The following is a 288,358-nucleotide window of genomic DNA, read 5'->3' on the forward strand; positions in this document are numbered from 1 at the left end:
GGGTAAATCCTCTGGAGCTCAAGTGGTTAAGGTGAGAGGCTGATCTAGCCGGTGGTCGGATATTTTGTCAACAATCAACCCACTGTCACACAAATATCAGCACAAATTTTTGATTGGAGTGTGATCATCTATGTGTTTGGACTTTATAAGCACAGAAATATATAATTTTCATGTTGTGTGTTGTTGCACTGTTTTTTTCACATGTATGCCCATTGATTTTCACTGAATGGGGGTATTTATGGATACACGTGTGTATTGATGTACACGTTGGTTCATATTTATATATATTAACTAGTAGCCAACCGCAGATAGCCGAATGACGGCTGCACTGCGGCCGGCCAGTTCTGGGTGGACGTCATATGATGTCCTCCCAGAACACGCTCTCCTGCGTGCCCCAGGGGGCGCGCACCCGGCGATCTCCATGATCGCTGTGTCCTATGGACACAGCTGATCACGTGATGTGGTAAAAGGCCAATCACAGCGGCCTTTTACCATGTGATCAGCGGTGTCCAATGACACGCTGATCACAGGGAAATGCAAGTGCCGGTTCTCGGCTGCACTTTCTTCACGCTGTCAGATCGTGAGGAAAGTACTGCCGAGAACCGGCAGTTGTCAGAGCGAGGATCGGCACTGATGATCAGTGCCCTGATGATCGGTGCACAGCAGTGCTACCCGCAAGTTCCGCCCACCTGTGCCCAGCAGTGCGCCCACTAGCTCCGCCCACCTGTGCCCAGCAGAGCACCCACCTGTGCCCAGCAGTGCACCCACCTGTGCCACTCTGCAGTGCCACCTACCTGTGCCCAGAAGTGCCACCTACCTGTGCCCAGAAGTGCCACCTGCCTGTGCCCAGCAGTGCCACCCACCAGTGCTGCCCACCAGTGCCACCCACCAGTGCAGCCCAGCAGTGCTGCCAGTCAGTGCCACCAGTCAGTGCCCAGCGGTTGTGCCAGTCAGTGCCACCAGTCAGTGCCCAGCAGTGATGCCAGTCAGTGCCATCTATCAGTACCCATCATCAGTGCCGCATATTAGTGCCGCCTATCCGTGACACCTCATTAGTGCTGTCTATCAGTGCCGCCTATCCGTGCCACCTCATTAGTACTGCCTATCAGTGCCCTTTAGTGCTGCCCATCAGTGCCGCCTATCAGTGCCCATCAGTGCTGCCTCATCAACGCACATCAGTGAAGGAGAAAAATTACCTGTTTGAAAAATTTTATAATAGAAACAAAGAAACTTTTTTTTTTTTTCAAATTTTTTGCACTTTTTTTATTTGTAGTGCAAAAAGTAAAGCGCCCAGTGGCGATTAAATACCACCAAAAGAAAACTCTATTTGTGAGAAAAAAATGATCAAAATTTCATATGGGTACAATGTTGCATGACCGCGCAATTGTCAATCAAAGTGCGGCAGCGCTGAAAGCTGAAAATTGGCCTGGTAAATAAGGGGGTATAAGTGCCTGGTAGGCAAGTGGTTAATCTATATATTCCTGTAGATGCACTAATATTTTTTTTGAATTGAGTATAGATTATATATTTCATATATATATCACTGTTGAAATTTGTTTTGGGTTCACTGATCACTGGATGATATTTATTTGTGAAAATTTCACTTAAAAGGGAGGTTAAACGTTCACCTCCATTTCTCCACACATGCGATGAAGTATCCAGCTGCGTATCCATGCAAAAATTTAAAGCCTTAACCACAATAAATTTTCCTTTCTTGAAATCCATCAATTTCCTTAACATACCCTCTAAATAGAACATTGAGTTTTTCTTTGGACAGTAAATATTTCCAAGCGTACATTCCATACCATATAGTTTCCCCCTCAAAAACAGAAACAGACCCTCTAACCTGTCTTACAAAATGAATCTTACATTTTTTGCAATCCCAATAGCTACTCCTTTAGCCTGTCTTGCTGGCAAGTCTGCATAGGACCAGGTCGGGTAGTACCTTAATTGTAACTTAACTCTTGCATCATGAGATATATGTGTCTCTTGTAAGATCAGTTGAAGGCTGCCAGATTTCCCTAGTAATCTTATGTCTTTTTACCGGGGTATTCAATCCTTTTAAGTTGTAGGTCATAAAAAATTAACTACGTTCTTATCCAATATCCCTGTATATAAAAACCTCTTCATCCACATTGTTCCACATGAAAGGAGGTATCTATAGAATACATTTGGAGCAAAAGAAGAGTTTCAGTGTACCCTTTCCCTCCCACCTCCCCCATTCCCATACCTACCCCCCCTTCCCCCATTCCCATACCTACCCCCCCCTTCCCTACCTATTAAACTCATATGGCTCATCTCTAGCCCTTGGATCAGTTGCGGTTTTAATTCCACCCTTCTAATTGGGGTTGAACTCTGTCCTTGCATGCCTCCCACCACCTCTTACTACCCCTTTTAGGGTATTTTGAACCCCCCTATGTCCCACCCTTATATGACCTTTCCCTCCATACCTCTCTACTACACAGACTCCTTTACCCTCTCCCTCCCCCCCCCAATCATTCTTCTGGGTTCAACCATTCCCTCACTTCACTTATATATCTTCTCCCATTACCTATTCATAGATCCTTTTCCCTTAATTTATCTTACATCGGAATATAAGCCGAAAAAGGGTGGGGGGAGTAAAGGGGAAAAAAAAGTGGAGGGAGAAGAGGGAAAAAGAGCATTCCTGGTGTAGTTCTTAACTCACCCTACTGATTGTCTAAAAGTTCACTGGGACAACCTATACATGTCTCCAAGACCCTGGCATTGATCTGTTGAATAGGTGGGGATTAGCTCCAGGAGGAGGTACAAGTCAGGAACAGGGACAGACTGACAATGCATGGGGCCACTGGGCAATAGGGGATCATGGGGCCCGTGTCCTTGCCCACACTCAAAAAAGCCTATTAAGAAAAAAAAAGGGTACCAGAGGCATTTCATGGTGCCCCCTACTGACCCCGGGCCCTTGGGCAGTGCCCAAGTGCTCGAATGGTCAGTCCGCCCCTGGTCAGGAAGATGTTAAGGCCCCCTTTTTAATATTTTCCTGAATCTAGGGGTTTTACGGATGCATATAAATCAGAGTTATCAAAGCTACTTGTAAATCAGTTTTATAATTGAAGATTAATCTATACACAATTTACAGTTCATGTATTGTGCTACAATGGCACACATTTACAAATCCCTTTCTAACCGTTCACATGTTTTTGGGCTGCAACAACTCTTTTGGGATCATATAAACTTTTTAAATCTGGACAATACTGTATTTAAAATATAATTTGATGTGAAGGAAGAATCATATTTTCAAGATTTCATATTCCTAGAAATTCACAAACAGTGTTGTTGATTGTATACATTAGTGTAAAAAAAAAAAGTCCATGGTTTTGTGGATGTTCAAGTAGTTAGACCAGAAACACGAACGACTCCATGGGACTGATTTCCTAAAGGCAAATGGGCTGCTCACTTTGCATTCACTAAGCTAAGGGAAAATTCCCTTAATAAGTGAACAGCCTATTTACCATTAGTAACTCAACCCTAAATGTGCATGTTAAGTAACATGCAAAACTTGGACAGCTGGTGGGATTAGAGGATATTAAATATAAAATCGTGCAGCGCTAAGATCAATAAATATATATATATATAATGTCCAAAAGGGCAATAAAATGCCAATAAAAGTGACTAATATCTCAATGAAATAAAAAAGTTCCAATATGGTGACTTTAGTACATCTTGGTCCAGCGAGTAGTGCTATGGTGGTGTAAAAAATGCGCACTTGAGTAGTAGGTAAGACAGTCCTACTAGTGGGATAACTGGTTTCTCTAGGTCTACATATAGGAGTGGCTTTATAAGACGTGTTTCATCCTGTGTCTGCGGGTCTATGTGGGGGAGTACTTTAAATCCATAGACCCATCATCCCTGGACAGGCTGATATTCCTCACGGATACTTGGCGATACTACCCCGGGAAGGAACAAGGATCCATAGTGTTTGGCACATTATCTGATGACCCATCCCATAGAGGGAAGATCTTTCAATGTCAAAGTTCCAATAGATGACATCTGGATTTATTATATCAAAGCGCTATCATTATGCGCGTCCGGTGAGTGCGCATTTTTTACACCACCATAGCACTATTCGCTGGACCAAGATGTACTAAAGTCACCATATTGGAACTTTTTTTATTTCATTGAGATATTCGTCACTTTTATTGGTATTTTATTGCCCTTTTGGACATTATATATTTATTGATCTTAGCGCTGCACGTTTTTGTGGTTAAGATTTCAATTTATTGGGCTATTGGTTACCCTCTGTGTGCATAGCTGCTTTTATTTATTCATTCTCTCCTAGGCGCTCACTCCTTTTCTTTTTACATATTAGGGATTAGAGGATATGTTTGAGATACATTGGTTTAAACCATTTTCTTTAACTAAAAAAAAAAAGGTATAGAAATGTCAAGGACTTATTTAATTTCTAAGGGTTCACAATTGTTTTACAACTGTATGTATCTTGAGAAACCCAAGGAAAACATTGACAATTCACTAACCGTAGAGTAAATATCAGAAACAGGCAGATAAGGAATGACATAAAACAGCTACAGGTAAATGCTAAAAACAACATTTTATTACACATATATTTGTATTTATTGAAACTTTAGTTTAAAAATGCATGAATAGATTATACATATATGAGCAAATTATATAAAAACAGATTTAAAAAAAAAGGTACCTTTTCATAGCAAATGTCAAGCTTTATTTATTTTATAACTTTATTAGGAAGGTACATTTCCTTTTGATAATAATATTCCAGAAAAAATGCAGTGATAGTGTTTGATGTAGAATGGTTATATAAACTTGACATTTTTATTAACAATATAGGTCCATAAACAAAGATGAAGGTTGGCATCAAGTAAAATGAAAGTGTGTTATACTGTATGTCTGTCTGTAAGTGATAAACATCAGGATTTTAGCTGGCACTCCAGAGGACTGTACACCCTGTAAGGATAAGAACCTTTTACTTTCAGCTCCCTCTACCTGATAAGCACTAGACAGAGCTTTGCTATGTGGGCTCTATTTTGGAGGCAAGGTCATCATGGCACCAAGAACAACAGGCACAGAAAGGAGAGAAATCAGATTCACTAGGTAAGTTTGTATATGCTTATATGTAACTTATCAGCTGTACTGAGTCCCACTATATGGGGGAATGTAGCTGAATTAGCAACAATACTTTAAAGTGTCACTAAACCCACATCATGAAAAACTATAATCAATAAATGCTGTATTACATGCTGTTCATACTGACCCAGTCAATATTCGTTTTCTGTATCTGCAGAAACACCTGGTGGATTCTGCTATTCTCTAACCCCCCCCTGTCCAAGTCCCCAGTGCAATTGGGGATTTTGTAGAGCAGTATGGGCAGCTCTACACATGCTCAGTTTTCAGTGGGTTTAAATGCTAAGCATTTCCTCCCCATCACATCTAAGCAGCCCATGTGACTATAGAATCAAACATGTGTGCACATACACCGTGGTAAATGGCAGCTCATTCCCTACCTCCTCCTCCATGCCCGCTAACCAGCTAAACACAATAGGGGTGGGATATTACATGTAGATTGATGGAGGGGCGTGACACAGCCTGGGACTGGCAGAAATCCACCAACATGAAGTTATTGCCAAAAAATAAAGATTTGATTTTAAACATATATTTGTATGATGATTTAAAACCGTTTATTTTTACTCTGTATTGCCAAGGCTGTTTTTATTATTTTGAACACGTGACCAGCAGCAGAGGACTAGAAACTCCTCCTGCTTATGCTTCCCTGCAGACAGACAATTGTTTTATTAAAACAATTACAGTGCCATCATCCATATGCAGAAATAGAATGGATAATGTATATAAAACAGTGTGTGTTTAGTATTACTTTAAGATTATCATTTAGGTGTATGTCCAGCCAAGCTATTACGTTTTTCATTTTTGATAGAATGGGGCAGGAGGCACAACCCCTGTCAAGTTTTTACTGACACCTGGGGCACCGTTATAGAGTTTTTCTCAAACTTACTGTCCAGTGACAATAGTTTCCATAGAAAAAAAAAAATGAGGAAAAAAATGTTGATTGCATCACAGATGGAATACGGGAAGGCAAGAGTCCCTGTCAGTGTTTTATTGCGGTCTGTGCTGCACTTTAAATTTGACTTGTACACTTGGTAACTGTAATGATGATGCCGACATTGGAAATTTGTTAAGAAATACATCACATATACAGTAACTGCGCTGACTGGGAAGATTTCAGGCAGACAACATAGATCAGTTTACTGCAGCTTTAAGAACCTATTAAAATTTTGCAACTAGTTCCAGAAACTAACCAGTGGCAAACCAAATACATTATCTGAAGATTGTCATAAAAAAGTAAATACAAAATTAACAGACAAAAAAACAAAAACAGTCTAGCAAGATTACGTTTGGCACATAAGCGATTTAAAAAAAAAAAAAAAAAAAAAAAAAAGAAATGGACAATATTGAACACCGACAACCCAATATCCTTAAAATTACAAAAATATTTTCTCTTCAATATTCATTATACTTGTGGTTATTGTGCAATAAAATCAATATAAAAATTAAGACAAATCTTGACCATTTTGATAAATAATATTTTTTATTTGACTATACATGCATTACATGTGAAAATTGTTTTCCTCAGAATGCTGGTTCATTTCCCTTCACAATTTGCTTCTAGTGTTCAGGTTTGCGGTTTGCTTTTGTTAAAGAATTTCCGTGCCTCAACATCACTAAGTGACACCGAACAGCGGGATGGATGCTCCCTTCTGTATTCAATGCTTTCTTGAATTGCCTTCTTTATTACCTACAAAAAAGACAAGTAGAATAAGCAAATGACCCATGTACATTTTAACTGCAACATTTGCCATACATTTTACTTAGATTTATTTCCACAAGTAGGTGTCTTAGAAGCCAGGACTGCTATTTTACCCACTGCATGAAATACTAAAGAAAAGGTTTACATTTTACTGCCTATACTGACTACATGTCAAAGTAGGCAAATTACAGTAGCCACAAGCCTTAAACACAGCATAACATGACACTTTGGAAAGTGAAAATTCTGGTGCAGCTCTGCATAGAAGCCAGTTTTAGTAAATACAGTAAACCCCAATCAGGTTCCAGGTTTTATTGCTAAAGCTTGATTCAACAAGCTGACTTTAGAAGCCAATTGGCTACCATGCATAGCTGCACCAGATTCTGCGTGCTCTGATTTTAGTAAATCTACCCCTTTGTGGTTTTCTGGTTGGTATAATTATGTATATGTACAAAGTAGGTGCTTAAAGTCATATTAAATTTTATTTTTGTGTCTTAAAACAAAAAATGTTATACTTATCTGATATTGCACAGAGCAGTCCCTTACCTCCTCTTTTGGTAGTCCCCCGCTGGTGCTCAGCCATCATGAGATTGCTCATTTATCAGCATCACGCCATCAACATTTCCTTTAACCGCTTAAGGACTGCCCTATAGCAGATATACTACTATAGGGCAGCACCTGTGCGCAGAAACACACACACACACACACACACACACACACATACATACATATATACATACATACATATATATATATATATATATACACACACACATAGATATACATACATACACACATCATTCTGCATTTCCGGGTAGGGAACATGCACACTCTACCCTTGCCGCCGTTCGCAGCTATGGAAGTCAATCACTGGGTCCCGGACGGTAATTACCCGTCGGCGCCTGGTGATTACCGAGCATCTCCGATTGTTTTGTTTACAATCTTCCTCCCTGTCAGCTCGAGCACACTGCTGTGCACAGTACAGCCATCCCAATCAGTGTGCTTACAGTGAAGAGCACACCCCAGCCCTAGTAAAACACTCCCAGCACACAGTTAACCCTTTGATCGCCCCTCACATTAACCCCTTCCTTCCCAGTGCCATTAGTACAGTGTAAGTGCTTTTCTTTTTAGCACTGATCACTGTATTGGTGTCACTGGGGTTTCAGTGACACCAAGTTAGTTCTCCCCCCAGTGTCAGAATGTCTGCTGTAGTCCCACTAAAAGTCGCTGATCGCCGCCATTACTAAAAAAAAAAAAAAAAAAAAAATTATCTATCTATACCTCCATTTGTAAACGCTATAACTTTCACATAAACCAATTCAAACTTATAGGGATTTTTTTTTTTTTTAGCAAATACATGTAGCCGAATACATTTTTGCCTAAATTTATGATGAAATTTAATTTTTTTATTGTTTTTACTGGACAGGTTTGATAGCAAAAAGTCCAAAATATTGTTTTTTTCCTCAAAATGTTTGGACTTTTTTGCTTATAGCGCAAAAAATAAACCACACAGGCAATCAAATACCACCAAAGGAAAGCTCAATCTGTGGGAAAAAAGGACATCAAATTTCATTTGGGTGTAGTGTTGCATGACCGTGCAATTGTCAGTTAAATTAACGCAACACCGTAATGCAAAAAATGGCCTGGTCATGAAGGGGGGTAAACCCTCAGGAGGACAAGTGGTTAAGGAGGCATAAAAAAAATGGAAAAAAGAAAATGAGCCCATGAAAATTATGTCGGTAATAAATGTGCTTTTTTTCTTGGACTGTGGGGTTACTGCTACTTTCTCAATCAACAGCCTGCATGTGCAGTCATAATTTGGTTTGTCTACTTACTCAGATGGGAAAATAAAATAAAATGCAGCAATCAATTAGGATTAATTGCTGAAAAAGTCTATTTCCCCAGATGCTCAGATCAGTGCCACAGCTCCTTCACTTATCTACTGTTAAAGGATATGTTCAGCTTTGGATCATGTTACGTATCCCACCCATTTTTAGGGTGGAACATGTAACATGTTCAAGCATCTGCACCTTCTCCCACCCAATCCCTCCCTGTGACAGTGGGCAGGGGAATTCCCTCCCAACACCTGCTGTCACAATTTGAAAACAGCACAGCTGTGTGGACAGAGCCCAGTTTCCTATGAATGAATAAACTACAAGTACCACCAGCCATTGCAGCAGATGGCTTGAAGTTTTCAATTAACGAGAGCGCTGGTGAGTACTCTCATTCTGCTTTCAAGTAACTACCTGCCTATACAGGAGATATGGGCAGGCAGCTATCCTGAGAGTCTGCAGGAGCCTGACATTGCACCCGCAATCTGCCGATTTTTACCTGCAAAATAATGTGCATTTATTTTTTTTCAAACAGTAAACTTGACCTTTTATCTCTGCAAAAAGAGACATTGCAAATACAACATACACATATCCGTGGTAATCGAAATGCAGCTGCAAGTAATATACTCTATATAGTCGTGTCTAACGTGCATGAGTAGAATAAAAGGAAGGGGCAGCAGCAAAATCATTTGTTGGAGTGGTGGTTGCATTGTCAGATGCTTGCCACTGCTGGTTGTAGCATTATAATAATGAAATAATACGGGAATGTTGCTAATTAGTATGGTTTTGTTACAACATCACTGTGCTACTCACATCTTGCCAATGGGATTCCTTCATGAGTTAGTAGAAACTAGGTTGGCTGAGTTTATTAATAAAGGCCCAAATTCTATGTTAAAAAGAAGGTAATTGTGGCTCCTAACACCCCAATATCAGCATGCTTTCAGCTGTTTTCAGCTTGCATTTGGGATCAATTTAACATACGTTCTAAGATCCTGATCTGCACTTGACCTAAGCTGCATTATCCCGCTTCATGCTGCTTTTGAATTCCTATTGACTATACTGGGAAAGAAGCAGTTCTGATGTGGAAAAAACCCAAACTTTAATTACCATATAACCACTGGGTAGATTTCCCCTCACTTTCTGTCCTGAAGAAATCTTATGCATAAGGCTGTGACAGTCTGGCACTAGGGATGAGCTCAGGTTTGGACTCAACAGTGGGCGGGAGTCACAAATGCCTTCCAGGTTCGGACTGAACCAAAGTTTGAACTGACCCTGGAAGGCAGCTGTCACCCCTGCCCAATCAAGTTTGGACCAAGCATAAAATGAAAAGGCTAAGGGACATGAAGTTTAATTCTTGAATTCCAGTGTGAAATTACTAGGCTATCTGAGGAAAACAGGTGGTGTTCTCATAGCACTCATTTGCATCTAGATTTTTTGGGGATATTCTGAATGTATAGTGCACATTTCCAGTGTGCCCTACTAGCGCCAACCTGCTGCCTCACTACATACTGTACACAAGGGGTCACTTGCTTGGAACCACAGTCATTCATCTTGTATTCTTTTCAATTAATATAAGGTATTCTCTGATTGGATGAGGTGGAGTTTGTGACATCACCATCCCATCCTTACCTTTCCTCCACCCCATCCAATCAGAGGACATCTTGTAAAAAATACAAGGCGCTTTGGGAATGATGGCGGTCTTGAGCCATTGACCCCTGGTGGTCAGTATGCACTGGGGCAGCTGCTCAGGGGCTGGAAGATCACAGCTATCAATGTAGTAGCACCGATTACTACAGTGATTGTCAGCTTCCACAGTAGTTCCTCAGATATGAGATATGCATAATTACATTGGTCCAAGCTGAACCAATGTAAATATGCAATTATGGTCATACCTGGAATTCAGCATATAATATTGTAAATAAGTTATATATGGATACAGAATAATGTAATCTCTGAAATATCAGTTTTTCTCTAAAGAAACTGTATTTGAGAATTCAAAGCTACAGTGGATATAAAAAGTCTACACACCCCTGTAAAAATGTAATTTCAGAACTTTTTCTACCTTTAGTGTGACCAATAAACTGGGGGGGCGGAAAACCCCCCAAAAAACAAAAATGTGGTTGCATTAGGGTGCACACTCTTATAACTGGGGATGTAGCTGTGTACAGAATTAAGTGATCACATTCAAAATCATGTTAAATAGGAGTTATTACACACCTGCCATCATTTAAAGTGCCTCTGATTAGCCCCAAATAAAGTTCAGCTGTTCTAGTAGGTCTTTCCTGACATTTTCTCAGGTGCATCCTACAGCAAAAGCCATGGTCTGCAGAGAGCTTCAAAAGCATCAGAGGGATCTCATTGTTAAAAGGTATCAGTCAGGAAAAGGGTACAAAAGAATTTCCAGGGCATTATATATACCATGGAACACGGTGAAGACAGCCATCAAGTGGAGAAAATATGACGCAACAGTGACATTACCAAGAACTGGATGTCCCTTCAAAATTTATGAAAAGACTAGGAGAAAACTGGTCTGGGAGGCTGCCAAGAGGCCAACAGCAACATTAAAGGAGCTGCAGGAATATCTGGCAAGTACTGGCTGTGTGGCACATGTGACAACAATCTCCCATATTCTTCATATGTCTGGGCTATGGAGTAGAGTGGCAAGATGGAAGCTTTTTCTTACTGATTTAGCAGTTTGATTGCCTTAAGCTAGATGTTCATACGGTGTACATTTTTGATTGGAATGTTACTCTATATTTTATATGCAATGTCAACAGAAAGGCAATGGTAGGAATACTGATGATTGTTCCTGGAAATGATATTGCGGTGTTGCCCGTATGCTTACGGACTATGCAATATATCTTAGTTATTGATTGCGGCTTTGTCACTGTATGATCACTATTATTCAATTTGTTTGTAGTTTGTCACCCATAAATTGTGTGTTTGTTTAAAAATATGGATTCAGGGTCAGTTCACACTATGGAAACGCGGTCCAGATGCATTCCCGATGCATTTCTGCATGAGCATTTCTGATGTGTTTTTACGTGCTACCGGGCATTTTTGTACGCATTCTGGTGGTTTTTTTTATTCATTCCAGTTCATTTTTCCCCTCTTTTTCTTCAATTTAAATAGGTACGTGTATTTTTGATGCATTTTACCGTGTTCCAGTACAGTTATGTACAGAAAAAATGCAGCCTGTTCTACTTTTTTTTTTTCCAACTGGAACGCACTGGAACTGCTAGCACTGATATGAACCAGGGGCGGACTGACAACTCATGGGGCCCCTGGGCAATAGGGGATCATGGGGCCCGTGTCCTTGCCCAAACTCAAAAAAGCCTATGAAAAAGGTACGAGGGGCATCTCATGGGGCCCCCTACTGACCCTGAGCCCTCGGGCAGTGCCCGAGTTTCCAAATGGTCAGTCCGCCCTTGATATGAACTATGACATTGACAACCATATAACCTACTTTCTGTGCATTTTGGATGCAGAAAAAAAGCACGCATGTAGTGTGAACTGGCCCTCAGATTCATAGTGACTTAAATGTATCCAGAATGGTTGAGAATGGATAGCTGCTTTTTATTATTGCTTTTGATATTATAGTTTATTTGTATAGCACATTTAAATGCTTAGATTTATGCACCATTGGACCAGATTGACAGTTATATAGGGAGTTTAGCAGGTCCTTCGGCTTGGTCTCTTGAGGACATGTTAGTTACAGTATAAACCATTCATTCCGATATAAGTCATTCCGACTTATGCCCTGTTTTTCCCCACAAATTGAGCTTTCTTTCGGTGGTATTTGATCACCTGTGTGGTTTTTTTTTTTTTTGCACTATAAGCAAAAAAAGACTGATAATTTTGAGGAAAAAAAACAATTTTGGATTTTTTGGTATTAAACATGTCCAGTTTAAGAAAATCTAATTTAGTCATAAATTTAGGCCAAAATGTGTTCTACGACATGTCTTTGCTGAAAAAAAAAAAAAAATCACATTGAGTGTAAATTAATTGGTTTACGTGAACGTTATAGCATTTACAAATGGTGGTATAGATATGAGGGGCGATCAAAGGATTGACTGTGTGCTGGGAGTGTTTTACTAGGGGGCAGTGTCAGTGTGCTTCACTGTAAATCACACTGCTTTGGATGGCTATGCTGTGCGTCCCTTACCCGGAAAGGCAAAATCACATATACATATATATACACACATACACACATAATATATATATTATATACACATATACATCATATATACATACATACAGTTGCAAGAAAAAGTATGTGAACCCCTTGGGATTACGTGGAGTTTTGCATGAATTGGGCATAAAATTTGCTCTGAACGTCATCTAAGTCACAACAATAGAAGAACACAGTCTGCTGAACATAGTATTACACAAACATTAGATGTTGCCATGGTTTAATTGCACATAACATGTAAACATTCACAGTGCAGGGAGGAAAAAGTATGTGAGGCCCTAGCTTAATGACTTCTTCCAGAGCTAATTGGAGCCAGGAGTGAGCCAACCTTGACTCCAATCAGTGTGATGATATTGAATGTGTTGTTGACAGCTGTCCTGCCCTTAAACACACACCTGTTTTGGGTTTACTGGTTTCAAGAAGCACCGTCTGAACCATGCCTAGCAGAAAAGAGCTCTCAGAAGACCTACGATCAAGAATTGTTGACTTGCATGAAGCTGGAAAGGGTTACAAAAGTATCTCCAAAAGCCTTGATGTTCATGTGTCCACGGTAAGACAGACTGTCTACAAATGGAGAAAGTTTAGCACTGTTGCTACTCTCCCTAGGCGTGGTCGTCCTGTAAAAATGACTGCAAGAGCACAGCGCAGAATGCTGCATGAGATAAAGAAGAATCCCAGAGTGTCAGCTAAAGACCTACAGAAATCTCTGGCACATGCTAACATTTTTGTTGACACATCTACAATAAGGAAAACATTAAAAAAGAATGGAGTGCATGGGAGGACACCACGGAGGAAGCCATTGCTGTCCAAAAAGAATATTGCAGCATGTTTGCAAAGTTTGCAAGTTTGCAAAAGAGCACCTGGATGTTCCACAGCACTACTGGCAAAATATAGTGGACAGATGAAACCAAGATTGAGTTGTTTGGGAAGAACACACAATACTATGTGTGGAGAAGAAAAAGGCACAGCACACCAACATCAAAACCTCATCCCCACTGTAAAACATGGCGGAGGGAGCATCATGGTTTGGGGCTGCTTTGCTGCCTCAGGGCCTGGACGGATTGTTGTCATTGATGGGAAAATGAATTCCAGAGTTTATCAAGACATTTTGCAGGAAAACGTACGATCATCTGTCCGCCAACTGAAGCTCCGCAGAGGATGGGTGATGCAACAGGACAAAGACCCCAAGCATACAAGTAATTCAACAAAACAATGGCTGCAACAGCACAGAATACGCCTTCTGGAGTGGCCCAGTCACTGACCTCAACTCGATTGAAATGCTGTGGCATGACCTTAAGAGAGCGATTCACACCAGACATCCCAAGAATATTGCTACACTGAAACAGTTTTGTGAAGAAGGGTGGTCCAAAATTACTCCAGATCGTTGTGCAGGTCTGATCTGCAACTACAGGAAACGTTTGGTTGAGGTTATAGCTGCCAAAGGAGGGTCAACCAGTTATTAAGTCCAAAGGTTCACATACTTTTTCCTCCCTGCACTGTGAATGTTTACATGTTATGTGCAATTAAACCATGACAACATCTAATGTTTGTGTAGTATTATGTTCAGCAGACTGTGTTCTTCTATTGATGACGTTCAGAGCACATTTTATGCCCAATTCATGCAAAACTCCACGTAATCCCAAGGGGTTCACATACTTTTTCTTGCAACTGTACATATACATACACATATACATACACATATACTGTATATACATATACACACACACACATATATATATATATATACACACACATACATACATACATACATACATATACACATACATACACACGTGATTTTGCGCAGTATTTCTGCTATAGGGCGGTCGGGAAGCAGGTAAAGACAGTATATCACAATAACAATATGCTTCAGTACAATTAATGCAATACAGTTTTTACTGAGTCACTGTATTTATAGTAGGATTGTAGTATTAATTCTCACACGATATGTAGCATAACAGTTATTTGTTTTCAGATAGAGTATGTCATTCTAAAATTAACGGTCATATTCTGACAGGTTTATTCACTTTCAACAGTTTATGCCAGCTGTGCAAACTAAGCCGTGAACTCCTTCACGAGAAGATAAATCATATTCATGAAATGTGAAAACATTTTTTTTCTATTAGCATCAAACACATTTCAGTATGGTCAAACATTTCTTAAAGTATCTATTTACATTTTATGGGTCACTGTACAATGTGTTAAATGCAAAACATAAGAAAAGTTAAATAGTACAAACAGGGGCAGACTGACAACTCATGAGGCCCCCGGGCAATAGGGGATCATGGGGCCCCTGTGTCCTTGCCCAAACTCAAAAAAGCCTATGAAAAAAGGTACCAGGGGCATCTCATGGGGCTCCCTACTGACCCCGGGCCCTCAGGCAGTGCCCAAGTTTCCAAATGGTTAGTCCGCCCCTGAGTACAAAGAATGGAAACCACATATAAGCTGCCAGCATTTATCTCTGAAAAGATAAAGATTAAAAAAACATCCAGAATCATTCCTCAATCATCTTTAGTTGTTTTAAGATGAGCTATGAATCAGCATTACCGAACATTTCCAGACATTCTGTCATCACTTTTGATAAGGCTTAAAGTAAGTGTCACTATATGTAGCCTATATTCTCACGAAGTCCCAGAAAAATTCTGAGATAGCCTCTATACAACCCAAGAATAAGATACTTACATGTATGTTGTTGAGTGTGTTGAACTCCATGAGATCATGCAATCTTTTGAATGCTTCGTTTGGATACTGAAAATTAAATGTTGAAAATGGACTTTCAGTATCATCAAAAATATCAAAATCTGCAAAATCCTTTTCTTCTGTAGTCTCTCTGGGAACACCTAAATAACAACATAACACAGATTAGCACATAAGCAGAAAACAGCACAAAGTGCATGCAGTTGTGAAAAGTGAGTGAATACTGACAGAAAAACACTGCTATGAGCTGCCATCCACCAGGACTTTCAAAATAGAGCTTTTTCATGCACTGTTTTAACAACCACTTCTGTTTCCCTATAATGAATTAAATTTCAGGTGTCTCTTCCCAACAGGCAGTTAAATGGTTTATGTGCGTAGTTGGTGGCAGGGGCATGGGATGTGAGGGAAATGTTTTCCTGTGAACTAGGAACGGGATGATCAAATGTATAAGCATACAATATTTCCTTCAACAAAGAATCTCCCTGTGTTACCTCCTAAGTCTTACTAGGCAATGAATGCGCACTGTGATTTAAGTAGCAAAACTAAACCAGAAAAGTAAATTGTTTTTCCCAGCTCTACTGTGTGGAAAAGATGTGCAAATCACAAGAGTATCTGAATAAATTACAAAGCCTTTGGCCATTAAATCAGTAAATATAAATATGTGTAATAATAAATCCAACCCTTTTTAGGAAAATAGACCCAAACAGTTTACAGAACTATGGGATTCATGGTTGTTGGTTCCAAGTTTTTTACTGCCCTAACCACCCAAAAGCTGCTTCAAAAGATAGATAAGTCTTTATAAAACATAAAAAATAAAACACACTCACACAACTGCTTAAAGGAGACCTTTACCCCCTTTTACTAAAATTCACATCAGCATGTGTCTTATCTAACATAGTGGGTTTTTTTTTTTTTTGGTTTTTTTTATTTGTTTACCACTCTTCTGTCCTGGTTCCTGGTTTCCCTGAAGCCACTGATGATGTAAGCCTGGTTGCACGGATTCTCCTCTGGAAAGGAAATATCACCAGTGCCTTTTACCTAATCTGCAAGATCTCCCGAACTCTTGCAGAATTGCTGTATTGTGAATATGCAAGATGGAGTGCAAGACATCATGTGGAGCATATTGCACATGTGCCATATGATGTTACGTTCATCTTAAAAAACAAAAACAAAACATTCACCTTTAGGGGAAGGCTTTTTATTTTTAAAACTGATAAATGTAATGTGGTATGGTGCGTGTATACCCAAGATGAGCTGCATGACAGCATGTGATTCATTATGCACATGTGCGCTAGGATTATATTCCAAACGGACACCGGAAAGAATTTTCAAAATGGTGGCACCTGGGCTATCCAAGGGCTCAGGCAGCAGAGTGGCAGGAAAAAAAAAAAAAAGGACAAAAAAGGAGAAGATGGGGCAGCATAAAAGTCAATAAGCTTACTTATTTAGGTTTTAGGCTGCCTTTGGGTCTTTTATTTTTATAAAAAAGTGGGAGATCCTCTTTAGGTTTTATGAGCAATTGTTAAGTTTTATTATGAAAATCAAGTGCAAGACAGAGGAAACATATGAGCCTTTTATTAAGGCAAGACATTGGTCAACAGAGCTTTGTTTAGCAAATTTACTAAAAAGTGCACTGTACAATTTTACTGTACACTTTTCCAATGTGATATACAATATGTCTATGCTAGTTACCTTTATCATGCCTCCATTTAATCTACACTGTATTCAAAAATGTGGATGGCATCTGCATTACACATTCAGCAATGTAAACCATTGCTGAATGGTTGCAGACCAGGTAGTGGCATGAGGATTGGGAAAGAGGTTTACTGTTTTTTAAGCATATAGTTTTTATTGCAAGTATCAGTTTCCTTACTAAAAAAACAAACATATACAGTAAGCATTTTAACTGTTTATATAGCAGTTCACCTGAAGATCAACTCTGGACAATGATGAATTTGGCATACATATTTTTAAGACTGTCCACTGAAGGGTTAACACACACTCTGGAGATTGGCCAGATTTTTAATACACATACCCTGGAGACTGCCCATTGAGGGAATAATGTGCATGTACTTGGCTAGCACTAAGGGGTTACTGCACATATATTGCAGATTGGCCACTGAGGGGTGAATGTCAATCCATAGAGACTGGTCACAAAGGGTTTAATGAACATTCTGTATGCGGATATGTTAATTCTCATGCATTGTTGCTGTGCAAAATGGCGAGTCAGCTCTGCATACTGGGGTCTGTTTCATTACTGGCATGGATACAGGGAAGTGAGGTGTGTGTGCTGACAGCAGGAAACAGGGGAAAGACCAATGTATGTGCTTTGGGTTGGATCTCAGTGTTAAAATATGCTCTGTTCATTTAAATTCAGCACTGAATGCAGAATTCAGAGTAAGAAACCAAAACTGACAATCTAACACTATATAGGATGTGGATGATGTCTTTCACTAATGTTTACAAGTGACAGTTGATACAGTCAGGTCCATAAATATTGGGACATCGACGCAATTCTAACATTTTTGGCTCTATACACCACTACAATGGATTTGAAATGAAAGAAAGAAACAAGTTGTGCTTTAACTGCAGACTGTCAGCTTTAATTTGAGGGTATTTTCATCTAAATCAGGTGAACGGTGTAGGAATTACAACAGTTTGCGCATGTGCCTCCCACTTGTTAAGGGACCAAAAGTAATGGGACAGAATAATAGTCAAAAAATAAAACTTTCACTTTTTAATACTTGGTTGCAAATCCTTTGCAGTCAATTACAGCCCGAAGTCTGGAACGCATAGACATCACCAGACACTGGGTTTCATCCCTGGTGATGCTCTGCCAGGCCTCTACTGCAACTGTCTTTAGTTCCTGCTTGTTCTTGGGGCATTTTCCCTTCAGTTTTGTCTTCAGCAAGTGAAATGCATGCTCAATCGGATTCAGGTCAGGTGATTGACTTGGCCATTGCATAACATTCCACTTCTTTCCCTTAAAAAACTCTTTGGTTGCTTTTGCAGTATGCTTTGGGTCATTGTCCATCTGCACTGTGAAGCGGAGTCCAATGAGTTCTGAAGCATTTGGCTGAATATGAGCAGATAATATTGCCTGAAACACGTCAGAATTCATCCTGCTGCTTTTGTGAGCAGTCACATCATCAATAAATACAAGAGAACCAGTTCCATTGGCAGCCATACATGCCCACGCCATAACACTACCACCACCATGCTTCACTGATGAGGTGGTATGCTTAGGATCATGAGCAGTTCCTTTCCTTCTCCATACTCTTCTCTTCCCATCACTCTAGTACAAGTTGATCTTGGTCTCATCTGTCCATAAGATGTTGTTCCAGAACTGTGAAGGCTTTTTTAGATGTCGTTAGGCAAACTCTAATCTGGCCTTCTTGTTTTTGAGGCTCACCAATGGTTTACATCTTGTGGGGAACCCTCTGTATTCACTCTGGTGAAGTCTTCTCTTGATTGTTGACTTTCACACACTTACACCTACCTCCTGGAGAGTGTTCTTGATCTGGCCAACTGTTGTGAAGGGTGTTTTCTTCACCAGGGAAAGAATTCTTCGGTCATCCACCACAGTTGTTTTCCGTGGTCTTCCGGGTCTTTTGGTGTTGCTGAGCTCACCGGTGCGTTCCTTCTTTTTAAGAATGTTCCAAACATTTGTTTTGGCCACGCCTAATGTTTTTGCTATCTCTCTGATGGGTTTGTTTTGTTTTTTCAGCCTAATGATGGCTTGCTTCACTGATAGTGACAGCTCTTTGGATCTCATCTTGAGAGTTGACAGCAACAGATTCCAAATGCAAATAGCACACTTGAAATGAACTCTGGACCTTTTATCTGCTCATTGTAATTGGGATAATGAGGGAATAACACACACCTGGCCATGGAACAGCTGATAAGCCAATTGTCCCATTACTTTTGGTCCCTTAACAAGTGGGAGGCACATATGCAAACTGTTGTAATTCCTACACCGTTCACCTGATTTGGATGTAATTACCTTCAAAATAAAGCTGACAGTCTGCTGTTAAAGCACATCTTGTTCATTTCATTTCAAATCCATTGTGGTGGTGTATAGAGCCAAAAATGTTAGAATTGTGTCGATGTCCCAATATTTATGGACCTGACTGTATGTGTAGTAAGACTAATATAACTCATATGAACATGGTTAAAGTTAACAAACAAGAAAAAAACAAACAAAAACAAACTAGTGTGTTATTAGGGAATATGATGAAAGCATAGGAGAATGTAAAAACTGCACCAGAGCAAGTTATGGAATTAACCAGTGCATCCATGGTGTAACTTTCAATCTTAACAAACATTGTTTTTAGCATGAACAAAATTTATGTTAGTGTTTTTTTGTTTTGTTTTCTTAGATACAGTAAATAAAACCCATGTCTGAAGTGATCAAATGATATAAGACCTAAACACAGCATAGACAACATGATTAAATTGTTGGGCTCATGTAAGTGGGCAGTTTTTCAACTGAATGTGTTTTTTTTTTTTAAATCATATGAAAAGAAAATACTTAATATTAATCTGGAATGCCATGACATTGTTCCTTGGTACCACAATAGAAGTGCAGATAAGCACAAAATGGAATAATGTTTGCTTATTCAACATGTCAATGCAGTACAGTATTTACAGACATGTACAAAACACTAGTGCTCGTTCACACTTGTGTGGAGGTCTGACATTTTCTGCACTTGAAAATTGCAGCCCATTGTTTCCTTTGCACCATGTTCACACTACACTGGAGCCCTCAGGTGTGCAGCAATGCAATGTGGAAAAATGCAGCAGGTCTGTAAAATTCAAGGCACAACCCCCACTGCCCATACAGAATAGAGCTCGCACAGGAAAATGGATCATCATATTTTGAGTAGACATGTCTAAATGCATAAAAGCCAAAGTTAAAAGGTACAAACCTTCAAAAAGTATAATATTTTGTAAACCACAATAAAATATTTTCAATTTGACTGGCAAATTATTTTATCAATAGAAAACATTTATCATGTAATTTTACAGCTTCATTAACAAAAGTAATGCTATCATCATTCATTGCACATACCTGGAGCTTTGAACTTTCTAAATTCAATGTTAGCCAAAACAAAATGAATCACTGTCGGACAGTCTTTTTCTATTGATGGGTTCTTTGGTCGAAATATATAACATTCCTTCAGCCCTTCTCTATCAAAGACATGTGGATCTATCTTTGGAAATGGTAGCTTATTCATGCGTGCCCACTTCTCCGCAAGTAGTAGTTCCTTGAGCAGAAGTAAAGTTTTAAGATGTTTAAAATTCTTCATTATAAAAATATTTCTCTCTTAAAAGATCATTATCAGATTCTTTGAGACATGTGAACATCACTATTACGCAGGAACTTGGTGTACAATATTTGCACAACTATGTCAAGTGCAAGTTTTATCTAAATTTGTTACTTACAGTATATGCAATAAAAATAAAAAAATAAAAATAGTTTGCGGAAATCACAGTTAGTACTTATGAGGTATCCATTATTTCTAACAGCCAAAATACTTGTGGAGAAGTTAAAAGTATTACCAGCCATATATAGCCTGTGCTGCTGTTCTTCAGCATGTCACAGCTGTTGAAGATAGGGGCGGATGCAGATAAAGCTTTTTTCCTATTGTCTCCCAACAAACTTAGAATTGACCTGTTCCCATACTGTGAACAATAAACTATTTCCATATTCTTAAACAATTTAAACAAGCCCTCACTTACCTCTCGATTTGCTTTCATTGTGAAGTTATTCATCCTCTAAGATCCTCAAATATCTAAAAAAAGACTCTAGAGTAGGGTTTCAGTTGATTTTAACACCTTGGAAACATCTGCTGTTTGTTTATATTAGAAGGCTGCCAGCCTGCCAGGATTCTGCTCTGGCAGTGTTGTGTGAATTTTGAACATGCATTTCTGCACAATGCAAATGTCCACCTAACCACTTGTCCCCTGAAACCTGTTCCCTCGCAAATGCTATGGTCACCCTCTGGCTCTATCCTACATTCTCAAACTAACATCTTCAATCTCCTTCTCTCTTCTGCCATCTTCCCCAACTCTCTAAAACATGCAGTAGTTACCCTAATACTTAAGAAGCCCTCACTGGACCCCACCAATCATAATAACCTACTCCCCATCTCATTGCTTCCTTTTTTATCCAAACTCCTTGAATGTCTGGTCTAAAACCAACATAGTAACCAACTCGTTGAGCATAACCTTCTGATCTCCTTCAGTCTGGATTTAGCCCTCAACATTCTACAGAAACTTCCCCCCTAAAACTTACAGTCTGTTAATGGCTTGTATCACCCTCCTAAATAGCTAGGGGGAGCTAGATTGTAAATTGTTACTCAGAGGCTGGGTAGAAGCCTATGGTAATAGTCAGAGGGAGGTTAAATGCAGGTATGCAGACCAGCTCTCTGGAACTTCCCCCTGCTCTAGAAGTTTGGGGAAGATTCTAGAAGCAGTGGGAGGGAGTGAGGAGTGGCTGTTTTGCACTCTCAAGGGGTCCTGGCCAATTCCCAAAAGGAAGCTTGGCATGGGGTCCTTAAGAGTGACAGGGCCTGCACAACAGCAGGAGAGTTTGGGTGGAAGATGACGTGAGCAGATGGAGAGAAGGAACCTGGGAGGGGGCCCAGATGGAAAGGGACTCACCAACAGGCACAGGAACTGGAAAGGAGGGAAGCTCAGGACCTCAATGGCCCCCAGAATGAGGAACATTTGTAAACAGGGAAGGAGCAGCCCAGCAGAAGGCCTAAGAGCAGCCACCGACCCATCAGCTCATAGACAGAGGACTGAGTGAGTAGAACTACACCCCCTGGGCCAAAGAGGGGAAGCAGTACTCTACTGGGAAACTGGATTAGCTGCTACCTAGCACTGTCATCTATTTAAAGTGACAGGCACTGGATACCCTGCCCATGGATTCACCCAGTAAAGCTGGATAAAGGAGTATCTGGGGTCTGGGGTAGTACACCAGGAGAGGCTGGCTAGCTCTCCAGAAGAGGATTTTGTGTCGTTAAAGACTTGTACATAGTTCCAGGAACAGTGTCCACAGTTGTCTTTTCCTTGGACATCCCATACACCTCTTACCCCATCCAGGTTATTCTTCCCCTAATAAAATCCAAAAAACCAAGCTCAAAGACTGGTTACTACTTCCTGGATGCAAGTCTGTGTGAAAAATGCATGTTGCCTGGCTGTGCAAGACTATAGGGGGACTCAAAACAACAACTCCTAAGCGGGTAGTGCTACAGGCTAAATCCAATGGACATTCTATATTTCTATTCCTGGACCTCTCTGCTGTCTTTGACACGTTGGACCACTCCCTCCTCCTCATAAAACTCCACGCCTTTGATCTCCATGACTGTACTCTTCGCTGGTTCTCATCCTACTTATCCATCCTCACAATTGGTGTTACTTACAATTCTACTTTCTCCTCTCCTCTTCCTGTCTCTGTTTGTGTCCCCCCAAGGTTCTGTTCTTGGACGTCTCCTATTCTCGATCTACACCTCCTCCCTGGATCAGTTAAGAGCCTCCCATGGCTTCCAATACCATCTCTACACTGACAACACCCAAATTTATTTCTCTATGCCTCAGCTCACTCCTTCAGTCTCTTCAGGCACATCAGCCTCAATGTCACACCACTTCCTCAAACTCAATCTATCCAAAACCAAGCTCATAATATTTCTTCCCCTAATTTTTCTGTCAAGATCAATGGTAAAAATATCAATCCGTCCCCGCATGCCAAGGTTCTAGGTGTATTCCTGGAAAATGCACTATCCTTTTGGCCCCACATCCAATCACTGTCCAAATCTTGTTGCCTCAACCTACCCAAAATCTCCAAAATACGCCCTTGCCTAACCAATTACACCACAACGCTCCTAGTGCACTCCATGGTCATCTCTCACCTCGACTACTGCAACTCCCTCCTCACTGGATTACCTTTGCATAGGCTATCCCCCTTCAGTCCATCATGAATGCTGCTGCCAAACTCATCCACCTTACCAACCGTTTAGTGTCTGCTACTTCTCTCTGTCAGTCCCTCTACTGGCTTCCACTCATACATCTAATTAAATTCAAAATACTAACAACTTGCAAAGCCACCCAAAACTCAGCCTCCCGCTACATTACTAACCTAGTCTCAAAATATCAACCTAACCATTCTCTTCATTCCTCCCAAGACCTCATGTTCTCTAGCTCCCTCATCACCTCCTCCCATGCTCGCCTCCAGGACTTTTCCCGAGCCTCTGTGAAACTCCCTACCCCAATCTGTCCAACTATATTCTAATCTGTTTGCTTTTTTGACGATCCATGAAAACCCTTCTCTTAAGAGAAGCCTATTCTACCCCCCACCTACCTGTACTTTTATTTTCTCCATCAGCTCATCCCCTATAGCTAGTACCTTTTGAATCACTTAACCCACTCTTCTAGATTGTAAGCTCTAACAAGCAAGGCCCTCTGATTCCTCCTGTGTTGTTTTGTATAGTAACTGTACTGGCTACCATCATGTTGTAAAGTGCTGCGCAATCTGTTGGCGCAAAATAAATTCTGTATAATAATAAGAAGAAGAAGCCCGTCTCACCACCTGCCTCTGGATCCTGTCCCCTCAACTACTACAGTCACCCTCTTCTTCTGTCCTATGCTCCCTCACATCTTCAATCTTTCCCTCTCTAATGGTGCCTTCCCCACCCCTCTAAAGCATGCACACATCACATCACTCCCATACTTAAAAAGCCCTTGCTGGAACCCACCAAGCTGAACAACTTAAGACCCATCTCCCTGCTCCAGTTTACCTCTAAACTCTTAGAACGTTTAGTCTACAATCGACTGAGCTCCTACCTCACTGAGAACAACCTTCTTGAGCCTTTACAGTCTGGCTTCCGCTCTCTACACTCCACTGAAACTGCCCTACTAAAACTCAGTAATGATTTACTAACTGCTAAAACCAATGGCCACTACTCTATACTCTTACTACTTTACCTCTCTGTGGCTTTTTATACTGTTGACCATCCCCTCCTCCACAAAAACTCCACTCTCTTGGCCTACGAGACTCTGCTCTCTTCTGGTTCTCCTCCTACCTATTGCAGCGCTCCTTCAGCGTTATTTATAACTCAGTCTTCTCCTCTCCACTTACTTTTTCTGTAGGGGTCCCTCAAGGTTCTGTCCTTGGACCCCTTATATCTCCATCTACACCTCCTCACTTGGTCACTTGATAAACTCTCCTGGCTTTAAGTACCATCTCTAAGCTGATGACACACAAAGCTATCTTTCTACTCCACACCTCACCCCTTCAGTCTCCTCTCGCATTGCTAACCTACTAAGTGACATAGCATGGATGTCACTCCACTTCCTCAAACTCAATCTTTCTAAAACTGAGCTCATACTATTCCCTCCAGCCCATGCCCCTTCCCCTGACTTCTCCATCAAGATCAATAATACAACCATCAGTCCCTCCCCTCATACCAGGGTACTAGGTGTAATCCTAGATTCCCATCTGTCCTTTCAGCCCCAAATCAAATCACTGTCCAAATCTTGTAGACTTCACCTCCACAACATCTCCAAGATATGCCCGTTCTTAACCTCAGAAACTACTAAGCAACTTATTCACTCCCTGATTATCTCTCGCCTTGACTATTGTAACTCCCTCCTCATTGGCCTACCTAATTGCAGACTATCCCCTCTTCTGTCTATCATGAATGCTGCTGCCAGACTCATCCACCTTCCTAACCATTCCATAGCTACCATCCCTCTCTGCCAATCCCTCCACTGGCTTCCCATTGCCCAACGAATAACATTTAAAACATTAATAACAACATATAAAGCCATTCATAACTCTGCCCCAAATGACATCACCAATCTTGTCTCCAAATATCACCCAAACCGTCCTCTGCTCCTCCCACAACCTCCTGCTCTCTAGCTCCCTTGTCTCCTCCTCCCATGCCTATTTCCAGGACTTCTCCAGAGCCTCCCCCATCCTCTGGAACTCTCCACCCCAATCTATCAGACTATTGCCTACTCTGCCCACTTTTAGGCAATCTCTGAAAACCTCTCTCTTAAGGGAAGCCTATCCTGCCTTCAGCGAATAACCAAATCTTCTATTCCTCCTATCAGTTCATCCCCCACAGTTATCTTTTGTACCAACAGCCCCTCCCTCTTAGATTGTAAGCTCCAAGGAGCAGGGCCCTCCTAACCCTCTTATATTGAACTGTATTGTTGCTGTATTGTCTCCCTTTATATTGTAAAGCGCTGAGCAAACTGTTGGCGCTATATAAATCCTGTATAATAATAAAAAAAATAAAACTGATTGTTCTGGTGACCATTTTTAGAAGGACGGACGTTGATGAGAAACTTAGAGAGGGAAAATCTAAACACTGGGGGCATGGCAAACAAACTTAACAAAAAGGTTCTAACCCTTTCACACTCCATCCAAAAAAAAAAAATTTGGGATATGCATACACAGCTTTGTGTGCAAAGCTCCTAAGCAAGACTGCCAGCAATGCTACGTCTAGAAGAAGTGCTAGTTTAAGTAAATGCTAACAGATATAAAAAAGTTATAGCCTTTTAAAGATCTTCTTGAACAATTGCCTAACCTCCCCTAGTCCATTCAAGTATAAATTCAGTATAGTCCTTGGGATGGCTGGCAAAGGGACAGGCTGGCCATTCCTTGCGCAAAGTGCCATTCTGGCACGAAGCGCATGGCACTTTGTACTTGCCTTAAAGTGCTGTGTTCAAACAGTGCTCCACCCCAAGTAGTCTGAAAGTGCGCTTTCCTATAGCATTTCTTTCCCTCAGCCTTCCTTTGGTATTTCTCCTCACTCTCCAACATGCTCTTACTTTCTTTTTTGCTATAATGCCCTTTCTCCTCAAACTCTCTTCTTTACCCCTCCTCCCCACCAGTACATATCACCCTAACTTCTGCCCTCTCAATATCATTGCACTTATCTACTGCTCTTTCCTAGCCCATCTAATGTCACCGCTCCAAAATCACTGTGGCATTTGCCCTCATATAAATCCCGTTCTCCTACCTCACCCTCCTATTACTACTAACTTATGGAGACATCGCCCCAAACCCTGGTCCTCCACCATCAAGCTCCAACCCACAGAAGCAGCAACCTCCATTCTCTGGCTTCAGCCGCAACCCTCACTCTCTTATCTCAATTCCCCTGTACAACTCCAGCCTCCACGCTGTTAAACCTACTACAACACTCATCAAAATCCAATCCTCGTCAACTCTTTTGACCCTTATTTCCTTACTCCACCCCTGCCTTACTTACTGCACAGGAGATTGCCAGTCATTTCAAGAACAAAATCGACAATTCGTGATGAGATCTCCACTGTCAAGCTTTCTCCTCCAACCAACATACCAGGCCCAACACCACACTCAACACTCTGCTCCTTCGACCTGGTTACTACTGAGGAAGTTACTTAACTCCTTTCCAAGGCTCACTTCACCACCTGTCCCCTCACGATTATTGCAGCCTCCTTCCTGATTTATCCTAAACTCTCTAACTCACACCTTCAACCTCTCACTCTCCATGGGCACCTTTCCCTCCCTGCTCAAACATGCACTGGTTACCCCCATACTTAAACCCTCGCTGGACCCCACCTGTATGAATAACTTAAGACCCATCTCCCTGCCCCAGTTTGCCTCCAAGCTTCTCGAGCGCCTTGTTCACAACCGTATGAACTGCTACCTCACCAACAACTTTCCCAATCCCCTACAGTCTGGCTTCCACCTACAACATTCCACTGAAACTGCCCTGCTAAAACTCACGAAGGATCTACTAACTGCTAAAACCAATGGCCATTATTCCATACTCATACTCCTAGACCTTTCTGCTGCCTTTGACACAGTCGATCACCCACTCCTCCTCAGTAAGCTCTACTCATTGGCCTCTCTCCTGGTTCTCCTCTTACCTTTCTCAGCACACTTTCAGCGTCACATACAACAACTCCTACTCTGCTCCTCTCCCTCTTTTTCCATTTAGGTACCCAAAGGTTCTGTCCTTGGGCCCCTCCTTTCCTCTCTCTAGACCTCCTCCCTGGGCCAATTGATAATTTCCCATGGCTTCCAATACCCGCTCTATGCTGATGACACCCAGATTTATCTCTCCACTCCCCAGCTCACCCCCTCAATCTCCTCACGTATCACAAATCTACTAAGCAACATATAAGCATGGATGTCACACTACTACGTTAAACTCAATCTTTCCAAAACCAAGCTTGTAATATTTCCTCCTCCCCGATCCCCCACTCATGACTATCATTAAGATAAACAGCACAATCATTGGTCCTTCCCCCTCATGCCAGGGTGCTAGGTGTAATCCTAGACTTTGACCTCATTTTGGGCCCCACATCAAATCACTGGCTAAATACTGCCACCTCAACCTCAGGAACATTTCCAAAATCCACCCCTTTCTGACCAATGACACCACAAAACAACTAATCCATGCCTTGGTCTTATCCCACCTTGATTACTGCAACTCCCTCCTCACTGGTCTATCATTACACAGGTTATCCCCCCTCCAGTCTATTATGAATGCTGCCACTAGACTCATACACTTTACCAACCGATCAGTGACTGCTTCCCCTCTGCCAATCCCTTCATTGGCTTCCACTAACCCAACTTATAAAATTCAAAACACTAACCACAGCATACAAAGCCATCCACAACACTGCCCCTAGCTACATCCCCAACCTCATCCACAGATATCATCCAAATCACCCGCTCAAGACATCTTGCTCTCTAGCTCCCTTGTCATCTCCTCCCATGCTCACCTCCAGAACTTCTCCAGAGCCCCTCCCATCCTCTGGAAGTCCCTACCGCAGTATGTCCGGTCAGCCCCTACCTTGTGTGCCTTTAGGTGATCTTTGAAAACTCACTTATTCAGGGAAGCCTACCCTACCTCCACCTAAGAACTGTACTTGAGCTACCTCCATCAGAACATCGCCTACAGCCATCATCTTTTGTACCACCTCCCCCTTACTTTAGAATGTAAGCTCAATGAGCAGGGCCCTCCTATTCCTTTTGCACTGAAATGTATTGTAATTGTATTGTCTCTCTTATATTGTAAAGCGCTGCGCAAACTGTTGGCGATCTATAAAAAATGTATAATAATATTTCCGGATACAAAATCCGACATAGTAAAAGTGCACTTTACAGCTGTGTTGGACAGTAACCAATTAAGGCTATCCCTCCCCTCTCCAGTGTTTTCTTAACAGTAATGGTCCGCAAAAGAAAAGACTGTTATTACCAATGTTTACTTTTGTGTAGTAAGTGATTCTCTGCATTCCTTAAACATGAAATGTATATAAACTCTGTATCAGCATCTGTGTATTTTAATTTATGGCTTTACAAACATTCTGTTGTTCTTGACCAGCACATCTGTTATCTAGATGATATGAAACGGCAGGAATTAATTTACAGTCTTCTAACATCTGTTCCACACTAAGGTCTACATCTGGGCTACACAAAAACAGGGATCTCCATTATGCATAAGTACTCCATATAATTGCTCAAAAGATTGAACATTTAGTATTTTGTGGGAGAATGCAGCTTGCTTCAACAGCAGAGTGATGAATTTGCATCAACTGTCAATCTTGATGAAGGAGTGCATATAGGCCTTGGCATCTATTTTCACCTAACTATACTTTTATTCAACATTGCTGTTATCCTGTTGGCTATTGTATTGAATCCAACAGGAAGAGAGGAAAAGGCTAGTTGTGTTTTGGTGTAATAAATATTTAACTGAAAATGCTACTTTATTGATCAATATACTTTACATTTCCCCTTAAAGTATATTTAAAACCTATCAATAAAACCTTTTATAATCTTTAACTTGTTTATGCAAAGTCAAAAGTAATTTTTAATATTGCTACCAATAGGATTTTTGACTTACCATAAAATCCTTTTCTTGAAGTACATTAGAAACATAGAATAAAGTATTTACGTACATTGGGTTATGCTGCTGTCTTCTGGAAACTGGACACTGGCAAATAAAGTTGTAAGGACAGCCCAATATAACCTCAGTCACTCCCAGCATGCCTCAGATTGGTAGCAATCAATATGAGTGCATCATAAGAAAAAAGAGGAGGGAGCGATGTCCCTAATGTACAATTGAGAAAATAGGATTTTTGACATACCGTAAAACGCTTGTTTGCAGATTTGAAGGCAAGTCAAAAATCCTATTTTCTTAATTGTACATTAGGGGGCACAGGGTGAAATATTCAGGTATTTCCAAAAGCATGTATTGAGGTGACTAGGCAGTCCAACTGAGGAGTGGACAATACATCAAACACAAGGCACAAAAGGGAGGTGGAGAAAGGAGTTTCAGAGGAAGAAAAGCATAGGTCAGGCTGAACTGATCCAATGGAGAGTAACCTGAGCATCCTCTGTGAAGGCTAGAGGGTCCCTATACCTGGAAAAAACTTGCTCAGTTTGTTACTGAACCTGACATCCCCCACCTGCAACACAGCCAACAGCAGTGGAGCCAAGGCAAAAGGAGTTGATGCACTTGAAAGATGGAGACATGCAAGTAGGCATCCTTGATGTCCACAGAGGCCAGAAGGTATCCCAGATGTAGGGAAGCAATGACTGATATGGCATATTTCATGAGGAGCTTTTTCTCTCAGAAGAACCTTTAGCTCCAGGATAGGGTGAATGTCACCATTAGCCTTGGGGGTGCTGTTCAGGTTTGAGTAGAAACTCTGATAAGTGTGGGTGCCCCATTATTGTGAGGAGGACTTTGGGTCCAGTACTTATGACAGAATTGAGTTCCCAGAAATAACTAACTTGCGGACCAGGGAAAAATGAAAGGAACTCTTCTTAACCTCCAGAATAGAGAAATTTCCTGATGAAGATTCTGCCTTCTTTTTCTGCGGCAAAAGGTACTCTTATCTCTTATCTTATGACCTCCTACATAAATTTGTCCAAGGATTCACCAACAAGGCTATAACTATCAAAGGACATTCTGTCCAGGAAGCCCACACCCTCTTCCCACATCAGCGATCCCTTTTTAAAAACAGTGCAGATGTGCTGGGCTCTGTCCACACAGCTGCATCATTCATTTACAGAGATCCTTGTAGTTCACCCACTCTTCCTGTACTTCAGTAATGGTCTACCCATATGGAGGTATGGGCAGACAGCTGTACTGAATGTCTGCAGGTGCTGGGCATTGTACCCACGATCCTATAAAGTAAGCTAAACTGAGAATTCCTTCCTTGATTTTATCAAGCCCTCAGTGGGCATCTTCCCTAGGGAATTTTCAAGGATAGGGTTCCACCAGACGGGTGTACAACGGCCCTGGACACTACACTTCACCTGCACTACACTTAAAGTGGACGCAAGATCTTTTTTTACTTGTACCTACAGGTAAGCCTATAATAAGGCTTACCTGTAGGTGGGTGTGGTTTAAAGTGTGCTAAATATTGGGCATGGCTTAAAGAGGGTGTGATTAAATAGAATCTGAGAACATGGTGCAGAATGTGGTAGTGTTAAATGGGGAATGTGCAGTGCAGAACAAGGCAAAGAGTGCCAAGTATGGAATCACGCCCCCCCATACCTGATGATCGACTGTGGCCAATCACAGCACAGAGTTTGTTGTTTATAAACAAACAAAACCCAGAACAGTGATCTGTCTGTTTCTTCTCCATGAAATCAACTTTCAGTGAGGAAAAGCAGCCAGATCTGTGAATAAAAGCAGCACACATTAAACACATTAGACTTGTAGACATGTGAAGTTTGAAATCAAAATTCGGACACATTTTTCGTTATTTGAAAATTCTGATGTATCTGAATTTTGGAATTACAATAGTAAAGAAACCGAAATAATGAAACGAAATTTGCCCAAAATTCAAATAACTAAAATTTGAATCAAATTAGAAAATGAAATGAATAAAATAGAACATAAAAGAATAGAATAGATTAGAATATTTTGGACTCAAATTCAAATCAAATTTGACTAAAACTTGAATTGAATTAGAAAACGAAACGATTAAAATAGAACATTAAAGAATAGAATCTAATAGTAAATAGAATAATAGAATATAAAAACCAATTGAATAGAATACAATAGAAAAAAATAGAATGGATTAGATAGGAAAAAAATAAAATAGAATAGAAAATAAAAATAGCATGGGAATAGAAAAAACTATAGAATAGAATAAAATAGAAAATATAATTGTCTTCCAAAATTCAAATACAAATTTGAATATGAATGGAATATAGAATAGACTAGACTAGAATAGAAAATAGAATAGAATAAAATAGAAAGAATAACTGTCTCCCGAAATTAAAATTTGGAATAGAATAAATTGTAATTCAAAATAGAATAAAAAAAAACCAAAAGAATAGAAATATTAAAATAAATTCAAATTTGAATAGAAAATGAGAGGATATAATAGAATACAAGAAAATAGAAAGAATATACCCATCTTGCGAAATACGAATTTCAAATAGAATAAATTCAAATGCCAATTAAAATTTTCTGAATTCAGTTGAACTGAATTTGAACTGAATCATATTTGATAATGAATATATGAAACAAAATTAGAAAATGTATTAAACGAAGTAAACAATTTAATGAAACAAAATTATTTAAATAACGAATTGCAACAAACACATTTTTTTCATTCTGCACATGTCTATACACTTGTTAGGCACACAGTTAACCCCTTGATAGCTCTCCTCATCACCCTGTCACCCAGCTAGTGTCATTACTACAGTAGTATACACTGCTCAAAAAAATTAAAGGAACACTTTTTAAACAGAGTATAGCATCAAGTCAATTAAACTCCTGGGATATTGATCTGGTCAGTTAAGTAGCAGAGGGGTTTTTAATCAGTTTCACCTGCTTTGGTGTTAATGAATTTAACAACAGGTACACTAGATGGGCAGCAGTGAGATGATCCCCAAAACAGGAATGGTTTTACCAGTGGAGTCCACTGACATTTTTTCCGCTACTCATCTTTTATGACTGTTTCTCACTAGTTTTGCATTTGGCTAGGGTCAGTGTCACTACTGGTAGCATGAGGCAATACCTAGACCCTACACTGGCAGACCAACTCCTCCAGGATGGCACATCAATACGTGCCATTGCCAGAAGGTTTTCGGTGTCTCCCAGCACATCCTCAAAAGCATGGAGGAGATTCCAGGAGACAGGCAGTTACTCTAGGAGAGCTGGACAGAGCCGTGGAAGGTCCTTAACACATCAGCAGGACCGGTATCTGCTCCTTTGTGCAAGGAGAAACAGGATGAGTACTGCCAGAGCCCTACAAAATTACCTCCAGCAGGTCATTGTATGAATGTCTCTAACCAAACAATCAGAAACAGACTTCATGAGGGTGGTCTGAGGGCCCAATGTTTTCTAGTGGGCCCTCTGCTCACTGCCCGGCATTACAGAGCTCAATTGGCATTTGCCCTTGAACAACAGATATGGCAGGTCCGCCTCTGGCACCCTGTGCTTTTCACAGATAAGAGCAGGTTCACCCTGAGCACATGTGATAGATGTGAAAGGGTCTGGAGAAGCCGTGAAGAACGTTATGCTGCCCGAGACATTGTTCAACATGACCATTTTGGTGGTGGGTCAGTGATGGTCTGGGGAGGAATATCCATGGAGGGATGCACAGACCTCTAACAGGCTAGACAATAGCACCCTGACTGCCATTAGGTATCGAGATGCCATTGTCAGACCCTATGCTGGTGCAGTGGGTCCTGGGTTCCTCCTGGTGCACGACAATGCCCGGCATTATATGGCGAGAGTATGCAGGCAGTTCCTGGAGGATGAAGGAATTGATACCACTGAATGGCCCCCATGCTCGCCTGACCTAAATCCAGTAGCACACCTCTGGAATATCATGTTTCAGTCCATCCGACACCACCAGGTTACAACTCAGACTGTCCAGGGGCTCAGTGATACCCTGGTCCAGATCTGGGAGGAAATACCTAAGGACACCATCTGTCGTCTCATTAGGAGCATGCTCCGATGTTGCCAGGCATGCATACAAGCCCGTGGGGCCATACAAACTATTGAGTACCTTTTTGAGTTTCTGCAATGAAATTTCAGCAAAATGGATTAGTCTGCTGCCTCATTTTTTCACTTTGATTTTCGGGGTGTCTTTGAATTCAGTCCTTTGTAGGTTGATAATTTTCATTTCCATTAACCGATGGGGCATCCTTACATTCCCTAACACATTACCCAGTCCATATCAGTATATATATCCAGCAAGATATTTTTCTACTTTAAGATCTGATGTGTTTTAAAAGTGTTCCTTTAATTTTTTTTGAGCATGATGGCTATTAGTGTCACTAGCGACATCAGTGTCAGTTAGTATTCCTCCTAGCCAGCATCAGTTAATGCCACATTGCCCACCACACTATCACAATCACACAATAAGTTGATGATCAGCACCATTACTAGTATAGTGTCTATAAATGTGTAAATTCCAGCATATATACCATAACTTGTAGATGCTATAGCTTTCACAAAAACCAATTAATATACACTTTTTTTTTAGCCATAGACATGTAGCAGAATACATTTTGGCCTAAATTTTTGAAATTTGATTTTACTGTATATGTTTTATAACAAAGTAGTAAATATTGTGTTTTCCCCCAAAATTTTCAGTATTTACATTCACAATAAACAAAAAAGAATAAAAAAAAAACAACAGTGGAGATCAAATACCACCAAAAGAAAGTTCTATTTGTGTGAAAAAGAACTTCAATAAAATAGTCAGGGACTGCATAGCAACCAGCAACTGTTGACATAATGAACACTTTGGTGAGAATTATGTAATGCACAATAGACTGTATATAGTGCACGAGCATGTAAGACAAAGCACAGGGGATGGGCATTTGCAATGCACAGAGTGCTGCAGACAGCGTTGGGTTTAGAATACATAACGCAGGAGCAAGTAGCACAGAGCGCTGTAGTCAGTGCTGGGTTTAGGAGTACCTGACACACACAAAGCAGGGTCCAGGAGCACATAATGCACAGTATGCAGAGATCAGGCGAATGTAATACAAAAAATGCAGGGGACAGACGTGTGTAATGCACAGAATGCAGAGGACAAGAGTGTGTAATGCATGGTAAGATAAATAAATATATAGTGTGGCGCTCAAAATAAATAAATAAATATAAATAAGTGATCAATACATATACAAAATACCAAAATAATGACTGCTAAAATAAATAAATAATCAATAAAAATAATTACAATAATACCTCAAGTGATCACACTCTAAAAGATTAAAGTGTCTCAAATAAATAATCAATAAATACGTGCATCAATAAATGACTCAAGTGATCACACTCTTAAATGAAACAAGTGGCTTATATAAATCACATGCTTATAATTGACATATAAGTGACCAAAAAAAGTAGTACCAACTTGTTAAAAAGTGTAAAAGTGCCAAAAAAAATAGTGCAAAAGAATAAATAAATGTCCGTTCCTTCTACAAATCAATATATATACTGTTCTTCAAGTGATAAATCAATTCATGCAATATACGGTGATGCTCAATAAGTGATTTGTGCCAAAATCTTCTCCAAACAGTGGCTAAATGTCCTCCTCACCTCCTCCCTGCGACCCCTAAGGGCCAACAGGCTTGTAGGATCAACCTGGATCCTAGAATCAAAAAGGGCCAACAACTTTTCCTTCCTTCTTTGTGTTTCCTGGTGGGCCTCCTATTTCTCTTATTCAGCCAAGGTGCCTCTGAAGAACAATGGCTCACCAATCCAGTGAGCCAAAGAAGAAAACACCCTCTAAGTGTAGCATTAAAGACTCCTTTATTTTCAAAGTGTAACCCCGAGGAAGTCACGAGTTGTCAGTGACGTAACGCGTAGGTTTACGAGTCCGCAGTTTCCGGTGCGCGGTGACGCACTTCCGGCGTGCGACGCCATCTTGCTACACCCAGGAAGTCCCAATTCACATGCAGTGTACCCACACATCGGTGAGGAGGGAGGACTGCTGAGATATGTGAGTTTTGTTACTTTGCACTTTGAAAATAAAGGAGTCTTTATTTTGGTATTTTGTATATGTATTGATCACTTATTTATATTTATTTATTTATTTTGAGCGCCACACTATATATTTATTTATGTTTGCACACTACACTAGGTATTAGTAGGAAAGTGTTGGCAGCTGTATTAGTCGTTCACCATTTTTAGCGCAAGAGGATTCTCTAGACTACTTTCAAATGCATGGTAAGAGTCTGGAGTACAAAACAAAAATAGTGTAGGCATTAGGGGTGTAGGAGTAAGGAGAGTGCACCCCCCCCCCACGCAAGCAATACTTGTTACTCTTTCAGCAGAAGTCCTCCTCTACCCTCCCAAAATACCCACTCCCAGCAAAATCCCCATCCCCTCAATTCTCTCTCACATTGAAAATCCTTTTCCTTTCCCAGAACAAAGCCTTCTTCCCCCCCCAACCCCCCCCCCCCAATACACCTCTCAGAATAAATCCTCTTCCACCTCCCCCGCATTCTCCTTCCCAGCACACCCCCCCCCCATTCCAGTACAAATATTCCTCCACCAAACCTCCCTTCTCTAAATCCCCCCAGCACAAATCCTCTTCCCTGGATCTCAGTGTCAGAACAAGTTCTGTCACTTGGCTCTACTAAATTTCCTGGCAGGGGGGGTGCTAGCACAGACACCCAGCACCCTTCTGTGGCAATTGGCTTCTTTGACTTGGGGGCAGCAAAGTGCTTCGAGGGCACTTTTGGAAGGCAGAAGACTTGTGCTGAAGGTGGGGGGGAGGTTAGTTGGATTTCAATCCAACCCCCCTCCAGCACAAATCCAATCCCTTCCCAAAGCACTCCTAGCACATATGCACATAACATCCTACACTCCCCCCCCCCCTTATCACTACAAGTTCACATCTTTGCCAACTTGCCCCCCTTACCAGTCACTGTGTCCCCCCTCCCAAGCAACTCCATCTATACTGTATTTACTACAGTCCTCAGATCAGTGGGGCACATGCACAGTGGTGTCCTTCCACCTCCCTGGCTTTTCCTGCCTGTGTATAGGAAAACATCAGAGCTGAGGAGGGGGAAGCTGATTCAGTGCACTTTGCAGTGGAGGAGACATGCATATGCCTTTCGCCAGGCACCTGAAGCTGACTGTGGGTGGCAACTGCCGGAACTATAATCTAAGCATCGGCAAATGTGGACGGCCGCCGGCGTGTGTAAAACAAAAAAGTTCCAAAGCTCATGCAGGTTAGCAACATTACCATCACTTGGGGCCCAGGAAAATGTTGTACATGGACTTATTTGCACATTTTTTTTTTACTCTATGTGGGCAGAGTGCGACAACCCACATTCTGCCCACATAGATGATACGCCACTGACCTGGTGATCCTACCATGAAGGTCTTTGTTAAGTTCCTGTGATAGGGAGATAACACTCTGTCCCTGTCTCCCAATTGCTTGCTTGCATTTTCCCCCTCTCATGAGTTTCTAGTGGAAGCAGCCACATCATATTTCACAATTGTCACCATCAGGAAGACCATTCTGAGCAGTAACATGCAACTGCCACTGGAGCAAATGCATGGGTCAGAAAATGGCTGCAAAAAAGGCTGCAGGCGATCAACAGCAGTGAGATGAATAATATAATTAAAAAAAAAGCAAAACAAGGCTAAAAAAAAAATTCAGAAAATTTGTATAATACACAGTACAAACTTTAAATACATACTAAACATTGTCCAGTCAGAGTTTGAATCAACTATCAAAGAGCATAGCTAGAAAATAGGAAAAAGCAGTAGTTTAGGGCATAAGGCAGACTATACTTGCAGTATATTTTTATCAAGATAATATTTTTTACCTTGAATGGGGGACTTGAATCACTTGGCCTTGCAGAAAAATCAAAGGAGATGATCAAATCCACTCCCCGTTGAGGTCTTAGGATAAGAGGGTATGGCAGATTGAATGTCAATCCACTATCTACAATATGGATTTTCTTGCTTTTCACATCCAGTGGCTCATATATCTGTTCAAATTCATCAGGGTCTGTAATTATATACAAAATCAATTCAACATCACTGTAAACTACACACCTACACTTTACATCTCTTCTACTTTAACTTCACGATCATCCATGTAGTTTATGTAAGTTTAATTTGTAAACCCTTATTCAGGTTTGACGGACAGAAAATACTAGGAATGTTTAGTTATACAGGTGAAACTCAAAAAATTAGAATATCGTGCAAAAGTTCATTTATTTCAGTAATGCAACTTAAAAGGTGAAACTAATATATGAGATAGATTCATTACATGCAAAGCAAGATAGTTCAAGCCGTGATTTGTCATAATTGTGATGATTATGGCTTACAGCTCATGAAAACCCCAAATCCACAATCTCAGAAAATTTGAATAATGTGAAAAGGCACAATATTCTAGGCTCAAAGTGTCCCACTCTAATCAGCTAATTAAGCCATAACGGTTCAGGTAACGGCCTGCAAAGGTTTCCTGAGCCTTTAAATGTCTCTCAGGCTGGTTCAGTAGGAATCACAATCATGGGAAAGACTGCTGACCTGACAGTTCTACAGAAAACCATCATTGACACCCTCCATAAGGAGGGAAAGCCTCAAAAGGTAATTGCAAAAGAAGTTGGATGTTCCCAAAGTGCTGTATCAAAGCACATTAATAGAAAGTTATGTGGAAGGGAAACGTGTGGAAGAAAAAGGTGCACAAGCAACAGGGATGACCGCAGCCTAGAGAGGATTGTCAGGAAAAGGCCATTCAAAAGTGTTGGGGACTTTCACAAGGAGTGGACTGCGGCTGGAGTCAGTGCATCAAGAGCCACCACACACAGGCGGATCCTGGACATGGGCTTCAAATGTCGTATTCCTCTTGTCAAGCCGCTCCTGAACAACAAACAACAATCAGAAGCGTCTTACCTGGGCTAAAGCAAAACAGACCTGGTCTGTTGCTCAGTAGTCCAAAGTCCTCTTTTCTGATGAGAGCAACTTTTGCATCTCATTTGGAAACCAAGGACCCAGAGTATGGAGGAAGAATGGAGAGGCACACACTGCAAGATGCTTGAAGTCCATTGTGATGTTTCCACAGTCTGTGTTGATTTGGGGAGCCATGTCATCTGCTGGTGTTGGTCCACTGTGCTTAATTAAGTCCAGGGTCAACGCAGCAGTTTACCAGGAGATTTTGGAGCACTTCATGCTTCCTTCCACAGACTAGCTTTATGGGGATGCGGACTTCATTTTCCAGCAGGACTTGGCACCTCCCCACACTGCCAAAATCACCAAAACGTAGGTCAATGACTGTGGGATTACTGTGCTTGATTGGCCAGCAAACTCGCCTGACCTGAACCCCATAGAGAATCTATGAGGCATTGCCAAGAGAAAGATGAGACACAAGACCGAACAATGCAGAAGAGCTGAAGACTGCTATTGAAGCATCCTGATCTTCCATAACACCTCAGCAGTGCCACAGGCTGATAGCTTCCATGCCACACCACATTGAGGCAGTAATTGCTGCAAAAGGGGCCCAAACCACGTACTGAGTACATATGCATGCTTATACTTTTCCGAGGTCCGATGTTGTTCTATGTACAATCCTTGTTTTATTGATTGCATGTAATATTCTAATTTTCTGAGATTGTGGATTTGGGGTTTTCATGAGCTGTAAACCATAATCATCACAATCATGACAAATCACGGCTTGAACTATCTTGCTTTGCATGTAATGAGTCTTATATCAGTTTCACCTTTTAAGTTGCTTTACTGAAATAAATGAACTTTTGCACGATATTCTAATTTTTCGAGTTTCACCTGTATATTCTGTTCCAATATTTGTATTAAAGTTTTAAGGCAAAATAAAAAAGGCAGGTACTAGTGCAGAAATGACCAGATTTGACAACCAAGATTAGATTACATTGGTCATATCTAAAGGCAATTTTAATCATAGGGGAAACCCTAATTTCAATACCATTGAGACACAGCAACACAAGCGATATCCCGTGCGTTCACTCACAGGGGAAGACAAAACACTTTCAGACCACCCTCCCAAGACATAGCGAAAAGGTGAACTAAATTAGCACCTGTTAATGTGCAGTCTGCTGAACAGCATGTGGGAAATCAGTGCCCACAAGGGCCAACCAATGGTCCAACAGAATATTTTAAAAGGACCTGCCAGTAATGCATATGAAGAGTAAAAGAGGAAACAAAAGACAAGGAAGGTGTAGAAAAGAAGAAAGGAGTTGCTCCACCCACAGCTCTTTTTTTAAAACTGGTTTGATTTTCCTTTAAAATACTGGCCAGATTTTCATGGAGCACTATACAAGAAATTTTGTTCTTGGTCACAACAAGGTCAATCGTTGGGGTTTTCCAGGCTTTAGCAATAGATACTTTCGCTTCCAAAAGGATAAAAATATATATATATATATATATATATATATATATATATATATAAGGGGCTGAGAGTGTTTGAAGAAGTCACTCAACAATTCACTGAAAAGTTCCGTCCTAGTATTTTTGGGGATGTTAACATTAGTCATTGAGTGAATCAAGTTTAAAAAGGTGCTTAGTTACATTTTGATGTACAAAACACACTTATGAGATGTAGGTCTTCCACACTAGAGCATCGGTTGTAGTGATCGTACATTATATTGCCAAAAGTATTGGGACGCCTGCCTTTACACATTTTAATGGCATCCCATTCTTGGTCCATAGGGTTCACCCTTTGCAGCTATAACGGCTTCAACTCTTCTGGGAAGGCTGTCCACAAGGTTTAGGAATGTGTCTGTGGGAATGTTTGACCATTCGTCCAGAAGCACATTTGTGAGGTCAGACACTGATTTTGGATGAGAAGGCCTGGCTCATAGTCTCTGTTCTAATTCATCCCAAAGTGTTCTGTCGGGTTGAGCTCAGGACTCTGTGCAGGCCAGTCAAGTTCCTCCGCCCCAAACTCGCTCATCCATGTCTTTATGGAACTTGCTTTGTGCACTGGTGAGCAGTCATGTTGGAACAGGAAGGGGCCATCCCCAAACTCTTCCCACAAAGTTGGGAGCATGAAATTGTCCAAAATATCTTGGTATGCTGAAGCCTTGGGAGTTCCCTTCACTGGAAATAAGGGGCCAAGCCCAACCTTTGAAAAAACAACCTCACACCATAATCCCCCTCCACCAAAGTTTACACTTGGCACAATGCAGTCAGGCAAGTACCGTTTTCCTGGCAACCGTCAAACCCAGATACGTACATCAGATTTCCAGCCAGAGAGGCGTGAATCAGCACTCCAGAGAACGGATCTCCACTACTCTAGAGTTCAGTGGTGGCGTGCTTTACACCACTGCATCCAACACTTTGCATTGTGGTGGCATTGGTGATGTAAGGCTTGGATGAAGCTGCTCAGCCATGGAAACCCATTCCATGAAGCTCTCTTCGCACGTTTGTGCTAATCTAAAGGCCACACGAAGTTTGGAGGGCTTTAGCCATTGACTCTGCAAACAGTTGGTGACCCCGCTCTGTCATTTTACATGGCCTACCACTTTGTGGCTGAGTTGCTGCTGTTCCTAGTTGCTTCCACTTTGTTATAATACCATTAACAGTTGACCGTGAAATATTTAGTAGCAAGGAAATTTCACAGATGGACTTATTGCACAGGTGGCACTCTATCACAGTGCAAACATAAAAATTACTGCGCTGCCTCTCCCAAAAACTACTTTAAATTATAAATGAATGAACACCCAACTACACAAAGAGTCCCCACAAATGTGCATGTGCTATAATGCCCTGTGGACTGGCAATTATATCCCTCCTCCTCAGTGACTAAATCCTAAATAAACCAATAAGTAAATACAATGTGCTTAAACGACAATAGTGCTAAAAATTCCTTCTCAGGAGGACAAGTGTAGCACTATCAAGCCCCGCCCTACATGTTTCGCTGTATGATGTCATCAGGAATGACACTTGTCCTCTGAGAAGGAATTGCTTTTTGCTGGGATTTAAAGTTCCATACACATGGTATTTATGCAAGTGCAATTTTAAATGTTTTTTACCTAATAAATACGGTGTTACGCTATGGAAATTTTCCTTTGATGTTTTATGGTGGTGAAGGAGTACTGTGGAGATTCTGGAGGAGCTTTGTAGCAAACGATTGATTTAGAGGTGTTTCTACTATGGAGTTTGTCATCACCATATAGAGGTGTCAAGACCACACAGAAGGCAAACTTTCCTGCAGGAGAGCGCTGCAACATCTTATGCGATATTTGACCTACCATTCCAGGTGGTCAATTATCTGTGGTGAGTGGGGCTCTGGAGGGGGAGCACTACGCACAGAGAATTGCTATGGATAAGAAGATTTATTACTGTATCACTTAATATTCACACCAGATGAGGATGGGGGTTTCTTTGGGATTTTTTTTGGAACCTACAATTGTTTTGGAAATTTTATATGTTTGCACATTATTGGGACATACACACATATATATATTTATACAATTTCACTGTATACACAGTTTATGGCTTTATGTGCGATTTTTAGCACTATTGCCATTTAAGCACCTTGTCCTTACTTATTGGTTTATTTAGCATTTAGTCACTGGGGAGGTGGGATATAATTGTCAACCCAAGGGGCATTATAGCACATGCACATTTGTGGGGACTCTGTAGTAGGGAGTTCATTCATTTAATTATTTAAAGTAGTTTTTAGAGAAGCAGCGCAGCAATTTTTATGTTTGCACTCACGCATTTGTTCACCGGTACACATTTTTTATTTTGCTAGCAGCAGTCAGTCTAAATTGATTAGTCCTCTGCGCAGGTTATACTCACAATCTATCACAGTACCACGCTTGAATTCACTGGGCTCCTGAGAGTGATCCATTCTTTCACAAATGTTTGTAGAAGCAGTCTGCATGCCTAGGTGCTTGATTTTATACAACTGTGACCATGGAGGTGATTGGAACTCCTGAATCCAGTGATTTGGAGGAGTGTTGCAATACTTTTGGAAATGTAGTGTATATTCTTCTCCATTAATTTTTATCACCTAACTAAAACAATGGGTTCACATTAGGAGAGAGATTAAGTTTATGATACTTGTCCCAGTGATCATCCTTAAAATATAATTATTTTTCTCCATAATTTCATACATGCTTCATTGCTGACTAAAGATGACCATGAATTTGACCCAAACCCAAGCGGTTTGCAGCTCCCTGAATGGGCAAACTAAAGAGCCAGTTTTGACCAGTTCGCCCACTCCCCTAAACATCCAGTTGCTGCAGCCAGATATAATTAATTTGGTAGTGATATTTCTAGGTGCTGGATGTCTGCTGGCTTATTCCAAATTGTAAACAAGCCAGTGGACATCACTGACCTAACATGATCTTGACCATATTAGGTCAATGATGTCAGCAAGCTTTATTGACCAGTTTGCTGACATTCAGCAGCCATCTGTGGAGTTGTCATTTAATGACAGGAGTGCATTGCCACGCACAGGTTGTCATTCACTGTGATTGACAAGAGATCTAAACAACTGGATAACACGATTGCCATTGTATTTACATCAGGGGCAATGTTTTTATAATAAATGTCAGCTTAAAAAGGACTTTGTCAAGGTGTGCTTATTTACGTTGTGGGTGGGGGGGGGGGGCAGATATCTGTGTTCAACTTTATTGTAAAAGGGGCTTCCAGATTCCTAAACAAAGACCCCCACACATCCACTGAGCCCAAGTTGTGGGGATGAGGCCATTATGTGGACAAGGTGCTTTGCATTGTTACGTGACATCCACGGCAGTGCCCAGCTACTTATGAGCTTTTTTATTTTACCAAAAGCTTGCAAAGTGTCCTTAACCACTAGCCTACAAGGCACTTATACCCCCTTTTGAGACAGATAGAGCTTTCTTTTGGTGGTATTTAATCACCTCTGGGATTTTTATTTTTTCTTAAACAAACCCAAAACCACTGAAAAGTTTGAAAAAAACAAAACGTTTTTTCTTAGTTTTTGTTATACAATTTTGTAAATAAGTGATTTTTCTCCTTCACTGATGTGCGCTAATGAGGCTGCAGTGATGGGCACTGATAGGCTGCACTGATGGACACGGATAGGTGGCACTGATGGGCACTGATGAGGAGGCACTGGTAGGTTGCACTGATGGGCATTGACAGGCATCACTGATGGGCACTGAAAGGCAGCACTGATACATGACACTGATACATGGCACTGATAGGTGACACTGATAGGCGGCATTGACTGGCACTGATAGGCGGCACTGACAGGCGAAACTGATTGGCAGCACTGATTGGCATTGATAGGTGGCACTGACTGGCACTGATGGGTGACATTGAAAGGCAGCTCAGATGGGCACTGATATGTGGCATTGATGTGCACTGGTATGCACTATGTGGCATTGATGTGGCACTGATGGGCACTGGCACGTGGCACTTCTGGGTTCTGGGGCCACACTGATCATTGATGATCATTGTATATGTCCCCTCCGCGGAAAGCCGATTACCGGCTCTCCTCTCGAGCTGTCAGCGTGACAGCTCGAGAGGAGAGACATGCCGATAACCGGCATTTCCATGTTTACATGTGATCAGCTGTGATTGGACACAGCTGATCACATGACTGAGCCGACATCTTCAGCTCTTTCCGTGATCCACTGTGTCCGAGGGACACAGCGCACCGGCGATCGCCGCGCTGCGCGCTCCGAGCTGCGCATACGCAGTGAGAATGGTAGGACGTCATATAACGTCCTATCAGAACGAGAGAACCACCTTGCGCCCGTCATTGTACTATAGGGCGGGCGGAAGGTGGTTAAAGAGTAACTCCCCTTGGGGTGAGCTATGTACATTGCAAGGATTTTTACAAACTTTGTTTTGTTATTCTGAAGAAAGAGCTGTTTGTCTGTGTCCATGTGGAAAATTCAATTAATGGGAGTGGCTTCATAATTATCAATCATCTGCTGCACTTGCAAGGCTCTAATGAGGAACATTGCAGGATCTGCACCCCTTTAGACGTGATTTATTATTGGGAGTATGTCACCAAAAATTATATTAATGTTGCAGGGGATTCCTGAAATTTGACTTGTATCTAAGTGCAGACTTCTAGGAAAATCCGTAAGCCAATCACACACGGGAAATTATATTTCTGGGGGGGCATTCTGTGTACAGGTCACCTCCAGGTAGCCATATTGCATGTTACAGAAAATTACAGTGATGCAGATTGAAAAGGAAAGATAGTTTTTAATATTGTTCAATTACAATATGACTTTTTCCCATGATAGTAGAGTTACCCTTTAAAAAAGTAAAAAAAAAAAAAATTTACAAGATTTAGGTCCCATAGATTTCAATAGGGTTCAGGTGCTATGTTTAGGGTATGCAGATGTTTTCCAGTTGTTTGGTTTACTTCCAATCAAACTATGCTCAGTTCACTTACACTCACCAGCCACTTTATTAGGTACACCTTGCTAGTATCTGGTTGGACCCCCATTTTCCTTCAGAACAGTCTTAATTCTTCATGGCATAGATTCAACAAGGTGTTGGAAACATTCTTCAGAGATTTTGGTCAATATTGACATGAGTTACTGTTGCCTATCATCTTGAACCAGTCTGTCCATTCTCCTCGGACATCAACAAGGCATTTTTGTCCACACAACTGCCTCTCACTTGATATTTCTCTCTTTTGGACTATTCTTTTCTCTCTTTTGGACTATTCTTTGTAAACCCTAGAGATGGTTGTGCGTGAAAATCCCAGTAGATCAGCAGTTTTTGAAATACTAAGACTAGCCCGTCTGGCACCAACAACCATGCTACATTCAAAGCCACTTAAATCCCCTTTCTTCCCCATTCTGTGTGGTGTTATTTGAATGGTAAATTGTCTACAGAAAAAGTATTTAGTAAGTTAGCATTTGCGGACTTACTAATGAAAATTTTCATTGCCTGGCAGTCCCTAGCTTCAACACCTTCTCAGTTACAAAACTGTTTCAGCTGCATCTTGAGTATGCTGTCCAATTCTGGTTAACAGTCCTCCAGAAGGATGTGCCCGAACTGGAGAGAGTCCAAAGAAGGGCAACAAAGCTAATAAGTGGGCTGGAGGACATACAGTATGAGGAAAAACCAACAATTACATTTATTCCCCCATGGAGAAGCAAGAACTGAAGTATAACTAACTCATGTAAAGTTTAGTTTTGCCATCTGTGCCCCATTGAGAACATTTTCTTCCACTTCCTGTCTCATAGCCAAAACAGGAAGCAAGTGATAATCTTTCTAAAGTGAGGGAATGCCAGGTTGTCACCAGAACTAGTGGTCCTATTAGAAGGTAATCCCAAGTATTCCTGTTCTGAAGGCAACCCAACGAATTAAATTCAAAATACTAAGAACAACAACTTACAAAGCCATCCCAACTTGGCCCCCAGCTACATCACTAATCCAGTCTCAAAATGCCAAATAGCTCTCTTCGTTCCTCCCAAGACCTCCTTCTCTAGTTCCCTTATCGCCTCCTCCCATGCTCGCCTGCAGGACTTCTCCCGAGGCTCCCTCAACCTATGGAATTCTCTACCCCAATCTGTTCAACCATCTCCTACTCCGTCCACTTTTAGGCGATCCCTGAAAACTTCTCTTCAGAGAAGCCTATCTGGCCTCCACCTAGCAACTACTTTTGTTTTCTCCATCAGCTCATCTCCCACAGTTATTACCTTTTGTATCACTTGACCCTCCCATTTTAGATTGTAAGCTCTAACGAGCAGGGCCCTCTGATTCCTCCTGTATTCAATTGTATTGTAACTGTACTGTTGCCCTTATGTTTTAAAGCACTGCACAAACTGTTGGCACTATATAAATCCTGTATAACAACTCACAATTTTGGATTTTCTTTCACGTTGTACTTTAATCCCTTGGCGCCAGCGCCTCCCAACCCTTTAAGGGCTTCAGAAGCCGGGAGGCAGGGTGGGGTTTTAGTGTCATGTGACCGCCGTGATTTGCTGTCACATGATCAGGAAAGGTCCCGATCGAAAGATAAATTGTTGAGACATCCCTCTGTGTCCACAACTATAACCTTAACATGGGAGGGGTGGACTTCAATGACCAGATGATAAAACCGTACTTAGATTCCTGTAAAGCCAGACCCTAGTACAAAAAAGTGTATGTATATTTTTTTTCATTTGGCTTTGTACAATGGTTTTGTGCTTAAAGCAACTGGACAAAGAGGATCCTTCCTAGAAATTTCAGGAAGAGATCATTACAGCCCTTTTGTATCCAGAAGGTGCTGTGGCCCAAATCCCCAACCCAGATGCAGTAAGCCGACTGCATAAGGCATTTTCATGATGTCATTCCTGGTACCCTAACCCAAAAGTAACCTAAAAAAAGATGTGTCTGTAGCAGACACGGAATTAGATGTGTCCCTCCTGTCCTGGTCAACCTGGTCTCTGCCTCAAGGACTGCTTCCGTCAATACCACACACTAGTGAAGTATTAATATAGGGTATAGCATGGCACAGTCTAGGGTACACATTTACACAGGATATCGAAAGATGTCAGGTAGTCCGGAAACTGCTTATCGCATTTTGAGAGAACTTAAAATCAGTCTGGAAAGTTTACCAGTTTGCAATAAAAAAAAAAGAATAAGTGTTTTATTGGAGTTACTGTTCTGCTTTTGTGTTTTATTGTTAACCATTGTTTTCTCTGCACGAATGCCATTCAGCTGCAGCATCAATCTGTTTATTCTGAAAGCAACAGGGTTTGCTCCCAGAATACACGTGAGTGTGGGCAGTACTGCTGGATGAGATTTATCATCCGTAGTTTAAAAAAAAAAAAAAGAGAAGAGAACATATATACCCAAGCATGGGAGTCTGGGATGGTCTGTGGGTGGATTGCTCCTATGCTTCGGCATATATTTGTTTCCATTTTTTCTAGCAGAAATTTCTTCTTCCACATCGATTGATGTTAATGGAGGAATCTGTTGGGCTGAACAAAAAAACCCCTGAACATTTCATGCATGCCCAACATTAGAAGTAATAATACTCTAATGGTGGGCATACCTCACACTTCTGGCAGAGATTTTTTTATTCAGCCAACAGGCTGCATAAAAAAACAAAAAACGAACATATATGCCCAACAAGGACCAACAATGTACTGGTACATCACTGGACTTTGGGTGGTTATACCAGGTGATCCCTGCAGCTGAAAGGGACAGTGTAAAAAAAATAAATAAATGGGAGCTCCCCCCCCCCCGTCCCCCTGTGCTTGCGCGCAAAGGTGAATGCAAGCATCAGTCCCGTGTCGGTATGTAAACAGTGATTGCCCCATACATGTGAGGTATCACAACGGACATCAGATCGGGGGCAGTAATTCTAGCACTAGACCTTCTGCGTAAATCTAAGGTAGTAACCTGTAAAGGCTTTTAAAGCATCGCCTATGGATATTAAAAATGTATGTAGTTTGTCGCCGTTGCACAGTGTACACAGTTTTAAAGCATGCCATGTTTAGTTCTGTGTTTTTGTGAATTAAAAATTCAAAATAGTGTATTTTTTCCCAAAAATTTGCTAGGGCCTCACATACTTTTTCCTCCCTGCACTATGAATGTTTACATGTTATGTGCAATTAAACCATGGCACCATCTAATGTTTGTGTAGTATTATGTTCAGCAGACTGTGTTCTTCTATTGTTGTGACTTAGATGACGTTCAGAGCACATTTTATGCCCAATTCATGCAAAACTCCACGTAATCCCAAGGGGTTCACATACTTTTTCTTGCAACTGTATGTGGAATTACACTCCAAAATACATTCAGATACTTCTCCCGTGTATGGGGATACCAGATGTAAGAGACTTTGGCATTCTAGCTGAGTACAGGAGGGGTTTTTACAAGACCAGTCAGCCTGCACAAGTAAAGAGAGCAGCGGTGATTGGTTGGTATTGCTGGATTACTGCACAAATATGGAAGAATACACAAAGCACCAAATATCAAGTAAGAGCAGTCATGCCTCTTATAATTAGACAATATTGGCTTATCCCTAAGTTCAGCTTTAAGGAAATATGTTAATAAATTAAATCTCACTTTTATTATGGAAGTTATGTTAGCACACTCACCTGCAACTGCAAGATCCAATGTATCCTCATCGACAGACTCTTGAGAACAAAATTGCGTTAAAGGAGACAATGGATATGACGCATTAAGGTTTAAACCAAGCATGAAGTTATGCACTTTTCCAGCTCTTCCTTCACGTGTATTGAATAGGGCAGTGTCGCTTACTAGAGCCATGAACATGCGTTGAACCCAGCTGGCTTGATTGTTTTTTTGATATTCTTCTTCAGCTTCAACATTTTCACTTCCTAAGTGAAATTGATAAAAATTAGTAGTCAAACACATGCTCTCACCCCTATAACAGCTTTAAAGGCTAAGTTCACCCTTTCCAGAAAATATCCTATGCAGCCAAGGGGCCCCAGTAGATGTTTAAAAAAAAAAACAAAAAAAACTAACTTTGTAAAATGTTGGTTTTATTGTCGTACCTGTAGGCTATTTGTACCCCCCAGAAGCCTGGATAAAAATCTTTCAGTCAGCAACTCCCAGGTACTGCCATGTTGCAAGGACATGAAAACTACTGAACTCTCACTTCCAATATTGCAATGGTTTTCACATCCTAGAAACAAGCCAGGAGGTGGGCGATTCCTAACTGGGAGTTTTTCACACAGATATTTTTGAGGGCCCAAGCACAGGTATGATAATACGATTACTGAACAGGCTATTTTCTGGAAAAGTGAATTTATGCAGGCCCTATATGGGTCAAACTCCAAAAGAATTTTCTTTCAAAAATTGCAACTAAGAATTGTCGTTCGAATTTTGCACCATTGGTGTGCTGCAGCATCAGCAGATATTTCTGTGGCCATCAAATTTGAGTGATTGGGCATGTTGGGCATGTTGGAAAAACGAACACATTTCTAATGAATGTTGGGAGAATCGTGCAAGAAATATAATTGAAAAAGAAAGGAGCATGAGTTGTGACCTGGAAAGAAAAGAAAAGTCTCAACCATGAAAATGATTTTCTTTAGCAGGTGAAATTGAAGGCTTGGTTGGTGGAATTTCAAACTCAATGGTGGCACCATCGTGGCACCATTTTGCATTACAAAATGCACAAAACATCTGAAGATAATTTGTGCAGAAGTTGACCCATATATGGCCTGCATTGTTATGCACAACCCGTTGATTACCCATCATGTTAATCCCTTCGCAGCCAGTGTCATTCGTACAGTGACAGTGTATAGTACTATCACTGTATTAAAGTCTCTGGTGAAGTCAGTGGCAGTTAGTCAGTTTCCACCCAGTTAGTGTCAGATTGCACTCTGCACTATCACAGTCCCACTATAAGTCGCTAATCACTGCTATTCATAGCATGAAAAAAAATTCCAGTATACAGTTGTGTTCAAAATAATAGCAGTGTGTTGAAAAAAGTGAATAAAGCTCAAAATCCTTCTAATAGCTTTTATTTCCATACACACAAATGCATTGGGAACACTACACATTCTATTCCAAATCAAAATATGAAGACAAATATATCAAATTTGTGTTGTTCCCGTTTGCTTTCCTTTGAATCGCTTAATTAATATTTAGTTGTATAACCACTGTTTCTGAGAACTGCTGTACATCTGTGTTGCATGGAGTCAACCAACTTCTGGCACCTGTGAACAGGTATTCCAGCCCAGGATGATTGGACTACATTCCACAGTTCTTCTCTATTTCTTGGTTTTGCCTCAGAAACTGCATTTTTGATGTCACCCCACAAGTTTTCTATTGGATTAATATCCGGGGATTGGGCTGGCCACTCCATAACCAAGATGTTGCACGTTTACTGGTGTTTGGGGTCGTTGTCTTGTTGGAACAGCCATTTCAAGGGCATTTCCTCTTCAACATAAGGTAGCATGACCTCTTCAAGTATTCTGATGTATTCAAACTGATTCATGATCCCTGGTATGCGATAAATAGGCCCAACACCGTAGTATGAGAAACATCCCCATATCATGATGCTTGCGCAACCATGCTTCACTGTCTTCACAGTGTACTGTGGCTTGAATTCAGTGTTTGGGGGGGTTGTCTGACAAACTGTCTCCGGCCACTAGACCCAAAAAGAACAATCTTACTTTCATCAGTCCACAAAATGTTGCGCCATTTCTCTTTAGGCCAGTCAATGTGCTCTTTGGCAAATTGTAACCTCTTCAGCATGTCTTTTTTTCAACAGTGGGACTTTGCGGGGGCTTCTTGTAGATAGCTTGGCTTCACATAGGCGTCTTCTAATTGTAACACTACTCACAGGTAACTTTAGACCTTCTTTCATCTTCCTGGAGCTGATTGTTGGCTGAGTCCTTGCCATTTTCGCTATTCTTCTATCCATTCGAATGGTAGTTTTTCACTTTCTTCCACGTCTATCAGGTTTTGGTTGCCATTTTAAAGCATTTGCGATCATTTTAGCTGAGCAGCCTATCATTTTCTGCACTTCTTTATAAGTTTTCCCCTCTCCAATCAACTTTTTAATCAAGGTACGCTGTTCTTCTGAACAATGTCTGGAACGATCCATTTTCCTCAGAATTTCAGAGAGAAATGCACTGTAACCAGCATGTACAACATTTGCTGCATTCCTTCCTTAAATAAGGGCAATAATTGCCACCTGTTTTTCAAAGAATGAATGACCTCACTAATAGAACTCCACACTGCTATTATTTTGAACATGCCCCTTTCAATTAGTGATTCAATTACACCGAATGAGCAGCATGCATGTCATGACTGTTGGGTCTGTTGGATTTCTATTACTCTACTACACCTGCTAGTAAATTATTTGCCATGTAGAAATATCATTTCTACCAAAAACAGTGATTGATCAGGTTAGTGATGTCTGACTGCTATTATTTTGAACACAACTGTATATACCATAGTTCTTACCAAAAAGACATAGTAGAATGCATTTTAGCCTAAATTTATGAATAAATTAGATTTTTGTATTTGATAAGTTTTACAGCAGAAAGTTTAACATTCTGCTTAAACTTTGTGATTTTTAATAGTACTGCTTAGACCTTGAAGAAGGGGACATACCCCGAAAGCTTGTCCTCAAAATTGTATGTTAGTGCAAATAAAAAAAGTATCACGGACAGTACTCAATTGTTTCTACAGCAGAAAGTAAAAAGATTTTTTTTTTGTTTATATAATAAAAAACCCAGTGGTGATCAAATATTACCAAAAGAAAGCTCTATTTGTGTGAAAAAAGTGATATAAATTTTGTTTTGGTACAGTATTACTTGAAAAGCTTAACGCAAATAAATCACCAGGACCAGATGGCTTACACCCAAGAGTCCTCCAAGAAAAAAAGTCAGATTACTGCCAGACCATTAGTCCTAATTTTTATGAATAGCATACTAACAGGAATAGTACCAGCTGATTGGCGAAGGGCCAACGTCGTACCAATATTTTAAAAAGGGCAGAGATACATTCCTGGAAACTACAGGCCAGTCAGTCTATCATCAATAGTTTGCCAAGGAAAACAGCATCATTAGTAATCAGCATGGCTTTACGAAGTCATTCTTTCCAAACCAACCTGTTAACATTTTAGAAGGAAGTGATCTGCCATCTAGATAAAGGAAGGGTGGTTGATGTGGTGTACCTGGATTCTATACAGTTTCCAATAAACTCTTAATTTGCAAACAGGTCTGTAGGTATGGACCAGAGAGTTTGTAATTGGATAGAAAACTGGTTACAGGGGCGTGTCCAAAGGGTGGTGATTACTAGCAATTATTCAGACTGGTCTGGAGCAGTAAATGGGGTAATTCCAGGGCTCCATCCTGGGACCAGTTCTTTTTAATGTTTTCATGAACATAGACGTTGGTATAAATAGCTCAATCTCAGTGTTGCCAATGATACAAATAACATCATAGAAGGATATATAAACCCCACAAGAAGATCTCAATAAAATTAAGGGGTGGGCAGATACATGGCAAATGAGGTTTAATGTTGAAAATTGTAAAGTAATGCACTTTGGGACTAAAAATATGAATGCAAGTTACATGCTAGGGGGAAAACCTCTAGGGGAATTCAGTATGGAGAAAAATCAGGGGGTCATAGTAGATGACAGTCTTAGCAATGGCATGCAATGCCAAGCTGCAGCAAGCAAAGCTAACATTATATTTGCATGCATAAAAAAAGGGAATCTACGCCAGAGATAAAACTATAATTCTGCCACTGTATAAAACTCTGGTTCGACCGCATCTGGAGTATGCTGCCCAGTTCTGGTCACCATAATGTGCAAGAGCTGGAGAGAGTCCAGAGAATGGCAACAAAGTTAATAAGGGGTCTTGGGGACATCAGTTATGAGGAAAGGCTACACACATTAAACTTGGAGAAGAGATGCTTGAGAGGAGATATGATTGCGATATACCAATACCTCAATGGTGGTTCTGCTATAAGGAATAAACTATTCTGTCTCAGGAAGTATAAGAATACATGGGGCCACTCAATGAAATTGGGGAAGTGGTTTAACAAACAGCGTGGGGGTATTCCACTGTCAATGTGGTAGGAATGTGGAACTCACTTTGGTAATGTCAACGGGAAGTATTGATAGTTTTAAAGCTCTTAGATGGGCACCTTAGCGAACACAATATACAGGGATATAAGATATGAGTTTTTGACATGAACGCACCCACACAGGTTGAACTGGATGGACTATTGTCTTTATTCAACCTTACTATGTAACTATATGTAGTATACAGTATATAGCTGAATTAGGAGATTGTTGCAATCATAATCATACAGATGGGGAAGTATGTATACAAATGTGTGGGTGCTCCTCTTCAGATCCTATTTTCTCTAACTCCATCCACCCATATAGTCCTTGATTGTATAACAATATATCATTATCTAGGCACATCCTCATTGTTCTTACGGTATGGTTCTGCTGACCTTCTATTATATCCTATGAATAAAAAAACTTAGTTGTTCGCATCCTGATCAACACTACATCTATGTACAGACACCACTGGATGACTTAACCTAGTGTCAATGGTTATTAATTTAACCTGGATTGCTCACAAAGGACAGTCAAGCAGCGGCTGCCAGGTGTTCAGTAGATGATCCTACCACTTCCTGAATGTCTGCCTTTTTTCTTTTTTAAATTCTGGGGGGGGGGGGGGGATTTTGTATTGAAATACCACATTTCAACTGGAGCCAGCCAAATGTTTGCAGCTCACATCAACCTTAAAGGGCGGGTTTGCAAGCCAAGTTAAAATTGCAGCAGCCGTCATGTATACAGCCCCATCTGGCTGCAAAGATGGGCAGTCGGAGAGGTAGAACTGTGACTCGACTGTCTGTTTTTACTACCCTCTGGCAATCTGTGTGAAAGAGCCCATAGATTTCTGCAGACTCCACATGCTTTTCAGCAGCATAAAAACCCACTAAGAGAAAGACATTAACTATTTATGGTGTTGGAGGCATTGCTGTGTGTATATTACCCTCTATGCACAGTAAATTGCAATATAATAAGGAAAGCAAAACGGTTTCAGATAATGAAGACACAGGAGCACGGACTTAAAGTTGTTCAATGACAACAAACTGATTATGAACACATCTAGTTTTATTTACCGACTATATTGAAACTTGCATATTAAAGACATTACTTAATGCATCTTTGCATTTAATAAATTAAAAGAAATTGTTGTGGCATAATTTAGACAAAAATCCAGCGCAGGCATCAAAATTCAGAGTGTGGCCTCCCAAACTCCCGCAACTGCAGCTACTGGTCAGTGTATTCTGGTGGTGGGTGTCCCTGTCAGAATACAATGTCCCAGCAAAGGGGGAATGTTAATATTTTCATATTAAAGCAGTATTAAACCGAAAATATATTATATTGCAGCTTCCCAATCATTAGGTGTGGTGGCTGCAGCAGTTCTTTTCTTTGGCCTTTTCCCCTCTGTTTTCCTAGCGATTTGACCAATAGCACACTTCCTGTATTTGTGAGACACCACTCGGATGAATAAGCACTGGACACAGCAGACAGGTGGGAGTGTTAAATATATTAGCCAATTTGAATGCAATAACACATTGAATCCAAACTCCAGCCAACACTTTATAATCGGTTACAGCAAATCGGCTTGTACTCCTCACCTGCTTTCTGCCACACACGCTTGACACCATCTGAACCAAATAAGTTTATCTTGGTCTCATCAGACCACATCACCTGGTTCCAGTAATCCATGTCCTTAGTCTGCTTGTCTTCAGCAAACTGTTTCCGGACTTTCTTGTGCATCATCTTTAGAAGAGGCTTCCTTCTGGGACAACAGCCATGCAGACCAATTTGATGCAGTGTGCGGCATATGGTCTGAGCACTGACAGGCTGACCCCCCCACCCCTTCGACCTCTGCAGCAATGCTGGCAGCACTCATACGTCTATTTCCAAAAGATAACCTCTGGATATGACGCCAAGCACGTGCACTCAACTTCTTTGGTCGACCATGGTGAGGCCTGTTCTGAGTGGAACCTGTCCTGTTAAACTACTGTATGGTCTTGGCTATCATGGTGCAGTTCAGTTTCAGGGTCTTGCCAATCTGTGTATAGCTTACAACATCTTTATGTAGAGCAACAATTCTTTTTTTCAGATCCTCAGAATTCTTTGCCATGAGGTGCCATGTTGAACTTTCAGTGATCAGTATGAGAGAGAGAGAGCGATAACACCAAATTTAACACACCTGCTCCCCATTCACACCTGAGACCTTGTAACACTAACGATTCACATGACATTGGGGAGGGGAAAATTGCTAATTGGGTCCAATTTGGCCAATTTCACTTAGGGGTGTACTCACTTTTTTTGCCAGCGGTTTACACATTAATGGCTGTTTGTTGAGTTATTTTGAGGGGGCAGTAAATTTACACTGTTATACAAGCTGTACACTCAGCACTTTACGTTGTAGCAGTGTCATTTCTTCAGTGTTGTCACATGAAAAGATAGAATAAAATATTTACAAAAATGTGAGGGTGTACTCACTTCTGGGAGATACTGTATATCACTTTTCCATCAATCTTTATATGTAAATTAAGGGGATGATGTGCAGTAAAGTAATTATGATGTCATATATAGAAGACAACAGAGAATGTAATACTTACAGCGTAAAGCCCACTATTTCAAGAAAATCCATATGTTTACCTTTTGGCTCTTGTTGCTCATCATCGCTGTCTGAATTGTCCATGGTCACTATGTGCTTTGGTTTAATATTTTCTAGGTACAAAACAAACAAAAACATTTTATATTATTATATTGCCAGATGTAACAATTTATGAATATTCCAAAGATGGTTTTATAGTCCATTGAATTTAGTGCAGAAACAAAGCTGTAGTATCCTATGCGACATTTATCAGGCCAGTAGACTTAAGAAGGGAAAAGGGACATGGCTGGCAGCTTTTGCTGTTATTGGAAAGATGGCGAAAAAGTTAATCTTACTTCTTCCCTGTAACTCTTGACTGATCATCCATATCATTATTTCACATCTGTTCGTAAAGTACTGCAACAAATTTTTGCTAAAATGCTACCATAGTTGGTGAAGCCATTAGGTTGTGGTGTTCAAATAAGACTTTCCCATCAATTTCATCCCATCCTTATCCTCTCTGCTTTGTAAAAGCCACCCAACAGTCTTGGAAACATAAAGTAGTGGGTCAACTGAATGGCATGGTCGGAAAAATGTCCCACATACCTCAACGTGAAGTAGTACCCTTTGTACTGCAGCACTGCTGACCACTATTGTACCACTGGTAGTGGCTGGTACAAAAGTAATTTTTGTTACTGGTGTAGTCTACAGGACTCGGAGACCTGTTGGTATCTTACATCTCTTGGAGACTTCAGTAGTGAGATTTAATCATTAGTGAAGCTAACTTTTTGACTATACAAAAATATACATAGTTACCGTTACTACTGTAAATCATCCAGTACTCGAACACTGTTGAAATGCATGCATATTTAACCATTTTCAGACCTGCCACAGTAATTATACTGCAGCACATGCAGGCTCAATCATGTACATGTATTTCATTGTGCCTGTTCCGAGTTAGAAGCGTGCTGCACACTCGCTGGGGAGCACTGTGTGCCCCACTTGTGACCACTGTGTCTACTAGACACAGAGGATTACTGTTATCGATAACTGGGCATCGTGATCGGTATGATTAGTTGTAGCAATCACATGATAATGTAAACAACCTGCCATGAATGGCTTTTCATTAACAGCTTGCTTACTGTTGTGATTTATGATCGTCCTACAGCAATCACACGGTATCTGGCTACCTGCACCAAGTGATTAGCTGTAGCCAATCAAAAATCACAATCAAAAGCAAGCGGTTCATGAATAGTTTATCCATTTATGATGAAAACTTAAACTATTGCTTATACAGTGATCTTCACTGCAGCAATAACAGGTGTAAAAATAAATCTCTGACCACTCTCCAGAACAGTGTCACTATGGAGGCACTGAACTACTCTGAACAGAATGTTATTAAAAAAATAGTAAAAAACAAAACAAAAAAACCCCAAAACAAACAAACATACCATCACCAGTCAGTGTCCCTGATCACTGCCACAACAGTCATATGGCGCTGTACTAGAACCAATGACAGTATGTGAAAAAAAAATTGTAACAAAAAATTACAACTTCAAAAAACTGGCCATACCTTTTAAATACCTCAGACTGTCTACTTTCCAAAAAGGGGTCATTTTAGGTTTATTTGTACTGTCTAGAGATGAGCGAATCGAAGTAGGCGAAGTGGAATTCGTTTCGAATATTAGAAAAATTTCGATTCGCGCCGAATCCGAAAATAAGCAGACTTCGGATGCGCGAATCGAAATTTTTCCTAAAATGGCGGCGACATGTGCGGCGACGGAGCGGGGATGTCTGGGAAGGCGCGCAGACAAGGCGCGCTGACCCATAATGCATTCATTCATGACTTGTGATCGCATTAGCCAATCAGCAGCCAGCCAGCCAGCACTGTGTAATGGTCGAGCTATAAATGGCGGCCATTTTAGAATTCTCCATTTGCCTCCAGTCATTCAACAGAGGCAGACCTGGCTGTATTCAGGGAGAGAGTTAGGGCCACAGAAACGTTACTTAGGGACATAGAAACGTTAGTTAGGGCCACAGAAACGTTACTTAGGGCCACAGAAACGTTACTTAGGGCCACAGAAACGTTACTTAGGGCCACAGAATCGTTACTTAGGGCCACAGAAACGTTACTTAGGGCCACAGAATCGTTACTTGGGGCCACAGAAACGTTACTTAGGGCCACAGAAACGTTACTTAGGGCCACAGAAACGTTACTTAGGGCCACAGAAACGTTACTTAGGGCCACAGAATTGTTACTTAGGGACAGACACAGAATTGTTACTGAGGGACACAGAATTGTTACTGAGGGCCACAGAACTGTTACTTAGGGCCACAGAACTGTTACTCAGGGACAGACACAGAATTGTTACTTAGGGACAGACACAGAATTGTTACTGAGGGACACAGATTTGTTACTGAGGGCCACAGAACCGTTACTTAGGGCCACAGAAATGTTACTTAGGGACACAGAAACGTTACTTAGGGCCACAGAAACGTTACTTAGGGACAGACACAGAATTGTTACTTAGGGACAGACACAGAATTGTTACTTAGGGACAGACACAGAATTGTTACTGAGGGACACAGATTTGTTACTGAGGGCCACAGAACCGTTACTTAGGGCCACAGAAACGTTACTTAGGGACACAGAATTGTTACTTAGGGCCACAGAAACGCTACTTAGGGCTACAGAAACGTTACTTAGGGCCACAGAATCGTTACTTAGGGCCACAGAATCGTTACTTAGGGCCACAGAATCGTTACTTAGGGCCACAGAAACGTTACTTAGGGCCACAGAAACGTTACTTAGGGCCACAGAAACGTTACTTAGGGACAGACACAGAATTGTTACTGAGGGACACAGAATTGTTACTGAGGGCCACAGAACTGTTACTTAGGGCCACAGAATTGTTACTTAGGGCCACAGAATTGTTACTTAGGGACAGACACAGAATTGTTACTGAGGGACACAGATTTGTTACTGAGGGCCACAGAAATGTTACTCAGGGACACAGAACTGTTACTCAGGGACAGACACAGAATTGTTACTGAGGGACACAGAATTGTTACTCAGGGACAGACACAGAATTGTTACTCAGGGACAGACACAGAATTGTTACTGAGGGACACAGAATCGTTGAATTAAAGAGTATGTCAGACAACATGCATAGGAGTGGCAGAGGAGGCAATGTTTTAGGAGCGAGCAGACGTGGCAGCAGAGGAAGGGGTCGAGGCAGCACTAGTCGCAGCCAGAGGCCAGTGCTCCCGGTGTCATCCAGCGGTCGTGTCTCCACCGACAACCCTGCCGTCATCGATTGGTTGGCTCGGTCGTCTTCCTCTTCCCAGGTCACCTCTGACACCTACAGCCAACGGTCGGTGGGTACGTCAGACACAACCGTTAGTTGGCATGGCCCGGGAGCAAGCCCACTGAAATCACGTGTCCTCTACCTGCCCCTGTCCTTTGGTGTTCCCTCACCAAGCAAAGTATCGCATGCTGTGGGCTCAGCCCCACTGTACAGTGAGGAAGAGCTAACAGAGGGTGGTCAGGAACGGGGGGAGACATCCGCCTCTTCAGCAGCCAGGCGAAGAAGTAGTGGCGAGGAGAGTGGCTCGGTAGCCGGTCTAGAGACAGGTCTGTCTCCTGACCCACACGCAGCCGAGGGGGCTAGTAGTGAGGCGGAGACCCTAATTGATGATGATGAGGCTGATCGCACTTGGTAGCCTCGTCGTCATTAGGCTATTGCTTCCGCATCATCAGGAGAAGAGGGTGGCAGCTTGGCAGCGAGCAAAACAGTCGGTGGGTTGCCCAGGAGGCAGCAGGGTCGCAGCAGTGTCAGTGGAGGCAAACGGCCACGGAGTAGAGCACCAGCTCCACTGCAGCCTACCACCACGGCCAGTAGTGGTGCCGGTGTGCACGGAGGAAGCAGCAGTCAGCCAGTGAGGAGTATCAGGGGAAAAGTTTCCTACTCGGCGGTGTGGCAATTTTTTGTCAAGCCGCCCGAGGAAGTAAACGTAGCCGTATGTCGACTATGTGGCCAGAAAGTCAAGCGTGGCCAGGGGGCCCATGTTGGGACTACAGCGTTGCGGCAGCATATGCAGCGTCGCCATTTGGTGGCCTGGGAAAACCGTGATAAAGCTACGGCGGTTCTGCCCGCCCCAGCCCCCGCTCCATCACCCGCTCCGTTACTTGCTCCGTCACCCGACGTCAATCGCCCTCTATCAGCCAGTCAAGGCTCCAACACCTCTGCTGAGGGGAGTTGTCGCTCGTTGGCATCTTCCGCTCGTTCTGATGCTCCTTCTCCTGCGAGCACGCACCCGACGGTGCAAAAGCTGAACGTCCTCCTGTCCAAGTTGCTGGTGCTGCAGTCCCTCCCTTTCCAAGTGGTGGACTCAGCACCTTTCCGAGAAATGATGGCTTGTGCCGCGCCGCGGTGGAGAGTGCCAAGCCGTCATTTCTTCGCCAAAAAGGCAGTGCCAGCCCTGCATTCACATGTAGAAGAGATGGTGGGCCAGTCTTTGAGCATGTCGGTCTCTGCCAAAGTGCACGGCAGCGCCGACGTGTGGAGCTGTAACTACGGTCAGGGACAGTACATGTCATTTACGGCCCACTGGGTGAACGTGGTGCCGTCACAGCCGCACCAGCAACTTGGACAGCTCACGCCGCTTTTGCCTCCACGTTTGCACGTCCTTGGTCCGGCAAAGATGTCCGCCTCTACCACCTCTTCTTCCGCCGTGTCCTCAGCCGCCACCCCCGTGCCAAGTCCCATTACCCGACCGGCATATCACATGTGCAGGGCGCAACGGTGTCACGCTGTGCTGCACCTGGTATGCCTTGGCGAACGTAGTCACACAGGGGAGGTGTCAGGAATGGACTGGCCAGCAATGGTGGGACTCACCTGCCTTTTGATCTGCAGTACCAGGGCTGGCCAGCGGGTGCTCCCAGCAATCAGAGACTCAACTTTGCAGCCAGCTAACACCTGGAACTGATTATGCTGGGGTATTTAAGGGATGGCCAGACCCACAGACTCTGCCTTGGTGTGTGTTTGTCCTGGGCCCTGTATCTGTCCTGCATCCTGTTCCTGCTCTCTGTTCCTGTCTGATTCTTTGCTGACCCTGTTCTGATCCCTGGCTTGTGACCCTGACCATCCCTCTGCCTGACCCTCTGTACCACGCTGCTTGCTACCTGTTCTGATCCCTGGCTTGTGACCCTGACCATCCCTCTGCCTGACCCTCTGTACTACACTGCTTGCTACCTGCTGAACCTGGCCTGTGACCCCGACCATTCTCCGCTTGCTCCCCCTGTACCTACCTGCCCTATTGATATTGACCCGGCCTGCCTGACGACGCTTGCTTGTATGTACTGTTATCTGTGGGTGGTTGGTTTGGTTTGTTTGCACTGTATTATGTTTTAGTATTGCACTGCGTTTATGGTTGTATTGTTAGTGTTAATAAATTACATTGTTTATCACATATCTGAAGTCTGCGTTTCCCTGCGTCAGTCACACATCTCTGGTCACACCTGAGAGCCCTGACAGGAGGAACTTCTCAGTGTAATGAACAGAGAAATCGACAGATGGCTGTCTCCGCGCAAACTGAAAATCGGAACCATGTTGACCGACAACGGAAAGAACATGGTGTCTGCTCTGCGTCAAGGAAGGTTGTGCCATGCGCCATGCATGGCTCACGTGTTCAATCTGAATGTCAAGCGGTTCCTAAAATCCACCATCCCACTGCAAGACATCCTTAAAATGTCACGTAAACTTTGCATGCATTTCAGCCATTCCTACACCGCAAAGCACACCCTCCTTGAGCTGCAGCGGCAGAACGGAATTCCACAGCATCGCCTGATCTGCGACGTTGCAACAAGGTGGAATTCAACCCTACACATGTTAGACCGCCTTTACGAACAGCGAAAGGCCATCACCGATTTCCTGATGTTACAAGCGGATAAAGGTACTCCCCTGTGTAACTTCGATGTCAGCCATTGGCAGCTCATGCGTGACACCTGCCGCTTGCTCAGGCCCTTTGAGGAGGCCACGCTATTCGTGAGTCGGCAGGACTATGGGATGAACGACGTCATTTCTCTGTTGCACGTCCTGGAACAAATGCTGTTAACAATGGCTGGTCAGGGTGCGGTAGACGTGGCGCACAGATCTCAACGCCACATGACCCCTGTGGGGGCAAGACAGGAAGAAGAGGAGGAGGTAGAGGAGGACATTTGTGCTCAGGAATTATTGAGTGAAATGGGTGGTTTTTCCACTCAGCGGACAGGAGTGGAGGAGCAGGAGCATCTGGTAGAGGAGGAGGAGGAGGAGACAGAGGACCCAGACGCACCGTGGCAGTATGCTGTGGAGATGGAGGCAGGGAGTCCCTCGCATTCCTTGGCACAAATGGCCCATAGCATGCTCGGTTGCTTACGTAGCGACAGCCGAATAATAACCATCAGACAGAGGGATGACTTTTGGCTGTCCACCTTGTTGGACCCTCGCTACCGTTCAAAAATGGTGGCCTTTTTCACACCTGCTGAGAGGGAGGCCAAAATAACGTACTATAAAAACCACCTATGTAGTCAGTTGGTCTCTGCCTTTCTGCGCCAACGTCCATCCTCAGACACTGTGGGCCCTGTGCGCTCGCGTTCCGCTGCCATGGCAGCAGGGGAGGGGTGGGGTGGTAGGAGCAGTGGCAGCTCCACCAGCAGCGGCTGCCTCAGTCTGCAGTCGATGATGAGTAGCTTTCTTCACCAGCGCAGTGAGGAAACTACTAACCAGCCGCAGCAGCAGCAGCAGCATCAGGTGGACCTGGAGCAGGACCTCAAACAACAGGCTTGGGCCTACTTGGACAGCACCCTGCCAACCGAGGTAGACAATCCCCTTGACTACTGGGCAACGAAACTTGACCTTTGGCCCCAACTAGCTGAATTTGCCCTTGAAAGGCTGTCATGCCCGGCCAGTAGTGTGGCATCGGAGCGCGTGTTTAGTGCGGCAGGAGGTATTGTAACTCCGCGGAGGACACGACTGTCCACCCAAAGTGTGGAGAGACTCACGTTTGTGAAAATGAATCAGGCGTGGATTAGTCTGGATTTCAAACCACCAGTTCCTGACACAACTGACTAAATCTGCCATGAATCATGCCCCAAACATGTGCCACTTTCAGGTCTCCTCACACTGCTGGTGTGTTCCATTTTTTGTTATAGGGTGCTGGCAGATTACGGGCCTCCCATAGCTGCTGCCAGGCCCCTAATCTGCCATGGGCCCCTGTACCGCCTCCTCATGCTGCTGCCAGGTCCACAGTGTCTCATGCCATGTGCCACTTTCAGGTCTCCTCACACTGCTGGTGTGTTCCATTTTTTGTCATAGGGTGCTGGCAGATTACGGGCCTCTCATAGCTGCTGCCAGGCCCCTAATCTGCCATGGGCCCCTATACCGCCTCCTCATGCTGCTGCCAGGTCCAGAGTCTCTCATGGGTCCCTGTACGGCCTCCCATTGCTGCTGTCTCCATCGCCACACTCTGCCATGTGCCACTTTCAGGTCTCCTCACACACTGCTGGTGTGTTCCATTTTTTGTCATAGGGTGCTGGCAGATCACGGGCCTCCCATTGCTGCTGCCAGGCCCCTAATCTGCCATGGGCCCCTGTACCGCCTCTTCATGCTGCTGCCAGGCCCGTAATCTGTCATGGGCTCCTGTTGTCGCTTGTTGGCATATTCCGCTCGTTCAGATGCTCCTTCTCCTGCTACTCCTCTTCACGGATTCCGTCAGCAGTCTTTCTTGGAATCCTTTTCCAAGAGACAACAGTTTGCGAGCACGCACCCGACCGTGCAGAAGCTGAACGTCCTCCTGTCCAAGTTGCTGCTGCCAGGCTCGTAATCTGTCATGCGCCCCTGTACCGCCTCCTCATGCTGCTGCCAGGTCCAGAGTGTGTCATGGGCCCCCGTACCGACTCCTCATGCTGCTGCCAGGCCCGTAATCTGTCATGGGCCCCTGTACCGCCTCCTCATGCTGCTGCCAGGTCCAGAGTGTGTCATGGGTCCCTGTACGGCCTCCCATTGCTGCTGCCAGGCCCGTAATCTGCCATGGGCCCCCGTACCAAACTCCTCATGCTGCTGCCAGGCCCGTAATCTGTCATGGGCCCCTGTACCGCCTCCTCATGCTGCTGCCAGGTCCAGAGTGTGTCATGGGTCCCTGTACGGCCTCCCATTGCTGCTGTCTCCATCGCCACACTCTGCCATGTGCCACTTTCAGGTCTCCTCACACTGCTGGTGGTTTCCATTTTTGTCATAGGGTGCTGTATGGCCTCCCATTGCTGCTGCCTCCACCGCCACACTGTGGCTCCACACTCTGGTTTTGGCCCCGTGACTGCCCAAATGAGTGAAGTCTGCGGTGATTCTAAGATCGACGGCACTCATCTGCATGTCATACTGACTGTCAGTATTATTTCTCTTCCCCAGCAGACTCCAAGGGCATTTAAATTAAAGGTACAGTGTTCTGCACTAATATAAAGGCTCTCTGAAGCCTAGAAACACCCTTTTATAAGTTAAATTCGCAGCGAATATATTCGACTCGAATCGAAATTTTTTCACGAATTCGCCGAATCAGTCGAATCGAATTTTTGAATAATTCGCTCATCTCTAGTACTGTCGTGGCATTTTAAGCAGTTCAAAAAATGAGATAAAGCTTCAGGATGGATCCATATTCAAATATATGCAGCACCCTCCTAGTTAGCCAGGGGGAGCTAGCTAATTATTTGTTTTTAGCAGGAGGCTGAGGAGCAACTGGGAAAGATCGTCAGAGGGGTCAAATTTTGGGTCAGGGCTGAGAGGCTCTGCAGATCAGTTCCTTGATACCTCCCACTGATCTACAGACTTGGAGAGGTCTCTAGAACTAAGTGGGTGGGGGTGAGGAGGAACTGGTCTGCACTCTTAGGCGATCCTGACAAATCCCCAAGGAGGCTTGGCATAGGGTCAGGACAGCCATTAAGAATGATGCAGCAGGGAGAGTTAGGGTGGAAGATGAAGTGAGCAGGATGGAATATGGAGCCTGGGAGGGGGTCCAGGAGAGGAGCCTACCTACAGGCAGAGAAGCTGGAAGGGAGGATCTCTTGGCCTCAACCATACCCTGAGGGAGACAAACAGGAGAACCAAGGAAGGAGCCAGCCCAGTAAAAAGCCTGAAGGTAGCCACCAACCCACAAGCTTGCAGGAGAGGACTGAGTAAGTAATCCCACACCCCCTGGGCCAAATAAGAGGAGAGGACATACTGGTTGGAAACCTGAATAGCCCCATCTAGAACTGCTGATCTTAACCACTAGCCTACAGGGCACTTATATCCCCTTCCTGCCCAGGCCAATTTCCAGCTTTCAGCGCTGTTGCACTTTGAATGACAATTGCGCGGTCATGAAACACTGTACCCAAATTAAATTTTTATATTTTTTTTGTGACAGATAGAGATTTATTTTGGTGGTATTTAGTCACCTCTGGGATTTTTGTTTTTTCTTAAACCAAAAACCACTGAAAATTTTGAAAAAAAAGTTTTAGTTTTTGTTATAAAATTTTGTAAATAAGTGATTTTTCTCCTTCACTGATGTGCGCTAATGAGGCTGCAGTGATGGGCACTGATAGGTGGCATGGATGGGCACTAATGAGGAGGCACTGGTTGGTGGCACGGATGGGCATTGACAGGCATCACTGATGGGCACTGAGAGGCAGCACTGATAGGCGGCACTGATAAGCAGCACTGACGGGCACTGATAGGCGACACTGAAAGGCAGCTCAGATGAGCACTGATATGTGGCATTGATGAGTACTAAGAGCTGGCACTGATGGACACTGACAGGTGGCGCTGCTGGGGCTACACTGATCATCAGGGCTCTGATGATCTGTGTACATGTCCCCTCCGAGGAATGCCGATTACCGGCTCTCCTCAACTCACGAGCTGTCAGCGCGACAGCTCGTAAGGAGAGAAACGCCGATAACCGGCATTTCCCTGTTTACATGTGATCAGCTGTGATTGGACACAGCTGATCCCATGACCGAGCTGACGTCTTCGGCTCTTTCTGTGGATCAGTGATCCGCTGTGTCTGAGGGACCAATTCGGTTAGAATGGATGTCTTATGACGTCCTCCCAGAACGAGAGAACCACCTTGCGTCCATCATATTACTATATGGCGTGCGGGAGGCAGATTCTGGGTCCCCTTGCCCAGGGATTCCCTCAGGCAGTTGGGTGAAGAGGAGATTTCATCTGGGGTCTGAGGTGGTAAGTCAGGAGAGGATGTATCGCTCTTCAAAGAAGAGAAACCCTTCTGGGCATTTGTACATAGCTCCAGGAAGTTGTCCTCAGCTTAACAACTCCTTGGGCATCCTTTGTATCCCTCATCCCCAACCAAGTTCAAATCCTCTAATAAAATTAAAAAAAATAACAAGGACTTTTTACGGTCTCTGGAGTGCAAGGCTGGAAGGATATGCATGTTGCCTGGCTGTGCAGTACTATAGGGGGACCCAAAACTCTGACAGCTAAAGGGGTAGTGCTACACTTCCACTATATTGCCAAAAGTATTGGGACACCCCTCCAAATCATTGGATTCAGGTGTTTCAAATCACCTCCATGGCCACAGGTGTATAAAATCAAGCACCTAGGCATACAGACTGCTTTTACAAACATTTGTGAACAAATGGATCTCTCTCAGGAGCTCAGTGAATTCAAGCGTGGTACCGTGATAGGTTGCCACCTGTGCAATAAGTCCATCTGTAAAATTTCCCTGCTACTAAATATTCCAGTCAACTGTTATTATTATACAGTATTTATATAGCGCCAAAGGGTATGCTCAGCGCTGTACAATAGCAAGGGACAGAACATGAGACAACACAGTAACAGTACAATACACGAGGGGTTCAAGGGCCCTGCTCTTTCGAGCTTACAATCTAAGAGGGAGGGGAAGGTGGCACAGGAGGAGATGGCTGTAGGGGATGGAGTGGCGGGAGGAGTGGAGGTGGTTAGTTGTTAGGTGAGGTCGAGTGTTAGGTAAGGTTGGGGTAGGCATCCCTGAAGAGGAGGGTTTTCAGAGTGCGCCTGAAGGTGAGGCGGGTAGGCGACAGTCTGATGGATTGGGGTAGGGAGTTCCAGAGGATGAGGGAAGTCCTGAAGAAGTCCTGCAATCGGGCGTGGGAGGAGGAGACCAGGGATCTAGAGAGTAGGAGGTCCTGTGAGGAGCGGAGGGCACGGGTAGGGTAGTATTTGGGTATCAGGTCAGTTATGTAGTTTGGGGCAGCATTGTGAATGGCTTTGTAGTTCAGAGTTAGCAGTTTGAATTTGATGCGTTGGGCAATCGGGAGCAAATGAAGGGATTTGCAGAGGGGGGAGGCAGATGTGGAGCGGTTGGTGAGGTGGATGAGTCTAGCCGCTGAGTTTAGGATCAACTGGAGTGGGGACAGCGCTCGTTTGGGTAGGCCAGTGAGAAGGGAATTGCAATAGTCCAGGCGTGAGATTAGGGAGTGTAGGAGTTGTTTGGTGGTGTCTGGGGTGAGGAATGTGCGTATCTTGGAGATGTTGCGGAGGTGGAGCCTGCAAGATCTAGATAGCAGTTGGATGTGGGGTAGGAAGGAGAGGTGGGAGTCCAGGGTGACACCCAGGACTTTGGTGTGTGGGGTGGGGGAGATGGCGGCGTTGTTAGTAGTGATGGAGAAGATGGGGGGGCACGGGGTGGGGGGAAGACCAGGAGCCAGACTGTAGGGGGTCAAGGAGGTTGTTATCAGTGAGGTGGGCACTTAGGCGATTGTAGGGCAGGCGCTCAAGGAGCTTGGAAGTGAAGGGCAACAAGGAGATGGGTCTAAGGTTGTTAAGGTTGGTGGGGTCAAGGGAGGGTTTTTTGAGTATGGGGGTGATGTGTGTGTGCTTTAGAGGGGAGGGGAAGATGCCAGTAGAGAGGGAGAGATTGAAGATGTGGGTGAGGGAGCGAATGATGGAGGGGGGGGGGGGGTGACTGGAGGAGCTGTGAGGGGATAGGGTCCAGGGGGCAGGTGGTGAGACGGGCTTCAGTGTATACCTTAGAGACCTCCTCGGGGGTAGTTGGGCTGAGGGAGGTGATGAGGAGGTGATGATGTGCGGGTCATTAAGTATAGTGGGGGGTAGTGTGGCTTTGAGGTCAGGGGAGGGGACGGTTGAGGGGTTCAAGGAGGGCGGGAGGCTGGGTGGAGAGGTGGATTGTGAGTTGACAATGTCCTTACGGATTGCGTCAATCTTGTTTTGGAAGTGATTGGCAATCTCGTGGGCGGTGAGTGAGGTGCTGGGTGGATGTGGGGGGGGGGGGAGAGAGCAGGGATTTGAAAGTGGAGAAGAGCCGATGAGGACAGGTGGAGAGGGTGTTGATAAGGGTTATGAAATAGGCTTGCTTGGCGGTGTGGAGGGAAGTGGTGTAGGCGAGGTAGGTGGCTTTATAGAGGGAGAACGTGCAAGGGGATCTGGTTTTGCGCCATTAGCGCTCCAGCATGCGACTGCGTCGTTTGAGGCATTTCGAGTGGTCATTTTGCCAGGGTTGAAGCGGTCGGGGTCTAATGCTACGTGTGGTTAGGGGTGCCAGGGAGTCAAGGGCAGCTGACAGTGAGTCGTTGTATGCAGTAGTTGCCAGGTCAGGGCATGACAGAGGGAGGATACGGTCATACAGACGGTCAGCTGCTGGGTGGAGATGGGTCGGGTCCAGATTGTGGAGGTTGCGGGTGATGGTTAGACACTTCGGGGGGGGGGGGAAGATGGAGAATGTGAGGAGGTGGTGGTCAGAGAGGGGGAAGGGGGTGTTAGTGAAGTCGTGGGGGTTGCAGAGGTGGAAGAAAACGAGGTCCAGGGTGTTTCCGTTGGAGTGGGTGGAGGACTGAGTATGCTGTGTGAGCGCAAAGGAGGAGGTTAGAAGGAAGAGTTGGGAAGTAGCCGGGCTGTTGGCGTTGATCGGGATATTGAAGTTGCCTAGGATGATGGTCGGTAGCTCGGAGGAGAGGAAGAAGGGAAGCCAGGCGGCAAAGTCATCTAGGAAGGGGGATGTGGAACCAGGAGGCCGATAGATTACCGCAATCCTTAGGGGGGTGGGAGAGAAGAGCTGGATGCAGTGGGCCTCGAAGGAGGAGAAGGATAGGGAGGGGGGGTTAGGGAGGACCTGGAAGGTGCTCAGCGGTGGTAGGAGCATACCGACCCCTCCGCCTCTGCGTCCGCTCGGTCAGGGTGAATGGGTCCAGACGAGGCCTCCATAGGAGAGGGCAGCAGGGGAGGTGGAGTCAGTGGCTTGGATCCAGGTTTCGGTGACCGCTAGAAGGTTGAGGGAGTGGGAGACAAAGAGGTCGTGGATGGCAGTGAGCTTGTTGCAAACCGAACAGGCGTTCAGGAGTGCAACCAAGAGGGGAGGGGTGGATGTGGGGAGGAGGGGGACGGATATGAGACTGAGGGGGTTGCGGTGGTTGGCGTGAGTAGGGGGGTGCCGGGAGGGGGAGTGGGGAGATGGTGGGCCAGGGTTCGGGGAGATGTCGCTGGCGGTTAGGAGGAGGGTGAGGAAGGTGGCATGGGAACGGGAGGTGCAGGAGCGCGTGGGTCTGTTGGTGGTGGCATGTGGGTCGGCGGGGGCGTGGAGTATTAGTAGGAGGTGGTGAGAGCCGTAGAGGGGGGAGGGAAGAAGTGAGGGTGCGATGTAGAGCTGTTTCAGGGGAGTAAGGGGGTAGAGGGAGGCAAGTTTGGGGATGGAGGAGAGGAGAACGAAGAGGAGGAGTGCAAGTGGCATGCTAGGGTGGGCAGAATGCTGATCGGGTCGGAGAGGGGGGAGGTTTCAGTCAGGACGTGAGGATGGGGAGAGTCCGTTATGCCATGACGGAGTTCATCAGTGTCCAATCGAAGAAGGGAAGAGGGAGTGGTGGGCGGCTGGGGCCGCAGTCTGTGGGTGCTGTAGGCCGGCGTCCGCGGGTGTTGTGGCACGACGTCGGTGGGCACAGTGGTGCGTTGGCTGGACGAGACGTGGGACACGGTGATTGGAGGTGTTGTAGGCCCGGCGCCAGGGGTGCTGGAGGCCCGGTGTCGGGAGGCGTTGAGTGCACAGCTTCGGGAGGTAATGAGGGCCCAGCGTCAGGAGGTGTTGGGTCTCCAGAGTTAATGGTATTATAACAATGTGGAAGCAACTGGGAACAGCAGCAACTTAGCCATGAAGTTGTATGCCATCTAAAATGACAGAGTGGGGTCAGCACATGCTGAAGCGCACAGTGCACAGAAGTTGTCAGCTATCTGCAGAGTCAATAGCTAAAGCCCTCCAAACTTCAAGTGGCCTTCAGATTAGCACAACAGTGCGTGGAGAGGTTCATGGAATGGGTTTCCATGGCCGTGCAGCTGCATCCAAGCCCAAGCAGTGGAGACCTGCTCTCTGGAGGGACAAATCTTGCTTCTCTGTCTGACAATCCGATGGACGTGTTTGGGTTTGGCGGTTGCCAGGAGAACGGTACTTGCCTGACTGCACTGTGCCAAGTGTAAAGTTTGGTGGAGGGTTGATTAAGTGCGGGGTTGTTGTTTTTTTTTAGGGGTTGGGCTTGGCCCCTTAGTTCCAATGAAGGGAAGTCTTAAGACGCCAGCATACCAAGACATTTTGAACAATTTCATGCTCCCAACTTTGTGGGAACAGTTTGGGGATGGCATCTTCCTGTTCCAGTGCACAAAGCAAGGTCCATAAAGACACAGATTAGCGAGTTTGGGATGGCCTGCACAGAGTCCTGACCCCACACGACAGAACACCTTTGGGATGAAATAGAGCAGAGACTGTGAGCCAGGCCTTTTCAGCCAACATCAGTGCCTGACCTCACAAATGTGCTTCTAGAAGAATGGTCAAATATTCCCATAGACACACTCCTAAACCTTGTGGACAGCCTTCCCAGAAGAGTTGAAGCTGTTTAGCTGCAAAGGGTGGGCCAACTCAATATTGAACCCTACGGACTAAGGCTGGACTGCCATTAAGGTTCATGTGCGTGTAAACGCAGGCGTCCCAGTACTTTTGGTGATAGTGTATACTGTACATCATAGTAATTTATGAAGAAATTCTATTTTTTATTTTCCAAATATAGTTAATAAAAAAAAACTAAAATAGTTTTTTCCCCAAATTTTTGGTGTTTTTTCAATTATATAATAAACCATAAAAAAACACAGTGGAGATCAAATACCACCAAAAGAAAGCTCTATTTGTGTGAAAAAAAATTATATACATTTCACTTGAGTACAGTGTTGCAATTACCAGTTAAAGTAGTGTAGTGCTGAATAGTAAAAAATGCCCTGTTCATGAAGGGGGTAAAATCTTCCGTAGGTCAGATGGTTAAAGGGAACAATAGTGGGGTCAGTGGTGTAGGCGGAGTTGGGCTGTACACACTTTTTATATTAGAGCTTCCAAGTTTCAAAGTTTCGAGGATGTTCATACACAGATCTGATAATGCATGCAGCACCTGTACATGCATGCTATACTATTCTACTGCTTGTTCTATTAGTAAATGTTAGCAGCAGACTCACTTTAACAATCATCTCATGTTAGCAAAATCAATCTATTGTGAATTCTAAGTATAAAACATATGGCTGTAAGACAAACTGAAGCCATTTTGCTATGAATTTAGAAAAGGGCTTGTGACAGGGTGAGGCCATGTCACTGTGTGAATAGGCAGTTTAGGTCAGATTTTGGAGGAAACAAACACATTAGGCAGGTGTGTGCTTCCTTCTTATTCCCAAGGGGTTCAGTGACTGCAAGGGAGCAGTGAGTGAGGTGCATGCCACACCAACCTGTCCAGGTCAGGACAGTTTCAGGCATAAGCCTTTGGAAGGTAGTCCATGAGGGACAGAGCAGCTGGGATGCTGCAGAAAGGATACAGAGCTGAGGTACAGTGGTTAGTGCACAAGCACTGGATGTGTTTGATGGGTCAGGAAGACCATTTGCTAAGCTGTGCTGCAAAGCTGTATAAAGAGCCACGAGGCTGAATACAGTGTATGTCTGATTGATGGTGAGAACCCCTGCGTGTGAAGCCTTTTGTTGTGAACTTTTGCTTTGTTTTAAATAAAAGTGGGCAAAAAAAGCCCTGAAAAGTACCTCTGGAGTGGAGTGAACTCACTGTTTTTGCACTTACAGTCAGCTATTAAAACCACAAATCATCACAGCCTTCACAAATGTAATAATTATTTAAATATTAATATATAAAAATATTATATACTCAAAAGTCAACACTAGAAATTTAATACATAATATTTCATTGTTCCAAGATAAACCGCTCTAAATTCACCATTGCTAAAGGAATTACCCATGACATAGAAATAGTGAAAATGTGAATTCTTCTATACTGAAGCGGCTGTTTGCTTTTGTGCAAGTCACTTCACAGTCAGAACACTTCAGAGACTAAATATAGCATACAATAGGAAATGGAAACGTCAATGTTAACATTAAACATAAGTTATATATGCTTCTAGTGTATGACTAAAGCATTCTAAAGATTGAATGTCACACATTTGACTTGCAATGCTTACACACAAACTGGGTTCAACTTACATTCAGGATGTTTTCTTTACTAAAAATGAAAGTGGTTCTAAAGGCTTAAGGTTTTTTACCTTAATGTACACTCTGCATTAAGGTAAAAAACCTTCTGTGCTGCATGATTCCCCAAGCCCCCCTAACACCGCGTTCACACTGATCCCAACTTTGAAATCATGCGTCTTCACTATAAGTCGGATGACATGCCTATTTGAGGTGCGATTTGCAAGACATCTGACACATATGTCTATGTAAAAATCGCACCAAAAGTAGTGCATGTACTACTTTAGAAATCAGTGTCGACCAAGTCAAAACCACACTGATAGGACCGCTGTAATTAGAGTGCGACTTGCCATGCAATTTGCAAGTCGTATGGCATGCAAATCGCATGCCAAGTCGCACCCGGTATGACCAGGGTCTTATACTTACCTGAGCCCGACCTCAATCCAGCACTGTGCCCCGGAGCAGTGGCTTTCTCCCTCCTCACAAGGTGGATTGATAGCAGGGCGAGCCATTGCCTATTGCTGCTATCAGTTGAATCCAGTGAAGGAATGGGGGTGGGGCAGAGCCATGCTGTCTGTGTCTATAGTGAGACTTGGGATGGAGCCTGTACAACTGCCCCCATAGAAAGTGTCTTCCTATGGCTGCATTCACTAAAGACTAAAGAAGTAGAGCCAGGAGCGTTGGCGGGAGACTTCAGAAGAGGAAGATCGGGGCTGTTCTGTGCAAAACAGAGCAGGTAAGTATAACAAGTTTATTACGTAAAAAAAAAAATAGTTTTACAATCACTTTAAAAATTGTAGTAGTGGAATCCTAACATCCAATCGGGAAGCTAGATGTGCTGAATGAAAACATTTGTTAAGCTTCAGATCAATTCATTAAGTTACTAATTTAGTTTTGTTGTATTCGTTTGCTTAGTTTTGTTTCATTTAATTTATTCATTTTGACTGGATTTTACATTTTCCCAATGGATTCGAAGTGCCAAAGGGCCTAGTATAGATTGGGAGGGAACCCCCACGCTGTTTAAAAAAACAAAACAAAAAAAAAACAAAACAATTGGCACTAGTTCGGTCAGTGGCGAATCCTGCTGACAGCAGAGGAGTCATGGTTGTTAAAGTGTACCTAAACCCAGGACCCTGCATTCACTATATCCAGTCTCCCACAGTACACAGAACATGGAAATGCAATTACTTTAGTAAATATAAAGTGCTAAATACCTTTTCTCATCAGCAGTTAGAGCAGTCTTGTGACTTCTATTAGTGTCCAGCAGAGCACTGGTTAAAGCTTGTAGGAGGAGTTTTCATTCATCCCTGATTGTTCTATGAGGCTGCACAACCCCTGACCCCCTGTCTGGACAGTGCTTATTGGCTCTGTGTTGATCACATGCACTCTCCCAAGAAAAAAAAAAAATCTCTCTAGCAATACACACCAAACCGAGCTTGTGCAGCTTGCCCCCAATGCTCTGTTCTATCAGAAAATAGATTGGGGACAGTAGAAGAAGAGGATCAAACATCCTTTTTACACAATGTGGAGAATTAACCCCTTAGGGTCCACAGTGAGTAAAATGAGCAGGATTTACTGCATATACAGACTGATTTTACTGTTGTGGGTTTAGTAACACTTTAAGGCCACCCTGCTCCTTTACAACCAGTTATTATTGAAGGAATTTGATTTGTTTCATTTGGATGCTTCTAACATCCAAATTAAACAAATTACTTCTGTTAATGTTTATCTCGAATTTGTGGAAATTCGTTACCATTGTAATTGGAAATTCAGATATATCTGAATTTAGAAATAACAATTTTGTCCAAATTTTAATTCAGAACAAAACTAACCATGCATGTCTAAAGAAATCATAGGTCTGACTTTACAGGATTAATCCAAGCCAAAATAAAACCTTAGTATAACAATAGTAATTGCACTTGGGTTAAAACGTCATCAAAAATCTAAACAAGCAGCTAGCACAATATTGCAGGGTACAATACAACATAGACATATAAAAGACAGTAGTAGCTGATGACCCCCTAAAACCTAAGCATGATTATATGAACAAGCAGATAAATTAAAAAGTCCCTCCAGATGAACAGATGGTGTTAATAAGCTGAAATATTGTAAAAGGTCCACCCAAAAAGTCTTGATAAGTTGGTCAGTAGATGATGGTGCTCAAAAGGATGACAGAGATAGAACACCCTTCACCAAACCAATTACACTGCTTACCACCATAGCACATTGACCGTCATCAGGGGCATGGCCAGTCTAAAATCCCTGTGTGATTTCAGACTGGTCACACAAGCCACGCCCCTGACGATGTCATAGATGTCGAAATGCGCTGGCTGGAATTATGGCATGTGATTATTTATTTCAGGTACTTATATAGTGCCGTCAATTTATGCAGCGCTTTACATATATATTGTACATTCACATCAGTTCCCAACCCTCAAGGGGTGTACAATCTAAGGTCCCTAACTCACAATCATATATATACACATACTAGGGCCAATTTAGACAGGATCCAATTAACCTACCAGCATGTCTTTGGAGTGTGGGAGGAAACCTGAGTACCCGGAGGAAACCCACGCAGGCACAGGGAGAACATGCAAACTCCAGGCAGGAGGTGCCATGGCTGGGATTTGAACCAACGACCCTAGTACTGCCAGGTGGATGTGCTAACCATTTAGCCACTGTGCTGCCCCCATGTGAAGTCATCGTGCACCTGGATACAGCAGCCATCTTGTTGGCTGGAAACACCACATAGGAATTTGTGATATGCCGGTTTTATCATTTTTATTTAAGTGCATTACTTTGAATAAATGTACACATTCATTGCTACTACACTATAAGATGGCTTATTTCTCTCGTTTGGCATTTTTTGAGAGTAATTCTATCCATCTGTTTGGAGCGATCTTTAAATCAAAGAAAGTGTTATTTGTGGGAGAAGCTGGTGGAAAGCGCATCCTTGAAGTTCCTTTTGGCTTTTTACAGTGCTGTTCGGCTGTTCCTTTTCAGGGTGGTCAATGTGCTATGGTAACAGGCAGTGTAATCAATTTGGTGAAAGGCTTTCTTCCTCTGTGTCATCCTTGATCACAATCATCTACTGACCAAGTTATCAAGACATTTTTATGGACTTTTAACATACTTTCAGCTGATTTACACCATCTGTTTGTCTGGAGTGACTTTTTAATTTGCCTGCTTGTTATTCATATAATGATGCTTAAAATGTTTTAGAGGATCATCTGCTACTATCAGCACTACACTGTTTTTTATGTCAAAATAAGACATATAATCTGGCAGTTTAGATCATACTTGAGTGTAAGGTGGAAGTGCTAGTTGCTACTTGCAGAGATTATTCTACCATCTGAATTAACATTAATGTGAAAAATATGTGAAGTTCACAGGCAGAGGTTCTTAAATTGCATCCTGCATGGTACTGGGTAATTTATTCTACTTGCTTTTTGATGGTGATGTCAAGCAGATTTGTGGAATGCACCTGACCAGTGTAGTAGACTAGTAACCACATTCTGCTACAAACAAAAAACAAAATGGCGCTGGGAGAGGACCACACATGAAGAGTCTAGATACGTTTGTGACAAATGACAGATACAACAGGAGAAATACAAATAGGGGAATAGCGTACAATAGTAATGAGTTCAAAATGGGGTGGCGATGAAGTGACAAATGGAGACGGGTAAGTCCATAGTAAAATGGTCCTAGGTGGTGGATGGATGATGAAGGCAGCTCCCTATAGAGCGAAGCAGAAATCGCAGTATATAATAAAAAAGAGAGACCCATTGAAATGTATATCCTAGCTGATCAGAAGTCCATAAATGGACAGGTAGCAGAATGTGTTTAAATCAGACACAAGGGGGCGCCAATCTCAGTGTAAAGGGTTAAAGATTTATTGGTAACAAGAGGTTTAAAAACTACTCACAAACAAGGGAAGTATAATAGCATGGTAAAGGAATGCCATTGGTAAGCCCCCAGTTTGCCAGTGATGTCAAGATGGATCCTGGTTGTGCAGGATGAGCAGAGATGCAGCCGTCAGTGTTCAGCAATGCAGAGAATTTTTGAAAATGGTGCCGAAACCAGCATAGACAGCAAGGAAGTCAGGACCTCGGCAGGAACAGGGTCAGGTGACGCGTTTCGAAGCACTTGCTTCTTCTTCACTTACTTCTCCAGGAACTGCCTGCCACCTCCAAAGCGGTCATTCTGAATTATGCTACAGGCAACATAACATTCCTCACAGCTTCTCCAGACCCTTTCACGTCTGTCACATGTGCTCAGGGTGAACCTGCTCTCATCTGAGAAAAGCACAAGGTGCCAGTGGCAAACCTGCCAATTCTGGTGTTCAATGGCAAATGCCAATCTAGCTCTATGGTGCCGGGCAGCCGAGACATTAACATCAGTGGGCTGCTGGAGGTCATTTTGTAGGGCTCTGGCAGTGCTCATCCTGTTCCTCCTTGCACAAAGGAGCAGATACCAATCCTGCTGATGGGTTAAGGACCTTCTACAGCCCTGTCCTGCTCTCCTAGAGTAACTGCCGGGCTCATTGAGACTGTGCTGGGAGACACAGCAAACCTTCTGGCAATGACATATAGATGTGCCATCCTGGAGGAGTTGGATTGCCTGCGCAACCTCTGTAGGGTCCAGTTATCGCCTCATGCTACCCTCAGTGACAGTGACCCTAGCCAAATGCAAAACTAGTGAAACACTCCTAGAGTAACTGCCGAGCTCATTGAGACTGTGCTGGGAGACACAGCAAACCTTCTGGCAATGACATATAGATGTGCCATCCTGGAGGAGTTGGATTGCCTGCGCAACCTCTGTAGGGTCCAGTTATCGCCTCATGCTACCCTCAGTGACAGTGACCCTAGCCAAATGCAAAACTAGTGAAACAGTCAGAAAGGATGAGTAGGGAAAAAAAAATGTCAGTGGCCTCTACATAGGCAGAGCTGTGTCCTGTCTTTCTCCTTGCCGATCGGCAGGGGCGGACTGACAACTCATGGGGCCCCCAGGCAAAAGGGGATCATGGAGCCCCTGTGTCCTTGCCCAAATTCCAAAAAACCTATGCAAAAGGTAACAAGGGGCATCTCATCGGGCCCCCTACTGACCCCGGGCCCTTGGGCAGTTCCCAAGTTTCCAAATGGTCAGTCCGCCCCTGGCCGGTGGTCATCCACAGGCTGACACACGCCGATTGGCTTCTAATGACTAATCACAGCAGAAGCGGTGTGCCAGGGGCACGTGCACCCCCTCAGCTGCTCTGTAGCAGTACATCTGCTATAGGGAGGTCATAAACCCGATAATGTACAGAATGTACAGATAGATCCAAAAGTACACGATCGAGTAATTCAAGCGATTGTAAAGTCTTTTTTTTAAATGACAAATAGGTATAAACCTATCTTCTCTGTGTAATAGAATTGTACTGAGCAGCCTTGAACCTCCTATTCTCAGGTCCCCTGTCAGCATTCCTGGCTCCTCCTCCCTTCCAAGTGCCCCCATAGCACGTAGCTTGCTATGGAGGCACTCATGCAGGCTCAATCCCGAGTTTCACTGCCCGCGTCCAAAGACACAAACAGCACAGCTCGGCCCCACCACCTGTTCCCTCATCATGGGATATGACTGACAGGCGCACGAGCCAATTGCTCCCACTGCCTTAGCAAAGCCTGTGAGAACCACTACAGACAGGCATTGCGCTGTATCAGCTGAGGGCTCTGAGGTAAGTATACAGGGGATAAGGGGACTATACTGCTACCTAAAAATGTTTTACCTTAATGCAAGGAATGTATTAAGGTTCAAAAAGTTTAGACTTTACAACCACTTTAATGTAAACAGTATATTGGTATGCGTTCTGCTGTAAAGGCTTACATTTACCATATTATGTTGCAAGTCTTTCCAAGAAAATATAATTCCATTTTAAAAAGATACTGGTCTGGCAGTCAGCATCTTTATATTCTTCTCAGGAATTTTGGTGGAGAGCTAAGGTTCCAGTACCATTTAAATATTGTTTCCAATAGAAGGGGTACAGAGATTTCTTTAGTTTGTAATGTACAATATATGACCAGCGTAACTATTAAATAACTGGGATATTATATACAGTTTATGGTAATATATACTGTATCTCAAAAACAGAACTTAAAATTTGTGTATAAGCATTATAAGAAAAAATTATTTATATAAAAATACTAAATTTGTGAACAACAATTACCCAGTTCTTCTTCCATTGTAGCTCCTGCATTATGGCTGGAAACTCCAAGAACTCTGTTGAAGAGTATTGAGAATGCACTACCCCAAACACCTGAAAGAAAGCCAAGTTTTTTTACAAACATAATTGTGTGATTCATCTGTTTTATGCATATAATTTAACAGAAATATATAGTGGTTTGTGTATATTTTCTTAATTTATCATAGTTATGACCCAAACTTGTATTAAATGTGCTTTATTTTTTTTAAAAGTCGGTAAATACGAAATACTGAAAGTTAAAATTTGTATTCTTATTTATAGTCAGCATGCCGATCAAAAAGTTTGCAGCAGGGCTAAGCCTAGGCGACTCTATCCATTCACATGTGGACCAAGGGATCTATCAGTAGGATTGTTTTAACATGTAATGAGCATGAGGCAAGCTTTTCATTGTAAGTGCAACTGTACAAGTCTTGTTATTTAATAAAGGTTAATACGCTAGAGCAGTGCAGTCTGTCTTTCTATATGTTTTTGTGGTTACTGGCTTTGCCGCTGGTTCATGAGAGCTGCATGCCCCTGAAAAGGGCGATTCACAGCGATTTCTACGAATCATGAACTCTCGCCCTCCCTGACACCTTCACATGAGGATGCTTAGTGCAACAACTTGTATAAATCTACGATGTACAGTGGAGAAAAACATCTGAAAAAAAAAAAAAAACTATGTAAACACTACCCACCACCGTCATGTAGTGCAGTGTAGAGGGGTACAATGCTGAAAGCTTTTTTTTTTTTTTCATCTACTACCCAAGAAGGGGGGGGTGCATAAAAAATCTTATAAATAAAAAGGGTACAGATGTTCTTTAAAATTATTTTAACGTATGTTAAAATTGCATTTGAAGGCGTATTTTATCCAAGCAAACAAGCTTTTGTTGTTACCTTAGTATAACTGCTTTTACTCACCCATTAGAAAATGTAGTGGATATTCTTCATATTTTTTAATAACTGATCCCATATAAAACTTGCTTCCAAAAAGCTCAGGAGGCATAAATGTGCCATACTTTGCCATTCCGATTTCATAGGGGCTAAATTCCACCCAGTCTGCAAGTAAAATTGTATTGAATCAATTCAAAGTCAGTATTGATTTTAAATATAAATCAAATCTCAATCACACATAGAATTACATATAATTTAATATAGATGCAAAAATAGATTTAAATTTTAATTTAAATAGCTATATTAAAACAAACCTAGGTAGTGAAAGGAAGTGTTTGCCCTGTGCCATTCTCACTCCATGGGATTTTTCAAAATGGCAATGGGACTTGATCCGACTATGACTTGACCTGGTCAATGGTGTCTGACCTACTAAGTTGCCAAGGACATGATATGCAATATATTGTATTCTATACTACATGTTGTATGCAGCTTGCCCTGGACTGCCGAAGACCGTACAATGTGCTATATATTACATATTCCTGACACTTTCTGTACACTGTGATACATGTTACATAAGCTGGACCACTGCACATTGTGTTACAGTTTACATACTGAAGACTTCTGCAAAAATGTACGCTCTTTGTATGGTACACACAGTGCATGAATAAATTTTGGATTTTTTCCTTTCTGGTACCTAGTCTGGATAACTTAATTCTTTATGCTGAGCGATATACAGCATACTGTATACTGCGCACTCTTGATTCCTGAAATCTGTACCCTCTTCTGTATACTACATACCACAAACACCTGCACTGTGTATGTTGTGCTATACGTTATGTGCCACTGACTGCTAAATTCTGCATACTTCATTGTACATTCATACCACTAGGAGCCAATTTATGAATTCAGAATGTCATCCTGTGTAAAGATTAAAGATTAAGTAAAGATTTTTTTTTTTTTTTCAAAAAAAAAAAAAAAGAAACAATGTCAAAAAAGGTAATATTGTGTGGTTATATACTAAATGTATACAAATATGGCACCAAACTACACTGTATAACTCATTTAGTAGTCAAATGATTTAAAAACATTTCAGCAGGCAGCACAAGAGCATGTAAATAAAATAGTTTCCATTGTTTGTTTATTTTATGCCATGTGGTGAATACCAAGCATTTTGAAGTTTTCTCACTAGATATTAAACTGCATTACAAGTTTTTAAATCATTATTATCTCAATAAATACTCTAATGCTCTTTATAAGTGGTAGAAGAGCTTTTGATCTGTAACCACAATGAAGTTTTAAGCTGGCCATAGATGGATCGAAATTCAGCCGGTTTAGCAGCCTCTGGTCACATTTCCATTCATCTATAGCCATTCCCATTTGTGAGAAGCTGTGAAGAAGTAGAGATCGACTTCTCACAAACAGGCATGTTAAAATTTGTGTTCATTCAGCACTGCAGCCAATTGGCTGCAGGGCTTATCAGTGTATTTTGACAGTGGAGGAGTCCCCACTGTCAGAATAAAATAATGCAGCAGAGAGCATTCCCCTATTAACCTTGCTTGTGTGGATGTGAGAATCTGTTAAGTTTTTTTCTATCAGCATGCTAGTTGATCCATCTATGGCCAGCCTTACTCACAGAGGCTGTAATTTCTAAAGGTCCAGACAATAGATAAATACTTCCCGAGCACTATTTGTAAGAGCCTTTAGTAAAGGCTGAGGACGGGGTATGCAAGTCCTTTTAAATTCACTTGGCTATGTACAACTGCTAAACCAGACAGTAGTTAGGTTATCAGTCTCTACTAGGAAACTTTAACGCTTGCAGTGCAGGAGAGACATAGCTTCTATTAGATTATTAAAACAACTGACAAGGCAGAACATGGCATTATCCTGTGTTCTAGGTATTACATCTGTCAGGGGTTAATAAATACTACCACAGTTTGTCATACAATGTTGTTAATATCCTTTATAATAATGCCATTTCTCATTAGCAGGATAGATTGTAATGGCTTCCTATCTTGTTAAGCTCAGGACAAAGGTAATTAATCCCTGTTCAGTTTCACAAATATAGATCTTATCTTATGCATATCTTATCCACATGTAGTTTAAAAAGATGATAAAGGTTCAATTAACACAAAAAAAAGGCATGTTATACTTACCTGCTCTGTGCAATTGTTTTGCAGAGCAGTCCTGATCCTTGTGTTCTCAGGTCCCTGCCAGCGCTCATGGCTCCTCCCCTCTTTCAAGCAAGCAGCTTGCTTTGGGGAGGGGTACTCATGCAGAGGTGTTCCCAAGCCCTGCTGGCTGCATCCATAGGGCTTTGCCCTACTTCCTCCTCACTGGCTGTGACTGACAGCAGTGGGAACCAATGGCTCCTGCTGTTGTCTCTCAGCCAATGAGAAGGCAGAGCCAGTACAGCAGCCACTCTTGGACACATGGCTGGATCAGGATAATATATAAAAAGGGCTGGAGGCAGAGCTGCATACTAAAGGTTTTTTACTTTGCATAGAATCCATAAGAGTAAAAACCCTATAGCCTTTATGACCACTTTAAAGGTTAGGTTCACCTTTTCCAAAAAAAAAAAAAAAAACAACAACTATGCAGTCAAGGAGCCTCAAAATATATTAAAAACTGTGAAGCTTTGCAAAAGGTTTATGAATTTTATGGTCATACCTTTATGCCATTTGGGCCCCCCAGAAGCCTGGACAAAAAACTCAAATTAGCAATCTGCATATCATTCTACAACTCGAAGACCATTTAAATGCTCACTCCTATCACTGGAGCAGTGAAACAGTTTTTGTATCCTAGAAGCAAGGACGGACATGGTTTTTCATCCAGGCTTTCAGAAGAAATGGCCTACAGATATGGCACTAAAACTAAAGAAAATTTACAAGGCTGAACATTTTTTTTATGTCTACTTGGGACCCTTTACTGCAAAAGGTGTACTTTAACTCTTTTACTGCCAGGCCTTACCTCCTATTTTATTTTACCACCAGTGGCCAGACCATTATTGTTATCTTTTGCTTTATTTTCCAATATTTTTCCAGTTACGACTAAAAAAAAGAAAACAAATATTTTCTAACAATTTATAAAAGTACAGGGCCTGTAGAAATAAGATACTGTGACTGATTTTTTTTTTTTTTTTTAGGTCTCACGGTAGTTTTGCAAATATTTAGCTAAACTATATTAACAAAAAAAATAAATCATTAATGCACACAAATACAAATCACTTCCAATTTTACTGAATCTAAAATAATGAAACTGTAATAAAGCGAAACTTCACTCTCTCAATCAACATGAATTAGCTGCTAGCATTAGTAACTAGATAAGAAAGTATATCATATTTACTTGTTTTGACCTTTTTTTGCATTCCTTTATTTACATCCTGGTTTCCATGCCTAGGCATATCGTACATCCCTGAAGTCTTCAGGATGGGAGGGAGCTAAGGACAGATAGATTCCAGGAAGTACCTGCTACATGAATCATCTGGCCTTATTTCAGAATGCCACTGCCAAAAATGCCAGGAGGTGTTTTTCAAAGCGATTTCTCAGCAAAATAAAGCATGGATAATAGACATGGATGGAGGAGTTTGTTTTGAATATTAAAAATGAATTATATAGCATATTTGGTTTGTAGTACTCAGATGCAGTGCAGTTTCACATTAATGTTAAACAGTTTCTAAAAACTTTCGTTTTTACCTTTTTATAAAAGGTGAAATCAAAGGAAAATTTGTAAAATTAAATTGTATGTTCAAACCCCCCCACAAAACACACACACACACACACACACACACACACACACACACACACACACACACACACCACCCCCCCCCCTTTCCTTTACTTGCACGTAATCTGCTATCCAGCAACATATATGTGGTGGCAGAGCAGATTTTATGCCATATCACCACTCATATGCGTACAGCGGGCATCACGGTTTTGTGCTGGGTGCATGCTCAATCATGCTCCCTTAGCACCACGACTGGGTTGTTATTGACAGCTCCTGGCCACGATGTAAATTGGAGCTTGCAGAATGGTCTACCGATCATGTGACCCCCTGTGATGGACAGTCACGGTGATTGCATGATTGGGAAGCTCAGGAAATGTCTGCAGATTAAGACCTTTAAAAAGCCTAACTGCCATGGAGCTGGCTTTACACTTATGCATTGTGGTAATTCACAATCTGCAGTGTGGTGAGTTGTATAGCCATTTTCATTGGCACTACAAACACAATAATGCAATGCACTACCAAGCATTACTTTAGAAACAAAGGGTTATATGTGTTTTTAGGCATGCAAGGCTGAGTTGGCAGCCCATTCATTTTGAATGGGCTGCTATAATGCAACACACATTAATACGAGAGGATAGGGGAAAATGTAAACATGAAAAAAGAGAAAGAGGAAAGCACCTGCTATACAGAGCCATACAAAACAGCGTGCAGGACCTGATGGGGAGAGATCTGTATTGTTTACATACAGGTCTCTCCCCCGTCATCGATACTCGGCGATCGTCGGGTGTTGGCAGGGAATCACCGGCCAGAACCCGGTGATCAACAGCTAAGGCCAATGACGGCGTGGGTAGGACGTGCATGCGTAGGGTGGACTTAAAGCGGTTAAATCAACAATGGTTGCACTCACATATTCCATATATCTAGAAGAGCCTTTAATACAGCCCCAACTTGTTGATGTCAGAGAACCGCTCATATGGCCAGTGATGTCCAGTAATTGCTCAGTATGAAGATTAAACCTCTCACTGCAGGGTGACAGGCTGAAGGAAGGCAAACAACTCAGCTCACCTCTGGGCTCAGTTGTAAACCAATGTCCACTGTTCCTAGGCTTACACAGGTCAGTGCGGCTATGCATTTTGAAGGCATCTCCCCCTTTCTCAAGCCTGTCAGCACATTTCAGTGCAAATCCTTATATACCAGAGATACTGAAAAAAATAGAACAAACAACCAACCAGAGTGAAACTACTGGGGCTTTTTAGGCGCCACACCAACAATTCTACAAACAAATATTATAAAAAGTCAAAACTTTATTATACATTGTTAAAAACTATGATTGTAGTACATAAAACATGTAATCATTGCATATTGTGACTATACAAAACATCAGGCTTGTAAATTGCTCCAAAATTCTATATATAATACATATAAACAACAAAATGTATACATAGCTCCTGCATAGTTTTTTAGGTTTTCTTTAACGTGTTTCAACACGTTGGACAAAAGACTGCTTCCTCAGGGAGATTTAACATCTCTGGAATTGCAAACAAAGCTATAATAAGCTAACAGAACACATACAAACAGCAGAAACAAAAAACAGCAATGTATTTACATTTACTATAAGATGATATCTAGTTGGAGAAAACCTAAAAGAAACTACATAGGAGTGCTATATACACATACATACACACACACACATATACATACACACACACACATATTATATACACACACACACACACGCGTTTATATGCATTATATATGGAATTTTGGAGCAATTTACAACAAGCCTGATGTTCTGTATAGTCATAATATGCAATGGTTACATGTTTTTATTAACGGGGCTGTTTTGATGCTCAATTTTTGTACTACAATCTTGGTTTTTAAAGTTTTGACTTTTTATAATATTTATAGGTAGCATTGTTGGTGTGATGCCTAAAAAGCCCCAGTAGTTTCACTCCTGTTAGGGATTTTTTCTATTCCTTTAGTGTCTGTATAATAAGAGGCGTGGCACCAGTAAAATCTATTAGCAAGGTGTGAGACGAATAGACAGATGGGTCTCCCTCCCCCTTTCCCTTATTATCAGCGCTTTCAAAACAAGACCTGTCAACAGTTTGGCTGGCCATAGACAGGCCGTTTATCGGGCGATAAACGAAAAATCGGTCGGCCCCGTTGCCAATGTGCCACCAATGTCCACGAAAAATGCCTGTTTTTTGTGGATTTTCCAGCATGACTGATAAAAATAAACGAGAAGATCCACGAAAAACAGCCAACTGGCCCCACTAACGACGTGAATATCGGCCGATTTTTCGTGCGGACAAAAATGTGGCTGATAAATGACCCGTCCATGGCCTGCATTTGGCCTTGGTTATATATCTGGCACGTAGATCAGATAGTTACCTTTGTTTTGAAAATGTAAATAGATGTAAGTTTGTGCCTGCATTAGGGTGTTTTGGCAACTTATTCAAAATGAATGGGCTTATGCAACAGAACGCACCGTAATGCATCACAACACATTGCAAAAATGTCTGTGTAGAGGAGGTGGGTTTTTTTCAGATTGCTTTCTTATTTTTTTTTAACTTTAAAGTTTGCTGCTGCTTGTGCTCCCCTACACCACCACTTACCACCCACTGATGCTTTGTTTATATTCTCACAAGTGGCTGTGATGGCATGGGGGAGCAGTGTTAATGAGATGAGCAAATGCAATCAGTGTTTTTTTAATGACCCAGTACATTTATTCATCGTTGAAGGGAGTCCTCGGCCTCTGATGGCTGTAACTTACAGCCACTGATACTGCCAAGGATGTAAGACTGTGTGGCCTGCTGGAAGCAGTTCTGTTCCAATGTAAGCTGTGTTTCCATGGCAGTAAAAAAGTTTAATGGTAATGTTACCACCTATAATTTGAAAATAGCACCCAATTGTATTCAATGGTCTGTCTGGGATGGGAATTTAGCAGCATTGTCTTATATATGCCTCTGACAAAACTACTGGAAGATAAAAAGTTTCAGTTTGCAATGTAGCAAATTATTTTCATTAAAATGACAATACCAAAGATTAAAAAACCTCTGCTATACATGCTGACCGCTCTATAGATAAGATAAATATATCAGCACACCTGAATCCAAGATAGTAAGATTCTGTCCGCTTGCAGTTGTTATTCAGTTTCAGGAGAAAAAAAAAGTTGCAAGCTGCTTCCATCTATTAATGTACTATGCCATTAGGAATCAAAACTCAACCCTCAAACTGAGGGATTCTGTGCATAGGCACTTGCTTCTCATCTCAGCCATAAGAAAGAAATCCCCTGCCTCTACCAAGATAGCTGCCTTCAAACAAAGAGGTTTGAGTGTGAAAATAGAAGCACCACACCAAGGTTAAAGTCGAAATTGAGGTGTTAGTCAAAACATATAGCAGGTGGTACATTCACTGTGTTTCGAGGACTGCACATTGTCTCCATTAGGGATTGAAATAATCAGTATCTACTGATAGGGGCTCAGACTAAAAATGTTAACTATCTTGTGAGCACTCAGCGCTGGCTCAGCAGTTGATAGATTTTAAAGTTTTAATTTCAAGTCCCTACAAGCAGATGCAGTTTATTTTGAAGAAGGGGACAATGTGTGGCCCACAAATTGCACTGGAATGAAACCTCATTTTGAACTAAACCTTGATTTTGGTGCTATGAGCTTCACATTCGAGCATCATTTCTCAAGTCTGAGACCACTGTTCTGGTTTAAGGTGTTCATGAGCGCAGCCAACTCATCATCTAGATGCCCCATTGGGATATCACATGTACGATTTTGTTGAATACATTAACACTCAGGTACTATATAGCTACTGTTCCAGCACCATCAATTACTTCAAGCATTCCAAACAAAGAGAAACAGTGCAGAACATGGCTTGGTAAGTCAGAAAGATCTGCTGCAGGGAAACCAGAATCTAATCTAGTGACTGGCCCTTTGCCCTCTGTCTGACATTTTTGGGGGCACAGCTTTCAAAGTTTAGTTTTTCTTTAGGGTAGGTCAGTAGCTAGTCTGAACCACCTGTGAACGAGTCTCAAGCGGAATTCACATGGAACAATTGCCACCAGTTTCCTTTGATTAGCCAGCACTGATTTGTCTTGCAGAAGTGCATTACCATAGGTAAAAACAAATCTTTTGTACTGAGCTGTGTATTCATGCTTAAAGTGGAATTCCAGCTGAAAAAAAAAAATACAGCCACACACCTGTTCCTCGGTCCAGCGGTGTCCTTACCACCACTGGTTTCACCGGCCGTCTTCTCTCCATGGCGCCGGCATCTTTAGTGTGGGCACCTGGCTGCGACAGCTTGCGGCTTCACAGCTGGGTGCTCACTGCGCACGTGCAAGAAGCGCTGCACTTTGTGAATGGCCCTGTAGTCTTCTGGGACCTGTCACGTGTCCCAGAAGACTACGGGGAGGGAGGAGAACTTCTGCTACCGATCACCTAGGCAATCGCAGCGGAAGTGGGAGAAGGTACCTGTCAAATTCGGGCCCCCCCCACTCCCCAAAGGTACCAATCCTTATTGGGGAGCAGGGGATAAAGCATTAAAGCGGAACTTCCCCTTTTGGGTGGAACTCCGCTTTAAGGGACTACCAGATTAGAGGCCAGCCTAAAGGTTACAACTAGAATACTACAATTGTCCTGGATAGGAAAAATGTGCCTTATAAAGTATTTTCATAGGTGTGGTTCAGATTAAACTGGAACGGATAGCATAAGGACTTCAGCAGCTACTCATTTTAAAACAAAACCTTTATATGTTTAATGGAATGGAAATCTATAAATCTATAGTTAGTATTTTAAAATACAGAATTAATTTCAGAAACATTAAATAATGAAATTTTCTTTTTACCCAATTGTATCAAATTATTAATATAGAGCCACATAGAAGTATTTGCAGAATTGTTCTTCTAACTACTTTTACTATAAACGGCTACAGTATACACAGCAGGAATCTTTGCATACGATTATCAAATTCATTATGAGGTTCAAATTGCACTATAATGATTTCTCTTCCACGTACAGTATAATCTGTGCATAACATGAATGAGTTATTATAAATTAAAGTAAAGAAAAATTTGGTATACTCTTATTATCAATCTAGATTTATCAAATGGTTTACTAAATTAAGAAAATGTTCTGCCGCAGTAGTAATTTCTTATAGGTTCAGAATCACATGAACAAAAAAGTGAAGTAAATTTATAGCTTGAAAATGCACCTGAGTAAATCAATTTTAGGTTTGGGCTTTTGAAATACTGTGATCCTGAGTTTTTAATAATGTTATATTTTTTAAAAGATCTCATAAAATTAACTTGAAAAAGACAACACGATTGTATACAGTTACCGGTTACAAATGTACCACAGAGGAGGTATAGATTTGTAGTATTCTTCGATTTAAATGATGCAGGATTTTTAGATTTCAATATTTTTATTAAAACAAGATACAATAGTAGAAAATATATCAATAAAACCAATATTAATTTCTCAGATCGTTATTGTAACAGCAATAGGAGTCCTTCAAAAAAATCTAAATGGCAATGCAAACAATCATGAGATAGACTAACTATAGCAGTAAAGTGCTCTCAGACAAGGATTCTGACATACAGAAAGAGTGGTTATCATTATCAGAACTGCTAGAAAACATGGACGCAATCCGCATGGGACCAGGAGCATAATAATCCCAATCAGCAGGTTTATTATAGGCAATGTATTAACATAACAGTTACATTGTGGGGTAAGGAAGGGACAGTGGGAGAGGGACAATGGGTAGGAGGTAAGGGGAAAAAATAGCTGTCCACATGCCTGATAACTTAAAGAAATTTGGAGCCATATGAGGCCCTTACAGTATCTTGAAATAGACAGAAAAACCAAGCATGCAAAGAAAAAGAGAAAAAAAGAGACCAACATAGAGAGAGACGGTAACAGGGAGAGGTGGTCAGCCAGGGACTTGTTAAGAAACCGATCACTATCAAATCCATGGATACTATGTTTTATCAAACTTCTTAGTATTATTATGAAGGATACAGGTGAGTCTGTTGTTGATCATAATCCAGTTAAAATTATTCTTTACACAATCAGGAGGAACAATCGACTGCTTCCAATATTTGGTAATGGCAATTCTAGACGCTGAGAATTATATATATATATATATATATATATATATATATATATATATATTTATTTATTTAATTTCACATTTTCTGGGGACCTCAGGTAGTTTTTGAAAGAGGGTCATCTCCAGGGATCTATGAATATTTACTCCTGTCACTGAATAAAATTAAACATCCAAATCCAAAATCTGGTTACTATATTGTGCCATGAGACGGGATGCATAGTTTCCATCTGGCTGCAACACCGAAATCAAGTTGGCGATGCGGACGGGTACATATTTGCAAGCCAGATAATTCAAAAGAAAGATTCTGGTCCCATTTCCAATAGTCCATGTAAGGAAGCTTGGCGTTCGGATCAGTGAGGGAATCATATACCATAGACACTAGTCCCCTTAGGAGGCCCCTTGCTTGACAGAATTAAGAAGTCGTAAGCAAAAGGGGCCCATCGAACAAACGGAGTTTAGATCTTATAGAAGATATAACTTGATTATACTTAAATGTTTCACTAGATGGCATCTGCAATTTGTCTTTAAAGTGTTGAGGAGTATGGTTGGTCTGGAGACCCCATCCTTAAGAGCCCCTTGTTAAGCCACCATTGAAATAATTAAGGTACCAAGGGAGAAATCAGGGTTACAAAAAGTAGGGGCTAATGGTGTATACAATGACAAAGGTTTATGATGTTTTGCCCCATCCCAGATAGCTAATGAGTGCGATAAAGTGGGACAACATATAGGATGGCGTGGACTGCCAGATCAATGATCCATTGGGGAAGGGACAGCAGGAATGAGCTTCAACAGAAACCCAGAGAGATTTGGGCCCTTTAGAAATCATAAAGGAAAGCTGAGCTATTTGAGCAGCCTGAAAAAAGCTTGTATGTTAGGAAGACCAAGCCCACCTTATGGCTTCGAAACATACAGTGCAAGTCTATTCATCTGGTGCCTTCTGCTACCCCAAATAAAGCAGAGAACCTCTGATTGTAAAAGCTGAAAGTCTCTCGGGACTGCTATTGCTAGCATTCTAAATCAGTAGCCTATCCTGGGTAAAAATGTAATTTCAATAGATTAGATTCTGCCAAACCAAGAGAAGGAATAATCTGCCAAAAGACAGATCTTCTTGAAGCCATCTAAAATGTAGGAGGATAATTGGCCCGATAAAGGGTCTCGAGATGCAGGATTTTTAGTGCGACAATGATCATAAAATGCACCAGTTTAATCCTTGACTGAAGGTTTTTATTTCAAGATTTGAAAAGGGTGTGACAAAGATCCAAAACACAAAATTTGAAATCTCCACCTCTTTCTTTCCTCTCCTTGCAGCGATGATAGTTTGAGCTAGACGACATCTGATTGGTGCATCCCTAGTTTTTAAGTTCAATGATTATAAATATCAACAAGATGAGGTCAGTGTTAAAAGTACCCTATGGTGCCAACCTAAAATTCTGCTGGCACTGCATGCATTATCTGCTTTCTATAAAGATGCAAGTGTACTTCAGCTAAACTTGAATGTCTGTGCCTATGAAAAGAAGATGCATGCACTGGCCATTTTCTGATAGATTAATAGTGCTTGGCCAGAGAAATCTACCCTAGTTGATTGACTCGTCCCTTGAGAGGGCTCAGCCAGAAGACATCAGGGAGACTGACCAAACATTTTCTAATGTGACTGTAAACAGCTAAACTGGGCATGGCCTCTTTTATTGAGTTGAGCAGCACATCCAACTAAGGGAACAGTAATTGTAATAGGATTTCCAACCTGACTGTTTGGCATTTCCTTTTTTTTAGAGATTTTGAATGTTGGGTGTCTGTCTGCCACCGAAGACATGAGACTGTTGCCCTGATCAAATGCTACATGCAGTTTTTACTTATGCTTCTATACTCAACATTTTTGTAAATGCGATATAGCATGATTTTTATTATATCAGTTTCTCAGGACGTAAAACATACCATGCTATTTTAAACCCAAGTAGATCAATCATTGATAACAAGCCAGAATGTAAAACATTAGGTAAATCTTGTTCTTTGCATTCTTCATTTTTATTAGGCGTTTAGTCAGACACTTGCTAGCCGACACACTCCTAAGTTTGCAGTCATTTGTGGAAGACGTCAGAACAAACTGTTTTTATAAATTATTCATGTAAACAACTCCTTCCTGCTTACGTCTTTAAGTGAATTAAGTCAAAGTGCATGAAGTCAAGGGCTAATAGTATACAAGAGATCCTCAATAGACATTTATTGGATCAGGTAGTTAAAGGAATTTTTGAAACACTTAAGGTTAAAGAGTTTCGGTAGTATGGTACTAAATCAAGAGATTTTGTTTCCCATTTTCTTCAGTTTATTTAAAATCCTGGAAGAAGGCATGTCATGACCTAGCTGCAAGTTGAAAAACCAATTACACTTGTCATGAATGAAATATGCAGCCTGCTATTCCTTGCCTTCTTGTGAAAATGCCAGTTGCCTGACTATCTCTGGCTTCACTACTTCTGAGTCACAAGAACAAGCACTAAGGAAAGTTTGTAAAATGTCAAAATTCCTAATTTCAATACTGGGTCTTAGTCAGCGAAACCAGGCATGTAGACAGGCATCCACCTTGCTGTTAACACTAGCCTGAATAACCCTGAGTACAGGGCTACCTTTTGCCAAAGAATAAACCCAGCAACCCTGCATGGGTGGGTGTAGTGCATCTTTTCTTCCTTCTGTGGGGGACGCCATTTTCTTAAAAAGTAAGAAAACAAGAGCCGATTTACACATGTGCAGCGCAGATTGAAGCTCAGGTTTTACAGCCAATTGATACAGTAGTTGTTCAGCAGTACAGGTCAGGTTTACAGGTTGAGGGCAGGTTTAGATCAGGTTCAGGTCAGGATTTTATCCTGTAACAACTGATGACATGTGCAGTTTAGAATCCTGTAATCCGCACCTGAACTGGACTGCACAGAAATCGTACAGGACTCTTTCAATCCACACTGCCAGTGCACCAGACATATGTGAACATGCACCATAGGAAGTAATGTTATTATACATGTCATGCAGACTGGATACAGTTCAAACCACATATATGTGAATCGGCACTAAAATAGCATTACAGTATTGTACTCAAAGTGGTGTTAACAAATAGCCTTTGTATGCATTGAAAAGGATTTATGAATTGTTACAGGTAGCAGGGAAATGATGGCTGTACCTAAGGGGTATAATAGAAATCCATGGTAGAAAAGGAACAGAGATGTGAGAATAGTGCTGACATACAAGAGGTGCAGAATAAGAAGGCACATACAGTAGAGTACTGTGTTGACAGTTGATGGTAAATGATTCCTAGCAGAAAGAAGGGGTAATAGCCATAACTCCTAGATTGTAAGCTCGAAAGAGCAGGGCCCTCGTGTATCACATTGTATTGTTTTGTACTGTCGCATGTTCTGTCTCCCATTGTAATGTACAGCGCTGAGTGAACTGTTGGCGCTTTATAAAATACTGTATAATAATAATAATAACTGTTGAAGCTACTGATGGATTCGTGCTTCAGCATAGCTCGCAGTATGAATTGCCTGGCTGGACAACTGCAGGCATAAAATAGAATAGATCTATGGACAGTCAAAGCCTGTAGTAATGGGATAAGCATACAGTATTTAAACAACTGGTATTGCTGCAGGTGGACCCAAACAATCCCCTTCTCTAGGAGGCTGTTTTTTCCTAAAATCATAAACAGTATAGATGAAAGGATGACTGCATCCCTACAAAGCAGGACAACATAAAAGAAACGTGTTTCAATTGCCATACAGATAAAGACATTCTGCTATTCAGTGGTATGGTCATCCAGTCAGGTATGCTATATAGAATCCACATATCAGAAGAAAAGTTTACACAGATTAAATCGTTTTTTGCTGGCCGATAGCCAAAAAGAGTGAGAAATTTGAGTGGAGAGTGAAAAAGTTTTACTTTTGACTGCTGGTGCTTGTAGTTTTATTTTCTTCTTTGGGTCTTGCTAAAAGCTTTCACTTTTTTTAAATCACTTTTTCTGTCACTTATTAAATAGCAATTTTTTTTCTTCCTTTCATTGCCTTTCTTCAGACTGGTAATTAAGGGGAGGGGTTAATTGGTCACAGGTGATACAGGTACTATATAAAACTTGCTGTAGAGCTCACTCTGAGCTTGCTCATTCTTGAGCTTGCCTGTATTTTGCTTGCTGGACCTTTGAGCAAGTGGACATTTGATAAGTGGAGTTAAAAAACTGGAGTGGAAAACAGGATATTATAACAGGAGTTAACCTGTAAGTGACAACTGATATTTCCTGTTGATATTATAACTGGGATAATGTGTGCTAGCAGGGTGGAAGGTTTTGTGCAGTGTACAGTGTGCCGCATGTATACAACATTGGAGCAACAGCTCCAGGATGGATACTGCTGCGACAAATGTGAGCGGGCTGCTCTTCTGGAAACTCATGTTAGAGATCGGAGATTGATGTGGAGGGTGACAGGGCTAATGAGGATTATCAGGTATAAGATGGGTTACTGTATAAAGAGGGAGTGGTAGGGGCTCACAGAAAAGGAAGGCTGGCCCTGGGTTTGTGGTAAGCTCAGGGGTTGCAGCCCTGGATGTCACTGCTATCCCTAACAGTCAGGAGGGCAGACCATCTGAGAGGGGTGGTGAGGGTAGTGCAGGAAGGCCTAGACAGCTGGTGGTAGTAGGGGATTCTATAATCAGAAGGACTGATAGAATAATTTGTCCCCAGGATCACCTCAACCGAATGGTTTGCTGTTTCCTTGGTGCCAGGGTTCGGCATGTGGTGGACCGGGTTGATAAATTACAGGGAGGGACTGGGCATGACCCAGCTGTCTTGGTCCATGATGGAACCAATGACAGAATACATGGCAGGTGGAGGCTCCTTAAGAATCAATTAAAAGAACTAGGCTGCAAGTTGAAGGGAAGGACCTCCAAGGTGTTATTCTCTGAAATATTACCTGTGCCATGCGCAACTCAGGAAAGACGGGGGGATTAGAGAACTCAATGCATGGCTAAAGACCTGGTGTAAGAGAGAAGGATTTGGGTTTCTAGACCACTGGGCTGACTTTTCATTGGGGTGCAACCTATATGCTAGAGATGTTTTGCACCTAAATGGAAGGGGGTCTGCTGTGCTGGGTGAGAGGTTTATGGGAAGGCTGGAGGAGTATTTAAACTAGGATCGAGGGGAGAGGAGAATTATAACAGGGTAAACAGATCAGACAGGGGTCAGTACTTATTGGTGGGTGGAATGGGGAAAGATGTGGGGGAGGGCTATGGCAGATAAGAAGGTTCCCATGTTACAAACAAACAACCAGTGGAATTGGTACCATTTGTATGAAAATAAAAAATATGCAAAATATGTGTGCACAAGGTGTCAATGACAAAGTGTTTCTTCACCAATGCCAGAAGTCTGCCAAGCAAAATAGGTGAGTTGGAAGCTTTGGTGCATGAAAAAAAAACTATGATTTTATTGGTGTAGCTGAATCTTGGCTTCATTCTTCACATGACTGGGCCATTAATATTCCTGGCTATGTTGTCTTTCGGAGAGACAGGGTAAATAGGAAAGGTGGTGGTGTCTGTCTCTATGTGAGAAATGATCTCAGGGCGAGTGTGAAAGAGGACCTAGTTGATGAAGAGTGTGATGAGGCTGAAGCATTATGGGTGTGTGTACTAAGGTAATCATTGGAGTTTGTTATAGGTCTCCCAGTGTTAATGAGGAGGTGGAGACTCTGCTCCTTGCACAGATTGAAAGGGCTGCAAAGGCTAGGACCGTGATAATTGGGGATTTTAACTACCCGGAAATTGACTGGAATAATGGTACTGCAGGAACACTTAAAGGGCAAAAATGTTTAAACCTACTACAGGAAAATGTTATGGTACAGTTCATATGGGCCCCAACTAAAAATGATGCTCTGCTGGACCTGGTTATCTCAAACCATGCAGAGCTTATTACGAATGTCCATGTGAAAACATCTGGGTAGCAGTGACCATAACATGATTTAATTTGTTAGCTGTAAACATCAAGCACATACGGAAAAATTTAAAAACACTCAATTTTAAGACAGCTAATTTTCCAAGGTTGAGAGCTGCTCTCCAAGACTTAGCTTGGGAGAGAATATTGGCATCAATGAACACAACACAGAAATGGGAGTTCTTCAAAAAGACTATGTGAACACACTGCAAAATATATTCCCATGGGCAACAAGTTTAACCACAAGCTTACAGGGCACTTTACCCCCTTCCTGCCCAAACCAATTTCCAGCTTTCAGCGCTGTTGCACTTTGAGTGACAATTGCGTGGTCATGCCACACTGTACCCATATGAAATTTTTATAATTTTTTTGTGACAGAGCTTTATTTTGGTGGTATTTAATCACCTCTGGGTTTTTTATTTTTTCTTAAATCAAAAACCACTGAAAATTTTGAAAAAAAAAAAACCTTTTTTTCTTAGTTTTTGTTATAAAATTTTGTAACTAAGTGATTTTTCTCCTTCACTGATGTGCGCTAATGAGGCTGCAGTGATGCGCACTGATAGGCTACACTGATGGACACTGGTAGGTGGCACTGATGGGCATTGACAGGCATCACTGATGGGCACTGAAAGGAAGCACTGATCGGCGGCACTGATAGGTGGCACTGACAGGCATTGATAGGTGGCACTGAAAGGCAGCTCAGATGGGCACTATGTGGCATTGATGTGCACTGGTAGGCACTGATATGTGGCATTGATGTGGCACATCAACATGCAAAAAGGAAATAAAGGCCGCAAAAATTTAAAATGAACAACAGATTGCAGGAGATAGCAGGACCAACCCCCAAAAATTCTTCAAATATATTAATAGTAAAAAAGGTCTGGTCCGAGCATGTAGACCCTTTACGAAATAATCTAGAGTGGGTGACTGGGGACAAAGAGAAGGCAAATTTATTAAATACCTTCTTCAGCTCTGTGTATACAAAAGGAGCATGGGAGCGCTCTTGTCCATAATGGACATGGTATTGACACAGCTCCAGTAGATCCACATTGGCTCACAACCCACGTGACTTCTTCAGGATCACGGATCAAGAAGTCACGTGGGATATGTGATGCAACGCGTCGATATGCGGTGAGGTAATTACGGCGGCAGCCATCTTGGTACACCCGGATACATGTGAATACACCCAGAACATGTGGTGTTAATGCCTGAGTATCACTACATAAATGTGAGTGGATAAATTGGTGTTTTTACTTCTATTTACCTTATTAAAACATTATTGCACTATGGAAGTATTTTTCTCTTCTCTTATGAGCTACGCATGATCTTATTGAGAGCCACGCATAACCGTATTGAGTTAGTTGGCGGTTGTAAGGCCATCTGCTTACCTGTCCAGGAAGGGGGAACATTCTTATGCTGTGTGTGGAGCCCTTTTGTGGAAGTCGGATAACAAGGAGATCTTTACCGTAGGATCCTGGTGTGATCCGAAAGGCGCATTAGCCCATAGGGTCATTGAAAGGAGGTGGGGGGGCAATCTAGCTACTATAGGATTTGTTTGGTGCACACACCACACGGCACCAGTTCATGAATAGCGAAGCACATTTTATGTAGGGGATTTTTTCTGCACTTTATTGGACTTGCTTGAACATTTTTTTTTAATGAAATTTTATAATTATATATATATATATATATATATATATATATATATACACACACACATATATACACATATATACACACACATATATACACACACACACACACACATATATATATATACACACACACACACACACACACACACATATATATATATACACACACACACACACACACATACAAGTACATACATATACACACACACACAGTTGTGTTCAAAATAATAGCAGTGTGTTGAAAAAAGTAAATAAAGCTCAAAATCCTTCTAATAGCTTTTATTTCCAGACACACAAATGCATTGGGAACACTACACATTCTATTCCAAATCAAAACATGAAGAAAAATAGATCAAAGTTGTGCTGTTCCTCTAAAAAAATTGAAGAAAAGTGAATATTAGACTGAGCAGTGCTTGTATTCTTCTTTACAAACACAAACGTTCACTATATAAACTGAAAAATGTTGGAAGACTTTGCTTTGCATCACTTAATTAATATTTAGTTGTATAACTACGGTTTCTGAGAACTGCTGTACATCTGTGTTGCATGGAGTCAACCAACTTCTGGCACCTGTGAACAGGTATTCCCGCCCAGGATGATTGGACTACATTCCACAGTTCTTCTCTATATCTTGGTTTTGCCTAAGAAACTGCATTTTTGATGTCACCCCACAAGATTTCTATTGGATTAAGATCCGGGGATTGGGCTGGCCACTCCATAACGTCAATCTTGTTGGTCTGGAACAAAGATGTTGCACGTTTACTGGTGTGTTTGGGGTCGTTGTCTTGTTGGAACACCCATTTCAAGGGCATTTCCTCTTCAGCATAAGGCAGCATGACCTCTTCAAGTATTCTGATGTATTCAAACTGATCCATGATCCCTGGTATGCGATAAATAGGCCCAACACCGTAGTATGAGAAACATCCCCATATCATGATGCTTGCGCAACCATGCTTCACTGTCTTCACAGTATACTGTGGCTTGAATTCAGTGTTTGGGGGTCGTCTGACAAACTGTCTCCGGCCCCTAGACCCAAAAAGAACAATCTTTCTTTCATCAGTCCACAAAATGTTGTGCCATTTCTTTTTAGGCCAGTCAATGTGCTCTTTGGCAAATTGTAACCTCTTCAGTACGTCTTTTTTTCAACAGTGGGACTTTGCAGGGGCTTTTTGCAGATAGCTTGGCTTCACATAGGCGTCTTCTAATTGTAACAGTACTCACAGGTAACTTTAGACCTTCTTTGATCTTCCTGGAGTGATTGTTGGCGGAGTCCTTGCCATTTTGGCTATTCTTCTATCCATTCGAATGGTAGTTTTTCGCTTTCTTCCACAGCTTTCAGGTTTTGGTTGCCATTTTAAAGCATTTGCGATCATTTTAGCTGAGCAGCCTATCATTTTCTGCACTTCTTTATATGTTTTCCCCTCTCCAATCAACTTTTTAATCAAGGTACGCTGTTCTTCTGAACAATGTCTGGAACGATCCATTTTCCTCAGAATTTCAGAGAGAAATGCACTGTAACCAGCATGTACAACATTTGGTGCCTTCCTTCCTTAAATAAGGGCAATAATTGCCACCTGTTTTTCAAAGAATGAATGACCTCACTAATAGAACTCCACACTGCTATTATTTTGAACATGCCCCTTTCAATTAGTGATTCAATTACACAGGATCAGCAGTATGCATGTCATGACTGTTGGGTCTGTTGGATTTCTATTACTCTACTACACCTGCTAGTAAATTATTTGCCATGTAGAAATATAATTTCTACCAAAAACAGTGATTGATCAGGTTAGTGATGTCTGACTGCTATTATTTTGAACACAACTGTATATATTTTATCAATTTTTTTTCTATTGATTTGTTGCTATTGTATGAGTTGTGGATGATCACTTGTCACTTTGGTATTTGATATACGATTATCCTAGCACTGGGATTCACTTTGTGTACATGTTTGGTGTGTGAATATTATCCCAATTTTGGGATTGGGAAGTTTGTTGTTTTTTCACTTTGAATGGTCCAATTCTGTGACCTATTGGTTTATTCCACAATGCGATAGATCCCTGTAGGATCTCTTACATCTTTACGTGTGTGTGTGTGTGTATATATATTTTTTTATGGTTTTTAGTTATTTATATTTGTTAGCGCTGCACCATACCAAAAGGTATTTATTCCCTCACATATTCTTTTTTTCCCCCTATTTTTTATTTCAATTTTTATTATTTTGATGTTTTATTATATTCTTTATTTCTTTATGATTATTTGATTTTCTAATATTACAGTATAACGTTATAGTTCCTGGATATCTGAAGCTTCTTTGTTCACCTTCAAAGTTAATTGAATTATGACTCGGCCGATGTTTTCCTATTGGGCTTCGAGAGTATCCTATTTCACATATGGTTCCTCCCCTCCTTTTTCCCCACAATAAAATGGCTACACAGATTATTCCCCCTATGGTTTGGCAAAGGAGTGTCTGTAGGCTCCGGCAGATGTTACCACTCACTTAGCGCTGACGTCATCATATCTTTTGTCACTTTCGGTCTCGGCGCTGTATGCGTTTCATAGTAGATACAGCTGTTGGTTGCAGACCTCATTTCTGTTCTGCTATGCCTGGCATCGCTCCCTAGCTGTATTCTGCTTAATTGCTACAGCCGCTTCACTCTGCCTACTCCCAGTTGCCTTCCAGCCAAACTCTGCAAGTGACTTAAAAGAAGTAGGAGCTTTTTTTCCCCCTATTTATACTTACCTAGGTGGATGCAGCATCGGTCCCCCGCCATTTCGAAAAGGTGAGAACTCAGTGATCACATGAGTTGTCACAGCCGCTCTGATCGGGACCGTCAGACACTGCTGTCTGCTCAGCCACCCCCCTAACGCTCACTGGCCATCTGGACTGTGGAGAGGGAGGGAGCAGCTGGCTCAGGCTCTCAGCACTTTCCCGAGAGGCTGAGCCAAGCGCTGCTCCAGACTCTGGGGTGGATCCCGACTTTTGCACATTATTACTCTCTTATGCTATCCAAAATGAGAAAAATGCTTTGTCTTTAATTCTGCTTTGAAGGATATTATAAGCGTAGGTGTGCTAGGAGCAGCAGTGATCTGGTACTTTCCTTAGCCTACACTCAATGATTCATCTTGGTTAGAGGTGAATCTTAGCCTTTCCCTGCTGATCACTACTACGTGCATTTACTAAAAAAGGATGAGTATGCATATTTAACTGCACCCATAGTCATTTGTACGATTTAAAAACCCAACATGGCAATAAATGAGTGTTGGATACAAATATGAGATACCTAGTAAGAAATAAGAAAAATCTTTAATTTTGTCAATTGGGCTCACATGTTCTGTTGGTCAGAATATAGGAAGAGTCACACTGTTCAGATTCTTTTGAAATTACCACTAAAATACATATTACCAAAACATTCTACTTTTACAGCATAAAACCATTACCTTACCAGCAAACATTAGCTCTGACACATCTGGCTTGACATGAAGGCACGTAAATAATGGCAATGGGCACTGACCATCACATATTTTCTCATGCATGTTACTTAACTTGCTGTTCATTCTCTGCAATAGATTATTCAATGATTCATGAAAAAGCAAACAATAGAAGTTATGGCAGGAAATATAAATGTTTAACTCTGTGAGGCAAGCTATAGATCATGCAATTTTGGTTGCAGGAAAGAAAATTGCTTGATTCAGTCAGCGTTGATGAGGGAATCCCTCCCACCGTTTTATTGTGTTCTGCTGACAGGAAGCCAGGAACACAATGATCACTGCTGGCGGATATAGCTACGGGCAGTAATTGCATGCAAAACATCCGACAGGCTGGTTGTACTGAAGTCTATCAATGAATCGACTTCAGTACAACCAGACTGCCCATTGATGGAATGAATCTTGGCCAGTCTCTGATTAACCGGCCAAGTTTCAATCCATCTATGGCCGGCTTAATATACCAGTCAGTGATCGAATTAAAACATGTTATCATTATAACAGAATTGGTAACAAGATAAGCTACCAGCATCACAATAAGTTTTTTTTTTTGTCATCTTTGGACTATACCTTGGAACGATTGGTAGTGATGATTATCTACAAACAACCGTATTGCAAAAGGAGTAGTAGTTCCAAAAGATGGGTGAGTTATTAAATAGATGTAACCGTTAGGAACTGACTGAGATTGGGGTGGATCACAGCCTGGGCTTAAAGTCATGATGTTTTAGGGTGAATTTCAGGCACAGCTAAGTACACAAAGACATGAGAGATATATTAACTGCCAAATGCTTTGTATGACTGTCCATCCAGTTCTGAGATTTACACAGGTCTGATACACAGCACAGTCAGGGGAGGAGACCCAATATTTCTTTTGCGGAGTACACATAAATAACTTGTATTCTAATGTCAAGATTGGCAAGATTGTACTCAGGCATCTTATTCTTTGAATGTCTACCAGTTAGCATGGCCATACCCAGGAAAGTTTTCTGATCTACTTTTGACTATTCAGCAGTTTCTTGGCTTTTACGGATATTGTAAATCATTAACATAGGTTGTCTTTTTCCATGGAGCTATTGAGTTGACAATTTATTAATGTATTGTCTCTACTCTCTGCAATTGTTTAAAGCGGTCACATTTTGAAGCATGACCTGACAAGAGACAACATGCATTATTTTCTCAGCCATATACTGCCAGTTTATATGCTACATATGAATTATAATAAAGGCATTCAAACTTTTATGTTGGCCTCAAAACGTCAAACCACGTTTACGATTATCTAATGAATGGCTGAATTTTCCCTAGAACCTCCTAAGGAAGAACCCAAATGAACAAAACTGTAAACTGGTAACCCTATGTTTTACACACCTAAATTCTGAAGGTATAGCACATTTATTCCTTATCCAAGTAAATATAGTTTATTACAAGCATCACCAGGGAAACACAGAACACTGGTAACCTCTTGCCAGGAATTCCTGACTCCCTCCCACCCCCCAGTCAAAAATCATATAACGTTTATCTGTATTGGGGCTGAAGCTATCTTATCCTTTGCTTTCACTCCCCTGCCATATCACTGCTTTAGTTTTGTTTTTGTTTTTTTTGCCAGTGAGGAAACAATTTTAGCTGTTGCAATTATTTTTATTTAGGGATGTAATCATTTGCAAAACAGCCCGGGCTGTATTAAAAAATGCAAATCACACTCATGGACTGTGAATTGGAAAATTCCACTCCTAAGTCTGGCCCTAGTTAAAGAACAGCACTTCTGGTCAGGAAGTTTACATTTAGCAAGTCTCTTGATTTAATACATTTGGGACATTTGTCCCAGCATCCCTAGTACCATGGTCCATCCTCATAGCCCAGGCCTCTGGAGCTCCAGTCTATCTACTAAAATGGAAAAGAGGGAATATTAACACTTTAATGTATTGAACACCCTTTAATCCCTAATACAATGGTTACAGGAAAAAGTATGGAGGTACAGTAACCTTTAAAATGTGCTCTCCAGTGCTGCAGAAGACCCAAATTTCAGGGTAAAGTGCAGCAATTGCAGGGTGAATGGCATTGCACCAATGGCTAGCCATTCTAGTGATGAGTAAATAGGAAGATGCAAGATGGGGCAAGGCTGGATGTTAGAACCTCGTGGATGTGTCAACATTTGTATTAGAGCGTATACTAGGGTTTGAGGCTTCCTGGTCTCTAGAAAAGGATTATAAGCCTATTTTACTGTTGTAACAAAAATAGCTGGTGTACAGGTGTACGTTAAGTGCGGCATGTAATTTCAACTGTTAACTACAAGATCCAAATTGTTTGATATGTATCTGTACTGTATGTTTTGGCACAGCTCTCCTCCTTTGCAGGAAATTAGCTTCTTTTTATGTCCTGAAAGCTTACGCAAAACCAGAAGAATAGAAGTTCATGTTTTTTCACACAAAGAAATCTGTAAACTGCAGCTGTGAGAAATGACTGGCTAAAACTTCCTTTTTCAAATCCTCGCCCTGAGGCGACATCCTGCACTATAAATTTTCAAGTAGCCAAAGCAGTACAACATGTGAAATAAAAAGTGTTACATGGTGAAATATATCTACAATGATTAACCATAATGATTTCAATGATTTTTAAATCAGTCAACATTTTGAATGACAGCAATGTTCCAGATTAATGTTTGGTCTGAAAAAGTCCTTCGGATTAATAAAAGGTTTCTCCTAGAACAAACACATGAAAATTGTAATTTTCAATATTGTTTACAGCAAAGCTGATTAATCACTCTTTATAATCCCATGATATGTTCACGAATAGATCTAATTATAGAAAGCATTATAATTCAAAAGAAAGAAAGATACTTAAGATTGAATTCTTACATCTCTAATAAGTGTCTCTCCAATAAGCATGGAAAAAACATCAGTAAAAGTAACTGGCTGCCCAGAACTTTTTTTTTTCCACAAAGCTTCAATGTAGCGTTTCACTTTTTGTGGTGTCAGCAAAAGTAGGGGACTGTGACTGACGCTGTTCATAAGCTCCTCATTTATTTCCTTTGGTCCTTTCCTTGGAAAATCCAGATGAGAGTAAAGTGTAGACATATACCTATGGATAAAGCAGTATGGACAAATAAGAACTTCCTAATATCTAAACCCACTTGTGCCAATAAGCAAAATCATTGAAAAGCATGTGCTTTACTAGATATGGGAGGTGATTTTATATATCTGACTTTCTGCCTCTTTTGTACAAAATTACCAAAAAATACAAGGGACATTAGCTGTGTTTAGTTGTAACGAGTACAATTTTTTCTTACTATAAATCAAATTCTTCTGTTATTTTTCTGGGATAAAAAGAAAGAGGTTGAATTACTAAAACTAAGTGGGCTTTTCATTTTGCCTTTTACCTTAGCTTAGGTACTGTGGTAAAAATTCAGCTGGCAAAGAATACCCAATCACATGCAAGATTTTTACTTGAGCATGATTGGATGATAGGAGTCAGCAAAACTTCACCTCATTTGCAAAAGGTAATAGCCAAGTAAATCAACCCCAAACGCTTAAAGTGGTTCTAAAGTCAAAATGTTTTTTTACCTTAATGCATTCCCTGCATGGAGGTGAAAAACATCCCTTTCTATCCCTAAACATTTTACACATGTAAGCATAAGTACAGTAAAATAAAACTAAAAACCTATAAGACAATTAGAGAATCCAGAGAGAGGGGTATGCAAATCTATGTGCTTTTCCAGTAATGCTGTGCTTCTCACAATCCTTTCTTCAACAAAGATTACAGATTTAAACCATTCTTTCTGCTACTGTATGTGCTTTTTCTTTTAATGGAATTTGATTCTGTCAAAGTTCGATAAAGTGACCCCATTAAAAAAAAGCATGTTCACTCCGTTTATATAAAAAAAATAATGAAAATGGCAATGTATTTTGAAATTATACTAATGTGTTAAAATTATATGCGATTACCTGACTTCTGTCATCTGTCCAGTACTGTCCTGGCTGCAGGGCTGCTCCTCTTACTTCCTGGTTTCACAGGAGACACGAAGAGCAGCAGAGGACTTGGGCTTCTGCTGCTCGCAGTCAATTCCTGTGAGTAGGAAGCTGGTGCTTGGTTTGCCAGCACTGTGTATCTATGTATGCACACAGCCCAGCTCTGTAGCACACATGCACAGGTGACCCTTAGCACCCAGCTTACTGAGGAGGCACCCGAAGGAAAAAGACGCAGTGGGGGATCACCAGAGAGGAAGGAAGGGATCATTGCACAGAGCAGTTAAATACATTTTTTTTTTAATTTAAACAAAAAATGTGCCATTAATATTTTGGTAAATTAGATGTAAATTTGAGTGATCGGGCATGTTGGAAATTTTTTGAAAAATGAATTTATAATCAATGATGGGAGAATCGTGCAAGAAATAGCATTGAAAAACTAACAAACAAACCAGATCTGTGACCTGGAAATAAAATAAAATTCTTGGCCAAGAAAATGCTTTTCTGTAGCAACATGTGAAATTGAAGGTTTGGATGGTCGAATTTTGAGATCAATGGTGGCACAGATTACAAAATGCATGAAATTTCTGATTTTCTAAAGAAAATTTGTTTGGAATTCGACCCATGTATGGCCTGCACAAGTCCACGCTTGTGTTGTTCATTGTATTGTAAGAATGCTTTTATGCGTTATTGAACTCACCATGCTTATACTGTAAATTGTGTTGTAAATATTGTTTGGTGTGCTATTTCTTATTTGTAAATACTCCTATATTGATCAGAGTATATTCACATATACACTTAACCTAGTTTAACACTCCCTTTGGTGGTTTGTACAATTGAAACATAGCTCATAATATAAAGCAGATTCTATGCTCCAACAGCATACTCTAGCAGTAGTTTATAACAAAATAATCACATGATATAAGGGGCAGATCCTGTAAAAAAGGGTGTTATCATTTAGGCGTGCTAAGGCAGCATGCTTAAATACAACCTTTGACCTTACTACCATCAAGGAAGTCTCCAAGATCCTCTCTGATGCCCGCCTCACCACCTGCCCCCTCGACCCTATCCCCTCACAACTCCTACGACTTCCTTCATCCTCCATCCTACGCTCCCTCACCCACATCTTCAATCTCTCTCTCTCCTCAGGCACTTTCCCCTCCCCTCTGAAACATGCACACATCACCCCCATACTTAAAAAGCCCTCCCTAGACCCCAATGACCCGAAAAACCTCAGACCCATCTCCCTGCTCCCATTTACATCTAAACTCCTCGAGCGCCTAGTCTACACCCGCCTATGCTCTCACCTCAACGACAACAACCTCCTCGATCCCCTACAGTCCGGCTTCCGTCCCCTACACTCCACCGAAACTGCCTTACTCAAACTCTCCAACGACCTGCTAACCGCCAAAGCTAATGGCCACTATTCAGTGCTCCTACTCCTTGACCTCTCTGCGGCCTTCGACACAGTTGACCACTCCCTCAGCCTCAGAGATTCTGCTCTCTCCTGGCTCTCATCCTACCTGACACAACGCTCCTTCAGCATTACCTATAATGCTACCACCTCCCCATCACTCCCCCTCTCTGTTGGGGTCCCTCAAGGCTCTGTCCTCGGGCCCCTTCTCTTCTCCATCTATACCTCCTCCCTTGGCCAACTCATACACTCTCACGGATTCAACTACCACCTCTATGCCGACGACACACAAATCTCTCTCTCAACCCCCCACCTCACCCCCTTGGTCTCAGCCTGAATCACACACCTACTGAGCGACATATCAGACTGGATGTCACTCCACTTCCTTAAATTGAACCTCTCCAAAACCGAGTTTCTTGTCTTCCCCCCAGCCTGGACACCACCCCCCATTGATTTCTCCGTCACATTCAACAACGCTACCATCAAACCCGCCCTGCAGGCCAGAGTACTTGGTGTAATTCTGGACTCCAACCTATCCTTTCAACCCCAAGTCCAATCTTTAAGAAACTTGTGCAGACTCTACCTCCGCAACATCGCCAAAATCCGCACGTTCCTAACCCCAGAAACCACTAAACAGCTCATCCACTCTCTCATCATATCACGACTCGACTACTGCAACTCCCTCCTCACTGGCCTGCCTCGCCGCTGGCTATCCCCGCTTCAGTCGATCCTGAATACGGCTGCCAGACTCATTCACCTTTCCAACCGCTCTGTCTCCGCCACCCCCCTCTGCCAATCCCTCCACTGGCTTCCGATTGCGCAACGGATCAAATTCAAAATCCTAACGCTGACGTACAAAGCTGTCCACCATACTGCCCCAAACTACATCACTGACCTAATATCCAAGTACCGCCCAGCACGCACACTCCGCTCCTCACAAGACCTCCTTCTCTCTAGTTCCCTGGTCTCCTCCTCCCATGCCCGCCTCCAGGACTTCTCCAGGGTGTCACCCATCCTCTGGAACTCCCTGCCCCAACCCATCAGATTATCACCTACTCTCCTCTCCTTTAGGCACACCCTGAAAACCCATCTCTTCAGGGAAGCCTACCCCACCCCCTGCTAACTTGCCGACCTCCTCCACTCTTCCTACCACTCCATCCCCCACAGCTATCTCCTCCTGTGCCACCATCCCCGTCCCTCCTAGATTGTAAGCTCGAAAGAGCAGGGCCCTCAATCCCCTCATGTTTTGCATTGTATTGGTATTGTTCTGTCACATGTTCTGTCCCCCTTTGTAATGTACAGCGCTGAGCGAACTATTGGTGCTTTATAAATACTGTATAATAATAATAATATAAAGGGTATTAAAAGCTTATTAGTGTGGGTAACAAGCACCTTGTATCTACTACCCCCAAGGAAAGTGCCACAAGATATTAATCCATGGTCATGACCAGCATTGCTGATCCATGAAAAATAACTTTACAGAACATGTGATATTATACGAAAACACACATTTGTATATACTTTTTAAATTTAATTATATTCATAATAATAAAAACATGCAATTTACCATGTAGATCCAGACAATCCAGCAACATATGTTATACATTCTAAAACCCCTGATTCAAACAGGGCTTTCATGACTCCAGAGAAGCCAACCATTGCTCGAAATCCACCTCCAGAGCCTAGAACTGCTATGACAGGCACCTAAAAGATAACAACATTTGTCTCAAAACCCCAAAAACTGCTGTTTACCATATCTTGACCATTCATTTGAGCAGTATATTAACTTCTGCTGGCACATGCATAGGGGCAAATTTCTTGAACAATTATGGAGTCTCATACATAAACAAATTTTATTGGCTCCTGGATTTGGTTCAGCATTAAATAGTTAAAGTGGACCTTTCCCCGCATTCACTAAAAATCACATCAGCAGACAGCTCTTCATGATGATAATCACCTTACATTCTTTAGTTACACCAGTTTTAAAGGCTTAATTTTTTTTCCTAAAATAATAAAACATGGTATACTGTGTAATGATTTCAGCTCCTCCTATACTATGTGTCCCCATAACAAGATGTATGCTATGGGGGCACATATGCAAGTGCACTCCCACGCCCTGCAATGTGTGGTTTGACCCCATCCCCAGACAGGATTTGACTGACAGCAGCTAGAGCCAATTGCTCCTACATCTGCCTCTGTGTCCTGTGAGGAGAGAAACAGAGACCAGCACCGCTGCAAACAGAAACAGAACTGGATGGAGAGAGGGCTCAGGTAAAGTATATTTCCAAGGGGGGTTGATGATACGGCTACTGGGGCAATTTTTACCATATAGCATAGGATGCATTAAGGAAAAACAAAAAAGTCTTGTCTTTAGAATCACTTTTAGCAATCATTTTTGCTTATACATACTATTATTGTTTTTCCACTTCCTGCTGAAATGAGGCATTGGTGAGGTAACCAGGCCCCACAGTGCCATCCTTGGAGATTCCTGTCACATGTGCCTGGTTGCAGGCTCGATTTTGGTTTTAACAGCAAAGCAATCATTTTAGCTTTTATATCTTTCACCATATTTTTGTTGTAAGCATTTGGCATCAACACACAGAAAAATCTGAGGCGATGGAATGGGGATTGTTCAAGGTGGGTAACCGGAACATTCACCACACTCCCCAAAAAGGTTTAGAATAATGTTAGTAAAATTACTGTACAACCAGCTAGTACAGTAAACACATTAAAAAGCAAAAACACAGCACAGGTAAGTAGCTACAACTTTCAGAAGAAAAAAAAAAAAAAAAAGAAGGACATACATCTCTTGAAGCCGAATTCAAGTCTTTGCTTCTTTCAGGTCCCAAAAGCTTCTTGATTCCGTTGAGGACTGTGTTCTTTCTTTTTTGTCGGTAAAGTTTTTCTTGATCACACAAAGCCATGCTGAATCGTAGATCTGTGGACGAGCTTGTGAAAAAAACAAAAAAACAAAAACACAATTTGCTGTTACGCCACCTTTATTATACACAATACATATGATGTAGTGCAATCTATACTCAAAATAGTGTAAGTGTAATATATCATAACATAGTGAAACACGAACATTATAAGAATATACATCCTCTAAATAAAATGCCCATACATTGTAAATAACTAAAAACTAAAATCTCCTCTACTACCGTGCTGTGGGACACATTTTTCTTCACATTCTTAAAAATACAATCTGTGCAACTGAGGCACGCAAGCTATGATCCATGCCAAAGTTGAGGCCACTCTGCAGGACAGTAGATCTCAATTTGAAGCCCTCTGGAGCCCATAGGTAACCCACTTCTTACCCCTTAACTTCGATGGCACACTTGCTTTCATAGTCTTTTAAACCCCCACACATGGTGCTAGGACTACTGCATCTCTCAGTAGATCTAGCCTACCCCAGGGACCACCTTACTCTCCTCCCCCCTTCTTTCCTTCACTGATTTCCCCCACCTTCCTTTCTCTCACCGTCTCTTTGCTAGATTTTTTCACTACTCTTATCACAGTCCACCCCCCTCCTTTTTTCTACCCACCCCTGGCATGTCTTTCAGCTTCTCACTACAGCTTCCATTTTCTATTACACGCTATAACCCTGGCCATTATCACAACCCCTGGCCCGCTCTGGGCACAAGTAGTCAACTGATGCCACCGTTTCTTAATTTTTATCACCATGCAAGGTATAATCGAGTATCTGTATACCACAACCTGTGCTTAAATCCAAGGTACAACACCTAGTTATCTTTCCTTCTCAATTTGCTGGATTCCTCATAGTTTGACATAGTTTATTACTTTTTTTTAACTTGGCTCTACTAGCTTTATGGATGTCTTTGTTGTTCTCTCTCAAATTGCTCATCTTACCCGCTGTACCTACCTAAACCTATGGTACCATTTTGCTGATGACATACTCATGTTACAATAACATTACAATAACATTTTTGAACAAGAAAAATCCAATCTGTGCTGTGCATGCATTCACCAAGTGCTCATACCCTTGCCTAGATCCTTTGACCTAAAATCAAACCAAATCTAGGTCTTATGTGCTTGTTGCTCCAAGATAGGCCTATATAGTTTTATTCCTCCACTGGTCTTTATCCACGCAAAATAATTGGGACCAAAATTGTGGAGATCAAGAGGGATCGAAAGAGAGAACATTAATGTTATATCTTGCAATAATACTACATGATTTAATATTATAATTTGGTAAGTGAAATACCCCTAAATATTATATCTACCCTCATGGATCTGTGTAAAATGAAAATCATAATATACATCATCATTAAAAAAAAATTTAAGCATATTAGCACAATTAAAAATAATAAAAAAAAAAAAAAAAAAATTGGTCAGCACTTAAAATGGACACAATGTAGGAACAAAAAGGAGGGAGGCAAATAAACATTATGAATTACTGAAAAAAAGGGTGGTAGAATTACAAAAAGAAATGCCCACATTTGTTAAATTGTCAAGGGATTTACAAGTCAAAATCCAAAAATGGGACAAAGAAGCACAAAAAAAGAAAAAAAGGAAAACATTTACAGAGACATGGGGGACTTTAAAATGAATGAGGTTTTCAAGTGGCAGGTTAAGATGGAAACAAGTAAAATTCCATCGAATAACACCATACCAGTGATGAACAAAATATAACACCCTCAGATTAAATCATAATCCAAAAATAATTCTGAGAAGTAACCTCCTCTATTTTTCTAACTATAATAATCAGAGACAAGTTCTAATAGTACTTTTAATGTAGATAAGACCCGGTAAGAGCCTTGGAGAAGAAATGGTGAGTATTCTCACAAAAGAAACGGAGGACATGATTAATGGAATAATGGGAGAAAACCTTTTGAGCAATTTGGACCCAGGAGGAATGATACCCGTAATGAAGCACCCCAGTATTGGAAGGGTCAGCCTAGAGGGTATAGGAATAATGTAGAGATGCCAAATAGATTCCACCCATTAGAAAGTAGGTAAGAAAGGGTGGAAGGTTTTTTAAATCAAATCTGATTTTTTCATTAACCATTATTATCCAACATCCCCCACACCTGTAGAAACATTTTAACCACAGAGTCAAGATATTCACATCCTTCTTAGAGGGAGGGGGGAGGGGGGGGGGTCTATGATCCCTGGGGCTATCATATTGCATAATGTGGGTGCCCTACTATATGTAAAAATGGGGCAAGAAGGCAGAACAGAACCCAACGTTCTATTTGTAACATCCCCCAAAGTTTAATAAAGATTTTTTCTATTTCTCTATGTTGGATATTAAAACCCAACATAACTCTAAACTCGTGACTTTGTTTAATCTCTGCTTTTTATCTACCAATAATAACTAACCCTCTATGCATCATTTTGACTAAGTTTCTCTTCCATAATTTGACATTTTTTTAATATACTTTTTCAGGAAAACAATCTACTAAACTTTCAGCTTGTTGGACATGATCCTCCTAAAAGGTGCAGTTCCTTCACAATCTGATGAACTGCCCTTTAGGTATATTATATAATCAATTCTTACAATGACAACTATCAGTTGCTATGTATCCATTCTGATCTGTTGGTTTAGGAAAATTCTGTGCGATAAATTTCTCATCTCATTCAGAAATTTCCAAATCCCCAAAAATTTACTTTAATCTCATTCACTTCCCAAGATAAATGTTATATATCTATTATTGTTATCCAATTTACTCATCAAAGATTTTAAACTCATGTTTTATTATAGTATATAAAGAACCAATGTCCATCATTAAAGGAATGGTTCAGTTTTTTCAAAATTAAAGGGATGGAACTATTGGAATTTTAATTGAAGTGCAAATAAAGGAAGATGAGGGCAGCCGAGGCACAGATCGCAGCAATAAAAAGTGGTAGAATTACAAAAAGAAAACGCCCAAATTTGTTAAATTGTCAGGGGATTTACAAGTCAAAATACAAAAATGGGACAAATATGCACAAGAAGAAGAAAAGGAATAGATTTACACAGACATGGGGGATTTTAAAATGAATGAGGTTTTCAAGTGGCAGGATAAGATAGAAACAAGTGAAATTCCATCGATTAACACCACACCAGTGAGGAACAAAATAGAACACCCTCAGATTTATTATAATCCAAAAAAGAAAAATAGGAGGTTCCTTCTAGGAATTATACTGTAACTATAATAATCAGAGGCAAGTTCCGAACAGTAATTTTAAGGTAGATAAGAACCAGTCTGTGCCTTGGAGAAGAAATGGTGAGCATTCTCATGGAAGAAATGGAGGACGTGATTATTGGAATAATGGCAGACGACCTTCTGAACAATTTGGACCCAGGAGGAATGATACCCGTAATGGAGCGCCATAATGGAAGGGCCCACCTAGAGGGAGGGTATAGGAATAGTGTAGAGATGTCAGATTCTCCCTATTAGAAAACAGGGAAGAAAGACCCAGAGTGAAAGTTTTTTTTATTTTTTAGGAGCCCAGAAAGTCCCCCAATGGGGAGAGACCAGAAAGGGGATACTTTGAAAACAGATCTGGGGGTAGAAGAGGCAGAGAGGAAGGAGGGCAGATAGAATACAAAAGAAGATGATTCCAATGGGGGTGGCAAATATAATTTAAATGGAATTCCTATAAAGGATGAAGAAATTAGAGTATTAGATAAAGGGCTCAAATATGCTCCAGTAAAAAATATGAACAAAATTTATCAATATGTCAACATAAGAGAAATTTGTCAGGTCCCTGAATATAAAAAAGCACATATTAGGCAATCCAATAACCACCTCACAGGCCCCAAGAGAAAGAGTTTGTTTGCAATTACTGCAGGGAACCATTAGTGTTTAACCCCCAAAATTCTGATAATTATATTGAGGTGTTCAGGAATATTGTATGTAATGATCTAGAAAATCTCAAAAGTGGAGAAGGTGCCGAACCCGAATTATATAAAAAGAGGGGAATAGTGGAATCAGAGAAAAATAAAGTAGTTATCCATCCTGCAGGCAAGGGGGTGAAGTTGTAGTAATGAAGAAAGTTGAATACCAAGAAGAGATAGATAGGTTTTTAGCCGAAAGCAACACATAGGTTAGGTCCATACATATTTGGACACAGGCACAATTTTAGATTTTTTTCAGGTATTTACAAAAACATATTCAAGCTATAGTTATATAATGGATATGGGCTGAACATGCACACTCCCAGGGTTAATTTGAGGGTATGTACATCCAATTTAGAGGAAGGGTTTAGAAATTAGAGCCCTTAAGAGTAGCCAGCCATCCCCCCTTTTTCAAGGGACCAAAAGTAATCTGACTATTGAACCAAAAGATGGTTTCATGGCTAGGTGTGGGCTACTTCTTCGTTATTTCTTCATCAATTAAGCAGGTAAAAGATCTAGAGTTGATGCTAAATGTGGAATTTGCATTTGGAATCTATTGCTGTGAACCTACATCATGCGTTCAAAGGAGTTGTCCATGCAAGTGAAACAGGCCATTGTAAGACTTAAAAAATTAAACTAATCCATGAGAGAGATAGCAGCAATATTAGGAGTGGCCAAATCAACAGTTTGGTACATTCTGAGGAAAGAACAACACACTGGTGAGCTCAGCAACATAAAAAGGCATGGATGTTAACGGAAGACAACAGTGGTGGATGATCGCAGGATTCTTTTCTTGGTAAAGAAAAACCCATTCACAACATCCAGACAAGTGAAGGACACTCTCCAGGAATCATAGAAGACTTCACGAGAGCAAGTACAGAGAGTTCACCACAAAAAGGTGCAAACCATTCATAAGCCTGAAGACTAGAAAAGCCAGAGTAGACTTTGCCAAAAAAAATCTAAAAAAGCCAGACCAGTTCTGGAAAAGCATTCTTTGGACGGATGAAACCAAGATTACCCTGTACCAGAATGACGGGAAGAAAAAAAAAAAAAAAAAAAAAGTGTGGAGAAGGCTTGAAACAGCTCATGATCCAAAGCACGCAACGTCGTCTGTAAAACATGGTGGAGGAAGTGTGATGGCATGGGCATGCATAGCTTCCAGTGGCACTGTGTCATTGGTGTTTATTGATGTAACAGAAGACAGAAGCCTGATGAATTCTGCAGTGTTTAGAGATATACTGTCAGCCCAGATTCAGCCAAATGCAGTAAAGTTGATTGGATGGCACTTCACAGTACAGATGGACAATGATCCACACTGCAAAAGCAACCCAGGATCTTTTGAAGGAAAAGAAGTGGAATATTCTGCAATGGCAGAGTCAATCACCTGATCTCAACAAAATTGAGCATGCATTTCACTTGCTAAAGGCAAAACTAAAGGCAGAAAGACCCACAAAGAACAACTGAAGATAGCTGCAGTTAGAGCCTGGCAAAGCATCAGAAAGAAAGGAAACCCAGTCTTTGGTAATGTCCATGGGTTCCAGACTTCAGGCAGTCATTGCAAGTAAAGGATTCTCAACAAAACATTAAAAATAAACATTTTATGATTATATTCATTTGTCCAATTGCATATGAGCCCCTGAAAATGAAGAGAACTGAATAAAAATGGTTGAAGTTCCTAAAATTTGTACTTGATATTTATGTTCAACCCCTTGAATTAAAGCTGAAAGTCTACACTTCAAATTAATTTGGATTGTTTTCATTTTAATTTATTCTGGTGGCATACAGAGTCAAAACTATGAACATTGTGCCTGTGTCCAGATATATATGGACCTAACTGTATCACATTGTTGAAAAAGGACCCTGGACCTATATACAAGAAACATTGAAAAAAATTGATTCAGAAGGGAGGTAAACAGTAAAAAAATTAAATATATAAATCCATCATTTTACAGAACTCCATCATATACATTTTGCCAAAAATAAATAAGAATGTAGGCCACCAGGCAGGCCAATTGTTAATGGCATTGGTTCTGTAACATCTTGTTTTGGAGAAAATATAGATTATATTTTATAGTAATAAGGATCTCCTGCACTACTAATAAGTGATAAATCAAATGTGTGGGAGCTGGTAGCACCTAACCATTACCAAGTGGAAATAATGAATAACTAAATAAAATGATGCAAGGAAAAAATATTGCAGAGTAAATAAATAACACAAGTGACAATTATTCAGTGAATCGATCCTCTCTGGGATCTATAGTGAGTAATAAACGTGATCTCACCTGGTACAAAGCCAGGAACCAGTGACAGCCAACTGTTCAAATAGGACCATAAGTATAGAAAAAATATAAATCACGTGAATCCCTAAAAAGGGATCAATATTTTCATGCAAAACTTGACCACAGAAAATGGCTAAATTAAGCCATATACATACAACAGTGTGACAAAGTGGATCCCTGAATATGGGATCAAATTTTCACAATAGTGACAAGTGCCATAATAGTATATCAAATGCAAAACAAAATGTTTAAAAATGTGGTAAATAATACAATCAACTTAAATAAATCACATGAAATAGTCCACAAAATAAAGAAAAAACAAGTCCAAACAGGTGCTTGAACACCTAAAATATTCCAAACACTTCTACGTGCAAGTGATATTGTGGATGTGCATAACCACCCATGGAAATAATCCATATGTGGCTAAATTGCCCCCTCACCTCCTTGAAGCGACCCTAAAAGGGCCAAAATGCTTTTTAAAATTAAAGCCAGGGATCTTCTATGATGACGCTCCCTCGCATTATGGATACCCATCCAGACTGGATGGGTATCCCTATTGAGGGGGATATCATCAGTCTGGACGGATAGATATTGGAGGATACGTATTGTAGCCAACCATGTTATTTGTTAAAAGCGGACGTTGGTTTGTTAGATACTATGATTGAACATGCGGATGCACTAGCTGCATTGAATTGGGCATTAAATGGGTCAGAACTGCCAAGGAAAACACAAAGTTTCTGTTGAAGTTTTTAGATTTTGGATTAAAACAATTATTTTTTGTATGATAAAAAAATACTTTCTACAAGTTATGGGTGTAGTCATTGCCGCCCGTTTTGCTCCTAGTGTAGCCAATATTTTTATGGCACTCTGGAAGGCAGAAACTGTTTTCAGGAGTAGGCCTCCTGAGCTGAAGTCTTATAAGAGGTTAATTGATAACTTTCTGCCAATTTGGGAAGGAGATGAAAACATATCTTTCATGACTAAATTAGAGAACAATAATAGAAATATAACATCTTGGTAAGTGAATGAGATTACATGTCAATTTTTTGCATTTGCAAAATTCTGTAAGAGATGGTTTAAAAAAATTATTTGTGATAATTTTTTCCAACAGTTTGGATGGGATACATGGCAACTGATATCATTGGAATAGATTATATGATATAACTAAAAGGCAGTTCATCAGATTGCGAAGGAACTGCACCTTTCAGGAGGATTATCTCTAACAAGATGAAATTGTAGTAGATAGTTTTGCTGAAAAAAGGATATGAAAAATGTAAAATTATTGAAGAGAAAAAGTCAAAATTATGGATAGTGTGTTAATATTGGTAGATAAAGAACAGAGGTCAAACAAGGTGATGAGCTTAGAGATATGTTGGATTTTCATATCCAACATAGGGAACCAAAAAAAATATTTATTAAACATTGGGGGATTTTACAGCTAGATAAAAAACTGGGTTGGGTTGGGAGTCCTTGACTCTGTGGTTAAAAGGTTTCTACAGATGTCGGAGATGTTGGGGATGTAGAAGAACTATGGTTAATGAAAAGAAAAGGATTTGATTTTGCGGCCCACATGACAGGGAAAAAAAAAATACATATTGGATGGACTTTATGACATGTAACAGTGAGGGGGTAGCATACATGTTAGAATGCCCAAGCAATACGTAGGTTGTATATCTAGGCAATTACAGGTACAAGTTAGATCACATTAATAATATAAAAGGGGTTAAAAACACATTTGGTCTCAAAACACTTTAGGGATTGCCATAACAGACACTGTAGAGGTATTAAGTTTTGGGCAGAGGAGAAAGTGGAAAAAGCTTTGGAGGGAAAGACATTACATCAGACATTTGAGGGGAAAAAAAAAAAAAAAAAAAGGAAAGAGTCCCATTGGATATATGAAACAAAAGTATTGAGCCAGGAGGTGCTCAACATTAACTTTGATTTAAATGGTTTTATCAGTAATTCATAATGTTTATTTGCCTTCCCCATTTTTGTTCCTGCACTGTATCTATTTATCATTTATAGGTCTAGACCAGTTTATTACTTTTTATTACATTAAAAAAAAAAAAAAACTTAACGAATGTGTATATTATGATTTTTATTTTACAGATTCATGAGGATACATATTATAATTTAGGGCTATTGCATGTACCAAATTATAATATTGAATCATGGAGTATTATTGCAAGATATATAAATCGGTAAAAATTTTAGCACTATATGCAGTCATGACCAAAAATATTGGCACCCCTGCATTTCAGACAAATAATGCACCATTTTGCCCAGAAAATGTTTAGGCATTCAGTTGCTTTTGTTTGTATTGGTATGACACAAAAAAGTTGAGAAACAAAAAGCCAAATCTGACAAGCAAAACCCCAAAAATGGACTGGACAAAATTATTGGCACCCTCAAATTTAATATTTGGTTGCACAACCCTTGGAAAAAATAACTGGAATCAATTGCTTCCTGTAACCACAAATGAGTTTTACACCGCTGTACTAAAAATTTGGACCACTCTTCTTCTGCCAACTTCTCCAGGTCTCACAGATTGGAAGGGTTTCTTTTCCCAACTGCTGCTTTGATATCTCTCCATAGGTGCTCTATGGGATTGAGATCTGAACTCATTGATGGCCAGTTCAGTACTCTCCAGTGCTTTGTCCGAAACCATTTCTGGATGCTTTTTGACATGTGCTTTGGGTCATTGTCCTGCTGTAAGACCCATGACCTCTGGTGGAGACCCAACTTTCTGACACTGGGCCCTACATTGCACCCCAGAATTCTTTGGTAGTCTTCAGATTTTATAATGCCATGCACATGGTCAAGTCATCGAGTGCCTGAAGCATCAAAGCAACCCCAAAACATCAGTGAACCTCCACCATGTTTGACTGTAGGGACTGTATTTTCTTTAAAGGCATTATTGATATTCTGAAAGCAGTAGAATGATGGGCTTTGCCAGAAAGTTGTAATTGTACTTCATCTGTCCACAGTACATTCTTCCAAAAGGATTTGGATTCCTGAGGTAAGTTTTGGAAAACTTCAATCTGGCTTTTTTATGTTTCTGTGTCAGCAGTGGGGTCCTCTTGGGTCTCCTACCATAGTGTCCCTTTTCATTCAGCTGGGGACGTATAGTGTGAGCTGACAGCTGTACCCTGTGCCTGAAGGTCAGCTTGAATTTGTCTAGAAGTTGATTGAGGTGCTTTAGACACCATTTGAACAATCCTTTATTGCAATCTTTGATCAATTTTTCTCTTTTTTCCACATCCAAGGAGATTAGCTACAGTGCCATGGGTTGTAAACATCCTGACAATGTTGCGCACAGTGGACACAGGAGCATTAAGATTTCTGGAGATTGACTTATATAATTATAATATTGAATCCTGGAGTATTAAAAAAATTAAAGGAACACTTTTTAATCAGAGTATATCATCAAAGTCAATTAAACTTCTGGGATATTGATCTGGTCACTTAAGTAGCAGAGGGGAGTTAGTAATCAGTTTCAGTTGCTTTGGTGTTAATGAAATTAACAGGTGCACTAGATGGGCAACAATGAGATGACTCCCACAACAGGAATATGTTTACAGGTGGAGGCCACTGACCTTTTTTTCCCCTACTCCTCTTTTCTGAATTTTTTCACTAGTTTTGCATTTGGCTAGGGTCAGTGTCACTACTGGTAGCATAAGGTGATACCTGGACCCTACAGAGGTTGCACTGGCAGTCTAACTCCTCCAGGATAGCACACCAATATGTGCCATTGCCAGAAGGTTTGCTGTGTCTCCCAGCATGGTCTCAAGAGCATGGAAGAGATTCAAGGATACAGGCAGTTACTCTAGGAGAGTTGGACAGGGCCGTAGAAGGTCCTAAACCCGTCAGGACCAGTATCTGCTCCTTTATGCAAGGAGGAACAGGATGAGCACTGCCAGAGCCCCACAAAACCTCCAGCAGGCCACTGGTGTGAATGTCTCTGACCAATCAGAAACAGATTTCATGTGGGTGGCCTGAGGACCAGATGTCCTCTAGTGGGCCCTGTGCTCACTGCCCGGCACCATGGAGCTTGATTGGCATTTGCCATTGAACACCAGAATTGGCATGTCCGCCAATGGCATCCTGTGCTTTTCACAGATGAGAGCAGGTTCACCCTGAGCAAATTTGACAGATGTGAAAGCCGTGGAGAACATTATGCTGCCTGCAACATTGTTCAGCATGACCCTTTTGGTGGTGGGTCAGTGATGGTCTGGTGAGGCATATGTATGGAGGGATGCACAGACCTCTGCAGGCTAGACAATGGCATCCTGACCGCCATTAGGCATCGGGATGAAATCCTTGGACCCACTGTCAGACCCTACGCTGGGGCAATGAGTCCTGGGTTCCTCTTGATGCACAACAATGCCCAGCCTCATGTGGTGAGACTATGCAAGCAGTTCCTGGAGGATGAGGGAATTGAGACCATTAAATGGCCCCCCACACTCGCCTGACCTAAATCCAATAGAACACCTCTGGGATATCATCTGTCCATCCAACGCCACCAGATTGCACCTCAGACTGTCCAGGAGCTCAGTGATGCCCTGATCCAGATCTGGGAGGAAATACCCCAGGACACCATCTGTCATCTCCATTAGGAGCATGCCCCGACATTTTCATGCAATAATGCATAAGACCTTGATTTTGTATGAGGTCAAAGGATCGAGGTAAGAACATTGAGCACTGGGTGTACATGCACAGCAAAAATTGGAATGTGAAGAAAAGTATTTGTCGTGTTGGAGGAAATTTCAGTTTCCTTTAAAGCATAGTGACCGCTAAATGTAAAGACTCCCTGAGAAGCTTGCTTTTATGTTTTGCCATCAGTTTTCTTACCTAAAATGTAATTTTACAATGTTTAATTTAATAGCATCAGCATTGTAATAGCAACACAAATGATAATTATTTTTGACAATCCAGTATTAATTGACTTAAAAATATCTTCTGATGACGGGAGTGCTGCCTATCTCTTGGCCATCTCTTTCATCAACTTTCTGGATTTCTTGCATGTGTTTTGCAGCTTCTCTCCTCATTCCTTTGGTTTACTTTAAATTTATAAGGCCTACATATTGCCATGGTACCTTGATATCTGCAAGCATATATGATGTGGTGTGTTTTCTGTACTTGCTTTGCTGCTGAAACTCCTCCTCTCAGTACCACTGTAGTTCAGCAGGCAGGCTCTGTGAAATGTATGACACAGCAGTGCCTACTCACAGTGAATATGTGACACAAAATTCAAGAAAGTAAATGTGTGGGATTCTTAAAAAATAAGTTGTCTACTTCAGAATTCAAAGGAAGAGAGGCAGGATAGAAACAGTTGAAATACAATGTGGAAAGAATATATTATTTTACATTTGACTTTGTGACTGTTACATTGTGACTTCAGGTAATCTTTGAAGTATAACTAAACTCATTGATTTAACCGTTTCCCAAAACAGTTACATTGAAGGCATGCTGTGAATAACACTGCCATCAAATAGCTGATGTCTTAACACCAGCACCATGGCAACTGCAAATCAAGCAGAGGCTAAGATGGTAGCTAGCTTGATTGTGAAGAATAGGATGGTTTAGTTCTGCTTTAAGGATTGCTTCCTTTGCCTCATGAAGTATAACCATCCTTTCATTATATATGCATAAAACAAATGAGATGGAAAATAATTTTTATACTATAGGAAATGAAAGTATGAGCCTGTGTTGGCCAAACTACAACACTACCTGAAGCTTAACACCAGAATCTAAAGTTTCCATGCATTGTAATGTAATACAACTGCTCAAAAGTAGTAGGTAAAAATATGTACATACCATTCCTGTAACGAGAATCCTAGAAAAACCTTTGTAACCTAATAAAATAAAGATAATGTAGCCTTTTTATAGTTCTTGTAAGAGAAAAAGTTACAATTATAGCGATCGGAAACAAAAACAGATTTTTTGGTATAAAGTTGCCAAAAACATTCAATTTAACCACTTGCCCCCTAGAGGATTTACCCCCCTTAAAGACCAGGCCACTTTTTGCTACTCGGCACTGCACTAATTCAACTGATAATTGCGCGGTCATGCAATGCTGTACCCAAACAAAATTTATGTCCTTTTATTCCCACACAAATAGAGCTTTCTTTTGGTGGTATTTGATCATCTGTGTGCTTTTTATTTTTTGCGCTATAAACAAAAAAAGACAGAAAATTTTGAAGAACAATAATTTACTTTTTGCTATAAAAAATATATAGTAAACTCAAAGTTAGTTATAAATTTAGGCCAAAATGTATTCTTCTACATGTTTTTGGTAAAAACAAAACCAATAAGTATATTGATTGCTTTGTGTGAACGTTATAGCGTCTACAAACTATGGTATAGATACTGTAATTTACACCATTTTTTTGCTATACAGCACTGCACTAGTTTAACTGACAATTGCGCGGTCATGCAACACGGTACATATATTAAATTTATGTCCTTTTTTCAAACAAATAGAGCTTTCTTTTGGTGGTATTTGATCACCTGTGTGCTTTTTATTTTTGGCACTGTAAACAAAAAAATTTGAGAAAAAAAAAAAGATTTTCTCATTTCTGTGATAAAAAAAAATCCAAAAAAACCAAAAAAAGTCATCATAAATTTAGGCCAAAATGTATTCTACTCCATGTTTTGGTTTAAAAAAATCCCAATAAGTGTATATTGGATTGCTTTGTGTGAAAGTTATAGCATCTACAGACTATGGTATAGATAATGGAATTTACACAGCTTTTACTTTCCTTCTGATTGCCCATCACACTTCTTGAGGTGCTAAAATACCAGAATAGAACACCCCCAAATGAACCCTTTTCAGAAAGTAGACACCCTAAGATATCTGCTGAGAGGCATATCGAGTCCATGGAAGATTTTTTTTCCCACAAGTTTCTAGAAAATTACAAAAAAAATATTTTATTTTTTATTTTTATTTTTTACACAAAGTTGTCATTTAAATGATTTATTTCTCTCACAAGCCATGGGCATATGTGGAATTACACCCCAAAATACATTCTGCTCCTTCTACCGAGTATGGGGGTACCACATGTATGAGACTTTTTGGGAGCCTAGCCAAATACAGGAGCCTGAAATCCAATGACCACTATGAAAGCCTGAAGGTGCGCAACTTCCTCATTTCACTCCCTCACTACCTATCACAGTTTCGAAGGCCATGAAATGCAAGGATAGCACCAACCCCCCCCCCAAGTTACCCCTTTTTGGAAAGTAGACACCCCAAGGAATTTGAAAAGAGGCATGGCGAGTATTTTGCAGATCTTATTTTTTTCTCACAAGGTTTTGAAATATAAAAAACAAAAAGAAAAAATGTTTTTTTTTTTCTTCAATTTTCAAAAACTTGTGGGAACAAATAAGATCTGCAAAATACTTACCATGTTTCTTATCAAATTCCTTGGGGTGTCTACTTTCCAAAAAGTGGTCATTTGGGGGGGTTTGGTGCTACCCTGGCATTTCAGGGCCTCAGAAACTGATAGGTAGTGAGGAAGTGAAATGAGGAAATAAGAAAATAACAGAAAAAACCTCTTGCGCTAAAATGGAGCCGTAACCCTCGAGTAGCTGACACTATTAAATAAACTTTTTAATTGGAACTGCAGCTCCTGTTATTTTTCAATAATGAATCACATAGGCAGGAAGTGAGATTTCGGAAGGCGTTCAGTGTACAGAGAGCCTCCAAGCTGCCATTTTGCAAGGAAAAGTTTTTTTTTTTCCTGACGGTTTTGAAAAATAACAGGAGCTGCAGTTCCAATTAAAAAGTTTATATGTCAAATTGAAATGATTATATCTGCTGTGGAGGATGGTTGGAAAGTAACACTTAGAAGGTTCCTTTTGATAAAGTCAGCATCAAATAAAGATGCCAATGGTCCTGTAGCCTGAAAACATCAGTACAGAGAGAGAGAGGAGAAGATATGATGTAATCCCTGCTGTTACACCTCCTTAGCAGAGCAGATGCTGTTATCTTTTGAATTACAGAGATGAGGTCATGAAAATTTATTTGGACTCTTAAATGGTTGTGGCTGACAGAGCTGTGTATATCGGAGGACCTGGGAGTGGATGTGAACAGGATCCAGAGGCCATTCAGAGGGGTTTTGATTCTCAGAGCGAGCTGACCCTGTAGGGTCGATTTAAGGAGGTGACGGGGCACTTCGGCTAAGGGAGGAATTGCACAGAGTGAGCAGCTGATAGCACTTGCATGGACATTATTACTTGTACACTCTTTATGGACATTTGTCGTGTTGTGTTGATTTTATTCACAGCAGAGTGTTTTGGTTTTGAGTGTTGATATAACACGGATCACATTCACATATATATTTTTTATATTTCCAGTGGGAATATATATGTTGCACTTTTAAAAGTTTACTTTGTTTGTACACTGGGGAGTTTTGTATTAATTGGGAGATATATATATTTATTATTTTTTTCATATTCTAAGCGCTGCACTGTTCTATATATGAGGAAATAAAGCCCTTTAAAAGCCTGAAGGTGCTTATTGGATTTTGGGGTCCTGTACTTGGCTAGACTGCCAAAATGTCTCTCACATGTGATACCCCCATACTCGGGAGAAGTAGCAGAATGTATTTTGGGGAGTAATTCCACATATACCCATGGCATGTGTGAGCAACAAATTATTTAAGTGACAATTTTGTGTAAAAAAAAATAAAAAAAAAGGTTTGTTTGGCATTTTCCAAAAGCTTGTGGTAAAAAAATAAATTCTTCTATTGATTCAACATGCCTCTTAGCAAATAGTTTGGGGTGTCTACTTTCCAAAAAAGGGGTAGTTTTGGGGAGTGGGGGCATTTTATGCCCAGCATTAGAAGTTTATGCCACACATCACTCACTCTTCTAACCACCTGAAGATCGAGCCCTGACACTTTGATCCAAATGAAAAAAATCAGTATTTTTTTTGCTGGGAAATTAATTTAAACCCCAAACATTATATATTTTTTTTAAAGCAAACACCCTAGTGAATAAAATGATGGGTGCTGCAATTTTTTTATTGTCACATAGTACTCGTGCAGCGATTTTTCAAACAATTTTAAAAAATAACATACTTTTTTTTTTAACTTTTAAAGCACAAAAACACAAAATATTGGCCAATTATTTGGTAAAATATAAAAGATGTTGGTATGCCGAGTAAACAGATACCAAACATGACATGCTTTAAAACTGCACATGCTCCCTGCAATGGCGACAAACTGCATATGTTTTTAATATCTATAGGCAACATTTTAAAAGCCTTTACAAGCTACCATTTTAGAGTCAAGCTTTTATATTTCAATATTTTTATTAAGTTTTTCAGAGATAAACAGGGAAAAACAGGGAAATGAGATATGGTTCATTCATACAATATTGCAATAGACAAAATATAGTTGAGCATTTTTGTTGCGACTACGCCCATTGGACGGATGAGGTGTTGGTCTTGTTTAGCAATATCATCAGAGGTATTCGTATGCATATGATGAACCTTGATGAGGAGTTTGGGGTGTTGGGGGGGGCGTTTTGGTGGAGAAGTGGGGGAGAAAAGGATTGGGGGAGGAGGGATATAACTGGGTAATTGAGATACCAGTCTTGATATGGGAGGTAATTTCAGGGCTGTACAGAACATTTTGGGTGATTTAGCCATCAGGTCTATTGGTTATTGAATTTGTGATAGGAAGAAGTGTTAATTACGGATAATTTTTCCATGTGACATTGAGTGTTAAGGTCTGTAAGTAATGAAGTGATTGAGGGGGTATTATTTGTGTTCTATAATCTAGTAATATTAATTTTAGCGGCAAAGAGTATGTGGGTAATAATTGTTCGGGAATGAGGAGGAAGTTTCTCGATTCCGATGTGTAGGAGTGCTAATGAGGGGTTTGGGACTATCGAAATTTTGTTTATTTCGGAGATTAATTGAAAAGTAGTATTCCAGAAGGATCAAAGTGACTTGAATGACCAAAGAATATGTAGTGTTGAGCCTGGCTCACCACATTGTCTCCAGCATGTAGGAGATTGTTTCGGGTAGTAGATGGAGAGTTTGACCGGGGTCAGGTACCATTGGTGGAGTATTTTTAGATATGACTCCTAGTGGGAGCTGCATCGGGTAGCTTTATAGGTGATGTTGAAGGTATTTTCCCAGCATTTTAAAGTAATTTAGTCCTTTAGGATTTTTCCCAATTGGTTAGGGAGGTTGTTTGTAGAGTGAAGTATAAGTTTATGAGGTATGTATAGAAGGTGGATATACCTTTACCTAGGTATTGAGGTTTGGTGAAGAAGATGTAGGCTGTAATATGTATCAGTGATGTGGGGTAAGCTAGCTGTTTGTAGACGATGAGCGATTCTTAGGTATGTAAAATTTTCAGTAGTAGGGATATTATATTTGGATTGGAGAATTTGGAAGGGGCATATAGATTGATTGATATAGAGGTCTGTTATGTTGGTTATTCCTTGTTTTGTCCATTGGGATAGGTCTAATAAGGGAATGAGAAGGTGTAGTATATTGGTTGGAGTAGGTATATGTTTGACGTCTTTAAATTTAGTGGATATGAGGTTCCGCCAAGCTTGTAGGGAGGCTAGAATGCAGGGATGTTTTAGTTGGGGTTCTATTCAATTGGTTGGTGGGGTCAAGAGTATATTTTGGGGTTTAAGTGGTTGAAAAGGGAAGGTTTCCATTATGGACCAAATTTTTTCCTTCGATGGATTCCACCAAAAATATAGTAGGTCTAAAAGAGTAGCTGTGTAATAAGACTTGAGGTGTGAGAGTCCTGCTCCTCCTTTAGTTGTAGGTCGTATTAAAAGATTGGTGGTGCATCTCGGTTTTTTCCAGTTCCATAGGAATTTTGTGAGGATTATTTGTAGGTTAGAGAAGTTTGAGGTGATTGTAGCCGTATTAGTGCATTTGCAACAGAAACAATTGAGTAGTGTCCGTGATACTATTTTTATTTGCACGAACATACAATTTTGAGGACAAGCTTTCGGGGTATGTCCCCTTCTTCAAAGTCCAAGCAGTACTATACAAATCACAAAGTTTCAGCAGAATGGTCAAAGAGATGAAGAAAAAAGAAAAAAAAAAGAAGAAGGAGGAGGCTAGAGATAAGACACAGCAAAAGTGAGGGGGGGGGGATACTACACTCACACAGAGGGAGTCAAGCTACAGCTAATAGTCATAAAACTGTTGGATATTGATTGAGGAATCCCATGTCTAAGTTAAGGCAGTTATCTCGTGTCAAATAGAATTGTCATTCTTAGTTCAAAAGTTTGTAAAAAAATGGAATACTCAAAACACACACGTCAGCTTCCTAGACACCATAGTATACATCAGGGATGATACGCTTCACACCTCAATATACTGGAAACCCACTGACAGATCCAACTACCTCCATAGTTCCAGCTTCCACCCCCAACACACGAAACGTGCCATCATACACAGTCAGGCCATTAGATACCACCGAATATGTTCTGACCCAAGAGACAGAGATAAACATCTCGGGACACTAGCAGACTCCTTCCATAAAAAAGGTTACAAGGACAAAACTATCAACACCAGCATAAACACAGCCTTGAGAACCTGAAGAGAAAATCTACTTCAGTACAAAGAGAAAAAAAACAAACAACTGTGTACCTCTAATAACCACATACAACCCAGCACTAGAATGGATAAGAAAAATAATCAAAGATTTACAACCCATCATAACAGAGGATGGAACTCTAAAAGAAACATTCCAGCAACCCCCAATACTGGCCTTCAGACAACCCCCCAACCTCAGAAATAAACTAATCAGTAGGAAACTTCCTTTTTATCAAGATGTCACAAATAATGGAAGCACAACCTGCAATATGAAACACTGCAAACTGTGCAACCAAATCAATCCATCAAAAAGCGTCAGACACTCAAAAGGGATCTTCAATATCTCCGGATCATACAGCTGCACCTCTAGTAATGTTGTGTACCTTATCCAGTGCAGAAAATGCAGCAAAGGATCTTATGTTGGCGAAACAGGACAGAAGTTGCAAACAAGGATGAATTTGCACAGACATACCATCAAGGAACATAAAGAAGATGACCTTTGCACACCTGTAGGACACCATTTTGCACAACCAGGCCACACAATGGGAGACCTCAATATTTTAGTTCTTAAAAGGAAATTTCAAATTCATTCAGGAAAGAAAAACTTTAGAACTAAGAATGCTAATTCTATTTGACACAAGAGATAACGGCCTTAATTTAGACATGGGATTCCTCAATCATTATCCAACAGTTTTATGACTATTAGCTGAAGCTTGACTCCCTCTGTGTGAGTGTAGTATCCCCCCCCCCTCGCTTTTGCTGTATCTTATCTCTAGCCTCTTTTTTTTTTTTTCTTCATCTCTTCTAACATTCTGCTGAAACTTTGTGATTTGTATAGTACTGCTTGGACTTTGAAGAAGGGGACATACCCCAAAATCTTGTCGTCAAAATTGTATGTTAGTGCAAATGAAAAAAGTTTCACGGACAGTACTCAATAGGTTAGAGAAGAATGAATTAGGGATTGGTATGGGGAGTGTGTGGAATATGTATAAGATTTTGGGTAAAATATAAATTTTTAGAGTCGCCACTCAGCCTAGTTTGGAGAGTTCTGAGGTGCGTAAAGTGCTTAGTTCTCGGGGGATAGTTTCAAGCAATATTTTGTGATTTGCTGTATATAGATGGTCTGTCGTTGGTGTGAGTCTGATTCCTAAGTAAGGAATGCTGTTCGTTTCCCATGAAAATGGGAATTGTTTGGCTAGTTGGGTTTGGAGTTGGGCTGAGATGTAAAGGTGAAGTATGGAAGATTTGGGTTCATTAAGTTTGTAATAGGAGACTGTTGAGTAGGTATATACAGTAGGTGTCAGCGAATAGTCTGGAGGGATTTTTTTGGGTTGTCACCATTAATATAATATCGTCCGCAAACAGGCTGATTTTGTGTTCCATGTTAACCACTTCCCGTCCGGCCGCTGTTTATAAACGGCAGGACGGGACACCTACAGGAGCGGGTTGCCGTCTCTAAACGGCACCTTGTATGTGAGGCTCGTGCGCGGCTCCTAGAGCGCGCACCCGCGAGCCCGATGATCGCCGAGTCCGACGGACACGGTGGATTACGTGACATGGTATGGGACCAATGAAATCGGTCCCATACCATGTGATCAGCTGTGTCCAATAAGGACACAGCTTAAGTGTAAACAAAAGCCGCATGGTGCGACTTCCGCCTCCTTCTCCTCTCACGGAGTTGTCTGTGAGAGGAGAAACAGCGAAGAAGAGGGTTGTAGCTAACTGCCCTCCACCTCAGTGACACCTGATCGCCCCTAAAGTGGCCCTGATCGCCCCTAAAGTGGCCCTGATCGCCCCTAAAGTGGCTCTGATTGCCCCCACAAGTGGCCCTGATTGCCCCCACAAGTGGCCCTGATTGCCCCCACAAGTGGCCCTGATTGCCCCCACAAGTGGCCCTGATCGCCCCAAGTGGCCCTGATCGCCCCAAGTGGCCCTGATCGCCAACAAGTGGCCCTGATCGCCCCCACATAGTGTCCCTGATTGCCCCCACAAGTGGCCTTGATCGCCCAACAAGTGGCCCAGCAGTGTCCCTGATTGTCAGTGTCCCTGATCACCACATAGTGGCCCAGCAGTGTTCCTGATCGCCACAGTGTCCCTGATCGTCACAGTATCCCTGATCGCCGCAGTGGCCAAGCAGTGTCCCTGATCGTCACACAAGTGGCCCAGCAGTATCGCCGCAGTGGCCAAGCAGTGTCCCTGATTGCCACAGAAGTGGCCCAGCAGTGTCCCTGATTGCCGCAGTGGCCCAGCAGTGTCCCCGATTGCCGCACAAGTGGTCCAGCAGTGTCCCTGATCGCCGCAGTGGCCCAGCAGTGTCCCTGATCACCGCAGTGTCCCTGATTGCCGCACAAGTGGTCCAGCAGTGTTCCTGATCGCCACAGTGTCCCTGATTGCCGCACAAGTGGTCCAGCAGTGTCCCTGATTGCCGCAGTGTCCCTGATTGCCGCAGTGGCCCAGCAGTGTCCCTGATTGCCACACAAGTGGCCCAGCAGTGTCCCTGATCGCCGCACAAGTAACCCAGCATTGTCCCCGATTGCCGCACAAGTGGTCCAGCAGTGTCCCTGATCACCACAGTGGCCCAGCAGTGTCCCTGATCACCGCAGTGTCCCTGATTGCCGCACAAGTGGTCCAGCAGTGTCCCTGATCACCGCAGTGGCCCTGATTGCCGCAGTGGCCCAGCAGTGTCCCTGACCACCACACAAGTGGCCCAACAGTGTCCCTGATCACCGCATTGGCCCAGCAGTGTTCCTGATCACCACACAAGTGGCCCAGCAGTGTTCCTGATCACCACACAATTGGCCCAGCAGTGTCCCTGATCCCCACATTGGCCCAGCAGTGTTCCTGATCACCACACAAGTGGCCCAGCAGTGTCCCTGATCGCCGGACAAGTGGTCCAGCAGTGCCCCTGATCACCGAAGTGTCCCTGATCACCGCAGTAGTCCAGCAGTGTTTCTGATTGCCACACAAGTGGCCCAGCAGTGTCCTGATCATCGCAGTGGCCCAGCAGTGTCCCTGATCGCCTCAGAAGTGGTCCAGCAGTGTCCCTGATCGCCGCAGTGTCCCAGCAGTGTCCCTGATCACCGCAGTGTCCCCGATTGCTGCACAAGTGGTCCAGCAGTGTCCCTGATCACCGCAGTGTCCCTGATTGCCGCAGTGGCCCAGATCACCACACAAGTGGCCCAGCAGTGTCCCTGATTACCACACAAGTGGCCAGCAGTGTCCCTGATCGCCGGACAAGTGGTCCAGCAGTGCCCCTGATCACCGCAGTTGCCCAGCAGTGTTTCTGATTGCCACACAAGTGGCCCAGCAGTGTCTTGATCATCGCAGTGGCCCAGCAGTGTCCATGGTCGCCGCACAAGTGGTCCAGCAGTGTCCCTGATCGCCACAGTGTCCCTGATTGCCACAGTGTCCCTGATCGCCACACAAGTGGCCCAGCAGTGTCCCTGATCACCGCAGTGGCCCAGCAGTGTCCCTGATCACCATACAGTGGCCCAATCAGTGTCCCTGATCACCTTACAGTGTGCCTGTTCATAAAGTGTCCCTGATCTCTGCCACACCAGTGGATCCTGTTCACTGCCATCGTCTGTGAGGAGAGAGATCCAGTACAGCTAACTGTGAGTAATTTTCAGCCTTTGCACAGAGTTTACACACACTCACAAAACATTGCCAGCCACCTCACTGTATCTCTGATTTTTGCCCAACAGTGACTAGTGTGAACCAACTGCAGCCAGATATCTGTCCCTCACTGCAACACCAGCCTGATCACTGCCATACCAGTGGGTCCTGATCAGTGTCAAAAATATGGCCAAAAGATCATATACAAGTGAGGAGGCATTTCAAATTCTGAGTATGACAGATGAGAGTGACGGAGAACTTAAAACATACCTTGGGGTGTTTGCTTTCCAAAATGGGGTCTTTTTATGGATAATTCCATTGTCCTGATGCTCCAGGACCTCCAAAACAGCAATAGGTAGTTAAGAAATTAGATGTGCGATCTTTGCCCTTAGAACGCTAACAGGTGCTTATTGGATGTGGAACCCCTCTATGTGGCCAGACTGTGAAAAAGTCTCACACATTTGGTATCACCATATTCAGGAAGAGTTAGAGAATGTGTTTTGGGGTGTAATTTTAAGTATACCTATGCAGTGTATTAGAAATATCTCATAGATTGACAACTTTGTGTAGAAAAAAATACATTTTCATTTTCTTTTCGCATTTTCTAAAAACTTGTGGCAAAAAATGAAGTCTTCAGAAGACTCTGCATGCCTCTTAAAACATACCTTGGGGTGTTTGCTTTCCAAAATGGGGTCATTTTGTGGATAATTCCATTGCCCTGATGCTCCAGGACCTCCAAACTGGCAATAGGTAGTCAAGAAATTAGATGTGTAATTTTTGCCCTTAGAACGCTAACAGGTGCTTATTGGATGTGGAACCCCTCTATGTGGCCAGACTGTGAAAAAGTCTCACACATTTGGTATCGCCATATTCAGCAGGAGTTAAAGAATGCGTTTTGAGGTATCATTTTAAGTATGCCTATGCTGTGTAATAGAAATATCTCATAGATTGACAACTTTGCGTAAAAAAAAATACATTTTCATTTTCTTTTCACATTTTCCAAAAACATGTGGCAAAAAATGAAGTCTTCAGTGGACTCCCCATGCCTCTTAAAACATACCTTGAGGTGTTTTCTTTCGAAAATGGGGTCATTTTGTGGGTAATTCAATTGTCCTGGTGCTCCAGGACCTCCAAAACTGTGATAGACAGTCAAGAAATTAGATGTGTAATTTTTGCCCCTAGAACGCCTAAGGGTGCTTATTGGATGTGGGGCCCTTCTATGTGGTTAGGCTGTGAAAAGGTTTTACACATGTGGTATCGCCATACTCAGGATGAGTAGCAGAATGTGTTTTGGGGTGTAATTGCAAGTATGCCTATGCCGTGTGAGAGAAAGAACTTGTTAAATGACAACTTTGTGGGAAAAAAAAAAAGAATTTTTTTTACTTTCATCATTTCCTTAAAAAATTGGCAAAAAATGACAACTTCAAAAAACTCCCCATGCCTCTCATTAAATACCTCAGACTGTCTACTTTCCAAAAAGGGGTCGTTTGGGGGGTATTTGTACTGTCCTGGCATTTTAGGGCCCCAAGAATTTATATAGGTAGTCCGTGCATCAGGATTGATACATTTTCAAATATATCAAATATATATACCGTGGTCTGTGGACTCTATAACTTTCACAAAGACTAAATAATACACACTGATTTGGGTTATGTCTACCAACAAAATGTAGCACAATGGATTTTGGCCTAAATTTATGAAGAAAGTATATTTATTTGCAAAATTTAGTATCAAATACTAAGAAAAACATGTTTTTTTTCAAAATTTTCAGTCTTTTTTCATTTTTTTAGCAAAAAATAAAAACCCCAGTGATGATTAAATACCCCCAAATTAAAGCTCTATTTGTTTGAAAAAAATGATAATAATTTCATTTAGATACAGTGTTGTATGCCTGAGTAATTGTCATTCACAATGTGAGAGCGCCGAAAGCTGAAAATTGGCCTGGACAGGAAGGGGGTAAAAGTGTACGGACAGGAAGTGGTTAAGGTGTATGATTCCTGTAAATGACTGGTCCTCTCTGAGTTTGGAAGCTAGGGGTTCAATAAGGAGTGTATATATTATCGGGGAGAGTGGGCAGCCTTGTCTTGTACCGTTTCATATGTCAAAGGGGTCAGATAATGTGCCATCTGTCAGAACTCTAGCGGATGGATGTGAATAGAATGACAAGATGGCTTTTATCATCCAACCTGTGATGCCGAATTTTTGAAGTGTGAGTTGCATGAATTGCCAATGTATCTGGTCGAATGCTTTCTCTGTGTCTAGAGATAGGAGTAAGGAGGGGCTCTTAGTACTTTCTAAGTTGTGTAGGAGGGAGATAATTCTTCTGGTAGCATCGGGTGCTTGGCAACCTGGGGTGAAACCTACTTGATCGGGGTGAATTAGGGTGGGGAGATAGGGGAGAATTCTTTGGGATATGATTTTCACGTATAGTTTTATGTCGGTATTGAGTAACGTATTTGGCCTGTAGTTTTGGACGAGTTGGGGGTCTTTTCCTGGTTTTGGTATAGTCATTATGATGGATTGCAACATGTCTTTGGGGAATGAGCCTTAGGTGGCAGCGCGATTGAAGAGTTTGGTCAGGTGTGGTGATAATTCTGTGGAAAGGTGTTTATAGTATTCATTAGTGTATCCGTCGTTTCCTGGTGATTTATTAATTGGGAGTCTTTTAATGGTCGTTTCTATTTCTTTGGGTGACATTTGGGGTAGAAATGGAGTCAAGTTGGTCTGAGAATAGTTGAGGGAGATTGGTCGTTTGGAGAAATTGTTGTATGGATGTGATTGTTGGTTGAATGGTGTCAGGGTCGTTTTTAAGGTTGTAAAGATTTTGTTAGTATACTGCAAAGGCGTTCGCTATGTCTTACGGGTTTGTGTTTAGGGTATTCGAAAATGGGTGGTTAATTGAGGCTATTTTGGATTTCAGCCGTTTTTGTTTTACCGATTTGGCTAGCAAAGAGCTGGCTTTGATACCTAGGAAATAGAATTTTGCTTTCATTTTTTGGAGATTTAGATCATATTTGTGGAGTAGAAGGGATCTTAATTTATTTCTGTCTGCTGTCAGGGACGCAGAGATTGTTGGGTCTTGGGATTTTTTGTTTCTTTCCTCATTTGTTTTGATTGAGGTTAGGAGATTATCTATTTGTTGGGTTCTGTATTTGTTGACGGGAGCGTTTAGTTGTATCAGAATACCTCTCATGTATGCTTTATAGGTTGACCACAGAGTGGTTATAGATATATCAGGAGTATTGTTAAATTCAAATAATGTTCTGTGTGCAACTATTATTTGTTGCTTGTAGTCTTGGTTTTTCTGCAAGATCGTGTTCAATCGCCATAAACGGGGTGTCGATGAATGTTTGCTGTCAAGAGAAATTGTGATCAGAACATGGTCTGAACAAGTTATGGTACCAATCTTGGAGGAGGTGACGTGTTGTAGAGTCCATTTATCGGTGATGAAGAAGTCGATTCTAGCATAGGAAGAGTGGGATGGAGAATAGTAGGTATAGTCCTTTTCCGTACTGTGTGGCATCTCCAGATGTCATAGAGATCGTTGGAATGAAGAAATTGGTTGAAGGATTGTTTTGAAGATCTTGTTTTGGATGATTTGTCAAGAAGAGGGTTTCCGATAGTGTTAAAGTCTCCGCTGATGAGTAGTCCGCCTTTTCTGTATTGATTTATGGTGGAGTTAAGTTTGTTGAAGAATTGGAGTTGATTGGTGTTAGGACCATAGATGTTCACCAATGTATATGCAGTATCATTGAATTTGCAGATCAATATGTGGTAGCGACCTTGTGGGTCCGCTGTTGCCGAAATAAATTGGAACTTCAGGGAGTCTCTTATGGCTGTAATGACGCCGTTTTTCTTTTTAGGATTCATTGCCATATATACTGTGGAGAACTGAGGAATATTGAATTTAGGGATTTAGCGAAGATATAGTAATCATTTTGTTGATTGTAGATAGTTTGAATTCCGCAGCTGTGGTGATTCAGATGCTGTGGAGAGAAGTGGTTTTCCACATGGCGGAGGTGATGGACCGCCAGGTGTGTGGCTTTGTGAGCATGGGTTTGTTATTTTGTGGATTGAGTGTTCAATTGTGTGGAGGGGGTTGTTGAGAGGGGCAATTCTAGCGACTGATGACTGGTAGCTTGGGGTATGAACAAGGGTAAAAACAGGGGTAAAAAAGACTTGCAAACAACGCAAGTAGCATGTGTAGCAGTATCTGCTACTGTGTAGAATGGAGGCATGAGAAAGCATGACTCTTTCAAGAGCCCATGCTTGACACGAACTTGGACGATCAGTATGTTCGATCAGGGCCAATTGCCAGCTTGTGTGTTAGAGAGTCATGCCCAGGGAATTGGGCATGAAGGTAATATGCTTGAGTGGAGGCTATGACCAATCTGCTTCCATCTGTTGTGGCCGGTTGGATGTTGGTTGATGGGAATCTGCTGGTATGATGCTCCACGATTTCAATAATTCGATGCCTACTTCTAGGGATTTAATTGTGTAAAATCTGCCTTGGTATTTGACATTTAGTTTCGTAGGGAAGCCCCATTGATATCCGGTGTTATGATTCCGTAATGCTTTGGTTATGCTGATGAGCTTCTTACGGTTGGAGAGTGTGGCTTTGGATAGGTCTGTGAACAATTTAATGTTTGCCTGGGCCGGAGGAATGGAGATCGAATTTCTTGCTGCAATCATTTTTTCCTTCACGTGGTAAAATATACATCTCTGGGGACCGACGCAGGTAGAAATGACGGTTTGGGGATTCGATGGGCTCGATCTATAGCCAATTCCACGTCAGTGAGGGTGGGGGATGAGATTTTTCATATATTGTTGTATATATGGGACTATGGCATCTGTGGTGATGGATTCTGGGATCCCACGGAATTTAAATTTGTTTCACCTGGAGCGATCTTCTAAGTCTGCCAGTTTGAGATTGATTTGTTCGATGTCGGTCTCATGGTCTGTGTGTGCATCTATAAGGTCGTTATGTGTAGTACACATTTCCCCTAGTTTATTCTCGATATGGCGGATGCGTTTTTCTTGATTTTGGACCATATTTGAAATTTGGGATAGTGATGCCGTCAGGTCATTAGGTAGTGTTTGTCACAGAGAAAGGAGCATGTTCCTTCATGGAAATCTCCGTGATAGGTTGGTCAGAAGCAGGATAGGATTCGATTAAAGATGAAGCATTAGCAGATAGGATAGTAGTTGAAAGAGAAGGTTGTTGTCTGTCAGGGGGTGAACCTGTGTCCAGTCTGGGTCTGGATTTTGCCTGGCTGCTGGATGTGGGAGACGGGAGACGGGGGGAGGACTCGCCAAGATACCCTGGGTATAGCGATCCTTTCAGCCTGGGGTCCGGATGGTATGCTGCCTGGTGGTCTATGTTCTCCCCTTGCTGCTGTTGCTGGGCAGACAGGCCGTTCTGCAGGGGGCCGGCACCATCTTGGCTGCAGGGGCCGAGTGCCGGGAAGAAGCTAGTCATCTTTCCAGGATGACCCGGCGTTTTCCTCCTGCGGGTCATAGCCCTTTCGGATGGCGAGGGCTTAATGGCTCTAATGAGCTAATTGATTTTCACTGGGGCCATAGTGTGCTGATGTCACGCTGGCGGGTGGACGGAGCTCTCTTCAGTAAGCGTCCATTCCCGGAGCCGGCCGCACATGCGCCCCCAGATTCAGGCTTCTAAAAGGGCTTTATTTCCTCATTACACTTCCTGACTACCTATCACAGTTTTGGAGGCCCTGAAATGCCAGGATAGCTCCAAACCCCCCCAAATGACCACTTTTTGGAAAGTAGACACCCCAAGGAATTTGATAAGAAGCATGGTAAGTATTTTGCAGATCTTATTTGTTGCCACAAGTTTTTGAAACTTGAAGAAAAAAAACAAAAACATATTTTTTCTTTTCGTTTTTTATATTTCAAAACCTTGTGGAAAAAAATTAAGATCTGCAAAATACTCGCCATGCCTCTTTTTAAATTCCTTGGGGTGTCTACTTTCCAAAAAGGGGTAATTTGGGGGGGGGGGTTGGTGCTATCCTGGCATTTCAGGGCCTTTGAAACTGATAGGTAGTGAGGGAGTGAAATGAGGAAGTTACGCACCTTCAGGCTTTCAAAGTGGTCATTGGATTTCAGGCACCTGTATGTGGCTAGGCTCCCAAAAAGTCTCATACATGTGGTAACCTCATACTCGGTAGAAGTAGCATACTGTATTTTGGGGAGTAATTCCACATATACCCATTGCATGTGTGAGCAACAAATCATTTAAGTGACAATTTTGTGTAAAAAAAAACAAACTTTTTTTGGCTGTCATTTTCCAAAAACTTGTGGTAAAAAAAATAAATTCTTCTATTGATTCAATATGCCTCTCAGCAAATAGTTTGGGGTGTCTACTTTCCAAAAAAAGGTTGTTTTGGGGAGTGGAGACATTTTATGCCCAGCATTAGAAGTTTATGCCACACATCACTCACTCTTCTAACCACCTGAAGATCGAGCCCTGACACTTTTTGTTCAAATGAAAATAATCAGTATTTTTTGCTAGGAAATTAATTTAAACCCCGAACATTATATATATTTTTTTAAGGCAAACACCCTAGTGAATAAAATAATGGGTGCTGCAATTTTTTATGTTACATAGTATTCGCGCAGCGATTTTTCAAACACAATTTTAAAAAATAAAATATACTTTTTTTTACTTTTATTGCACAAAAACACAAAATACTGGCCAATTATTTGGTAAAATATAAAATATGATGGTATGCCGAGTAAATAGATACCAAACATGACATGCTTTAAAACTGCGCATGCTCTCTGCAATGGTGACAGACTGCATACATTTTTAATATCCATAGGCAACATTTTAAAAGCCTTTACATGCTACCATTTTAAATTTACAGAGGAGGTCTAGTGTTAGAATTACTGTCCTTGATCCGACGTTCGTGGCGATACCTCACATGCATGGTGCAACTGCTGTTTCCATACTGGCACAGGGTCAACGCTCACGAACGCAGATGCGCGTGTGCGCGGGGGGGTGGGGGTGCGAAGGTACTTTTTTTAGTTATTTTGATTTTTTTTAACTCATTTTAACACTGTCCTATTCATTTTTTTTTTTAAATCACTTTTAATGTTATCACAGGAAATGCAAATATCCCCTATAACTTTAATGGGCATTTTCTTTTTTGAGAAATCTGGGTTCCATCAGACTCTAGATATCTCCTCTGCCCTTATATTATCTAATCAAACCAAGATCAGTGTGATCAGATGCTTCCACAATTTACAAATGGCGCTGTTTATATCCTGTGAAACTGAAGTGATGAAATGCTCGTAGCTTCCCATTTCTTGGACTATAGAGATGATTGGCACCATTCTGGTCTCCAATCAGCTCTATGATCAGCTGCCAGAAACACCAGCTGCATTCTCAGGTTGGCCCGATGGCACGGGACTGCCCAGGAAGGCCGTGGTAAGCAGTGAGGGAGGGGGGTATCGTCTCCCACTACTTGTAAAAGCAATCCTACAGCTAATTAGCCACTAAGATTGATTTTACATGAAAGCTGATCGCCGGCTGAAAAAACAACAATACCAGGATGATGCCTGCAGCTGTAGGAATCAACCTGGTATAACCAAAGTCCAGTGATGTACCAGTACGTCGCTGGTTCTTGTTGGGTATACAGTAATACCTCGGATTACAAATTTAATTAGTTCTGCAGGACATTTCGTATAGCAAAGAATTTGTTAACTGAAACACTGTTTCCCATAGGAATGCATTGAAAACCAATTAATCCGTTCCGAAGCACAGAAAAACAGTAAATGCTAAAACAAGATGTCACTTCCTGACATCATTGCTTACTATGTGTGAAATCTGTGAATGATCACAGCAGTCACATATTATTTCAGGTACTTATATAGTCACAACATCCTTGTACCATGTGCCAAGCTGTGGCCAATCACAGCTCTCACAGTATTTCTCAATGGCTGCAAGATAGCAGCCAGAGGAGAAATTATTGCTTTTCCAGCCTTTATGGGTGTAAAAGCAAAAAAAAAAAAAAAAATGTTCATCACCCCCCACAAGTAGTACAGTGTCACTATGGTCCATCCTAAATTAATGTTCAACTCCTGACCTGTCTGCACCATTGAATTCTAGTTCACCCTCCCCCATCAATCCTAGTTTCAAAACTCATCCAGCCTTCACATAAGGCTTAACCACTGTATATAAAAAAATGCACTCACATTTGGATCACTTTGGTTCATTGTCGATGTTCATGGAGGGGAAATAGAAGGAGAAGCTGAAAGGTGGTGGGTACTGCTGTACCACTGAGCCATGACAGCAAATCTTAAATCCCCTGCATGATGAGCTGTCAAGCATGATAGGAATGATGGTGCACTCCAGCTCCTTCAGAGAGTTCCAGGCCAGAAAATACTGATTGCATTTTTTCTATAAGTAATCGCTTTTACCCATTTTATTTAAATTCTTTTTTTTTTTTTAATGACATTTGAGTAGTGTCACCCCCCCCCCCCCATTTTATTTAGGACTTTGGATTATGTTGCGTATACACCTTCTGCAGGTGGGAAAGTGCAGCAAATCCCCTCAGATATGGATTGAAAGGATCCTCTTTAAAGATGTGAGGAGACAACCTCACAACTTAAAGACTTGCTATATGCACATAACAAAACCAAGAGAATTCAACAAAGTACACCTAATAGCTGTGTAGATTAATTGTGCTTTTTACTACAAGCTGTGTCTTTCATTTTCTTGCAAAATTAATATTTTGTTCTGTAATTTTTGTAGGAAAGCTTTAAAAAATAAACAAACATACTATGTGCAATGCAAATTGATATATAGTACTTTAGCAAACAGGAAAAGGTTCAAGGAAAAGTAAAACCTCATCTTCTACACCTCTCATACCCATGGACCAAATGGTTTGTTTACCATTTAAGCTATTTTACTTGGATACAAAAGTAATACAAAAAATAGTTTTTTTCATGGGAAGACAAGATTTGCTGCCACAGCAGCCTGTTTATTTTTGCACCTTTGGTATGTTCTTCTGTGCCTCCTCTGGTTTAATGCTGTTTAGTACATGTTTAGCTAGACCAGGGGTAGGCAACCTGTGGCTCTCCAGCTGTTGCAGGACTACAAGTTCCATCATGCCTCTGCAAGTCATAGCTGTAACTGTCAGGAAATGTAGTTCCACAAAAGCTGGAGAGCCACAGGTTGCCTACCCCTGAGCTAGACACACCCTGCCTCACCCTAGAGTACAGTTAGTTTTACTTTCTACTGCATAGTCAGGGCTTAGGCAAGTCATTATTTTCTTACACTTCAAAAGACTGGAAAACATTTTTTACTGCACTTATTTTTATACAAATTACGTTGGATTCAACTTGTGAGTCTTCCTTATAAGTTACACCACTGCCTGTGAATTCTGCCAAGTCAGCAGATGGCTATAATGTCCTTACTGACTGGGTCTAGAAGGTATGGTATTCTATATATTGGCATTTGAATCAGAACACAAGACATTCTCCTGGTTATACTGTCTTTAAAAAATATTTAGTTTTTTTCTGAAATTTAAAGTAAAAAAAAAAAATATAAGAAACAATTCTAGATTGATCAGTATTGATTTACAAAATTAAAACACAAAATTGTTGTTCACCAGTTAGCTTTTTTACAATCACACTAAAATCAAACTAAAGTTATTTGAAAATAAATTAAAAAAAACATTTTTTTATTGTATATGTATAAAAAATAAATCACATCAACAGAATTTTTTTTTTTTAAACCCAAAACATTAACTAGTGGTTAACAATGGTTAAATAGGACCATAAAGAAAAAAAACAAACAAACAATTTATTTTAACTTTAAGGATTAGTCAGAATACATTGTAACAAAAATATTACAGCATGTTTATCAATTTAGCTGGTAAAAACTATTCACTAGCATCCTTTACACAAGAGTTTCTGTCCCAGACTGAGACCTGACCAGCAAACTGAAATGCATTTGCATAGCTACATATATTGTACATATAACTGGTAGTACTGTACTGGCCAGCAATTCTGCCCTCCTCCCAACACCACCACCCCCATTCCCTGCAGCTACCAATGTTTCATCATACAGTATGCACAGTTTACATTATTCAGATTTCTTACCCAATTTCTTTAAAATGTGTGTGCTGTTTATTTATTTTTTTACTTACTTTGTTAAATGTAAATGGAACCTCTTTTTTCTCTCCAGCCATTAGTGAAGAAATTTGAAATGTTGTTGTACCCAAAGTTTCATCCATCACATAATTAGCATCCATTAGCGTTATCTACAAGAAAGGAGCACTTATTTATATAGATATATAAAAACAATTGCACACATAACTGAAGTGTCACCCTTAGCAACCAATTCAACTTCAATTGTAATTTTAAAAAATTAAAACATTTTACAGGCTTCTCTATATTTAGGGTCCATTCACACCTGGGTGTTTTGAATCGCGGGCAGAATTGCAGCAGTCCTGCCCATGATTTCGACAAAATCACACAATCCGAATCAGATGCCAAGCGCTTTAATGGCACTTAAAAATGCAGTTCTGTGATAAATCGTGCTGCAAATCGCAGCAAACTGCATCAAAGCGTGAAGCTTGTTGCCCAAAAAGGACCATGAGCAGAGTGCTTTGAAATCATGCACAGAAACACAGCGATTTAAAATGCCCAGATGTGAGCAGAGCCTTACTGAAAGTCACATGCAGTCTGAAATGTTTGCACAAAAACAAACTCATGAAATTTTAAGTAGTCAATTTTGTAGAGTACAATTGCCTTCACAATAAAGACAATTTAAGGACAGTGTAAAGTAAAATTAAGTTCTGTAACGCAACAAACCAGCCATCAAACATCTTGCTGAAAATTGTAAATAAAAACTACTTGGTGATATATTACCCAATCCTTATACAATATGAATGTGCAAAAGGGATAGGCCATTTATGGAGTAAGATTGCCCAAACCCTTGTCATCCATTATTGCATCAATTACTGATAGTACAGGGTGGAAGTGTCAAATTAAACCTTCCATCTTCAGCTGTCACTGTGCCTCCCACAGAGAGAAGTACTGTACGATGACAGCGTAAGCCGGCAAACTGCAGCTTTCAAAGTGCAACACAGTCTGTTAAAAAAAAAAATTTGATTAAAAAGATTGTGTAAAATAATAAAGATATGGTTTCTATGTTTTTATCCATTTGTCAGCATATAAGAAGGAACACAAGCAAAATATTTGTTAAAAAGGTGTACAATTTGAAAGTCCGTTATGTAAAAAAAAAAAAATATATAATAAGTTGAAATGATTTAGAAAGCGCAGTCATAAATCATTAATGATTTCTGGTCTATAAACCTCATTCAGTATACTACAGAAAACCACACAAGTATCCCTCAGATTAGTTGCTGCAGATTACGTTAATTATTAATAAAATAATTCTATTAAATATTGGCCATACATAGGCATATGCTCATTCAGGTTCCAAACATTTGTCACCAGTAGCCACTGCAATCTTCTCCTCAAAGCATAGCTAATCCCCCCCCCCCCCAAAAAAAAAAAAAAAAAAAAAAAAAAAAAGCTATTTGCCTTATTTTACCTGGTAGTTCTGCTAATAACACACTTCCTGTCTTAATGTGACAGTGCTCACTTAGGCTACGTTCACACTAGCATTGTGTGCAGGCGGCAGAGAGGCGTTTGGGAAGCGTTTTTACAGCTTCCCAAATGCATCGGACAATTCTGCACAGTACAGCACATGGTGCTGTTCTAATGGGAGCGATAGCATCGCGGCAAGACAGACGCCTCTGGTCGAGTCAGGAGGCGTTGAAGCCTACTATTCTAGTCTATGGTGCCGTTCCGCAAATGCCTGGCTGGCATTTGCAGTGCAGTTGCGAGGCGTTTGCGGAGTGGTAACACCATTCAAACTTCATTGTAGGCGTTTGTGGGACGTTTTTAACACTCGGCAAACGCCTAGCAACCCTCGCTAAACCACACATGCGGCGTTTGCGGAGCGTTAAAAAATGCTCCGCAAACACCGGACCAACGCTTGCCAAACGCTATAGGGGCATTTGGCAAGCGTTGGTAAAACTGTCAAGTGTGAACGAGCCCTTAATGTATTGTATCTACAGTATGAAGTAGCAGCATTGTCACCCTTGGCTGCTCTCCTGGTTTGGACTACAAACACATCTTCTTACAGTGTCTCTAATACACAGGGAAGTTGTTTTGTAACTCACAGAAAAAGCTGAGAACATTATTCAACCCACAGTGGGTTTCGAGGACCCTCAAGTTCTGAAAAGACCAACAGGTAGGTTTCTGTTTTTGCAGAAAATGTACTTAAAAATAAAGCTTTTTATTCTTGGGATTGGATAATACTTTAAAGTGATTCTGAAAGCTTTTTTAAAAGAAATAATAACAAACATGTCTATTCTTACCTGCTGTGTGCAGTGGTTTTGCACAGAGCAGCCTGGCTCCTCCTCTTCTCAGGTCCTCCACTAGCGCTCCTGGGCCCTCCCTCTTGTCAGGTGCCCCCACAGCATGCAGCTTGTTATGGGGGCACCCGCTGCTTTGTGTGTCAATTCACAGATGGAGCTGTGGCTTGGCCCCACCCACTCTTCTCACTGGCTCACTGGCTGTGATTGACAGCAGTGGGACCCAATGGCTCCCACTTCTGTCTCAGCCAATGAGAAGAGGGAGTCCTGGGATAGCCGAGACTCCAGTGCACATCGCTGGATTGAGAGGGAGCTTGGGTGAGTATTAGGGTGGGCTGGGGAGCTGCTGCACAGAGAAGGTTACCTTCATAGAATGCATGAGGGTAAAAAAACCTAGAGCCTTTAGAATCACTAAGTTGGAAAGACAAAATGGACCCCATTCATTTGAGTACTCACTGGGAGGCAGGAGAGAGAAGGGAGGGGGGAGACTTCTCTGAGGCACAAGACTGTGGGTGGGGGGGGCGGGGGAGACACAGGAGGAGAGGGTAGAAGGAAGAGGAGCAGAACCAAACACTCTCTCCTCTCCATGTGGGGGTGAAAAGTGCTGGCTCTGGGCTGTGGGAGAGAGACCGTCTCAGCTCGCAGCCCTGCAGCCTTTGGGGAGCCATAGTCCGGTCCCCCCCACAGTAGCATCAGAGCCAACTTGCCCCCCGGCCCAGTACATCCCCGGTCAGTTATGAAGCGACAAAGTCAGTGATCACTGACTGTCCTTTCAGACAAGGAAGGGGCTGGTAAATTACACATTTACCAGCCCCTTCCCGCTCTTCATCCTGACAGATCCCTCAAAGCAGCCAGTGGATTAGGGGAGGAGGGAACCTAGCAGTGCTGTGGGGGATAAGGGGTTCAGCCACCAGGGGAGTACACAGGAGTTCGGCAGAAGCATGAGATGGTAGGGAGGCATAGGGGCAGCATATAGAGGAAACGATCCATCCATTTCTCTCCTGCCACCAAGTAATGCCTGCAGGAGGGAGAGGAGGAGAAGCATTAAGGTAAAAGAGGAACCAATCTGTCTATTTTTCTATGTGCCACCCCTCCTATCCAGGGCAGACCTGGCCCACCTGGCAAATACCCTGTGTGCCCTATGGCCAGTCCAGGCCTGGTGATACAGCACTGGGACCATTTGGAACATAAAATCTCCATGTGATAAGCAAAGCATCTGACTATACATATTCATTTTGGCAATTTTTAATTTCAGTGCAATGTTCCAAATTTTGGCATAAAGATCTCAGTGCAAAATAGTATCAATAATTGTACATTTTCGCAGCATAAAGATACAAATTGAACTGACCAGGTACAGAGTCCAAACTATTACTGTTAGGATTCTCAGTACTGAAAGACAATATAACTCAGTGGCTGAACTTACCTGTTAGACCAGTGAATTGCTGAGGGGGGTGGGGGGTGGGGTGTAAGAAAAATAGAAGGAGGAGGGGTTGGATCTAGGGAGGAAAAAGAGTAGATAAATGGACTTCCGTCAAGCCGGGCTTAAAGACTGAGCAAGTCCAGAAGGAAGAAAATGTGTATTTTGCATCATGTCAGCCAACCTTGCCTTTGCTTAGGAGCTTGTGTAGTATAGTCTTCATGATCCTGGATTTAGTTTCAGCAATGGAGAGATTAGAAGTTTCCATGCACTGAGGACCATAAATTTAAATTATACTCTAATCACTTGATACCCAGCACCTTTAACCTATACAAGTCCAGGACATTTTCCAGGCTTTGGAAATGTAATAGATTGTCTTACAATTGCCGCCTTGTTTTACAGCAAGTCAACTCTAGCAAATACTGATAATTTTTGGGGATGGATATACTTTTGTTTGATACCATATTTTACATGGTATACTTTATTCTTTTTTAGCTATGAAAGCAAAAACTGGTGAAAATTTGAAAAATAAAAAGATTTTCTGTAGATTTTTGATCACATTAAAATATGTAAAAGGTGGGCACAATGTTTTTTTTCTGAAATACATTTAATTTTTCTAAAATCAAACATTACAAAATGTGCTGTTTTTTCCAAGTTACGGGTAAAATATATGAATTAAAACAAAAAAATGGTACATGCATTACCGGTATATATTATTTACAATTCTTTTTTCTCACACTATGACATTACAACAAAATCCCCATCTTTGAAAATTTATTGAAATCCCCAAAAGTTGCACCATTTCGAACAGAAAAACAGTCTGAAGAGTCAGACTGAATGTTTTGAACATTTATAAATTACTGTATTAGTTTATATTACAGGTTACTTTAGCCAGTTAAGCTCCCTGTGCAAAATCATGTATATAAAAACATGATCCGCGCTCCTCTGCCGACCCAGTGGTGCTGTGATTCGGTTTTTTTGGCCTCAACATGGGCATTACTAGAAAAAAAAAAAAATGAATTGCAGTTGTATTGGTCCACAGACCCGATTCATCATATGCCTGTGTTCTCTTCTACCATTGTCAGGCATAGATATGAGAATATAATGCAATTTATGCATTTCAGTGACAATATGTAGAATTTTCTGAGACACACAATACTTCTTTAGTGTCTATAGGCGATTTTGAATGAATAAAGAGCCGTTAAAATAAAATCACACTTTATTTTTTATTTCATCACACAATGGCTTAAAAATAACAATGTAAAGCGTATCATGAACAATTCAGAAATATAAAAGCAGAAGTTTAAAGATGTGTCACCCTTATTCTCATGGCCGATTGTCTCATGCGCTCTTCCGGCAAGACTCTGAAGAAGCAGCTCCACATGGAAGTGGATGTTAGTGACTATTGCTTGTCTTGCAGCATGCACCTGTTCCAGCTTCTCAGAATATGCTTGTGCGTGTCTGTATGAACAGACGTGTGTGTGAGTGTGTGTGACTTAGCATGCCTTTTTATGATGCATGTATGCGTCATAATTAGTGATCTTAGAACCTTGTATGGCAAACAATACTGCTTAGCAGAGCAATTTCATTGAAGGGAGGGGATGTTACATATATGGTCTTGATCGGGGGGGCATAGTCACAGATGGGGTGCTGCTTTTGTGTGAGTGCTGTTTTTGATGGAGTGCTAAGACGCAGTTGAGCACAGCAGTCTAATCATGCCTTCCCTGCTTTTCACAGGTAAATGCTGCTATCTGCTCTCCACTCTAAACTACAACAATGCATAGACTCCTGATATCTCTGGCAGGATAACAAGCAGCAGGAAGATGCAACAAGAAACTCTACTGCATGCTGGACAGACTGCAAGCAAACATCCTGGGAAACATCTCTTACAAGTCTGAGTCCCACTCTGTGTACCTTTTAATATGTCCTCTCCACTCCTCCTTTTCATATTACTATCCTGTGTTTCCAAAATCTCACTTCTATACCCCTCTGCTCCACCCCAAAACTTGTACATCTCACCCTCACTGCTACCATCTCCCCAATACTGCTCTCATCACCTCCTGCTGACCCAAACACCAGGACTAGAAGGCATGTACACTCTTATACATCCAGGTCCCATGTTACTTTCCTCACCCTTCTCCCAACCTCTGGAGATATCTCCCCAAAAGCTGGTCCTCCAGTATCTCACCCCCACACCAGGCATCCTCTTTCTTCCAGGAATAGCCGCAATCCCCTCAATTTAATATCAGTCCCCGTACTCCCAAAAACCACCCTCCCTTTTTCATGTGCGCTATGGAATGCCTGCTCTGTCTGTAATAAGCTCACCTCTGTCCTCGACCTTTTTGTCTCCCGCTCCCTTAACCTACTAGCCATTACAGAAACCTGGCTTCAAGCAGCAGATTCTGCTTCTCCCACAGCACTTTCCTATGGAGTCCTCCTCTGGACCCACTCACCCAGACCCAGTGGTCGGAAAGGTGGTGGAGCTGGTTTGCGTCTATCCCCACTGAGCACCTTTCAAAGTCCTCCCTAACCCTCCCTCTCTATCCTTCTCTTCTTTCGAAACTCACTGCATCCGGCTGTTTTCTCCCTTTTCTCTGAGGATTGCAGTGATCTATCGGCCTCCTGGACCAGTGTCCTGCTTTCTTGATGCTTTCTCTGCCTGGCTACCCTACTTTCTCTCCTCTGAACTACCCACCATCATTCTCAGAGATTTTAAACATCCCTATTATTGTCAACAACCTGGCTACATCCCAACTCTTCAACCTAACTTCATCTTTTACATTAGCACAATGTATACAGTCCTCCACTCACTCTGATGGGAATACATTAGACCTCGTTTTCTCCCATCTTTGCACTCCCCTTTCCTCTCTCTGATCACAATCTCATTACCTTCACAGTGTCCTCGTCTTCAAACACCTATCCCTCCAAGCAGCACACAATTACCCGCAGAAACCTTCACAACTTGAACCCTGCTCCTTTCCACTCTGCAACTGACCGCCTCTATGACAGAATCTCTCCCCTGTCCTGCCCTGACCTGGCCACTGCTCTCTACAACAGTTCACTTTCATCCACATTAGACTCACTTGCTCCTCCAACAACACGAAGCATCAGGCCCCGACCATTACAACTTTGGCAGACTGACGACACCAGAAATCTTAAACGACATAGTCATGCACTGGAGCGATTGTGGCGTAAAACCAAATCTCAACAAGCATTCACCCTATATAAATCTGCTTTCTTAACATACAATTCCTCCCTTCATGCTGCCAAACTAGCCTACTTTGTTACTCTTATTAACACCTTGTCATCCAGTCCTTGTCATCTCTTCTCTACTTTTAACGCTCTACTTTCTCCACCTCCACCCAGTACCTCACTCACTGCCCACGAGATTGCAAATCATTTCAAAAACAAGGATTGACGCAGTTCATAGGGGCATCGCCACTGCAGACATCCATCCCACTTAGCATACCTTATACTAAACCTCCCTCAAGACTTTCCTCTTTTAACCTGGCTATTACCGAAGAGGTCACTAAGGTTTTCTCAGAAGCCCGTCTCACTACCTGCCCCCTGGATCCTGTCCCCTCACAACTACTATGATCACCCTCTTCTTCCATCCTATGCTCCCTCACTCACATCTTCAATCTTTCCCTCTCTACTGGTGCCTTCCCCTCCCCTCTAAAGCATGCGCACATCACTCCCATACTTAAAAAGCCCTCCCTGGACCCCACCAACCTGAACAACTTAAGACCAGTGGCGGACTGACCATTCGAGCACTCTGGCACTGTCTGAGGGCCCGGGGTCAGTAGGGGGCCCCATAAAATGCCCCTGGTACCTTTTATAGGCTTTTTTGGGTGTGTTTTAACTGTGGGTAAGGACACAGGGGCCCCATGATCCCCAATTGCCCGGGGGCCCCCATGAGTTGTCAACCTGCCCCTGCTTAAGACCCTTCTCCCTGCTGCCATTTACCTCTAAACTCCTAGGACGCTTAGTCTACATTCGCCTGAGCTCCCACCTCACCGACAACAACCTTCTTGACCCTTTACAGTCTGGCTTTCGCTCACTCCACTCCACTCCACTGAAGCTGCCCTACTAAAACTCACTAATGATCTACTAACTGCTAAAACCAAAAGGCCACTACTTCATACTCTTACTACTTGACCTCCCTGCGGCTTTTGATACGGTTGACCATTCCCTTCTCCTCAAAAAACTCCTCTCTTGGCCTCAGAGACTTTGCTCCCTCCTGGTTCTCCTCCCTATTGCAGCACTCCTTCAGCGTTACCTATAATGCTGCCTCCTCCTCTTCACTCCCTCCTTCTGTAGGGGTCCCTCAAGGTTCTGTCCTTGGACCCCTTCTCTTCTCCATCTACACCTCCTCCCTTGATCACTTGATAAACTCCCATGGCTTTAAGTACCATCTCTATGTTGATGACACACAAATCTTTCTACCCCTCACCTCACCCCTTCAGTCTCCTCTCGCATTACTAACCTACTAAGCGACATATCGGTATGGATGTCACTCCACTTCCTCAAACTCAATCTTTCCAAAATTGATCTCTTAGTATTCCCCCCAGCCCATGCCCCCTTCCCTGACTTTTCCATCAAGATCAATAACACAATCATCAGTCCCTCCCCTCATGCCAGGGTACTAGGTGTAATCTTAGACTCCCATCTGTCCTTTCAGCCCCAAATCCAATCACTGTCCAACTCTTGTAGACTTCACCTCCGCAACATCTCCAAGATATGCCCGTTCCTAACCTTGGAAACCACTAAGCAACTTATTCACTCCCTTATTATATCTCGCCTTGACTATTGTAACTCCCTCCTCATTGGCCTACCTAATCGCAGGATATCCCCTCTTCAGTCTATCATGAATGCTGCTGCCAGACTCATCCACCTTACTAACCATTCTGTATCTGCCACCCCTCTCTGCTAATCCTTCCACTGGCTTCCCATTGCCCAATGGATAAAATTCAAAACATTAACAATGACGTATAAAGCCATTTATAACTCTGCCCCAAATTACATCAACGATCTTGTCTCTATCACCCAAACCGTACTCTCCGCTCCTCGCAAGACCTCCTGCTCTCTAGCTCCCTTGTCTCCTCCTCTCATGCTCGTCTCCAGGACTTCTCCAGAGCTTCCCCCATCCTCTAGAACTCTCTACCCCAATTTATCAGACTATCACCTACTCTGCTCATTTTTAGGCGATCCCTGAAAACCTCTCTTTTCATGGAAGCCGATCCTGCCCTCAGCTAATAATGGAATCTTCTACTCTTCCAACCAGTCCATCCCCCAGAGTTACTACCTTTTGTACCACTAGCCCCTCCCTCTTAGATTGTAAGCTCCAAGGAGCAGGGCCCTCCTATCCCTCTTGTATTAAACTGTATTGTTACTGTATTGTCTCCCGTTATATTGTAAAGCACTGAGAAAACTGTTGACACTATATAAATCCTGTATCATAATAATAATAATAATATGTAGTGGCCATAATAAGCTGGTGATGTTACATCAGCTTGCTCATTTGACCAGTCTCTGATTAAATAATATAAATTAAGAATGTATCTTTACAACATTTCAATAATGTTGTATAACCAGAAATCTACGTTTTTAACAATATTACCAACTTATAAACCAAACTAAATACACACAGATACTATTAGAATATGTTATGTAATACTTATACTATTTTGGTTACTCCATGACATTCTATACTAGAGTCTTCTAACTAGCTATACCTATTATAGAATACTCAGCTCTCAGCTGGTTAGCTAGCTCAGCTTATAACTGAAGAAATTAACACTATCACTGGTTTAAGGCGACCATTCACACATTTTAATATTAATTATGATTAATCATAAAAAACAAATATTTTGCAAGCTTGCCATCAATATAAGTGCGGAATTATGAATTTGATATAATATTTATCACAATACACTGTTGTCCTCGGGGTGACCCTGATTATGACCGGCTCCACAAAATTTGGCCTGTCGTAAATCACCTTAACCAGAAATTTTCAAATTTGTATACACCCCAGCAAAACATCTGCATTGAAGAGTCCCTCAATTTTTCTAGCTGCCTTGCATTCAAACAGTTTTTCCCCAGCAAGCGTGCCCAGACTACATGGGGAGCACTGGCAAGATAGTTTGGGACTTGGAGTCACCCTTTTTCCATATGGGATGCCACTTATATGTAGACAATTTATATACGAGTGTGCCACTATTTAGCCATTTGTACAATATTGACGCATGTGGCACCATGCAACATTTTTAAATTTGTCTTTTTTTTTTGTTTATAGTGCAAAAAATAAAAATCCAGCAGTGATCAAAAGAAAAAAAAAAAAAAAGTTCCATTTGTGTGAAAAAAGGACACATTTTGATTGGGTACAGCATTGCATGAATTCGCAATTAGTTGAAATAGAACACCAAATAGCAAAAAATGGCCTCGTATGGAAGGGTGTAAATCTTCTGGAGGGCAAGTAAAGAAATAATGAAAATGCATTAAAAATTGTTATTTCTGTTTTTTATTCAGGCTCTGGTGTATATAAATTTGCTATACAATTATTTATACTACTACAACACATAAGAATGTCATAATCACTTGGTGGGAACATGGCAGGGCCCAGAAATAAGTGAATGCATTCTTGCTGGCAATGACTGAAACCTGTCATATCCAGTTTTTGCGTACATTTACAGTGGCTTAGGAGTGGCAGAACCTCAAACGACCCCAAAATAGTGCAAATTTAAAGATAGGTTTCACAGTGAGTCATGCAGTGGGTATTGCATGGCAAAAACTGTATCCAACAATACATCCAGCTATCTTTCCCATGCACAAAGATAGCATATAAGTATCTCTTAGTCCAGGGGTGCTAAATTCAATTTCATCCTGGGCTGCATCACTATTAGATTGCCTTCAAAAGGGTCGGTTGTATCTGTAAGACTATGTATTCAGAGTTAAGGAGTACTGCTTCGTACAGAGTGCAGGGCTTTAGGAGTGCACTACATACAGAGTGCAGAGTTCAGGAGTATGTGTTGTGCAGAGTTCAGAAGTGTGCTGTGTACAGAGTGCAAGGCTTAGGGTTGTGCTATGCACAGAGTGCAGGGTTCAGCTCTCTTTCAAGTGCTGTCCACATCTCTTTTCCACATCTCCTCCTCAGCTTTGACCTTTGCACCACTCTGCCACTTTCCGGCTAAAAAAGCCCTGGGTGTGAGGGCCACATTGAATGTCTGATAAAGCATGAGCAAATTAATGCTGAAACTCCTGCGCTGGACGATGAGCTCCACAATGTCAGTAACCCCACATGGAGTACTTTTTGGGAATGCAAGCCTTGCTATCCTCAACGGACCAGGGAAATCCAAAGAAGCTGTGTGCAAAGAAACAGAGGGCACAAGGGCATAGTGCATTACCTTCTAAATCTGAGGAAGAGGTTCTGCTCCAAAACGAGTCAGCAATTTGGAGGCCAGTCCCCCAACAGCCACTATCTAGGGAGATTGGACCATGCTGTCTTTTTTGTGATGTGTCTTTGATTTTATTCTTTTGTGAGTATACTACTTTTTATTCAATAACTCTCATTTTTAGAAGGTGATACACTATTTGCGCCCTCTGTTTCTTTGCACACCACATTGAATGGCCTGGTGAGCCGTATTTGGCCCCCAGGCCTTGTGTTTGACACATGTGCCTTAGTCACTTGATGGGAACACAGCAGGGCATTCTAGCTGTCAATGACTGAAATGACATATTATTATACTGTATTTATATAGCGCCAAAAGTTTGCTCAGCGCTGTACATTATAGTGGGAGACAGTACAGTAACAATACAATGCAATACACGAGGGGTTTGAGGGCCCTGCTCCTTGGAGCTTACAATCTAGGAGGGAGGGGAGAGTGGTACAGGAGGAAATAGCTGTGGGAGATGGAGTGGTGGGAAGAGCGGAGGAGATCAGCAATTAGGTGAGGGCTGGGTAGGCTTCTCTGAAGAGATGGGTTTTCAGGGTGCGCCTAAAGGCGAGGAGGGTAGGTGACAGTCTGATGGATTGGGGTAGCGAGTTCCAGAGGATGGGGGAAGCCCTGGAGAAGTCCTGGAGACAGGCATGGGAGGAGGAGACCAGGGAACTGGAGAGTAGGAGGTCTTGTGAGGAGCGGAGAGTGCGTTTTGGGTTTTGGGTGGTAGATGGATAGCAGGTCGGTGATGTAGTTTGGGGCAGTGTTATGAACAGCTTTGTACGTCAATGTTAATATTTTTAATTTTAATGCGTTGGGCAATCGGAAGCCAGTGGAGGGATTGGCAGAGGGGGGAGGCGGATACAGAGCTGTTGAGGTGGATGAGTCTGGCCGCAGAATTCAGGATAGACTGAAGCAGGGATAGCCTGTGTTGGGGTAGGCCGGCAAGGAGGAAGTTGCAGTAGTCAAGTTGTGACATAAGGGAGTGGATGAGTTGCTTTGTGGTTTCTGGAGTTAGGAATGGGCGTATTTTGGAGATGTTGCGGAGGTGAAGTCTGCATGAATTTGTTAGCAATTGGATCTGGGGCTGGAAAGACAGATTGGAGTCTAGAATGACACCTAGTAGTCTGGCTTGCAGGGTGGGGCTGATGGTGGCGTTGTTGGTCGTGATGGAGAGGTTGGGGGGGGGGCGTGGGCTGGGGGGAAAACTAGGAGCTCGGTTTTAGCAAGGTTTAGTTTGAGGAAGTGGAGTGACATCCAGTCTGATATGTCGTTCAGAAGGCTAGTGATTTGGTGGAGACTGAAGGGGTGAGGCGAGGGGTGGAGAGATAGATTTGAGTGTCATCGGCATAGAGATGGTAGTTGAAGCCGTGGGAGTGTATCAGTTGACCAAGGGAAGAGGTGTAGATGGAGAAGAGAAGTGGCCCGAGGACAGAACCTTGGGGGACCCCAACAGAGAGGGGGAGTGAGGGGGAGGTGGCAGCGTTATAGGTAACACTGAAGGAGCGTTGTGATAGACAGGAAAAGAGCCAGGAGAGAGCGGAGTCTGAGGCAAAAAGAGTAGTTTTTTTGAGGAGGAGGGGGTGGTCGACAGTGTCGAAAGCTGCAGAGAGGTCGAGGAGCAGTAGCACTGAGTAGTGGCCTTTGGCTTTGGTGGTTAGCAGGTTGTTGGCGAGTTTGAGTAGGGCGGTTTCGGTGGAGTGTAGGGGACGGAAGCCAGATTGTAGGGGATCAAGGAGGTTGTTGTTGGTGAGGTGGGAGCTTAGGCAATTATACGCTAAGCGCTCAAGGAGTTTGGATGCAAATGGCAGCAGGGAGATGGGTCTAAGGTTGTTTATGTCGGTGGGATCCAGGGAGGGTTTTTTAAGTATGGGAGTGATGTGCGCATGCTTCAGAGGGGAGGGGAATGTGCCAGTAGACAGGGAGAGATTGAAGATGTGAGTGAGGAAGCGTAGGATGGAGGAGGAGGGTGATCGTAGGAGTTGTGTGGGGACAGGGTCAAGGGGGCAAGTGGTAGGGCGAGCTTTAGAGAAGACCTTAGTGACCTCGTCAGTGGTAGCAGGGTCGAAGGAGTGGAGTGTTGAGGGGGGTTTTGTGTGAGGGATGCTAGGTGGGGCGGAAGCCTGAGCAGTGGTGATGTCCCTACGAATTGCATTGATCTTGCTTTGGAAGTGGTTAGCAATCTCGTGGACTGTGAGTGAGGTACTGGGTGGAAGAGGGGGCGGAGAGAGCAGAAAGTTGAAGATGGAGAAGAGCTGGCAAGGGTTGGAGGAGAGGGTATTGATGAGGGTTACAAAGTAGGCTTGCTTGGCAGTGTGGAGGGAGGAAGTGTAGGTGAGGAAGGTGGATTTATATCGGGAGAACGCTTGTTGGGATCTGGTTTTGCGCTCCTAGATTGTAAGCTCGAAAGAGCAGGGCCCTCAATCCCCTCATGTTTTGCATTGTATTGGTATTGTTCTGTCACATGTTCTGTCCCCCTCTGTAATGTACAGCGCTGATCGAACTATTGGCGCTTTATAAATACTGTATAATAATAATAATAATAATAGTCGCTCTAGTGCGCGACTGCGCCATTTGAGGTTTTTTGTATGGTCATTCTGCCAGGGTTGAAGCGGTTGGGGTCTAATGTTTCATGTGGTTAGGGGTGCTAAGGAGTCAAGAGAGTCTGACAGCGAGTTGTTATAGACTGTAGTGGCCAGGTCAGGGCAGGACAGGGGAAGGATACGGTAGTAAAGTTGGTCAGCTGCAGAGTGGAAGGGAGCAGGGTTCAGTTTGCGGAGGTTTTGGTTGGTGATGGTTTGACGTTTGGAGGGGTAGGTGTATGAGGACGAGGAGACGGAAAAGGTAATGAGGTTGTAGTCAGAGATAGGAAAAGGGGTGTTTGCGAGGTTGTGGGGGGTGCAGAGATGGGGGAAAACAAGGTCCCGTCGGAGTGGGTGGACGACTGTATGCACTGTGCGAGTGCAAAGCAAGAGGTTAGGTGGAGAAGTTGGGATGTGGCGGGGCTATTGATGTTGGTAGGGATGTTGACGTCTCCAAGGAGGAGGGTGGGCAGTTCGGAGGAGAGAAAGAAGAGTAACCAGGCGGAGAAGTCATCGAGAAAGTGGGATACGGGTCCAGGGGGCCGATAGATGATTGCGATCCTCAGGGGGATTGGAGAGAATAGTCGGATGCAGTGGGCCTCAAAAAAGGAGAAGGATAGAGAGGGAGGGTTAGGGAGGACTTGGAGGGTGCTCGGCGGTGACAGGAGCGTACCAACCCCACCACCTTTCCGGCCGCTGGGTCTGGATGATTGGGTCCAGATGAGACCTCCATAGGAGAGTGCTGCAGGGGAGGTAGAATCGGTGGTTTGGATCCAGGATTCGGTGATCGCCAGGAGGTTGAGGGAGCGGGAGACAAAGAGGTCGTGGATGGCGGTAAGTTTGTTGCAAACCGAACGGGCGTTCAGGAGTGCACACGAAAACGGAGGGGTGGTTTTGGGGAGCAGGGGGACCGGTGTTAGGTTCAGGGGGTTGTGGCAGTTCGTGGAAGTAGGTGGGTGCCTTGTGGGTGAGTGAGGTGGAGGAGGACCAGGAATCGCGGAGTTCTCCCTTGCGGTTAGGAGAAGTGTAAGAAAGGTGGCATGGTACAAGAGCGTGTGGTTCTGCCATTGGTGGCGTTCGGGTCAGTGGGAGAGTGGAGTAAAACGAGGAGGTGGCGAGAGCCATGGAGGGGAGATGGAAGCAGTGAGGGAGCTATGTATAGTTGTTTGGGAGGAACAGGGGGATAGAGGGGAGATTTTGGGGACGGAGGAGAAGAGTATGAGGAGGAGTACAGGTGGCATTTTGGGGAGGTAAGCAAAGTGACAGACAAGTGAGGTGAAAAGTCTCTCGGGGCGCTTGGTTATAGATGGTCGGCGTGCGGTGACGTATCTCGTAGTTGAGCCTTTCCGTGGTAGGAGTTCTCGTGGTTGGGATCAGGATGGGTATTGAACTTCAGTTCGGCCAGTTGTCATCGGGTGGGCTTCGGGTCAGGGCGGGGTTGCGCCGGAGTAGGCGATGGTAGGACCCGCCAGGTCGAGATCAACCGTTGGGCTTGAGGAGATGCGGGGCGGACGTCAGATGGGCTGCGGGTCAGGGCTGGGTTGTGTGGGGGTAGGCGATGGTGGGCCTCACCAAGTTGAGATCGTCCATTGGGCTTGAAGAGATGCTGGGTGAGCGTCAGCAGTGAAGGTGTTTCCGGGGGTCATCGGATGGGCTATGGGTCAGGGCAGGGTTGTGCTGGGTAGGTGATGGTAGGCCTCACCAGGTCGAGATCGTTCGTTGGGCTCAGTAGGTCCGGGCAGGGTTGTGACATGGAGGGTGATGGTAGGCCTCACCAGGCATTTAGAGTGGATCAGCAGTGGCAGGACCCCACATGGTGATGTTTCAGTACCGCAAATTATATCCTTTAGGTTTTGTAGTGTACCCCAAAATATTAGGTCTCACTAACACGAGTAGAGCACTACAGGGTACACCCATGTGAGGGCAGGTGTTCCATGCAATTCAAGTCATGTCAGTTGAGATGCAACAGCTGCATGTACACAGCCACTGCTCTTGCGTTGACATGCAGGTGCATGGACCTAAATGGATACTGTCTGTGGGCATATTCCTGCACCCTCATAAACATGCATATTGTGTATGGGAATATGCCTGCATACTACATACATGTTTACATATACGTTTTTACATATTAGGAATTAATGGTACGCAAACACGCATTGTGCATTTTGCCACAATTTTAGAATTATCTGGAATAGAGGGCAGAATTGAGCAATTCTGCTCGCAATTCCTTAGTTGGTGCTTATGGTTGTTCCAGACAACATCAAATATTTAGCTTTATATCACTAAGTATATAAGCAGGGACAGCTACTGGAAGAACCTTAAAATGACTGCCTTTGGGAGAAAGATAATTTTGATTGCAGCAATTCTACCCAACCAGGAAAAGTAAAAATGTATCCAAGGTAGCTAATAGAGACTAAGGTTTACGCAACAATAGACAGTAATTAGTTGCATAGAGGTTGGCAATGGAGTCAGTAAAAGGAGATACCTAAGTTGGGAAGAAGATTGGGAAACCATGAAAAATTTTAAAAACAAAACAAAACAAAAAAAAAAACAAAAACAATGGCAAAGAAGGTCTATGGTGGATCTGGACTCTGTGCCTTGAAATATTAGCACATTTGAAAGCAATGCCAATACATTTGAAATTATGGCAATAATATAGGTAGTGTGTATGATGAATATCAATGAATAAACTGAGTTTACTGGGTGTGCCAGATATGGGGATACCAGTAATGTTTATATAATTTCTGATTCAGAGGGCTAGATTCTCTTTGAAAGGAGCAAAATGTAGATGGGAGAGTGCTTGACTGTGGGGAGGTATATACGGAGGAGATCCAAGTACAAACATGTGGGCCTGGGCCCCATTTGGACAGCAGGTATATGAGATACGGCTAAGAGATTGAATGCTTTCAAAAGTCAAGGTACAGTAGAAAGAGTATACAGTATTTATGGTTTTGGCCTAATGAATAAGATGTTGGATGCACCAAACATTATCTTCATAAATAGCCAACCTGATCTTTTCATACCCAGGTCCCAATAACAAAATTAGATCGCAAAGCTAGAATATTGGCTAACAATTTGACTATCAAATTGAGGAGGTAGCAGACTGGGGTTTAAGAACCATAAAAATAAAGGCTGAAAGCGTGTCTGTTCTGAATCTTTTACCTTTTGCCAGTAACACATTTTCTGTCCCAGAGTGAAAGCTATTATAATACAGTGCTTTACAAAATGAAGGTAGACATTACAATTACAATACAATTTGGTACAAGAGGAAACAGAGGGCCCTGCTCATTAGAGCTTACAATCTAAGAGGAAGGGCTGTGTTAGGGATCCGGGTATGACCAGAAATGTGTGGACTGACACAGGGAAACGCAGACTTCAGGTATAGTGTGAATAAGACAATTTATTAAGACTAAACAAAACAGACGCAGTGCAAGACTAAACAACAACACAGTGCAAACAAACCAACCCAAACCTCCAACAGATAACAATAGAAACAATACTAAGCGTAGTCGGGCAGGCCGGGTCGGTAGCAAACGGGCAGGCAGGGCACTAGGAGCAGGCGGAAGAGTAGTCAGGAATAGCCAAGGTCAGGACAGGCGGATTTCATGCAGAGTCAGGGATCTAAGCAGAATCTGGATCAGGCAGAAAGCAGACAGGATGCAGGTACAGGGGCCCATGGAAAACATACACCAAGGCCCTGATCACAGGCCTGGCCATTCCTTAAATACACCTGTTGTAATCAGCTTTAGGTGATGGTTCATTGCAGGAGCGAGCCTCTGGTTGCTGAGAGCACCCGCTGGCCAGCCCTGGTACTGCAGCCCACAAGGCAGGTGACTCCCACCACCACTGGCAAGTCCATTCCTGACAGGCTGAGTGATACAAAAAGGTAATAGCTGTGGTGGATGAGATGGAGGAAGTATAAAGCAGTTTACTAGTTAGAAGCAGGATAGGCTTCTGAAAGAGAAGGGTTTTCAGGGATCGTCTAAAGGTGGATAGATTAAGAGAAAGTCGGACAGATTGGTGTAGGGAGTTACATAGGATGGGAGAAGCTTGGGAGAAGTCCTGAAGGCGAGCATGGGAGAAGGCGACACAGGAACTAGAGAGCAGAAGGTCTTGGGAGGATCAAAGAGAGCAGTTTTGTTGAAATTTTGAGACCAGGTTGGTGATCTAGCTGGGGACAGAGTTGTGCAAGTTGTTAGTATTTAGAATTTTATTAGTTGGGCGAGTGGAATCCAGTGGAGGGATTGGCAAAGATGGGTAGCAGACACTGAACAGTTGGTAAGGTGGATGAGCCTGGAAGCAGCATTCATGATGGACTGAAGGGGGGATAGCCTATGTAAAGGTAAGCCAATGAGGAAGGATTAGAAGCTTTGTGGTATCATTGGTTAAAAAGGGGCATATTCTGGAAATGTTGCAAAGGTTGAGACAGTATAATTTAGATAGGGATTGGATGTGGGTCTGAAAGGATAATTCAGAATCCAGGGTTACCCCCCAGCACCCTGGCATGCAGGGATGGGTTGATAGCTGTGCTATTGATCTCGACCGAGAAATCAGGATAAGAGGTACATGGGGGAGGAAATATGAGCACAGTTTTGGATAGATTGAGTTATAGGAAGTGGTGTGACATCCAGTTCGATTATGTCTGTTAGAAAATCAGTGATACGTGAGGAAACTGATGGGGTGAGCTGAGGAGTATAGGGATAGATTTGTGTATCAGCATAGAAATGGTTTTGGAAACCATGAGAAGCTATCAGCTGACCTAAGAAAGAAGTGTAGATCGAAAATAGGAGTGGTCCAAGGACAGAACCTTGGGGGACCCCGACAGTAAGAGGAGTAGGAGAGCAGTTGTGACACTGAAGGTGCAGTGAGATAGGCAAGGTTCAACCCAATGAAGAGTACAGTAACAGAGGCCACGTAAATAGAGGTTTTTAAAGGAGGAGGGGGTGGTCAATTGTGTCAAAGGCAGTGGAGAGGTCCAAGATTAAGAGTACGGAAATGAGACTATTGGTTTTAGCTGTTAGTAAGCAGTTTGTGAGTTTTAGGAGAGCGGTATCTGTGGAGTGTTGTGGGCGAAATCCAGACTGAAGGGGATCGAGAAGGTTATTCTCAATGAGGTGGCAGCTCAGCCGGTTGTAGACTAGACGTTCATGTAGTTTGCAGGCAAAAGGGCGTAAAGAGATGGGTCTTGGGTTGCTAAGATTCGTGGGGTCCAGTGAGTACTTTTTAAGCATGGGTTTGACTAGTGCATGTTTTAGAGGGTTAGTGAAGATGCCCATAGAAAGGGAGAGATTGAAGATATGAGTTAAAGAGTGAAAGATAGAGCTTGAGGGTGACCACAGTACATGCGATGGGACAGGTGGGTAGGTGGGCTTTAGAAATTATTTTTTTTACCAACTTCCTCCATAGTACCTGGGTCAAACAAGGGAAGTATTGATTGTGCAGGAGTGTAGGGTGAGGGAGATATCTGTACAGTGAAGATTCCTTCACAAATTGCATCAATCTTATTTTTGAAGTGATTAGCGATCTCCTGGGCAGTGAGTGAGTTAGTGGGTGGAGGTAATGAAAGCTCACTCACTATACTGTATATATGTAGGAGCAGTCATCCTAGAACAGGAAGTGTGTTGGGATATCACCACATCCTCCCCTTCTCCTTATCTTCATAAGATGGGGGAAAAGTGTTCTTCTATAGTCCAGAGTGGAACTGTGCCAGGTTGATAACATGGCTGGACATTTTAGTGCAGAATATGACAAGAATTTAAGAGTTCATAGTATTTCTGGTAGGATTAACAGGCATTTTTCTGTACATTAGAGACAAACAAGGGGACATGTGCAGGTATTGGAAAGATATATTTAATCTGTTTATTGTTTTGCCCTTACGTACACTTCTATTTTATTTACTTTGCTCAAAATATATAAATGCATTGAAAATCTAATCTTAATGTTTAGAGTTTTGTTCACACAACAAGCAGTGGAAAAAAATCAAAGCGATCATGGGTACAATTTATTTTTAACTGATCGGTGCCCTTATCAGATCAGCGTTTGTGTCTGTGTGCTGCTACAGACATCCTAATCTTCAAAAAGGTATGTGCCAGATCTGATGTGTTAACCAGGCAGTGTAGTGTTTAACATGCAATTAAAAAAAAAAACACTTGCAAGAACCAAATGAAAACATTGTTATTGGTATAAAAAATTTTTTTTTTCGAAATCTCTGCCAAAAGGTTGGGGATTTATTTGCCTTTTTTCAGCTTGATGCTCTGCAACATGTGATCCAAATATTGAAAAGGTAATTAACACATTAGATTATACTTTGCCTGTTATTGGAAAGCTCTAGCAATAAAACATTCAGATTCCTGGCGTTCAGCTTTAATCATCAAAATACATCACAAATAAAGCAATTTTTAAAACTACTAGGGTACCTCCAAGATATTATCCTGATTTGGATCCAAAACAAATTCAAATGTTTCATTCCAAACTGGATTAATATCATTGTTGAAATGCTTTGTTCTTTTTCTGCCGTCCGGTACTGATGAAATGAATAATTCCACATAAGGGTCAGGAGTATCAACTGTAAAAAAAAAAAAAAAAAAGTAAAATTCATGTGGTTATGGATGCAGTAAATCAGGGAAAACACACAATAGACCGTGCTTTTTACAGGTACGATCCACAGAATAGCTTGTGGATCTACTGCTTTTGGTCAATAAGGGATCTAAAGGCAAATAGACTCAAAACTAACTTCCATATCATGCAGATTCTGTGGGTCATCCACCTGATGGATCCTTGAGGTTCTTTGGAATAGCAATAGGGTGATCTACCCAGGAAACAATTAGCACTTAACAGTTCATTTAGGACTTCAGTGCCTGCAAGTAGGACTTTTCTATTGGTATTCCTGAGAAGCTATGCCACTTTTTACAGATGAAAATACATTAAACAAACTGTAGCAATGTGTAGATAGACATCTGAGGAATGTAAAATATCCAATAATCTCATTGTCCTTTTACAAGTGCTATTCACTTGCACTGGCATGTGTTGAACGTTTCAGTAGAGTTAATAGGCTGTTCATAAAAATGTCACACACAATATGAATGTTTTTCCTACTTTTGTTTGGCAGTTTTATAATAAGAACAAAGAAGAAATAGAACATGTTTTGATCACAATATTTAATATGATAATAAAAGTTAAAAATAAAAAAACATGAAACATTAAGCATTTCTGCCATTATGGAATTATTTGTATCTTTACTGTAGTTATTTTCTGTAGAGACAGACAAAAAGTCATGAAATGGAGTATATTTGGCAACAATTATATGAATTAAAAAAAAATAATATCTTACGCATATCTCCAAAGGTTCCTTTTGTGACATTGGTAGCTTTAATTACAGTTACCGTAAATCTATGAGAATACTGGTGTTCAACCTAAGGAGAGAAAGATAGCAGATAATATAAACAAACACGCTTCAAAAACCTTGCAAGAAAAAAAAAGTTGATCTGGGCTTCTATAATGGCTTATCATATTATCAAACGTTTATGCATCTGGTCACATCCCCAAGCAGCATGGGAGCCCGGAGAATCATTTGAAGAAATAAAACAGAATTTTTCAGAACCTCTTCAGCATCTATTGATTTGCATGGACAGAAAAACTGGAGATTCTACACAGGAATACTTTATTGTGCAATGTGCCATCACAATCAGGTTATACACTCAAAAGCACAGGAAACGGTCTCCTACAGGAGAAAAAAAAAGAAAGAAAGACAGACACTAAACAGAAGTATTGCCTGTTAAAAGAAACAAACAGTTACTGCTGTATCCCTTTGCTGAACAGTAATGACCCAATACATAGATATCAGCTGTGACTTATATGTGATCAATGTGCAGTACAGTTTTGTATCTTATGCTGTGGTTAAACACATACTTATTTGGAACATTGGTCACACTAAACCAAGATCCAAAATATGTCCACAGTACAACCATGTTTGATATAAACCAAATGTATAAATCATTGTTAGTTTTGTAAAAAAAAAAAAAAAAAAAGGTGACAAATATAAAAATATAAAAAACAAGTAAACATTTAATTTTAAAAAGTGTAATAAAGGAGAATTTCAACATAACTCTAGTGTATTGGAGAAAAACAGTGCATGTTTTCTAGATATTAACCAGGTAACTCCATGTGCTCACATCAGTTCCACTAATGGAGCTTAGAGTGGTATTAATTCCAAAAATACAAATGTAATATATTGCAGCTTACCAATAACAAAATGTCACTACTGCATTTGTTTTATTTTTGGCTTTTTTTTTATTTTTACCTGGTGATCCAGCCAGTAACACTTCCTGTGTTGGGTTGTCTCCACTCTGGATGGAGAAGCAATGAAGACAGCAGCATTGTCAAACTGGGGAGAGGGTAGCATTGGACTAGCAGATTTAGATGGACTTAAATTAAGCTGGTCATACATTATACAATTTTCTTGTCCAATTTCCCTCAGATTTATCTTCAACTGTAGTGCAATGGCCTGCCTGATTGCATACAAAGTGAAAGTGTTTGCCGTGATATTTTATTGTTTTGATAAATCTAAAGGAAAATTGCACAAGAAAATTGTATAATGTATGTCCAACCTTAAAACTGAACCCCTGCTATCACTTTTTTAAGCAGTCACAGCATCTGTTTTTTCACTTTTAGGATAAAGGTTTTACATAAACAAAAACAAAAACAAAAAAAGCTGACCCCTGTAAGCACCCCTGTGAGTGTTAAATGGTTAGTCATAAACACTCTAACCGCCACTCTTACTGGACAGCTTGATCTGTTAAAGGAAGTTGATAAATAACAAAAAACATACTGGTCGGATCAACAGGTGAAAAGAAAAACAAAGATTTAAAAAGAAAAAAGTAAAAATAGCCACCTGATCTAAGAACTGGTAAGCTGCAATACAGTATATTATATTTTTATTTTAGTATTTAACACCACTTTAAAATGTTGTTCTGAAGTTTATATGTTTGCCCATTACTTTGGCAAATTTTAAATAATCTAGGTAGCTGTGGGGCAGCATTTGGTATCCCAGGCAACAGATGCCATGTTTTTCTTAGTATTCAAGCTGACGGTTTTTGCCAATGAAAATAACTGAATACCTATTTTTAATTTTGCAGGTTTATTGATTTAATTTTTGCCTAATCCCACATTACACATGGTTTACATAAAAGAACAATGTTCATTTGCATCCAGTTCCCCATAAGGCTACAACATGTTGTGTGAATACAAAACAATTATGCAAAACTAGTTTTATCCACACTACTATATGATTTAAAAGGAAAATTGTATACAGTAGGAAAACTAGAAGCACACATATGAATCTAGACAGAAAGGGAAAAATCTACTTTCATGCTCAATACTAAAAGTGGTTATAAAGGCTCCAGGTTTTTACCTTCATACATTTTATGAAAAAAAAAGAAAAAAAAGAAAAAAAAAAAACTGTGCCGAAGCCCCCCAACCCTCCTATAAAACGTACCAAAGCCCCATCGCAATCCAGCAATGTGTACGAAAGCCTTGGCTCTCCAGGGACTCTCCCTCATTGTGTCACTGTCAGGCTCGGAAACCAGTAGCTATAAAAGCAGAAAAGCTCCCCAACGAGCAGGATGATATACAAGCATATTATTTTGACAGATGATGCAGGCTCCCCTGAGGTGCGGGGTCTAAGCACTAACAAGTATTCGCCAGAGCTCCTGATGGTGGACATGGGTTTTGCTGCATGTTAGTACTAGAGTCTGGCTCCTCATGATCGCCCCACCAGGAGGTGAGCAAGCCAGGGTCCAGTAGCAGAGATAGCAGGTAGGGATCAAAAACAGAAGCATTAGGGGTGCACAAAAAACAAAATTCTGGTGCCGAAACCGAAAATTCAAGATGCACTTGGCCGAAAACCAAAAAACGGACAATTTTTAAAAAATATATATTAGACACCCATCCCATGCACAGCCTGTGACCCCTGACACCCGTCCCATGCACAGCCTGCGGCCCCTCACCGTGTAGTAGACATAAAAGCAGCCTGGCATGTGCAAAAGCAGTACTGCGCAGCCACGCCTCCCTCCTGTAATCGGGATCTCTAATAATAAATATATATATATTTATTACACATACATACACACACACTTATGGACTATTGATCTTAGGGATGCACTGAAATTAGACAAATATCTATCTAATTTCGGTGCATCCCTAAGAAGAATAGTCTATAAGGAAGCTGAGGGTCAGTAACAAATGGTTGGAGGGTGGGATTGGGCAGAAGCATAGTCGAGAAACAAGCCAAAGACCGGTAATGAGTGGTGGAAAGAGTATGGATGGCAGCAGGACAAGAGTGAGATATTGGCTGGAGAAGGCACAATAATCTGGCAAAAAGGAAATGCATAAACATGTGACAATCACAGACAGGGAGCTAATGAGGAGAGAGGGGGCAGGGCTGAACTATGACTGTGAAAGAATGAAATGGACACACAAAGCAGTGGCTCAGAAGTGAGTCTGCTTGGTTGCCCCCACAGCAACCTGCTTGCTCTGGGGGCACTCGGCAGTAGGGATGGGCCAGGAGTACTGGCGAGGGACCAGAACAGAAGAGAACCAGGGCTGGTAAGTATGACATGTTTGTTATTTTTTTTAAAGCCTGCCTTTAATATCACTTTAATTTGGCACACATTGTTTTTTTTTCTTTAAGTGGCACAGTAAATTCTTTTTCTCTTAGGCATCATGTACACTATGCTTTTGTAAATGCTGCTTGCAAGAGAAAAGCAGCTTCAAAAACACATCTAAATCACGTTTTTGCAAACTCATTTAGGCATGTTTAGGTAAGTCAAGTGCTTGCCCATTTGTTTATTTCATTGGCCAGAATATTATTAGTTGACCTGGATCACTGATCATCACTCCTGAAAGCAGCTTCACTGGAGGGACATGTAGGCCAGAAATAGTTAAGTAAAAAGAAATGTTTGTTAAAACTTTTAAATAGAATTTGGTGAAGTCTTTAAAGTGCCCTTCTTTTAACATTATTATGAATAATTTGCTCAGACACACAAAAGTACTGAGCCACACATAAGAAACATAATACATCTAGCCTATAGGCACCTGCAAGCATTTCTCCAGAAGGCTCAAAAAGGTCACAATATAGAATTTCATCACAAAAACCTTTCAGGCGTCATACTGCATTTTCAGGTATACAGTTGCAAGAAAAAGTATGTGAACCCCTTGGGATTACGTGGAGTTTTGCATGAATTGGGCATAAAATGTGCTCTGAACGTCATCTAAGTCACAACAATAGAAGAACACAGTCTGCTGAACATAATACTACACAAACATTAGATGTTGCCATGGTTTAATTGCACATAACATGTAAACATTCACAGTGCAGGGAGGAAAAAGTATGTGAGGCCCTAGCTTAATGACTTCTCCCAGAGCTAATTGGAGCCAGGAGTGAGCCAACCTTGACTCCAATCAGTGTGATGATATTGGATGTGTTGCGGACAGCTGTCCTGCCCTTAAAAAACACACACATGTTTTGGGTTTACTGGTTTCAAGAAGCACTGTCTGATGTGAACCATGCCTCGCAGAAAAGAGCTCTCACAAGTCCTACGATCAAGAATTGTTGACTCGCATGAAGCTGGAAAGGGTTACAAAAGTATCTTCAAAAGCCTTGATGTTCATGTGTCCACGGTAAGACAGACTGTCTACAAATGGAGAAAGTTTAGCACTGTTGCTACTCTCCCTAGGCGTGGTCATCCTGTAAAAATGACTGCAAGAGCACAGCGCAGAATGCTGCATGAGGTAAAGAAGAATCCCAGAGTGTCAGCTAAAGACCTACAGAAATCTCTGGCACATGCTAACATTTTTGTTGACACATCTACAATAAGGAAAACATTAAACAAGAATGGAGTACATGGGAGGACACCATGGAGGAAGCCATTGCTGCCCAAAAAGAATATTGCAGCACGTTTGAAGTTTGCAAAAGAGAACCTGGATGTTCCACAGCACTACTGGCAAAATATACTGTGGACAGATGAAACCAAGATTGAGTTGTTTGGGAAGAACACACAATACTATGTGTGGAGAAAAAAAGGCACAGCACACCAACATCAAAACCTCATCCCCACTGTAAAACATGGTGGAGGGAGCATCATGGTTTGGGGCTGCTTTGCTGCCTCAGGGCCTGGACGGATTGTTGTCATTGATGGGAAAATGAATTCCAGAGTTTATCAAGACATTTTGCAGGAAAACGTACGACCATCTGTCCGCCAACTGAAGCTCCACAGAGGATGGGTGATGCAACAGGACAATGACCCAAAGCATACAAGTAATTCAACAAAACAATGGCTGCAACAGCACAGAATACGCCTTCTGGAGTGGCCCAGTCAGAGTCCTGACCTCAACCCGATTGAAATGCTGTGGCATGACCTTAAGAGAGCGATTCACACCAGACATCCCAAGAATATTGCTACACTGAAACAGTTTTGTGAAGAGGAGTGGTTCAAAATTACTCCAGATCGTTGTGCAGGTCTGATCTGCAACTACAGGAAACGTTTGGTTGAGGTTATTGCTGCCAAAGGAGGGTCAACCAGTTATTAAGTCCAAAGGTTCACATACTTTTTCCTCCCTGCACTGTGAATGTTTACATGTTATGTGCAATTAAACCATGGCAACATCTAATGTTTGTGTAGTATTATGTTCAGCAGACTGTGTTCTTCTATTGTTGTGACTTAGATGACGTTCAGAGCACATTTTATGCTCAATTCATGTAAAACTCCACATAATCCCAAGGGGTTCACATACTTTTTCTTGCAACTGTATATTGAAAAAGATACCTTTAAAGAAAAAAGTTAAGAACCTAGTTGTTGTATTTACCATCAAAGAACTATTTTTAATAAGTTATATGCTCACATTAGTTTTGATGGCATTTATGTCTGCCAAAAGTAGAATTTTAAAAAACATATATAGTACATCCTATAATAAAAGAAAACAATATGCTTACTATTATATACTGATATGGATCAATGGATGCCATTGCGAGAAGAGGTCCAGTCCTTCAGGAAAACCACTTTTTTCTACGTATGAAAATGAAATGGGTTAGTAAGATGATATGAACGAATATTGAAACTTAAATCGGTAAAGTATTGGAACATCACTGTATCTCACAGGCTTTTCATCGCTACACAAATGGACTGGACATACAGTACTCTTATCATTTATTTTTGATCAGAGCAAGGCATTGTAATTTTGCAACATTATCAAGCATAGTACAGTGCAACCATGGTGGAACAACAGCATTTACTGTTTACAGCAAAAGCAATGAAATTGTTGAAGTCTCTCAGCACTAAAATTGTTCAAGTAATTCTTCATGGTACCTTAAGCTGCAGAGGTCAGTGCAGGATTGTTTTGCAGCCCTTTTATTATGTGTTTAGAATATGTAAATGCTTGAAATTCCAACCTAGCCAGAGATTACTATGAAGTGTTTGCAAAACCTTAACAGTGACCCTCCACAATTTTCTCTTTTTAGTCTGTTACTGTAAATATACAATTAAAAATGTTTTGCTATATCTGTTCATAAGTGCACAAATATATTTGTTCACCCTGCCAGAAATCTTGTGAGCCAAAAATCTTCTGAGATGTCTGTCAAAGCTGCAGTTTTCTCAATTACATTTTTCCCAGCAATTTCTGGCAACAGTTTCCATTTCCCTGTTATGGGGAAAGAGAAGAGTTTTGTACTTCTGCCGTAGGGTTACAAAGCTGCTCTAACGGATGCAGTATGGTGAAGATCGAAAGATATGGCAGTATAAACAGGTGAAAAAAAGACTAAAAAACACCTCAAAAAAAGTAATGCACCCTCCACATTTATGCACTGGTAATCTGAAATATATTACATTTTTGTTGTTGGAATTTTTTTTTTTTTAAATTATACTTACCTAGGTGGATGCAGCATCGATCCGATGTTGCATCTGTCCCCTAACGGTTCTAAGGGTGAGAAATGAGAGATCAGAAACTGCTGATTGCTCAGTTCTCCCTGCCGCTCTGAGCAGAGCACTGAGAGGCTGAGCCAACTTCTGGTCCAGGGATTTGGGTGGATCTCGACTTTAAAGTCGCGATCTTTCCCCAGCCTGTAGCGGTTGGGTGACGTCAGCCGAAAGCGGAGCTTAGCCCGGGCCACAGGAGTGCAGAACAAACTGCACTCCTGTGATCCACAGAAGTACAGCGAAACAAGTTTGGCTGTACTTCTCCTTTAGGTCTCGTATTTAGCTTGACAAAGTGAACCATAATGTCATACATGCCATAATTGACTAATTTATCCCCGTTATCTTGCTTTTGTTCGGTTAATAAATATGTGTATACCTTTTCCAGTATAGGCAAGGTATGAGATATTACAAGTAATTTTGAAGAACGGTTTTAGTGAGTTGTATTAGAGGACTGCAGAGGGTATGATGGTGGGCAGGCTGTTCAGCAGAGCAGTGCAGGGATTAAAACAGCCAGCAGCAGGTGAAGGAGAGATGTATAGAGCTTAAGACAGCAGGCAGTATATGCAGGAGAGATGTGCAGAGTGTATAATGTGGGCAGTATAAGCAGGAGTGTGGAGAATATGACAGTAGGCACTATGTGAAGTAGGAGTGTAAAGGGTATGATGGCAGGAACAGCATCCAATATGTGTAGGTGATAAAGAGGGAATGAGGGTGGGCCATATGTGTAGGAGAATAGTGCAGAGGGTATGAGAAAGGGCAATACACTATATTGCCAAAAATATTGGGACTCCTGCCTTTGCACATGAACTTTAATGGCATCCCAGTCTTAGTCCGTAGGGTTCAATATTGAGCTGGCCCACTCTTTGCAGATATAACCGCTTCAACTCTTCTGGGAAGGCAGCCACATGGTTTAGGAGTGTATCTGTGGGAATGTTTGACCATTCTTCCAGAAGCACATTTGTGAGGTCAGGCACTGATGCTGGAAGAGAAGGCCTGGCTCCCATTCTCCTTTCCAATTCATCCCAAAGGTGTTCTATCAATTTGAGGTCAGGACTGTGTTGGTCAGTCAACTTTCTCCACCCCAAAACTTGCTAATCCATGTCTTTATGGACCCTGCTTTGTGCACTGGTGTGCAGTCACATTGGAACAGGAAGGGGCCAGCCCTAAATGTTCCCACAAAGTTGGGAGCATGAAATTGTCCAAAATGTCTTGGTATGCTGACACCTTAAGAGTTCTCTTCACTGGAACCAAGAAGCCAAGCCCAACCCCTGAAAAACAACCACACAACATAATCCCCTTCCACTAAACTTTATAACTAAACTTGGCACAATGCAGTCAGGCAAGTACCGTTCTAATGGCACCTGCCAAACACAGACATGTCCCTCAGATTTTCAGACAGAGAAGCATGATTGGTCACTCCAGAGAACATGTCTCAACCGCTCTAGAGTCCAGTGGCAGCATGCTTTACACCACTGCATCCAATGCTTTGCATTGTGCTTAGTGATGTAAGGCTTGGATGCAGCTGCTCAGCCATGGAAACCCATTCCATGTAGCTCTCTATGCACGGTTGTGCTAATCTGAAGGTCACATGAAGTTTGGAGGTCTTTAGCCATTGACTCTGCAGACAGTTGGTGACTTCTGGGCACTGCACTTCAGCATGTGCTGACCCCACTCTGTCATCTTACGTGGCCTACCACTTCGTGGCTGAGTTCCAGTTCCCAGTTGCTTCCACTTTGTTATAATACCACAGTTGACCGTGGAATATTTAGTAGCAAGAAAATTTCACAGATGAACTTATTGCACAGGTGACAACCTATCAAGGTACCACGCTTGAATTCACTGAGCTCCTGAGAGCGACCCATTCTTTCACAAATGTTTGTAGATGTAGTCTGCATGCCTAGGTGTTTGATTTATTACACCTGTGGCCATGGAAGTGATTGGAACACATGAATCCAATTATTTGGAGGGGTGTCCCAATACTTTTGACAATATAGTGTATGTGTAGGAAAGGAGTGCAAAGGGTATTTACAGTCAGGTCCATAAATATTGGGACATAGACACAATTCTAACATTTTTGGCTCTATACACCACCACAATGGATTTGAAATGAAACGAACAAGATGTGCTTTAACTGCAGACTGTCAGCTTTAATTTGAGGTATTTAACATCCAAATCAGGTGAACGGCGTAGGAATTACAACAGTTTGCATATGTGCCTCCCACTTGTTAAGGGACCAAAAGTAATGGGACAATTGGCTTCTCAGCTGTTCCATGGCCAGGTGTGTGTTATTCCCTCATTATCCGAATTACAATGAGCAGATAAAAGGCCCAGAGTTCATTTCAAGTGTGCTATTTGCATTTGGAATCTGTTGCTGTCAACTCTCAAGATGAGATCCAAAGAGCTGTCACTATCAGTGAAGCAAGCCATCATTAGGCTGAAAAAACAAAACAAACCCATCAGAGAGATGGCAAAAACATTAGGACTAGCCAAAACAACTGTTCGGAACATTCTTAGAAAGAAGGAACGCAACGGTGAGCTCAGCAACACCAAAAGACCCGGAAGACCATGGAAAACAACTGTGGTGGATGACCGAAGAATTATTTCCCGGGTGAAGAAAACACCCTTCACAACAGTTGGCCAGATCAAGAACACTCTCCAGGAGGTAGGTGTATGTGTGTCAAAGTCAACAATCAAGAGAAGACTTCCCCAGAGTGAATACAGAGGGTTCACCACAAGATGTAAACCATTGCTGAGCCTCACAAATAGGAAGGCCAGATTAGAGTTTGCCAAACGACATCTAAAAAATCCTTCACAGTCCTGGAACAACATCCTATGGACAGATGAGACCGACATCAACTTGTACCAGAGTGATGGGAAGAGAAGAGTATGGAGAAGGAAAGGAACTGCTCATGATCCTAAGCATACCACCTCATCAGTGAAGCATGGTGGTGGTAGTGTCATGGCGTGGGCATGTATGGCTGCCATTGGAACTGGTTCTCTTGTATTTATTGAATATGTGAATGCTGACAAAAGCAGCCGGATGAATTCTGAAGTGTTTCGGGAATATTATCTGCTCATATTCAGCCAAATGCTTCCGAACTCATTGGATACCGCTTCACAGTGCAGATGGACAATGACCCAAAGCATACTGCAAAAGCAACCAAAGAGTTTAAGGGAAAGAAGTGGAATGTTATGCAATGGCCAAGTAAATCACCTGACCTGAATCCGATTGAGCATGCATTTCACTTGCTGAAGACAAAACTGAAGGGAAAATGCCCCAAGAACAAGCAGGAACTGAAGACAGTTGCAGTAGAGGCCTGGCAGAGCATCACCAGGGATGAAACCCAGCGTCTGGTGATGTCTATGCGTTCCAGACTTCAGGCTGTAATTGACTGCAAAGGATTTGCAACCAAGTATTTAAAAAGTGAAAGTTTGATTTATGATTATTATTCTGTCCCATTACTTTTGGTCCCTTAACAAGTGGGATGCACATATGCAAACTGTTGTAATTCCTACACCGTTCACCTGATTTGGATGTAAATACCCTCAAATTAAAGCTGACAGTCTGCAGTTAAAGCACATCTTGTTAATTTCATTTCAAATCCATTGTGGTGGTGTATAGAGCCAAAAATGTTAGAATTGTGTCGATGTCCCAATATTTATGGACCTGACTGTACCATTCATGATAATGGTGTTAGAAAGGATTGTGGCGTAGTGACAGGGAAGCATATGGAGCAGCATTAGGAAGGACTGTTGAGCTGTGACAGCTAAGATTGTACAGCAGCAACAACAACAAGGATTGCAAACGGTTTAGTGGGGGCTAGAAGCAGTGATAAGGGTAGAGTTATGTGCTTACATAAAGGGTTTCTTGGAGGAAGGCCAGGCAACCCTTTTGGCTCCTATTGGCACCACTGACAAAAATTGTAATGCGCAGTAGCACAGGGACAGTAAATTTTGCATCCAGCCACTACGTGACTACACTTTCTACTTGCAATAGTCCCCCCCACCCCTTGCCACCTGTGACAGAGACCCATAAAAATTAAGGATCCAAAGTTTGAAGACATTGGTCCCTGACTGAACAGAATGTACACAAGTGCAGATTAGTTTACTGAAAGGACCATAAAATAAAGTGTTTTAACTTATGTATTACTGGTAAACCTCTATGAGACCCTAAAGATTTTCCTTAACCACTTTTGGGCTGCCCATCCACAACGTACTGCGGACGGGTGGCAGCTGCAAGAGCAGCAATGTACTCATACCGGTGGTCATTTTCCAACACAGGGGGGCGCTGCGTGCCCAAGCGGGTGCGCAACGCTCCCCACCACCATTTCCGTTGTGACCACCGGATACAGCAGAATAAGAATCGCAGTAATTGGGACCCGGTGATCACGTGGTCACAATGACAACAAAGCTTTTATGAATCAATCCGATTCATAAAAGCTTTACTTCTATTCCTGGAGAACTGATTGGTGCACAGCTCTCATACGACACATGGGGCCAGTCACAGCACCCTATACCATGTGATCACTATTATATTGAATTGTCATGAACTTAAAACATTCATGACAGTTCAAAGCAAGCATGATCTTCATTGCTGATGCAATGCAAAGTGTAAAAAAAGAAAAAAAAAATCCCTGATCACCCCCTCCCTCCAGAGTATGGTATGGTAACATTGCACTATTCTGAAGAAAGTATGTTTTTAAAAAAAAAAAAATTTTTTTTTCTTACACCACCTACAATGCGTGGGCCAGCAGTGGCTCTGGGCAAAGTGATGTAATATTATGTTGCTTTCTATTCCCAGGTGTGTGTGCACACGTATGCCCCTCCACTGCCCCCTATTCTGTTCAGGGAGAGAACGAACAAACACGGCACTAAGTAAAAGCACACGTTAGATATAGCCAGGGTTAGCTAGCGTTCGATTGGCCGCACACTATCGCACTCACGCTAAAGGTCGCTGATCACCGCCATTACTAGTATAGTGTTTGTACAGATCAATATATTGATCATAAACAGAACTATACTAGTGCCTCCTTTGTATAGTGTACCCAAAACACAGTTTGCTGTCAGCACTAGCATTTAGCCCCTCTGCTGTTTTTCATGGAAGATTTGTATCAACTGATTGTGGGCCAAAGCAATTTATATATACACACACACTACATCGCTGCCCACCTAAATTCAGCTCTTGCCAGACAATTCACATGGAAACCTATCACAGTTTCTGAATTTAAAACTTTTTTGGGGCCTAACCCTCAACATGGGCATTACAATAAAGAATGAATTACGGTCATATTGGTCCACAGACCCAATTCATCGTATGCCCATGTTCCCTGCTGTTACATAATGCCCAACATGGACCAGCAACTTACTTGTACATTGCTGGACTTTGAATGGTTATACCAGGATGACGCCTGCAGCTACAGGCATCATCCTGGCTTTTTTTTCAGCTGGCAGTCGGCTTTCATGTAAAACCACTCCCGCCGCTCTACCATCCAAAAATGCAGCTGGCACTTCCGCTGGCTGACAAGAGAGCTGATAGAGACTGGAATGCCTACAATTATCTCTATGATATAAGAGACTGGAAGCTATGAGCTTTTCATCCTTTCCGTTTCACCAGATATAAATAGCACCATTTTAAAATTGGGAAAGCATCTGATCGCACCGATCTTGGTGTGATCAGATGCTTTAAGGGCAGAGGAGAGATCTAGATTCTAACAGACCCCAGATTTCTCAGAAAAGAGTATCTGTCAATGCCTATTGCTATCACAGGGGACATTTATATTCCCTGCAAAAACAATAACCAAACGCCGTGCTCACGTGCAAAGGCAAAAAGAAGTAGTGGTCCCATGGCAGATTGCACCATGTATGTGAGGTATCACCGCAGATGTCAGATCAAGGGCAGTAATTCTAGCACTTTGGGCGGAGCTTGATTGATGTGACCTCATTACGTTTTTGGCTGCCAGCTACTGCGCATGTGCTGAGTAGCCAGGCTCGTTTATGTGATTGCTGTTATGCTGTTGATGCTGGTGTCGGCTGGGACACCTCTTGAGTAAGTGCAATGAGTACCTAATAAAGGAATTGGTTTTTATAATATTGCACCATGAAGTCTTTCTGTTTCTCTCGAGTGCTTGGCATTTCCCCCCATGGATACGTTTGAAGGTGGTCCTTTATCTATTGGAGAAGTGGATTTTCGATTAACTACAAAGTTTTTCATCCTGTTATTTCGATCGATGAGGATCGGTGTGTTGCAGAGTTTCCGTTTCTGAAGATATATTTATGGATGATCTGCCATTATATTATCAAGGTTTTTTGGTGAAATTTTTCATATTTAGACACTTTTTTTTGCACAAAAGTTTTTTGCACTTAAAAGTTTTTTTTATATTTTTTTGTGGTATTGGCATATATATATTTTTTTCTGGACTTATGATTTGATGATTTCTTTATATATATTTATATATTTATACACATTTACTAGCGCAAATTATTTATTTATTTAATTCTAGCACTAGACCTCTTGTGTAAATCTAAAGTGGTGACCTGTAAAGGCTTTTAAAGCATGATCTATGGATATTAAAAAATGTACGTAAATTTGTCGCCGTTGCACAGGTGTGTGCAATTTTAAAGCATATCATGTTTGGTATCCATTTACTCAGTGTAACATCATCTTTTATATGTTATGAAACAATTGGGCAATATATTGTGTTTTTGTGCATTAAAATTCTGAAAAGGTGTAATTTTTCCCAAAAATTTGCATTTGAAAAATCACTACACAAATACTGTGACATAAAAATTTCAACAGCTACTGTTTTATTCTCTAGGGTCTCTGCTTTTAAAAAAAACAATGTTTGGGGGTTCAAAGTAATTTTCTAGCAAAAAACTGTTTTTTCAAGCAATCAAAAATTGTCTGAAAAGGCTTGGTCTGCAAGTGGTTAGAAAAGTGAGTGATGCCCGGCATAAGCTTCTAATGTTGGCCCTTCAAATGCAAGGATAGTAGAAACCCCCCCCCCCCAAACACACACACACCAAATGACCCCTGTTTGGAAAGTAGACACTCCAAGGTATTTAGTAGGGGTCATGGTCAGTAATTTACAGATGTAATTTGTTGCCACAAGCTTTTGGAAAACGAAGAGAAAACAAAAAATTTATTTTTTCTTTTATTCTTTTTTAATACACTGCGACCCTGGGCCTCCGAAACTGTGATAGGTAGTGAGGAAGTGATATGAGGAAATATGCCCTGGCAGTGGTTATTGGATTTTGGGGGCGTGTATGTGGTTAGACTGCCAAAAAGTCTCACATGTGGTATCCCCATACTCCAGAGAAGAAAGAGACTGTGTTTTGGGGTGTTATTCCATATATACCCATGGCATACATTAGTAATATATAATTTAACTGAAAACTTTGTGTAAAAAAAAAACAAAAAAAAAAAAACACACACACACACCAAAAAAAAAACTGTCATTTTCCAAAAATTTGTGGCAAAAAAACTAAAATCTTCCATGTACTCAACATTCCTTCCAGCAAATTCCTTGGGATGTCTACTTTCCAAAAAAAGGTCATTTGGGGGGTGTTTGTACTGTCCTGGCATTTTTGTACCTCAAGAAATGTGATAGGCAGTCAGAAAGTAAAATTCATAGCTGCGTAAATTCATAATATATATATATATATATATATATATATATATATATATATTTATTATTAACAGTTAGTCTAGCTGAAAAAAGAAAATTCCATCCAGTTCAAACGACAAGAAAAAAAAAAAAAAAGTTATATATATTTTTTACCCACAGGTGATCCAGAGGAAGGCAAAAAATGTAACAAAGCACAATCCAAATTTACTCCTGCAGGGAAAGAAATTCATTCCTGATCCCCCCTTCCCCCCCGAGAGGCAATGGGATATTCCCTGGATCAACTTTACCTATAAATATTAGTATCCAGTTATATCCTGTGTATCTAGGAAAGAATCCACGCCTTTTTTAAAGCAATCCACTGAGCTGGCCAGATAGATACAGATTTTTCAAAGCCTGTAGACTTTACCTTACACATTAGTCATGTGTGGGAACTGTGTCAAATGCTTTAGCAAAATCCAAGTATACCACGTCCACCGCCACCCCTCTGTCCAAGGCTTTGCTCACCTCCTCATAAAAAGAAATCAGATTTGTTTAACAACTTCTGTCTTTCATGAATCCATGATGTCTGTTGCTTAAAATATTTTTTTCCAGCAAGAACTCATCTATGTGGTATTTTATTAAATTCTCCAATATCTTCCCAACCATAGAAGTTAAACTAGCAGGTCTATAATTACTTGGTAAAGATTTTGACCCCCTTTTAAATATTGGCACCACATTGGCCTTACGCCATACTAGTGGTACTATGCCAGTCAAAGAGTCCCTAAAAATTAGAAACAATGGCTTTGAAATGACAGAATGGTGTATGCCATCCGATCCAGGTGCTTTATTCACCTTTATTCTGTCTAAATATTTTTGGATCTTATCAATTGTGAGCCAATGTGGATCATCTGGGTGTCCAATGCACCCACTGAACCTCCAAAATTGACATACAAAGAAAAAAAACTGGTCACCTACCCAGGTCTTTTTAAACCGTGAACATGGAAGGCGTCACAAAGTAAAAAAATCTTTCTTGGTCTACCTGACCTTAGCTTGGTATCAAGAGATCCCCGAACTTTCCACTTCTTAATAGGTGATTTAACGATACTGATTGGCATAGTCAAGGCTTTGGACATCTTCATATGTCCTTTTCCATCCTTTTTATAAAGATCCATTACCTTGTTACGCAAGACTTTTGATCGTTCTTTTCGGATCCCCATGGCTCAGTATCTAGCCTAGTCAGTGCTTCCACGTAAGAGCTAACAAACTCATTAACTATTTGTACACTGACACTAATTGCAATTTAAAAAGCCACAGATGTGGAACATTAACCTCTAATTGACATTTTAATCCGTGTGTGTCACCTTGTGTGTCTGTACCAAGGCCAAACATTCCAGGGTATGTAAACTTTTGATCATGGCCATTTGGGTGATTTCTGTTATTGTTATGATTTAAAAAGGAGCCAAACAACTATTTGATAATAAATGGCTTCATATGATCAGCATTCTTCAATAAAAGCATTTTTTGGCATGATCAGTCATATTTTCAATATCCATTTATATCACAAAATTAAAAACCCATTGGTGATGAAATACCACCCGGAGATAGCTCTATTTGTGCAAAAAAAAAAAAAAAAAAAAAAAGAAGAAGGAGGACATACAATTTTGTTGGGCTACAGTATTGCATTACCAGTTGAAATAGCGCAGTGCTGAATAGCAAAAAATGGTCTGGTCATTCAGGGGAGTAAATCTTCCGGAGGACAAGTGGTTAGCCACTTAACTACTTGCTCTCCAAAAGATTCACTCCCCCTTCCTGACCAGGCCATCTTTTGCGATACGACATTGCGTTACTTTGACAATTGTGCAGTCATGAAACTCTGTACATAAATGAGATTTATCTCCCTTTTCCCCCCCCCACAAATAGAGATTTCTCTCGGTGGCATTTGATCACCTCTGCATTTATTTTTGCGCTATAATCAAGAAAAGACTGACAAATTTTGAAAGAAAAAATATTTGACTTTTTGCTATAAAACATATCCAATGAAAAAACAAAAAAAGTTTTTAAATTTAGTTATAAATATATGCCAAAATGTGTTCTGCTACATGTCTTAGCTAAAAAAAAAAAATCCCAATAAATGTATATTTACGTGAAAGATTTAGCGTCTACAAATGGCGGTTTGTATACCGGAATTTTTTTTTTTTATATACTAGTAATGGTGGTGATCAGTGACTTATAGCGGGGCTGTGGTGGGCATTCTGACACTGGGTGGGAACTGACTAACTGCCACGGACACCAATACAGTGATCAGTGCTAATAAAAAAGCACTGACACTGTACTAATGACACTGGGCAGGAAGGAGTTAACATCTAGGGTGATCAAAAGGTTAACTGTGTGTTAGGGAGTGATTTGTGTACTGTGTGGTGTTTTACGAAGCAAACCTGCTGCTTTCTCTCTTCTGTTCAGAGAGACAAAGTAGCACCCATGCAGACAGGAGAGAAATCTGTGTTTACACACAGATCTCTCCCCTCTCAGCTTCGTTGATTATTACTGAGTTGCAGCCAAAAATTGCCAGCTGGGACCCAGTGATTGACATTCTCAGGAGCCAATAGCAGAGCGGGTAGGGCGGTGCGCTAGCACCCTACCCAGGAGTGCAGAATCATGTATATTTGCGTCCGCAAAATCTGCTATGGGGCAGCGGGCAAGTGGTTAAGGACCGACAGTACATACAGCCACAGCAATGTACCTGTACGTTGCTGGACTCTTCAGGGTACAGGGAACATGCGTGTGCCCCATTCCGCCACCACCAGCTGTGGTTAATCACTGGCGTGATTTTGTCAGCAGGTCCCAGGCAATGGTTTATAGCAGGGACCCGTTTGGCTGTGTCCAATCACAGCCCAGAGCCCTGTGTTGACAATTAGCACAGAGCTCTGTATATAGGAAACAAATCTGTGTCTGGAACAAAGAGATAAGTAAAAAGCAGCTCATACTACACACATTAACACTTGTTAGGCACACACTTAACTCCTTGATTACCTCGAGATGGTAACCCCTTACCAGCCAGTGTCATTAGTACAGTGACAGTGTATAGTATTATCACTGTATTAGTGTCACTGGTGATGCCAGTGTCAGATTGCCTTCCGCACTCACAGTCCCACTATAAGTCACTGATCATTAGTAGTATTAAAAAAAAAAAAAAAAATTCCAGTATATATATATAACAAAGATTGTAGACACTAACTTTCATGCAAACCAATAAATATACCCTTGTTGAGAGGTTTATTTTTTTTTTTAACCAAACATGTAGCAGAATAGATTTTGATCTAAATTTATGAAGAAATTTGATATTTTTTAAAAATTTATTTTATGTTTTATAGCAGAAAGTAAAAAATATATTTAAAAAAACAAAAATTTGGTCTTTTTTCATGTATATAACAAAAAATGAAAAATCAATCAAAATACCACCAAAAGAAAGCTCTATTTGTGTACAAAAATAGGATATAAATTTTGTTTGGGTACAGTGTTTCATGACTGCGCTATTGTCAGTGTAAGTCAGGCATGTCCAAAGTCCGGCCCGCGGGCCATTTACGGCCTGGGGGTCAGTTTAATACGGCCCTCCAACAGCCCTCCCTGCTCTGTGTAATGTGGCCCTCCCACGGCCCTCCCTTCTATGGCAGACAGTCTTCTGCTTCAGAGCAGAGGGCAGTGCGCATGCCTGACTGCGGCGCATTCTCCCTGGTCTGTGTAAATGCGGCTGTCGCACGGCCCTCCCTTCTGTGGCAGACAGTCTTCTGTTTGAGAGCAGTGCGCACGCGTGACTGCGCCGCTCTGGGAGCGACAGAGGGCGGTGACATCAGGGCCGGGCTTCCAGCGTGAAGTGTGTTTCTCTTCCCCTCCCGGCTGCAAGCAGAGACTTCAGCTCCAGCTACCTTTTTCACCCTTCACATTAGTGCAGGTAAGTTTTTTTTTTAATTTATTTTCAATACATTGTGAAAACTCAGCTGTCAGTTGATCTTAATGTTATGAAATGAAAAGTATGTCGTTTGCAATTAACTTGGCATAAAATAATTTATTTGCATTTAATTGTAATGGTTCAAAGAATGTTCGGAAAAATGTTCGGCCCTCCACCATGTTCACTTCATCCAATCTGGCCCTCTTTGAAAAAAGTTTGGACACCCCTGGTGTAAGTAGTGCAGTGCTAAATAACAAAACATGGCCAGGTCATGAAGGGGGTAAAACCTTCCGGGGCTGAAGTGGTTAAACTCCACAGACAATATTCTTGAAATATCTAGACAGGCAAAACTAGGTTTAAACTAAAAAAATCTGGCAGCAAATTAAACATGTAGGCGGTATGGTTGGCCTATATTTTCAATATTCATATTTAGCCCGTGGATTAACATAACTAAAGCATTTTATTCCTTCATCAGTACTTGTACACCCACTTATAAGTGCTGCCCTCAAGGCCTGTCACAAAGTCAATGCCAACACATCATTCTTCAGGTATACTCACTCCTTTGAAAGTAATTCCAGCTCTTCCTCTTCAAGAGTTACTTCTTTCTTAAGTATGCCAACTTTTTTTTTCTTTTTTATTAACCAGCCAACATCTTCATCTCCTGTATAAATATTTAAAATAACACGAATTAGATGTTGCAATATTTCCTTAATGATACTATCACCAGATGCAGCAATGTGTCCTGCACCATATACTTTGCTGCAAATATTAAATGGAAAAAAGAAAATTAATACAGGTACATTAGATTATGGTGCTGCCTTCAGGTGGTTGGACAATGGCAAACAAACCAGTAAGGACAGCCCAGTAGAACCCCTCCCACTCCAAGCATGCCTCAGATTTGTTGCAAATAATAGCAGGAGTGAGTTATAAGAACAGAGGAGAGGGGTCCATGTATCTTAATGTACTTAGTTAGGTTTTTACAGCAAGTCAAAAATCCTATTTACTGAATTGTCAGTTAGGGACACAGTAGAAGTAATTGGGATGTCCAAAATCAGTCCAACTTAAGCTTGGGCAACACAAAAAACAAGGTCTAACAGGCCCACTAAGACCAACAGGTTAATAAAGGTGGCTCAGAGTCTACACAGCCGCCTGCAGACCTTTATGAAGCCTGAACCTCTACATGCAAAAACTAAAAAAAAAACCCCAAAAAAACCAAACAAATGTGAGCAGAAGTGGGTGGCAGCCTTGAAAATCTGGAAAACAAAATGCTGACAGCTTTAAAAAACTGGGAAACAGATGGTTGATGCTGTAAAGTCCAAAAAGCACTAACTGATCTTTGGAATGAGCTTTGACAGGGAACCTAGCTGCAGGGCCTGCGTCAAGGCTGTTCTGTGTACTGCAGTCCTAACTCTAATTTTTAGAGTCTCCCAAGTTAGAGCACATATAGCAGTGAATAGATTAAGGGCAGGTTTGCCAGGGGGAGCCCAGGCTCCAAAAAGACACAGGGATGAAGGGGATGCCCAGCAAGAGCAGAATGGCAGATGAAGGCATCCAGTGCACCCCGAGCATTCAATTCAACCAACTGTACAAAAAGTGGCAACCACCCCAACCTGTAACTAGACTTTGCAGTAAGGTGCACATGGAAGGGCAATACACATCAAAGAATTCCCAGCAGACCTATCAGCTAGCCTGCAAAATAACCAAATTGAACCCATGTTAACAGTTCAAGTTAGAATCAGAATCCTTGGATCAGATGCTCAAGGTATGGAAGTTGATCCTGGCAGTCATGACAGGCTGCAGGGCAAGGCCTGCTAGAGAGAAGAAGAAGTCCTTGACAAAATATATCTTCTAACTCTCTTAGAAAGCTGTTCAAATTTAGAGATGGACATATGGACACTGTCAAAAAACGACCAAAAAAAGAGAACACTTAAAAATATAGGGGCAATATAAATAGACAGAACTCACATTTCAACTCATCCATAACAATAGGGTAAACTCATCATCATCCTCAGCTCAGTGAACAGATGCAGTTGTAGCTGAAGGAAAATCAGAGAAAGACTGTTGAAGGGAGAGTGAAGAAGTAGGCTTGTGATCCCTGTATTCTTTGTTTGCCATGACAGAGATCTTTTCCATAATGCTGACATAGCTGCTGAAAATTCCTCCCTGTGTAAACAGGTGGTGGTGGAGGGGGAGCTAAGAATACTTCCAGCATCATGTGAGCAGTGATTCAGGATACTGGTATCAGAACCTTAGGGAAAACTGCAAAACCCAAAACAATTAGAGGATCCTGAGCTGGAAAGGCCCGAAGGACTGCTACCCTGGCGATCATGGACCACCATGCGACAGAATACAAAGCAACATATTACCATCAAAGGTTACCCCTGGACCAACAGCAGAACAGGAGGACTGAATAGTCAACTGAGACAAAGTTCTGTAGGAGGCCATACAATAAGTAAATGAGACAAAGACAGCAAGGTTTACTCATGGAAAAACAGCAGAGGAGAAGGGAATAATGGTTGCTTGTGACTTGGTCACCATAAGCCACCCAAAGCCCCAATGAAAACCATATGCAAGTGAGATTGTACAAGCAGGGGCTACTCACAGATCAGCCAATGAGAGTACAAGGAGTTAATGGCTGTCTGTGGCTAGGTCATTAAAAGGTTGCCACAAAGCCACCATACAAATAGTATGCAAACAAGATAGTGAGTGAATATAGGGGCTGCTATTGATGACTTTTGAAAATGCTTGGTTTTCTGGTTTTGTATGGCTTCAGTACACCGGTGTCCTACTTTTATGAACAATCATACATCAAATGAATCATAAATCAAAAATCCCCATGTAAATTATTGCTCCAGGTCAGTGATTCAAAAGTATTGAAGCTAAAGCATGACAGCCAGGCAACTAGTCTTTTAATGGAGTAGGAATGGCAGCTTACATATTTCATTAATCACAGGTTTTCTTTAACATTATAGTTGACCAAATCTGCAGCAAGCCCAGCCTACTACCTTCTTGTATAAGACTGGGCATGTCATCAGTTTACTGCAGGCAGGAGGAAGCTTTTTTTTCCCCCAAGGCTAGGTCCACATCTAGGCGTTTCCTGTGTGCTGTAGTTGCACAGGCACAGCAGCCCCCTCATTTGAATTGCCTGATGTACCTAAGGAAAAAACTTAGGAAAAAAAAAAAGTCCCTGCACCTTTTCAAAACCACATGGAAAGCACATGGTGTAAAACACGCTGCAATTTCAGATGCATTGATGTGTTCAGAACAGCGCATTTTGCTTGTGAGTGCCTGCAAGTGTGGGAAAGTGTACAATTTGAACGCATTCCCACATTCACATAAGTGCAAACTTAACCTTAGTCATTCCTCCATCAGTGATCACTCAGGCTGCAAAATTGCATCTTTGCTGCAAATAAATTTCCGCATCAGATAAGATGTTTCCAACTGTGCAAAACTGTACCCTCAACAAGGTGATTGTAGTTGAAGATGTGGTTCGTTTGTAAGTACGCTCTTACATATCTTTTTGTGAATGTCCCAAACTGTAAACCTTCTGGCAACCTGTGCTCCTCATTCAAAAATGTATGGACATCTCACTGCACAATAATCCTGCAGCGATTTTACACAATTTAACTCTCCTATTGCAAAAGCTGTATCACAAATCTTTACTGAAACACTTGCTGAATGCAGCACGGGCAAGCATTCCAACTTATGGAAGCAACCCCCCCAGCAGTTGTCCAATGACTTGCAAAGGTGAATGATATACTGGAAAGATTACTTTTTGTTCCTGACTATAGTGCAAGAAATGAGGAGGAAAGGATTTACCATAATACAAAAGCACAACAATCAAAAAACTCAGAGGGTCTAAACCTTTTCCACTCTACTTTGTGTTCCCAGGGGAGGAGATTTATCGTTTCCTGTCCCTTTGCCCCCTTGCAACCAGAAAACAAAAGAAATCTCTCTAATGAGGTAGTAGTCAGCAATAAAAACTTAGTCAATTTTAATTTTGTCCTGGTGTATCACTGGGTATTAAGAGCACTCTAAAATCTGCTGTATACTCTCTGCTGTTTATGTCAGCTGGGTCATGCACTCATCATTCACCAAAAAGATGCCAAAGGATTATAACATAGTGCAGTATTTATTAAAAATATAAGAACTGCCAATGTACAAAAACGATATCTACTCACATTTGATAGTGCCTTAGAGACCAGCACCATTGTACACAGCTTGTATTAACTGCTACGCCGCTCCATTCATTATTGCCTGTATGTTTTCCAAGAGCCGGATATTCTGCACTGGATGCGCCATAACTAAGGAATCGGAAGTGACGGCAAAGTCCATCTCAACATGTTTCACCAATAAGGCATCTTCAGGAGATTCCCGATACTGTATCCAGGACTTTTACCTGGATACTGTATGAGAATTATTTGTGAATCTATGATCAGAAATATTTTATAAAAATTGATGCTAGAACCACATATTTTAGGATATCCAATGTTAACGGTTTCCCATGAGGTATTGGTAGTGACATCTTTGGACTTAGGAGTACAACTATGACAATAGGGCACATCTATATACAGCTTTTTTTTTTTTACAATCCATTCTTTGCTATTCATGTGGAGAACCTAGTGCACATGCCTAGTCAGTTGCATACACCGTACTGCACTGTCTAAACATCAGTGCATGGAAGGATTTAAAGGTAGTCCATTGAGGTCTCTCAATGGAACATTTTAGCACATGTACAGTAATGTGCCCAGCTAGCTAAGAAAAGAAGTCAACCAAGCCTTAAAGCGGAATTCCACCCAAAAGTGGATGCTCCACTTATTTGTCTCTTCTCCCCCTCCGCTGTCACATTTGGCACTTTTTTGGGGGGGGGGGAGCAGGTACCTGCTCCCACTCCTGGCTCAGTTCACCGCAGCTGAAGTTCACCCCTCCCCCCACCAGGAAACTCTACAGGTCCCAGAGGACTGCGGCCCATTCACAAAGCACAGCGCACTTTGTGCAGTAGGGAACCGGCTTCACTGCTGGTTTCCCCAAGTCAAAAAAAAATCGTCTCAGGACGAGGACACTGCTGGATGCCTGGAAAGGTAATTGCCCGAATATTAAAACTCAGCAGCTACAGTATTTATAGCTGCTGACTTTTAATTTTTATTGGCGGGGGGGCTAGAACTCCGCTTTAAACATTAAACTTGAAACTAGAAAACATCTGATCAAAAAGGTTTCTCTAGTGAAGGGCCCATTTACTTACCATGCTCATGTACAGGCACAGACCTCTTTAACGCCGCTTCTCACAACTACCTGAGTTCATGGACACACTTAGTGAGTAGAGTCAGAGATAGTTAGGAACAGGGGAGGACAGACCATTTGGAAACTCGGGCTCTGCCCGAGGGTCCGGGGTCAGTAGGGGGCCCCATGAGATGCCCCTGGTACCTTTTTCATAGGTTTTTTTGATTTTGGGCAAGGACACAGGGGCCCCATGATCCTCTATGGCCCGGAGGCCCCATGAGTTGTCCGTCCGCCCCTGGTTGGGAAAGTTATCTGCGGTAATTTGAGCTGCCCTCCATTGTCAGTATCAGTGTATGGGCAGCTGAGCCAGAATGTAATAGCACGCAGTTTCTCCAGAAAATCTAGTTATTGTGTGGAGCACCTCCTCAATTGCTATCAAAGTACTTCAGTTATAGTGGGCTTGCCATTTGTCCTTAGATCACATGCGTTACCGTGTCTACACTGAATCATCTTCATAAACAGCATCCTTCTCAGTAAAATTCAAAGTAGCTGTGGTCTAAGCAATTTTACTGAAGTAGTGATTCTGAGGTACACTCTGTTATAGAGTCTTATAGATACTTTGCTATGTAGCAATATGCTGCCCAGACAGGGTCACAGAGACTGTTGTGAAGAGTCCATGCTTGCACAGTTTTCAGCTTTTCATGTTTCAGATTCTGAAGTGTATGCATGACCTTTGCTATTATGCATTATTGCTTCTACCGCTGCACTTGCTTAGTAAACTACAAGCTACAGTTACTTCCCGTCTGATGATTTTGCCAATTAGCTATTCTGCTAAAGCTGGCAACTACAAACAGGTCAGACAATAGTGACAGGAGTGGCGTGACAGTGTGCACCCCCTAGTACTACTCCATAGGAAAGTAGGCAACCCCCTTCATTCCTGAGATCCCATCCATTTAGCAAAACAGGCCTGGCCTTTAATGTCCTAGAATGAGAAGCAAGAATTTTAATCTTGCACCTCCCCATGGAAGATCAGGATTCCTATGGGGGATCACAGGGCCCACTTGGTTGGCAGAAAGAAGAGGGTAAAATAATCCAGTCTGCAAAATGTACATGAGAAGGGTACCCTGCCAGGGGCTTTTCCCTGGCAAGATACCCTCCCCATTTTGAGGGCATGTGGCTTGGTATGGTTAGATCAATTACATTGACATACTTTGGACATTTCAGGTTAGTTATGTGCCATTTGTGTACATGTAGAAGTGGGTAAGGAATGCCCCTGGTGGAAGTTGATTGGGAGTTAGTGGGCGAGAGTGACAAAACCCAAGCTCATCCTCAGTTTTTAAAGAATAGGCTCCTATAGATTTCAGCGTGGATCAGATTCATCATTCAAACTTTGTTATGTTGGCATACTTAACCCTAATCCAAACCCCATGCATTTGGCTCATAACTACGTTTCTAATATGAAAAGATTTCATTGGAATGGAAACGACATGCAATATGAGCTCAGAAACTCCAGGTGTAATGTCAGTACATTAAATTAGTGTGCCTGCAGGGCAGTAGTGACTGACTAGATGTCATGAGCCATAATGTACAGTAACCAGTCATGGTATTATAAGACACAAAAAGGATAGATAACAATCCTTGACTAAATGTGAAAAACGTGTCTACTGTATAACCACGAGAAACTTTCCAAAGAGTCATACCACACAATAGAAGCTGAAGAGCCAAACTGGATCAGCAATAGGAGAAGGGAATGGGAACATTACCTGCATAATTCTGAACGGAAAAAGGGCGTGAGCACAAAACCAAGTGAATAAAAAAAAATTAAACATGAAAAAAAGGAAAGGAGAGAAAGAGAAGATCAGGCTTAAAGGCTTAAGGGGGGCAGGCGAGTAATGGAGGAAGAGAGTGCATGTTGAGAAGGGGAGACAGACGATGGAAGTAAAGGGAGGGTGGGGGGATAAAGGATGTTGAGGGAATGGAAATGCCCTCAGAAACTGTTGTAAAGTATCAATGTGTGGCAAGAGGCAGAGGTTAATTCAGGATTGGGAGCCAGCCTCAGAATCTCAGAGTTGAAAAAGACATCGAGGTCTGTTGTAAGGGGGGGGTAATTAAGCCATGACTGCCAGATCAAAAGGCAATTCTTCATTAACAAAAGTGCCCTGTACATGTGATTTGACCTCTGTTAAGTTAAGTGAAGAATGGGGATATCCATGCTTAGACAGTAGTTTGACTTATTTGGTGAAGATTAAATCAACAATATTGAGTCTTCTTTTGACTTTTCACTACTTTTAAAAAGAAAGATAGAAGCAACCCCAAATTGAAGTTCCACAAACTGTTACAAATGACCATAGGATGTCAGGAGTAGAGTCACACAGGTCTGGACACACCCATGGCCATCATAAGTGGGAAATCAATAAACCCAGTTGCAATCAAAAAGAAAACTCCATGGCATGAGCACCCCAGCTCCAGATCGTTATCTGCACTGAAACACAGATAGGAATACTCCTCAGAAAGAAAAAAGGAGGGGATGCTCACTCATAGAGAAGGAAAACACTACCTTGGTGGAGGCCAAGGGCACTATTCAAATGTTGGGGCTGTGAAGTCCTCTGAGAGATGGCCCCAACCATGCACAAAGGAAGCGGGTCAAGCTAGAGTGCCCTGCTGCCTGTTAGTCAAACAGCAGGGTGGCAAAGTGTACTGAGTCCCTATACAAGAACCAAAAGATTCTCGCAGTGGTCCAACATGGTACGGTATCAGTTAGAATCCATAACACCCCCCCCCTTTTTGTTTTGTTCTCCCTTCTGTTATTGTAAGCTACTCTTCTGCCTAGTACTGGGATTGAGTTATGTTGCGGTCTAGCCAGATATGATTTCTAGATAGTTTATTCATTTTATGCTTGGGAACACAGAGTACTCCTATACGTTTGCTAATAATGCACCTACTTGGGTGGTGTTAGATTTACCTTTTCTTATTTGACTCATGTGTTTAGGTTTATATTTTCTTCATGCCTTTGGTCATATGTAGATGGAAATATGCACGCCCCCAGGTAGTGATTGTATCCTGGGCTTTTGTACTTGCTGGAAATTTCCAAAAAAAGAAATGACATTAAAATATAAAGAAAAAAAAAAAAAGAATCCATAACTTTTCTACTCTGACTGCTCCCTGGGACAGCATTGGGCAAACTGGCCCCACTGATGGCTGAGTTTGTCCTCAAGGAGAGACACAGAGCTCTAAAAGTTTTATGGTTGTTGTTACTTTGAGTAATATGCCTTGATGGTCGGCAGGAAAGAACCAAAAGCATGCTGGAGAACAAATACTACCACTGCTACAAAATGAATGCAGAAGAAGTTACATTACTCAGTTATAAGCATTAGGGAGTCTATTACATAAGAGGTCAGAGGTGTGCCCTGCCAGCCAGAAGATAAATAAAATCATACCCTCACTCCTCTATCAAAAAGTCAAGTAATTGCTAAAACAAATAATGCAACAAGGAGTAATTGAAGAAAGCAAGAGACTATGGCAGCTCCAATTATCTTGGTAGGGAAGAAGGGCACCCTCTGCTATCGTGTGGATCATATGCAACTGAAGTCTCTTACGACAAGGGAAGCCTATCCGCTTCCACAAATTGAGGAATCCCTTGTCACCCCAGGACAGGAGAAAATTCTTCTCCATGTTAATCTGCCAATTCCTGCTGGCAGGATCTGTTTCCAAGATAGACTGGCTGAAGTCTGCTTTTACTAATCCCATAGGATTGTGCCAGTTCAAAATCATGTCCATAATGCTGAACAATGCGCCCACCACATTCTAGAGGGCAGTGGAACACACTCTTGGGGACACCATGTAGATTGTATTCTGATCTATCTAGAAGATGAACACTTAGATACTGTCTTGATCTGGCTGCACCAGTAAAGGCTGAAGCTCAAACCCAAGAAAGTGCCATTTTTTCAAGTGTGAGATTGAGACAGACCATAAAAGCCATACAGGGATGGAAGACTGACTGAAGTTAGATTTTTCTTCTAGGGCTGGCAGGATATTATCAGAATTTAAGAAAGCACTACACTCATCACGCTGACTGACTGAAAAGCTCCTATACAAAGTAGACCAGAAGAGAGGGGATTGTACAGTAAAGTGGAATGGGGAGCAGAACAAAAAAAGCGGGCATTTGATAAAAACGTGAGCTTCTATGTGAATAATAAATCTTAACAAGTGCTAATTGTGAATCGCCTGCACCGAACACATACTAGTGTGTCAAAACATAAAAAAAAAAAAAAACCACAATGTGCCACGCTTCACTTTAAAAAGTGTGTACACAATCACGAATATTTGATACATATCCAAATATATAAATGAATAAAAATTTTAAAAAAATATGAATATAGAAGTGCAGCGCTAAAATCACACAAAATATATATGGAGGTGGAACAATAAAGTGCAGCATATATAAATAGATGGATAAATAGTTTTGATTATATAAAAAAAACAAATAGCAACAATAAATAAAAGTTTGCAAGTAGAAAGTGCTGATCAGTGCAATAAAGTGCAAAATAGTGAATGTCCGTGACTGTATATATAAAAAATGATAAATATTATTCATCCCGCATTTGTAATTCATAAAAACGTCTTTATGTTGATAATGTGCAAAAATCGCCAACTGCAGAGCATGAATGTGTGAATATTCACATATGGAATCCACCACCTTGAATGGATGTACACTCACCAGAAGATATATAATAAAAAGGCATGCATCATATCATGCCACATCTGGGGGTGCAGTGGCAGTCAAGGGGTTAATCCTGCTGTATCATCCGGGTATAGGTAGAAGGGAAGTTCCTTGTCCTAAGGAAATAGCTTGTCCATATTAACGATCAAGTCCAGTTCACATACAATTTTCAAAACATTTATCCAACGTTTCCACGAAAACCTGAATGAGGTCAAGAATGCCCAGTTCATTTTCAGAGGAATCCACACAGAACACAAAGTACAGCGTGGCATAATGGTGATAAATCAGCTTGTATTCAGACCCACCAATTAAACTTTCTCCTTCCAGAAAATTACAGACATTGTCATCCCACTTGGACACCAGATGAAAGATCTCCCGGATAACCTGCTGCTGCGTGTCTTCTGGCAAGAGTTGTTAGAATCGAATAAAGCGCAGCTTGTGGTCTGTAATTTCCTCTGCACTCTGATTTTGCACATTATCAACATAAGGACATTTTTATGAATTACGTATGCTATATGAATAATAATGTATAATTTTGATATATACAGTCAGGGACTTTATTCACTATTTTGCACTTTATTGCACTGATCAGCACTTTCTACTTGTGAACTTTATTGTTGCCATTTGTTTTTTTAATCGGCAAAGCTATTTATCCATTTACAGTATATATTCTGCAGTTTATTGTTCCACCTCATATACAGTGAAGGAAATAAGTATTTGATCCCCTGCTGATTTTGAATGTTTGCCCACTCACTAAGAAATGATCAGTCTAAAAATTGAATGGTAGGTGTATTGTAACACTGAGAGAAATGCATTTCTTTTGAATTTGTCGTTGCCATTCTGTCTAACAAATTATGAACGGATTTGCATGTTCATGAGGGAAATAAGTATTTGACCCCTATCAGTAAGCAGGATTTCTGGCTACCAGGTGTCTTTCATACAGGTAACAAGATGAGATTAGAAGCAGTCTTTTAAAAGGAGTGCTGCTAATCTCATTTTGTTAACTGTATAAAAGACACCTGTCCACAGGAGCAATCAAACAGTCAGATTCCAAACTATCCACCATGGCAAAGACCAAAGAGCTGTCCAAGATTGTAGACCTACACAAGGCTGGACTGGGCTCCCAAACTACCGCCAAGCAGCTTGGTGAGATGGTGAGAACAGTTGGTGCAATCATTCGCAAATGGTAGAGACACAAAACAAATTTCAGTCTCCCTAGGTCTGGTGCACCATGCAAGATCTCACCTCGTGGAGTGTCAATGATCATGAGAACAGTGAGGAATCATCCCAGGACTACACGTGAGGATCTTGTCAATGATCTTCAGGTAGCTGGGAGGACTGGTTGAAAGTGTTGTGGTCAGATGAGACCAAAATCGAGCTCTTTGGTATCAACTCAACTTGTCGTGTATGGAGGAGGAGGAATGCTGCCTATGACCCCAAGAACACCATCCCAACTGTCAAACATGGTGGTGGAAACGTTCTGCTTTGGGGGTGTTTTTCTGCTAAGGGGACAGGAGAGCTGCACCGCATCAAAAAGGGACGATGGACTGGGCAATGTACTGTCAAATCTTGAGTGAGAACCTTCTTCCCCCAGCCAGGGCATTGAAAATGGGTCGTGGATGGGTGTTCCAGCATGACAATGACCCAAAACACACGGCCAAGGCAACAAAGGAGTGGTTCAAGAAGAAGCACAGTCTCCAGACCTTAATCTAATTGAAAATCTGTGGAGGGAGCTGAAAGTTCGAGTTGCCAAACGTCAGTCATCAAACCTTAATGACTTGTAGAGAATCTGCCAAGAGGAGTGGGCCAAAATCCCTCCTGAGATGTGTGCAAACCTGGTGGCCAACTACAGGAAACGTCTGACTTCTGTGATTGCCAACAAGGGATTTGCCACCAAGTACTAAGTCATGTTTTGTGAAGGGGATTAAATACTTATTTCCCTCATGAACATGCAAATCAGTGCATAATTTGCTAGATATGCATTTCTTTTGAATTTTTTGCTGCTATTCTGTCTCTCAGTGTTACAATATACCTACCATTCGATTTTTAGACTGATCATTTCTTTGTGAGTGGGAAAGCATTCAAAATCAACAGGGGATCAAATACTTACTGCTTTCCTTCACTGTATATTTTGTGTGATTTTAGCACTGCACTTCTATATTCATATTGTCGTTGGGATGGTTACCTATACCTTAAGTGTTAGCTGCTCTTATATTTCTCCTTATTATTTCTCGCTTGCGTATTTTGATTACAAAAATAAATACAATTGTGCATCCAGTTATATATCAAAAAATATAGAAAAAGTGAATGAACCAATGAGGATTTTCAACAACAGTGTCCATATGATGGCTATAATCAGTCAAAAAAATCCATATAGGAGTTTCTTCAAACGTGCAAACTTTACTTACGAAGAAAGATATTCGTGCTTGACAAGGGACTTAAATTCACACCTAAAAATAGCCTCAATAAATTTGACACTTATGTAAATATCCAAAAATTTGTCAGAAATTCGAATATTAAAAAACATAATGCTCTACAACCACAGGTACCCTCAACACAATTCGATGAGGGCATGAAAGTGCATCACACACTACTTAAGAATAAATCCATCTTTAACCCTATCCCCACAGATAACAGGTACAATGATATGTTTAAAAAACTACTAAATGTAAAAAAGGGGCAATACAAGTAGCGATATGGGCTTTAAGGAAATACTACACACACACACTCAGAAGTTTATTATTAAAATGTTTAACATTCTGCTTAAAAAGCATAACTACTTCTGGTATAAAAGGAGAATATTATCTACAAACAATGGGAGTAGCTATGGGCGCAAAGTTTGCTCCCAGCGTAGCGAATTTATTTTGGTCAATGGGAAGAACAGATGGTATTTGACAGCAAGAAAAAAGAAATTGTACTGTATAGAAGATTTATAGATGCTCTGATAATTATTTGGGAAGGTGATATGAGCAAGCTACAGAAATATTTTTAAAATAATGAATCAGAGTAACAAAGATATAAAATTAAGTTGGGACATTAGTAATACTAATATACATTATTTGGATATAAAAGTTATTAAGGATAACAACCTTTACACTAAAACATATTTTAAGAATACTGCTAGAAATGGTTATATTCCTGCAACTAGTTGTCACTTTACACCTTGGCTCACCAACATCCCCAGAGGGCAATTTATGCACATCAAAAGAAACTGCACAAATATGTCTGACTATGCCACACAGAGTCAGATTATAACAAATAGATTCATCCAGAAAGGTTACCCATTAGCAGATATTGAGAGAGAAAGAATAAAAGTAGGAGAAAGACAGAATATCCCTACTACAGGATAAGGCACCCACTGAAAAAGAAAAATTTGATGTACCAGTGGCGTTAGGATACAAACACACAATACGAAGCAGTAGATCGCATCATAAGTAAACATTGGAGCAAATTGAAACATGACAAACATTTAAAACACAATGCCCCAAACTTATATATAAGAGAGCTCTTAACTTAAGGGACAAGTTGGTCAAAAATATCAGAGCCTCCCTCCTCCAACACCACCCCACGTTTTTCCAGGGAACAGGATTTATTGCATGTGGGAAAGGTTATAGTTGCAGTAGAGTTAAATATAAAATTCCAAAAGAAGGAGATCATCTTTCCAAACTCCAAGGACAGGAAAGGAATACAGTATAAAACAATTTATATCCTGTGAGACCAAAGGAGTGGTGTATGCCCTTAAATGCCCCTGCAACCTCCTATATATTGGTAGAACAAAAAGAGCTTTAAAAGAAAGAATAAAAAGAACATGTATATAACATTAATAGGGGATATAAACATAACCATCTATCGTTACACTTTTGGACTAAACATAATAAAGATTCTAGCTTGTTGGAATTCTGGGGTATAGAAAAAAACATACCACTCACTGGAGAGGAGATAAAGTAAGGGAACGCAGTAAAAAGGAATCAAAATGGATACATGAAATGAACACTTTGGCTCCAATGGGTCTCAATAAGGAATTTAACTTAACATGTTTTATAAGGAATATATAGTGATATGGGCAATTTTATTATGGAGTCCAGATGAATACTACTGTCACTTTATATTATCTAATATTGCTTTCATGTATAATATTCACATGTGGAGTGGTTGGTTTAGATCAGGTTCAGCCCACTGCCGGATAGTAATAGAGCTATAATATAGAGCAATTTTTAAATATTTAAAAAAACCCACACAAACTATGCCCCTTGATCCTATAGACCCACGGTAATTTTATTTCAATTTAATCACACTTTAAATATATAATAATTTAAGAACATTTAATATTTTTAACTTCGCACAGGTGCATCATGCCATTTGATACAATATTTTTATTTTATTTAATCTATGCCTCATTTTATGTAATATATAGTGCCATAATTGTTGTTAATTGCTGGTTTATAGACCGTTTTGCAGGAATGTGCTTGAAATAGTAGTAGACACTATGCCATTAACCTGGCGAGGGAGCAAATTCACCTAAGGTTACCAATAGGCAGGTATATTATCAAATAGCTTTTATTAAATAACATATATACACATAGTTGTAAATGGTTAACATTTTAGAGCTGCACCGATTCAAAAAACATTGCTGTAAAGTAACTGAATATACGATGTTAGGATCTTCAGTAATATGGCCCCTGCCAGCCATCCTACAAACCTATAATAAATGACAGGATGATCACAATAAATATGAGGTGTTTGACATATGTATCATGTTCTGATTTTATGTTCTGTTTTGATTTTATGTAAATGTTATTGTGAACGTAATAATTTGCAGTTTTGTGGAATATTTTAAATGCATTTGTGTACTGAAACTGGCGGCCGGCGGTTAAACTGTGCCTTACTATGCCTCTTAACATAGCCAAACCTTTTCCATTTATCACTGTATATTCAGATTAGACCATGTGGGGCATAAAATACAGCAGAACGGCAGCCAGCGACACAACACACGGATATGGAGTATCACCTCGAGGCGGTCTCCTTGCCTGGCGACAACAAAAAGGCGTGGACGTGCCCCTATAACACGTTTATGCAAGTTATTCGCACTTAATATTTTTTAAGAAGCACAGGATATTATGCGCTAAAGCAAAGTTTGAACGTTTAAAGAAACTCGTATGAAGTTTTCTTTTGACTGCTTATAACAATCATATGGACACTTTTGAAAATCATTGGTTCATTCACGGTTTCATTTATTTTGATATATAACTGGATGCACAATTATATATATTTTTATTCATTTATATATTTGGATATGTATCAGAAATATTAGTGATTGGGTACACACTTTTGAAGTGAAGAGCAGCACATGGTTTTTGAAAAGAGGGCATTTGACTTCCTAAAGCAGCAGCTATTGTTGGTTCCAGTGCTGGCCTTTGTAAATCTTTTTTTTCCTTTCAAATCTGGCTAAGAACCAACAACAACCAACTCAGAGCCTGGGGGCCAAACTTTCACAAGTACATAACAGCCTGGAAAGGGTCATCCCCCTATATTAGTTAAAGCCTACATTTGAATGGAAGAAACCCTACAAAAAACTACAGCTCCTTTAGGTTGTGGCATTTGGATTTGATTTGGAAAGTCACTCAACACTTTTCGGAGTACCTGACAGGAGATAGGTTCAAGGTCTCTGCAGAAAACAATCCATTGGTGTATCTCCAAATATATACATTTAGGCAGGCTGCCTAAAAATTTTGCTCCAAAGTGCTGATGAAGTTTGAGTTGTCCTTGTGAAACCCTATCATGGTATTCAATAGCAAGGCCTAGATGTAGAGGATGACAACAGAAATCTCTGATGTGACTAGAGGAAGGTCTAAGAGTAGTCAAGGTTAAAAGATATGGTAAAACCCAACACTTATGCGTTTCTGCCCAAAATGGACCCCATTCATAGCTGGCTAATGAACTATTGAGTTAGTGGTCCCATCTCATCCTGAGACAATTCCCCATGAATTATTAGTGACCTGGCAGGTTGTACTGTCAAGAGCCCACACACTTTCTGCGACAGAACAAATCCCCACTGGCTTGTCCACTAATCATTTTCTTGGTTCAGGAGACAAGCCATTTGTGTGGGTCACTTCCAGTTGAAGGAGGCTGAGGCTAGGATTCCACCTTTGAGTTGATACACATCTGTCCCACTGGAAATACTGACCATCAACTTTCTTACACTTCACCTATCAGAAGACAGAGACCATTATGTCCTAGTTATGGTGGACCACCTAAGTTTGTGGTAGCTGTAGAGATCAGTGGCCAGACCACCAAGGCCAACCCCCAAATGTTGTGGAAGCACTATCAAGAGAAAAAAGGAACCCAACAAAAACCAAACCACCTACACTGTAGACTGACTTATCAAACCCACAGAGATGTGTATAAGGGGTTTTCGAAGAACCTGTCAAAGTTCATGAGCTACAAATGTCTTAGCCACCAGAAGTTCCATGGTGACTGCCTCCTGCTCTTCCATCATTATCTCCAAAACTCCTAGGAAAAACAATGAAGACTGACAATATTACACCACCTATTGTTCACCCAGCTCTGGTACAGGCTCCCGCTGTGGGGCCCTCTGAACCACCATCTTCTGATGTGCCTAAGCACAGATGCATGGCCTCTTGTCCCGGAAGATGGAACCAAGACTCAGATCCTGAGGCACTCCCAGAGACCCAACTTCAGGGGACCTCCTGTACAAGATGAATCTGAAGGGTCTGCAAACTTGCCAGAGACACCAAGTTCAAGTGGGGAGGTACAGCGGAGTACCCATTTACCCACCACACTCATATGCAGGCACAGGCCCCTTGAACTCCTTTTCCCACAATTCCTTGGGTCCTTGGCCATATCCAGGGAATATTCATCCCTAAGCTTTCCTTTAATAGCTCAGAAAGACAAGCCTAATGAGGCAGGGGTAGTAGGAAACGTTATTTGCAGCCAGGTGAGGTACTGTCAGAACTAGCATGTGGGCAGCTTGGCAAGAGCCTAAATCACACACAGGGTCGTCAGAAGTCTACTGTGATGATCCCCTCCCTTATTGCCACCAGAGTACTCCAATTCCAGTGGTGTGAACCTTTGGCTTTGGACCTTAGATACCTCAGACACTGATGTGAAGAGTCCATGTTTGCAGTTTTCAATATTAGATTCTGCAGTGCATGCATGTCTTAAGCCACTCAGAACCTATTTTGTATTATTGCTTCCAGATTTGCACCTGTTTAGTAAACTACATAATACAGTTACTCCATATCAGATCATTCAGCCAGTTACCCATACTGTTAAATCTCTCTAAATTTGAAACTAATGTGGTAGGGAGGTCATAGGGGGTTAGTTAGAGGGGGGAAGGTATATTTTAGATCCTTTGAACAGATGTGACCCAGAAGAAAGAAAGAAAGTAGTAGTGGAAAAAAAACAAAAAAAAACAAAAAAAAACCACAACAAACAAAAAATCATGGTGGCTAAGACCAACAAAAAAAGCAGACACATGATGTAAATGTTACGTTTTGTTTCCAAATCCCGTTACACAGAGGAACAATGCTGACAGTATTACTCAAGCGGTGTCTGTGTCAACATCCAGAAAAACATAAGCAGTTACTTGCTGTCTTAGTGTGTAACTAGAAGCACTTTTCACACATGACATCAGAACGGGTTTAAAGCTGTGGAAACACATTGAACATAAAAGTTGTTTGAAAACAAGAAATGACACAGATAAACCCACAAGTATTCTATTCAAAACTATCTGCAAATAAATAAAACAAACAAATCTAGGGTGATGCTGATCTCAGGTCCACCTCACTACTTCTGAAGGCTGTCACCAGATGGATGTCATGCTTCTTGGTAGATAAAAGATGTCAATATACTTTGTCAAGTTACTTAGTGATTTACACACCTCTGAGCTCTGACAGCTATTGTTCATAAGAAGGGCAAGCCTATCTATATTGTTTTTAGGATAATTCCATCTAATACTGGTATTTCTGTTTATAGTAGATTCTAGAGTGTAATATTCCAACAGGAGAAGTTGAACATCAAAGATAGAAGAAATCAAGCTAGAATATTGTCACCTCAAGAGTCTCCAAAAGATGCATGAAAACAGCAACCAACCAACCATTCTATAGGCTTTATCAATAGCTGAAAAATCACTTTCAGAAAGAAGGATCTTTATGTGGTTTCTTAATCATTTTCACTCAAGTTCTCATAACAGTACTTCCCTAAACTGTACAGTACCTTTATGTTTCAATCAATTAAATGTTTTAAACAAAGGCCATATGTTTTGTACAACTAGGTTTAAACGAAAGTGCACAAAATGCTTTACACGCAGATCTCTTAACGCTGGACACCAGACCTTGAACTGCATACAGATTAGCTTTTGTAATTGTAGATTCCACAATTAATAGGGTGTACATTAACTAATGGCATCTTTATGTGGATATTATAGCCGACCTTCACTCAAATACCTTTACTCTAACTCCCCCCCCCCCCCTTTCTGTTATACATGTAAAAAGGTTTTGTTTTTTTTTGGGGGGGGGGGCAGCAAGTACCTTTAACACTGCACTCTTACAATTCCCCCCATTGCTGCTGACTTAATTTTGGGACAGCAGGGTGGAGTTCCCTTTTATAAAAAAAAAAACCTTCATGGCATTGCTTTTACTTTCAATGACTGTTTTTCTATTTTCTTGTTGAGTGAGACACTGGTGATGTAACTGTAGCCTAATAGCTGCATCCTGAGAAGTTCCCATCCTATGTTCCACAACACAGACCCAGAGTTTGATTCAGAGTACCAAGAAGCAAAAGGCGAGATGGACTTATTTGCCCTTAATAAGTATGGCCACCATGAAAAGGATGGAGAGTTAAAAGGGGAAAAAACAAAACCACAAAAAAAAGCCTGCAATTTTCTGTAAGTATCTGTTTGTAGATTTCCATTACTTAACTATTTTAACTAACTATACCTATTTTGTCCTGAAATGAATACAAGCTCAGTTCTAGCACTCAGAGCCAGGTGAGGAAGAAATGGAGCGGTTCCCAAAATCCAATGTAGCTAGGTGCTGGGCTACAGCAATATGAAGGAGACAATACCTTTTAGTCTTCTCTCCTTCTACTAAGGTACTGATGTTATGCTGCACCATTCTGTTAGGGCCAGCAGGGGAGAGCAAGCCCAGACACTTCTATGGAGAGTACTAAGAATCCCAGGAGATTTAGTTTGAGACAGCAGCCATATAATGGGGGCCAAAGGACTCCTTACACTACAGATTTAAAATAGGCACTGTGCAGTAGGAGGCATCATATCACCAGAGGCTTCCAAGAAGAGACTAACGGGGCCCCACCCCCTTCTAAACTGGGACTGGTGAGAGGGCTATTCGCCGACTACTGATACTGCTATCAGGGACTGAGCCACTGAGAGCAGGACACCAAGTATACCCAATCTATACTGCACCCACACTGCACTTTTTACCACACTTATTCCAAACTTAACGGAACCTATACCATTCCTATACCTCATTATACTGATCCTTTACCGCATCTCAACCAAATCTACCTTGCACCTGTACCATACCTATACTGCATGCAGGTTAACTTTGGATGTTGTTAAGTGCACCATCGCTCTTAAAGAGCCCCAACAATAGCCAGCAGAAGAACATCTCAAAAGGACTGCCCTTCCATAATAATTATTTTGCAAGTCCCCTTTGTTCCCCTCATCTACTATTCTCCTTTTCTTTTGGACAATGCATATCCAGTCAGCCTAAGACTAGCATCGCTGTTCTAAATGTGCTCTGGCAGTATAATTCCAGCAATCAGAAGATTAAACTTTACTACTGCTCACTGCTGAACTTGAAGTGGCCTTGCTACTGTTTATGCTGATCTGGATGCCAAATGTCATCTTATGCCAAGTCCTTACTTTTAATCACTTTCTATGCTAAATTGTTTTACTATTATTAATGCGTTTTATGCTTGCCTAGTTATCAACCATATTGGGTGATAACACATTACGTTTGCCTTTACTATCTGGTTTGGTCTGTTTTATATAGCATTTGTACTGGGTACTAGGTTTTACCTTCAGTGATTTCCTGTGATGTTATATGTTTTACACTCAACCTGGTGTGTTAGAGGTGCTAAAATTCTTGAAAATGGTCAAGGCAAAGAAGGATCCATCCTAATCAGCAGCTCTTACAGGGGTAACACTACACCAGTATAAAAGCATAGACATTATAGAGGAGCAGAAAAAAACACTGTCAACACTTTGCTCGGGCATATAGTCCTCAAAGTCCAGAGTGACACTGGAATACACAACCACTTTTCATCAATGAGATTAGACAACCTAGCTGTCAACAACCCTATACATGGTAATTGACTGTAAATAAGGTCCGAAGACAGGCTCCATGTTCTCTTCAAATGATAACCAGAGATATACACACACACAATACTGTGCACAAGTTTTAGACAGGTGTGAAGAAATGCTGTAATGTAAGAATGCTTTCAAAAATATATATATTAAGTGTTTATTTTTTATCAATTTATAAAATGCAAAAAGTGAGCAAAAACAGAAGAAAAATCTAAAGCAATCCAATAATTTGGCGTGACTACCCTTTGGCTTCAAACCAGCATCAGTTTTTAACACTTGCACAAATTCATCGATTTTGTAGGATTAGTCAGGTGTATGATTAACCATTTATATCAAGCAGGTGCTAATGATCATCAATTACATATGTAAGTTAAAACAGTCATTAAATGAAACAACTTTACAGAAAGATTAAAACTGGGTGACAAACAGCAAAACTCTGCTACTAAGATAAGTTTATGGAAGACCGTTTCATGTCACAGGTTGTACATCATGGCAAAATTAATAAAACAATCAGGGGTAATAAATTATAAAGCTGCATGGTCCCTTTAGAAACCTCCTTTTGGGATAACTTATTATTTTTAATATTATGTTGATGAGTTTCGGTGACAACACCAATTCATTCCATGGTGGAGTCAGCAGTAGTTTGGCTTTTGGTATGACTGTAGCTATACATGCATCTACCAATTTTTGATACGAACTATAGGAGGTCTCTGGTGTATTTTTTTTATAACCCTTTTTGATCTGTACTTCATAGCAAGACTGGACACAGCAACAAGACACAAGGTAACTATACTGGATCAGCAAAGTTTCTGCCAGGTAAACATTTTAAAGCAGACTAGGGTTTCAAGATGTGCTAATTAAGCTCTTTTGAAGAAGAAAAAAGAAAAAAGCAATGTTGAGGACCGTAGACACAGTGCTCAGCCAAGAAGACCTAATGCAGCAGATGAAAAGACACATCATGCTTACTTTGCTTAAATACTGGAAAATGTCTAGCAGTGCCATCAGCAGAGAACAGACAGAACCCTGTGCGACCTAGGTTCACCCATCTATTATTTCATAGAAGAATTGCGGCCAAAAAGCCATACTTCCAACATGGAAACGACTCAGCTATGCATGAAAACATAAGAACTGGAGTGCAGAAAAATGGCAGCAGGTGCCCTGGATTGTTGAGTCAAAATATGAAATATTTGTCTGTAGCAAGGAGGAAATTTGTTTACCAAAGAACTAGAGAGCGGAACAATGAGTGTCTGCAGGTAACAGCGAAGCATGGTGGCGGTTCCTTGCAAGTTTGGGGCTACATTTAAAATTAACTCCAGTTATGGTTTGCATTGCATAATTATATTGGTCCAGCTTGGACCAATGTAAGTATGCTGTATTCCCAGGACCAGTGCTAGACTATGTTGCACCCAAAGCAAGACCAGCTATTTTCACCCCCCCAAAAAATAAACATTTTTAAAAACAGTAGAAAATACTAAATCATCAAAACATGAAATTGCTAAATTTCTTTTAATTTGCAAAAATAAGTGCCATAAGATGCCACAAGCACCAATATTAACCTCCCTAGTGGTATGATGTCAGTATTTCTGTGCTCAAAGCGGTACATTGTTTTCAATGGAAATAGAGTTTTTTTATTTTTTATTTTAGGTCTGTAATGCTTAGGAATAACTCACTGAAATCTGTCCGAACAAGAGTCTAGTAAACATCCCGGCTATGATCAAATTTGAAACATGAAATCATAAAATTATAATAAATCATTAATAAAAATAAAAAATACATTTTATTCAATAAATCAAACCAAAAACAATGAAATTTGAAAGGGCGCCAAGTTCGCACATCACTGAGCAAAGTCGCAGAATCGTTTTCAGTGTCTGATGACGAATTTCCCCACGAATCATTATCACTCAATTCTGCAAGTGGTTCTAATTTACTAACGCTGTTCTCTAGCTGGTCTAAAATCGCTTTTGACCTAAAGGGACACTTTTTGGATGCCATGGACGTTTCTCAGTTTCCAGACAGAAAGAACAATGCAGGAAAGTAAAAATGCAGGCAGGGCACAGGACAAAGCACTAGGGACAAAATGTATTGAAAATGGTTTGATACAGTAATGTAATACTATCAGATTTTAGTGTATTATGTGTATGTAAAATTTTGACATTTTTGAATTTCCCGCTGGTTCCGTCCCCCATACGCCCCGACGCTCGCAGGGGACGGAACCCGGAAGACAGATGATGGCATCAGCCGGAGGACATGGCCGGGGATGCAGTGGGAGGACAGCACAGGACAAGGTAAGTGATCCAGGGATCCCAGAGCAACGCTGCACTATAATCATGAGTTTAGCTCAGGGTTACCGCTTTTGGTACTGAAACTTAACCCTGAGCTACACTCGGGAATATCGCGGGGGGGTTAAAGACAAAATCAGTGTCACGTATTTATGGCTGGCGGTGGCAGGGTGACAGTTGCAGCGAGTGGAGGAGAATGGATCCACACTCTGACAGGCTTCCCAGGTTGGAATTCCCCAAGAAATGAGGGGAGATAAAACGCTGTGACAGCAGGCAGCCCAGCCCACACACAGAGTGAACACCTGAACTAAGTGATCCCATGCAGTGACAGATCCAACACAACACACCATCACAAACACTGACAGATCAGCAGGCACTATAAAAGCAGGCTGCGGGATCATGATGTCATCACTCACTGGACACATTGCACATGTGATGGACGGCCGGCCAGGTCACACTCACACAGACATCAGAGTCAGACATTACCTTCCTTCGCAGGCGCAGCTTCACCTGGGAAGAGAAGGGCTGGAACTCCACAGTGATCAGCAGCCACCAGCTGGCTTGCAGTAAGGGACAGTATCTGAGAGAAAAACTGGAAGGAGCGGCAGCTCGGCTGCTACACTAGCCCACACACCCATCATCTTCCTATGTCCTTTCTTCCTCCCCTCAGCTGAAGGATCATTCAGGACAGATAAGAGTGCTTGCCTCTGTTGTGCCCAGGCGCCCCTAAGTGGTATTGCACACAAGACGGCTGTCTAGATTGCCTAGTGGAAGCACCGGCCATATGTATTCCATACCTGATGGACCATTTTGGCAAAGAATCACTTTAGCAGTCACCACTACTACAGCGATCACTGTGGTGTTGGATCCTGTCTCAGGAGGCTGCCCTGCTGCATAACAATCAGAGAGGGTTGTCATTCAGAGATAGCCTTGATTTTTCTCAGTGAGTGAATGATGAATGAAGTGTTCTCTGATTGAATGTGGGGGAGCCCAAGAAAGAAAAAAAAAAAAAAAAGGAATACAGCCATCTATACAGTCAGACATCTAATGATCAGTAAACTGCAATATATTACATTTTTTGGTTTTGGGTTTAATACTGCTTTAAAAAGCAATTTACTTTTTGTTATAGTGGGTCTAATGATGTAAAATCGTGTATTCAGTTCCACAATTTAAATTATTTCCAGCTTTTTCCGATTTAATCTAAATTATCTTGAAGATAAAAAAACAAAAAAAACAAAAAAACACCTGAAGATTCCCACACATTTACTCCCTTGAATTCTGTGACATGTATTCACTATGTGCTGTGTCACAGAATTCACAGAACCTGCCTTCTGAACTACGGAGGTGCTGAACTTAGGAGTTTCAGGAGCCAAGTCAGTACAGGAATCACAGCCTGCAGGCAGAATGTACCATGGGATTTGCAGTCCTCAGATAATGAAAGCAAACAGCAGAAGAGATCTTATAAAGCATGCAGAGAATTCAGGAAGTTGTGGATAGCAATGGCCAGCAGACAAACAGCATTCAACAAGAAGGGCAATTGTTCATGAAAATATATATTGGATTGTCAACCATAACTATTGTTTGTAATATTATTACAAATTCTTTGATTATAAAATATACATTTATGGTGTGACTGTAGGCTCATTTAAGAATATGTACTATACATATTGGAATGTACATAGCATGGGCAGTGTTATACTTTAAAATTCCTTTCTCTGTTTTCCGAATGGTCGTGTAGTCAAGTGCTGGCTATATCATTATGATTTTCAGAGACGTTTACAGATGAGACTATGGTAAATCCTTTCCCCCCCTAGTGTCCCATACTGAGATCGCTACATCACTTCCTGTTAGAGTGGATTCAGTTTTTCTGACAGATGATCTTGGGACCTGTAGTCCAGTAGTCAATACTATACATCCTGAATTCCTGAGCGCTGATTGAACTACAAATTACAGAGAGCTGGGAAATGAGAAGGATGCTGGGAAAGCAAATATATTCTACAGCAAGGGACTGGCTTGCTCTCTTTAGCACAGCGGTGATACCCTTCACCATATTGGGATTGCATCACTTCTTTTGCATCAGGACTGTCACTGTCCAGTCTTCACACAGACATCTCTGCTTGCCGCGCTGACAGGCTGTCAGACAATAACTCTGCACTAACCTGCACACAGCCAAGACCCTGGGAAAGAACTCTCGTTACTTGTTGGCCATACTATCCATGGCATTGGTGAGTGGGCAGGTGCCCAACCTATTTCTGTCATCACTCTAGAGATACTGCATGCAGACACCTTTACATCTCAGTTACCAGGAGACCTTTGACTTCACTGAATTACAAGCATTCACTAATGCTTATGGGCCCAAATCATTGCTAGCAGAAGACAGCGGATACCACTACATCAGAAACTTTAAACATCGCAGTACTCAAGTTGCAATTCTCTAGTTAAAAAGGGACTCTCTTCTAAAACCATGGTTATTCTGTTCTGGCGCCCGTGGTGTGGAGGGAGCTGGAAAGTTAACAAGCCTTTCCTTCCCCCTCTGCTGCAATTAAATCAATGAAGCTTACTACTCATGACTGTTAACCTGTTAAACACTGCTAATTGATTATTCCTATTTTACCAGTGTTCAGATTTTATGCGTTAATTGGGGTTGTAAATCCTAAACCCATTATACCTGTAGCCAACTCTTTTGAACAAGTCTAATATAGGAGGTGTGAATCACAAAAAAAAAAAAAGAAAAGAAAAAAAATAACACAACCACGACAAGATAAGGTGCTGCTCAGGTAGAGAGGTGAAGTCCAAACTAGACCACTGTGAGTGCTGGCAGGGATAGGGAGCTCGTCCTAGCTCCAAGCTGCAGCAACATCAGCAGGAAAGATCCAAAAGGCAGACTAATGTGCATGAGGTTAGATAAATGTCAGTCTCAGCCCATACTCCAGCCAGGCCATGCCCCCAACACATTTCACTCTACTCATCCCCATGATTAAGCTCCAAGGGGCAGAGTGAAACACGTTGGAGGCGGGACCTAGCTGGAGTCTGGGCTGAGGCTGCCTTTGGTGTGCACCTCATGGATATTTCCTTCTAATATAGAAGTGTTACTAAAGAATTGTGTCTCTTGAATTATTATTCTATATTGTTGAAATATGTCTGAGTGTTAGAGGTGTCGAGAGGCCTGCAAGGTCAAGGCAACCACTGGGGACAAGCATTATCAAGCAGAGGTAGCGCTACATTTGCATAATTGTTGCGAAAGAAAGTAATATTCAACAGTCCAACAAAGTGAGACTGGGAGGGTCTATTGCAATCCTATCTGGTCTCTCCTTTCTTGTTTCAGTGCTGTAAAAAAGTGGATTCGAATAGGGAAAAAAAAAAAAAGTGCCAGTGATGAGCAGTAGGGTTGTCTTAACTATCAAACCAGAGAAAAATGTACCCTCCTGACAACCAATAATTAACTTTAGCATATAATATGTCTTCTTTTGATTTGTAGCAGTATAGTTACAACATGTACATTTTATTTAAAAAAGATGGCAAAAATTAGACTTGCTGTGAAATCCCTGGCAATGCCACCACTCTATTGGGCTTAGCTTATGAGCTAGTGAGACCTCAAACTAAAAATCATCTTTTGCCCAGACATTGCATTTACTAACTTTTTGCAGCAGAGAAAAGAAAATCCAACATGGTAGCAGCAGATTTTCAAGCTGACATTCCCTGCTTGGATTTCTTGAGTCCCTCTCAGGGAAAACATTGAGACGTGTTGTTTTTAACCCCCGGCCGCCTTCCCCTTAAGCTGCAAAGGCAGTGGACAGTGTTCACAAGCTGCATTCATAAAGCTTTACGTCATGCCTGTGGCAAAAATTATTACTGGTGGGGCAATTACGGGGTTAAAGTAAGTGGTGAGGAAATGTCACATCACCTCCTCACCACATAGCAAATGCCTCTGAAAAGCAATCCAAAACGGATTGTTTTTCAGAGGCCTCGCAGCTTAAGTGCAAGTCTAAACGGAGCCTAAACCTGCTTAATGTTTTTGTTAAAAAGAAGTTCCAGCCCACTGAATACAAGCTCATCAATTGACCAACTAACACAAAAGGGCCGGCCTATGCTGCTTCTCTGATCCATCCCTTTGGATCACACAAAACAGAGTCTGGCACATGATGCAACACAAGAAGCCTCTGTGTGAGTTTGTAAGTGTGACAGTGTGAATTCTGAGATAAACACCCACATGCACAGATATAAAATTGGGAGCAGTGGCAGTGTCCGTGCGGTTGCTGCATCCCCCTAGATATGAATTGGACTGCCTGCATATAAATGCGTAAAACACCTGTGTGTCCTGTGCTGGCAAACATGGCCCTTAAGTACTCCTTAATGTCTTAGAACATTTTCAGCAAGTACAGAAAACACATTGATCTTGCCAGCAATGCAGCGTCCTTGTCACTTCCTGTGTGTTGAACAGAAAGCAAAAACAATATTTTCTCTTTCTTCTGCAAACTACTAATCTCCCTATCCCATATGTGTAATGAAGATAAACAGACAGATATGTTTGTAGTCCAGCCTGGGTGACAGCATGGTGTAGCCAGGTGCTGGTAAATGGGCCCCTTTAAGAAGGAAGAACTCCTTAGATTACTATTGTAGGACAACTGGTCCTGGCATGCCTATCCGCTATGCCCCCATTAGCATATGTCCTCCATTGATTAGACCACATTGGACTTTGAAGGAAGAGATGTTGTTAGAAAAGAATTGTGGGAGGTTTAGTTTCACTGTGTACAGGTGACATTGCTCCAGAGCTGCAAGTAAGCTAGAGCTCCCAGGGGCCTATGTGGCCTTTTGGGGAGTAGAGATATTGTTAGTGAGCTGCTCAGAGAGGCTCAGGGCACTCCAGGACAGAGAAGGGAGCATCCCTCCAGGCTTATGCATTGAGCCAATCAGGAACATGTCCTCCGGTGTGGCCTAATCAGTTGCATCTACAGTGTTCCTGTGCAGGTTCGCTGGCCATCTGCTGCATCTACAGTGTTCTAGTGCAGGTTAGTTGGTCATTTGCTGCATCCCAAGCATTCCGAAGTGGGTTTGCTGGAGCTCAAGCCATCGATCCATAGGGGGCCCCTCTGCCATTGGTATTCACAGCCATAGCGCAGGATTGGTGAGGGTTGTAAACGCACTGCACATACTGTACAGCAGGAACTAAAAATCTTTTAGTCCCCTACCATAGCCTCATCCTCCTGCTTCCTGGGTGTTTATAGTATCAAATATACCCCGGTGTTATTCACCTTATTGGAGTTTGGTGTGGCAGAGTCACAGAGGCTGCAGTGTAAACAAGAAAAAAAAAAACAAACCAAAAGGGCTTAGCCAAACAAAATCTCCTCAGGAGGTGTGCTACAATGGTTCATTGGATAGATGAAGCAGAGAAGTGACTGCATCTACCCAGGACAGGAAATGCACTATTTGCAGGATTATTAGATTTAAAAAAAAAAAAAAAAAAAAAAAAAAAAAAAAAAAAAAAAGTGAATAAAAGCTAGAACCCCCCCCCCCAAAAAAAAAACAAAAACAAACCACACACAACAGCCACCAAATCTTTGGACTCGTAAACTACAATATATTACATCTTTGTTTTTTTTTGTTCACATTAGATTTAAACCAGGCCTTAAAGGAATAAATCCCTATAGCTTTAGGAAACTTTACCTAACAATAGTTAATAAGGGGAAATGGGGCACAAAACTGTTCACTATGACTTTACAACACCATACATAGTCACATATATTAGGATAGTGCTTTTGTGCTGTCACACTTGTATGAAAATATAATACAATGCATAGTCATGGTTAATGTTCATATTACTGGGAATTGAGAATTTATACAGTTAATATACTTAGCCATTGTTTATTAGCTTCAATATAATTAGTTATTATACTGCCATCTTGTGGATATTTTGGATATGGCACCATCTTTTTCTGTCTTCCACACTGTGTCCCTCCCACTAGCTAGTGATGTATTTCCTCTTCCTTTTCACTTTGTCTTTATTAGAATGAATATGGCTGCTAGACTCTAGGCCACATGTAATCCACTTGCATCCGGGAGCACATTACCATGTTTTGACCTGCAAATACTGTCCTCTGCTGCATGTGTTGTCTGCTGTTAACATGCTGCATTCAACAAAAGATTTTGTGGATGAGAACAGGTGTTTGGTGAGTTCAGCTACTTGATAAAGACTGTGGTGATTATATCTGCTTATACAGGCCAAGCATAGAGGTTTCAGCAGGGATATGTCACTAATACCACAGTTGGAGTCATAATAGTTTTTATACAATAAATGTAATCTTTTTATTAGTAGGGAAGGGAAGAAAAGCAGAACACGGTATTGACAGGTAAGGGAGCATATAAGTTCTTTATTTTCCCCATTAAGCAACTAAATGCCAGTCTAAAAAGAATCATGTCAAGCAAGCCGCTAACATGCTTCAACAAGAGTTTACTTCATGTTTTGTAAGCAGAGGTCAACTCAGTAGTTTACCAGAGTTTGCCCAATTCCTCCTGAAGCTTGCTAAACAGTAGTTACAGCCAACACTTTAGTCTGCCTAAATTCATCACTCACAGAAGAGTAAGCAATATAAAGCATCAGCAACATTTGATGCTTTATGAAAGCCCTGCAAATTCTTGCTGAATGGAATGGACTTTAGACTGGAGTTTACAAAGATTCCAAAATGTATGAGGCACTTGGCTTAAAAAAGGTATACAGTATGTATGGGCAAATTAAAAAAACAAAAAATTCAGTATCTCTCTTCAATATATGCTTATATTTTATATTAAAGTGGTTCTAAAGCCTAAACATTTTTTTTAACATTAAAAAGGGGTAACTCCACTTTTGTGGGAAAAAATAGATGGGTTATAACTCTCTTACTCTATGCAAAATGAAAAAAAATAAAACATTTTCCTTCAGCTCTACTTTAATTAAATGTACTTTATGACCAGCTTTACACAGTGTAGCCAGGAATATAATTTTACTACTTCCTGCTGATGCTTTTCTTTCTGGGTCTTCTTAGCTTACATAATATTGATGCTAAGTCCACTTTCAAGAGTAGTCAGCTATAACCCATTTCAATTTTTATTAGACGCTGAAGAGTTAAATCACCTAACAGTTTCATGTGTCTCTCAGGGGCCAATATTTGAGGTCTCAGGTCTGTATACCTACCATTGGGACCCTCAGTAAAGTGATTGTGATTTTAAAAACATTTTTTCTCTTTATAAACATGTCATGCTTACTTGCTCTGTGCAATGGTTTTTCACAGAGCAGCCCCAATCCTCCTTTTTCAGAGCCCGCGCTGATGCTCCTGGCTCCTCCCTCCTGCTGAGTGCCCCCATAGCATACTGCTTGCTATGGAGGTATTTGTGCCCGTTCTGTCCAAAGACACACTCTGTGTGTCCATTGATGCACACAGCACGGCTTGGGCCCTGCGGCTCGATCCTTCCCCACTGGTTATTGACAGCAGGAGCCAATGGATTCTGCTCTCGGGCACAGCGCTGGATTGGGATCAGGCTCAGGAAAGTATGGGGGGCTGGGTTTTGTACCTTAATGCATATGCAAGGAAAAAAAAAACAAAAACAAACATTTACTTGCACATGATAGGAGGATGGAAGTCAGCAGAGCTTTACCTCATTCACTATGCACTGGGGATAATTATCTTGCAAAGTGAATAGCTTATTTGCTTTTAGTAATCAAAGTTTGGGAAGTCTGCCTGTCACTTTATGTTATCATGTTGTTAGATACCTAAACTGCAAGTTAAAAACACAATTTGTAGAAGGAGGCAGTGTGGAAGGAAAGAGCCCACATAAGTGATGCTTGATGGTATACAAGTAAATGCAATTAGGAACAAGTACATTATATAATTGATTACATTATTATGAATCAGATAGGATACTTGTACACCTACACTTAAATGCACCATTCAAGTAATAACTAACATTTCTGAGCAGCACTTCATAAACATCACATTACTTTTATATTTTACACCAGTATCCATTGTCTTAGCAATGGTTGCTGAGTAAACACTGCTACTTCTAATTCTCCTTTAATGTGTTCCTCTGTTTTGCCACTGCAGTGCAAATAGGAGAGCGTCCTCTTAATGTAGCCCCAGCACTGGGAATGCTACGCTGTCATATACCATGTTAATCTGCTGGCATAGCAGCCAGGGGGGATAGCAGCAAGTACACTGCATCCTTTGTTAGTTGTATAGCATTATATACAGTATAGCCCAAATTCAGGTAGTATAAAGTCTCAGCATACAAGTTTATATAGAGCTTGTTTTGTGGATTGAGAAGCCTAAAAAAATGTCAGACTTGCATAACCTAAAATCAAGCTGGAAAAAGTTCACCTTCTGCAAAAAAAAAAAAAAACCACAACACACACACACACACACACACACACACACACACACACACACACACACACACACACAACATACAGTACATGCACAAATATTTGTAGAAAAAAAATGTGCATTCATTATTTTTTTGTAAATAAGCCTGCAAAACATTACAACCATGATCAGTGGATCATGAGTGCAGTGCTAAGCTCTTGAAGAAACTTACTCCAGCTCCCTGACTGTATCAAGGTATGGACTTTCAACTAGGAGGTCTGGAGGAAGTAGTTATGTTCCACAAGTGCAGTGATCGCCACACTTGTGTTTCATGTTTGTCTGTTTCAGAGGTAGACTGGACTTGTAGCTTATTCATTTTCAGAACGCTTTGCTTTGTGGGCAGAGCCACAGACTATTCTGACAGCTGCTGTGTGGCAGAAGAACTGTTTTGGGAGTGGGGGGGGGGGGGGTGAAATGTGTTTGGCACCACCAGGATTTCAAGGATCACTGAAACTGACCTTTGACCTGAATAGCTTCTTCCCACGTAGAGTATAGGATTGGTTGATAGGCTTACATACACTTGTGTTTTGAGTATAATAATGGTCTACCTTTCATTATTAAAATGGTTTACAAAGATAATGCACAAAGCTGCTGCAACCATTTGTTATTGGGCTTTCCCAATCCTCAGAGGGCAGCAAAGCAAGGTGGTTCAAGGTATCTCTGGAGTGGAGCACTGAAGAAACATCGGTCTCTGAACACCACACTAGAGAGCAGGAGGTTGTTTCTGTTCACAAGTCAGCAGTCATGGAGGAGGAAGGGAATTAGTTTTATTTTTTTTAAACCCCACTCAAAACTATTCTATTGATTTTGGATGGAGTAGGGAATGGTTCAAGCATTTGACCAGCTTTCATTGTTATGTGTCTGCCTACTGAGGAGATTTTCCCCCACTTCCTATCAGTACAATAATTCAGAGAAAATCTCCTCTATGACATCACAGAGAAATGAAAATCTGACAAATCAAAACACTTTCTGACTCAATCAAAATTAAAAACATTTGGCCTGAGTTAGGCTGTAATTATTGTTGATCAGAATGTTTACATTAACCTCATTACTGTATACGTTTCCAAAATAAAAAGAATAAACACAACAGGGTCAATTTAAAGTAGTGTTGTTATGATGTAACTTACGTCATGCTGCTGTTCAGTTTCACATTTACGTGTGTAGCTGTAATTATCACAGATAATGTCAACTATTTGCTTATGAGCAAAGCACAGTCAGAATGAACAAAATTAGCTGGAAATTGCTCATTATAATAACTATACTGAATACAAGTGTACTGCAATTAGAAAGGGCTATACTTAGGAAGCGAGATGCATGTATGTCGTAGGAAGAATAGCATTTTCTTTTTTCTTACTCATTAAAGCCTGTCCCCTGCTGGCATGCTGCAAGGACTGTTGCTCGCAGCAAGGGGCGTCTGTAAGGAAGCAGTGGTTTCTCTGCAGAAGTACAGAGTCAGATCTATAGAAGAGCTCATGCTTCCTGCTGATCGGACAGCTCTGGCTCAGATTTATAAGGAGGTGTGTCATTTCCCCCAGGGAGTACATCACTTCGACACAGAAAGGGTCCTTCTCAGCAGCATGTTGGCAAGCCATGACTGTTTTCTCAAAAGGAAGTGACCTGTGTGATGATCGCGGCGTCAGACCCTAGCTCTTCTCACCAAACCCGTGACCGAAGGACTAGCCAATCTAAAACCGTGCTGTCACGTGTGTAACAATGCCACGCCCAGCTGCACAAAGATTTTCCAACTAATGGACCACAATCTGTGTATCTGCAGCCTGGGAGTGATTGTTACTGGGTCAGGTTAATTACGCAATTAACCCTTCACTCGGCAATATCAGCAATAACACTATGATGTTTGCATAAGCATCGGTATACCACTGTTACCGCAGGCAGACATATACTGAAGTTTAAAACACACACACAGTAGCGCTGTTCAGAGGCAGGGGTTCTTAGTTTGCATTAAAGAGCTTTAGAAACAGTTCAACACTTTCAGAAAGTAAGATTTATTACTAAAAAGGTCAAAAAGGGTGCAATAAAAATATTTACAGAAAAAGAGGTAGGATTACATATATATACAGTAAGGTCCATAAATATTGGGACATCAACACAATTCTAACATTTTTGGCTCTATACACCACCACAATGGATTTGAAATGAAACGAACAAGATGTGCTTTAACTGCAGACTGTCAGCTTTAATTTGAGGGTATTTACATCCAAATCAGGTGAACGGTGTAGGAATTACAACAGTTTGCATATGTGCCTCCCACCTGTTAAGGGACCAAAAGTAACGGGACAGAATAATAATCATAAATCAAACTTTTACTTAATACTTGGTTGCAAATCCTTTGCAGTCAATTACAGCCTGAAGTCTGGAACGCATAGACATCACCAGACGCTGGGTTTCATCCCTGGTGATGCTCTGCCAGGCCTCTACTGCAACTGTCTTCAGTTCCTGCTTGTTCTTGGGGCATTTTCCCTTCCGTTTTGTCTTCAGCAAGTGAAATGCATGCTCAAATCGGATTCAGGTCAGGTGATTGACTTGGCCATTGCATAACATTCCACTTCTTTCCCTTAAACAATTCTTTGGTTGCTTTTGCAGTATGTTTTGGGTCATTGTCCATCTGCACTGTGAAGCGGCGTCCAATGAGTTCTGAAGCATTTGGCTGAATATGAGCAGATAATATTGCCTGAAACACTTCAGAATTCATCCTGCTGCTTTTGTCAGCAGTCACATCATCAATAAATACAAGAGAACCAGTTCCATTGGCAGCCATACATGCCCATGCCATGACACTATCACCACCATGCTTCACTGATGAGGTGGTATGCTTAGGATCATGAGCAGTTCCTTCTCCATACTCTTCTCTTCCCATCACTCTGGTACAAGTTGATCTTGGTCTCATCTGTCCATAGGATGTTGTTCCAGAACTGTGAAGGCTTTTTTAGATGTCGTTTGGCAAACTCTAATCTGGCCTTCCTGTTTTTGAGGCTCACCAATGGTTTACATCTTGTGGTGAACCCTCTGTATTCACTCTGGTGAAGTCTTCTCTTGATTGTTGACTTTGGCACACATACACCTACCTCCTGGAGAGTGTTCTTGATCTGGCCAACTGTTGTGAAGGGTGTTTTCTTCACCAGGGAAAGAATTCTTCTGTCATCCACCACAGTTGTTTTCCGTGGTCTTCCGGGTCTTTTGGTGTTGCTGAGCTCACCGGTGCGTTCCTTCTTTTTAAGAATGTTCCAAACAGTTGTTTTGGCCACACATAATGTTTTTGCTATCTCTCTGATGGGTTTGTTTTGTTTTTTCAGCCTAATGGTGGCTTGCTTCACTGATAGTGACAGTTCTTTGGATCTCATCTTGAGAGTTGACAGCAATAGATTCCAAATGCAAATAGCACACTTGAAATGAACTCTGGACCTTTTATCTGCTCATTGTAATTGGGATAATGAGAGAATAACACACACCTGGCCATGGAACAGCTGAGAAGCCAATTGTCCCATTACTTTTGGTCTCTTAACAAGTGGGAGGCACATATGCAAACTGTTGTAATTCCTACACCGTTCACCTGATTTGGATGTAAATACCCTCAAATTAAAGCTGACAGTCTGCAGTTAAAGCACATCGTGTTCGTTTCATTTCAAATCCATTTTGGTAGCATATAGAGCCAAAAGTGTTAGAATTGTGTTGATGTCCCAATATTTATGGACCTGACTGTACATACATACACACACTAATATAAATATATATATATATATATAGACACATATATATATATATATATATATATATATATATATACATACATACACACATACACACACACACACACATATAGACACATATATATATATATATAAACACACATACATACATACATACATACACATATACATACATATACACACATACATACATATACAAAACAATAGCACACTGCAAAGCGATAACAGAAAGAAGTTTAGAGGGACAAAGTACTTGCCGTTAGCGTTGGTTTAAGCAGATCAGGTTTCAGAGCCAAAAGGATGCCTGATCTCCCAAAGTTAGTTCCGAAGTTAAAAGGGAGAATCTTCAACTTTTCTCAGCTCAGCTTAGCTTTTTCTAGGAACTCAGCAGTGTGTCTCAAAGTAGAAAACCAGGTATGTGGGTGCCTCTGTGCCTAGCAGGACCTATGGAGATCTAAAATCTTCAGTGCAGCTATTCTTCAGAGCCATGCTAACTCAGGTGTTACTGTGGAGGAAGAGAGGTGTAGCTTTGGCTCTGTGCCCCATGATCTGAAGCTTGTCGGCTGAAAAAAAAGTTTTGCCAGTGAAATACTAGATAAGGGGTTTTCAAATGTGTAGCGCTATTTTTACACTATTTGCGGCTACTGGGGTATGATGGTGCCACCTGTTTAGTAATTAGGAACAGAGTCCTTATAATCTGTGTGATCAGGACAAGATCTCTAACAAGCGCTAGTGGCTCCACTCAATTGGGGCTTGTGGATAAGTGAAATCCCAACTAAGAAATGTATCGTCCACATTAGACAGTAATCCACACAGCATTGTATATGAAAGTCCATGTATTGAAGAAATAACATTCAATGAACCATCCAACAAAAAAGTATCTTCCAAACAGGAACATTAAAGCACTAACAGTCTTTTTTGCATCTCAGTGAGGGGAGGCTGCAACACTTACAGTCTGAGCTCTCTCTCTCTCTCTGCAGAAAATCCACACCCCTATCTTTTGCACAAGTGCTCTCTCTCATGACCTCATCCTCAGTGCCTAGACAGCATAGCAGCCATATTGGAAAAAACGGCAAAACAAAAACACTGCATAACAGAACTATACACCGGAAAATGGGCAAAGAAATTGTCACATCACTACATTCTGCCCCTGTTGAAAATCCTTCTGACCCGGCAAGGATATACACATAAAACAAGACATAGCAAGTTAACGTTGTCGCCTTCTGCACACCACTTCTCCAGAAGCAATCTATTACAGAGATTAGCTGCAAAGAAAACACTGTTAGTAACAAATAGGCATCATGCTAACCAGTCTAGAATGGGCTGTAATCATGTCCATCAGAACATGAGGTTGAACAGCATAGTTCTGTACAGCATAGCAGGGTCTTCCCAAGGTGTTATAAGTAAACATTGGTGGAGGTCATCAAACACCATCTCCTCTCCTCAAGCCTTCAGACATTAGTCCAGATAAATCTGGGACTGCACTAGTAGGAAAAAAAACTTGGTGCTCCAATCATGCCTGGACCTGTAGGCACAAAGTTATGGGCTGTTGGTTCAAAAGCAGGAGTAGTTGGGTTCAGACTTCCCCTCTGAGGAAGGCCCCCATTAGGAATAGGTGAAGGAGCCTGTACACGAGACTCTGGTGGAGGTGTAAACCAGTCATTGTCATCACACTGTTCTCCACTGTCTGCAGAAGGCACATCATTAGAATCTGTAGCAATATCAGGTTGTTGCTCCTCATCCGCAGTAGCAACTTGTGGTACTGGCAGCAAGTGATTCCTATGCCAGGCTTTGATCCAACCCTCAGGTCCTCGAATCCAGTAGACTGGAATTCTAGGCAGTTTTTCTATAACTTCAAGCAACTCATTTCTCCAACGATCAGCTAACTTATGTTTGGCTGAGGGTCCCAAATTGCGAAGAAGCACTTTATCACCAAGTTGTTAGTCTTTGTAACAAACAGTGGCATCAAAGCGTCTTTTATTGGCAGCATTTATTTTTGCAGCATTTTCCTCAGCCATTCGATAGGCCTCTTGTAAACTATGTTTGAGTCGTGCCACATACTGGTAGGGATTTCTATGGTCCACTCCATCAGTGGACACATGCAACTGAATGTGAATAGGCAGATGGGCTTCTCTCCCAAACATGAGAAAATAAGGAGAGAAACCAGTTGACTCATGTCTGGTACAATTATAGGCATGTACCATAGCTCCAACATGTTGGCTCCAGGTTTGTTTAGCACCATTAGGGAGGGTGCCCAACATATTCAACAAGGCAATGTTAACAGGTCTTTAATTAGGTGACTTTCAAAGTCCCATCCCTGGTCAGAGTGAAGTAGATTTGGCAATCCATAATGAAAAAAACAAAACAAAAACAAAAACAAAAAAAAAAAACCCACTTCTCCCACAACACTTTGGCCACAATTACTGCTTTTTGATCTTTGGTGGGATAGGCTTGAGCATATCGAGTGTAGTGATCAGTCACAATCAAAACATTTCCCACACCACTGCTGTCATTATCAATACACAAAAACTCCATGCACACTAAACCCATTGGACCAGAGCTTTTCCAGTGTTCCACAGAAGCAGCTCGAGTAGGCAGAGTTTTCCACTGCAGACATTCCACACAACAGCGGCAATAGTCCACAACAGCTTCAGTGGCCAAAAGAAACTGTGTCGGATTAATCCATATGTTTTTTTTTACAACTCCTAGATGCCCATGTTGGTCATGCAACTTCCCAAAACAGATATTCTGTAGACTTGAGGGAGCACTAGCTGTCTCCTTCCAGGATAATCATGGAACAAATGTACCCTATACAAATGTACATTGATTATTCTGAGTTCATCCCATTCTTCAAGATAGTAGGTACTCTGCTCAGGTAGGGTTTTTCTCATGTAATTAGGATCTTTGTGGAAAATAGACTCTAACGTCTGATTACTGGATCCCTCATTTATAGAAGAATCATATCTTTCTTTTGCAGCTGGAGGTTTTCTGGTACCCCTAGAGCAGTGAGGCAATACATGTTTGGGATACACTCTTCACCAGCTCCCAATGAGTCAATAACTCCTAAGTCAGAAAACAATATTGTCTCCTTGTACAGCAGCTGTAGCACAGTAAGCAGCCACAGCAGGTCCAGGTACTTCCTCCCATTCACTTTCTTCTAAGTTCATTGGCAATCCAGGACGCCTGGAGAGAGCATCAGCCCCAATATGTTTGGGTTCTGGCTTGTACTTGAGAGTGAATTGGTAATTAGACAAGGCACCAAGCCACCTATGACCAGCGGCATCCAGCTTGGCTGTAGTCAAAACATAAGTGAGGGGGTTATGGTCAGTTCTCACCTTAAACTGAGCCCCATACAAGTAATCATGCAGCTTTTCAACAATAGCCCACTTCAGGGCAAGAAATTCCAGTTAGCGAACAGGATAATTATTTTCTGCTGCGACGGTTATAAGCAACAGGCCTTGGTCCTCCTGATGGAGGACTCCTCCTAACCCATTGTAGCTGGCATCTACCTGTGGAACGTATGGCTTTTGTGGGTCTACATAATCCAACACTGATGCTTCTGTAAGGCTTTTCTTAAGCTGTAGAAAAGCTCTCACACAAGCAGAAGTCCACCTCTCACTGAAAGGAGTTTTGCTGGTTGTGTCAATACCAGGTGTTTCTTTAAGCAAGTCATTAAGAGGCCGAGCAGTCTTGGAATAGTCTCTAATGAAGCGGCGATAATAGCCACAAAACCCCAAGAAGGATCTCAGTTCTGTCAGATTTGTGGGACAGGGCCAGGTTACCACAGCTTCCACTTTAGCAGGATCAGTTGCTACCCCTTCTGCAGATACGATGTGGCCCACAAAGTTTACTGAAGACTGGACAAACTTACATTTGTCTAGGGTGAGTTTCAGACCTTTTCTCCTCAAACGATCAAGCATTTTAAACAGTCTATGATCATATTCCTCCATAGTGGAGCCAAAAACAATTGTCATCTAGGTAAACAATACATTGAGTGGGACAAAGGTCTCCCAGTGTCTGATCCATTAGACGCTGGAAGGTTGCAGGTGCACCACCAATTCCCTGAGGCATTCGAGCAAACTGGAAAAACCCCAGGGGGCAAATAAAAGCTGTCTTTTCTTGATCTTCCTCACTCATTGGTACTTTGTAATACCCAGATCTTAAGTCCATTACTGGGAATAATTTGCTGCCTTGCAGGGCATCAAGAGCTTCCTCAATGCGAGGTAGAGTATATTGATCTGTGACCATTTGCTGATTTAGAGTCCTGTAATCAACACATATTTGTACTCCACCATTTTTCTTTCTGACCACCACTATTGGGGATGCATATGGGCTTTTAGACTCAACAATGATGTTTTGATTTTTCATTTTCATCCAGATCTTTAGGAGGTATGTGCCTGGATCTCTCTATAAAAGGGGGTGCTGTTAGGTGAATACTGTGTTGAATACTTTTAGCATACCCGACATCCATGTCATCAGTAGAGAAAACATCATTGTATTCCATTAGCTGCTCTTCTAGTGCTTGTTTGTGCTCTGCAGGACTATCTGCATCATTAACCATTAGCCGCCCAACCAATGGCCGTTTGGCGGCTTCAAATGTGTCCCTGCATTCCGGGTGCATGCCATTTGGCGTGCTCCCGCACATGCGCCGTTTGCGCTAATGCAGAGCGGCGCAGCAGTGCGATCTGTCACCGGCCGTGCACCTCGGACAGGTCACATGACAGTTGTATACAATGGATGGCTTCATTCATGATGCCATCCGTTGTATACTAGTGCCTAGCTGTGAATGGTCACAGCTAATCACATGCACATGTCATGTGATTAGCTGTGACCAAATCACAGCTAAGCACAAAAAAAAAAAAAAAAAAAAAAAAAAAAAGCTGAATGAAATCGATTTCATTCAGGTAAATGCTTGCTTATAGCAAAGTAATTCTTTGCTATAAGCAAATTGTGTAAAAAAAAAAAAATACTGATCAGTTCCCCAAAGTAGTACAATGTTACTATGGTAACATTGTACTACTTTGGTCATAGTAAAATACGAAAAAAAATCTTAAAAAAAAAATAAAAAAAAAAATGTAATAAAAAATTAAATATAATAAAAAAAAAAAAAAAAAAAAAAAATATATATATATATATATATATATATATATATATATATATATATATATATATATATTTTTTTTTTTTTTTTTTTTTTTTTTTTTTCCATACTGTCACCAGTGTCCCTGTTCACCGCCATGCCAGTTATATGACGACGCTGTACTGCACTGGTGACAGTATGTAAAAAAAAAAAATAGTGAAAATAATTTAAAATTTTTTCATTTTCCGAAACATTATGACGAAAAAATACAACTTCAAAAAACTCGCCATGCCTCTTATGAATGTAGCACTGCCCCTTGGGACAAGCTGGAATATATTATGGGTCCTGCGCTCAATAGATCCAACCCTAAGCAAACCCAATCCCTTTGGCACAACTGGTAATAAATAGCAAATACCCCGCCAAGAAATTTGCTGACACAGGGTTAAATGAAACAAGAACAATTTTATGGAGAATGAAATGCAGTGTAGAGGGGTGGGGTTCCCCTTTCATCTTCAAAACTTACTTTTCTTTTATGCAATGCAGTAAATTTGGTCTGCCACTAGAGGGCTTCACAGCCAAGAGTCTCCGGATGGCAGAGCCGCACTTTAAGCAGAATACAACTGATATCAAACAAATAAACTTACTTATGCTCTATCAATGAAATGTATTACCCACACCGGTGTATGATTCTGCTTCTGAGGGGCATTAGCCAAAAATCACCTCAGAGTCAGAACAGAATGCAATAAAGAGGTACCTCTAATAAGGCTACTAAGCCAGATTCCCCCACTTCAGTCCTTGTAACGGTGGAGCTCTAGTTGGTGCACGTTTAGTCCTTATAATGAAGTAAATAGCAGCTGAAGGCTTCTTTGGAGTTTCAGCTGGTGTGGGTTACATCCAATTTCACTAGGTTTCTGGGCTGAGAGGGTCCAACCTCAGTGTCTAAACGCAACACAAAGCACTCCAAGACCAGGGGCAGTCGCAGGATGCAATCTCCCAGTATGTGTCAGTCCCCGGGGCAGACAGTCTCAATTACACTGGTGGTGAGGGGCAAAGCAGGCAGGGGGATCTGTGGCTTGCACAGGGCCCTGGATGGGTGAGATCCCAGCAGTGGGGTGCGGATGTCCCAGTCTATATGCAAAGTGTAAATGGTGTGTCTTACTCTCTCCAGGGGGACAGCTCACCAGACTCTGAACACACAACAGGGTCCCTCTATCTGCGCTGAGTGCTGTAGTGCCATCTCCTCTGCTTGGACGGGCTCCACATGTCCCTGTCTTTTCTCCAGCCTCGTGTCTCTCTGTTCTCCCCCTTCACTTCCTGCTTCCTCCCCCTCCCAGCGTTCTTTGCTGTGTAGTGGATGAGTCATGAACTTGGCAGAATGCCCAGGTTTTACAAATAGGAGAGAGAGAGAGAGAAAGGACCGACTGCTGAACATGTGATTCCTTCTGAATCCTCTTGTACAAGGAGCCTGCTACATGAAGTACGTCGGACTGTCTACTCTGCAAAAAGGGGTCATTTGGAGATATCTGTACTATTCTGACATTCTTGGACCTCAAGAAATTAGATTGGCCGTCAGTACTTCAGGATTGATCAATAATCAGATCTATACCATAGTTTGTGAACTCTATAACTTTCCTACAAACTAAAAAATACATCCTAATTTGGGTTACTTTCACCAAAGACATGTAGCAGAATACATCTCGGCCTAAATTTATGCAGAATATTTATAACAGAAACAAATTTTTGGTCTTTTTTTGTTAATTTAGCAAAAAATAAAAACCCCAGCGGTGATTAAATACCACCAAAAGAAAGCTCTAGTTGTGTGAAGAAAATTATAAAATTTTAGTTTGGGTACAATGTTGTATGACCGCGCAATTGTTATTCAAAGTGTGAGAGCGCTGAAACCTGAAAAATGGCCTGGGCAGGAAGGTGTAAAATTGCACGGTATTGAAACGGTTAAGGTGAAAGTCTGCTTTGGCTTCTTTCTCCTTGACCTTGGCAGGGTAAGAGCTAATGGTTTCCACTGGGTAACAATAGGCTACCTCCTGCCAGGCTGGTATTATAAATGGGTATGTGGTAACATTACAAACAGTAACATCCATTCTTGGACATTTTAAATGACAGTCTTTCCTTTCTGGTACTATCTCCCAGCCATTCTTTGCAGCCTCTTTTGGATCAGTCTCTAGCAGGAAAAAGCTACCATTTTCACCCAGTGAAATTTCCACATAAACCCCCAACACTCTCACTCCCCCAATTGGAAGCTCTATGGGATGCCATAGATTCCCCACATATCCTCCAGGAAGATCAGGAGCAAAAGTTTGGCAGATATTTTGAAGTTCTGGAGCAACAGGCAGTGAAGGTAGAGGAGTACCCTGTTGTGGCTGAAGAAACCTTACCAACATTGGAACCCAGAATCATAGGAGCATACTCCCTACCTCCGGGTGGAGAGCTCACAAAGGCAATGACTAAGTGGGAAATCCTCATCAGCTGTCACACCAGTAATGTGAAGCTCAACTTCTAGACAACCATCCATAAAAACAGGATTTTCTCCCACACTATAGACAGGCATAGTGTCCATAGGTTTCAAAGGGAGGTGGCTTAAGTGTTGCTGATAGAAGGGCCTGTAGATAATAGTCAGTTGAGAACCAGTGTCAAACAGAGCAGTAGTGGGTATATCATTAACAAATTGAAAGTACATCTGCAGCCTACTCCTGCCAGTTTAGTGAACATTTGTTTTCTTGATGTTCCCGGTTTTCTTTCATACATTTGTCCAGCTTTACTGTGAATTCCAGAAGTATCAGCAAGGAGTGGATACTGACGAACTGTGTGGCCTGTTTGTCCACAGCAGAAAACTTTTAATGTGTAAGAGAGGCTTATCACTGGAGGTTTTATCAGCAGATAGAGCTCTAGGTTTTGAAAGTCTACCAACTTCTTTGTTTTTAGCAAGTGTCTCATTTTTGTGCTCACCCGAAGAACTCTGATGAACTTTGCTTTTAGAAGGGGTACTGAAAAGGATATCAGCCTCCTGTTTCTTTACTTCAGTCATAGTTTCAGTAAAAGTAAAGTTTCTCTCAAAACAACTCTTAGGACTGGTGACATTGGGTGATGCGGCAGTAACTTCTTTATGATTTGAGCAGTCCATAATTTATCAACATCTGTAGGAGAGATTACCTTTTCAGTGAGCAATCTTCTTAGAAGCACTTCTAACCTCCTTACAAACACAGAAACATCCTCTCCCTCTGTATGCTTTGTTTAAAACTAGCAAGTATCTGATCCAGGTCATGGTGCAGTCAATAAGCATCTGTCAAAACATCAATATATTCTTGAGCACTGGTACTCACATGTGTGTCCTTGTATGCTCTAACAATAATGGATGCTGGTGGTATTAAGCTTTCCATGATGCGCTGTTTTTTCTTTTCCTCTGAGCAGGTCCATTCTGCTATCGCTTGTTGTGCAAAATCTTTCCATACTTCAAAGCTTTCTTCACCAGCAGGGACAGGTAGCACTCCTGAAAAATCCTTTAATTTGCAGTAAGAATCAGCATGTAAATTCTGAGCAATGACTTCAGTGACTTAGCAGCAGATGCTCAATATTGGTTTCCTGTTTAGTGGCTGACTGGTTTATTAGACATGTGGAGGTGCAATAAGGTTTGCATCATGGTACATATGCAAAGGGCATTGCATTTCTTTGCTGTGCAGGAAAATGAGTGCTCTTGCATGCGTTTCTGCACCACAAATGGCTCCTGTGAGGAGTGGAGGGCACGGGTAGAGTAGTATTTGGGTATCAGGTCAGTTATGTAGTTTAGGGCATTGTGAATGGCTTTGTAGGTCAGAGTTAGCAGTTTGAATTTGATGCGTTGGACAATCGGGAGCCAATGAAGGGATTGGCAGAGGGGGGAAGCAGATGTGGAGCGGTTGGTGAGGTGGATGAGTCTAGCCGCTGAGTTTAGGATCGACTGGAGTGGGGATAGCATTCGTTTGGGTAGTCCAGTGAGAAGGGAATTGCAATAGTCCAGGCGTGAGATGATGAGGGAGTGTAGGAGTTGTTTGGTGGTGTCTGGGGTGAGGAATGTGCGTATCTTGGAGCTGTTGCGGAGGTGGAGCCTGCAAGATCTAGATAGCAGTTGGATGTGGGGTAGGAATGAGAGGTGGGAGTCCAGGGTGACACCCAGGACTTTGGCGTGTGGGGTGGGAGAGATGGTGGCGTTGTTAGTAGTGATGAAGAGGATGGGGGGGAAGACCAGGAGCTCGGTTTTGGATAGGTTAAGTTTGAGGAAATGGAGCGACATCCAGTCTGATATGTCGTTTAGGAGGTGGGCGATGCGGGCAGAGAGTGAGGGGGTGAGGTGGGGGGTGGAGAGGTAAATTTGGGTGTCGTCGGCATAGAGGTGGTAATTGAAGCCGTGGGAGTGAATAAGTTTGCCAAGGGAGGAGGTATAGATGGAGAAGAGGAGGGGCCCGAGGACAGAGCCTTGGGGGACCCCGACAGAGAGGGGGAGGTGGCAGTGTTGTAGGTGATGCTGAAGGAGCGTTAGGAAAGGTAGGAGGAGAACCAGGAGAGAGCAGCGTCCCTGATGCCAAGGGAGTGCAGTTTGGCAAGGAGGAGAGGGTGGTCAACAGTGTCGAAGGCCGAGGAGAGGTTGAGGAGCAGGAGGATAGAATAGTGGCCGTTGGCTTTGGCGGTTAGCAGGTTGTTGGTGATTTTAAGTAGGGCAGTTTCAGTGGAGTGCAGGGGACGGAAGCCAGACTGTAGGGGGTCAAGGAGGTTGTTATCAGTGAGGTGGGCGCTTAGGCGATTGTAGGCCAGGCACTCAAGGAGCTTGGAAGTGAAAGGCAGCAGGGAGATGGGTCTAAGGTTGGTGGGGTCAAGGGAGGGTTTTTTTTTTTTTTTTTGAGTATGGGGGTGATGTGTGCGTGCTTTAGAGGGGAGGTGAAGGTGCCGGTGGAGAGGGAGAGATTGAAGATGTGGGTGAGGGAGCGAATGATGGAGGGGGGAAGGAGCAGAGTGTTGGGGAGGTGATGGTGTGCGGGGCATTGGGTATAGTGGGGGGTAGTGCGGCTATGAGGTCGAGGGAGGGTTGAGGGGTTGAAGGAGGGCGGGAGGCTGAGTGGAGAGGTGGATTGTGAGTTGACAATGTCCTTACGGATTGCGTCAATCTTGTTTTAGAAGTGACTGGCAATCTCGTTGGCGGGGAGTGAGGTGCTGGGTGGAGGTTGGGGGGGGGGAGAGAGCAGGGATTTGAAAGTGGAGAAGAGCCGGCGAGGACAGGTGGAGAGGGTGTTGATAAGGGTTATGAAATAGGCTTGCTTGGCGGCGTGGAGGGAGGTGGTGTAGGCGAGGTAGACTGCTTTATAGAGTGAGACCGCGTGGGGATCTGGCTTTGCGCCATAAGCACTCCAGCGTGCGACTGCGTCGTTTGAGGCATTTCGTGTGGTCGTTTTGCCAGGGTTGAAGAGGTCGGGGTCTAACGCTACCTGTGGTTAGGGGTGCCAGGGAGTCAAGGGCAGCTGACAGTGAGTCGTTGTATGCAGTAATGGCCAGGTCAGGGCATGACAGAGGGAGGATACTGTCATACAGATGGTCAGCTGCCGGGTGGAGATGGGTCGGGTTCAGATTGCGGAGGTTGCGGGTGATTGTTAGACGCTTCGGGGGGGGGCGCTGGGAGTTGAGGGAGGGGGGAGATGGAGAATGTGAGGAGGTGGTGGTCAGAGAGGGGGAAGGGGGTGTTAGTGAAGTCGTGGGGGGTACAGAGGTGGGAGAAAAGGAGGTCCAGGGTGTTTCCATTTGTAGCGCTATTTTTACACGCTTTGCGGCTACCAGGGTATGGTGGCACCACCTGTATAGTAATTAGGAGCAGAGTCCTTATAATCTGTGTGATCAGGACAAGATCTCTAACAAGCGCTAGTACCTCCACTCAATTGGGGCTTGTGCATATCAAGTGAAATCCCAACTGAGAAATGTATCGTCCACAGACAGTAATTCACACCGCATTGTATATGAAAGTCCATGTATTGAAGAAATCACATTCAGTGAACCATCCAACATAAAGTATCTTCCAAGCAGGAACATTGAAGCATTAACAGTCTTTTTTGCATATCTCAGTGAGGGGAGGATGCAACACTTACAGTCTGAGCTCTCTATCTCCAGGAAATCCACACCCCTATCTTTTCCACAAGTGCTCTCTCTCTCTCATGACCTCATCCTCCGTGCCCAGAGAGCATAGCAGCCATATTGAAAAAGGGCAAAAAAATTATCACATCACTACAAAAGGTTTTCCTTGAAACTGCCAAAAAAACTGAAAACTGAAATAAACTTTGCACAAGCAGAGACAAGCAAAAGGTTCACTCAAATAATTACACCCTAAAACAAAAAATTATATTGCTGCTTACCAGTCCTTTGATGTGGTAGCTGCATTTGTTTTTTTTTTTTTTCTAGGCTATAGAATGAGGTGTTGTAGTCCAAATCAGGCAAGCAGCCTAGGGTAATAGCACTGTTCCTCCGTAGGAGCTCTAGATGAGGAAAGTCAGTCACTTTAGGACAGGAAGTGATTTTTTGGCAGAAAAATCAGATGAAAAAAATAAATAAATAAATAAATAAAATAAAAAAGGGAAACGAATGGACCTCACACACCAACATTCAGCCCTGGATCACATTTGTGAAGGCCCATGTGAATGGGTTGCGGTGCCTGCATTTTTTTTTTCAGAAAAAGTGCATGCACCCTTTTAGAAAATGCGGCCACAGGGAAATCACGTTTTTTTTTTCCGACCATGCAATTTCCCTGCAGTTCCCACAGCAGGAAATGCTCTGTGGAGAGAGGAGATGCGTAGGAGTGCCAATCAGAATGAATAGCAGCCCTATGCGTCTCAAATTGCTGTACCCACAACAAGCCTGCACAGTGTGAACCAAGGCTCAGTCTGGATCCATTTGTCAGTTTTTCAGATGGAACCAGACTGAACCTCAAAGAAGAAAAAAAAAACAAACAAAAAACAAGATGTGAAAATTGGATATATACTGATGAAAACTGTCCTGAACTAAATTGAAGATGGATGTAAAATTATTCCGTGCTCATGTGTTTTATACCAGTTTTCATGATGAAACGGATATCCAAGTACAGGTATGCTGCAATGTGTTTTTAGGTTTAGATGCACTAACCGCTTCTCGACCGCCCTATAGCAGATATACTGCTACAGGGCGGCACGAGTGCACAAAATCACATACCGTATTTTTCGCTCTATAAGACGCACTTTTTTCCCCCAAAAAAAGGGGGGAAAATGTCAGTGCGTCTTATGGAGCGAATATAAAGCGGCCGGTCCGGTATTTCTGCCGCCACCATGTCAGAATACCGGGCCGGCCGCTCAGCTGTTCTCTCCTGCAGGGCCTTACCTGTTCCTCGCTCCAGCGCTGCACAGTCTTCCCGCGCTGGCTTCTGTGACATGACAGGTCCCAGAATGCGTCGGGCCATTCACAAAGCGCAGCGCTTCTCGCGCATGCGCAGTGGGCACCCGACTGTCACAGAAGCTGGCCCGGGAAGAAGGAAGGAAGGACAACTCCGCGGAAGTGGGAGCGGGTACCTGTCAAATTCAGGTACCCGCTCCCCCTCCCTCCCCAAAGGTCAGCAGTCTCTGGTCATCCCCTGCACTGTGTCTGCAGTCTCTGGTCATCCCCTGCACTGTGTCCGCAGTCTCTGGTCATCTCCTGCACTGTGTCCGCAGTCTCTGGTCATCTCCTGCACTGTGTCCGCAGTCTCTGGTCATCTCCTGCACTGTGTCCGCAGTCTCTGGTCATCTCCTGCACTGTGTCCGCAGTCTTTGGTCATCCCCTGTACGGTGTCTGCAGTCCATTGGTTCAGAATAATTTTTTTTTTGTTTTTCCCCTCTAAAACCTAGGTGCGTCTTATGGAGCGAAAAATACGGTACATACGTGTGTGTATGTATATATATATATATATATATATATATATATATATATATATATACATACATACATACATACACACACACATATATACACATATACACATATACATACATACACACACACATACGTGAATTTGCATTTCCAGGTAGGGGGGCACACGAGGCATCCGTGGCCTTGGCTGTCAATCACTGGGTCCTGGCCAGTGATTACTCACCCTCCACTGTATGTAAACAATACAGTTCTCCTTCCTGTCAGCTCCTGCACACTGCTTTATGTGCATAGCACAGCCATCCAAAGCAGTGTGATTACAGTGAAGCACCAACATACAGCACATAGTAAAACAGCACATAGTTAGTCACCCCTCATGTTAACCCCTTCCTGCCCAGTGCCATTAGTACAGTGCGGTGCTTTTTTTTTTTTTTTTGTAGCACTGATCACTGTATTTGTGTCACTGGGGATGTCAGTGACACCAAGTCAGTTCACCCCAGTGTCAGAATGCCCGCCGCAGTCCTGCTATAAGCCGTTGATCGCCACCATTACTAGTAAAAAAAAAAAAATAATTCAGTGTATAGTCCGCCATTTGTAAACACTATAACTTTCATGTGGGGGGGGGGGAGGGAAAAAAAAAAAAAAAATCGCACAGGTGATCTAATACCACCGAAAGAAAGTTTAACTTATGGCGAGAAAATAGATGTAAATTTAATTTAGGTGCAGCGCTACATGACCGCGCAATTATCTCTTAAAGTAATGCAGTGCCTTAACGCAAAAAATTACATTATCAGGAAGGGGGGTAAATCCTCAGGAGGGCACATGGTTAATTTTCCCCCTTCCACACACAGCTTGTTCGTTTCACTCACTTCTTTTCCCTGCCACAGAAAGGAGAAAGGAGAAAAAGCAATGTATAAATCTGATCAATGCTTACATAGAGATAAGGACTCTCCCCACCCACAAGTGATGGCATGTATCATGAACAGAAGGGAAAACAGTCGCATGCCCATCCTTACTCAGAAAGTTCAGGTATTGCTTTTAGCGGTGTTGGGTGAGGAGAGTGGCAAGAAAGCAAACAGCAAGTGAGTATAGGTATGTACAGTTGTAATATCTGAAGCACTATAATAAATTATAGATACACCTAGCTGCGGTTAATAAATCACTTGTGCAATATAAATAAAAGGCGAAACTTTCTATTTTTTTGTTTTTAGATTTCGACAGAGTGCAGATGAATTAGAACACTTGCCAGTTTTTTTATTGGTGTCTGTGTCCCCATCAAGAAATTCACCCTCTCCAATTGTCCTGTTTACCACTATCATTGAAAGTAAAAGAAAATCCAAATTTCTTCCTAGAAAAGTAAGAGGAAATCTTTTAATGAGGAAATCTTTCAATGGGGACCCTAGTTATAGTGAACGGGGGGTCCCAAAGGATTCCCTTAGTTTGCAGGATTTCGTCACTTCCTGTTTTGACTATGGGACAATAAGTGAAGGTAAATCTCCCTAATGGGAAATGTATGGCCAAAAAAGAAACATCTGAAAAGGGGTTCTAACCCTCCCTTACTCCATCAAAAAAAAGGTTTTGCCTATAGTTCTACTACAGTACCTACATATAAAATGGTCTACTTGTCCTATGAAACCCCACCTATATAAATAATAACAAACAAAAAAAAAAACAAAAACCAGAAAATATTAAAAACAGAAATCTTCCAGGGGTTTACAAAACTTAGCAACGTAACCTAAACTGCTGGTGGCCAACCTGTGGCACTTGGCAATTTGTGTGGCTTTGTCATGTCTGCAGTCCTGGACCATCCCTTGTATCAGGTCTGCAGTTTCTGAACATATCCTGTTCCAGTCCCGCTGTATTTAACCACCTCCTGTATTTTGTATGTAGTCTCTGACCATCTCTTATGCCTATAGTCTTTTCTTATATCTTGTTTTGTGTCTGTTGTTTCTGAAATAGAATATGCACTGATATGTATCTGCAGCCCTTCAGTAATGTCAAGGGCCGCACTTCAAGACCACTATGAAGAAAGTTGACCACCACTGAACTTAACAATCCACAATAACGTGCTATTGTGCTCAGTCATAGTAACAGTATCAAAAGTTCTTGAATCCATAGAACTACAAGGCTCCGCCTGCCCTCCGTATACAAAAAGTGCTACAATAGAAAGTTTTAACATGTTCTTTTCATCACCTGTTCACACAGAAATCAGATATTTTTCTTTTTAAGCTTTATAACTGATGAAAAGATGCATAAAAAAGACTAATAGCGTAATGTATTTTTTTAAAAGCATAACATGCAAGGAAAAAAAAAAATAACACCCACACTCACATGGACCAAGTGCTCAACAGTACAATGAAATGTTGCTCTATTAGTTCCGACCTGGATAGACACACCCTCATATGATGAATATCACAAGTGTTGAATTTTTCAAAAAGGACAAAACATAATATCTGTTATATATGATACATTGCAAGACGGCTGAGTGATTTCAACCTCACCTAGGCCATGCAGTTGGAAAGTGGAGTGTAGTTTAGTAATAGACAAAATAAACAAAAACAACAAAACTAATTAATTTCATTTGGATGACATGATGCAATAGTTTGGGCCTTTTGTTATTGTTTGAAGTATCCAAAATAATGTAACGACATACCAAATGATCAGGAATTAATTCAAATCCATTAATTTTTATTTTGAATTGACATTTTTCATTATAAAAAATGCACTACATACAGTATGAAGTGGAAATATTGTAATAACTACAGTAAGGTATAAAAGTGAAATAAGATCATTCCTACTTATTGTGTAGGAGTTGGATGGAGGGAGGATCCATCAAAATCTCTGAATCAACAAAATAAATGAATCTGAAATTATTTAATTCTATTCGTTCTTTCGGATGCATGTGACGTCAGTCAATATCGTTCCGTCAGCTCATTCCATTTCGCTTTATGGGTTGGGCTAGCACGGATGACCCAGAGCGCATAGGTAATCGTCCGAAAAAATGGATTAACCTGTTGTTAAAACAAATAAAGCCAATCTTTCTAAATAACTTCTGAAAATATGAATATGATTTGGAACAACGAATATACAAAATTAATCCGAACATACAAAACAAATGAAGAAAATGAATAATCCTAACATAATGATGAAACAAAATGGTTTAGTTTACAAATGCATCTGAAACCAAAAAATGTTTCTATTGTGCACATCTCTGTTTAGTAACATTTTTCTTCTGTTTGTTTTTTTCTATGTTAGGCTACATTCACACTAGCCTTGTTAGCAAGCGGCAGACAGGCGTTTGGGAAGCGTTTTTACTGTTTCCCAAACGCCTGGGAAAATTCTGCACATTGCAGCACATGGTGCAGTTCAAACGGGAGCGTTAGCGTCACGGCAAAACCGACGCCTCTGGTCGAGTCAGGAGGAGTTGAAGCCTCCTATTCAAGTCTATGGTGCCGCTCCGCAAACGCCCAGCATTTGTGGTGCGGTTGCGAGGCATTAACACCATTCAAACTTCATTATAGGTGTTTGTGGGGCGTTTTTAACGCTTGGCAACGCCTAGCAACCGCTGCTAAACCGTGCATGCGGCGTTTGCGGAGAGTTGCAAACACCGGACCAATGCTTGTCAAACGCTACAGGGGCGTTTGGCAAGAGTTGGAAAAAACAGTCAAGTGTGAACGAGGCCTAACTTTGTTTTAATGGCTTTAAGCCCACCCTATAGCAGAAATACTGCTACAGGGACAGATCCCTGTGCAAAAATCACATATATACCATATATACACACACACGGTTCATGCTCCCACGATGACTGCGGGCGCACATGCCGACCCACCAGTGCCATGATTCAGTGCCTGAGTGGCCAGATTCAGGCCAGTAATGTTCAGCCTGGATCTGATGATTGATCCCTGCCCTATCAGAGATTTTCATGTACCTGTGTTTACATTTATACAGGTACATTCCTGGGTATCTCTGGGCACATTCTGTTCGAGAGAGAGAAGAAAGTAGATCCCTGTGAAGAAAAGCAACACACACAAGTTAACTCCTTCACGGCCCTGTCACTAGTGTCATTAGTATAGTGTATATATATATTTTTTTTTTTACTGATCACTGTATTAGTGTCACTGACAACTTCAGATAGCATCAGTTAGCATCCCTCCCAGATAGTGTTCGATTGCTCGTCACTACATCAGTCATCACATTTAACCCCTTGATTGCCAGAAACACGCTCACATACACAATAAACCTCTATTGCTAGTATAGTGTCTTAACAGATCAATATCTTTAATCAGATCAGCACTATACCAGTGTTCACATATAGTGTCCCCAAAAACGCAGCATTAGCAGGATCAGCCCCGGTGCCTGCGTTTAGCCCCTACATTTAACCCCCCCCCCCCCCCCAGCAAATGCAGTGTCAGTAAGTAACGGTCACTTGATACATTGCACACAAAAAAAAAACACCCATAGTGTTCGCAGAATCAGGCCTGATCTCTGCTAGCACTTGCAGGTAAATTTTTTTGCAGCGGTTCAAGCAGTCCCTGACAGCCAGGTGCTCTTTTTACTGTGAGTCGCACTAGGTACCTATAAATTTAGTTGCCAAAATGGCCAACGAAAGGTACTCTAGTGAAGAGGCCTACAGCATTCGGAGCATGTCAGATGAGAGCGAAGGGGAAGGGGAAGCTTCACCGACAGAATCTGCATCAGCATATGAACCTGTAGACAGCAGCGGCACCCTGACAAATAGCTCAGACGATGGAGAAGAGGTCTCTGCTAAGCTCAGGCGTACCCGACCCCGTTCCCTGGTTGCCGAGAGGTTACAATCGCATGATGGTTCTCATAAGCAGCAGAGTGCCAGTACTAGATCCGCTCAAACTTTTGGTAAACTGGCAGGCGCCAGCGGCCTAGTACATCCTGGTCTTATACATACCAGCACTGCAGTATCATTTGGTGACGTGGCAAGTCCCATAAGTGCAGTACAACCTGGTGTGGTGGCTAGCACAAGTAGTGTCCTGCAGCCACCAAGAATTCGCACACAGGCCCGTAGAGCCCCTAGTGTCCTTCTAGAGGTCCTTGCAAAACCTGATTGGCAGCCCACGAATTCTGCAGCACCCGTAGTGCTGTTTAAAGTGTCTGTTTATTTCAACTGGCTCTATATATCACTTTTGTGCTTTACAAAATCAACTGGACGTAGTGGATCCTTCCTAAAATTCCAGGAAGAGATCATCACAACCCATTTGAATCCAGAAAGTGATATGGCCCAAACCCCCCGGCTGCATGAGAGCCATTTTTCCGATGCCATTCCTGGTACCCCAACCCAAAGGCCACCCTGAAAAAGATGTGTCTGTAAAAGACACGGAATTAGGCGTGACACCCGCTATTTTTTTGTCCCTTCTGTCCTGACTAACTCTGCCTCAAAACTGCTTCTGTCGCTACCATACACTACTGGACTATTAGTATAGGGCACAGTTCAGGGCACATATTTACACAGGGTCTTGAAAGATGTTAGGTAGTCAGGAAACTGGCTAATCGCATTTTGAGAGACCCTACAATCTGGTTAAAGAAAAAAATTTTAAAAACCAAAAATAGTTGTATTTTATTTTGTTGGTGAGTTTTGGTTATACCATTATGGTTTTACTGTTGCGGTTTTATTGTTAACCATTGCTGTTTTCTTTGCAGGAATGCCATTCAGTTGCAGCACTGGTTTATTCTGACGTTTCATGTGTGCCCACCATTAAAAGTGGCTGGATGCAGGGCAGTATTTCTAATGGTGGGCATACCACACACTTTTTCTAGCAGAGATTTCTTTTTTCCCCCATTCAGCCCACAGGCTGCATAAAAAAAAACAAAAAAAAAAAATATATACTGGTACATCACTGGACTTTGAGTGGTTATACCAGGAAAGGTTACACCAGGATAATGCCTGCAGCTGCAGGCATCATCCTGGTATAGTTTTTTTTCAGCCAGCTTTCATGTAAAAAGCAATGATAGTGGTGGCTAATTAGCTGCACGACTGCTTTTACAAGCAGCGGTAGAATATGCCGCCCCTTTGCTTTCCATGCCCTTCTCGGGCAGTCCCATGCCATCGGGGGAACCTGAGAATGCAGCTGGCGATTCTGCCAGCTGACCATATAGCTGATTGGAGACTGGAATAGCGCCAATCATCTCTATAGTCGAAGAAATCGCATTTCATCACTTCAGTTTTACAGAATATAAACAACGCCATTTGTAAATTGGGAAAGCATCTGATCACACCGATGTTGGTGAGATCAGATGATGGAAGGGCAGAGGAGATATCTAGAGACTAATAGACCCATATTTCTAAAAAAAAAAAAAGACCTGTCAATGTCTATTGCAGTCATAGGGAATATTTACATTCCCTGTGATAGCAAAAAACAAAAACACACCTTTCCCCCCGCGTGAACCTGTGTGCGTGCAAGCATTGACCCTGTGCCGCACCGGTATGTAAACAGCAGTTGCACCATACACGTGAGATATCACCATGAACGTCAGATTGAGGGCAGTAATTGTAGCACTAGACCTCTTGTGTAAATTTAAAATGGTAGCCTGTAAAGGCTTTTAAAGCGCTGCCTATGGATATTAAAAATGTATGCAGTTTGTCGCCATTGCATGGGGTGTGCGCAGTTTAAAGCATGGCATGTTTGGTATCTTTTTACTCGGCATACCATCATCTTTTATATTTTACCAAATAATTGGACAATATATTGTGTTTTTGTGCATTAAAAGTAAAACTTTTAAACTTGCATTTGAAAAAAAAAAAAAAAAAATCTCTGCGCGAGTACTATGTAACATCAAAAATTGTAGCACCAACTTTTTTTCCACTAGGGTGTCTGCTTTAAAAAAATATATATAATGTTTGGGGGTTCAAAGTAATTTTCTAGCAAAAAAAAGTTTAAGTAAGCAAAACATGTCAGAAAAAAAAAATACAGATTTTGTTCTCATGTGAACAAAAAGTGTCAGAAAATGCTTGGTCTTTAGGCGATTAGAAGAGTGAGTGGTGTGTGGCATAAGCTTCTAATGCTGCCCCCCCCCCCCCAAAAGACCCCTTTTTTGAAAGCATACACCCCAAATTATTTGCTGAGAGGCATGTTGAGTCAATAGAAGAATTTACTTTACTACCACAAGTTTTTGGAAAAATGAAAAGAAAAAAAAAAAAAAAAAATCAAATTCAAAAATCAATGGCCTTCCATTGGGAACACCTACTCTGGGGACAGCGGTCTGAAAGGGACATTCTGTTCACTTTGTGCCAATTTGCTTTCACGTCTTCTTTCAACTCCATGACAGGAAGTAAAGGCAAATCTCTCCAATAGGAGAATTGTTAAAGTTTGTGGGTTTTTTTTTTTTTTTAAGTAATTTAGTTAACATGGGGAGGGGCTTTTGAAAAGGACAGGCAGTATGTGTTCTTCATATGTTACATGATTATTTTGGGAAACTTCCAGCTTACAAAATCTGATCTGACTTATTACATATTTAAATGCATATCAATTATGTTTTAGGGCAATTTAGATGTTGAAGGCTATTATTAAAATAATCAAATTAAATGGCAAAAAAAATATATATAATTGCTTTACAAATGATTTTACCATACATTCCAACTTAAATAGACACGGTCATCTGGCTCATGCGTGGCAAGGCAACAGTGAGGGGATTTACCAAAACTGGAGTGCAAAAATCTGCTGTATCTCTGCATAGAAACCAATCAACTTCCAGGTTTTATCATCAAAGCTCAATTCAACACATTGAAGTGAGAAGCTTATTGGCTACCATGCACAGCTACACCAGATTCTGAGTGTTCCAGTTTTAGTAAATCTACCCCCAGTGTCTTTAGATTCCTTCCCCTTTACATCTCCTTGCCGCTTCCCAGCCATTGAGAATACTGAGCACTTCTAGGTATGGAGCAGCAAGTGACCTATCTCCCTATGATGGTTTCAGTGTCCGCTGAGAATGAAGAAGAATCTGCAAAGCAACGAAGATAAAAAGGCAAGTATAAGGTGGTCGGGGAATGCCGTTTACAAAGACACTGTCACCATACTGTGCATGAACATTGTGACATTGTCTTTCAAGTGCCTTATGATTTTAAAGTGATATTAACCACTTGTCCACTGCTTTATAGTAGAACTACTGCTACAGGGCGGCAGGGCTGCACAAAATCATAAACGAATTGCATTTCCAAGTAAAGGGCAGGCACGCACGCGTGCCACCCTACCCACACCACCATTGCTGGATAGGGATGTCAATCACCAGGTCCCGGACAGAGATTCCCGGCCAACACCCAGCGATTGCTATGTAAAGCTGACAGGGGAAAAGACCTGTAAAAATACAGGTCTCTGTCCTTCCAGCAAGTACATGCTGCTTTGTATTTCTCTACAGAGCAGAGAAATACAAAGCAGCATGTCTCTGCACAGCAGAGAAATACAAAGCAGCATGTCTCCATAGTAAAACAGCACATCATGTAAAACACACACAGCTAACCCTTTGATCACCCAAAAGTTAACCCCTTCCTGCCCAATGTCATTATTATAGTGTCAGTGCTTTTTATTAGCACTGAATTGGTGTCACTGGAGATGTCAGTGGCAGTTAGATCCCATGCAGTGTCAGAATGCCTTCCACAGTCCCGCTACAAGTCGCTGATCACCGCCATTACTAGTGAAAAAAAACACAAAAAAAAAAAACCGCAAGTATACCGCCATTTGTAAAACACTAACTTTCACGTAAACCAATTAACTTACACATATTGGGATTTTTGTTTAGCAAAGTCATGTAGCAGAATACATTTTGCCCTAAATTTATGACAAAATTAGATTTTTTTTCTGGACATGTTTTATAGCAAAAAGTCATCAATATTGAATTTTTTTTTTTTTTAAATTGTCAGTGTTTTTTTGTTTATAGTGCAAAAAAAAAAAAAAAAAAAAAAACCCACAGGAGGCGATCAAATACCAGTGAAAGCTGTATTTGTGGGGAAAAAAACCTGACATTTCTTTTGGGTGCAGTGTTGCATGACTGCGCAATTGTCAGTTAAAGCAACGCAGCGCCATATCACAAAAAAATGGCCTGGTCAGGAAGGGGGGTAAGTCCTCTGGAGGACAAGTGGTTAAAGGCTTTTTTTTTTTTTTTCCCTTTTAACAACAAGGTTATACTTACTTATATAGTGGTTTTGCACAGAGCAGCCCCGATCCTCCTTCTCAGGTCCCCCACCGGCACTCATGGTCCCTCCCTTCCACCTAGTGTACTCCCGCGTAGGCTCACTCCTGAGCCGCTGCTCTGTGTTCATTCAAAAAAACAGAGCGTGGTTCGGCCCCTCCCCTGCTCTCTCCTCATTGGCTCACCGGCTGTGATTGACAGTAGCAGGAGCCAATGGCTATGAGGAGAGGGATCGACCTGGGGAAGCCAAGTCTCTCGTGCACATCACTGAATTACAATGGGGCTCAGGCGAGTATTTTGGGGGGCGGCTGCTGCACACAGAAGGTTTTTTACCTTCATGCATAGAATAAGCATAGAATAAGCATTTGCAACCACTTTAAAGTATTTCCTATATAGGAGTCTGTTCTTATTCAGATATACTGGAATTTCAATAGATAAACACAATAACTCAGAAAATAGCTGCTAATGACAACTTTCAGAAGTAACATTGTTACTAGGTGTTCATGAAATGGCCGTTTTCTGTGAAACACATTGTGCAATGATTACATCCTAGTCATAGAAAAAAAAATGTTCACTTTAGCAGCACATTTCTATGAATTATTGCCAGTTCCTTTATCCTAATTTTGCCCCAAAGATTCACTTTTTCATTCCTATAGCTCCCAGTGTCCTTACAGCGCTACCCTGAACTCCCAGCCAGAAGAATGCTTCGCTCATATCATGTAACAGTCAAGTGATATACTGCATTGGAACCACATATCCAATGATTCCCTGCACTGCTGGCCTCTGTGTTTGCCTACCTGTACCCATGCCTGAATATTTAGCTCTGCTGGTTGTGTGCATGTGCGTGTCAGCACACAGTCCCAGTCAGGAGCGTGCACGCGAGGGTGACTTCAGGGAGTCCCTGCAAAACAGTGGAGCCACCCTCTAGATGGAAACAATTAGATTTAGTTTGTGATGACAGATTTTTCTGCACAGGAGGTGCTACAATGAAAAAGGGGAACAGTAGTAATACAAGTAGTCTAGCTCAGGGGCGGACTGACCATTTGGGAACTCGGGCACTGCCCGAGGGCCCGGGGTCAGTAGGGCGCCCTATGAGATGCCCCTGGCACCTTTCATAGGCCTTTTTGGGTGTGGTTTGAATGTGGGTGAGGATACAGTGGCCCCATGATCCCTTATTGCCCGTGGGCCCCATGAGTTGTCAGTCCGTCCCTGCTCTAGCTATGCAAATAAGTATATATTTTTACACGGAGGGCTATTACCACTTCATGGTTTCTCTTCCCACCTTTAATATTTTCTTCCCAGATTAACATCTCTGTTGGTACTTTCAGATATGAAGTAGCATGTGTCTCACTCCCATTCCTCCCACATGCTTGGCCACTCTGGCACTTACATTGTTACATGCTTGTATTAACATTGCGTTTTGGTTCAATAGAGATGCTGCAGAAAATGCAGGTATCACGCTTTTTACGCCTTTTGTTTTTAATCTGCCCAGCGGCAAGTTGCCGCAAAAATGCAAAGCACATAAAAGAAAAAAAAAAAAAAAAAAAAAGTCAAAAACATCCAAACCGCATGTGACAATACGCAAAATGCACTGAAAAAAAGCACTGCAAAACAGACAAAGCACAAACTGCATTGGTGTGAACCAGGCCTAATGCTAGGTTCCCACCTATGCAGGTTGTGGTTGATGCGTTTTTTCAGTGAGTTTTGTGGCACATTTTGCATTATCTCACACACGTTTTTAATGTGTTTTGTATTTTTAGGATGTTAATGTTGCTAGAGGGAGGCATCTGTTATGGAGGAGAAAACACACCAGAAATGCATGTCCATGCGTTTTTTTCATGCTTTTTTGATGCAATTTCATTGCAGTCTATAGAGCCAAAAATGCACTGTGCTGCTTGTAATGAAGTCCATACACATTTCCAAAAAACACACCGTTAGAAACTGCATAGATGTGACCTATAGCAAGTATGCAAATGCACTGAAAAAGGCATAGGTGTGACCCTAGCCTTAAGGAAGAGCTAAACTCCACGATACTTTAACTGTTACTAAACCCAGGACCCTACATTCACTATATCCGGTCTTCCACAGTACAATGAACATGGAAATGCAATTATTTTAGTAAATATAAACTGCTAAACACCTTTTCTCATCAGCAGTATATAACAGTCTTGTGACTTCTATCAGTGTCCAGGTGAGCACTCAATGTGTGTAGGAGTTTTTATTCTCTGATTGTCCTGTGAGGCTGCATGACCTCTGACCCTCTGTCTGGATAGCACTGATTGGCCCTGTGCCGATCACATGCACCCTCCCAAGAAAAAAACAAATTCTCTAGCAATACACACCTAACTGAACATGTACAGAGTGTCTTGTAGGGCTCTGTACCATCAGCAGATGGATTAGGGACTGTGGAAGAAGGGGAGGATCATAGAAGACAGGATCAAAAAGCATTTTTACACAATGCAGAGGATTAGGTTCCACAGCGAGTATATTATTATTATACTGCATATTATTATTATACAGTGTTTATAGAGCGCCAAAAAGTATGCTCAGCGCTGTACAATATAGTGGGGGACAGAACATGAGACAATACAGTAACAAAACAATATACGAGGGGTTCAAGGGCCCTGCTCTTTTGAGCTTACAATTTAGGAGGGAGGGGATAGTGGTACAGAAGGAAGTGGCTGTGTGGGATGGAGTGGTAGGAGATTTGAAAAAAATCTGGAGGAGTGGAGGAGATCGACTGTTAGGTGAGGATGGGGTGAGGATGGGGTAGGCTTCCCTGAAGAGATGGGTTTTCAGGGTGCGCCTAAAGGTGAGGAGGGTAGGCGACAGTCTGATGGATTGGGGTAGTGAGTTCCAGAGGATGGGGGAAAACCTGGAGAAGTCCTGCAGTCGGGCGTGGGAGGAGGAGATCAGAGAGCTAGAAAGTAGGGAAAGTATACATACTGATTTCATTGTTGTGGGTTTAGTAACACTTTAACCTGCTTGCCCGCCTCCCTATATTAGAAGGACTGCTACAGAGCGGCAGGGCTGCACAAAATCATGTATGTATGTATATATATATATATATATATATATATATATATATATATATATATATATATATATATATATATATATATATATACACACACACACACACAATTTGCATTTCCGGGTAGGGCGTGTCACCCTACCCGTGTTACCATAGGGATGTCAATCACTGGATCCCGGCCGGAGATTCCCCGCCGACAGCCGCCGATCATCGGGCAAAGCTGACAGGGGAGAGACCTGGGCTATGGATGGTCCCTGAGCGTCATCAAGCACCATGCAGGGCTATTAACCCTGCATTACACTAGGTTCACACCTAAACATTTTCCACATTGTTTTGCAGAAAAATGCACTACAGTCCATTTAACATGGTTTCCTATGGGACAACATCCCATCTTCGCATTTTCACCCGATGAGTTTTTTGGAAAGGGTCAGGGACTTTTTTGAACGCAAAAAGTTGCGTTTTTGGTTCTATAGACCTCAATGGAAATGCTGCAGAAAAGCATGTAGCGCATTTTTGCTACATTATTGATGCATTTTCATTTTAAATCTGCCTAGTAACAAGAAATATAAAAAAAAAAAAAAAAAAAAAAAAAAGGGAAACGTTGCAAAAACACATCAAAGACACGTGCAAAAATGCAAAGTGCAAAAACAGATCAAACGTAAACTGCATAGGTGTGAACCTAGCCCTATACTGTATGTGAGAAAGCCAGCATGTGACCGTGGCCCAAAGCTGTGGATGACCAGTCACATGCATTAAAGTGGAGCTCCACCTAAACGTGGAAGTTCTGCTTTAAGGCCTTGTCCCCACGATCCCAGTTAGGGACCATTCGTCATCGTCGTCGCCGCTCGCGCATGTCCACTCGGCACCTGGCTGTGAAGCTGTCACAGCTGAATGGCCACACTTAAGATGCTGGTGCTGGGGACACAGGACAGCCGGTGAACCCAACTGTGTGTGGTGAGGACATTGCTGGATCCCAGGACAGGCAAGTGGCTGCTTTTTAAAAGTCTGCAGCTACAGATTTGTTGACCATTGACTGGAGCTTTTCTTTAACTGCCTCCCGCTCACCATATAGTACAATGACGGACGGTAGGCTGTTCTCTCGTCCTCCCATTCTAACTGCGCATGCACGGCTCCGGGAGCGCGCAGCGATCGGCGGTGTGCGGTGTCCCTCGGACTCAGTGGATCACCGATCAACGGAAAGAGCCGAAGATGTCGGCTCGGTCATGTGATCAGCTGTGTCCAATCACAGCTGATCACATGTAAATGCCAGTTATTGGCATTTCTCTCCTCACGAGCTGCCACGCTGACAGCTCGTGAAGAGAGGAAAGCCGGTAATCGGCCTTCCTCGGAGGGGACATGTAGACAGATCATCAGAGCGCTGATGATCAGTGTGCCCTGATGATCTGTGTAACCCCATCAGTACCCATCAATGCCACCTGCCAGTGCCTACCAGTGCACATCAATGCCACATATCAGTGCCCATCTGAGCTGCCTTTCAGTGTCACCCGTCAGTGCCACCTATCAATGCCAGTCAGTGCCACCTATCAGTGCTGCCAATCAGTGCCAGTCAGTGATGCCTGTCAATGCCCATCAGTGCCTCCTCATCAGTGTAGCCTATCAGTGCCCATCACTACAGCCTCATTAGCGCACATCAGTGAAGGAGAAAAAAAAAATCACTTATTTACAAAATTTTATAACAAAAACTAAAGAAAAAAACTTTTTTTTTCAAAATGTTCAGTGGCTTTTGGTCTGTTTAAGAAAAAATAAAAAACCCAGAGGTGATTAAATACCACCAAAATAAAGCTCTGTCACAAAAAAAAGATAAAAATTTCATATGGGGACAGTGTTGCATGACCGCGCAATTGTCATTCAAAGTGTGACAGCACTGAAAGCTGGAAATTGGCCTGTGCAGGAAGGGGATATAAGTGCCCTGTAGGCTAGTGGTTAAGGAAGCCTGTTGGAACCAAGATTGAAGTAAGTAAGTAATACACCTCTGCACCCCTAGAGCATGTAACCCACGAACAGGGGCGGACTGACCATTTGGAAACTCGGGCACTGCCCAAGGGCCCGGGGTCAGTAGGGGGCCCCATGAGATGCCCCCTGTACCTTTTTCATAGGCTTTTTGAGTTTGGGCAAGGACACAGGGGCCCCATGATCCCCTATTGCCTTGGGGCCCCATGAGTTGTCAGTCTGCCCCTGCCCACGAAGTTGGGGTTTTGTCTCCTTCAGATACTGGAACAGCGGAGATGAGAAGAGTTGCCTGCTTGCAGTGGAAGGCTTCTACTCTCCAGAAACCTCTGGTACATAAAAAGCAGCAGGAAAAGCAGAAGCGGAGAGATAAGCGATTTAGTGCCAGGAAGAGACGTTACACAGCATTAACCTCACTTCATCCAGTTTTATATCTGGTCATTACAACCTGTACCCAGCCTACTTTAAGCAGTACCCGCCAACAACTCCACCTCACAATCAGGATTCTAGTTTTCGACTAATGCTTTATACTTAGTCACTCGTCTTCATCCTAAAATACAAGAAATCGGTCCAAATTGATCCAAAGTCTTTCCACAGACAAAGTAACGTGACTGTGCTCTGCATGAACAGACGACAGGAACATAAACATTACCTGGCATGGTCTACAGGACCAATAACCCAAATGTGTCGGTTTACTCCATCGCTCCCTTGTTGGTATACAGTATACAGACAACTATGCATTTCCTGGGGATCGAGCTTCTTCCTATACAGCATTTCATGTGTGAAGTCTGTCTTAGTACAGTGATACTCCCACACAATGGAAGGAGTTTAGTTTTGGATGGCTGCAAGGTCACACTAGTCAAGTCATAGTTCTCTATACACTTCAGTGTTTATAAACTTCTATGTGGAAGATAAACATACCTTCTCTCCTCAGTGTCCCCTGAGAAAGTTTCCTCTTCAATGGAGTCCTTATGCTGTGATCATCCCTCCAGTGTCTCCTCAGCACTGTGTCATTCACTTCCTCGTCTGGAGTCTCGTGACCTCTCCTCACCAGTAGTAGGCTCAGCTTTACTAAAGTACATAGCCCAGAAACAGCTTCTCCTCATCCATTAACCGGTTGCATTCCAGGGCCAGTTTCACTTTTCTGCAAAGGGCCTTTTTATTCAGCAATAGCTTTGTTAATATTTAAAGCAGATCTCCCCCCCCCTTTTCTAAATTTGACATCAGTATGTGAAATCGCCTAAGGAGCCATTCACACGTAGCGCATTGACTGGCGGTTTTCCCCAACGCAGCCCTAGGTGCAGTGCAATGTGATACGATAAAACACCGACATGCATCGCAGTGCAGAGGATGTTACCAGATGTCATTGCACTGCTACGTGGTGGCATGAATGAAGTGTTACTGTGTTCACTTCAGAATTGAGAAAAGAAAAAAGGAAACTGTTCTGCTCTGAAATACACATCACACCAGCCCCTCATTGTGGCTTACTGCAACCAAAACTGACAGCTGTCCACACACTAAAGCAGGCCATACATGGGTCGAATTCCAAACGATTTTTTGATTCAAAACATTGTTTGTTCTGTAATCCGATGGTGCCACTAATGATTTCGAAAATCGGTCTTTTTCACGCATGCCTGATAAACAAAATGGGGAGGAACTACGAAAATCGGCCGGTGCCATTGCCCCACTAACAGAGCGAAAATTGGCCGATTATTCTTATGTCCAATTTTCAAATGAAAAATCATTTGGAAATCGACCGATGTATGACCGGCCTAAACTTAAGGTTGGCACCTCATCCCTTTAACCATTTCAATACCGTGCAATTTTACACCTTCCTGCCCAGGCCATTTTTCACGTTTCAGCGCTCTCACACTTTGAATGACAATTGCGCGGTCATACAACATTGTACCCAAACTAAAATTTTATAATTTTCTTCACACAACTAGAGCTTTCTTTTGGTGGTATTTAATCACCGCTGGGGTTTTTATTTTTTGCTAAATTAAAAAAAAAAAAAAAAAATTTTGAAAAAAAACACGTTTTTCTTTGTTTCTGTTATAAAGGTTTACAAATAAATAATTGTTCTTCATAAATTTAGGCCGAGATGTATTCTGCTACATGTCTTTGGTGAAAATAACCCAAATTAGGATGTATTATTTCGTTTGTAGGAAAGTTATAGAGTTTACAAACTATGGTATAGATCTGAAAATTGATCAATCCTGAAGTACTGACAGCCAATCTAATTTCTTGAGGTCCAAGAATGTCAGAACAGTACAGATATCCCCCAAATGACCCCTTTTTGCAGAGTAGACAGTCCGACGTACTTTATAAGAGGAATGGCGAGTTTTTTGAAGTTGTAATTTTTTTGTCATAATTTTTTGGAAAATAAAAAAATTAAAAAAATTATTTTCACTATTTTTTTTTTTACATACTGTCACCAGTGCAGTACAGCATCACCATAGTAACATTGTACTACTTTGGGGAAGTGATCAGTATTTTTTTTTTTTTTTTACACAATTTGCTTATAGCAAAGAATTACTTTGCTATAAGCAAGCATTTACCTGAATGAAATCGATTCATTCAGGTTTTTTTTTTGTGCTTAGCTGTGATTTGGTCACAGCTAATCACATGACATGTGCATGTGATTAGCTGTGACCATTCACAGCTAGGCAGTAGTATACAATGGATGGCATGAATGAAGCCATCCATTGTATACAACTGTCATGTGACCTGCTGTGATTGGTCACAGCAGGTCACATGGTACCAGCAACGAGGGTCGGTACTCAGATCTGTCATCGTCCGTGTCCGAGGTACACGGCGGGTGACAGATCGAGCCGCTGCGAGGCTCTGCATTACCGCAAATTGCGCATGTGCGGGTGCACGCCAAATGGCGTGCACCCGGAATGCCGCAGCACTTCTGAAGCCGCCAAACGGCTAATGGTTAAACCGGAACACATCTTATTTACACAGGTTCTATGGCTGATTAAGGTGGTAATTAAACTCACTTGGTGCCTTATCTGTATTAAATTAGCCTCAGTAACTGGTTTAAAGGGATGAAGTGGCAACCCTAACTAAACCCCCCTGGGTTAGTATGCAGGCAATGTGAACAGGCCCTGACACTTTCTTTACATTTTTGCTTTTTATATTATTATATTATATTGCAGCTGAACAGTTCTTAGACATGGTGACTGCATTCATTTTCATTCTTAGGCTTTCTTTCCTTTTTTTTAATCTGGTGATCTGGCCAGTAAGTCTGTTGTTTTTCAAAAAAACAAACTCTCTTGCAGATATAGGCAGTTACAGGGATGAGAAAAAAACTATTTACCAATGAAAAGTAAAACCTTTATTCCCCCCAAAAAAAACATTGCTGTTACTGCATAACTGCTTAAGCCCTCATGCACACTTGATGTTTTGATAATGCTGGTAATGTTAGCTGTTTAGTGTTTTTGCATTAGCATCTAGTGGCATTTTGCTGCGAGTAGCGGCGTTTTCCCGCTAATCGGGGAAAAAATTTTTTGGGTGTCAAAAATCGTCCAAAAATGCCAGTTTGTGGCGTTTTACCACATTGTGCCGCATTTTCTGCGTTTTTTAGCATTAGAGCATTTTTACAGCTAAAAAACTCCTCTAGAAACTCACTAGTCCTGGTTTTTTTTTCAGCCAAATAATGCTGATTACAGTCTCTGTGTGCATGGACACATAGGATAACATGCTGGGGGGTTTACTGGCTGTAGAAAAAATGTCAAAAGCCAAAAACAGCTGCTGTAAAAATGTCCAGTGTGCATGAGGGCTAAAAGTATTAGCTGGAGTTTGGCTTCAATAGGTTAATGTATTTAAATCTGCTAGTCCATCTAACACTCCACTCCCCCCAGACTGACAATGCTGCTGTAAAAAATGTGCCCCTCTGTTCCATCTTCCAGAGTGGGGACAGAAGGTGTGTTTCTGGCAAGATCAAGAGGTGAAAACAGAGGGGGAAAAAAGCCTGAAAAAAAGAAAACTAATGCATCCACCACATCTAAAGATTGGTAATCTGCAATATATTATATTTATGGTTTTGGATTTAATACCCAAAACTGGGCAGTGATGATGTAGGCCTGGCCCCACAGATGCCACCTGGGAAGAAAAACCTGTACCTAAACTGCGAGATCTTGTTTCATTTCTCGCATGTGCATACGACCAGCCTGCCCATACATGGATCGAAACGTAGCTGAACACTCTAAGGCTACTTTTACACTGATCCTTTCAAAAATGAAGCAAAAACGCATATAAGTTTTTAACCGTGTTTTTGCAGCGTTTTAACAATTTTTTTGCTGCATTTTGTATAGAACATGTGACTCAAAAACGCATCAAAAATACACTGCAGGTGCGTTTTTGATACATTTTCATGCATTTTTCCCATGTTTTTCATTGATTTGCAATGGGGAGCTGCATTGTAGGTGTACCAAAAATGCAGCAAACAAGATTTACAAAAACACACCTGACCCACAATGGATTAGTGTGAAGAGTTCTATAGTAATACATGGTCACATGTTTTTCTTCTGCTTTTTTAAATGAAAAAGCAGAAGAAAGACGGATCAGTGTAAGCGTAAGTCTGCAACAATGTGTAAGTATGCATAGAATACCTGCATGTAATAGCAAGTGCATCTGCAGCTAGTGCCCCCCCATGTTTTGCTATAAGGTGCTAATACTATACTGCATTATATCTACTTTATTTGGATATAAAACAATGTTTTTGGTACAAAGCATATCAAACAAGGTATCAGATGTATTAGTATTGAATTAGTTGCCAACAATAGTTCTGATACAAAGGTGCCAATTCACCAAAAGATAAATGCCGCATGCAGTTTAGTGATAAAATAACTCATGCCGTACATAACTCAGAAGTAGTTGGTTCACAAAAAAACATGTTAATAAATTTTTTTTTTTTTTTTGTGGTTCCTAACACGTTTGTCTTTATTTGACTACTCACTTTATTGTCCGGAGTTCTAGTTTCAGTGGGAAGTGAACCCTTTAGGGCTGGTTCACAGTATATGCGTTCCAGTGCATTCTTTTCTGCATCCAAAATGCACAGAAAATAGGTAACATGGTTGTCAATGGCATGCTTCACACCAGTGCTTGCAGTTCCAGTTTGTTTCAGTTCCAGAAAAAAAAAGTAGAACATGCTGCATTTTGTCTGCCCAGAACTGTACTGGAATGCGGTTAAACACATAAAAATGCACCAGACACACTGAAATGCATCACAAATTGCCCCGGAACACACTGTAACGCATCAATAAAGCATAAAAAATGCACTGGACACCAAATTGCCCAAAAAAGAAAAAAAAGCTTCTGGAACGCATCAAATACGCAATGGAATGCGCCAAAAACCTGTAAAAAACACACATGCAAAAATGCATCCAGACTGTGTTTCTATGGTGTGAACCAGCCCTTAAGCTGAATACATAATATAAAAACTCAGAAGAAAAAATCTGTACGAGGAACGATCATTCGATTTCCCTTTAGTGTGTAAACTTTTGATATCCGATTCAGACCTTCGAAATGAAAATTTCCGAAGGGACAAACTACAAAATTTTTTTTGTTCATAAACAGAAAGGGCAATTTTCCTTTACCACCACTTTCATACAAGAAAAATCAGATATGAAGACTGTGCATGATCAGAAACAATAAACAGCAATAATCTAGGCAACAGTGTTCCTACATCAAACACAAAAAATAATTCAATAGTTCAACTTGCTGTGAAACATCGAGGAAAACTGGACAATCATTTGCCCAATATTCTTATAGTGTGTAGCCAGCTTTAGCTGTTAAATGTGATAACTTCTGCTAAGGGGTATTGGTTGTTAGAAAGAGGGGGGCTGACAGCATTCTAACAGCCCTGGGATTGATTTGCCAAAGGCACAGGGTTTTGAAAAAGAATAAAATGAATCAAAAAATACATTTTCGCTTTCTGTCTTCGTTTTCCAAAAACATATGGCAACAAATGAGATCTTTAGAATACTCACCATGCCTCTTAGTGAATACCTTGGAGTGTCCACTTTCCAAAAGGGGTAATTTGTGGGGGGAGCTTCTACTATCCTGGCATTTCAGGGCCAACATTACAAGCTTATGCCAAACATAACCCACTCTTCTAATCACAAAGACCAAGCCTTTTCTGACACTTTTTGCTTACTTGAAAAAACAGTTTTTTTGCTAGAAAATTACTTTGAACCCTCAAACATTATGTATTTTTGAAAGCAGAGGCACCTAGAGAATAAAACAGTGGGTATTGAAATTTTTTTTATGTCACACAGTATTTGTGCAGCAATTTTTCAAATGCCAATTTTTTGTAAAAAATACACTTTTTAGAATTTTAATGCACAAAAACACAATATATTGCCCAATTGTTTGATAAGATATAAAATATGATATTACCCCGAATAAATGGATACCAAACATGACATGTTTAAAATTGCATATGCCATTGCAACGGTGACCAATTAAACTTTTAATTTCCATAGGTGACATTTTACAAGTCTTTACAGGTCACCACTTTACATGTACACAGGAGGTTTAGCGCTAGAATTACTGCCCTCGATCTGACATTTGTGGAGATACCTCACATGGATGGTGCAATCTCTGTTTACATACCGCCATGGGTCTGCCGCTTGCATTTGCCTTGGGCATAGGGATGGGGGTGGAAGTGAAATTTTTTTATTATTATTTATTTTTGCTTTTTCGTATTATTTTTACAGTGTCCCTTTTTTTTCGATCACTTTTATTGTTTTCACTGGGAATGTAAATATCCCTTGTGATAGCAATTGACAGTCACAGGTACTCTTTTCTGAGAAATCTGGGGTGTATTAGATTTTAAAATGGTGCTGTTTATATCTGGCAAAACAGAAATGATGAAATGCTTGTAGCTTCTGGGTTCTTAGACCATAGAGGTAATCGAAGGCATTCCAGTCTCTGATCAGCTCTATTGTCGACCACTGGAACTGCCGACTGCATTTTTGGATTCTCCTGTGGGACGGGAGGTCCCAAGAAAACCTTGGAAGGTGGTGGGGGAGTCCCTTCCCACTGCTGGTAAAAGCAATCCAGCAGCTAATTAGCTGTTAGGATTGTTTTTTCATGAAAGGTGACCGCCAGCTAAAAAGAACGATACCGGTATGGTGCCTGTAGCTGCAGGCATCATCCCAGAACAACCACTCAAAGTCCAGCGATGTACTAGTATGTTGCTGGTCCATGTTGGACATATGATGGATCAGGTCTGTGGACCAATATGACTGCAATTCACTCTTATTTGTAATGCCTATGTTGAGGGTTAGGCCCAAAAAAGTTTTACATTCGGAAGCCATGATCGGTTTCCATGTGAATTGTCTGGCAAGAGCTGAATTTGGGTTGGTGATGATGTATTGTTGTGCATATAAATTGCCTTGGCCCACAATCAATTGCTACAAATCTTCAATGAAAAACAGCGGAGGGGCTAAACGCTAGTGCTGTTAGCGAACGCGGCCGATCCTGCTAACACTGAATTTTTGGGGACACTATACAAAAGAGGCACTAGTATAGTTCTGTTCATGATCAATATATTGATCTGTACAAACACTATACTAATAATGGTGGTGATCAGCGGCCTATAGCGTGAATGCAATAGTGTGTGGGCAATCTAACACTAGCTGACCCTGGCTGAGAGGGACGCTAACTGACCCTGACGCTATCTGATGTCACTAGTGGCAGTAATACAGTGATCTGTGAAAAATTCTACTATACTGTAACTATACTAAAGGCACTGACTGGGTGATGGGTGATAAAAGGATTAATAGGGGCGATCAAAGAATTAAATGTGCTAATCTAATGTGTGTGTGTGTAAAATGTAGTGCTTTTACTCAGTGCCATGTTTGTTCTTCTCTCCCTGGATTGCATAGGGGGCAGTGGGGGGCACATGCATGCGCATGCACACCCGGAAATAGAAAAAGATGTAAGACTACATCGCTTTGCCCAGAGCCGTCCCTTACCTGGACATTGTTGGTGGGCGGGAGGCAAGTAGTTATAAAAATAAAATAATAAATAAATAAATAATTCTTTCAATAATTTTTAAACATTTTTTAATTTTTTTTAATATTATTTTTCTTTTTTTACTATTTTTTAAAAAGATACTTTCATCAGAGTGGTGCAATATTACCATAGTAACATTGTACTACTCTGGGGGGTTGATCAGGGATTTTTCTTTTTTTTTCTCTACACTTTGCATTGCATGAGCAATGAGGATCGTTGCTCACATGATCACTGACTCTCGATTACCAGGATTCTCATTGTGTCTGGGGGACACAGTGGACATGGGGGGAGGGGAGCGCCCCCCCCCCCCGCGTTGACAATAGACTAGCGATGTACAGGTACGTCGCTGGTCCTGTAGCTGCTGCCCTTTAGAAGTAAATTACAGGGCAGGCCACCCGAAAGTGGTTAACAAATGCATTAAATATTTATGTTTTGCGATACATTACATTTTATTTTTGACGTTTTTTATCACAATTTATTTTCTATTCGTGCACACACTGTACCAGAGGAAAATAGTTCTGTAAATGAATGCACACAGAAATATTGTGGAATCATTCTAGCATGCTTTCATTCACAGAATGATCTCTCTCTGGTGAAATGTTACAAATTACTTTCATTCCTGAGCACAGGGCAGAACATTTCCACACTGATGCATTGTATGCTTTAAACTTTCTGGACAGTGCAGAATTCCCTTTGTGCATTACTAAAACATCGGCTGCCTACACCAGGTGATAAATAATGAATGTATATGTATTTCAGGCAATTGACTTTATTGATTTATCTAATTTCTTTATTACAGATACTTATATAATGCTGTCAATTTACTTAGTGCTTTACATATATATTGTATATTGACATCAGTCCGTAACCCTCAAGGGGCATACAATCTAAACTAACTTACATTCATACATATACATACTAGGGCCAATTTAGACAGGATCCAATTACCCTACCAGCATGCCTTTGGAGGTGGGAGGAAACCCATGCAGGCACAGGGAAAGCATGCAAACTCCAGGCAGGTGGTACCGTGGTTGGGATTCGAGCCAACGACCCTAGTACTGCCAGGTGGATTCGTTAACTATTTAGCCACCGTGCAGCCCCAGCATTTATCTCACATTCTAAACATTTTCTTTTGAATTGACTCTTATCTCATGCGATACTTAAAAAAAAAAAAAAGTCACGGGACCTTCATATCGCATGCAGTATCCTTTAGTGGCTTGACCCCATTGATAGACTTCATTTGAGAAGATCCAAGGCTCCGTTCACTAATGCATATTGCTTGGGTCAAGTGACACATTTTCCCCAAATATCACGTGATTATTGAAAATGTTAATCCACTATCTCTTTATGTAGTATTTAACTCAAAAAACAAAAATGCTTGATAAATACTGCATAAAACAGCGTTAAAATCAATTCACAAAATAAATATAATACCTAATCTGAGTAGTCTCTCTCTACCTTTTTAGACCAGTTCTCTCAACTGTAATGCATAGAAAGCAAAGTATGGATAAAAACACAGAAATTTAACATTTAGTGAAATATATTTATTTTCTTCTGTCATTTTGCCAGATTTTCAGAGAATTTTTGTGTATATACAAGCATATACATTATTTTCGGCATAAACCTCCCAATCACTCAAACATACTTTAGATTGTAAGCTCCACGAGCAGGGCCCTCACATTCCTTCTCTACTGAAATGTATTGTAATTGTACCTTCTCCCTTACATTGTAAAGCGCTCCGCAAATTGTTGGCGCTATATAAATCCTGTATAATAATAATATTGCTGTACAATGCACAAGCATATCACAATGGTCTAAGCCCTTGCTAGAAAATGTGTCATATGTAGTGGGAATACTTTACTTTTTCACAAATATCTTTGGAGATATTTTTGGAGAAAATGTTTGCAAGACAGAGTCGGATTAGGAATGGACAAGTATTCTTACAAAGGTGTGGAACTTGAGCTGTTAGGAGAGGGGTGTCATTAATTTGAAGGTTTGGCAGACGGATACCAGAGCGAGACGTTAACCACTTCTGTAGCGGACACTTTTATCCCCTTCCTGCCCAGGCCAATTTTCAGTTTTCATTGTTGTCGTACTTTGAATGACAATAGTGCGATCATTCAACACTGTACCCATAAAAATGTTTTGTAATTTTTTTTCACACAAATAGAACTTTGGTGGTATTTAGTCACCACTAAGTTTTTTATTTTTTGCTAAGTAAACAAAAAAAACCCCAAACTTTTGATAAAAAACCCAAGTTTTTCTTTGTTTTTGTAAAATTTTGCAAATAATTAACCTTTCTTTCTACATTTAGGTCAAAATGTATTCTGCTACATTTCTTTGGTGAAAATACCCCAAGTTAGTGTATATTATTTAGTCTGTAGGAAAGTTATATAGTCCACAAACCATGGTATATATATATATGACAATCGATCAATCTAATTTCTTGAGGCCCGATAGTACAAATACCCCCAGAATGACCCATTTTTGGAAAATAGACAGTCCAAGGTATTTAGTAAGAGGAATGGTGAGTTTTTTGAAGTTGTAATTTTTTGTTATAAGCTTTTTGAAAATGAACAGATTAAAAAATGTTTTAATTTTTTTTGACATATTGTCACCAGTCCAATACAATGTTATTATATAACTGGTGTGGCGGTGATCAGGGACACTGACTGGTGGCAGTATGTAAAAAAAATAAAAATAATAATAATTTATTCATTTTTTTAATATTATTTATTTCTTTTTTATTAATTTTTTTCTTTTACAATTTTTTTTCAACACACTGCGACCAGAGCAATACAGTGTTACCATAGTAACATTGAACTACTCTGGGAAAATGATCGGGATTTTTTTTTTTGTACGCATTATGATTGCCAATACCAATGTATTTCATTGATATTAGCAACTATAGTTATTGAATTAAACTGATTAATTCACAGGTTTGTTGTGATTAGCTGTGATTGGGAAAAGCTCATCACATGATACAGATGGGCTGTGATTGGCCCTGTCTGTACCATGTGACTGCTTTGACCAATCACAGCTAACACCACAATTGTATACAATGGATGGCATGAAAGGAAGCCATCCATTGTATACAATTGTCATGTGATCTGCTGTGATTGGTCACAGCGGTCACATGACACTGGCAACGGGACAGTGTAGTGATATGTCATCGGCACCGCGGCAACGTGAGCTGCACCTTCTGACAGGAGGTCATATGATGCTCACTCAGAAGGAGGAGTGTCCCGCCCGGCCATCAATCTGCTATAGGCTGGGTGGGAAGGTGTTAAACAACACCAGAAAAGACAATGGCTGCTCTCTAGCAAGACAGACAATATCACAGCAAAATGACTTTAAAGTGTAACTAAAAGCGAAACTTTCTTTTTCATTTTGGATAGAGTAATGGAGAGTTAGAACCCTTGTCAGTTTTTCCTCCCATCTGTTTACCGTTGCCGTTCCTGTAATCAGGGGCAGACTAACAACTCATGGGGCCCCTGGGCAATAAGAGATAATGGAGCCCCCTGTGTCTCCACCTACACTCAAGCCAAAGCCACACCCACACAACACCCCACCTACATATTGCAGTTCAGCTGCATAAAAAGGGCATTAAAACAATTGGAAAAATAACAAAACAACGTCATGGGGTTCCTCCTCCATTCATACCAAGCCCTTCGGATCTGGTATAGGTTTTGAGCGGAACCCCTATGACAAAATTAAAAAAAAATGGTGTGGGGTCCTCCTAAGATCCATACCAGAACCTTATCCGAGCATGCAACCCAGCAGGTCAGGAAGGGGGGGGGCGAGCGAATTCCCCCCCCCCTCCTGAACCGTACCAGGCCACATTTCCTCAACATGGGGAGGTGCTTTGGGGGCATTCCCCCCAAAACACCTTGTCCCCCATGTTGATGGAGACAAGGTCTTCTTCCCCACAACCCTGGCCTGTGGTTGTGGGGGTCTGCGGGCAGGGGGCTTATCGGAATCTGGAACCCCCTTTATTAAAAGAAGAAAAATAAAAGAATGTCCCCCGAAGTAGATCCAACCTCAATCACTCTGTCAGGGCTCCCGGGTATGACCAGAGGTGTGTGACTGACGCAGGGAAACGCAGACTTCAGATATGTTATAAACAATATAATTTATTAACACTAACAATACAAACATAAACGCAGTGCAATACTAAAACATAACACAGTGCAAACAAACCAACCACCCACAGATAACCGTACATACAATGCAAGCGTCGTAAGGCAGGCCGGGTCAATATCAATCGGGCAGGTAGGTACAGGGGGAGCAAGCGGAGAATGGTCGGGGTCACAAGCCAGGTTCAGCAGGTAGCGGGCAGCGTGGTACAGAGGGTCAGGCAGAGGGATGGTCAGGAACGAGCCGGGGTCAGAGCAGGAGAAGTCAGCAGAGGTCCAGATCAGGCAGGGTCAGCAACAAGACAGGAACAGGAACAGGATGCAGGAAAAGGATACAGGGCCCAGGAAAAACACACACCAAGGCAGAGTCTGCAGGTCTGGCCATCCCTTAAATACACCAGTATAAGCAGTTTCAGGTGTTTGACTGGCTGCAAGGTTGAGTCTCTGATTGCTGGGAGCACCCGCTGGCCAGCCCTGGTACTGCAGCCCATAAGGCAGGTGAGTCCCACCATTGCTGGCCAGTCCATTCCTGACACACTCTTCCCTTATGACATCATTGACCCAGCATGTCCTGGTTGATGACGCCACAAGGGGAGGGGTCACACAGGTGATGTCCCCGGGTGGCCCCACCCCTTACATATTTAAGCACTGTCAAGCCAGCGAAGCAGTCAGACGGCCGGGAGCCAGCGTCGAAAGTAGTGATTTTTTTCTCTTCTTTTTTTCGGGTAGCGGCTGCGGGAATCGTGATTGACGTTGGATTTACTTTAGGGGACATTCTTTTATTTTCCTTCTTTTAATAAAAGACTTGCCAAAGGCTGTCTTTTTTCACACTACACTTTTTTTTGTGAATGGGTAGCGGTACCATATACTCCATACTCATTCACATTGGGGTGCTGGATCTGGGGGCCCCTTGCTAAAGGGGGCTTCCAGATTCTGATAAGCCCCCCACTGGCAGACCCCCACAACCACTGGCCAGGGTTGTGGGGAAGAGGCCCTTGCCTCCATCAACATGGGGACAAGGTGCTTTGGGGGGGGGAGCGCATGTGGCCTGGTATGGTTCAGGAGGGGGGGCACTCGCTCGTCACCCCCCTCCCCTTTCCTGACCTTCTGGGCTGCATGTTCAGATAAGGGTCTAGTATGGATTTTGGGGGAGACCCCCACGCCATTTTTTTTTAATTTTGGCATGGGGTTCCCCTCAAAATCCATACCAGACCCGAAGCGCTCGGTATGGATGGAGCCATTTTTTTTAAATAATTTTTTTAATTGCCGGCAATTCTTTCTTTACATTCATCTGTCAGTGGGGAACCCTGCTGACAGCTGAAACATTAACACATGGGTTTCACTACTAAAATACCGCATGACTTGATAAAATAACTCATGCGGTATTTTAGTAACATATTTTGGCGAATTCAAACTTTTTCTTATAATATGCTATGTGGTATCCTACCGCATACTTGGATGCAGTAAGATACCGCTTAGTGAATTGTTCCCAGTGAGCCTCTCACCAGGCCCCCTACTGACCCAGGGCCATTGGGCAATGCCCGAATGGTCAGTCCGCCCCTGACTGTAATGTTATTAACCCGCCACAACCGCACCACAAATGCCCTGCTAACGTCTGGCAAGGTGTTTGCAAAGCATTACCTTAGACTTGAATGGGAGGCGTTAAAAGGATACAAACTCCTCCAGACTCGATATGAGGCTTCAATTTTGAAGCAACGCAACGCTTCATGCTTTGATAATGTGAACAGCACTGTGTGCTGCCCATAGTATAATTTGCATAGTACTTTGAGGAATGTTAAAATGCCCCTCAAATGCCTGCTTTCAATGCTAGTGTGAACTAGGCCTTAACATGTGAATATTTTAAGCTCTCTTCACATTTTGGTGCTGAAAACTGGCCCACAGGTTTGTTTTTTTTAAGGGCCAGTTCACACTACATGTGTTTCATTGTGCTTTTTTCTGCATCCAAAACACACAGAAAGTAGGTTATATGGGTGTCATTGTCATAGTTCACATCAGTGCTTGCAGTTCAAGTGCGTTCCGGATGCAGAAAAAAAAGTAGAACAGGCTGCATTTTTGCTGCACAGAACTATACTGGAATGCAGTAAAATGCATCTAAAACACACTGGAATGCACCAAAAATGCACTGAAACGCACATGTCCCTATTTAAATGGAAGAAAAAGAGAGGAAAATTAACTGGCATAAAAAACACACTGGAATGTGTAAACAATGCATAAAAAACGCACTGGAATGTGTAAACAATGCATAAAAAACACACTGGAATGCGTCAAAAATGCACCTGCAGAAATACATCCGAAACGCATCTGGACTGCGTTTCTATCGTGTGAACCAACCCTAACTGCAGTTTTGATGCAGTGATAAGCATCCTTAACCACTTGCCTACCGGGCACTTATACCCCCTTCCTGCCCAGGCCAATTTTCAGCTTTCAGCGCTGTCACACTTTAAATGATAATTGCACGATCATGCAACACTGTACCATATGAAATTTTTATAATTTTTTTCACACAAATAGAGTTTTCTTTTGGTGGTATTTAATTGCCGCTGGGTGTTTTATTTTTTGCGCTATAAACAAAAAAAGAGCAAAAACTTTGAAAAAAAAAAGTTTTTGTTTCTATTATAGAATTTTGCAAACAGGTAATTTTTCTCCTTCACTGATGTGTGTTAATGAGGTGTCACTGATAGGCAGCACTGATGGGCACTGATAGGCAGCAGTGCTGGGCACTGCTGAGATGGCACAGATAGGCAGCACTGATAGGAGGCACTGATGAGCCGGCACTAATGATGCTTCACTGATAGGCACTGATGGGTGGCACTGCTTGGCAGCACAGGTGGGTGGCACTGTGACAGTGTGAGGAAAGTGCAGCCGATATTCAGCAACTGTATTTACCTGGTGATCAGCTGTGTCATTGGACACAGCTGATCACGTGGTAAAAGGCTGCTGTGATTGGCCGTTTGCTGTATCACGTGATCAGCTGTGTCCGTAGGACACAGTGATCTCCGGCGGTGCTGGGTGTGCACTGCTGGGGGCACGCAGGGGGGGTGTTCTGGAATGACGTCCATGGACGTCATCCCAGAACTAGACAACCGCACTGTAGCCCTCTTTCGGCTACAGTGCAGTAGGGAAAAAGTTATGCAAAGTCTACTCAAACTTCTGCATGCTGCTGCTTACAGGGTTGATTTCCTAAAGGCACATAGACTGATCACTCTGCAAAGGTAGTTGCTCCAGAGCTTAGTAAATGCAAGGAAGAGCTCTGCTGACTTCCATCATCCAAACGTACAAATAAAGATGCCTCTTATTTATTTTCCTTGCCTGTGACTGGGAATTATTTTAAGTGAAAGTTTACCTCATATACTAAGCCCTGGAGCAACTGCACTTGAAAAGTTTATTTTCCTTTAGTAAATCCACCCCGAAGAGTCCACTGCAAAATTTACCATAGCAGCAACATAAATGAAGACTGTCCCATTTGACATTTGTGGGAATGTAATGCATTTTCCCATGTAGATGTGAACAATCTAGTTTGGAAACACATGCAACTATTTTTATGGTCAGCAGAGAGACACATTTACAAAAAAAGTTATGTGCATTAAGACAATTCCACATACAGTAGATGAGATGATAAGTTGACAGGGAGATCAGCATGTTTTTAAAATTTAGTTTAAAGTATAAACAGAGGTTTGCATTTTATCTTCCAGCACAGTTTATGAACTGAGATTCCCAATTTAGGCCATTCCTTTGCAGTGTCTTCCTGTCTCAAAGGACAGGTTGTGGAGAATAGTCTGGACTACTGAGTGTCTTCAGCTTGGGTTTTATCGCTTATTCATAATGACTTTACTGGGGCCATATAGTTAATTTTGCCTATTTCTTCCTGTACTCTGGGCCTTCAGGGGAAGATGATGTCTCTAGGTTCAGCGGAAGAATTTGGAAACCTGCCCCTTATGTTTTTCCTGGTACTAGTCCCCTAGACTGGATTCTTAAAAGACCTAATGTTAAAACACAGTAGGCTCTGTAAGGCTGCAGGCAAATATCTGTTTGTCCCACTTGGTTGTGGGCCATGTAGGATTGTATACAATAATAATTTTCACTAGGTGTTGGATCAGGTAAGTCTGACTTCATCCTGCTAGACACTGGGCTCTGTAAGGTCATATGAAAGGATTGTTCCCGCCACTGCATATTAGACTGTGTAGGCTGTATGTTAGGCCGCATCCCTCATTTAGAACCAAATCCCTCTTTCCTTCTCAGTTGCCCCACTTTTTGGACAAATATGTAGGCTAGGGTTGTCACCTCATCCCTTTAGAACCAAACAAATATTGATTACACAGGTTCTGTGGCTGAATAATGTGGTAATTAAACTCGCTTGATGCCTTATCCACATTAAATCAGCCCCAGAACCTGTGCAATTAATATGTGTTCGGTTTTAAAGGGATGAGGTGGCAACCCTAATGTAGGCCTATATAATAAATGCAGTAGTAGCTACCAAAAGCTCCACGCTACACTAAACCTTTCACACAAACCTTCAGGCTATAACCATATTGTTTTATAAAGCCAGTATAAAGGAAATGACGTACCTCGAGTTACGAATGCCTCGGTTAATGGAATTTTCGGGTTACGAATGAAAATCCATTGAAAATAATGCCTTGGTTTACAAATTTTTTACAAATGTTTTTACAAATTTTTTTCGCAATACAAAGTGTATGTCGGTGCCAATTTTTAAATGCAATTGCTGGCTTTTTTTTCTTCACTATAGCTCACAGAATTAGCTGTCACTTTACCCAGAGCTATAGGATACTTTGTTTCTTTTATCTCAGGAAACAAGCTAAAAGGAAACTTTGTTTCTTTTAACTCGGGGAGATAAACTAAAAGGAAACTTTCTTTCTTTTAGCTGGGGGGAAAGTGACAGCTGATTCTCTGAGCTATAGTGAAGAAAAAAAAGCTGGTAATCACATTTAAAAACTAGCACTGACCTATAGTGACCGCGACTTTTTAAAAACTTTTTTATGACCTCTGCAGCGGATTAATTGGTTATCAATGCATTCCTATGGGAAGCTGCATTTTGGTTTACAAATTTTTTGCAATATGAAACATCCTGGAGAACGCATTAAATTCGTAAACCGAGGTACACCTGTATAGTAATGGAAAAAAGAACTTGTGGGTTTAGCCAATATGTTTCTGCTTATTAATTATTCCTAGACAATGCAACTAGGGGTGTGGCGGGGAGTGTGTTCTTTGCCTACACACTTTGGGGTTGGTGTACTAAAACTGGAGTGCAAAATTTGGTGCCACTGTGCATGGTAACCCATCAGCTTCTAACTTCAGCTTGTTCAATTAAGCTTTGACAAAAACATGGAAGTTGATTGGTCTCTTTGCAAAGCTGCACCAGATTTTTCACTCTCCAGTTTTTTTAACAAGTAAATCAACCCCTTTGTGTGTAGGCAATGTCCCTCATTGCCTACACACAAAAAATTGGGAGGTATGCTTATCCCCTGACTACAGTCGGGTTCACAGTGGTGCAAGGTTTTTTTAATGTTTTACTCACAGTCTCATAGGCTTCCATTAGGTTGCATGTTTTTTGCCATGTTTTCTGAATGTGCATCAAAGATGTAGCATGCAGGGCTGAAACTCAACCTGCATGGTGGGTTTTGTGAACTCTATATTAGGTATCATCTTCATACTAAATTGTGGGGCATACAGACTGCATACTAGGCCTTATCCCTCCAATAGATAAGTCATCACTAAATGGTGGACTGCGGTCCTGATGCGGACCAAGTCACTGTCCCATTTGGACCACCGCAGTCCCACCATTTAGTAGCCCAATCTTTATCCCAGCCCCTGTCGCTGTCATTAACACAGCAGAGCGGAGAGCAGGAGGCAGAACACTTCTGCACACACAGCGGGATACACAGCAGTGCTGAAAAGAGGGCAGGAGAAGTAGCTTTGCAAGTTAACCAGCAGGTGATTGGATGCTAGGTGGTCCTAGCAACCAATCACCAGCTTGTAATATGAAATATGAACTCCAGCCACTCCCACCCTCTAGCTAGTGCTGTTGTGTCTGACGCTCTGCGTGTCCGAGTAAGGTAAGAAGGGTCAGAGATGTGGAGGCTGTGTGTGAAGGAGGGGGAATAGCTGCAAGGGAGCTGTGTAATGTACAAGGGGCTGGGTATTGTGCAAGGGAGCTGTGTATTTAAAACTGTGTTGGGCCGCCAATCTATCCCAGAGGCTAAGGGAAAACAATAGTGTTGGGCAGAGTATGACAGGTCTATCTCGTGCTCTCAACCACATCAAATGACTGATCTGTTTTATAGGGAGTGAAGAGGACTCCAACCTCATCCACTGGGGAAGGGGCAGCCTCGAGTGGAAATGAATCAGTTGCGCCAGTTGGGCTGCATAAAAATATTTTGCCAGATCTGACAGTCCCAAACCTCCTTTAATTTTGGGGGTATATAATGTGTGCCTATTCACTCTTGGCATTTTATCTCCCCACACAAACTTTAAAAGTTTCCTTTGGAAAAGGGTCAAAAGAGTGCAACCTGCCGAACCAAGAGGGGGGGCTGGAAGCCCATCTATCCAGGTCTCTTGACAATTTCTTGTACAATGGAGGGTAATTTTTCCAGTACAGGGTCTCTATAGAAGGGGTCAACAGAATACCCAAGTAGGGTAAAGAATCAGATTGCAAATTAAAAGGAAAAGCCTGTTGCAAGGTACTAACTGTGCGGTGGTCTAGGGTCAGGTTGCGTGCTTATAGAGTGCATTTATGTATCTTATCCCAACACAGAATGCCCTGTATATCCTGATTATTTTGAAGCTTAATAGCTAACGGTTCAAGGATCAATACAAACAGCAATGCTGTACATTTTTTAAATGTGCTTTCCTTTTCCTTCATAGATGCTCCCCACACCCCCTTCAAATTTTTGCGTTGTATAAGCTCCTTTTCTATTGTAAGTTGTGAAGGCTGTCAGCAGCCTCTATGGCAGATGGGCTGAAAAAAAAAATAGAATCATCAAACAAAAAAAAAAACCAAGATTAACTTTGGTAAAATGCATAATTTAGCAGCTTCACTACTTGGTAGGGATTACCATCCACCAGATATATACAGTATATCTGGATTTCATTATTAGCATTTGGGTATGCCTAACTACTTTTAGGCAGGCTTTGACTGGGTTTCAAACAAAAAATATTTTCTTGGTTATCTTCTGCATTAAGTGCCTGGTTTTATCAGGGTGCGTCTGGTTTCCCTTTTGACAAAGATGTTTGATTACAAGATCTCTTTGTCTCTCTTTGCTTAGAGCATGTTTAAGGCTCCATGCACACTAGCTTATAAATTGATGCTTCTACAGGAGTTTTGTGTTTTGCCTGTAGAAGAGGCTCTGTGTTATCCTATGTGTCCATGCACATTAGGAAGAATTTAAGATCAACATTTAGAGGCAGGAAAAAAAACCCTCTTCTGGTCTGCATTTTAGATTGGAGGTTTCTGTCAGAAAAAACACTAAACTCTCCTAACAGTGTATAAAACTGTACTATGATGTCCGTTTATGAACCAGCGGTAAATGATCGCTGCTCAGTTCTCCGGCATTCTCGGAGAACACTGTTCTTTGAATGCCTTTTATGAAGCGGTGTAGATCAGTTTGCTGAACGAAGGGAGAACGATCCACAAATGCTGAAAAACAGCTGCTTTTACTATAATCTCGCGAGATTACAGTAAGAGAATAGTTTACTAAGCAGAGGTAAATTATCTCTGCTTAGTTTGCGGTTACTCCGATTCTCCAGCTCTGGGCTGGAGAATCTGGAGGGAGAACACAGATCTCCAGTGAAGGGCTGACATTGCTCCTCGCTGATCTCCTGAGTGTCATAAACTGTGAATGACCAGAAAGTAGCTGCGATCCTCTGAATCGCAGCTATTCTTTGTGTCATAAATGGACACCTATATCAGAGTTTTATTCTGCCAAGGGAACTGGCGTTTTCTTAAAGCCCAGTGTGCATAGAGCCTTAGCTGCCCTCAAAGCATAGATGTTTTCAAACTTTGAGAAATTGGTCTTTGAAGCTTAGAACGTTTATTAAAAAGTAAAATAGATGTGCAGTATGACTTTTCACGTTATTATTATTCACACTAGGAGAGTCCAACATTGTGGTTAGTGCTTAGTTTGGGCTTTTGTTATTTTATATATTCAGGTGCCTTTTTAATCTCTCCCTTTTTGATGTATGACCTACCGTTTAATTAAAGTGTTCTTGCTATTGCTACTTTTCATTCCATGCCATTTGGAAGCACTAGCAGACTTATCTTTAGCTATTTTAGTTGTTCTTAGCCTGATATGTTTAGTGGGCTGTTTAAGACCTTATGTCATTCAACTTTTAAGTTGATACTGCAATGAAAAATGCTTCATTTTTCCAGTGGGAGTAAAGATTTGAGGCCTGACAACTACCTTTATTGGAAAGAACACAAAAAAGAAGGGTATTCAAGGGTGACCCACCGGTATATGTATATAGAAAAATCAACTCTACAAACATGATTATATAAAAGATTGCAACAATTTTTATTGAACATACATTAAAAAAACAGTTCATCAGATAAAAAGAATACACTGATCACAGTATAGAGCTACATTTGTTGTTTGTGTTGATTACGCATTTCACTGTAACAACAGCTTCTTCAAATTTTTCAACTCAAGTGTGACAGATATTCATAACATCTCTACAAATAGAAAACATTGTAAGATACATATACATTCATAAGTAATATAATACACAACAAGCAATCAATGCATTAGCAAAAAAAAATTTTTTTTAAATAATTAAAAATATAAAAAACTAAAAAGAAATATCCCAGGATGTGAATACTTCCATCTAGGCTGTAGGGAAGCATGCAACAGAGATTGTTGACGGGCAAAGATGGGCACGGTCTCACCAATAAACTAAAGCCAAACATATATGTGGTAGATAAACCTGGAAAAGTCATAAATGAGTGGGGTAAGATCATCCAACAGGTGACCCACCCCTTATGTTCAATATATGTGAATTACACTTCCAAATCCCCATTATACTCACTCCGATGTCAAATATGGCTCAAATCAACAATCCAAAGGTGGATAACATCCGAACCAGTTAAATCAAAGTACACCTCCACCCAATATAGGAGTGGAAAAAGTGCTTCCGGTGAACTACAGATTAAATAATGATATGGGAAGGCAAAATGCAGCATCCAAGAGAGACATATGTTCCTCATATATAGTTTAAAATGGCCTCTGAGAAAATCAAGCAAGACACAAAGAAAAGAGAAAGTACTCTACCATCACTAACCGGATATGCCATAATACCATAAAGATCTAAAATGCCACTACAATCTGTGTCACCTACCACTTGTAGTGTAGTATGTCAGCCAAATCCGTTGCTGCCTTGATACATGTGCTACCAGAGATAGAGAGAAAGACGTCCCATCTAATGGCACATTTTATAGTCCCTGGGCCCCCCCAAGGATCCCCCCATAATTATCCAACCTCAAAACACATGCCAATTAAATACTCCATAGCCATTCAGAGGCTGGAAGGAAGGGCGTTCCTTTCCCCCATGGAGGGCTTGCTCACTGATGTCATAGATCTCACTGATCTGTGTTTTTCTCCATTTTGACTCTTGGGGTGGTGACCCCCCGATATAAGTATACATGTCACATCTCACAGCTGTATGTACAGCCTCACCCTCTTTCTGTCTTATAGTAATTTCCATATGTTGGTGGTAAACACCCTGGTGAGAATGTGAGTTGTGTACATGCATTTGGGTATATTTGAAATAGGTAACAATTATAGTGATTAATCATTTTTTTGTAATTCTTGTGATTAGGCATAATATTCATTGGTTGAAGAGGTGTTAGATACCATTTATCTTATGGCAGAGTTTATTGGTCCAGGTTGGGTGGGTTTTGCTGAACAGAATAAAACTAAAGCTGTGGGATCTCAAAAAATCGATAATTTTCTCAGAGAGGCCATTTCAAACTATACATGAAGAACATATGTCTCTCTTGGATGCTGGATTTTGCCTTCCCATATCATTATTTAATCTGTAGTTCACCACTGCTATATTGGGTGGAGGTGTAGTTTGATTTACTGGTTCGGATGTTACCCACCTTTTGGATTGTTGATTTGAGCCATATTTGATGTTGGAGTGAGTATAATAGGGATTTGGAAGTGTAATTAACATACTGTACATTCAACACAAGGGGTGGGTCACCTGTTGGATGATCTTACTCCACTCATTTATGACTTTTCCAGGTTTATCTAACACATATACACTATATTGCCAAAAGTATTGGGACACCCCTCCAAATCATTTGTTTCAGGTGTTCCAATCACCTCCATGGCCACAGGTGTGAAAAATCAAGCACCTAGGCATGCAAACTGCTTCTGAAAACATTTGTGAAAGAATGGGTTGCTCTCAGGAGCTCAGTGAATTCAAGCATGGTACCATGATAGGTTGCCACCTGTGCAATAAGTCCATCTATGAAATTTCCTTGTTACTAAATATTTCACGGTCAACCGTTAGTGGTATTATAACAAAGTGGAAGCAACTGGGAACAACAGCAACTCAGCTACGAAGTGGTAGGCCACGTAAAATGACAGAGTAGGGTCAGCACTTGCTGAAGCACACAGCGCGCAGAAGTCGTCAACTGTCTGCAGAGTCAATAGCTAATGACCTCCAAACTTCATGTGGCCTTCAAATTAGCACAACAACAGTGTATAGAGAGCTTCATGAAATGGGTTTCCATGGCAGAGCAGCTGCATCCAAGCCTTATATTGCCTTACAAGTGCAATGCAAAGTGCCAGATGCAGTGGTGTAAAGCACACCACCACTGGACTCTAGAGCAGTGGAGACATGTTCTCTGGAGTGACAAATCACGCTTCTCTGTCTGGCAATCTGATGGACGTGTCTGGCAGTTGCCAGGAGAACGGTACTTGCCTGACTGTATGGTGCCAAGTGTAAAGTTTGGTGGAATGGGGATTATGGTGTGGGGTTGTTTTTCAGGGGTTGGGCTTGGCCCCTTAATTCCAGTGAAGGGAACTCTTCAAGAGTCAGCATACCAAGACATTTTGGACAATTTCATGCTCCCATCTTTGAGGGAACAGTTTGTGGATGGTTCCTCCCTGTTCGAACCTGACTGCGCACCAGTGCACAAAGCAAGGTCCATAAAGGCATGGATGAGTGAGTTTGGGGTGGAGGAACTTGTCCTGTCCTCGACCTGATAGAACACCTTTTGGATTAATTGCGAGCCAGGAAATGGAGACTGCTAGCCAGACCTTCTTGTCCGACATCAGTGCCTGACCCCACAAACGCGCTTCTGGTAGAATGGTCAATCTTTCCCATAGACACACTCCTAAACCTTGTGGACAGCCTTCCCAGAAGAGTTGCAACTGTTATAGCTGCAAAGGGGTGGCCAACTCAATATTGAACCCTACAGACTAAGATTGGGATGCCATTAAAGTTCATGTGCGTGTAAAGGCAGGAGCCCCAATACTTTTGGCAATATAGTGTGTGTTTGGCTCTAGAGAATTGGTAAGATTGTACCCATCTTTGCCCGTCAATGGTCTCTGTTGCATATATAGCAACCTCCTAGTTACACTAGGTGGAGCTAGATCGTTGATGGCTAGAGAGGAGCTGATTAGCAGCTCAGGTGTAATAGTCATAGGGGTCAAATCTTGGTCAACACTAAGAGAATTTGCAGATCAGCCCCTCTGGAATTTCCCCTTGCTCTGAGGTTTTATGAGGAGGGCCTTGGAGGCAGTGGGAGGATCTGAGGAGTGGTTGGCTTCACTTTTTAGTTACCTCAGCCAATCCCCAACAGGAGGCTTGGAAAGAGGCTGAACTACTTAAAGGTGTTAGAGTATGCTCAGTAAGAGTGGAGGAGCAGGAGGGTGTTGGAGTGGTGGAGAGGAGGCGGGAGTTGGGTGGAAGAGTGAAGTGAGAAGGATGTGAGGCTGGTGGAGGAGGGCTGCTAGCTGCTGTGATGGGGCCTGCCTGCAAGCCTGGTTCAAAAGAAGAGGAAAACTCAGGACTCATTGGTCCCATGGGAGAGGATCTCCTTTGTGGCAGGAGGGAGCTGTCCAGCTATCAAGCCTGGTAACTGCAGCCATCCACAAGCTGTGCAGGAGAGACACCTGAGTGAGTACACCTACCTCCCCTGGGTGGATAGGGGAAGGAGCACTCTAGTGGGAAACCAGATTAGCCCCCTTCTAGTGACTGTTCCTATTGAGGGAACAGGATCCAGATCTTCTTTCTCAGGATAAGAAAGGACTACCTACAGACTACTGGGGTCTGAAGTACTACAACAGACGTTGCTGGCTAGCACTACAAGAAGAGACTATGTTGCAGTGGAGAAGTTGTGAATAGTTCAGGAAGTTTGTCCTCAGAGTTACCCTTGGGCATCCCATACACCCCTTTACCGTATCCAAGTTCAATCCCCTCAATAAAAAAACAAAACCAACCCACAAGGCCTGATTTTCTGACCGTGTGTGAAGAATGTTCATTGACTGGCTGTGCAGGACTATAGGAGGACCCAAACAAAGAAAAATTCAACAGCAATCCCTAATGGGGTAGTGCTACACATGAATCCCTACAGCTTAGATGGAAGTGATTACATCCTGGTATATTTCTTTTTGGTTTTGTAAGTGTTTTTTATATTTTTAATTTTTTTTGTTTGTTTGTTATGTTGTCCATCTATCTTTTCTTCCTATGGGCCAGCTCATGCATTGATTAATTATTGTATATTATATTACTTATGCATGTACAGTATATGTATCTTATATGTATGTTTTCTATTTGTATAGGTGCTATGAATACAGTATCTGTTAAACTTGAGTTCAACAATTTGAAGAAGTGGATGTTACCACAAAACATGTAATCATCACAAACAACAACTGCATACTGTGATCAGTCTATTGTTTTTTGTGATGAACAATTTTTTTAATGTATGTTCAATAAAAATTGTTGTGACCTTTTATATAATCACGTTTGTAGAGTTGATTTTCCTATATACATACAGTGCCTTGAAAAAGTATAGTATTCATACCCCTTGAAATGTTCCACATTTTGTCATGTTACAACCAAAAACATATATGTATTTTATTGGGATCTTATGTGATATACCAACGCAAAGTGGCACATCATTTTGAAGTGGAAGGAAAATGATAAATGGTTTTCAAAACGTTTTATATGAATATCTGAAAAGTGTGCTGTACATTTTGTACTCAGCCCCCTAACTAAAATCTAGAGGAACCAATTGCCTTCAGAAGTCACCTAATTAGTAAATAGAGTCCACCTGTTTGTAATTTAATCTCAGTATAAATACAGCTGTTCTGTGAAGCTCTTAGAGGTTTGTTAGAGAACATTAGTGAACAAACAGCATCATGAAGGCCAAGGAAGCAGCCAAGAGGCCCATGGTAACTCTGGAGGAGCTGCAGAGATCCACAGCTGAGGTGGGAGAATCTGTCCACAAGACAACTATTAGTCATGCACTCCACAAATCTGTCCTTTATGGAAGAGTGGCAAGAAGAAAGCCATTGTTGAAAAAAAGCCATAAGAAGTCCCGGTTGCAGTTTGTGAGAAGCCATGTGGGGAATAGAGCACAAATGTGGAAGAAGGTGCTCAGGTCAGATGAGATCAAAATTTAACTTTTTGGCCTAAAAGCAAAACTGCAATGGAAAACTAACACTGCACTTCACCCTGAACACATCATCCCCACTGTGAAACATGGTGGTGGCAGCATCATGTGGAGATGCTTTTCTTCAGCAGGAACAGAGAAGCTGGTCAGAGGTGATAGGAAGATGGATGGAGCCAAATACAGGGCAATCTTAGAAAAAAATATATATATTCATTGACTTAAACCCAAAAACCCACAATTATAGTGAAAAGATCAAAACCCAAAGAGATTACCCAAAAAATAAAAAATATCAAATATATATAAAAGAACAAAAATAAATAAAGTCCCAATATGCAAAGTGTCCAAATAATGTGTCCAAACAAAGATCAATTTCTTGATAGGAAGACGCTTCCTACTCCACTGAAGAAGATGCAAATCAATCACAGGTGCTCTTCAAATACCTCAAAAAACAAAATCTCAACATAGTATATTACCTTTTAAATCCCAGAACTAAAGTGCCACACGTGTATCATGCAAAAAAACACTCCAGTGTCACAGCACTTATGTGAGAGAAAAAAAAAAAAAAATTAAATTTTAAATATCACTGCAAACTATATATAAAGTGCATAATTACCCTAAAACAAACAAATTCCAGTTTGTAATCAACCACATATGTACAGAGTGTCCTTAGATTGGTATCCTCTTGTTCCTCAGGACCTCACAAACAGACCAGGAATCAGTATGTGAATTATAATCATATATAAAATTTATTGTAGCCACTTACATATAAAAACGATAAGATCAGCAAGACAGCATCCAACTCCTCATGCCCAGTATGCGATCCCCTTTCCGTGTGTAGAGGGTCTCACGATCACCAGGTAATTCCCCCTTGCTACTCCTATCCAGCACTATCACTTTGTAGCTCTGGGGGACACCTGAAGTGCACCGTTACTCTCCTGTTGGAGGTCTGGAGAGTAACGGTGCACTTCAGGTGTCCCCCAGAGCTACAAAGTGATAGTGCTGGATAGGAGTAGCAAGGGGGAATTACCTGGTGATCGTGAGACCCTCTACACACGGAAAGGGGATCGCATACTGGGCATGAGGAGTTGGATGCTGTCTTGCTGATCTTATCGTTTTTATATGTAAGTGGCTACAATAAATTTTATATATGATTATAATTCACATACTGATTCCTGGTCTGTTTGTGAGGTCCTGAGGAACAAGAGGATACCAATCTAAGGACACTCTGTACATATGTGGTTGATTACAAACTGGAATTTGTTTGTTTTAGGGTAATTATGCACTTTATATAAAGTTTGCAGTGATATTTAAAATTTAATTTTTTTTTTTTTTTCTCTCACGAGTGCTGTGACATTGGAGTGTTTTTTTGCATGATACACGTGTGGCACTTTAGTTCTGGGATTTAAAAGGTAATATACTATGTTGAGATTTTGTTTTTTGAGGTATTTGAAGAGCACCTGTGATTGATTTGCATCTTCTTCAGTGGAGTAGGAAGCGTCTTCCTATCAAGAAATTGATCTTTGTTTGGACACATTATTTGGACACTTTGCATATTGGGACTTTATTTATTTTTGTTCTTTTATATATATTTGATATTTTTTATTTTTTGGGTAATCTCTTTGGGTTTTGATCTTTTCACTATAATTGTGGGTTTTTGGGTTTAAGTCAATGAATATATATTTTATTAGTACTTCAGGGGAAGGATATTGATATGACTTTAAGGGATTCTTGAGGATTTTATATATATATGTGTGCTGATTTATATTTATTCAATCTTAGAAAAAAACCTGTTAGAGTCTGCAAAAGACTTGAGATTGGGGTAGAGGTTCACCTTCCAGCAGGACAACGACCCTAAACATACTGCCAAAGCTACAATGGAATGGTTTAGATCAAAGTATATTCATGTGTTAGAATGGCCCAGTTAAAGTCCAGACCTAAATCCAATTGAGAATCTGTGCCAAGACTTGAAAATTGCTATTCACAGACACTCTCCTGTCTCCAATGTGGCAGAGCTTGAGCTATTTTGCAAAGAACAATGGGCACAAATTTCACCCTCTAGATGCGCAAAGCTGGTAGAGACATACCCAAAAAAACTTGCAGCTGTAATTGCAGCGAAAGGTGGCTCTAAAAAGTATTGACTCGGTGGGGCTGAATACAAATGCATGCTACACTTTTCAGTTATTTATTTGTAAAAAATTTTGAAAACCATTTATCATTTTCCTTCCACTTCACAATCATGTACCACTTTGTGTTGGTGTTGTGTTACACTATTTGATTTATTATTATTTCTCTGTGCCCATCACTTATTATTGCCCTGTGTCTTTAAGCTGTTTCCTCCTGTCTAAGCTGAGTGCTCTCTCTCACCGAACTTGTATATATCCCTCCCCCCTGCCTCTCTCTGTAGTAATTCCACTGTTTCCTGTCTACCTTTATGCATCGTTCCATGAGGCTCACAACATTAACGTTTTTCTACCTATGATTATCCTCCATTAAATGGAACATTCAAATGGTTTTCCTCATCTGACTTCCTCAACATGTGAGTTTATTCATTGAGTTAAACTGTCTGACCTGATGCAAGAGATAGATTCAACACCACGTAGTATAGCTGTATACATCGCTAGAGATAACGTTTATGGTCCTGTAGTTGGGTCAGAACAGTAGAAAAACGGAGTTACAGCCTAATTACAAGATTCCTGTGTGACAGGACTGATACAGACAAGATTTATTGCTCTCATTGCAAAGCAAGAATACGGCAGGAGCACGTGTAAGCCTCCATAACTAAGCCCAGGTAGTCTGGTACAGGAACACTACACAACTTTTCCCGCTTGCTTATCTCTCAGTCATTATCTGCCTGTGTCAGCATGAGTTACAAGGGCTCCTTATGTGAAGAGATATCACAGAGCAGACCAAGAATCTGATCCAGCTGTGTTACCCAAACACTCAGTTAAATCAACTTGGAAAATTATGAAAAACTATGAAGCTTTAAGAAGTGAGCTAACAACTAGCCTGAAGTTATTATGGGAAAAGGTTGTTACTCAATCTAACACACTGTCTGTTGAACACGAGGTACGGCCACTAGAGGTCACCATCCAACAACGTTCTGCCTCATATGAGCTTTATCAGTTTACCAGCAACAAGTTCAATAATGTTTTATGAAGTAACACGGAAGACTTGTTACAGGAATTAAACAGCTTCCAGGTTCTTAATCTAGAAAGAGACAGTTTTATCCAGCAAACCAAATTAAAGGCAGAAGCAAAGATAAAGCTACTACAAGACAATACATCTCACAGATCTGTTTCTACAAGACATTCTAAAAAATCCTCTAAATCCCATAGTTCAAAACGCTCTACACTCAGTGAGCGACTTATTGGTGCCTGCGTTGAAGTGGAAGCCAGCAAGGTGCAGGCCGCATATGGGCACGCCAAAGAGCAGAATTGGAAACTAAATCAGCACGCCAAACAGCAGCAATAGCAATCCTAAACGAACAGTGTAAACATGATACAGCTATGGCAGAACTAAGGGTCCTAGAACAAGCTATCAGTGTAAACGGAAGTGCAAGTGAGAAAGACAACATTAACCTAAACATAGCGGATATGGAAGATCCCCTCAAACGCACTACACACTATGTTATAAGCCACTGCAGAGTACACTCTATCATCTCCAATGCTCCTGACAACATAGAGACTTCTTTTCAGCATCAAGTTAAAGAGGTTCCAGCAACTTCCTGCATGCAAACTCGCTCCAACACCTTTTCTTCCTATCTACCTAACCTTCGTTCATACATCACAGAGCATCAGAGCAAGCTGCAAGCAAGTCATTAATCTACTGTCATCAGTAGAGCCTCAAATAAACATACAATCAGAGCAACTGACTTCAAGCAAGAAACTCACTTAAATGCATCTGCTGCACCATATTTCCCTGTGTCTTATAACAGCAATGTCAAAGATAGAGCAATCAGCACTGTTCAGCCAACAACATCTTGCATAAAGTCGGAGACAACTGAGACAGCAGAGTTTGTGAGGTACATACTTCACAGAGAGCTCACAAAAACTGGTCTTACAAGTTTTGATGACCAACCTGAAAACTACAGAACTTGTAAATGTGCTTTCAGAACTGCAATCAATGATCTTGGTATTACAGTTGCTGAAGAATTGGATCTTCTGATCAGATGGCTTGGTTCTCTGTCTGCTGCACTTGTTAAGCCATTAAGATCAGTTTTCATGGACAATCTTACAGCAGGTCTCACAGCTGCATGGGATCGCTTAGAGCAAAGTTATGGCAGTCCAGAAGCTATAGAAAATGCTCTGTTCATGCATCTGGAAACTTTCCCAAAGATATCTGGTAAGGACAACAAGGAGTTCCAGAGACTGAATGACCTTCTTCTTGAGCTTCAGCTAGCCAAGACAGACCTAAAACTACCTGGACTCAGTTACCTGGACACTGCCAGAGGGGTAAACTTAATCGTCTCCAAGCTTCCGTATGAATTGCAAAAAAATGGTCCGCACTAGGGTCAACATACAAAAAACAGAACAATGTTTCCTTCCCTCCATTCTCTTTCTTTTGCAAATTCATCAGGAACATTGCAGAGACCAAGAACGACCCATGTTTTTCCTACGGCGGGTACAATCTCTTTTCATCCTTTCCTAAGAGTACCAGTCTTTAGGCCACCTACAGTATTAGAACCGTAGAGGCCCAGCATCTGTGAAAAAGACTGACATCCTCCCCACTTTTACCACAGTTGTGGCTGCAAATAAACAGAGAAGGAAGATTGAAAACCCTAACCGAAAGTGTCCCATTCATAAGAAGCCACACCCCCTCAAAAAATGCATCGACTTTAGGAAAAGGCCTCTTGAAGAGTGTAAGGTGCTTTTAAAGACTTTCAGGGTATACTTCAAGTGTTGTGCTTCTACCAACATTTTAATAAGGACTGTTATATGTCCATCAAGTGCATAGAGTGTGGCTCAGAAGAACATGTGCAAGCCCTCCATCCACTTGAGCCAAGCTCTGCACTACCTGTTAACTCTCCTCCCAGGTCAAGGCAAGGCATGGAGAATACAGATCAAGTGCCTGATTCCACCATAATTTCTTCATGCTTCACTGAAGTTTGTGGGGAAGACCTCTGTGAAGTTGTGTGCTAAGATATGCCTGGTGAATATATACCACGAAAATCAACCAGAAAAGACTCTATGCGATCTTAGATGATTAGAGCAATAGATCACTTGCAAGATCTGAACTGTTTGATCTATTTGGAATAAAGGGTGAAGCTCATCCTTAAACCTTGGGTACTTGTAGTGGAACTACAGAGGTTTTTGTAAGAAGGGCTTGTGGACTCATGGTATCTCCTCTCAAAGGTAAACTGCAATTACTCCTACCTACACTTGTTGAGTGCAACCAGATATCTGCTAACAGGGATGAAATTCCTACACCAGCTGCTGCCTTCCGTCACCCTCACCTGAAGGTCATAGCAAGTGAGATACCACCACTTGACAAAGATGCTCAGATCTTTCTTCTGTTAGGAAGAGACATTCTAAGGGTTCACAAGGTACACAGACAAGTCAGTGGAGCCCTAGATGCCTCATTTGCCAAGCGCACAGATCTAGGTTTGATCATCATAGGCAACGTCTGTATAGGCAAAATGAAGAGACCTACCAACTTTCAGCATTAAAGATAAATATTCTGCAAAATGGCTGAAACACTTACTTTGAGCCATGCCCACATCACTACTGGGTGAAAGAGAAGATAGCCAGCTGCAAATGGAGACATAGCGTCTCAGGTAACACAAGCCCTTTCTTTCCCCATGATGACGACCTCGGTTCTACAGTGTTTAATACAACCAGTGAAGATGATATACTGGCTCCTTCAATGGAAGACAAATAATTTATCAGAGTAATGGACAATGAGTTCTTTCAAAACGACTCCAATAACTGTGTAGCACCCCTACCTTTTTGTCTCCAAGAGAGAGGTTATCTAACAACTTGCAGCAGGCCATGAGTAGATTCTCCTCCTTAAATCGCAACTTAAGCAGGAAACCAGAGATGCAAAGGCACTTTGTGGGCTTTATGCAAAATATATTAGACAGAGATCATGCGGAGCCTGCACCCCACTAAAGGAGGGAGAAAAATGCTAGTACCTTCCATCCTTTGGCTTGTATCACCCACGCAAACCAAACCAAATCAGAGTTTGATCAATCTTTGATTCCAGCTCTCAGCATAAAGGTGTTTCACTATACAATATGCTCCTTACTGGACCCAACTTGAGCAACAGTCTAATAGGAGTCCTGATCCACTTCAGATAAGAGCCCATAGCGGTAATGGCCTACATTCAACAAATGTTTCACTGCTTCTTTGTTAAAGAAGACAACAGAGACTACCTCAGGTTTCTATGGCACAAAGACAATGACATCAACAAGGAAGTGATAGATTATTGAATGAAGATACATGTCTTCGGTAACAGTCCTTCCCCTGCAGTGGCAACTTGTGGATCTGATGCCCACTAATTTGTTGGAAGAAACTTCTATGTTGAGAACGCACTCAAATCCTTTCCATCTGCTAAGGAAGAAATCAATCTTCTCACCAGAACAAATGAAATGCTGTCTGTAGCAAACCTTAGACTTCACAAGATTATATCTAACAGCAAGGAACTTATGAATGCTTTTCCGTCTGAGGACTATGCCACTAGTCTAAAAAACCTTGATTTAGGTACAGATGTGCCTCTCATACAATGAAGTTTGGGTTTGCTGTGGAACATCAAACACGACACATTCACCTTCCAAGTGTCAACTTTTGACAAACCCTTAACTAAGAGAGGAGTCTTGTCAGTTGTGAACAGCATCTCTGATCCACTGGATTTTATTGCTCCAGTTACCATTCAAGGTAAGATCCTGCTAAGACAGTTATCTACTGAGAACATAGACTGGGATACTCCTTTACCTAGTGCGAAACAACACAAGTGGGAAAGGTGGAGATGTTCTTTGAGGTCATTAGAAAAACTTCAGATTTCACTTTGCTATGTTCCAATTTCCATTTCAACTGCTGACCATAGAGAGATTCATATTTTCTCTAATGCATCAGTTGAAGCTATTGCTGCAGTAGCCTATTTAAAGACTCATACTGTAGTTTTTTTTTCTAGGTAAGGCAAAACTCACTCCCAAGCCTGCACATACCATACCAAGACTTGGACTCTGCGGCTGTGCTAGCAGTAGAAATTGCCGAAGTCATACGAAGTGATATGGACACTAGAATTGATTCTTTCACATTTTATACAGACAGTAAGGTAGTATTTGGTTATATATACAACCAAACAAAAAAGTTTTACATGTATGTCAGCAACAGGGTAGAACATGTAAAGAGGTTTTCTCTACCAAGTCAATGGCATCATGTTCCCACTGAACTCATCCCAGCTGACTGTGATCAGCAGCTCTTCAGAACAGCTTATGGCTTTCGCCTCCAAGGTCTTTTGTGTGAGAACTCCTACTCACTCCTTACTAATGACACCTATGGACTAGTAAGTTCTGAAGAATGGTAAGGAAATAAGAAAATAGGAATTGTGAACATCTCACTCCACACTTCTGTGAGTACAAAACAGAAACTGCAGTCACACCGTTTTGAGTGTTTTTCTACCTGGTCATCTGCTGTAAGAGCTCTTGCTCGCCTAATTCACATTGCTCGTTGCTTTGCGAAGAACTCTACATCAGAGTGTTATGGCTGAAACATTTGTTCTGGATGCCCTACAGAAGCAGATATTGCACACACAGAAGAGGTAATTATCCGTTGTGTGCAACAAGAGGTGTATCAGAAGGAATTTGAGAGAATCAGAAATGGAACTGAATTGTCCAAAAACAGTTCACTCTTCAATGTAAACCTTGTAGTTGACACCAATCAGTTACTGAGAGTTAGTGGTCATATAGGGAAATCTGACCTATGCAGCAAAGAACAGAATCCTATAATCATACCATGTCAACATCATGTTGCTACTCTTCTAGTTCGTCACCACCATGAATAGGTGCAACACCAAGATCGTCACAAGTGGCAAACTTTCAAGACTAATCTTCAGGTTGGAGATCTCATTCTCCTAAAGGACAAGGAAGTTTGTTGGAATGAATGGCCTATGGGTTTTATTACTAAAGTTATACCCAGTGATGATGACAAGGTCCGGAAGGTAGAGGTCAAGGTAACCAAGGGAGGATCAACACGAACATTTGCTCGACGAATTACAGAGTTAGTACTCCTTTTGCCAGGTGACTGACTTATGCAACCATTCTGCCATGCTATTGGCACGGCGGGGAGTAGATTGCTGCTAAATACAAGTTTTTTACTTGGAACTGTGGTATTCTCTGAAGATGTCCCATTTTGGATTACTACATGTTCTGCATCTAGTTGAACTTATGTTTATGTTTACTTGTTGCATGTTTCTTGTTACAGGTTCCAAGACATTCATCAGAATTGGACTTATTGAATATATATATTTTGAAGTTATGAAATCTAAAGATTTCAGACAGGGAATGTTGTGTTACACTATTTAATTTATTATTATTTCTCTGTGCCCATCACTTGTTCATTATTGTTCTGTGTCTTTAAGCTGTCTCCTCCTGTCTAAGCTGAGCTCTCTCTCTCACCGTACTTGTGCATACCCCTCCCCCCTGCCTCTCTCTGTAGTTATTCCACTGTATCCTGTCTACCTGTATGCATCTTTCCATGAGGCTCAAAACATTAACGTTTTTCTAACTATGATTATCCTCCATTGAATGGAACATTCAAATGGACTTCCTCAACATATGAGTTTATTCATTGAGTTAAACTGTCTGACCTGATGCAAGAGATAGATTCAACACCACGTTGCATAGCTGTATACATCGCTGGAGATAACGTTTATGGCCCTGTAGTTGAGTCCGAACAGTTTGTCTATCACATAAAATCCCAATAAAATACATTTACGTTTTTAGTTGTAACTTGACAAAATGTGGACAATTTCAAGGTTTTCAAGAAGTATGAATGCTTTTTCAAGGGACTGTATACCGACGGGTCATTCTTGAATACCCTTCTTTTTTGTGTTTTTTTTCTCCATTTGAACTTTTAAGGTGGTGACCCCCCCCCGATATATGTATATATGTCATGTACCTGGTGGGGGAGCCTGACGTGGAGATGAAGGAGTCCTCTTACATTTCCTGCTTGGTGCCCCTGATAGAGCAAACAGAAGGCACAAGAGCCAGGGGTGGCACGAGTGCCTGGCAGGTCTGCAATGTCAACCGCCAGGTGGGTAGTTCGGACAACCAGGATGCAGGTCAGCGGAGGATGCAGGTGGGTTGTGGATGCTGGTTAGCTGAGGATGCAGGCAGGCTGCAGATGCAGGTGAGCTGAAGGTGCAGGTAGGTTGCGGATGCAGGTGAGCAGAGGATGCAGGTAAGCAGGAGCAGTGGCTGGTAGATTCTAGCAGGAACTCGGCAACTGCAGAAAGTTAGTAGCAAGTGATAGTCACAGGCTGGAGAAGTAGCCAGGAGTCAGCAACCATTAGGCAGATAGCAGGGGAACAGGCAAAGGTGTAGTCCAAGGGTAAGCTAGGTCGATGCAGGCTGAGTTCAAGCAAGGTCAAGACAGGTCAGGTCGGCAACAGGATCAGGGTACAACAGATAGCAGATAATTGAACGTGGTAGACCAGAAGGCAAGGACTCCTAGTGCAGTTGCGGTTTAAATAGCCAGTTTAGTGGCAGGTGTGCATGCCGGTGCACACACGTGTGCATGCATGCAAGTGCGCATGCGCACTGACACGAACACGGCTGTTGGGCAATTGGCATTGGTGCATAAATGTGTGCCTGGGCATTCTTTGTTTTCCCTGACAAAATATGTTACATCTCACTGCTGTATGTACAGCCTTACCTTCTTTCTATCCTATAGCAACTACCTTTATTGGCCTCAGATGATCTGTATTTCTGGTAGACTAAGTGTTTTCTCTATTTTATTATGAGGCTTGTTTTTTTACTAGTTGCTCAAACTGATTTTGTTTATATTTATTTGACTTTGATATATGGCTATTGGAGAGGCCTGAACCTGATATAAGTACATGAGGTTGCGATATCTGAAGATGTGTGTCATAAAAGTATGAAAACCTGTGTGGGGCAATCTGTGGTTGTTTCCATTTGTTAGCACTTACATCTAGTGAGTCTGAGACCATTGCACTCATCATGTATGAAGTAGCACTATGGTGGTGGGTCACACATTCACACTCAAGTGTGTTCTGACATGCTCTGACTTGCACTAGCCTGGTTCGCAGACCAGTTGACTGAGTCTTTTCAGAGTAGTAGAAGAAATAATACGTGTGTGCATTGCGCTGTTGGCAGAAAATGCGTGACAGGAATCTGGAGCAGCAGAAAGACATTACACTTTGTGTGAAAATTGGCAAATGTGCGAGTTAAACTTTAGCTCTATTACAGCAGAATTATGGTGAATGTTCCAAGAAGAAATCAAGTGTTTTTGAAAGGCATAGGAAGTTTAAGGAGAGACAGGAAGATGTTCACGATGATGCAGGAAGTGGCCATCCAGAAATGCAAAGGTTGGATGCAAATGTGGACAGAGTACAAACCCTTGTCAGCTCAGATTGAAGGTTGAGTGTGCAAATGATGGCAGAAGATTTGAACATGAACAGGGAAACAGTGCAGTAGATTCTAATGGAGGATTTGGGGAAGAGTTCTGCAGAGATCCTACCTCGAATCTTGAAAGATCAGAAAAAACGTTGTCTTCAAATTTTATCCAACCCTGGGAAGAATGCAGAGGTGTTTGAAAGGGATATTATCAGTTTATTCTGGGAATTAAATTGTCACACTTTGTATAGTAGTAAGCCTGAGGCTCTTCCATCTATAATGTATAGAAAACGGTGCACATTTTATTTTATTGTTTGATTTCCCCTGACTGTATGTTTCCCAGCTTGCCAAAGCCTGACTAAGCTTCAAAAATTGTTTCTGCTAAAGTATTGCTATGTGGTCTATATTATATCAGTTCTCCCTGGTGTTTGTATGGTGACATCAGTTTGCCTCTTGTGCTATTTATGTACGTAGGTAACCCAGTCAGTAAGATCTAGTCAGTAAAAGGAATGGTCTCAAAATTATCCAAGTAAAAAGCTTCGTATCTTCCTGATATGCCGTTTAGTTCTTCATTTTACCAAATTAGAACTGATAGTCGATTTTCATATCTGACCATGAGATAATTGGGGCACATGACTCAAAGTTTCAGTGAACAAGTGAAAACAATTCTCTGGAATTATGAGCAATGGCTCTACAATCTTAATTTACTAGGTAAAGAACTTGTTTTCATCATAGAGACAAATTATGTTTAATGAGCAACTCAGGGGTGCAGCAGCAGCTAAATTCTGAGTTATTGAGCAGTCATTTCCTTTAGCGTTCCATTCTAGACTTCAGGTGGATACAGGTTTAATAAGCCCAAAGTTGTGTCTTTGTGAAGGAAAGTGATGTCATCACATGCAGTGTAAGAAACTCAAAACTTGCGTTTTATAAGCCAGCAGCTAAGTTAATATAATTCAGACTTATTGTTTTGTTGCCTGTTAGCTGAGCTGAACATACAGTAAAGACCCAGAATGCAACAGTATGATGTCCAGGTTTTTGAATCTTTCCAAATATAGTTTGAACCTAGTAACTATTACCTCATGTTGTAAACCTCCTTTTAAATTTCTTAGTCCTGGTTCACACCTTTTGCATTTCATGGGCATTTTGTAATGCATAAAAATATACTATATGTCACAAAAATACATGAAGTCCAAAGAGCATACCTCCCAACCATCCCAGGTTCTCTAAGGCCATCTTAGGATTTCAACAAAATTCTGGTGTCATGCAAATTTAGTTTCCAGAGTCTAGTGCAGGAATGAGTTTTGGCACTTAGCTTCACTAATTTATTGCACAGCACAGGCATAGAGCACTCAGAGCATGTTACCCGCATCTCCTACAGAGTGCCCCAGGTCCCCGGAGCTATGATTGCCCCCTCAGCAGTAGCCAGCATCTCTTCCTGCTAGCTGCCTGTCACAACAATATACATCAGAGCCAAGAGAAGTTTCCCTTGGCTCTGATGTGTACCATACATAATGGGAGGAAGAGACTTGGCTGAGGGATGTTCTCTTGCAGTGAGGTCTGTAAGTATCAGTGAGGGAAAATTGCACTGGGGGACACAATGAACTGGTGGCAGGGAGTGCAGGAAACAAAGATTTGTACTGGTGGTGGAGGATTTTTGCTAAGAGAGGTAAGTGGGAAGGGGGTAATCTGTACTGTGGCAATTTGAGAAAATCTGTGCTAATATAAGGTGTTGGAGGGGGGTGGGATTTGTGCTAGTGGGGGAAAGAGGATTTGTGGTGGGAGGGGGGATGGGGGATTAGTGCTATAAGAGGGGATTTGTGGGATCATATGTGCTAGAAGGGTGGGGGTAAGATTTGCACTGGGAGGAAGGGTTGGGAGGGGAATTTGTGTTTGAAGGGAGATTTTAAGGGGAATTTGTGCTAGGAGTGGGGAGAAGATTTGTGCTGGGATGAATGACTGGAGGGGTGGACAGAGGGTGTGCTGGAAGGTGAGATAGTTCTAAAAGGGGAATATTGTTTGTACTGGGAGGGGGAATTCAGGGGAAAAGAGGATTTGTACTAGAAGTGAATTTTTTGGTGGCGAGGGGGGTTGTGCTGGCAAGGAAGATTTTGGGCAGGGGATTTGTGCTAGATGAGGGAGAGCATTTTGGCTAAGAGGGGGGATGGGGGAATTTGCTGTGGACGGGGGGTTTGTGGGGGAGGGTTTGTGCTAGAAATAGGGGAGAATTTGTGTTGGGAGGAGGATTTTTTTTGGGGGGGTTGTTCTGGCAGAGGAGATTGGGGAGATGGAGGATTTGTGCTGAGGGGTGGGGTGGAGAAAAAAAATTGTGTTGGGACTGGAAGAGAATTTGTGTTGGGAGGTGGAATGGGGGAATTTGTGCTGGGGTGGATTTGTACTGTAGGGATTTTGAGGGGAAGAGGATTTGTACTAGAAGTGGATTTGGGGGTAAGATTTGTACTAGGATGGGAAGAGGATTTGTGTTTGGAGGGGGAATAGTAGGGGGATTTGGGTGGTGGTGGAAGATTTGTGTGGGAAGGGGGATTGAGGGGGGGGGCAGGATTTTTGGAAGGGGGGATTAAGGTGGGGGGTTTTGCTGAAAGAAAGGGATTTGGGGAGGAGGATGTGTGCTAGAAGGGGGAAGGATTTTTGTTGGGAAGAGGATTCAGGGGAAAAGACAATTTGTACTAGAAGGAGGAGTGGGGGGGGGGGGAGTTGTACTGAGAGGGGGTCCTGGAGCTGTAGGATTTGTGCTGAAGGGGGAGATGATTTGTGCTGGGGGGGGGGAAGAATATAGTAGAAGGGGGAATTTGGGGGTGGGGGGTAGGATTTGTGTTGGGAGGAGAAGAGGAATTGTGTTGGGAGGGGGAATGAAGGAATAGTTATACTGGGAGAAGGACTGGGGGGAAGATTTATGCTAGAAGGATTTGGAAGGAAAGAGAATTTGTACTAGAGGGGGATTTGTACTAGGAAGTGAAGAAGATTTGTGTGGGGATGGGAGATTGGGGAATTGTGCTGGGAAGGGGGAAGGATTTTTGAGAGGGGGATTGAGCGGGGAGAACCTCCCCAGAATACCTGCCTTGTGCTCAGTCACAATGAACAGTAACTGCCGGATATAGTCTACTGACCACTGCTGCCCAGGAAAAGAGAGGTGAGCTTAGTACACACATGAGCAGGCCAACAGGCAATCAGAATAGAAACCAAATGAATGGAGCTGGGCGGGCCTCAAATGCGATGGACACTATTTTCTTTGGGCTGGTAAGGGTTTGAGGATGGAAGGTGTGGTTGGCCTGCCCAGGTACACAGTTAAGAATTGCAATGACAATCAGCTGCACTGCGACTGAGTGGCTTCACCTAGCCAAACATGAGGGACCAGAGCTTTCATGGCATTGCGAGAAGGCTAGGAGCAGAGAGGCTTCTCTGGTATCGTGGAGACATTTGTCCTTCCAATAGCAAAGAGTTACCAGAGATTAAAAATTATTTACTGATGTTTTGAAATGGCTTAATTAGCAGTCCAGTTTTCTTTCAGTAGTAATTTGGTTCTGTAATGTCACAGAGTAGCCCGGGGTTCCAAAGATGCCATACATTGGCTATAGCACAAAATGACTGTAGGTGTGTTGGAATACATGGTCCTGGTATTTATTGTAGGCTATGTCTGTGCTGGACATCAGCAGCATTGGGTGGTTCTGGTGCTGCTGTGTGGATGGTCATGGCAGTAATTTAACATGCAGGGAGAACAGAGAGGTACACGGGGAACTCTTTCTCCCCAACATTAGTAAAAAGTACTTTTTCAGATCTGTATGCTGAAAGGTACTGTATCATCTGATTAGCGCTCTGTATGGACAAATGCTGTTTAGTGTCTGTGGCGGGGTTGGCTGTCAGGTAGGCTGCACGGGACCCATGATTTCTAAGGGCAGCTCTGCCAATCATCACCATAGCTGGTAAATGCTGGTGTATGTGGTGCTATTCATAGGAGACTGTGTTGGTCCCCTGAGAGCAGCAACAGCAATAGTAAATTTTTTTAAACCCCCATTGGCTACATATCCAGGATTTATAGGGGACCCTGGAGAAAATCTTCATTTTAAAGTGACCAATCACCATACTTTCGCAGGAAAGCTATCCCCATTAAAGAGATGCTGGGAAACTAAAACTTTCAGTTCTGATCTTCTTGGTACCCTGCAGCTCACTAGTTCTTTTTACCTTTAGGTTACTTTAATAATTTTTGTCATTGTGTTTATTTAAATTACAGTGACCCAATTTTCAACTGATTAGTGCCTTTTGAAAGCCTAAGTGCAGCCAAAAAAAAAGACAAAAAAAACCCCTGAAAAATCAGCACAAGGGAAATAACTTACAGTAAGAAGCATGTGTCCCTTGTGCTGATGCCTCTTCTCTCACACTGAATGGACAGCTGCCAGAGAGTAAAATGCAACGGTATACCTGTCTGGCAGCTGTCTGTTCTAACTGTGGTAGGGGGCGGTGTGGTGATGTTTCAGCATATCACACAGCTCCCCCCACCCTTTTTTTGTTCCACTGAACTTTATTTGTTGTAAATGTACTAAAGTGACATGTCATTCATGTCACTGTACAGCAGCGTGATTATCTGTGCTGCTGTACAGTGACATGTAATTCTGTTCCATGCTGCATTGTAATGTTAATAGGACACACAGAAAACAATTTACAATGCATTAAACGCCAATCACCACACAGCATGAATTAGTCCTTAGATGAAAACCTCCTCATGACCCAACCCCCTCCACTCCCCACCATAATCTTCCAGTGCAGCGGGGGATAATACAGGGGCTGTTACTATAAAATCTATTTTTTCCTCCAATCAATGATGGAATTTTTCTATCCTTTCTTAATGTATTAAAATTGGCTGTGCATGTTAGCCAGATAGCTTCTAACTTCAGTATGTTCAGTGAAGTTTTGACAAAAAAACTCCTGAAAAATGGTTTCCTTTCAGAGCTGCACTAGAATTTGCACTCTACAGTAAGCTTCCGTTCCCAATGATGTAACTCGTCATGCAATTTGACTGTTCAAAAAACGCATTACAAATCGCATGCAATGATCGGCAATGGAACGGTTCTAATCGGTGCAACTCCGACTTTTTCAGAGTTGCACTGATTAGAAAAGTAGTTCCTGCACTATTTTTCCTGATTTGGGGTGTAACTTGCATAGACATGCATGGAATCACACAGATAAAGTAGCATCTGAAGTTGCACTGCCATCCAACTTTGAAATCATGTGACTTCTAGTGAAGTTGCACGATTTTAAAGTCAGATCCAGTGTGAACCAGGGCTTATAGTAAATCAACCCCATATTGGTTTTTTTTTTTTCTTTTTCTTTTTCTCTTAAAAAATTGCCTGACATATAATATAGTTGCTTCTAGGATTGTAGACTTTAACCTCCCTGGAGGTATTCCCGAGTGTAGCTCAGTGTAAAGTTTCAGCACCACAAGCGGTAACCCCGAGCTACACTCGGGAATACCTTGCAGCGTTGCTCCGGGATCTCTTCTTCACTTACCTTGTCCTGCGCTCCCGCGATGTCCCTCCTGCAGTGTCCACGGCAATGTTCTCCGGCCGATGTCGGCATCTGTCTTCTGGGTTCCATTCCCTGCGACGTCAGGACGTATGGGGGACGGAACGGCAGGAAATTTTAAAATGTGAAAAACTGACATTCACTAAATTCACTAAAATCACATAGTATAATATTACTGTATCAAACCATTTCACATACATTTTGTCCCTAGTGCTTTGTCCTGTGCCCTGTCTGCATTTTTACTGTTCTTTCTGCCTGGAAACTGAGAAATGTCCATGGTATCCAAAAAGCGTCCTTTTAGGTCAAAAGCGGTTTTAGACCAGCTAGAGAACAGCGATAGTAAATTAGAACTACTTGCAGAATTAAGTGATAAGGATTTGTGGGGAAATTGGTCATCAAACACTGAAAACGATTTTGCGACTAAGCTCAGTGATGTGCGAACTTGGCGCTATATTTCAAATTTCAGTGTTTTTGGTTTGATTATATTATTGAATTGAATTTATTATTATTATATTATTTTTTAGGATTATTTATTAAATTATAAATTATGATTTCCTGTTTCAAATTATAACATACCCGGGATGTTTACTTGTTCGGACAGATTTCAGTGAGTTATTCCTAAAAAGTACAGGCCTACAATAAAAAAAATACATATTTCCATGCAAAAAAATGTACCCCTTTGAGCACAGTAATACTGACATAATCAGACCGCTAAAGAGGCTACTAGTGCCCAGTAATTCCTGTCGTTTTACTCTAACATTTATATGGGATTTTTAGAAATTCATTTCAACAAAATGTGTTGTTTGGAAATAAAAAAATATAGTTTTCGTATGATTTTTCACTTATTACTTTTATATCAAACCAAAGACATGGGTTATCACTAGAACCCACATTTTCTATAACCTCAGCATCAGACATTAAATCCCCACTGTTGCTAGTCAGTAGCCAGTGTCTAGAATATGATCTTCTCAGGCAGGGCTTTTTACTGTTTCAGAGAATCCCCATTCAGTGCCTCAATTATAGCTTTGCTCCCACTTGTAATTGCACTTTGAGAATTCCAGTTAATGTTAGGCAAAATAAAGTCACCCATAATTAAAACCTTTCCCTTCACTGTCATTTGAGTTAACTCATCAATCAACAGGTTATCATAATCTTCAGACTGTCCTGGGGGTCTGTATACTACACCAATTCTAAGGGATGGTCTACTCTCTGATTTGAAGGCAGACTCAGAGCGGTTTCAAGTAGCTCATTTGTTTTTTTAAATTAACATTAGCCTTTAATTAACATTAGCAACCCTACCTTATCTTTTTTCTACTTTGCCTTTCCGGTATAGTGTGTACCCTGGTATAATTATTTCCCAATCATTGGAATCCCTGAACCATGTCTGTCACAACAAAGTCAAAGCACATATGAATTGGTAAGCCCTGCTATTTACTGCTAGATGTTTAGTACCAAAATCTAACTGAATTATCTACCCCATCAGCCGAGTCCTTAGTATTTTCCAAAGGGTAGTTTAGATTTGGAGAGAATAGACTTATGACTTTTCCAGACATGCCTCTACTCAGTTGGGAGTTAATAAAATAAAAAGGGTAATTTTAAAAGTAAGTTGCAAGAGAATGATCATGGATGGACAGGACACACAAACAAAAGATGAATTTTGATTAGAATGTGTTTTTTTTAGGTTTTAGAAAACAGTAATTTTAGAAAAAACAATGTTCAAAACACAGTTTTTAACACTGTAAACATAATACCACCATACAATAATTTTAAACTGAAAAGTACAAGGTCAGTGTGAATAAACAAAACAATCAATAGTCAAAAATGATGCTGTTGACACTGAAACTGGCCATACACTATGCAATGTGCTTATTCAATTTCCTTTAGATTTACCTTCAATGATGTAAAAATCTTTTTTATTTAGATTTCAGAGCTTATGCAAAGTTATTGTATATGGGCAGAATAAAAACATTACAGGTTGCGCAGGAGTCATTTCTCAAATATACATCCAAAAAGTGCATAGGTAGCAACTAAAACAACAAGAAGCAAAAACAAAGTTGCAAGGCTCAAGCACTAGAAAGAGTCATATACAAGGATCAATAACTAGTCAGAGACCATGTCACCCAAGGTGTCACGTACCTGATTGGAGACTGAAATGACGAGGTCGGCCTCCCTTGTCTCACTAGCCCTGACCCCACTGGAAGTGGAACAGAGGGTGTCTAGAGACCAGGGGGACAAGAGTGCCAGCAGATGTTGTTTGCAGCACTTGCAGCTGGAGTCCTTAAAAGACTGATGGACCACTGATTCAGGAACAGCAGCAATATGCAGAGCTGGTATGGTAGATCGCCAGGCGTGCACCAGAGCAAGGCAGGAAGCTAGGATGGGAGACAGGAGCAATGTCATAGGTATAGCGGGGGTCATCAACGGGCAGACAGCGAGGTACCAAATCATAAGCAAGCTAAAGTCAGGAGCAGAGCCGAGGTCAGGAACAAGTATCAAGCAGGAGAGTAATCAAGATTCAAGTCAGGAACAAGCCGGGTCAGCAGCAAGGGAATCACACAGGAACGAGCAGGAAACGGGGAACAGCTGAAGACCAGTCAGCACTCAGCACAGGCAGAGGCACCCTTTAAATAGTCCTTCCGGCGCCAATCTTCGCCGTCTGTGTGCGAGATTGCGCATTTATGTGCACATGCGCACGTCTGTTCGCCAGCCGTCTCATGGGAATTCCCTTACAAAAGCTTATGGTAGTAAACACTTAGGAATCAGATGAGGTGGCAGTTACAGAATTATATAACCAACAGGACCATACTCTGTTGAATTTAGCTGGGCAGCCCATATCACAGTAAATATCTTGGTACAAGGGTAAAACGGAGTTGCCAATTAAATTCTTGTTGCTAGCTTGGGGGCCAGCTCTTCGACCAGGCCAAGGAAACAGATCCTTGGTGACAAGGTTATAGGGATATGGACCATTGAGGTGATAACATCTAAAATCTTTGGACAGTACATAACAATTGCAGGACATGACCAAAATACATGTATGAAGTCCCCCATTGGGTTCGAACATTTCCAGCAGGTTGGGGATATAGAAGAATCCATCTTATGGAGTCTGTGCGGGATACAGTATGCTCTATGAATAATTTAAAACTGAATCAGTTTATCCCTGATGGACACCAAATGATTGAACCGGAAGTCCCATATCTCAGACCAGTTATCATCCATCTCAGGGACATTAGTACTCCACTTCTGTTTAAGTGAGGTCAATTCAGGTAAAGCTTCAAATACAAGGTAGCTCAGAAGTGGGCTTCTCCAAGTCAGGCACCCATAAGATAGAATCCACCTCTGAGTAGGAGAGTTCTAGCTCAAGACCAGGGAATTAGGCACCAAAGGCATGGGCAATTTGAAGGTATCAAAACCCATATTGAGGGGGGAGGTTGAGGGAGGAGAATGATAACAGTCTATGATGCTCAACAATATGTTCTATCTTTTTTTATTTTGTATTTAGCTCATGCAGAGGGTTCTGGAAGAGTAAAGAAGTAGGGGAGGCAAGGGTTGAGTCATAGAGGAGTATGTGGGGACATTGTATTAAGTGGGACGATCTCATACTGAAGACCGAATTGTCCAGGCTTTTAGAGTGGTGCACATGGATGCTGTTAATGCGTAGGGGGCTTTTGGATCTCAAAATAGCAAGCATTAACTCCACTGAGGTAAGAATGGCAGCCTCTAACAAGATGGCAAAAGTAGTACATGTAGGTTGCAGCCACCAATGTGCTGTGACCAGTTGTGAAGCTAAATAGTATTTGAAACAATCAGGCATGGCCAGTCCTCCCTGCAACGGGGGTCTGGTGAGGGTAGCAAATTTATATCTAGGTGGTTTAGCACCCCATAAGAAGGTTACAAAGAGTTAATTGAGTTAGACAAAAAAATTTCTTTTGGAAGCCATTGGGGTGAGTTGCAGAACAGATAAGTAAATTTTGACAGGACTTTAATTTTGAACAAATAATACATCCAATCAGAGAAAGAGCGGAATTGCGCCATACCTTCAGTTTACCCTTTACATCATCTAGGATTGTTAGTACGTTAGGTAATTTATAATCAGAGATATTACTTGAGACAACTATCCCAAGGTAGGTAAAAGTGTTAACCCACTGCAGTGGGAGGTCCTCAGAGGACAACTGTTTCACCCCATCATCTACAGGGAATAATTGTGACTTATACTAATTAACTCGTAGGCCTGTAAACTCAAAAGTATTCATGACATCAACAGTTCCTTGCAATGAGGGGCTCGCGTAATCCGTGTATGGTGCTACTCTGTCCTTCAACCAGCCCTCCCTCAAGCCTTTGATGTTAGGAGAGAATGCCTCAGCAATTGGTTCCATTGCTAGGGCAAATAAGGTTGGAGAGAAAGGGCAGCCCTGCCTTGTACCTCTGTGGAGTTAAAAGGGCGAGGAGAGAAGACCCCCCCCCCCAAACGCACTTGAGCCAGAGGATTTTGATAGAGAGTTTTCAACCGATTAGTGAAGTGAAGTGGGAAGCCCATCCTTCTTAACACTTCCCACAGATACAGCCATTCAACAGTAGGGATAGCTTTCTCTATGTCAAGTGTAGCTATTGTCCTAGAGCCCTGTTTCAGATGTTGTGCATGAATGTTGGAGTATGACCTACAGATGTTAATATCAGAGGATCTGTGCAGCATAAAGCCTGTTTGATCTGTGTCTATCAAAGAGGAAACAACTTTACATACCCTTGTATTTAATATTTTGGTGAGAATTTTAAAGACGCAATTGAGTAAAACTATTGGTCTGTGAGAGACACAGAGCATGGGGTCCTTCATCAGCTTAAGTATAAGAATAATGTGCGCCTTTTGCATAAATGAGGGTAAAGAACCAGAGTTTAGGCAGGTATTATATAAGGAAGCCAGTCTGTGGGCCATAAGGCCCAGGTGACTTTTCACTGGGTAAGGAACCTATAACGGCCCTAACTTCCTCTGGGGTAATCTCTTGGATCAGAGGGGTACATTTGAATTGGACAACCAGCCCAGAGCTAAGGGATCCAAAATGGGAGCCAAGGATGATAGGTGGAAGCTGGATGGGAGAGAGTAGGAGTATATAGCAGTATAGAATAGCGTGAATTTGTCTAGTATGGCTTCTTGTGTAGAAATAACTTAGCCTGTGGTTTTATAGAGCTCCGGTATAATAGTAAGTGAGTGCTCATGCTGCGCTAACATAGCCAAAAACTTGCCATTTTTATCCCCATGCTCAAAAAACTCTTGTTTGCAACTACAAAGGTTCAATTGAGCTACTTCAGATAAATGGAAGTGCAATGCCCCCTCACTGCCACAAGGTGGTCAAAATTGTCTGGGGAAGGGAACCCAGAATATTGCTTGTAA

At 41.7% G+C, this 288,358-nt stretch overlaps 1 protein-coding gene across 2 annotated transcripts; it reads right to left on the reverse strand.

The window, feature by feature from the left end:
* Positions 1-4,569: 4,569 nt before the first annotated feature.
* PLA2G4A (phospholipase A2 group IVA) lies at positions 4,570-242,086 on the reverse strand. Of its 2 annotated transcripts, XM_089692650.1 has the most exons (19): positions 241,968-242,086; positions 179,783-179,885; positions 166,696-166,768; positions 161,038-161,119; positions 160,124-160,272; positions 140,032-140,145; positions 120,484-120,521; positions 108,348-108,492; positions 107,111-107,247; positions 103,023-103,245; positions 100,131-100,245; positions 79,264-79,401; positions 78,331-78,420; positions 55,679-55,750; positions 48,594-48,836; positions 37,383-37,567; positions 20,628-20,823; positions 15,542-15,699; positions 4,570-6,826 (listed from the first exon to the last, which is right to left on the reverse strand). In XM_089692650.1, the coding sequence occupies exons 3-19, from the start codon at positions 166,726-166,728 to the stop codon at positions 6,704-6,706; spliced, it is 2,241 nt and encodes a 746-aa protein (XP_089548776.1). In that variant the 5' UTR covers positions 166,729-166,768; positions 179,783-179,885; positions 241,968-242,086; the 3' UTR covers positions 4,570-6,703. The 2 variants fall into 2 exon arrangements, with proteins under 2 accessions (XP_089548776.1, XP_089548777.1); XM_089692651.1 differs by lacking the exons at positions 120,484-120,521; positions 160,124-160,272; positions 161,038-161,119; ... (1 more) ...; positions 179,783-179,885; positions 241,968-242,086 and having other exon boundaries at positions 140,032-140,093.
* Positions 242,087-288,358: the final 46,272 nt, after the last annotated feature.

The sequence above is a fragment of the Staurois parvus genome, unplaced genomic scaffold (genome assembly GCF_062004578.1).
Source record: "Staurois parvus isolate SC_StPar_1 unplaced genomic scaffold, SC_StPar_1.0 ptg000597l, whole genome shotgun sequence".
Taxonomy (NCBI): domain Eukaryota; kingdom Metazoa; phylum Chordata; class Amphibia; order Anura; family Ranidae; genus Staurois; species Staurois parvus.

What these genes read in the sequence shown, in the direction of transcription:
- PLA2G4A (XM_089692650.1), bottom strand. Translation starts at nt 166,728, where the DNA reads ATGGCATCCATTGATCCATATCAGTATATAATA. An exon ending in TGAATTCGGCTTCAAGAGAT is followed by an intron (nt 107,248 to 108,347) that starts GTATGTCCTTCT and finishes GTTATCTTTTAG; the next exon opens with GTGCCTGTCATAGCAGTTCT. An exon ending in TCCACTACATTTTCTAATGG is followed by an intron (nt 78,421 to 79,263) that starts GTGAGTAAAAGC and finishes GCTTTCTTTCAG; the next exon opens with GTGTTTGGGGTAGTGCATTC.